Here is a 278,743-nt window from a genome sequence, read left to right as displayed (position 1 = left end):
CCTCTACCAGCCTCTAACCGGCTCCGGCCGGAAATTCGCGTTTCGAGGCCGTTGCCGGCGTTGCCATGGCACCATGGCGGCGCCACCGGAGGCGGGGCTACCGGTTGAAATTGGACCCGTCCCGAGGAAAGGGGCCCAAACTGTTACGGAGGCCGACACGACCAGTTTCTTCGGGAAGCAGGGTGCGGAGTTGCAAAATCTTCTTCCGAAAAAAGGGAAGTCACTGGAACCGAGAGTGGAGAACTCTTGACAGCCAAGTGTGGAGAACTCCACTCAACCAAGTGTGGAGAGCTCCACACAACCAAATGTGGAGAACTCCACACGATCAAGTGGGGAGAACTCCACTCAAACAAGTGGGGAGAACTCCATTCAACCAAGTGTGGAGAACTCCTTGGAATGCGGAGGTGTGGACCGCACTTAAGCACCTGTCTGCAGTCTCCACAAGCCAAGTGTGCACCTTGCCACCAGATAGGGGCTCTGTGACCTCCACACTTGAAGTGTGGAGACTGCAAACGCCGCACCACGAGGTGTCTAGGGTTCCCCAACACGTGCTTTAACAGTGATGTGACGCCTGTGCTTTGACGTTGCAGGTACCTCCGGAACGTGAGCGTGGAGAACGACATGGGCAAGCCCAACGTGGAGTTCACGGCGGACGGCGTGCTCAAGGCGGCCGAGCTCAAGATCATGAACCTGCGGCCCGGGAACAACAAGCAGATGATGGTGTGGGAGGAGGTGAGCGTGACGTCACACTCAGAAGCTATTTGAAGTAGCAATTTGAAAATGACAGAAAGTGTGCGTTCCTAGACTCCGTTGAGAATTTCCGGAGGCTTCGCTGGTCCAAAAACATCAAGTATGTTCTTTACCTGCGGGGAACTTATTCAAGACGGATTCTGTGTCTTTTTCTTCCGACCATCACGGGCAATTTCTTTTGCGGACAGATGTCCTTGGGCCCAAGATGTTTTGAAACATTGTGATCGGATGCGACGCGTGTCGCGCTCGTTCGAATGTGAATCACGGCATCTCGTTCGCGTTCGTGAACACGAGACACGTGACACAAGAGTCCAATAACGAAACATGATCGGCATCCTCTCCGTTCGTTGGGACGTGGCATCTCTCGGCCTGCTGTTGGCGCCTCTCTCTGCCCCCCCCCAATCTCTCTCTCTCTCTCTCTCTCTCTCTCTCTCTCTCTCTCTCTCTCTCTCTCTCTCTCTCTCTCTCTCTCCTTCTCTCTTTCATGCCCATGCCTCCTGAAAATGACGTCAAGAGACTGATCTTCAAACGAATGTGACATCATACTCAAACGAACGTGGCAACATTCACACTTAAATGCATATGACGTCACACACGTCGAGCAGCAGTGCCCCTGGAAGTCAGCCCGGTTGAGAGACAGCAGCGACTGATTCCGAGAGGATCGTTTTCGTCGCTCCGTCTCTCTCGCACCAACGGCGGCACGGCCCATGAGTGCGAGAGAGAGCGCTAACACGAGGCTGTGATTGCAGATCGGCGTGTGGAAGTCGTGGGAGGGCGAGGGCCTGGACATCAAGGACATCGTGTGGCCGGGCAACAGCCACACGCCGCCGCAGGGCGTGCCCGAGAAGTTCCACCTCAAGATCACCTTCCTGGAGGAGCCGCCCTACGTGCAGCTGGCGCCGCCCGACCCCGTCACCGTCAAGTGCAACATGAACCGCGGCGTGCTGTGCCGCGTGGCGCGCGAGCAGGACGTGGCGGAGTGAGTATACAGTGTGCCGCCCGCCGCCGCCGCCGCCCGCTGTGCAGTGCGCTCCGAAAGCAATCGCCAGAGCGCTTTTCTTGTTTGTTCCATGGCTCCGCGCCAAGCCCTCCCCTCCTCCCCTCTTCCCCTCTTCCCCTCCCCTCCTCCCCTCCTCCCCTCCTCCCCTCCTCCCCTCTTCTCCTCCTTTCTCCGTCAATTATTTGGCATTTTTTTCTGGGGAGGGGGATGACGCCCAGATCACACGGAACGGGTGGAAAATAATTTTGAGAAGCCACCTCTGACGGGACGCCAGGAGGGGGTTCTCTGCGCTCAGAGCACTGAGCTCTGTAAAAAGCCGAAGAAGAACTTGGGGCGTACAGTTTGGCGTAGACCTGCTGCAATTCAGTTCAGTTCGTAGTCCGAACAACTATTTTATTTCACAGCTTAGGCTGTACCCAAATCGTTCATAATCTTATGAAACAGTGCTTCGTGCGTCCAAAGGCAGTTTATGAGTGGAAGGTACAATCTGTTTTTATGCAGTCTAACCACGCTGTTTGCGAGGCAGCGCCCTTCGCACTCGCTTTGTTGAATCCCACCATTTCTTTCGCGAGTCCAGTAACGACACGGGGATGGCGGTCACAGTGTACCAGTCTGCCCCAGTCCCGCCGTGCCGTGCCGTGCCGTGCCGCGGGCACGCGGTATTTGCATTTATCTGGCTGTCGCCGACTCTCTCCCCTGGACGCCGGAAGTAGATTCTATTCTGATGCATTCCTGCCCCCTCCCCCCCTTTCCCCTTCCCCGCGCTGCTACTGCTCGCACATTGCGACGTGTGGAGGGGGGGAGGGGGGAAGGGCGTTGGCGGCAAACTTTGCCAGGGCGGGCAAACGAAGAAATATGCCGCCCAGAGACCGGGGCCGGGTCGACGCTAGGCATCCGGAAGGAGGGGGGGGGGAGGGGTTAGACGGCCTGTGTGTTGTCTGGTGTGGGCCGCAAGAGGGAATCGTTGATAATTTTCGCGCCCCCGCCGCGGGCGGCCAGGCAGGCGGGCAGCCAGGCAGGCAGGCAGGCTAGCGGCAGGGCCCGGCCGGCTTGGGGCTCCTTGGCCGCGGCACTGTTTGATCGCTATTGCTTTTCTTTGCGAAGGCTTTTGAGAGTGTTGGCGCCGCTTTCACTGCCCGTCGCCGGGGCGCCGCGTCCGCAGCCAAGCGGTCCGAGGAAAGCACAAGGCGTCAGAGATAAATTTTTCCTTTTGACAAACTGCCGCGTGCCGACGGAGTGTCACCGCTCAAACTGGCCTCGCGCTCGGACGAGGTTCCGCGAGTCGCCGCGAGATGGCGCTGCGCACGCCGAGCCGCCGCACGCTCGCGCTGGCGACCTAGGTTAGCGTTGTAACTAGTTTGTAGGCAATTCCTTCACACCGATAGTGTTTAGGGACCTAGTCAACATTACAGGCGAGTTACATGTCACTCTTCGGCCGAAAAGTCAGTTTCGGCCGTTCCTCTGGAAGGCGCAGCGCCCCCCCTTGCTGCTCCCCCTCCCCCTACCATCTTCCTCGCCTTCGCCTACGCCTGCTACAGCGACATCGGGATTCTGGGCCCTTCACCCCGGTTGGCAACCGTGCCGACGGTCACGCGGTCACAGAAGGGCTGCTCATTTATGGAGGTTGACTCAATTTGATGCGAGATTGGGAAATGACCAGCGGCTTTCCTGGTGCGGAGTGGCCGTGCACCCAAGTTATGCTGTTCATCTTCTGGCAAGGCCTTTTTCCTCACTGAACGGACGGGGCGGGGGAGGGGAGGGGAGGGGAAGGGGGGAGACAGTGCGTCGCGAGAAGCCGTAATTGGCATGCTTTCGGAGTCTCCAGTCCAGAGGCCTTGCCGGAGGCCGCGCTGTCGAAGTGAGGCACCGCCTCGGAGACGCGTCTGCACAGAGCCTCTGCGCAGAGCCTCTGGGCAAGGGACAGTGATTTGGGCGTCGTGGCCTCGTGACCTAAACCCCTCCCCTCCCCGCCCCTCCCTCAAGTGCCAGGCCCCTCGCACGGCCCCTCGCAGGGCCCCGCGCGGTCGGAAGGCGTCGGTTGGCTCAGGAAATTCAGCATTCCGGCCCGGCCCGGCCCCGCCCCGCCCCGCCCCGCCCCGCCCCCGGCCCCCTTCGCATCCTTGCCCTTGGAAGGGGCCCTCCACCCTCAGCCCTGGCGGCGTCTCGGCGCGTCCCGATCCCAAACCGGACCCGGGGCGGAGGTCGGAGGGTGCCCCGGCGGAACCACTCGGGAAACGTCCGCCTTACGTCCTTTTTCTTCGTTTCGAATGTTATGTAGGATTCGGGGTGGTTTTGTTATAAGTTTTAACTTTTAACCAAATGCTTCGTAGATGTCAATGTAGACCCCTTGCATTTGAAAACGAAGTCCTTTCTCATTTTCAGCCCGCGCTCTTTGTGCGCAAATCTTTCTTTTCTTTACCCAAGCTCTGTTTTTTGTTTGTTTTTTTTTTTTTCTCTAAAAAGCGGTTGCACGACTTGTTGGATTAAATTCTTGAAAGCGCGGCCCGCCGCTCTGCCGTAAACGGAATGTGACAGTAGGGGGGAAAAGGAGGCCCCTCCCGCTTTCTTTGTGGCTGCTGGCCCTGCCTGCGCTGCTCGCCTGGTGAGGCAGGTTGGCGCCGAAAGGGTGCAGGCACAGTGCAGGCACTGTGCAGGCACTGTGCAGGCACTGTGCAGGCACTGTGCAGGCACTGCTACTTGTTGCGCTGAGGGCGGCTTGCGGCTTCCCGTGGCAGGCAGCGGCATGCCGGGTCGAGGGGCGAGGCGCCCCGCAAAGGCTCCCTCTCGCAGTGTGCCCTCCTAGGAGTCACGAAGTGGAGAAAGAAAAGAAGTGGTGTTGTGAAGTTGTGGCTCAGGGGACTACCAATGGCAGTGGTACCAATAAGGTCGATGTTGGTCGATGTGCCACCCGTCGAAATTTAAACTTGACAATAGAAATCAAAATGCTGGTAAATTCAAAAAATTCCAATGCTAATGTATTCCGCAGTGTTCTGACAATGGAACATCATTATTAAAATGTTCTTAGCAGAAAGAAGGCAGTAAATTAATTTTCACGGGTTGGCAACTAGTTTCTCGGCGTCTGCGCCCTTGCGAAAATCGCGAAGCTGAAAGCACCAGCAGTCGCGCATTAAAACTGCCCCTCCATTGTTGCTGACGTTGAATTGTTTGGCTTGTTTCAAAAGGCTATGGTTCTCTAGTCATGTTTTCTTCAATTCTGTGTAATAGTACTCCCTCACAACGTATCAACACCACGACGGTTGGTTTGACAAACTTCATAAACTCGGGAGGGATGGTTTCGAAACGCGGGTGAGTCTTGTTCGAGGAACATGAGCACTGCAAGTCGCGAGGTGGAGCGAAGTGGTCCTAGTGCTAACTGAATCACAACAACAACAAAATTGTTTTATTGACAGAAAAAAGTAATATTTGAGAAACTTTATGTCAGAAAAAAAGAACTTTTGTTTTGCTAATTTTCTGTGAATATTTTTTTAGAAAGTCACCACATAAAAATTGAAAATTTGTTTTATATGAATTTTCATAAGCAGGAAACAAGGAAAAAACAAGAAAGAGAGCAAAATTAATACAGATTTCAAATGCTACAGTTGGTTAAACTGTTAAACAGGTTGCAAACCTACTGCGCATGTCCAAAAACACTCCGATCAAGAAGTATTATTGGATAGTTCTACCCGAAAAACTGCGTTCGAACCGACACCAATTCTATTGTTGCATCTTGTCTACCTGCAGTCAAAGAAATTTTTCATTTCGAACGTGCTGATTTCAGCTTTTGGAGTAAGCTGTACAGACCCAAAAAGAAGCTCGGTTATTGGTCCTCCCCGGCTCGGGCTCCCCCCACTCCCTTTTTTTTCCTTTGACGAGTCGAGTTTTGCCATGGAAACGGCGATTTTGACAGCAAATTTCTCAAAATTGGCCGTTAACTTTTTAACCAGATTTCAGCATGAGAATCAGCGTTCAAAGTTCTACAAGTCTGCAAAGTCTCATTAAAATCGTATAGAAAATTTCCGAAATGCATAAAGGGCCACACAAATTGAATCTCGGGCCGGCTGAATCCTGGGTATACTATAAGGCTACTTCGTGCCTAAAAAAAGGAAATGAAGGAGGGGAACCTAAGGGAACCCGGCTGGGGAACGTTTCCTCGCCAGTGCGCTGCAGTGGCGGCACAGCGATTTCTGAACAGCGCTTGTCGCCCTGCAGGCTGAAGCACTGCTTGCGTCGCTCCGTCTCTCTCGCACTCATCTGGCGCTCCGTATAGGTGCGAGAGAGACGAAGAGAGCAGCTCTCGGAATCAGCCTGCTGTCCTCCTCGTTTTGCAGTGCAGGCGAGCATGTGTCGGGCCCGAAATGGCATACGATCATGTGTGGTTCAGCCCTTAATGGTAACGGTAATCTGGCTAGGGCGGCCCGCACAGCTCACCCGAGCGGCGGGCCAGTCTATCCTACCGTCTGCAGGCGCCTTCTTGGTCCCGCCGACACCAAAAAATGGCCTTCAAACCCACTTTGCTCGACCCCGAGACTGAAATGTTTGTCCTCTCACTCTGTGACACCTTGCTTTGTGTGCATCCAGGATGGACCAGTTCTCCGCCCACCGGAACAGCTCCTTCTACCAGTGCTGCTCCGGCTTCTGCATCGACTTGCTGGAGAAGTTCGCCGAGGAGCTGGGCTTCACGTACGAGCTGGTGCGCGTCGAGGACGGCAAGTGGGGCACGTTTGAGGTGAGCCCAGGTCCGCGTCGAGGACGGCACGTGGGGCCCAGGTCCAACGAATTGTAGTGCCATCGGTCTATTATACAAACATAGAGCGGCACCGCCGAACCGCGTGTGGGAGAAAGCGTAAGCCGATGAGAGAGAGAGCGAGAGCTCTCGTCAGTCAGGCAGAGCTGGAGCGCACACCGACAAAGCCTCCCCTCCCCCTCCCACAAGTCGCGCGTATAAAGGCATGGATCTGTTTTGTCGTCTGTCCGCGTCCAGGACACCCCACTGGGAAGCTTATGTGGCTGCACTGCAAAGCTATTGGTCGGAGATGCACAAACCGTCTTTTCTATTATTGGCGGTAAAAGCCCGCCAATTCCAAGTCACCGCCAGTAAAGGGTGGCAATATAACCGCCTTTCGATTTAGAGTGTGCCCGCGAGTCAGCCGCCCGCCACTGATCTCGTTTCTGCGGCCTCCTTCGTCCCCCGCTCCAAAGTTGAAACTGCTTCGGCGGGCGCAGAAATTGGTGGGCCACTGGCGCGGCCGGTTCGCGTCGCCGCGTCGCCGCGCTGCCTAGCGGCCTCGCCTCGCGGCCCCGCCTCGCGGCCTCGCTGTAGCGGCCCGGACGGCAAAGTTAGGGGCAAATAAAATAATGCGGCTGAGCGAACCGCTGCCGCGGCCCTCGCGTCCCTCGCGGTCGTGCACTTTGGGTCAGCAAAGTTTGGGGCGGGATGGCGGCGCCTTGCCGCTGCTCTTGCTGATGCGTGGGCCTGTTTGCAGAACGGCCGCTGGAACGGACTGGTCGCCGACCTCATCAACCGGAAGACGGACATGGTGATGACCTCGCTGATGATCAACTCGGAGCGCGAGGGCGTGGTGGACTTCACGGTGCCCTTCATGGAGACGGGCATCGCCATCGCCGTGGCCAAGCGCACCGGCATCATCTCCCCCACTGCCTTCCTGGGTCAGTCTCCCCGTCTCTCCCCGTCTCTCTCTCACCTCTACGGGGCGACCCACGAGTGCAAGAGAGACAGAGCGACAACCCCACTTCGCGTTCCTTTCAATGTGATGTCAAACCAAATGTGCAGAACTTCGCCCTTCCCGGTGTCAAGTAATTCTTCACACTAGGATGTGTGGCGTCTGCAGTCCTCACACTTGAAGTGTGGGGCAGCCCACTCAGAGCCCCTGTCTCTTGGCTTGGTGCAAACGTGGAGAACTCCACGCTTGAAGTGCGGCGACTGCCCACTCCGTACTTCCAAGTGCGGGACTATGCGAATTCCCCGGCTCCGCATTTCAAATGTGGAGTTAGTTTCACAGTGCTCTGACTCGCCTCTCTGCTGCAGAGCCCTTCGACACGGCGTCCTGGATGCTGGTCGGCGTGGTGGCCATCCAGGCCGCCACCTTCACCATCTTCCTCTTCGAGTGGCTCAGTCCGGCGGGCTTCGACATGAAGGTGAAGGTCGCGACGGCGAACAGGTGTCTCGAGGGAGTGCTGAGTGCTGACGGTCTTGTGGTGCTGCAGGTGACCCCGGCGGCCAACCACCGCTTCTCCCTGTTCCGGACGTACTGGCTGGTGTGGGCGGTGCTGTTCCAGGCCGCCGTTCACGTGGACTCGCCCAGGGGCTTCACCTCCAAGTGAGTGCGTCGCCACGCCTAGACTCTAGACGCGTTTTGAGCTCCGGGGTCGCCAAACAGGACTCGAACCGAACGTCTGCTCCACCACCAATCGATTCCTCGTTCGGAGAGCCATTTAATGGCGGGGCCACACGTTCAGCTCGAGTCCCATTTAGCGACTGTTGAGCTCAAAACGCGTCTAGAATTTTGGCCGCCTCCGCCGGTCTTCTGGCCACGGCGTCCTCTGCCTTTACCCTCGTCGTTACCTCCGGGGCGTAAGGATCCCCGCTGAGCGGAATTAAAGTGATGACATTTTTTCCCTTCTTTAAAACCGCGCGCAGGTTTATGACCAATATGTGGGCCATGTTTGCTGTCGTCTTCCTCGCTATATACACTGCCAACCTGGCCGCCTTCATGATAACCCGAGAGGAGTTCCACGAGTTCACCGGGGTCGACGACTCCAGGGTAAGTGCTGCGCAGCGTGGCAGCGGCCATCCATACTCGGCAGCCGGCCGCCTGTCTTTGCTGTTCATTTCGCCCAGAAATTTTCTTACTGTCTCTTGAGAATGCCAGAGTGACAGCCCGCACTCACGGTAAATCCATCTCCTGGGATTCTCAGGAATGGTTCATGGTGGTTCTATCTTGTTGTCAGGGCATTTTGGAGAAGATTTTTTGCGCTCTGTAAACCTCACAAACTATTTATTTTAGGAGTTACAAAGAAAAGTAGCTTGTCATATCAAAGTATTTTGAGCATAAGCTTACAAAGAAAATACTTCATAATTTACGAACTATTTCTTCGTATAACAAACTAAATAGTTTGTACCTTACACGTGCTCAAAATGCTCGGTGAGGTTTGAAGCGTGTGTGACTGTCCTTTTCTCCGCAGCTGAGCAAGCCGTACAGCCACAAGCCCATGTTCAAGTTCGGCACGACGCCGTACTCGCACACCGACTCCACCATCAAGCGCTACTTCGTGGAGATGCACGCCTACATGCGCAACTTCAACCGCACCTCGGTGCAGGAGGGCATCGCGGCCGTCAACAGCGGCGAGCTGGACGCCTTCATCTACGACGGCACGGTGCTGGACTACCTGGTGGCGCAGGACGAGGACTGCCGCCTGCTCACGGTGGGGTCCTGGTACGCCAAGACGGGCTACGGCCTGGCCTTCAGCCGCAACTCCAAGTACGTCCAGATGTTCAACAAGCGGCTGCTGGACTTCAGAGAGAACGGTAGGGGTCGTGTTCTGTAGAAGCTCACTGTCAAACCGGGTGTTGCGGAGTTGTGGAATTTTCAGTCGCCACACTTGGAATAGTGCAGAGTTTGCAGCCTCCACACTTCAAGTGCACTGTGCCTAGATATAAGGGCTCTGTGAGTGACTCTACACTTGAAGTGTGAAGGCTGGCAAACGCCACACGTCCGAGTGTCGAGTTCTGCACACTTGGTTCGATGGTGCTTGCCAAACCTCTCAAAACGAGAAGCCTCCGCAACTGACCCCTGCACTGCGCTTCGCAGGCGACCTGGAGCGGCTGCGACGCTACTGGATGACGGGCACGTGCAAGCCGGGCAAGCAGGAGCACAAGACGAGCGACCCGCTGGCGCTGGAGCAGTTCTTGTCCGCCTTCCTGCTGCTCATGTCCGGCGTGCTGCTGGCCGCCATCCTGCTCTTCTTCGAGCACATCTACTTCAAGTACATCCGGGTCAAGTGCGCCAAAACGGACCAGGGCGGCTGCTGCGCCCTCCTCAGTCTCGTGAGTCAAGTAAAAGCTCGTTCCAATCTTTTTTCACTTTCTTCTCTTTACTCTATATACTTCCTCTGAGTGTGGCAAGCGCAGCCTGGCCGTCCAGGGCGCGTCTCTGGGGCGCTGTCAGTGGACATCATCCCTCAAGCGCCCCAGCCGAGCCCCCTGGCTGGGCAGGCCGCGCTTCACTGTGTGGTAGACACTGGCCTGGCATTAACGCAGCTGTCGCTTATTGCTCAAGTTTGTCCACCGAGCCTTAAAAAGAAAAATAATTGAATTTACGAACGGCTACCGCCTTTCTTTACATCCGCCTCTGTCTCACGTGATTCATTCAAACCAACTGCAGCAAAATCTAAACAGTGGACAATCTTGTCTAGACCCGAAGTCGCTTCGTGGCTTCTATACATTTTAGAAATGAAACTAAACACAAAAGTAATGTGGATTTAAATCTAGTTGATTATTTTCAGCCCGTGACTTGTAGTAGTATCTCTGTCGCTGCCTTTCGGGCCCGGATCTTGTCTTCAGGATAATCCTCTTGTCTCATTGTCTTGCGTCCTCATTTGTTTTGGCAAAAAGTCGTACACCGCCCCCATTTTGCCCCCCGCGCTACAAAGCGTTCGGCGGGGCGCCCGCTCTCCCTCTCTCTTTCTCTCGTTCTTTTGCTCTTTCCTCTCTGCTCGTCTTCCTTCTTCTTCTTCTCCTCGACAGGTCTGTCTCATCCGTCTCTGTCTCCACGGCCAATTCCGTCACCTCCCTCCGTGTCCCTCTGCTTGCTCATAAACAGGACCTTAATAATTTGGCCCATATTAAACTCCGCTCTATGATGGAGCACTGCTGTGAAAAAAGTAGAAGGTTGTGACTTGCGGCTTTCATTTTCTAAAATAAAAATGACAGGATTTGTAACGAAAATGATTAAAATGCAAACGTGTAAAATAAAAAGGCCACAGGTCTACCAGACACCACACATACACCAACTGACACGCGCACACACCCACATACATACATTGACACCAACAAGACACCACGTCGCACTCAGCAGGGGAGGTATAAGGTTTGTCTTTTCGTCTCAGTAGATAGTTCCACATTAATGTCACTTGGAGCATGCCTGGCCTGGCCAAACACTTAAGTGAAATGCACTGCCTTAGTATGAGATGAATGCCGGCAATTCAAGTGAGCACGACTTTCATCGACACTCACAGTTCCTCCTCGCACGATTAACTTAACATGATCAACATGAACATTGCCGGATCAGTAGTACAATAAAGTTACTCACAGTGGAGCTTCAAGAAATGAAAACATTGGTCGTTGTTGTTTCTGTTGTTTTGTCACTTCGTTTTCCTATTTATCGTAATATGGAGTAGGAGGTCTTATGGACAAAAGCTTTTGTTCGTCTTGGAAAAGAGTCCCGAACAAGAGGAAATAATTTCAAATTTTTCTCCACACTTATTTTATTTTTGCCATGTTGCCGTGGAAATTGTAAACTTTGAATTTGGTTGATTTTTTTTTAGTTTCCTAATTTAGGATGAATTTTGAATCTCGGTGTTGAAATATTTCCGAGTTATTTCCTCTTGGTCCCGGATTCGTCGTGCAGTCGCCTCCCGGCGCACTGTGCCGTATTCACAGTTGGGAGAGAGTACTCTCCTTTTTTTCCTTACTATACCTCTTTTCCGTTCTCTCCTTCTTTTAGATTCGTGGGCTTGCATTTTGTTTGTCTTTTTGCAAAACTTGCGTTTGGGGCATGCGTATTGTGAAGGCGACTTCGCCCACCGCACTGACGGGCCTGACGGGCGAGACGCCGCTGCGGACACTGTGTGGCGTGCACTGCCGGCACGGCCCGGACGGACGGACGTACTTCGCACCTACACTGCACCACCTCGGCCACCATGGTCCCCGTCCGTTGGTAGCTAGGCTCACTCGAATGGTCTGAGTAGCTTCTTTGCAGACTGCAAGACGAGTGCATGCGGTGTCATTTGCTAATGTGGTTTTGTGTCGTCCTCGCTTCTGTTTCGATGTCTCGTAGTAAATGTTGCAGCAGTGTCCCTCCTTCTTTCACTTACTTTGTGCTCTTTCTCTGGTTTGGCCAGCTGGTCCCCAACTTACGCTTACGGTCTGCACCTTCCCTCTGCCTCGCGGTGCGATCCGCACATTCACAGGGTTCGAAAGACTGTCGTGACACGGAAAGCTCAATGTGCCTCTAACGACGCAGCACTCAAGGACCCACAGTAGTGCCCTTCCCCCGCTGCCGTCACGTGGCCCTGCCTGGCCCTGCCTGGCCCAGCCCGGCCGCAGCCTCTGGTTGTCATGACGACGCGTTGCTGCGCCTGCTTGCAGAGCATGGGCAAGTCCCTGACGTTCCGCGGCGCCGTCTTCGAGGCCCAGGACATCCTGCGGCACCACCGCTGCAAGGACCCCATCTGCGACACCAACCTCTGGAAGACGCGCCACGAGCTGGACCTGACGCGGCTGCGGGTGCTGCAGCTGGAGCGGTCCCTGGACGCGCACGGCATCAAGCCGCCGGCCAGGTGAGGACGCGGAGACGCCGAGCGCTGCCCAGATAGACGCCGCGCCGCACGGTGGGGTGGCCAAAATCCCGGACGCGTTTTGAGCTCCAGAGTCGCTCAATGGGACTCGAACCGCCTGCGAGGTAGGCCGCACGCCGGCGCGGCTGCACGGCGGGAAGGCCCACTCTCCGGGCGCTCTCCACTCCCCGCGCACAGTGGGCCAGAAGACCGGTGGAGACGGACAAAATCCCGGACGCGTTTTGAGCTCCAGAGTCGCTAAATGGGACTCGAACCGAACATGTGACCCCACCAATGGATTGCTCTCCGAATGAGGAATCCATAGGTGGGGGTCACACGTTCGGTTCGAGTCCTGTTTCGTCTATGGAGCTCAAAACACGTCTGGATGAGTTTTGACCGCCTGCGCCGGTCTTCTAGTCCACTGAGCGCCACTCGCACTACGAACCTGTCTCGAAGGGTTTCCAGCCTCGGTCGGCACTGAGTCTCTCGCACAAGGGGTAGCGACGCCAGCCACTACACTAGGGGGACTCGGTCCCGCTGTTGTTCGCTGGACTCGCAGCGGCCTGCCAGCGGGCTCGCGCCGGGCGGTGCCTTCGTCGCGCTGTCTCTCCCACACTAGTGGGGCGTTACGCAGCGTGGGCTGCACCTCCTTCCTTGCTGACTGTTCTCGTCCTGGTTGCAGGCACATCAACGCCCCCCACGCGGGCGTGCTCATGCACCACCGCGACATGACCAGGAACCACGTGTTCACCAACGAGTTCGGCTCGCGGTGCTACAGGTAACTCTGCCCTGCCCCTGACTCGAATGCTAATGCTACCAACCTCGCGGCCCGAAAAGGATCTGCCTACGACCTGTGACGGATGTGTGGCCTATCTCACAGGCGCTACAGGTTCACTTGAACTTGAGAGCTTGTACCAAAATTGATCAGAGTCTATTTCCGAGGAAGTTGCACGCAAAGCAGCGCAAAGCAACGTGCCCCCAGGCCCCACGCTAAGACACCCCACTACTTGTAGCGGCCCCTGCCCGGCGTGGCCCGGCGCTGCATGGCCTCAACGCCAAAGCGGTGTCTAAGAGACGCTTCCCTCCTGCCCTAACACTGGTTCTTTGTCTGCAGGCCGGACGAGCGCGAGGTCCAGGAGATGGAGACGGTTCTGTGATATTCGCGGGCTGTGACGCCACCCGAGGTGCCACCCTTGGTGCAGCGGGCGCACCCGGGGCCGTACCCAGACGACTCCCCCATCCACCTGGGGCCGCGTCTGCGCGCCGCCTCGGCCGCCTCGGCCAGCGTGGCCAGCACCTCGTCCTGCGGAGTGTCGGTGACGGTCAACCGCTACTAGGCGGTGCCCTTGGTCCTCGCGACACGCCAGACACGCCCGGGCAGCGCAGCGTCGTGGACTTCCCTCGCTGCGCTCCCCGCAGCAGGCCGCCGGCTGGGCTGGGGCCGGGCGGGCCCCTCCCCGCACCCCTCGCCACGGGAAAGCCGCAAGGGCGCCTGCTCACAGTGGCAAAGAGGCTCAGCCCCAGCAGGGACTGCCCGGTGAAGCCCAAGCCGGCGGAGGTCGCGTCAATACAGCCCTTTGATGTTTTCGTTTTACCATTTTCTTTCATCGTGCCGACTGGACTGGCGACTCGCACCGTTGACATTGGCACTGCCAGCTACCGTTAACAGTGTTACGATTATTATGTTGTTATTGCTCAAGCAGGTCTTCTAGTGCGCAAGGGAAAGACCGGAGTGAAATTAGTTTAATATTTATGAGACACTTGTGATAAAGGAACAGACCTAAACAATAATCCCATGGCAGCACTGTACTGGGGCTGCACTGGGCCTGGTGCTTTGCTAAAATAATTAAGATGTACAAACTATTTGTGTAAATATTATAGGTGTTTTGTGTACATAGGTTGCGGTGCCAGACTTCGAGATGCACTGCCAGCTATTGCAAGAGTGCAGGCCCTTGCATTCTGGACCCTTGTACTGTTTCAATTTGAGGACATTGGGCTGGAATTTTACGTTGTCAAACTGCCTCATGAAACCTATATCCAATGTATATCGATGAGAAAATGTTCTATTCCAGAAAATTCTCCTGACTGATTGTGTTTTTGGTTTCAGTTTGTGCGTCTTTTTTGGCCAATAATGCCTAAATACCAAAATCCCTTTTAAATCAAGGCAAGGGATGGACTCGAACAAAAAATTGCTATTGAAACAAACAGCATATTTAACTGTAAATATACGGCATCTGCGGCTCCCTTGACCTCAATCATAGTGGTTCCCTTAGAATGAAATTACTTCAAAAGCAGAACAGTGCAGACGTTTCTTTGTTGTTTAAATGCTTATAATGGTGTGTGTTAAGACAGATCAAGATTAGGTTTCTTTTCTCATTTTTGTTTCCCCGACATGTTCTAATTACCCTTATGGCTGGATCTTAGAATGTCTCATAAGCTTGTTTGCCTACAAACTATTTAAACAATTAATTATGAGATTGCAATTTGTTGTGTTATTCGTCCAAAGCAGAAATATATTCTTCATTTAAGAATAGAGTTTATGTTGGGCTGGTGACTGAAGTGGATTATCACAGATATATTTTTTTAACAGAACAGTCTGCACCAAAGTTCATTGGAATACTACACCCATGTCAATGCAATTTTAGTATCCATTTGCTCCTCAAGTAACTTACAGTGCAGCATAGTGCAACTTACTCAGAGTGCAATGAAACAAAAATATACTTCCTTAACTGTTCAGTAAACTTGAGGGAAATGGATCTAAGAGCTGCACTATAAGACTTTTGTGGGTTGAGAATGTTGATGGTTCGGTGTGCATTGATCTAGTTCATGCTCAATTATTGTATTCACTCAAGATGAAATGCTTATGAGAGGTATTCACCTTATTGGAACATTTGCAGTGTATGAACAAAGCATTGAACCAAATCCTGCAAAGCACTTCACTTGATTGTTATAAAATGTTGTTGTTATTAATTATATTGTTGATGTCTTTCTCTTAGGAATAAATTGCTTGAGTACTTGCTTTTAAAGACCTCAGAAGCCAAACAGTGAATGTTCCCCCATTGTGACTTTGTTTTATTCGTTATGTGCCAAAGATTTTGTTTCAAATATATTTGTATGAAATGAAGATGTGAGACTGTTTTAAACCTTGCTTTACTCATTGTAATACTGAGACGCTCACCAGAGACACAAGCCAAGGGAGCAAAGTCAGTCGCACAGGTTATTTGTGAGTCCGGTGGAGGAACTAAAGGCTCAGACCATTTATAACCACGTTGTGAAAATAGGCTCCGTATTCCTTGGCATTAATTAAGAGATTGTTGCAAAGTTACATCAAGCTGGAGATCAACCTCTTGCTTCAAGATATATATTTTGAGTTGTTAAATATCTTCCTCTACCCTAAAAGGTACGATTATTTTGATGAATAAATTATTAAATAAGCATAAAATGTTACTTGAATGTTTTAAATTACTTGAATGTTTTAATTAAGTACAGCATTAGAAAATGTTGCATTAAAGTTGCAAAATGCGTTACTAAATAGAATGCAAAAGCATAGATCTAAATATGAACTATACCATGAATAAGTAATTAAAAACTAAAATTGATTTCTTTATAAATAATCTAACTTGTCTGCATGTAACCAAAAGAATCAGTTGTGTCACTGTTTGGCTGGTCTAAACAAAATGTTTGGTGCTACTAAATACAAAAATGCAATATAAAAAATATGGTAGAAATTTTAATACAGCAATATCTGTAGCAATATGCTGTACAGAAGCATTGAATGACATTTACTTCTAAAACTGTGTACATAGAAATAAATATTGTGGTTGTGATCTTCTGTCTACGTGATTTTCACAAAAGCACATTCATACGGAGGATTAGCTTTCCACATTTAAAACGCGTCAACAGTTTTCAATGGAACAACAATTAGTACATTTAAATATCTGAGATAAATCAATGAGCTGAACATGTATTTGAAATGGACCCACATCCACAATAAATCGACCATGCGTAATTGGCCACTTCCAAATTTAGTATTGACAGGAAAGCTTACCTTCCAAACAAGGTGTGCAGTAAAGAATGGCATCTCTGGTCACAGCAAATGATGTTCTTGAGGAGGGACAACAAGTTCTACAAACACTGGGCAAACCAAGGCCGATGAAAGTATGACAATCAAAGGATTCAAAATCATTAACAACAAACCACTGAAATCCTTCTAGAGAATAAACTACATTGATACAATTCCAATTTTGTTTTTGTCTGTACGTAAGAAAGGTAAAAGACAACATCTGAAAGGGTCACAATTATACTTTTAATAGCTGAAAACAAATTACCAGTACATCCACTAATACATATCCTTTATCTTAAAAAAATTTTGACATTGACACCAACTAAGTTGCTGCACCTTACAGATACATTGTTGAACAAAGATCTTACAACTAAAAAGTAACTACTAGAGCCCTACAACTGTGAAAGGGCTATAGTTACCACAACCATTTAACATACAGAGAAAATAATGACCAGATTTAAAATACAGATCGCTGTTGGAAACAAAACGAAACAACCACTCACTCATCAGTCTGGATACCTTCGTTGCAGAGGCAACACACAAGGGTCTCAGATGGGATACAAAATCATGTAAAAACAGGTCTAAGAAGGGAAGTAACCAAATTAAATGGTGAAATGAGACACATAGCATGAAAAAAACAGATCAATAAAAGAGAAACATTTCATGATTATGCACAAACATCACCATCAGGACTCTAAGAGAGCTGCCCTACGAATATCTGGATACATACATTAGAATTTACATTACAAATGAGAACACAGATCCATTGATGTGAGCAAAATACCCACAAAAATGATGGTTTAAAAAAAAATCTACAACTATATGCAAATTATAAAAGGTATACATGCAGATCAAATTTTACAAAAAAAGTACAGGAAAGATTCGTGGAATGTTGAAAGTCCGTTAGCACAAAACTCACATAGAGTAGAATCTTACAGAAGCAACTCAGTTTTTGGCACAAAACAAAACGGCAATGAGTTGTTGCACTTCAAAAATCATTCCCCCACATAAGGCATGTAAGTGATAATGGCGGGGTACTGCATTTGCACAGCAAGATAACAAGACATCCTAAAAACATATTGGAATGTGAGAGGAATTATCAAAATTTTAAAGCAGGTCACAGCCAACTAACTGAGCACAGGGCACTTGGCTACAAATAACTTTCAAATTACAAAAGTTACAAAAAAGACAACAAACAGAGACATAAGATACCAACTAGCACCACAAATGCACTTTCAGGAAAAGGAAAATTTCATACAATTTTGATAAATGATACGCATAACTTTATGTGCCATTGTACTTTAAAAAACTTGTAATAAATTAGATAAGTCTAATTTTTATTTGAGTTTCCAGCAGCCTTGATTGCTTTTTCTTCTTCTGGCGTCTTCTTCTTGGCTGATTCTTTAGTCGCCTTTTTCAGTTACAATTCCCCAGCAGCTTTCCTAGCCTTAGTTTCTTTAGCAAACTGAGCTTCTTGGGCTAATTTCTTTGCCTTGGCTTCCTCAGCTGCTCTCTTAGCGGATTCTTCAGCTGCCTTTTTGGCTTTAGCTTCCTTAGCGGCTTTCTTCGCTGCATCCTCTGCGGCATTCTTTAACCTTGCCTCTTCAGCTGCTTTCTTGGCTGATTCTTCCGCTATTTTCTTTGCTCTTGCTTCTTCTGCTGCTTTCTTGGCTCGAGCCTCTTCTGCTGCTTTCTTTGCTCGTGCCTCTTCTGCTAATTTCCTTGCTTGTGCCTCTTCTGCCGCTCTCTTCTTGGCTTCCTCCGCAGCCAGTTTAGCCTTAGCCTCTTCCCGGGTGGAAGGGAGTGCAGTTTTGACTGAGTGCAGACTACAGTCATAAACTGCAGTTCAGAAACGCCAGTTTTAAAAGTACTTTAAATGTAGTTTAACTCTGTAGATCGAAACGTAGTATCGAGGGCATTTTCAACAGCAGTACAGGTACAGTTAAATTGCAGTCTCACGTGCAGTTCTTAAATACAGTTTTAACTCCAGTGTAGTCGGAACTTAAATTGTACTTCCGTTTGCAAAAAGCAAGCACACTTCAGGAGTGTAATTAAATTGTTGTTTGACTACAATTTTGGTTGCCCTTTTTTGCAGTTGTGTAAGCAACTTCACAGTTCAGCCAAATCAGTGTTCTATTTTGTCCCAATTCCAAATAATTTCACCGAATTCTCCAAATTTAGTTCCTTTTGTGTGTTTGAATAACCAGAATGGTGTTCAGTCAGTTGCACGGAATTCGTTAAGTTAAAGCAACGGCAGCGGTTCTAATACGGATTCTTTTGGCCCTATCGTTTATAAAAATTATCCGCTAACAAAATTGTGAGGCTTACGGTATAAAACGTGAGTTTGCGTAGAAATTGTGATAGCCAAGTGCACATTATCTATGGTTATGCTGCATTAAAACTGTAGTTGAACTGCAGTGCCCGATCAGTGGGTCACGAGAGGGGGTCTTGTCATGTGGTCCGGGTCGTGCACGTCTCCGGACACGCCCGCCTGCCAGCGTAGTGGTCAAGTCCTCCGCTCCACGACCCGGAGGACCGTCGTTCGAATACCATCACCGCCTACAACTTTCATCATCAAAAGTCGTTGAGTAACGAAGGAGAAAGGGGTTGGGTGGGTGGGAGAGAGTTCCCGAAGAACAAGGAATAAAGTTTTAAAAAATAAATTTTAAAACTGTAGTTAAAAGATACTTCGCAACTCCAGTTTTAACTGCTATTTTTAAAACGAGAGATGACCGTAGTCAAAACTGCAGATTCGACTGCAGTATTACAAAAAAACTACCAGTTTATTTGCAAGAAAACTGTAGTTAACTGTAGTTTAACTGTAGTTTCACTACAGTTAAACTGCTGTAATTACATAAGTCCAACTGCAGTCTAAGTATATATTTTTTTGTATGCAGCCTGCCATTTGTAACACTAGATAAACTTCAATTTGAGTCCAGATGCAGTACAGTTATTGTAGAGTTGTAGATGCATTTTAAAATTGTAGATTTGACTACAGTTCGTTCCACCCGGGTTGGGCTGCCTTTTGGGCTGCAGATTCAGCTTCTTTCTTCAGTCTTGCTGCTTCCTCAGCTGCCTTCCTGTTTGCAGCTTCTTCTGCAGCCTTCTTTGCTTTAGAAGCTGCCTCAGCAGCCTTTCTGGCTTGTTCTTCTCTGGCTCGTACAGCTTGAGCTTCTTCTGCAGCCTTCCTGGCAGCAGACTCATCAACTTCTTCTGCCGATTCAAATCGAACATTTTTAATGGTGACATGGTGTGGTGCATTAGGTCGGGGAACCCGACCAATGTAGTTATTGTAAGGTGATCCAAGGAGAATGTAATCGCCAGACACAATCATATCACTAATGTGGCTCACAGAACCATCTCTACCGACAAGTGCATCAGTGATATCCCCCTTAGAGTCAAGGTGCAAGATGGTGACATGATCACCAAGAAGAGGCTGAGTTACACTAAAGTGGCCAATCTAGAAACAAAAACAAAACACGCATTTTAAAAGCGAAAATGGCAAGAGCTCATCATGAGAGTTAGTATTATTCTCAGAGTCATTCTTACCGAGTGAATGGCACGACGAGTGAAGTAATTGGGGTACAATTTGTGGATTTGGATAAAAGGCATTTCAAGAAGGTAAAGAACACGGGCCAAGAATTTCCGGATGTTAGGGAAAGGCGCCAATGTCACAGGTAAAGCTGGGTGAGACTCATCAGCAGAAGCGACAAGAGCCACGAAGAATCCATCCTGTCCATCAAACCTGATGTTGTCAGGTAACCCAGGGAGACCTTCAGCCAAAATGCTAACTGTGCCCTTGTTGTTTCCCTTCAAATCCAACCTGCGACGAACATTTTGTTAAAACTATGAAGCAGCAAAAACAAGAATCATTTTTGAAAAATGTTAAACAATACCTCATAACTCGGGCAGCAGCAGTTTCAGAAAAAACAAGGAAATCTTCATTCTTAGAAAGAGCAATGCCATTGGGCAGCAAGAGGCCTTCAGCTAGAACAGTTGCTTTCTTACTTCTAGGATCATACTTGACAACTCTGGAAGGAAATTGAAACAGCATTGATACAACAAAAACAATAAATAAGATGAAGCTTGTTATAAAAAAGACAAACCTTCCATCCCCAGGGGAGAGAAGAGCGTAAAGAGCATCAAACAGTGGGAATGTTGTGGTGGTGACTGTGAAATACACTGTTCCATCCTTAGCAACAGCTAGATCATTTATAAACTTCGATTTCTTCCCTTCAATTTCTTCATCAACACCTACCAACAGTGTTTTTTCAGCTGCAAAGATCAAGCAGAATTATCATACAAGATACTAAAAAATTCAAAAGGCAAGGTGCAAAGCCAAATAAAGCAAACAGATATTACCTTTTTGGATATTGTACTTGAAGATTCCATAGTAAGCATCAGCAACATACAGGTTTCCTGCGGCATCAAATTTCAGGCCAAGAGGACGACCACAGATGTGCTCCTCGGTAATGTCCTCTGAAACATGGACAGCGGTTGAAGTGTCATATTCTACCGTAATAAACAAATAGCTGAACGATGAACAAGCAAAATGTTTTAGATCTTACCACAATTTTCTCCAAACTTCACCACGGGCTTAATTTCTCCCTCATCAATTTGAACAACAAAACCTCCGTCAATTCCAGTGTAAACAGCGCCATTGTACACCGCAAAGGCTTCGGGACCTGTTATCTGGCCATCAAATATACGCTCAGCTTTGTCTAGATGCCTTCTTAACAATAGTTCAGCATCCAAAGCCTTTGGCCTGACAACACTTTGAAAGAAAGTAACAATGTTAAAAATATGATCAACATTCACAGGTAATGATACAAAACTAAAAAGAGAATTTTACGAGCATTCAGTCACAGTTAACTTACGAGTATTCTTTGAATTCGGCATGGGGTGGAAGGCCAGGGAGGAATGTGATAATGGCGCACAGCAAGAAAATTTTGACAAATGTCCAGGTACACGAAAGGCAACCCATCTTGGCAGGTAGAACAACTGTAACAGGCAAAGAGCAAAATTCAGATTATCTGGAAGGGCCAGGCTTTAAGGGAGAAACAAATAAAAATTTCAATGAATGAATGAGAATTTTTTTTTGTATGAGAGTTGCAGACTTGTCACAAATACAGTATAACGGCTTACTGAAAAAGTGGTAACTAATGAACATACGCCGACAATGCAGATCAAAGTCCACACACCCAAGAGTCAACGTAGCGGCACTCGCTCTGGGACGTCAGAAAAATGTAAAATTGGTGGCAAACCCCCCAAGATGGTGGTGTATGAGGAAGAAGACAAACTGTCGGCAGTCATTAGTCAGTGCCGGGGCCGATGCCACGACATTGGTACACCAAAAGGTTACAGCACTCACCCCGCTCGCGACCAGCGACCGCTTGACGACTTGGAAGGGGCCTTTCGACCGACACCGCTCCCTTACCGACCGCTGCTGACAGTGACGTTTGCTTTCTTGTTCTTGTCGGTTGGCGTACAGGTTGGCTGGCCGCCCCCTTCCCTCCCCGCCCCTGCCCCGCTGGGGCCGCTCCGGGCCGAAAACTGGGGAGCCAGAATGACGTCACTTGCGTGGCGGTGGGGGGGGGGGGGCAGTCCGAGCGGCGCGGCCGCTTGCCTGCGTGCGTGCTACCACGCGCCGGCATGTTGGCAGCACTGGCTGCTTGGCGCGGCACTATTCAAAGTGCGGCAAGTGGCGCACCTTAGCTTGACATCGAGAAAGGAGGTGGGCGCTTGGGGGGTTTCAGAACTGGAGGAGCAGGGATGGCAACCCTAGAACACTAAAAGCCCTCGCAAATATATATTATTTTAAATTAAAGCGAAATAAAGCTTAAAAATAGAAATAAATGACTTTAAAAATTATATGCAGCACGTTCGTACACTAGGGCGTTAAAAATGGTGTCCTGTTGTTTGTGTTTTCCAAGTCAACTTGAAACGAAAAATCTAAAAAAGCAGCCGAGCTTAGAAGTACCCCCCGTTGTGTGAACTGTACGACAAAACGTGTTGTGGGGTGGCAGAGGTCGGCGCTTCGGGCCCTGCCTCGAGGGGTAGCGAAGGGGGTCGCCCCCCTCTTCCGGGGCAAGATCGATGGAGCTGCCGGGGGGGAGGGGTTCCCGGCTGGGGAGGGCAGGGGAGGGCCTCTGGGGCCGAGTAGGCCGTGCGCAGGTTCGCAGTGCTGCGTCGCAGCGCCACGGCAACTAGCAGGAGAGGAAAGCAGGGCTCCTGCTGCCTCCCTTCCGCCCAAAATGGTGAGTTTCTTCAAGCCCCTGGCCACAGGGACTGAAGGGGTGCCCCCGGCCCTGCATATGCGTGCGTCCCGCTATTTAGAGGGGATATGCCCCTGTGTGTTAGGCCCGCCAGCGATACGGTCCGGCGCCGCGCCATGCTCCTTGTCCAGGTGTCCGCAATGGCGGTCATTTGGCTGTTGAACGGAGCTGTCCTTGCGCTGCCCCTGGAGCGTTTGAAGTGGGGCCCGTGCTGCGAGTTGCTTTACTATCAGGCGTTGGGGTTAACTATAGACCCTGCCAGTCGTCCGAGTGAACAACAAAAATAATGAAAAAGCCAGGAACCCGTAGGTGCCCTTCCCCAAAACACCCGCTGAAGCACCCCCATGATCCTGCACCACCGAGGTGAGCGCACTGCACCGTGAGGCAGGCTGCTTAGGCAGGCAGTGCTATTTCGGCAGACGAGTTTGTTTACACCTTGCGCGCGGGATCCTGCGCGTAGCTTATCACGACCGCTGCCCGCCAGGGAGGAGGACGAGGCTCTGGCGTAACATACGCATTGCTTTCTGTTCCAGTATGGCTTTGTGAACTACGCCTTGGAGTTGCTGGTAGTGAGGACATTCGGCGACGAAACATGGGAGACTATCAAGTGAGTAGAGAAGTATCTGCTGAGCCGCGCGTGCTTTAGCAGAAGGATATTAATGTTCAAAAAACATCCTTGGTGTGCAGGAAAGCGGCGGAGGTGAACATGGACGGCCAGTTTTTGGTCCGGCAAATTTACGACGACGAAGTGACCTACAATCTGATCGGGGCAGCTGTGGGCATTCTCAGTAAGTTTCTATTTTGCTTCTGTCTTCTTTGCAAGCTATGACATCGTCATGTTATGAGTCAAAAGACCATTTATACTGTTTCTTTTTAATATATCGACGTTTCCTTCGATGTGTAGAAATCCCCGCTGACAAAATCCTGGAATTGTTCGGCAAGATGTTCTTTGAGTTCTGCCAAGAGTCTGGCTACGACAAGATCCTGCAGGTGTTGGGAGCCACTCCCCGGGATTTCTTGCAGGTGACATTCGTAACATATACGGTACTATACGTAAAACGACACTCCTGTCCGGAAAGGAAGAGGTGAATAGCGAATTGTGTGTTGCAGAACTTGGACGCCCTGCATGACCACCTGGGCACGCTGTACCCGGGCATGCGCGCCCCGTCCTTCCGCTGCACAGAGCGGCCGGAGGACGGCGCCCTGGTGCTGCACTACTACTCGGACCGCCCCGGCCTGGAGCACATCGTGATCGGCATCGTCAAGGTGCGCCTCGCCGCCTCGCCGGCCGGCGCGCTAGCGCCACGCTAGGGCAGCGCTAGGGTCCTCCTTGTGTGTTGCGCTCGCTGACGCCGTTTGGCGCTGTTTGGGTTGCAGACTGTGGCCAGCAAGCTGCACGGCACCGAGGTGGAGGTGGAGATTCTGCGCACCAAGGCGGACTGCGACCATGTGCAGTTCCTCATCACGGAGCAGGCCGACCAGCGCAAGCCCGGGGACGCGAGCCAGCTGACCCAGGAGGTGGACGAGCTCAACAGCGGTGCGTACTGCATACAGTGTGCGTGCGGCCGGCCGGGTCGGGGCGGGGCCGCCACGCCCTCGGTGGCCCTCGCCCTCGCCAAACACGGCTGGGGTGGCGAGTCGCCCCGCCTGCCAGGCCGCCACATCACTAATTAGTTCAACAGGGTCTGACTTGGGTCTCCTTGCCGGCCTTGCCTACAGAGCCGCTCGTGAGCCCGGCCACCTTCAGCCGCGTGTTCCCGTTCCACGTCATGTTCACGCGGGACCTGACGGTGGTGCAGACTGGCCATGCCGTGTCCAGAGTCATCCCCGCCCTGCGCAAGGAGGGCTGCCTGCTGACCGACGTCCTGGAGCCAGTGCGGCCCCACCTGGACCTGACGTTCGAGAACATCCTGGCGCACATCAACACGGTGTACGTCCTCAAGACGCGTCCCGGCGCGCTCGACGCCGAGCCCGACACGCCGCCCGAGTTCACGTACCTGCGCCTCAAGGGCCAGATGATGTACGTCCCGGAGAACGACTCCGTCATCTTCCTGTCGTACCCCAGCGTCGTCAACCTCGACGACCTCACCAGGTGCGTGTCAATGAGTTGCGAATCTTGCCGAGTGGGTTTCGACGGTCTCTTTATCTTTACGTAAAGAAGGAAATGTGAAAGAAATTCGTTGTCCTTGAGAAATCTTTTGTTATCACTTCCTGTCGTTCCTCCATTTGCAGGCGCGGGCTGTTCATCAGCGACATCCCGCTGCACGATGCGACGCGTGACCTGGTGCTCATGTCCGAGCAGTTCGAGGCGGACTACAAGCTGACCAGGAACCTGGAGATCCTCACCGACAAACTGCAGCAGACGTACCGCGAGCTGGAGGGGGAGAAGCAGAAGACGGACAGGTAGGAGCCGCCTCTCCTGGACTCGCCTGGACCTCGGGGACTGATGGCAGCACTGCAGACTGTGACTAGTCGTTCTCGTCACTCCGTCTCTCTCCCACCCTTACGGGCCGCCCCGCAAGTTTGAGCGAGACGGAGCGACGAAAACGACCCTCGGAATGTACCTGGCCGTCGCTTGTTGCAGGCTGCTGTACTCCGTGCTGCCCATGTCGGTGGCCACGGAGCTCCGCCACGGCCGGCCCGTGCCGCCACGGCGCTACCCCAGCGTCACGCTGCTCTTCTCGGGCATCGTGGGCTTCTCGCAGCTGTGCGCCGACCCCGCCCACCGCGACCCCATGTCCATCGTGCAGATGCTGAACCAGCTGTACACCGCGTTCGACACGCTCACTGACCCGCGCAAGAACCCCAACGTGTACAAGGTACTGAGCGCGTGCCGCAGAGGCGGCAGCAGGCACGAGTAGCTCCTTGAGTGGCTTGCAGAGCTCGCCGATGTCCGAAGGCTCCGAAGGCGTGGGGTGACACTGCTGCTCTTGCCCGCAGGTGGAGACCGTGGGCGACAAGTACATGGCCGTGTCGGGGCTGCCCGAGCCCTGCACGTCGCACGCCCGCTGCATGGCGCGCCTCGCCCTGGACATGATGGACCTCAGCAGCGAGGTCAAGGTGGACGGCACGCCCGTGGTACGCTCATGACACTTACCCACATGACACGCTGTTTCGTTCCCGTTCCCACCCCATTCGCTGCGAGACACTGGGGAAGCGGTCTGATTCTGATGGTTACTTTCTTGCAGAAAATCACGATCGGCATCCACTCGGGGGAGGTGGTGACGGGGGTGATCGGGCACCGCATGCCGCGGTACTGCCTGTTCGGCAACACAGTCAACTTGACCAGCCGCACTGAGACCACCGGGGAGCCGGGCAAGATCAACGTGTCGGAGGACGCCTTCAAGTACGTCTCTTGGCCGGGCCTTGGCCTGTGCACACTCGATTCCTCGAGGACGATGGTCCCGGTTTGGGAGCCGTCAGAATGTCTATTCCACTAACACGCGCTGCGCATTGACGGATGTGACCAACGTTTGCTTTCAGGCTGCTGAATCAGCCTGACAACTGCGATCCCCAGTTCCAGCTGGACTACCGCGGCCCCGTCGCCATGAAGGGACGCGAGACGCCCATGGAGGTGTGGTTCTTGTCTAGGAGCCCAGAACACATCGTCTAAACCTAAAAATAACCTGCTTCGGTTTACTCTCTAGCATATTGTTAAAACTGTGATCCTTGTAACTGTTTCTATGATTTAAGTTTTACTTCAAGTCTTAGTGGTTTGCGTTTGACAACCATGATTGTTGCCGAGTTAATTACTTTTCACGAACTCCGTACCTAAATGTTGTATCAAGCTTAAAGTGCTAAGGTATTATGTCTGCCAATTTATGGACCCAAATTTACTCGGAGGGAATGCATGGGTATAATGCACCAAAACCCCTGTGTCCCAGCTGTTTCTTAACTGCTGTGGTGACAACGTACTGATTTTAAATGTTAACTTCTCTCTTCACTTTTATTTTTGTTTAAAATTTTCCACCTGGTGTATGATAAAATAGTAAAAAATAAATATAAAAATGCAATTCCTTCTAAAAAAAATATTACTTCTGCTTATCTTTTGTTAAAACCTTGCAGTGTGCTAGTGTATAGGTGTGTGACTGTGTAGGTCAAGAGCCTTATATCTCACGGACTGTATTCCGTTATCTACATTATGTGTGCTTTCCTGTAGCCTACTAGAGCCACTGTGTGGCGGCCGCCCGCCTCTTTGTAGGCGTGCCCCATTTGAAGGAAAAGGATTGCAATTTGAAGGTGATAGCCTTAGCGCCTGGAGGGCGGGCAATCTTGCGCACGTGAGGTTGGCGGGCTGCCTACCTGGCATTACCATTACCATTAAGGGCAGGTGGCCTAGGTGGCCTACCTAGCGGGCACGGCGCTCCGCCAAGCCTCGGTGCTTTTGACTTGACGCCGCCAGCCGGCCACCCGCCTTTCCTCTCCTAAGTGCCGATACGTTGTAACTCTCAACCCTGGGAGATATGTGCGGATGAAATAAAACAATAAATATATTAAACTGTAGTCTTATTTAATCAATTCTGATGATAAAATACCAAAGAGATAAATTTCTAAATTTATAAAAATAAAAATGTAGTGACGAAGTACAGTTAGAGAAGCATTAGTATGCAATCGTTGGGATGCCGAAATCACTTTGGTGGCCTTCGTTGCAGACACAAATTTAAAACACACGCAACTGACATTGACACAGTGTTATGCACTGCACACGTATACTGAGTTAAAACGACTTATGAAAAAATTATCACAGTACATCAGGCTTCCCGCTTTGGATCACTGCCGGGCCGGCACGTTTGCACTTGCAGATTTACCTGGCTACTCTAGATATCACAGCACTAGTTCCTCTTCTTCCTGGCCGCCGCGCTCCGGTCCTCCTGGGCGGCCTTCTTGCTCCCGCAGCACAGCGCCCTGCAGCACAGGAACAGCAGCAGGAAGGGCACGGCGGCCGCCAGCACCACGTCCAGCAGCAGCAGCTGGTACAGCGGCATGCCCACGGACGCCGGCCGCAGGTGGTCCGCGCCGTGCTCCAGCACGGTCTCCACGGCGAACACGGCGGACTGGGCGGGCGTGAGGGGCTTGGCGCGGAACAGCCGCGACAGCCGGGTGGCGGCCTCCTTGTACCTGCGGAGCACATTGGCAGAGACAGTGTCAGAGCGCGCACTATAAAAACACAGGAATTCTTCATAGGTTCTTGAACTTACTTGGGTTTCTGCAGAACCTCCCTGAGTGCCTCGTCGACCTTCTGCCTCGTCAACTCTCTAATTTCCAGCTTGACGCAGAAGCCCTTGTTGGCGGCCAGCAGCATGTTGAACTGCTGGTCGCCGAACATGGGCATGCCGACGAGCGGCACTCCGTAGTAGACGGACTCCTGGGTGCTGAGCAGCCCGCCGTGGGTGAAGAAGACGCGCATGTTGGGGTGGGCCAGCAAGTCGCCCTGCGGAGCCCACTCGATGTGCTTCACGTTGGCCGGCATGTTCTTGGGCAGGGGGCCGTCCCACTTGAGCAGCACTCGCTCCTTGAGGGCGAACAGCGCGCCCAGGATCGCCTGCTTCGCGCTCTCGGGCATGAACTCCACCTTCAGGTTCGAACCCATGCTGAAGTACACGACGCCGTCCTTCGCCGAATCCATGAAATCCTGCAGGTCCTGCAATGGAAAAGGTCAAAATAAATATTAATCATGTTTGCATTTGTTTTTGTTCGATACGGCGAGAATTGTTTCGGGTACCTTGGGGAGGGCCTTGGGCTTGTCGGGGATGTGGATGCCACCTATCTCCACAACGTTGGGGGACATGGGGGCCGGGTAGGCCAGCGAGAAGTGGTTGTTGACCAGCGTGAGGCCCAAGTAGGAGCGGAGCATGTCTTGGACTGGCGGCGCGCCGGGGAAGTGGATGTCGGACAGGGCCTGCATCTTCGGCATGTAGAAGTAGTTGTAGTACGCGTGCATGGACACGTGCAGCCTGTGGAAAGAAGGACGTTCGTTAGGACGCACCCCGACCGACGCCGCGTGGTGCGCCACGCTGGCTAAGTTCACAGAGTCCTGGCCTTACAGGGAGTTCATGGCTCGCTCCGTGAAGGACATGCGGTCGGAGAAGCCCAGGAAGGGGGACGGCACCCAGGCCGGGTTGACGGGGTTGCCCATGGCGTCGTTGACCATGCTCGAAGTGCCGAACGGGTTGACCGCCACCACCGGGCAGTTGAACTTGTGTCCGAGGCCGACCATGGCCTCTTGGAAGAAGAACAGCTCCGCCAAGATCAGGTCGTACTTCTGGCCCGGCTTGTTGATCTCGGCCAGGAAGATGGGGCTGGAAAGCGTGGTGTTGGTCAACTTCTCGCCCCAGTTCATCAGGAACTGCAGCTGCTCGTACGGCTTCTGCTTCTGCTCCCAGAAGTCCTTCAGGACATCGTCTGAAACACAGAGGTTTGGTAAAGGCGTGGCAGGCGCAAACCAGGAAGTGCTAAAAAAATGTAAAAAAAATCATTAGGCGCACATGCCTAAACGGTGGGCGTCGCAGTTATTATGGTGCAACATAATTTCTAAATTAAAATTTCTAGTTTTGTTCTACAACGCCCACCATTCTCGAAATATGGAGGCCGCCATTCTGCACTCACTCGCCATGTCCTCGAAAGGGTTGGGCAGGTAGATGACCTTGTTGTTGGCCGGGTTGATCTTGTTGCCCTTGGGCAGGCCCGAGATGAGGGTGACGTCGTGGCCCCTGTCGGCCAGGGCCTTGGTCACGCCGCCGAAGGCGATGTGGTGGCTGCGGGCCGGCATGGGCATCACGGCCAGGATGCGCGCCGCGTCGGCCGCCGCGGCCAGCAGCGCCAGCGCCGCCAGCACCTGCAACCAGAGCGTTCTTCGTCAGCCAGAAGCATCCAAAACAAGTAGGCAAATCACGATTCACCCATGTCGAAAGGGTTGCCAACCGCATCAAATTTCCGAGACCCAGGTCTGCGGATACGGCCCGTTGCTTAGTGTTGGCAACCCTTTCGACAGGTGCATCGTGGGGGTTTATCTGGATGTAGCAATACTATGGCATTACATGGCGCTTCTAGCGGTTGCCATCTCAAACACTTGTTGTGAAGAGGTTAATCTTGGTGGTCACCTAGTAACGGAGATTGATCGCCCTTTATGAGCCTTGTGTTTTCTCTCTTTACATGACCGGTTTGAAGTACGCCCCACGGTAATAAGGTTATAGATTCCCGGGCAATGTTGAGGATCGGTGTCGAACGGCGATAAGATAGAGGCCACATAATACGACGAAAGGAACGGGTCTTATCACTTCCCTCGGACTGGGAACTCTTGATTTCACTTTCTTGGGTGCAAGGGCTTGTAAATACACGATTGGGAAATTCCTTGAAGGAAAGCCCGCGCACAGCAATAGCCGGACAGGAAAGTGGGCAAGCCCGGCCGGCACAGTGGCAAGCGGGCTGCCTGCCTACACTGTTATTCAACGAATGTGACATCACATTCGTTAGAATGTGAATTTTGTCACGTTCGTTTGAGTGCGATGGATGTCACATTCGTTTGAACGAGACACGGCCATCATGCGGCCGCCTGATGCGGATGTCACATTCGTTTAAGCGTGGATCAACATTCAAACAAATGTGACAACACATTCAAACGAATGTGACAACATTCACATTCTAACGAATGTGACGTCATATTCGTTGAATAACAGTGTGCCTGCCTAGCAACAATACTTGGAGAACCAGGCGGGAGGGACGCAGCCTCACGCAGCTTCGTCGTTACGCGAAGAGGCCGCACCGGCCGCACCGCGACCTTGACATGGAGGGGCTCTAAATACGTGTCCTGCCGGGCGCCCGGCGCGGTGCGGCCCGCCCATCGTGTTTGCGTGTGACCAGAGAGCCGGGGGGGGGGGGGGGGGAAATGTTCGGTCCGAGTGGGGGGCCGTCAGCCGCCGTCAGCGAGGCCGGTGAGGAGAGGAGTCGCGGTTGACAAGAACATCAGTAGACTGAGAGTCGTTTCCGTCGCTCTGTCTCTCTCGCACCTATGCGTGACGCCTCATGAGTGCGAGAAAGACGGAGCGACCCAAACAACTCTCGGAATCAGTCGGCAGCCGCAGGCTTCATCACTGAACTCGGAACAAGGAACGAGCAGCACCGTCCTTCCGGTTGGATGCGGCAAAGGGCAGCGCGACTAGGAGTGAAGAGGGAAGAACGGGACTGCTGTAGCTCTAGCTGCTGTAGCGGCACCAGCCCACCGGCCGACCATGCCGACAGACGAGACAGCCGGTTCGGCTCGGCGTTGTCCAACGGCGGCTCTGACGTTGAGAATCTACGGCCCGCCGCGCCTCGCCCAGCCCAAAAATCCTCAGCACAGAGCCCATGCGGCTGGGTTCACATTAAAACCTAAAACCAACGCAGTGATCCATGCCGCCGAAGGTAGCTCCCTTCCCTTTCCCGATCTCGATCGAGATCTCGATGGCCCGCGGCTCTTGCGACGCACCGCACCACAGCTAAATCGACATCAAATGCATTTTAACCACCGATTCCGTTTTGTCACTTATTTTCCCGGCGTCCTACCTGGATGGCGAGATACGCCATAGCTGGGCTGATGTGAGGCACGTCCTACGCTCAGGCTGGAGCGTTAATGACTGACTGAGCCTGCCGGCCCTGCCGGCAGCGACCGGCACGCCAGCCGCCAGCCAGCCGCCAGCCAGCCGCCAGCCAGCCAGCCGCCTAGCCGCCGTGCCCCCTCTCCCACTCCACGCCGCGCTGCGCCGCGCCACTACGGACGAAGAAGCTTCTCTGTCTCTGACGCAACTGGACCATGACTGGACGCCACGCGCCATGCGGGTTACCTACCCGTTGATCCCCAAAAGTGCATTGTCACTCGGCCTGTGGCAAAGTACAAGCGTGAGCCATCTTCAGCCCGGCCGCGGCGCTCAGTTCAATTTTCGGCGTCATTTGGCATTCACTGCAGTCCTACTGACCGTTTTCGCAAATTGCTGCACTGTAGGCTGCACTATCTGCGACCCGCCTCTAGATCCGCCTTTCGTAAAGTGCCAATTTTTGACCATCCTCAAAAGGTGGCGCTTTTGCGGGGAAAGCCGCCTTTTCCCAGTCGAGCACCTGCTGCAATACCACATGCCACATGCACATGCCACTGTGACTGAAAACTATGTTGACTTTTCGGTTACCCAGCAAAGAAGCACAAGCATTCCAACTTGGGTCCACGGCACGGGCCTCGCGTCCGGCGATACACCACGCGGGCTCTAGCAGGGAGTCTCTCCAAACGGCAGATACTCCACTCGCGCGCGGAGATGCCGCGGACGCCGTCGTAGCAGACGGATTCTGAAGGGCCCTCGGGGTCGCTTCGTCGCTCGCACTCATTGGGAGCGATGGAACGACTTCCCGAATCGCTCGGCAGTTGCCGTTCCAAGCATAAGACTTGCTTTTTTCGAGTTTCGAGACAACCCTTTGCAACCCTTTGCGACCCCCAGAGGCAAAGTAGTGCCTATTGCCTGACTCCATCCCTCTAGTGCCGCAGGAGGGTGCCTAAATGGTCTGCGGACTGCAAGTCCCAGAGACCCCGCACCGGCCACGGGCAGCCACGAGGCACCCGCGCCGCCTCTAGCCCGCCAGCCCGCCAGCCGCAACACCTCGGCCCCGCATCGCCGCATCGCCGCAACGGCGTGACCTCGGAACAGCCGGCCGCGGCTTGAATTTGCGTGAGACAGTGCTGCTCTTATTGATTGTATCTTTACGACGATAATTAAGCGTCATTTGGAGGTGGCTGACGCGCTGGATTTACGGACGCGGGGCACAGCATGGCCGGCACGGCACGCCGACGGCAGCCCGCACGTCGTCCATCCTGCGGGGCGTGGCGGCACCGCGCGGCACTGCTGGGGGAGGAAGGCCTGCACTCATTGATATTTTGAATCCCCACCGATGTTTCGCCAACAGATACACCGCAACGCCGCTGGGCGGCGATGAGCGGAAAACGTTATCGATTAACGATCGCGTGCTCGGGGCAGTCGGTGGTCGACGTGGCAGTCGTTCCGGCCGAAATTTCGACTCAGCAGCAGTGTTTTGTTGCCTCAAAGCTGGTCGGTCAATCGGTGATAACCTCAGTTTTTACCGGATGAGAGGTGGCGCGCCATGCATCACGTCACCACTCTGCCCCACCTGGCCCCGCCTGGCCCACTTGCTCACGGGGAACACGTCACCGACACCTTAGATCGAAGGTGTAAACAAGGAGGCGCCGCGGCGCGCCACCGCAGGGTGCAGCCTAATCACTACTACATGCAGCGACGAACGGACTATCGACTCATGAATAAGGGATTCGGTCCTTCCGTTTATTCTTGCGCTCATCATTATTATTATTTTATCAGGCCTCTCGTGCCCCATGCCCCCGAGGGCCGCCGCCAGGTATCAGGGCAATCCCCCCTCCCCCTTTCCCAACTACAGCGATGACGCGTCCGTGGCGCGCTCCGCCCGGGAATCCGGGCGCGTCCAAGCCTCCTAGCCGTGCGTGGCCGTGCCCAGGATGGCCCAGGAGATGACCGAGTTACGCGTTCCGTGTTTTCCGTGGGCGGCGCCATTGCTCTGGCCAGGACGCTGGCTGGCCGTCGTGGACTTGGCAAGAAACGCGCCGTTTTTTGGTGGCTACGACGTGGCCAAGGCGTGGCCAAGGCGTGGTCAAGGCGAGGTGGGTGGTGTAGTGGCTGGTGACAGCGGTCGGGACGAGGGTCAGCCACAAAACTGGCCACGGCGCCGCGGCACGCACGGGCAGGCTGGCAGCAGGCTGGCAGGCTCCACACATGGCCCGAGATGGATCGGACGCGCTCGTCGCTGCGTTCTGTTTATCGCGGCCATCAACTAACAAGTGCCTACCTGCCCGGGCCGCCCCGGGCCGCCGTGCCCCCCGGCCGTGTGCTCGCTGTGCCCCTGGACGGGCCTTGATCACCCAATATAATGGCTCAATCACAGACAAAGGGGTTGAGTCGACGCAGGGGTCATGCGGGTCATCTGATCCCCTCCCTCCGTTTCCTGAATTCTCCTGTTCGGACCCATCCAGCGTGCGAATCCATCGGCTGTCCTTCCCCGCGGCGGCAAGGATGGCGCTTTGTTTTGGTGATGCGCGCCCTGGAAAGACCGCCGCGCGTGTGTGTGCGGACAGGTTGTTGGTTAGGACGTCCCGCTGGCACCAACAATGGCGATTGCTTTTCTTTTGTACCCCCCTCCCCCGTCTCTCTTCCTCTAATGAAGATAAGGACTGTCGTCGAAATGACGGCGGATCGGGATGTAGGCCCTGTAGGCCCTGTAGGCCCTGTAGGCCCGGGGAGCCGGTGCAGCGGGCTTGATACGGCACCACGCTGTGCTGCATCGAGCAGCATTCGTGTTGGCCTCGTCAAAAAGAATCGAGTGCGTGTGGAGAATGGGAAATTAAAGCACTTTACCCACCTGAACATTTTTCTTTGAGAAGGTGGACGAGCCCGTTAGGCATGCAGAAGTGTGCCGTGTGCAGCGCGGTCAGACGCGGATGCGGGCCATCATCCTTGCCAGCCAGACGACCGCCTGGAAGGTAGGGGAAAGACCATACTTTGCCCCTGTTAGTAGGCACAAGTGCTACTTCCTCCTCCCTCGAAGGTGCCCTTGGCATCCACTCGGATCCATTCCACCTCTGAAGGGTCAGGGACCCATCAAGAGAACAGGGAAAGTATCAGTGCGAAGGGGAAGAGAACGAGCAAACATACAACACTTTTTTAACCGCTTTTACCAAACTTACTGCACCTTGTCACCGCTATCTTGCATGTGTTGGCCCTCAACGTATTGAACTCTCCATCCTGATCGGGCGACCGAAGGGTCCTGTCAGCTCTCCAACAGTTGACTAAATGCGGCATTCCCGCGCTTGCTTGCTGCCAACCGGTGGCGCCCCCGCTGGACGGTGGCGGGCGGCGAGACTAGCGCGCCAGCGCGCCGGCTGGGGAGAAGGAGTGGAGAGCCCGCCGCGCCGCAGCCGCACAGCAGCGCTAGCAGTCAGTCTGGCACCGGCCTTAATCGGAGCAGGATCGCTGTTGCTTCGCGTCGCATCCTTTCTCGGCGGGAACGAATACCGACTCGCCGCCCCGTGCCTCTACGTGTGTGTGTGTGTTTGTGTGTGTGTGCTGCCGGCAGTGCCTTGTCGAGCCGGGCCGTGTCATAGCCCAACCCTCAAGGATTACATCGTTGTGCCAAAGACGTTGGATACAGTGCAGTGTCTTAGTGCGCGTGTGATGTGTCTGCGAGTGCGAAACTTGACAAGTGAATTGCGATTTGTGAGGCAGCCGTCTGTGTGAGGCGGCTTGCCGTGTGACAGTGTGTTGTTTCGCTGTCTGTGACGGTGTGTGACGGCGTGTGACGGTCTGTGACGGCCTGACCTGCTTCCGGCACAAGTTCGCCGACTCGGCGCCTCATTCCTGGAGGTATGTCCCGACTTGGTCGCGGCCTGCCTGCCTGCCTGCGGCCTGCCTGCCTGCGGGCTGCCTGATGCCCTCCTGTCACGACAATGGCAGCACCACTCGCGAGCCGCGCGAGAAGCCGCGCCGCCGGCAGCCAGCCTAGCCTAGCCGGCCGGGCCGACCTCGCCGCGCTGTGCAGTGCAGTAGCAAAGCGGTAGCGGTACCGCCAAAGCGAGGCGACCACCCTGCATCGCCAGAAAGCCAGGGCGCTTCGAGCTCTGCTGCGACTGGATCCAAACATGTTCTCGCTCAGGACTCCTCGTTCGAAGGGCAGTCGATCGGTTCGCATGCGCCTGATTCCAGTCTTGTTTCAGAACAGTCATGTGTTTGATTTGAGTTCCACACACTAAATGTAGAGCCAGAAAGGTTCCCAGAGTTGTGCCTGCCCGAGTCGACAACTGATCCTTCGCTGGCCGTGCACTGCTCTGTCGCTGCTGCGCCTCGCTCGCTCTCTTGCCGCCTAATTCGGGCGCGACCGCCGCCTCATGTCGTGTTCCCGGTGCAAAAGCGGTCGCTCTATCTATGCGCAGCCGCTTTTAAAATATGAAATATGAAAGCGCCGTCCTTCGATCTGTCCTCGGAGAGCGGCCCGGGTCGGACGGGCCGAGCCTCGATCTGAAATAGTCTTGTCAATAATTTAGAGTCGGCGAGCGCGACCGCATTGTTTTGGCTGGCGCACGCCGCCGCAACGCCGCTGCCGCATCCGGGGCAGCCTTTCCATTCTTTTCTGGGCGACACTCGTGAAAACAAGGCGGCGACAAACCCAACGTATTAATTTCTCATTGTACAGTTTGTGGGATCGTGGTGGAAACCGCGGGGGCGGCCCCCTCCCTCCCCTTCTCCCCCTCCCCTCCCTCTCCCCACCCTCCCCCTCCCCTCCCCTGTCTCCCCTTCCATTCCTCTCCCCACCCCCACCCCTTCCCTTCGGTCGCCTCGCGTCGTGTCGGATCGTCGGTGAGTGTCGTTTGTCAATGGAGCAGTCAACAAGGGGAGCGGCCGTGGCGGGGGCGGTGAGCACCTGCGCGAGAGGGCCTATCTCGCGGTCCGGACGGTCCGGACGGGCCGGGCAGGCGGCAAAGGGCGGCAAGCAGCACCCCTCGGGCTGCCCTCGCCGAGTATGCACTCGTTCGTGCTGTCTGTCTGTCCCGTGGCGGCGCGGTTGTCGCGCTGCAGACTCTTCTCGCGCTGCTCAATATTGCATCGCCTTCGGGACGGCTGGCCGGCTAGCCTGCTGCTACAGGTTCGCGTCGCGTCACATTGAAAATTGAATGGCGAGACTGATGCGAGGGGTTACCCACTAGAGACGTGCGAACAGGCTGTGTTTGAATCCGAACGAACACGAACAGGAAATTTAAAACTTAATTCGAACCGAACCGAACCGAACACGTCACTATTTTTTTCGAACGAACCGAACCGAACACAATGTTGTTCGAATCCGAACGATCAAGGCTCGAACAGTCCTCTTAACAAGAAATACTACAATGTGGACTCAAATGTAAATATTGGTTCATTTCAGTTCTCATATGCTTCCGCAAAAAAATCGCTATGATTTGTCTTTATCATTATAATTTTTTTAGAAGGGACACGAAACTTGTCGAGCGACATGCATAGAATCCTGGTTCTGCGCTGCTTGTTCACACGTGTCCGTAGCGTATCGGGTCGTTGTTCAGACTCGAACGCACCTTACAATAATTTTACGAACATTTCGTGTGCGAGCACTAAGTGTTCGTTACCGATCGAACTAATTATGTGTTCGGTTCGTTCGTGTTCGTTCGGAGCCGAACATGTTCGCACATCTCTATTACCCACTCGTTGTTTTAGTGTACACACGATTCCGGATTCCCGCGATTCCCAGAACATATCCCTGAGAAAAAGAGAGAACTTTCGAAAATTTGCTTTATATTTGAATGTTTTTGTGTGTATCACATGATTACCATGACTTTAAATTGAAACTATGAGGATTTTCCATCAAATTTTAAAAGATTTACGAATGATTTCTGGACTGAGTGTACACATGATTCCCGGAGTGCGTAACCCCTCGGACTGATGACCAAAATTCGGTGAGACAAAAAAGTCTCGCCATTCTGTGACGTGAAACAAAAGTCTTTGGACTTTTCAGTGCAGAGAAGTGCCAGCTGTCGCCTGTCGCGACCACCTTTAAACATTGAAGCGACTCGCTTTGCGAATTGGACCTGCCATGGCAGGTGCACGCTACGCTCTGCTCCGCCATAAAACTCGTGTACCGGGAATGCACCGCGGTACTATAGTACCAAGTACGTATACTTGGTTCATGTTTTTATTCATAACTCAATCAAAGTCTTTCACCGTATCGACGTTTTCGTACAAAGCCTCACACCATTTTTGAACATTGGACATTGGACTCGCGAAAGACAATGTTCTACGATTTGTACGATACAGTTTGTTTTTGACGTCTCTGGATGTGCATGATGCGTATCTTAATTTTTTTTACTGCCGACGCATATCAAAGAAAAGCCTTGTTGCGTTAGGTCAGGTACAAACCTTGACAACGCGCACGTCTGCGCGCCCTGGCTGGACGCTCGTTCCATTGTGCGTGACAACAGCGGTTCAAAAAGAGGCCCTCGTCTGTCCGAACCGCGCAACAACGCGGCACAGCCGAAATAAGTTATTGACCGGCGCTGGCACGCGGCCGTGCTGGCCGCGCTGCCTTGCCGCGCTGCCTTGCCGCCGTGCCGTGACGGGCGTGCCCCATAGACGTGCCACGAAGCGCCGGAAAGGGCGCCAGATAAATTCCAGTTTGAGCAGATTGTCTTCCATTTCGGGCGGACGTCACAGGTCCTGGCGTCCTGGCGCGTCCTGGCGCGTCCTGGCGCGGCCCCGCTAAGTATTACTTACGACCTTTGACAAGGCTGGCGTGGCGGCGCGGGGGGCGTGGCGCGTGGCGCGGCAGCACCGCGCTGGGGCCCTCCTGTAGTTTCTTTTCTGATTTCTGCGCTTTGTGTTATAAATTTTTGGTTGAATTTTTTGGCGCGTTGACGCGCTTGGACATTGTGATCGACACAACAGTCGCGTCGTTTATTTGCTCGGCGCCCCCCGCGCCCCCCGCGCCCCGCCGGGCCCCGCCTGCGCACGGCCAGCAGGAATTATAGCGAAGCGGACAATTATTTTGATTAGCAGCCGCGGGGGAAGGGGAGGGAGAGAACAGGGGTGGGGCACGTCTCCGCCACACTGCCAGAATGCCCAGCGGTGCAGCCATGGTCGAGGCCATGGTGCAGTGTGTCGTGTCGCTAGGCCCCAACTGGGGCTGCCTTTGTCGGACTCGTTGCAGTGGGGCTGTGCTCAAGTGCCACCGCCACCCTCGGTGCCACCCACGGTGCCACCAAGCCCCGGCAACTGCAGTAAGTCCTGCTCCACGAGATCCCTCGGGGAGGATCCGCGCGCGGCCGTGGCTCGCGGGGAGGGGAAAGGGGGGGGGGGGCGACGGCCACCACCGGGTACCTCCTGCGGTGCACGACGGGCCAGAGGACCCTGTTTTGGTGGGCAGAACTCCAGACGCGCTCAGAGACCCATATACCAAGCAGGACTCGGACCAACCGCACGGTGGATCCATTGGGTGCATCGCCCTTCCCATCGACGAGTCCATTGGCACTGGCGCCATTATGCGTATGGTACGAGCTGGAATCTTTGTGCCTTCGGCCCCTGCGGCCCTTGCGGCCCCTGCGGCCCCTGCGGCCCCTGCGGCCCTGGGGGTTGGGGGAGGGTGCGGCCGACGGCGCGGCGCGGTGCAGCTGAGGCTGGTGGGGCTTGCTGAGGTCGCGTCGAGTCAAGCCAGCCTTCCCGGCGGCCTTTCGTCTTCGCAGGCTTGGCCGTGCCGGCTTGGCGGCAACAGCGCGGCGGGGCGTGGCCGCGACGGTCCTCGAAAGACTCGAAACTTTGTGGATAAATGGGCGACGGCGGCGAGGCGGGCTGGCGGGCTGGCGGGCTGGGCCCCGGGCTCTGAATCACGCGGCCGGCGGCCAAAGGACCGGACCGGCCGTGCCGAGCCATGCCGAGCCATGCAAAGCGAAACGCAAAGCGTAGCGCGCAAAGCGCGTCGATAGTGGCGCATGGTGGCCGTGTTTGACATTCACGCCGCGGCCCGTCCGCGCTGCCTCACTGGCTCCATATGGGGCCCTCTGCGTCGCACCCCGCCGCACCCCGCCGCACCCCGCCGCACCCCGCACCGCCCGAGGTGAATGCGTCCCGTCCGTGCGTCGCATAGAGGAGCATAGGATGAGCGTGCTTGTTGCAGCGACACACTGCTCACAGCGACGTCGTCAGGAAACCTCCTTGAAAAAGACGTCGCAGTCGCGTTCGCTTGCCTCGCCAGCGTCGCCGCCCGGCGGGTAGGCCGCCCCCGGGCCGCCCCCGGGCTGCCCCCGGGCTGCCCCCGGGCGGGCACGTCTGGCGGGCTGCCTGCCTGCACGGCGACACGTTACTCACGTTACGGCCCCTGGTCGGTCGTTGCTGGCTTCTATGTGCGCTGCACTGATTCCCCGGAGCTGGGTCGGCGGGTCGGCGCACGTGGGTTGTCGTGGAGCTTTCTTGCTTTGGCTTCTGAATTCAATTGGAGATTTCAGCGGCGTGCACAGTGCGACTTGAATTAAACGAGATATTTTTGTCCAGTGAAATTTGGGCGCTCCGGGACAGCATGGACGCGCACTGTTGGCCCACCGGCCGATGGAGCGCACTGCGTGCGGCGTGCGGCGTACTGCGTTCAGACGGCTCGAAGGCGCAGGCGACGAGCGCCAAGTGGCTGCTCTGGCGAAATGCCTTTGAATGGGCTGCTGGGGCTGCTGTGCTGCCTCGGGGGTAGGCTTAGCCGAGGAGGGGGGTGGCCAAGTGTAGCGTGCGGGCTCGGACCGCGCCTGACTGCAGTCTTTGTCGTCCAAGCCACTGCCGGGGGAGGAAGTGGGAGGACCACACTCTTCTGTTGTTGTTGTTATTTTTTATTCGGGGAAAGGCGCGGGAACCAGAAAGGCAGGGAGAAAAGGGTCTCAACTTTGCAGTGACGAAACGACAGCTGTCGGTGCTCACAGATACGGAAATGATTGCAGCACGTGATGCAGTGCCGTTGGCTTGGCGTGGCTTGGCGTGGCGTGCCGTCGCGTGGTGGCGGCCTTGCCATGCCTTGCCATGCCTTGCCGTCGCCGGTCGTTGCCCCCATGTGTTGCACACTACCATGCGGCACCAACTTCTGCCCGCTCCGCCACCCACTTGAATTTGACCTGCAACTTCGACCCGCTGTTGTTGGGGGCTCCAACGGCGGCGGCGCCGCGCAGCACCTCAGTGGCACCTCACTCGAAAAACCGGGTCCCGATCGTGACATTGACTGTCCCAATCGCATCAAGCCAAGCGTGATGGCCTCGCATCAACACCTGATGCGTTTCTGTCGAAGCAAACGGGTAAAAGCCCGTCCGTGGCTGCCACAAAGTGAGCCAGACCGCTGCTCGGAGCGGCTCGAAGTCTCCAAGTCCATTCGTAGAAGTCTCTGCCATGGCGTAATGCCACGTTTCTTCCAAGCGCGACCCAACGTTCGAAGATCTCACGCCCTTCCTGAAGCGCACTGAGGAAACTTAAAGGTGCGACGGACACACTGCAAATGCAAAGGCGATACTTAAGTACATTTTTTGGTGATACAATTGAGTATCGCCAACAAACGGCATTACGGAAAAGTATTGCCCTCAGAACGGCGATACACAGAAGTATCGCCAAAATTTGGCGATACTTTTGGGTATCGCCAAAACCGCGGCATTAAACTAAGGCCTTATCCCCTTGATTTGTTCAATGTTTAATGCCAAATCGTGGCAATACTCCGAAGTATCGCCAAATTTTGGCGATACTTTTGTGTATCGCCGTTTTGAAGGCAATACTCTTCCGTAAGGCCGTTTATTGGCGATACTCAATTGTATCGCCAAAAAAGGTACCAAAAGTACTGCCTTTGGATTTGCAGTGCAGGCACCTTGCCGCGTCAAGCGTGTAGGGAGTGTGGTGAGAACCAGTGGACTGCCCCTCGAAATGGTGCCTGCACTGTTGGTGAGGTATGAACAGCGCGCGGGAAGTGCGAGCAGCTGCTCCGGCACAAGGCCGAGGAGGCCGTGTCGCGACAGCCTCTCGCACGCGGGCTTCAGGGGAGGCGGGGCGGGGCGAGGCGGGGCGAACCCTGGGGCTGTTTTCACAGTGTTTTCGCCTATCTTTGACGCGCCTGGCACGACGCTGCTTGGTCTGGCGTCCGGGGCGCGGAGCTGCGCTGTGTTTGCTCTGCCGCGCCGTGCCGCGCCGTGACCCTGTGGCCCCGGGCGGCCCGGAGCGCCTTCCCCTTCTCGCACAGCGCGCACACGACGAGGACGCCCTGCCGGCCCTGCTGCCCTGCTCATCAGCAGCGAGGCAGTGCGGAGTGCCAAGCGCGGAGTGTGCGGCCGGCGGGTCCATCCGGGTCCCTTTCGCACACCGGCGTCCGCGAGGGCCTTCTGCGCCTGGGCGGGGTGGGGCAGGGCGGGTAGGTCGCGCGCCCTTTTGAGTTAATTTTACTTTGATGCCCCGCCCCCCGCCCCGCCCCGCCCCGCCCCGCCCCGCCCCGACTCGGCGTTCCCTCCGGTCCGCGGCCACCGCGTGGGCTCGGGGCTTAAAGGTTCCGGAGTGACGGCTAATGGCACGGCCAAATATTGACAAGCGAACAAGTTGCCGGCACACGCTCGCCGAGCGCCGGGCGGCGCCGGGCCGGGCTCGACCTGGAGGGGGAGGCGCCGCGCGCACCGCGTCCAAACTTGCAGCGGGGTGGCTTGCAAGGAGGCTAGCGGCTGCAGCGTCGAGTCGCCCGGCTCGCTGGACCGGACCTCGTTCTCCGCCCTCCACTTGTACGGCTGGGCGAATAAAAGTAAAAGAGGCAGGCCTTGCCTGGCTGCGCCTGCTCGCGGGTCAGTCCGCCGAAATGCACTGACATTCGGCGCGGCCGGCAGGGCCTGAGTTATACGGCCGACGCCGTTCGCCGTTCAAGGTCTATCGATAAGGCATGAGGGTAACAACCGTCCCAGTTCCAATTCGCCGGCCACACAGACCTTCCCAGACGTCAGGGATCCCGGGGGCTGGGGAGGGGCCCAATCAATGGGCAGCGCCGCGAGGTTACCTGTCCCTCTCGCCCTCGCCGGCGTCCCGGGGGAGCGACGGAGAGGGAGAGACCGACAAAGGGTTGGGCGCGCACGCAGCCGAGGGTGCCGAGGGCGCCGAGGGCCGAGGCAGGCAGGTCGGCCTGGGTCTGCCGCGAAGCGAACCTTGCGGAACCTTGGCCCTGTCAATCCGCCACTACTGCCTGCCTGGTAGCACTGCCCGCCCTGCCTGCCCTGCCCACTGCGCAGTCGGACCGGCAAAAATGGAGCCCGGGGGAGTAAAAAAATAAAGGAACAGAGAGTTTGATTCGTTATCGACCAGTGGCGCAGGCCGGGCGTGGTGCGTCCGGCAGCGGCCGGCCATGCGAGGCTAATTCGGCCGTAATCGCAGTTTTACTCAGCCATCCCGGAGGGCGACGCGGCAGCGGCAGCAGGCCCACCTTGGCCACGGCCGCCACCCCTGCGCCGCGCCTGTGTCGCGCCAGTCGTACGCAGCATACGGCGTTTTGATGGACTGGCGGGCCTCGTGCCCTCCATCGGGGCGCCAGGGAGAGTTACGGGCGCCAGTTGGCTCGGCGCGGTGCGGGGACGGTGCGGCCTGACCCTTCCAGCACAACAAGCGCTGCGGTTGCGTCGCGGTCCCGGTGTACTGTACAACCTGAACACAACGACGCCAGTCTCCTGCCCCCCCCCACCCCTTTCTTCCAACACACCCCTCACCCCTTTCTCTCACTCTCCCCCTTGCGGTGGCCGTGCGGCGCTCAACTATACCTCGCGTGAGTGGTACTCGGGGGGACGCCGAGTTGCTTGCTTTGAAACTGTGCGATTCGAGTCGGCGGGTTGGCGCCGTTGGCGGCGACGAGAGTTTGCCGCCAGGCACGTCCCAGCGGGGCGGCGCGGGGCGGCGCGGGGCGGCGCGGGGGTGCTGGCACGCTGCAGCCCAGCAGGTGTGGCGGCGCGGCGGCGACGGGATGCACGTCGCACTAGTTGCCTGACTCTCTTCTTGTTCTGTTGCAGGACCGGCCGGGCTGTGACTGCGGTGACTGCGGTGACTGCGGTGACTGCGGTGACTGCGCACGGGGCGCGGGTGATGGAATAGCCATGGCGCGGGCTCGCTCGCTGCAGCCCCCGGCCGCCATGGCCGCCACGGCCAGCGCGCGTCCGCGCCTCCCGTCGACCTCGCGCACCTCGCGCACCTCGCGCCGCGCCGTGGCCCTGCAGGCCCTGCTGCCGCTGCTTTTGCCACCGCTGCTGCTGCTGACCGCCCCGACTTGCAACGCTCAAGGTAAGCCCTCAGCAAGTGCTGATGACCTCGCACGTCGGCGAGGCGCAGCGGGGCAGCGCCACGGGCGGCGCCCCCGCCCCTTCCCTGTTGGACAAGTTTCGCCGGCGGTCTGCTTCCTTAATCGATATTCGCGTATACACTCCTGGCGGCCCTGGACGCCCGGGGCGGCCTCTATCGCTACACGGCGGGCGCGGCGGTGGGTCGGCCTGTGTTGCCAGGAAAGTAGGCAAAAAGTATCCCCGCACACCGGTGTGGTGTTGGCAACGACTTCTCGACGGTGAGGTTGCCTAGGAGACCGCGGCAGGCCGGCGAGTTGGGGCTTCCTTTCGCCTCCTTCCCGGCAGCACTGGCACTGGCGGCGGCCTGCTGGGGGCGCACCTGTGTGCTCCATCACGTCCTTGCGCTAGTCCTGCGTGCCGAGCCCGGCGCGCCCCGAGGCAGCCAGCCCGGCAATGAGTGACAACTGACACCCTCCTTAACGCACCGCGTATCGACCGCGGCCCCGCGGCCCCCGCCGGCCAGTCCGCCCGTTTGCGCTAATAAGCCCCAGGAGCCCTCGCTCGGCGCGCTCGGCGCGCTCTGCGACAGGCCGCGATACCATCGGAAAATGTGTACAATTTTCGATAATTCCAGGCTGCAGATAATGACCTATTGGCCCTCTTGAGCTTACCCCCACCGACTGCGGCCGCGGCGTCGTCGCCGTGCCGTTGGCGTGGCGCGGCGTGCCTTGCGTTTGAGGTGCTGCAGCACGCGAGGCGAGGCCCCGCCGGCCAGCCAGCCATCTAGCCAGCCAGCCGCACCAGGGCGGCATCAGGCGGCAGCAGCTGGGCGTCGGTGCGCTGCCTGCCGGGGGCCTAACGGCCTAAGCGCCAACCGGGCTAGGCGCCCCGCCTCGCTGCCAACCCTCGCGCCGTCCCGCCTCTTTCCCGCACCTCCATCATACTGCGTCCGGCCTCACCTGCGGCCGCCGCCCCGCCCCGCCCCGCCCCGCCCCGCCCCGCCAGGCTCATACACTCGAGGGACGAAACGGCCATTCTGATTTTATCACGGTCCTTTCACTCCTATGACTCCGGGGTGGCGCGCAACATGTAAATGATTTCTTTATGTGCAAACATGGCCCCGCCCCCTCCGCCCCCACCCCCTCTGCCCCCGCGCCCGGCCATCGCACCTGGAAGGGCCTCGGGGAGGGCCTTGGGCTTGGGGAGGGGGTGGGGGTGGGGCGCTGACCTAGTGGCGCTGTTGTAATCCAGCGGCGCTAAATCATTATGGAATGCAGGCTGCCAGGACGCCAGGCTGCCGGGACGCGTTTTTACGCCCGGCTGTTCCGGCTGCACTGCCAGCACCGCCACTATGCGTGGCGTCCACTGTCCGCTACACTCGGCAGCACACCGCGGCCGCGGGAGCCCTGGAACACTCTCCAGTTCTCCAGGACCGACCGGGACGCTAGGTCCGGCCGGCCGGTGACCCACCCCCATCCCCGACCCGGCCGGCCGCGCGGCACCGCGGTGGCGGCAGTGGCAAAAGCAGCAGGGGACGCGCGGCATCAAAATTATAAATTCAAATGCCTTAACGACCTTGAGATTTGCATTTGTTTTTTGCCGCGCGGGGTGACACATTCACGTGCGCGAATGGCGAGTGCGCCCGGCCGGGCCGCCAGGGCCGCCAGCTCGGTCAGTCCGGCCAGCCCCGCGTACAAAGGGGGCGCCGTGCCGCGGCAATGCAAATGAAGCGCGAGAATAAGGCCGGAGCGTCTGTTCTCCCAGGTTGGCCGCCGTGGCCGCCGTGGCCGCCTGGTCGCGCCGTGCTCGGTACACACTGTCGGGCTGGCTTGCGGCCGACTTGGGCCCCAGTAGTCGCCCCGGCAGCCGCCCTGGCAGTCGCCCGGAAAACTCGTAAAAGTGACATTCATGACTTTTCCAGAAGCATTATCGGTAATTATCGCGTAACGGCCGCCGATTACCGCTTTATTCCGCCCAATCATTAGCATGGCCCAGCGGCTGGCGCTGGATGGAGCGAAAAGGTGCGTTGGTGTGCGTGCGTGTGTGCGTGCGTGTGTGCGTGCGTGTGTGCGTATGCGCGTGTGTGAGTGCGAGCGTGTGTCCCACATTTTCCCGCACAAAGGGGGTGGGTGGGCCGGAAGGGATGGACATGGACACAAATCTGGACATGTTTCGTTTCGACCCCGATATTCCTCAAATGGCGGCGGTGGTATAGCGAGCGGGCGAGCACCGCTCGAAATGTGTGTGGAAACGGGGAGGCGCACCCAGCGGTAAAATCTCTCCCCGCCATTCGCAAGGAAAGGAGAAACGATCTGGCGGCGGCGGGATTTTAATTGGGACTCGAATCCCTCGCGCACCTGCGTGAAACGGACGAATTTCGCCCTTCGAGCGAGCAAAGCCTGCAGACGCCCTTTGTGTCGGACGGCGCGTCCGGAATCACGTTCGCCCCGCCTGCACTTCTGGCCCACTGGAGCGCGGTGCGGCGCGGTGCGCGACGTCGCGGACTGAGCTACACATGGTGCATGCGTATATCGCGTTTCGTGTGCCGCGGCTCTGCTTTCGTGCCAACTGCGTCGGAATGAGTAGTCCTGCTCCGCGCTCCGCCCGGATGGACGCCAGTCGCTCACCGCGCCTCAAGTAATGCCTTTCACAGCCCGCCGCGGCCCGCCGCGCTCGTTTGTTCCGCGAGTGGCAACTTCCGTCCCGCGCGCCGAAAGAAAGGACCAATAATTCACGTCGCGGCGCACACACACACTCAGACACGTACACGCACGCACGCGCAAGCTCAGGCCTGGCAGTGCCTGCGAGGCCATCAGCGGCAGCGGAGCAGACCGAGTGTGCGCGCTGTAAGCTTGGCCTGCTGGGTGCTAACGCAGCAATTAGACGCCAGGGCGGGGCGGGGCGGGGCGGGGCGGGGCGGGGCGGGGCGCGGCGCGTCTTGTGGGAACAGCGCCACTCCTTGGAGGCGCGGGGCGCAGGAGGCTGCTGCGGGGAGCGCTGAGGGTTGCATGGCGTCGGGCCTCGCCGGCCTGGCGGGCGTCGCTGCTGCAGCGCCCGCACTGTTTGCCACACACGCTGACCTGCCGAAATGGCTCTGTGGGGGGGAGGGGGGGGGAGGGGGGGGGGAGGGCGCGTCTATTTGATTATTCACACTCAACCCGCCGCTCTGCCGCTCCGCTCCCCGGGCACCACACCGCCGTGATGAGTGTCAGTGTCGCGCTGAAGTGAGTCGCACGGTAATGAACGTCACTCTGCCGTGTGAGTGTGTGTGTGTGTGTGGGGGGGGGGGGATGCAGTGTGTCCGTCGCCAACCGGAAAATTCGCGGACCAAGGGCGTTGAGCCGCTCGTGGCAAAGTCGGGCCAGGTGTGGCCAGGGGACAGCGAGTTCCGTGTGTCGGTTCGGGCCTTTTGCGTTTGTTCGTTTTTCGGACGGGGGATGATTTTTGCAGTGTCCTCGCGGAAAAGCGACGTGCATTCAGTGGTTGGTGCGCGGTGCCGCGGCATTGTGAGGCGAGAGTGACGACTATCTGTTACCGGCATCGGTGGCGCCGTCAGCGGGTCTGCGTGCGCGCCGCCAGCCCGCCACCACCACCGCCGTCCTTTTCGCTTGGATTCAATTTCCACCCGCGAGATGCGTGCTCGCGGGGCGGGGCGGCGCGGCGCGGCGCGTTGATGCACTGATTTGGGCCGCCTTTGTGGCCGCCGTGTATGTATGCACGCGGCTGAAGGGCGTCCGGGCGACCGGAAATGTGGCGATGGATCGAGTTGAGGCTGCTTTGTGTTACTTTGTGTTACTTTGTGGACAGCCGTCGGACGCCTTTTGGACGTTCTGAAAGCCCCGCGCCGTCTGTGTCTCGGCCTCGCTGGCGGCGCTCGGCAGGTTACTCTCGGCGCCTTCCTGCCGGGCAAAGGGGGCGGGGGGCGAACACGACGCCGAGTCGCGCGCCGTTTCTCCGCGTTGCGCGCCCGGTGCCCTAAAGCCTTAAACTTGGCCACTCAACGGTTCGAGTGACAGCGAGCGGCGTGCCGCGGGCGTGGCGGGCCGGAGGCGCGGGCCGCGTGGACAAAGTTGCGAGGTCAATAGCGGCAATTAAAGCGAAGCATCTGGAAGCTGGAGGCACTCCGCGCCGCGCCCCGGCAGCCCCGGCAGCCCCGGCGGCCCCAGCCTAGTCGATGGTTTTGCAGTTAACGGCGCGAAGAAGGATCGCTGCGCACCAAGGCGCCCCGCGCCCTGCGCCCCACGCCCCTCCCCTCCTCCATTGCGCATAGTTTTCCGACCTTTTGTTTTGTACACGACCTCCGTTTTGTCCGATGCATTTGCACCGCCACGCGGTCAGGCTGCAGCTGCTGGAGAGCGACACGGCGGCGCTCCATTGGTCCCAAACACCCGCGGCTTACTCTCTGCCAATCAAGACGTGGCCATACAGGACAAGTTTCCCAGAGCGAAATTCCCAAACCTGGTTAATTTGTTTTGATTATGTTTTTTGAACGTTTTAAACTGTCCAAGGGCTGCAGCTGCGGCCATGTCTTTTGCTGACAGAGATTCAGCCGCGGGTGATTGGATCAGTGGAGCGCCGCCGAGTCGCTCTCCAGCTGCAGCCTGACCCGCCGTGGTCACCCCTCTCCTCGCTGCGCGCTCCGGGAAGGGAACGAGATGACGGCCTTTGTCATGGCGCGCTCTCGCGCTGCACAAATCTTCATTAGTGTGGCTGGCGAACCTGTGCCAGGCCGATGGGCCGGCGGAGAGGACCGGGCGGGGCGGACAGGGCGGAGCGGACAGGGTGGAGCGGACAGGGTGGAGCGGACAGGGCGGAGCGGACAGGGTGGAGCGGACAGGGCGGGGCGGACAGGGCGGAGCGGACAGGGCGGGGCGGACAGGGCGGGGCGGACAGGCGGAGCGCGCCACCTCGTCATGTTTGGCGAGATCTCTGTCTTGATCGTTAGCACCCACTCTACACTGAGATCGCGAGCGTGTGTGCGTGCGCGCGGCTTGCGGCCTCGGCGCCGAGGCTCGACAACTTATTAACAACAATTTGGGCGGAAGGCGCGGTGCGCGGTCGGTAGCGGCGGCGCAGCAGTGCGCAGCAGTTTGCGTTGAGGCCTCGCATGTATTTACGGTGGCGGGTGGCCCGGGGCGTTTGGTGGGCGGGGACGAGGCGGGGCCGAGGCGGCCAAGACGCCGCCTTCCAGCTTCCAGCATTCCAGCGGCTCCAGCGCGACTCTCGGGGCCTGCAGGGCGCGCAGGGCCAAGGCCGAACAGGGCCGGAGGCTTTCGGCAGTGGCCGAGGCAGTGGCCAAGGCAGTGGCCAAGGCAGTGGCCCAGGCAGTGGCGGTGCACTGCAAGTCTCGTCCTGCATTATGCCGTTTGACATCGCGAGGAGCACTCTTAGCTGCCTGGCCGGGCCTGTCTTTCGAGCAGTGTCGTGTGTGTGTGTGCGCGTGCGTGCGTGTATTTGTGCGCGTGCACTATCCTACACCCCCGCTGGTGTTTGCGACGACAGGCAAGTACCTCGCTGTGGTTTAATGTTTTACGCGTGGCCCCCTGCTGCCTCGCTGTCTTTGGGCCGGCGGCGCGGTGGTAGCGCGGCGGCAGCGCGGCGGTAGGGCGGCGGTAGCGCCTTGGTCCCCCAACTCCATTAGCGCGGCGCGTTTAAAGCTCGCAGCCAAGTTGGGGGGTGGCGCCCGTGCCGTGCCGCGCCGTGCCGTGCCGTGCCTCGATGGCCTAGTGCGTCCCGCGGCGCGTCGCACCCGGCTGTGCGTGCCGCGGCGTCTCGCGGCGTGCCGCGTGCAGGGTACAGCCGTCGAGGAGATGATGATCGTCGTCATCTTCGTGTTGACGCGCTCACGATGAGGAGGTGAGAAAAGACTTAAGCAAACAGGGGGAAAAAGTCGTGAAACTCGCCTAAAAAAAAGGAAGAACGGAAAGTGGTAGGGTCTCGGACGTTTACACGCGCGGCTCAACGCCACTGCGGGGCATGTCGGTGTGTGTGTGTGTGTGTGTGTGTGTGTGTGTGTGTGTGTGTGTGTGTGTGTGTGTGTTTGGAGAGAGGGAGAGGGGAGAGGACGATTGAACTACTGCTCCGTCCGCGCGCTGCACTCAGCCCGAATTGCGATTCATCAATTTTGAGTCCTCGAAACTGCAAAGCCATATTTCAGCAAATGGATGGGGCCTTGGCCGTCGTCGAGGCGGTGCGGGCAGCGCCGGGCCGGGCCGCCGGGCCGTGCTGAGTGCTGCGCTGCGGTCTCGGAGGGTCCGAAACGCTGCAGAGGCAGAGGCCCCACCGACCCGCCAGGACGCCAGGCCTCCAGGCCCCATTCGTCAAGGGGTTCCTGGCTGGCCCAGGCTGGCCCTTGCTGGCCCTTGCTGGCCCTTGCTGGCCCTTGCTGGCCCTTGCTGGCCTGCTGGCCCTGGCTGGCCCTTGCTGGCCCTGGCCGGCGTCCCTCCTTTACGTGCGCCCACGGCTTCCGCCCTCCGCGCTTATGCTTGTTAACGTTAACAAATTCGCAGCCCTTGCCATTAATTGGCGCAACTCTTTGCGAACCTCTGTCCGACTTCTTTGCGTCCCCCTCCCCTGCCCCCTCCCCCTCCCTAGCCCGGAGCGAGGACCGAGGCGCGCCCCGCCCTGCTCGCTGCTGAACTGCGGGACATTCTGGTGACTCTGCTCTCATCAAGACTCTCCCAAGTTGGAAAAAATGGCTGTTGGAAATTGGCGAAGTTGGCCTTCCTGCGCACTTTGCTCTCAGCCCTTCCGCGGCGAGGCGGCCAGGGCTTCGGACGGGGTGGGGTGGGGCGGGGTGGGGTGGGGGCGATACGGCCGGCCGTTCGGAAAGCGTGATTTGAGGTCTTTGGCGGAGAGCGGGCAGCGAGCTGGCCGAAGCTCGGCGCAGAGGCGGGGAGGGTCTGGCTGGTCAGCCACCGACATCACACCGTGGCAATTTAGTGGCCGTACGAGGAGGGCCTGGACGGCGTGACCTGCAGCTCCTGGACGCCCCCCCCCCCCTTTTTTTCCAAGGGCCGTAACGAGGAAATACTCCGACGGGCTAATAACTTTGAATGGGCCGAGTTAAAAAGCGCTCACTGTCTGTCCGCGGTGGGCGTGTGAGCGGGACGTCTTCGTCTTGAATGAGGAGGCGATGACGTGGAGGCCGCCGTGAATCAATGCCTGCGATGCTCGCCGATAGTGTCTGCGCCGCGGGGCGCGGCAGGCAGGCAGGCAGGCAGGCAGCCAGGCAGCCAGGCAGCCAGGCAGCCAGCCCGCGCAGCCAGCCAGGCTTTCATCACACGGAGGCCCGTAGGCCTGGAAAACGTAACAAAGGCCCTGTCCGCCTCCTCGGGGGAAAACACTTTGGCGGAGATGATATCCGCGCTGTGGCAATCCCGGCCCGGCCCGGCTCGGCTCGGTCCGACGTGCGGACGTGCAAACTTGCCCAAAACTCCGACTTTAGGTAGGTATACATATTTCGTGAACGGTGAGCGAGCGTGACGAGCGGTCGTAAGCCGACACAATTAGGCACAATCAAATTTTGAAAATGAAGGCGGGGGCATACGCTCCCTAATGCGCGTCCAGCACTCACAAAACGGCTGCGAGTTGAAGTAATGAAGTTCACCGGTTTAGAACAGCGATGTACCATGCTGAATTTGAAATTAGAGTTCATTTATCACTATGTGACACATCAAATGAAAACTTTGCGAAGTATTTTGAGAATTGGGTGACAGTGTCTTTGCGTCGCGGCCGGGCTGATGACGATGACCGACCAGGCTGCCGTCCGTGATGGGTGGGCGCAGCGCCGCCGCCGGCGCCGTCGGCTTGCTTGGTCAAACTTGCTTGGTCCGAGCGGAGTTTGGTCTCACTTGCGCTGCTTGCGCTCCTTGCGCTGCTTGCGCGGCATGGCCTTGACCCGCACGCCGCCGGCGGCCCGCCGCTCGCCGCGCGGCACTTTGGCGGCGGCCCTCTCGGCCGTCCGCGCCGACGGGCCGACTGGCCACACCCACGCCGGCTCGGCCGGCACCCACTCGTAAGTGTGAATCAGGCTCTGTGTGTGTGTGTGTGTGTGTGTGTGTGTGTGTGTGTGTGTGTGTGTGTGTGTGTGTGTGTGTGTGTGGGCGCGCGCGCGCATGCATGGGAGGGCTTCCAAGGGGGTCCTGTAAGGGAAAGGTCAGCGGGAGGGCCGGAGAGAGCAGCTTGGGGGGGGGGGAGGGGGAGAGAGAGAGAGAGAGAGAGAGAGAGAGAGGGAGAGGGAGGGAGAGAAATGATGATGAAGACCGGGCTGAGCCGCAACGCACTTTTAATTACATAGCGTGCGCCGGATAACGCCGAATAGCATAGGCGGCCCAGATGCTATCCCTCGCGGTCCCTCACGGTCCCTCACGCGCACCTTATCGCCCCGATGGAATGCACCGCGTCGTCCGGACTGGAATGGAACGAACGGAACGCATTTTGAAAAAAATGTGCCGCGCCGGTTGTTTGGCCGTGGCAACGAATGGCCGTGACGTGTGGCGCCCTCATCCATCAATTACCGAATTAAACAGTCGGCGCTGTTCGCCGCCGGGACTCCGGACTCCGGGACTCGGACCGGGAAAACGGCCCCATCAGTCGCTGCAGTGGCTGCTGCTGTTTGCTGTCACGGTGTGCTGCGCAGTGCTGCGCAGTGCTGCGTCTGGAGGGAGGGCCGAGGGCCACAGCCCCAGGGCACCGGGCAGGGCTGTGGGCTTGGCCTGGCTGTGGGTCCCTGCAGGACGTCGCAGCAGGGCCCGGCCAGGCCGCCAGGCCGGCATGGAGCAGTAATGAGGTCCTGTCAACGCTTTTGGGGCCGACGGGGCCGGCGGGGCTGCAGGCATTTCAGGGGCGGCAGCCGGCGGCAGCCAGCGGCAGCACGAAACACACGCGCCTCACACGCGGCGCATCTCTGTGCTGCGGGCTGCTGCTGCTCTATCATTTATTATGCCAGCATTGCCCCTCCGGCCCTCGGCTCCGCCCGCCCTCCCTCCCGTGCGGCCATCTCCCATTCTCGTTGGCCGCTCTAATGCCCAATTTAGTAGCTAGTTTCCGAAAGGTCCGCTGCGTGTCACACGCCCGGTGCGCCCGGCCGGCAGCCAGGCCGCGCTAGCAGCCAGCTCGCGGTGGAACCGGAAGTGAGCTCTTGGTCCGACACGGCCGGTGCACTGCAGCGCTGCAGTGTGCTACAGTGTGCCCGCCGCGCCGACGGAAACGCCTGCATGGCGTGGGCGGGCGCGTGCTGTCATCGCCGAGGGCGCCGCCGCACCGCCGCGCCGCCGCCCTGACGACTGGCTTGACGTGGAGGAGCGTCGCACCTCGGCCGCCCCGGCCCGCGGCGCCGACATCCATCCACCCGCGTGGGAACCGTAATGGGCCGGGCGGGCCGGGCCTTGCCGGGCGTGGAGTGGCGCCCGCTCTCAGCGGCCGAGCTTTGCAGTGGCCGCGCCGTGCCCGAAAGTCAAGGCCCCGATCGTAGGGCCGATCACGGCCAACATAAATGCATTTTCCCCCGCCGCGACTCGAGGGGTGGGGAGGTGGCGCAGAGAGCCCCCCGCGGGGTGCCGGCGGGCGTGCCGGCGCCGGGGTCCTTGCCCCCCGCTCGCGGCGCGGCGCCTCTCCGCCAGGCCGCCTGGTGGTCGCGGCGCCCAGTGCCTTCCCAGTGGCGCCGCCGCCGGCGTGCTCGGCGAACACGACGTGGCTACGACCTCGTCAAAGCAAACTTGGACTCCCGTGTGAGCAAATGTTGCCAGCCAGCCGCAGCCCGGCAGCGCCACGCCTCGGCCGCGCCAGCCAGCGCCACCGCGCGGTCGCGGGGATGCGACGAGTGGGTCAGGGGCGGGGGATGGCTGCAGAGGAAGAAGGTGCACCCGGTAGCGCGGCCGCGCCCTCCACCCGAGTGGCGAGGCGTGGGGGGGGGGAGAGAGAGAGAGAGAGAGAGAGAGAGAGAGAGAGAGAGAGAGAGAGAGAGAGAGAGAGAGAGAGAGAGAGAGAGAGAGAGAGAGGAGGCTGCCAGGAGAGTGCCTTACTCTCCCCGCCCCCTCCCCTTCGTTCGAATGGCCCATGCCAGCTGACCGCGGCGACCATGCAATTCAAAATTCAAATGGCCCCGTCCGTCTCTTTCATATTTCCCCGGCCGCGGCCATCCCACTTCCACTCCATTCCGTTGCGACGGCCTGGCGGCAGACGGCGGCCGGGCGGACGGCGAGCTTTACCGTCCGCGGCCAAGTGGCAGCGCGAGTGCACTCGGCGAAGCGCCCCCGCGGCGCCCCCAAACAGCCCCCGCCAGCCCCTCGACCCCCGGACGCGGCACGGACCACCTGAAGACGGTGTGTTTGACCTGGCGTGGTCTGATTGGTTCGGTGCTGGGGTGGGGTACGACGGCATGACCCAAGGGCCAACTCAAGATTTTCATGCACACTGATTATAATTTTAATTACAGAGAGTATTTTGATTACATGTGATTTCTAATTGATTATTTAATTATTATGAATATCACTGATAATAGGAGATTGCAAATGAAAATGGTTATGTTGATTACTGGGGAATGTTGGAGATCATTTTTAGGGTCGACCTCGGAAAGCTGTCAAAGTACCGAAAATTTTGCTGACTTTGGGCGGCCACTGCGTCCAATTTAGATGCGGTCAAAGGCCTCCCTCAACGCCCTAGTATTCTTAAGACTCTACTCTTTTATGCCCCGCCTCGGGAAGGCTTTGACCGCTGCTACTTTGGGAGCAGTGATCTCTCAAACATGGTCGAAAAGTTCACAAATTTTCGAAAGAAGCCGTTTTTGCTGACTTTGGGCGGCCACTGCGTCCAATTTAGATGCGGTCAAAGGCCTCCCTCAACGCCCTAGTATTCTTAAGACTCTACTCTTTTATGCCCCGCCTCAGGAAGGCTTTGACCGCTGCTACTTTGGGAGCAGTGGTCTCTCAAACATGGTCGAAAAGTGAATAAATTTTCGAAAGAGGCCGTTTTTGCTGACTTTGGGCGGCTACTGCGTCTAATTTAATTGCGGTCAAAGACCTCCCTCAACGCACTAGTATTCTTAAGACTCTACTCTTTTATGCCCCGCCTCGGGAAGGCTTTGACCGCTGCTACTTTGGGAGCAGTGATCTCTCAAACATGGTCGAAAAGTGAATAAATTTTCGAAAGAGGCCGTTTTTGCTGACTTTGGGCGGCCACTGCGTCTAATTTAATTGCGGTCAAAGACCTCCCTCAACGCACTAGTATTCTTAAGACTCTACTCTTTTATGCCCCGCCTCGGGAAGGCTTTGACCGCTGCTACTTTGGGAGCAGTGACCTCGCAAAAAATGGTCAAAAAGTGATGGAATCTCCGATTGTGATTTTGTTGGATGATGTTGATTATGTCACTGATTGCCAACTAGACGTACAATGATTGTCTTGAGTTGGCTACCCCTTGGTATGGCCCTCTTGGACTAACTTGCAGTGCAGCGCGGAAGCTTGTTTTCGGGCCGTCGTGCCCCCGTCGGCGTCCCTGCTGCGCTCGGAGTGAGTGTGCGCGCGCGTCTGCTCCCGTCCGCCCCCGTCCGCCCCCGTCCGCCCCCCGTCCGCCCCCGTCCGCCCCCGTCCGCCCCCGTCCGCCCCCCGTCCGCCCCCCGTCCGCCCCCGTCCGCGGCGCCACGGTGCTTGACGTTGCCGTCGCCACGCCACCGCGGCGCCGTGGCCGCGTTCCGCCCCAAGTGCGCGGTGCGGCACGTCGCGCGTGGTGATGGTCGCGGGGAGGGCGCGTCGCGGCGCGTCGCAGCGCGTCGCGCGAAGGGGATCTGTCGGATTTCTTTGCCGTGTCGTGTTGTTTCAGGCGAAGCCCCCCCGTCGCGGCTTTTGCGCTCCCTCCCCCTCCTCCCACACTCCGCGGCCCGTGTTCCAGGCGGCCTCTCATTTCAACCCCCCTCCTCGGTGTTGCTTTTCCCTTCGTTAATGTTTGTGGAAAAGGCCTCGGGAAGGGAAGTCGTTGTGATTTATGCCCTGGCGTGACGCGGTGCTCTGGCGCGTGCCCTGGGCCTGCACTCACACTCAGTCTTGCACACACACACTCACATACGCTCTTACCCTCACACACTCACACAGATGTTGCTGTCTCTTCTGACCCTGACCCGAGCGGCACGAGGTTGCATACGTCGATACCGATGGATGCGTGCAGGGGCGGCGGCGCGCCACGCCACGCCACGCCTCGCCACGCCACGCCACGCCGCGCCACGCCGCGCCACGCCACGCCACGCCACCCTCGCCGGAGTCCGGAGTCGCACGGCCCCTCGGGGAAGGTCGTTGGGATTTGACGGCGGGCCGGGCAGGTCGGCGGTGTGTGACAAGATTTGGGCGACGGCGGCGGCCGGGCCCGGACGGCGGCGTCCTGTCACGACGTCGCGACAAGGCGCTGACGGCCTCATGGCCTCCCGGCCCGACGGCTCGGCGAACATGGACGCGGCCCGCGGCGGAATGTAAATGGGAACGATGTCGCGTGACTCTTCGACTGTCGCACACCGAGCCCCGTCCGCCCCGACCGCCCCGACAGACAGGCAGACGTCCCCGAGCGGCTCACTTTATAATTCAATATCTCACTCCCGACCCCCCCCTCTCTCTCTGTCTCTCCCTCCCCTGCACACAACTACACGCGGACGCGTGCACTCATTCTCACACCCTCTCGCGCAGACTTTGGCAGGGGCGTTTAGCTGGACGTTTAGCAGGGCAGGTGGCCGCTTCAAGAATTCCCTTTGTGCCCTGCTGCCCTGCTGGCTCCCCACCCCTCCCGACCCTCCCCCTTCCCGTGGCCCCCTCGCCAAATGAGCGCCAGACACGAATTCGGGGCCACTTTGCGGAAGGCGAGGGCGCATTTTTCCTCGTCCTGTCCACGGCGTCGCGGCGTCGAGCGGCCGGACCCGCGGCGTGGAGCCCCACAGAGCTAGACAGTGGATATCCACTGACAGACCTCGCGGGGCGACCCACTTCGTTAGAGACGCCCTCATCGGGGCCCTCATCGGGGCCCTCATCGGGGCCCTCGTCGGGGCCCTCGTCGGGGCCCTCGTCGGGGCCCTCGTCGGGGCCCTCGTCGGGGCCCTCGTCGGGGCCCTTGTCGGGGCCCGCAGCTGCAGGCGCGAACCTGTTCGCGGGGCTCGGGACGGAGGGCTGCGGCTGCAGGCAGCGCGCTGCAGTTTCGTCGCTCTGTCTCTCTCGCGCCCTGTGACCGTGCCGGTGCGGGGGAGAGTGCGAGAGAGACAGAGCAACGAAAGCACTGTTCGGAATCAGCCTGCTGCGAGAGCCCCCCCCCCCTGGAATGCCGCCCCCGTGGCACTCACGGTGGAGAGGGAGGCCCCGGGAAGCCATAGGCGGCGGGGCCGCCGCACCCCTCGCAGTAAACGTTTGTGGAACACAGCATAATGCCGCGGCTGGCAGCGGCTGGGAGCTGGACGCTGGAAGGGCAGCCATCGGTGCCTCGCAAATTGAAGTCCGCGTAAGTGCCTGGAGCTAGCGTCCTGGCTGGGACTGTCTGGGACCGGCTGGCCGCGACGCCCCTCTCCAGCGGGGACGCGGAGGGCGACACTTCTTGGCGTGCGGGCAGGGCGCGGTGGGGCTGGGCCCGGTCCCCTCCGCCCGCGGGTTGTGCGAATGGGAGGGGGAGGGGCGCGGAGGGGCGCCCAATCCATTGGAAGTGCCGATGGTCAGTGGAGCGTGGGCCTCCCTGCCGCCTCGCGGCCACTCTGTCTCGATTTGTGTCAACTTCAACACTTCTAATTCCGCGCGTGGGTCCGAGCGGACGAGAAGGCGCTGCCGCTCCGGGCGGGGGAAAGGGGGAGGGGGTGGGGTATTGGGTGCCATTTTTTTCCGGCATGAAGTGGCGGGGATCCGGAGGCGGTGGAGTGATTCCTCCGGCAATAAGGAGCCCCATCCTTGTGTCGTTACTTTATCACTGGGATATTTTTTCGGGGATTATTTTCCGCTTTTTTTTTGGCCAAACTTGCGCTATAAATCTCAATCGTTGCCGAAGGAGCGCCGTGGTGGCGGGATGTTGGTGAGGAGGGGAAGGGGTGTGGAAAAAGTGAGAAAGGGGGATGGCAGTCGTGTAATGTGACAAAGACTGCCAGCGCCCCGGAGCCAATCTCGTCGCGTCGCGTTACAACAAATCGGATCGCCTCGGAGTGGAGTGGCTGCTGAAGTTCGGTGGGGACCGAGACGGTTACACAGTGGGCCCGTGACTCGGCGGGGGCCGTGACACCGTGACGCGGCGGGGCCGGGGACGCGTTGGCGGCGCGTTGGAGGCACGCTGGGACTCGCGGCAGGATGTATAATTCGGCCGTGCAATTTGCGGCGGATCTGTTGGGTCGGCCCGATGCGCCACGCCGCGCCATGCGGCCCAAACTCCCTTTTCGTTGCCGTCCCTTTTTCTTTCCCTTTTTCAAGTTTCTCGTTGGGGCGCGCCTTATACCCACCGGGGGCGGCAGCCCCGGCAGCCTCGGCAGCGCCTTGTTGAACAAGCAGGGCGCAGCGACGCAGCGGCGGCGGGCGGGGCCGAGACGGCCGAGACGGCCGAGACGGCCGGGCTTGCGAAAGATAAAGGCAAGGCGGTGTAATGAGAATGTAAAGCGGAGACAAGTGGAGGGCGATTACAGCGGAAAAGATGACAAACATTTGGAGCGCTCCTTGTAGTCCTTGTACAGCGGGGAGCATAATCAGGGCACGTCGCACCGAACCAGGCCAGGGCGGGCACGCCGGGCCAGGCACCGGGTGCACCAGTGCGTTGTCGTCTTTTAGGCTGAGCTTTGCTGCGCGCGCGCTGAGGAGACTCTTAGTACAAGCGGCTCTCTCTCTGTCTCTCCCCTCTCTCTCTCTGTCTCTCTATGTCTGTCTGTCTGTCTGTCTGTCTGTCTGTCTGTCTGTCTGTCTGTCTGTCTGTCTGTCTTTCTCTCTCTCTCTCTGTCTCACTCTCTCTGTCTGTCTCTATCCTTTCTCTGTGCACGCACACACGCGCGCGCGCGCGCACACACACACACACACACACACTCATTGCGCGTGCAATAGAGAGGCCCTCTGCCTTAACACGCCTTATTGAAGTCACCTTGCCAAGGGGTGCCTGGAGGAAAGGGGCAGGACGTTTATGCACAGAGCCCCCCGGCGAGGTGAGTGGCGCGGCACGGCGGGCACGGCGCGGCACGGCACGGCACGGCGGGCACGGCGCGGCACGGCACGGCGCGGCACGGCACGGCGCGGCACGGCACGGCGCGGCACGTCCTCCCCGCGCGCGGTCGGTCTCCCCGATCCAGGCCGCCGTGGTCCTCGTCCCCGTGCCGCGGTGGCGGCTCCATCCGCCAAATTGGATGGGGCTGCTGCTCATGCGTCGCGGGGCGGGGCGGGGCGGGGCGGGCTGGGGCTCTCGGTGGCGGCCCCGCGAGTTAGGACCGCGCCTTGGCAAGGGACTATGGAATATTATATGTACGGCGGAATTGAAAATAAATTCCTCGCAGCCCTTGCCGCGCCGCCGCGCCCCGCCCACCTGTGATTGCGTGGGTGTGTTTTAACCCGAAAGGAAATGAGATGTCTGCCTCCGCGTTGCTCTGCACCCTGCGGCCCTGCGCCCCTCGCTGCTGCTGCTCCGCGGACCGCGCCGCGGGACGGACGGCCCGTATTTAGCGGTCCGCTTTGGCGACGTGACGCGCGTGCCGAGCGGCGGCGCGGCACGGCGCGGCACGGCACGGCTCGGCACGGCGTGAGCGATGGCCCCGCCGCCCTCGCAATGAAGAGCCCGCTGTACTTTTATCTGGCGGGCATCTCCCATGCACGCCTCCCTTTGATCGATTCGTCCGAGCTGTCCGGACCCTTCCGGCCCTCCCCCCTCCCCCCTTCGGGTTTTGACTCCTTGGCCTGGCCCGGCCTGGCCATAGTGGCCGTCACGACCCCTCCCCCGAGGCTGATCCGTACGTCAGCCAGCCAGCCAGCCAGCCAGGCAGGCAGTCAGGCAGGCAGCCAGGCGCGGCGGACGGACAGGCTTTGTTGCGCCCCTGTCAGGTACTGTCGGCCTGCGGCGGCCCCGGCAGGCCCCGGCAGGCCTATGGCGGAGGGCATTGTTGGGCCCCACAGTGTGCCCCACACGGGTGTCATGCCGCGCAAAGGGCCCTGCGCGCCCCGCGTGGCTGCGTGGCCCGGCTGCTCTGCCGCGCGCCCACCCCCAGCGGAAATGTATGTAACGCGGCAACGCGGGGCGGACGGGACGGCCCCGCCGCCGTTCTGTTTAATTTTGACAGCAGCAGGTTTTCATCCCGCCTGCCTGCCGGGCGCCTCACCGTGCAGTGTAGTGTTCCCCTTTCGAGCTCCGCACTGCCCTCGAAGGACCCGGGACCCGAATCAAGCAAATGCTGGCACCGAAGGGATTGCTCGTTGGATGAGGAATCGCATTGGTCTGTTTTTGACTCGACTTCTTTCCGAGGGCGACAAGATCTGGTAGACTGAGCTGGTGTGCTGGCCCACTGTGCGGCGCAGTAAGGGCTCTGTGTGGCGCTGCTGCTGGTGGCGCCGACCCCTGTGCGGCTGCACGGCGACATTTCGCGTGACCCGGCCTTTGCCGGCACGCCCCGGCACGCCCCGGCACGCCCCAGCGCGGCACGGCGCGCCACGGCGGCGTCCTCCTTGCGGCGCTGGCGCGCTGGCGCTCCATGAGCGTGTGCAGCATGCCCTAATGACGCGGCGGCGCGGCCCAAAGTTCAGGATCAACGGGCGTCGCGTTGGCCCAGGTCGCCCCGGTCGCCCCGGTCGCCCAGGTTCGGGGAAACGCCCTCCGCTCCCCGGGTCGCGGTTGCTTCGACCGGCCGCGGACTGATTCCGCTCCTCACCTCGTCTCTCTCGCACCCCGACCGAACGCTCTGTGTGTGTGTGAGAGAGAGACTGAACGGTGACGCATCGATGTGGCAAAATTAGTTGCCTTTTCGAGACACATCTCGCGCCTCGCGGGGTGCGCAGGGCGTGGGCGGACGCCACTCGGGGGGCACGCGGGCCTGTGCCACGCGCCATGCGGCGGCCGAGGGGCACTGCCACTTCAGCTCGTCGTCTGGCCTCCGCGACGCTCCGCGTGCCGTGCCACGCCGTGCCACGCCGTGGCACGCCGTGCGACGCGGTGCGTGCACCGGGGGCCGTGACGAGCGCAGCGCGCAGCGCGCCGTCTGGCAAACGGCTGGCAATAGGTTTTATGGGTCGTTATCGCTGCTATACATCGCCATTGTCTTTTATTGAGCACCGGTATTTGGGCCAAGGAGCCAGCCAGAGAAGATTTGCCGGGCTATGGAGCCAGGCCGGGAAAGTGAGAGAGAGAGAGAGAGGGGGGGGGTTGGGGAGGGGGAAGCGTTGTTCTGGGGGGTCTGCGTGGCGGGGGGCCGCGGCTGCACGCGTTGCAACAACGTCTTCGGCGACAAGTCGCAATTAATGGAATCGTGAAGCCGCTGGTGAGATTAGAGCCGCCATGGCGCCGCCTGCTGCTGCGACGCGGCGCGGCCCAGTGTAGTAGACGACATCGGCGGCGGTGACGACGACGACGACGACCTGAGAGCGGCACATTCGGGGCAGCTGCGTCGCCAATTTATATCTCTGTTTAAGGACGGAATTGAGAATTAATGGCGTTTGAAGGCGAGTCCGCGCGCGTCCTTCGTTCGTCGCAGCGGGTGGCCGCCTCGGCCCCTCGGCCCTTCGGCCTCGGCCCTCTGGCCGTCAGTGCTAAGCGGATGAGTCTTAAAAACCCAATCACCAAGTCGGGTGCGTAAGCGCCGCCCGCCGTCCGCGACACAGAATGCGCCGAGATGAAAGTTTGGGGCGCGGAGATGAGCGGAGGGCGGGGCTGGACGGGGCGGGCGAAGCGAGGCGTAAGCCCGGTACGGCAGCGACGGTTAAATTAATGAGGTTCGGACCGGCGGGCCGCCTTCAATTAAGACGTGACAAGGGCGATACCGATTTCGGCTCCGCTGGGCGGGCTGGTCCGCGCTACGCTGGGCCACGCTGGGCTGGGGCCGAACACCAGAGCAGCAAATAAACGTACAATTAAGCTCTTTCACATTATGGAGCCGAGTTCGAACCTCTTGAACGCATTGTACGCAGTGAGGGCTACCGGGCAGGCGACAATGGTCCTTGACGCACTCGCGCGGTTTCGGTCTCGGTCTGCCTCTAGCCCGGCGAGCCCGGCCGTCCGTAGAGACCGGGAGAGCGCGCGTTGCCGCCGCCTCGCACGTGGAGCGTTCACGGGAAGGCCGGATGGGTGCTCGCGCTCCGCCATGCCACGCCACGCAGTGGCAGATGCGGAGATTGGAAGAAGACTGTCACACTAAGGTAGCTTGGCAGGTGTCGCGGTGGGTGGCGGCCACGGGCCCTGCCCCCCTCCGTGCCCCGCCGGCAGATGGGCCTTTCCATTTCGTCGGTCCAAGTCACGTTCTGCGCTGTACACTTTCTTCCTCGCTCCCCGGTAAATGTTCTGTTCAGCATGGCTGTCTGCGCCGCGGTGCAGCCCGCTGGGTACTTGATGATGGGGCCCGCATCTCACACGTGACTCCGTTTTGTTGCAGGTTCGGAGACGGAGTGCCTGTCGCGCGGACTGTCGAGTCGTGCCAAGCTGCCGGGAGCGTCCCCTATATGGGCCCAGATCGCGCTGTGATTGGCGTCCCGATCCGCGATTACTAATGGACCGTCCATCGGGGAGTAGGGGATGTCGGGGATAGGTCAACCGAGCAAAGATAGCCGGGGCGGGTCACCGACTGCCCACTCGCGGTGTGCGCTCCGCTCGGCCGGCCTGATTGATATTGGCCAGGAAAGGCGCACGGCCGGAATGCGGCCCGCGGTCTGCTGCGTTAATCGATTGTTAATCAATCGCGATGACCGCCTCGCCTCCGGAGGCCCGGCCCCCGTTAATTTGAACCGACCGCACCGCGTGGAGAGCGCTCTGCACTCAGAAAAGTGCGCCCTCCGTGTGGCCGATTCAAATTAGCGAGAGCGAGTTCCAGGCCTTATAATTTTTTTTACGAAAAGCACGCATAGACCAAATATTGACCAAATTGTTGATCTGCCACTAAAATTTCAAAATCAAGGACATCGTCTGAGTCATTATGCGGGGCAGAGAAAGGAGGGAACTATGATGAAGAGGATGAAGAGAAAAGTCGTCGGCATTTGAGTGTCTCTCTCACGCCGCGAGGTGCTCCTGGCGCGTTTGGCGGTGGCCTCGTCACCATTGCGCGCGCGGGTGTCGCAGTGGTGGCACTTTCCGGTAATTGCCTGCATCGGTCGCCGCCCACGACCACCGCAACCCTCCCCCGGCACGCCCACACGCACACACGCACACGGGCCTCACGGACACCCACACTGGAACCCACTCACGACCGTGTCCGTCTGCAGGACCCCTGAGCTACGGCAATCACGGCCTCGGCCCCGGGCCCAGGCCCCTGGCAGTGCCTGGCAGTGCCGTGCCTCTGGGCGGCCCCACAATCGCACCGCACCGCACCGCACAGTGCACATCCCAGGCAGCCCGGGCAGCCCCTTGGCACCTGTGTGGGGGCTCTTTGCACCCCGTCAAGACAGCCTGCAGGGCCGGGCAGGGCACTGCTTGTCTCCATGCTGGCAGCCCTCGCCCGCCCCGCCCCGCTCCGCCCGTGGCCCGGCCGCCACCCGCATGCTGCGCTGTGAGATTGGAGCTGTCGGTCACGTACGTAGTCGCGTGGCTCCGGTCATTAATTACTTGGCCTTCGCTCGCGGCGCTGCCTCGCGGTGCATCGCGGTCCCGCGGCCCCGCGGCCTTCCCCGTGTTGCCGCGATCGTTCCGTGTCGCAGCCAGCGGAGCCAGCGGAGCCAGCAGCCACCCTTCACTGGGCATGAATGCGGTTGCCAACGATTTGTGACATCTGGCGTCTTGGGAGCTCTTTCTCTGCGCCCCGGCCCGGCCGGTGCCAGCGGGTCGCGAGGTCGACCGCACCGCGAAAAAGGCTTGAAAACGGAACGGAAGGTTGCTTTTCTCCCTCCTCCTGCCTCTTTTTTTGCTTCGCTGCGCTTCTGTCATTTCCCCAACGGTATAGATGTACCGGAAGGAGACGGTGGTTGGTGGTTTCGCAGGCTTGACTGGCTGGCCAGCCGCGTGGAGTCGACTGCGGGGTGGGGGCAAAGGTTGTCGCCGCCCTGCAGCCCTGCAGTCCTGCAGCCTGAGGGCGACAAAGGTTCCGCCATGGCGTCACGTGTGACATTTCGCCACCGGCAACTTGAACGGCCAGCGGGCGGAGCAGGGTAGCGCACTGCAAAACGGCCGCAGCGATGGAAGTGATGGAACGCGTGCTCTCCGCCAGTGAGTGCACGTGTGTGTGTGTGAGCGTGCGTGCTTGCGTTTGTGTGTGTGCGTGTGGGCGCGCGTGTGTGTGCGTGGGTTCATTAGTGTCTGTGTGTATAAAAAGTAAACGGCCGCTGCCATGGGAATGCCCTGGAAATAGGTCACGGCAGATTTGAGCCATCAATCGCTCGGCGTGACAAGTCGCGGCCCCGCCCCGCCCCGCCCACCCCGCCCCCATGCAAGCCACGCACTCCGCCATGCCAATAGATATCGCCCGGATTACGGATTGCCGCTCATGATGGCATGTCGCATTGTCCTTTTATACGCCGTCCGTCCGCAGTGTACGCCGCGGGCGCGCGGTCGTGGAAGCGGTGTGTGTGTATTTACCTGATAAAGTTTTCGCTTTGCTTAGAGGGGCCCCTAATGGCGCGCTTGACCCCCTCCCCCTCCCCTCGCGAGGCTAGTGCCATCTGCCCGCTGGCTGTCGAAACAAGGGGGGCTGCCACGGCTGGCCGTAGTGCTGTGATGTACGGCCGGTTTTAGTTGTCGTGTCGGTGATATCATTAGCGGCGATCTCTGCCGTAAATGGCCGCCGTGATGCCGGGATTCGCAGATGAATGGCGGCGCGGTGGAGGCCGAGGCCGAGGCCGTGAGCGTGGCCGTGCGGACGGCCCAGGACGGCCGCGCCTGGAGGACGCGGCCGAGGCCGAGGCCTTCAGGACTTAGCCTGCGGGAGGCGTACCTGGGAGGATTCTCTCTCCGGACACGGGCCACGGTGGTGCCGAGGTCGTACGGTGGCGACCCCAAGGAACCCGTCTGAACCGCGCGGAGCGAGGAGCAAGCTACGCGGCGAAAGCTCTCGTTGAGGGCGAGGAGGTGAGAGCGAGCACCTCGGCGAGGCCAAAGCTCTTTGGGCAGCCGGCGAAAAACCCGGAAAAAGCACCCTCCATAGCCGGAACGGCGCTTGTAAGCGGGGGACTGCTCCAGCTGACCCGGCGACTTATTAGCCTCGCTTTGGCGAGTGTCCAACGCCGTCCGCGACTCAACACGGTCTTCTTTCCGCCGCGACGTGGCCGGCGACGGGCGACGCGGTGCGATATGGGGCAGGAAGGAAAACAATCAGCGCGCCGGCAGTCCGATTGCCGCGGCCAGCGGGGCAGCGCAGCGGGCCAGCGCCGTGCCGCACTCAAACTCGCCGGGGGCGGAAACGGCGGCCGTCCGTCTGAACGCAAGTGCGCGCTGTCGCCGGCCGCTCTGCCGCGCCGTTCAGGCGGGCGGCTTCTAGGTTCCGCCCTTAAAACTGCTATCCAAACGATGCGACCTGTTCCTCCTTACAATGTGGATCTCGTCACATTTGTCTGAACGCGACACGCCCGCGTAACCACAGTGCGTCACATTCTTTTGTAACGGAAATTCGCATGTCCGAACGTGGCCTCTCATTAGTTGAGTTGGATATACGAGTTTGACGCCGAGCAGCGTGTTTGCCGGCCCGCCACGGCCTGCCCCGAGGTCCTGGTCGATGCACTGGCGCCGCGGCGCTTCGCCGTGACTAATTGGCGGTTAGCACTCGGTCGCGCTGGTCAAGGTCCGGCAGGACTCGCTCCTCATTGACGCGGCGACGCGGCGGGGGCGGTAGTGCGGCGGCGCGGGGGCGGCGCGGGGGCGGCACCTGCCTCGGCAACTTCTTGACGTCTCGCCGCCCCGCCACGCCCCGCCACGCCCCGCCTGCCTTGCCGTCGCGTGACGGCGCCGGCGGCATCGCGGCCCGATAATTAAAACGTGCTCAACGCGCCGTGCGTCGTCCTGGTGTCGCCATCCGCGCCGCGGGCGACGCCGCGGCCTTCGCGCCGCCCTCCGCAAAGCCCTCCGCAAAGCCCTCCGCACAGCCCTCCGCACAGCCCTCCGCACAGCCCTCCGCACAGCCCTCCGCACAGCCCTCCGCACAGCCCTCCGCACAGCCCTCCGCACAGCCCACCGCACAGCCCTCCGCACAGCCCTCCGCACAGCCCTCCGCACAGCCCTCCGCACAGCCCTCCGCACAGCCCTCCGCACAGCCCTCCGCACAGCCCTCCGCACAGCCCTCCGCACAGCCCTCCGCAGCCCTCCGCACAGCCCTCCGCACAGTCCTCCGCACAGCCCTCCGCACAGCCCTCCGCACAGCGCTCCGCACAGCCCTCCGCACAGCCCTCCGCACAGCCCTCCGCACAGCCCTCCGCACAGCGCTCCGCACAGCCCTCCGCACAGCCCTCCGCAGCCCTCCGCACAGCCCTCCGCACAGCCCTCCGCACAGCCCTCCGCAGCCCTCCGCACAGCCCTCCGCACAGCCCTCCGCACAGCCCTCCACAGCCCTCCGCACAGCCCTCCGCGCAGCCGGGGCCCGCTGCGCGCTGCGGGTCGAGATAACGTGTCTCGAGTCAGTTGCTGCCGCGGGGTGGCTGAACTACAGTGGGGCAAGTAGTGATATTGTGAAGGAGGGTCCTGCCTGACGGAGAGTCCTGGAGAAAGAGTTCTTGAGGAGAGTCCCGCAGAGTGATTCAGAGAGTCGTTTTCGTCGCTCTGTCTCTCTCGCACTTATGGGTCGTCCTGTATGGGCGCGAGAGAGACAGCGACGAATACGACTCTCTGAACCAGTCCACTGGAGGAAAGTCCTGGAGGAGGGCCCTGGAGGAGAGTCCTGGAGGAACAAGTTAAGTTGGCCGGCCATTGTGAGCTAGTCAAACAGCGAGGAAAGAATGTACGGCTCCAGTTTGGCGCGTTCATCAATAATGAAAAGTCCGACCAGGAGAGTATATCTTGGCGACAATGCTCGGGTTCACAATACTCTCCCCCGGGACAGACGGCAGCCAGGCAGGCGGCCGGCCAGGCTGCCAGCCAGCGCCTCCCTCGGCACCAAGGCCACAACTTTTCGAGAATTAGTTGCGGTCGCGTCTCGGCCAGACGGGCGGCGTGGCCGGGAGTCTGGGTCGGGACGCCGGGACCCGGCCAGGTGCGTCATTTCGGAAAGGCTTCGAGGCGCTTTGTCGTGGTGTCGCAGGCTGTCGTAAGGCCCCGAGGCCCCGAGGCCCAGGGCCCAGCCCGGGGCCCAGCCCGGGGGGTTGGCGGGCCGGCAGTAACGAGCCATTGTTCTCGGCCGGTATTGGGGCCGTGCTCCGCGCTCGTCCTCCTAACTTCATTTTCGGTGACTCGATTTTTTTTTCCACGCTCCCCTATTCTCTTCCACTTTGGAGAGATTTCCTTTCCCCTTTCTTCATTTCTTATCGTCGTGGCTTAAGGATGGGTGTTGACTTTTGCTTCTGGCGGCTCGCCAAGATTCGTTCCGGATTGCTGCTGTTCGATCCAATCCAATTAGGGGTCGGCACTCCACATTTCTGCCGATTCGTCGTCGTCTTGTCCTTTTATTTCGGACCGTCCAAATAGTGATGAAAATGTTCCCTCGCGACGACGTATGCAGTGTGCTCTCCTAATTTATTGGTTTCAATCCATTATGCCTGGCTTTCGCATGACGGTCGGTCGCCCTCTACGTGGAAAGCTCCTTATCGGAACGAGAGTGTCCCAGGAATTCCAGGTAATCCGAACGAACCCTTCCATTTATCGGCCAGGGCAAGTGCGCCCCCGCGCCTCCCGGGCTAGGCCCGGCAAGCCCAGCAAGGCCCGAGCGGCCGCGGAACCGTTCCCTTGGGGCTGCCGCGCTGCCGCCGCCTTAAGAGGCGGTATCGAACGGCCTGCTTTGGAGTTCCAAGTATTGAATCTCCAATCCCGCCGACTGCGGGGAAAACTGGAAATGGTATATTTCATTGATTCTTCGATTTCCGCCCCGCAGGTGTGCCAAATATTTCGTTGCGACACCGTTCGAAATGAAGGCAGTGCACTGTGGCTTTCGAGCCCTTTTATCAACCCCTCCGTGCAAACGCTGGTGGATCGATAGCTGCCCGGACGGTCTCGGCCGACTGCAGACTGCAGTGAATGCCAGGGCGGCGAGGCAGGCCGATGGGCGGGACTCTTCCGGAGCTTCAAGTTTTCATGCCGCCTGCACTTACTAATTGACGGAGCACCCCGCCGCCGCGCCGTGCCCCCCCCCCCCTCCCCAATCCCATCCCCGTATAAAAACCCACAAGCCGATGTTTAAGATTTGGCGCAGCCAGGGGAAAAGTTAGACAATTTCGAAGTTTGCAAAAAAATCTCGTAGATTTTCGGATTACGGGACCTGTTTTACGGCACGCGCTAAGTTGGAATTACCCGGCCGGCCCCTCCTCGCTACAAAGATGTCACTAATGCAGTCGGTTTATTGATAACCGCGCCTAATATTTCCTTCCCCGGCGTGCCCGGGCGTCCGAGGCACTTGGGGAGGTGCACAAGGAGCCTCCCCATCGGCCAAAGTTTACACAGAAAGTTAATTAAAACAGCAGATGAGGGAAATTCGCACCGCCGAGGCGCGGGCCTGTTGGAGGCCGGCGGGGCCGCCCGAGTGAGGGACTCTCCGTATGCCGGGCTCCTAATGCCGGCCGGGTTCATCGAACCCCGACCTCCCCTGTCCATTTTAATGCACATTGTTATATTCATAATATAAACGGCGCGCGGGGCTGCTGTAAAAATACACTCGCGGATTCATGGCGCTGCCGGGGCGGCTGGGCGTGTGATCCCGCCGCCCGCGGGGGAGGGAAGGGCGGCGCCAGGCCGCCAGCGAGACAGGGGGATTTTATAATTATGATATCAAATATTTGATCATTAAGGGAGATTACAGCGAGCCGGTGGATGTGACAATACCCTGCTCCCTCCTCAACCGCCTCGGCCCCACGCTCGCTTCACTGCCGCCAACCCCGGTGCCGCCCGCCTGCGCCGCCAGCCCCGCCAGCCCCGCCAGCCCCGCCAGCCCCGCCAGCCCCACCAGCCCCGCGAGCCCCGCGAGCCCCGCCGTAGGCTGCGTCTCGCTCCGCTCGCTCGCCTCGCTCCCCCTGCAGGCCGATTCCGAAGCGCCGCTTCGTCGCTCTGTCTCCCTCGCGCCCGTGGGACGTCCCGCTCCTCGGGGCGGCTCGGCAGGGCGCGGTGAAGCGCCCCCGGAAGGACGGAGTGTCGCAGTGTACTCTCTGATTGGGCGGCGGTGCCGCTGTCACCTTTCTTGTTCACCCCGTTCCCTCGGTTCGCTCGGTTCCCTCGGTTCCCTCCGCCTCTAGAAATCCCAATCTGATGGAGCCTTCGGGCAGGTGTCGCCAGTGTCGTCCCCTCACCCCTTCCCCGGGCTGCTCCACCCAAGCCGCCCAGGCCGCTCAGGCCCCGAGCGAGGCATCGCCTTGTTTCGCGTCACCGCCCGTCCCGGCCCGGCCCTGCCCGGCCCTGCCCTGCCCGGCCCTGCCCGGCCCGTCACGGCTGGAGCTTCGGACGCGGCCTGACACGTTTCCGGCGCCTCGCCGCGCCGCCGCGCCCGCCTCGCGGTGGCGTCGCGTCGAGCCCCCGCGGCGGAATCAAAGTCTTCCATTTTCTTCCCCCTTTTCTACCGTCCTGGCGGCGTCACTACCGCCATCACCCGCCGTGCATGAGTCCTGGCGCGGTGTCAGCGCGGACAGGTGACCTCATGGAATATCAATGCTCAACCTGACGAACATTGTGAGAAAAAAGTACGGAAAAAGTACGGAACATGTCTGGTCAATAATTTGCCTGGACCGTCCGTACTTGCCAACTACGGGACGTTCCGTACCTTTTTTCCGTACCCATTTACATGGGTTCATATGGAGCAAGTACGGAACGTTCCGTACTTTTCTCCGTACCTCCGTAGTATATTTTTCTGTACCATTTCCGTACAAAAGTACGGAATTTTTTACAGTGAAGAGCCTCATGAACTCACGCCCGCTTGCATGACACAGACATGAATGCTGCAGCTGACTTTCCGAAGTTGCCTAGTGCGAGTCCGCGGCCGCGGGCAGCCTTCGGCGCAATGGCGAGTCGCGTGGCTGCTTTCGGGGCACCACGGGTTTGTCTGGCTGGTGGCGCGGCGCCGGACGCCGAAAGTTTGCCGTCAAAGTGAATATTTGCCGGCTAAACGGCAGTCGGCCCAGTCGTCGCGCTGATGGATGCGCGGTACGCGCCATCATGGCGGAGTAAATTAAATTGAGAATGTCCCTTTGACGCCGTCACTGGCTTAGCAAACTTGTTGGGGTGGCTTAAAACTGTCCGAAATTGGCTAAGCTCGGTTTAAAGCCGGCCGTGCCTTCGGACGGACGCTGCAGCGCTGCCAGGGGTGTCTAGTAATCTGCTTCGGACACACTCGGCGGCCAGACTGACACGCGCCTGGCAGGGCGTGGGGCTGGGTGCGCCTCGCTGGCACCGGACGCCTGCGTCTGGAGTCCGGAGGATGAAAAGAAGGCTCACATGCAGGCTGCCTGGCTGTCTTGGCAGCGGGGCAGTGCCGAGGGCAGTGCTCCTGCCCCTTAGGGCCGCCTTGTTTATCGGGCCACTAGCTGCTTGTTTCCGGCAGTGCGCGGAGTGCCCGGAGCCGAGGCCCCGAGCCCAGGCCCGGAGCCGTCCTGCGGGAGGAGGAAGTGGCTGAGGGGCGGCGGGGGCCCACGGGAGAGACAGGAAATGGCACAAAAGAAGAGGCGCGCGAGGTCAGCCACTGTGAAAACAGTCCAATGTGGTGCAGGGGCTGGATGGCGGGGACGGCCTGGGACGGCCGCAAGGCACACCGCCCTGTCCTTATAATCAGGTTCAAACAAAGCACAACTTCCGCGCGGCGCCGCGACGTCCTGTCCGGAAGCGCCGCGTGTTTGTTCGGCCCCGTCGAGGCCCCCGTCGAGGCCCCCGTCTAGGTCCCCGCGGCGGCGAGGTGGGGCCCTGCGGCTCCAGGTCGTCTCGGCCCAGCCAATATTGGTCGTCTCCTCGTCTTCTCGCGGAAGAAGGAGTATTGGTATTGGTGGGCCGTGTGTGTGCCCGCCGAGCGTGGGGAGTGTGCTCATGCTGTGCCGCGCGCCCGTGCACAGCAAAGCCAAAAGTCCATTTCGGTGCTTGGAAGCTCGTTTCTGTTCAATTTTGGAGTCAGCATTAAAAAAAAAAGACCCATTTATTTTGATTGTTGGTTTGTGGTCATGTCGGTGACTATCCCGACGGCTATCTAGACACAGAAGATACTTTTTGACTTGAATTTTTTTACGATCTGCAGCATAGCACCGTGTGGGCGGTTCGCGGAACCCTTTGAAGGGCCGCGGGCCTTTGGGCGATCAGTGTCCCGCTCAGTGGTTTACTGCCTAAAATTGGAGCCACCACGAGGCCTTCGCTCGCTACCCAGTACCGACACGGGGCGCGGGCTTTTGCTGTGCACCGCTGCGTGCCTGCACTTGCACCGTGTCCTCCTCAAGCCCCCGCCCCAGCCCCTGCCAGCGAGTCACGCCATGTCCTGCAAGTTTCGCCAATTAGTGTGCTATCTAAATCGGCGTGAGGCGAGTGTCTTGCAAGCTGCCGCACTGTGCCAGCGGACCGGCGCGCTATGCCGTCGCATTTCGCGGAACCTGACCCGATTCAACAACTTGGTCTCGGTTGCGGCGTGGCCGTGCCCGCTGCAGCTCAGGAGGCGCGATGAGGTCGGGATCGGTGGCGTCGCACGGCGTCGGGGCGCAAGCAGCGCAAGCGGCGCAGCCAGGTGAAATACCAGGGTTGCCACGCACCTGGAAAACAGGGAAAACCTGGAATTGTCAGGGAAAATGAAACCATGTCAGGGAGAACCGGGAAAACCTGGAAATGTCAGGGAAATTTGTGGAAGACAGGTCAAAATCTCAACTTACTTGCCAAAAAGTCAAAAAGTGCCCACCCGCCGGATGGTATATCCTTCCTGCGCGCGACAACTCGCTTGAAAAATTGGCCAAAATGTCAGGGAAAATGACAAAAAATGTCTCTGAAGAACCTGGAAATGTCAGGGAAATCCGAAATTCCAAAAGCGTGGCAACCCTGAATACGGGCCTTGATAAGGCCGGACGGTAAAACATTACCCGGCCCCACTGCCCACGGCCCACGGCCTGGCCCACGGCCTGGCCCTCGGGCAGCACCAGGCTGGGGTCACCTCTCGCGGCCGCGGCCGCGGCGGTACTTTGCGCGACGCGCTCCCCAAACTGATGGCGGGCACGCGCGGCGTGTCCATCATCGCCTGGGCCGGGCCGCGCGGTGCCGAGTTTCTATCACGACGCCGGCCTGCCCCGCCCGAGCCCCGCCCTAGCCCCGCCGGCCCGCTGATCCTCCGGCCGCCACAGCGCCGTGTCCGCGCCGAATGGCGGAATGGTGGCAGGGCGGGGTGGGTCCTGGGGTCCTGGCTTAGCGCGGTCGTGTGGGGGAAGTCCCTGTGCAGGGTCGGCCCTCTGCGGTCCGAACAGGCCGCGTCTCTCTCACTCTCGCCAGGCGTTCATGACGGTACGAAAGGGGCAGAGGGACGAAACGCTGTTCGGAACCGACCCTGCAGCAGCCGGCCGACGCCCGGAAGACTGCCAGGCTGACCACAGTGCTCGCCCAGCCGCGCGCCTACGCCCTGTGTGTGTGTTTGCGCGTGTGTGCGTGCGAGCCGGGCCAGGGCGGCCAGGGTTCGGCGGGGCGCGCGGAGGCGGGATGTGGGTCGCTGCAGGAAACGGCGGGAGCCTCCGCAAGGCAGTCACTCAGGCGGCACCGTGCTGCCCCCTCCCGGGGCCCACATTTGACGTCGGTGTCCCCAGGGGGCTGACTGTGGGGCGTGCCTCTGTGAGTGTGTGTATGTCGCGCCTATGTATGTGTGCATGTATGCATGTATGTCTGTGTGTGTTCGTGAGTGTGTCACGCGTTTGGCCCGGCGGTGGTCCGGGGCTGCCGAGACAATCGCGCTGCCCTCGGAGGCTCCCCCTTCCCCCTCCCCTTCGACTTGCCCGCCCCAAACTCCGGTGCGGTGCCACCTGCCCCCGCGCCCCTCTTACCAAAGTTTTAATTTAATCTGAAACGAGCGCCAAGGCAAGCCAAGGCAGGCGCAGGCCAGCACGGCGCGGTGGGGCGCCATGGCGGGGACCTGCGGGGGCCGCGAGTCCTGGCGAGCCCCCGCGAGGCCGTGTTTGGAAGCCATCGCTTGGAGACCGTCCCTCGCGGCCCGGCCTGCCCCCCCCCCCCCCCCCCCCCCCGCCTGCCCCCCCGGCCTGCCCCGTGCCCTGGCCTACGACACCGACTTGTAATAACCCAGGCCGCATTGCCCCGTGCGACTTGGCAATGGCCTGCCTTGACGCCCGGCCGCGGCCCGAAATGGCATTCGATCATGTGTGGTCTAGCCTTTAATGGTAATGGTAGCGGCTGCGGCCGGCCCGCCCGGCACCGGTGCCTCCGGGTTGCCTACCCACGCGGCGCGCTGGCCGGCCGGCGGGGCGGCCCGCTCCCACGCCGCCTTGCCGCTCCACTGCGCTCGAGTCCTCGGCGTCCTCGGCGTCCTCGGCGGCCTCGGCGGCCTCGCCCCGACACTCGCATCCGCATCGCGTGCTGCGTGCGCCGCGGGGCGGACAAGGCGATTCATGGGAAATCAGAGCGCTGCTTGTGAACCGCCCAACTTTTTAATCAACCCCATTTGGAGGGGAAAGAAGTGCTCGGAAGCAGCGTCGCAAGTTTCGGCTGACAATGCAGTCATTACGGGCGCCATGAGACGCGGCGGGGCGGGGCGGGGAAAACCGCGACTGGCGACGAGGTGCCGAGCATTGTCCAGGTGCGGACACAAAGGCGCTTCGGCGTGAGAGCACCGAATGGCGGTCATCCGCGGTTTCAAGTTCCCCAAAAATGTCCTGTCTGCCTTATTTTTGGCCAAGTCTGACTACTGGGAAAAGCCCTGCGGCGTTGACAGTGGAAGGAGGAACTTTTCTAGTCGGGAATAAGTGTCATTTCGGCAGTCGCGTGCTGCCTCTCTTTTACGGCCCAGTCGACCAGTCGGTCGTCATTCCTTTGCCGTTCGGCCTGCACAGGAAATAGACAGGTTCCTTCGTGTTTAATTTTTTTTTTCAAGTTTTATTTTCCGGATGGGATCAGGGGAGGGGGCGAAAGCACTCCTGTTAATTATGAGCCAAAGTGAGTTTCGCAACGACCCGCGGACACCGCCCCGCCTCACCCCGCCCCACCTCACACCGCCCCGCCCCGCCCCTGCGCCCCTGCGCCCTTCGCCGCCGCCCGCTGCTATTTATTCGCTGTTTGCCGCCGTGATGACGGTCAGCTCCGGCGGGTCGCAGGGACGCAGGGACGAAGGGTGCGCGTCGAACGGCCAAGGCACCGTCCCGCGGACCAGACGACCGCAGCGTGGCTGACGAAACTCCGGGGCACGTTCGTCTTCGTCTATGAAGACTCGAATCGAACTCATCATTCTCGGTGATGGCGAGGTGGTGCGCTACGCTATGAGAAACCAGAAGAGACTCTTTCCTCTTGCGCCAGTTGGCCGCTTTTCGTTCGTCGTCTCAACTAAATTTTGGAATAGAAAATCAATTTTTTGTGTAAGTTGTTCTGCCGTTGTTCTGTCGGTGGTGCGTGTTTTCATCGGGCCAATTGTCCATTTGCTGCTGCTGCTGCTTATTTCGTGGAAATGAAAAATCGGTGGGAGGGTTGAGCGCGCGAGCCGTTCTTGTAGCACAATGAGACGGCCGCAGGAACAGGCCGGCGGCGGGGTGGGGGACGGGCGGGGGAAGTCCCCGCAGGAAACGAGTGGCCGATGATAGCGCGTTTACCGCCCCGCCCCGCCCCCCGCCGCCGCCCACCTTTTGTCTCGGCTGCAGGCGTGTTCACATAATGCGAGTATCGTCCGTGCCGACGACAAGCTGCCCGTATTGACTGAGGTAAGCACTGGCGTATTGCGTGGCGGACTGACCTAGATCGGGCGGCGCTGCGGGCTGGGGGCGGGGTGCGGCGGGGTGTGGCGGGGCGGGGGGACCCTGGGGAGCGCGCCCGCCAGGCCGCCCTGGCCGCTGTCCCGGCCGCCGGCCCGCAGTTGTTGTTCTGTCCGACTAACTACCCCTCATAGGTTGTTCCCTACCCTGCAAGTGTTGCGGCGGCCAAAGTTTGCCTGCCGCCGACCGGGTGGGGGCTGCGGGGCTGCGGTCGTGTCGCTGCAGCGCTGCACCGCCGATCGGCCCTACCGGGGCGGACGCGTGCGGGGCGGGGCGGGGCGGGGCGGGGCGGGGCGCGGTGGACTCCGAGCGGCGTGCAAAGCCAGGCGATGCCTGGCGAAGCCTTGGTGCAGATGGCTGCAGAGGCGGGGCGAAAATGAAAGAAAAAAGCTGGGCGGGGAAAAAGCTACTCGGTCGCGCTAATGGCCGTGTTACTACGTGACAAGGGGATGAAACAACGGACTAGAAAAACGGGGCCCAGCAGTGTGTCGCCACAGCGGGCAGCGCTGCGGACAGGAAAGGGGTAAAAGGGGCAGTCCGGGATGGGTGCGGTGCACCGTGTGATGCGCTCACTGGCCAGGCCTCTTGCTCGGGATGGCCCAAATGGCCACCACCATGCATGTTCGCGGGACGCCACTGTCGCCGTTTCAATTCGGGTGGTACTCCAAGGGCGGCCTCGCCACTACGGCGTCCTCGTTGTCCTCGCGACGCCGCCCACGCCACGCCGCCCACGCCACGCCACGGCCCCTCACCCTCTATTTCCCAAGTTGGCAACTTTCGCGGCCCGTCAATCCTCGGCGGCGGAACAGTCTGAGACCGCTCCATCCTCGGCGCGCCTCGGCGTGCGGCGCAGCGTGGCGTGCTCGGCACGGCCGCGGCCCACCGCAGCGCCACGCCGCCATGCACGTCCGCCCCGCCCGCCCCGACCCCAACACGGAAAAGTGTGTTGTTTACTTTTGTGTTTTGTAGCAATCCCCCGATCGACACACTTTGGCGTCGCCGTCGCCCTCTCGATGGCTCTGTCTCCGGACCGCCGCGGACCGCCGGCGTGTTTTGAGCAAAGGCTTTGGGCGATGTGAGGCGGATCATCGATTCGCGGTCGAGAGGCCATCGGCAGGCCCAGGCTTAGGCGAGGTGAGCGCCGTGCCGCCGTGCCGCCGTGTCGCCGTGCCCGCCGCGTGCGCCAGACCTTTGTCAAAGCGTCACGCGCGTCGGTCGCGTGCGCGCCCCGCTTGTTTCTTGTGCGAGGTGCGCGAAATGGTGGAGCGGGTCTGGCGGCGAGGTCCCGGGGGGCGGAGGGGCCGTGGAGGGGGCGTGGAGGGGGAGGGGCAATTGTCGGCATTTACTATGCCGGGTCTGATTAGGGATCGTTAGAGAGGCCCGCGCTCTGAAAGGACCGCCAACCGCACGGACCGCTTCGTTACCCCGGGCACCCCGAGCACCCCGAGCTCCCCGTGCGCGCAGTGAGGCCGCGGTGCCTGCCCGCCTGCCCCATCCCGGCGCGTTGCCCTGGCCCCGCCTCGGCGGCCTCGCCTTGGTGGCCCCGCCTCGGTGAACTCGCACTTGACCATGTTCCCGGACCGACTTTATTTGACATCGGCTCGCCGGCCGGCTGAGCACCCAGCACGGGGACGGGGACTGGAGTGTGTCTGTAAACAGGCCTACCGCCAGACCCGGGGTTACGCTCGGGGGCCGACTCCGGGGCCCCGCTGCCGCGCTCAGCTTGGAAGCACTCTGCGAGCAGCGGCCCCGCCTAATGCTGCTGCCTTGCTGCCACCGGCTGGCTTGCGAATTATTTCGTTTTCCGCTCGGCAAGTCGACAAGTCGCGCGCCCGCCCCGCCCCACCCCGCCAGTGTCGCCGGCACAACGGCGTATCTTGCGCGGCCGCCCGAGTGACTTACGCCGTCCTTGTTCAGTCTTCCACTGCGCCCAATCTCTGTCTGTACACCCCGAAACACAATCGCGTTTTGAATCGTTTCCTATCGTTGTAATCTTGGAGAGGCGTTTTGGCTTTCCCCTGGACGATGCCTCCATCCTGTCAGCATCTTTTTAGCTGGAGAGCAATGCATGCTCCTGTCCGAGACCGTTTGTCCCTCCCGAAGGGCATTTAGTTCGAAACCTATTTTTGCCGTGGTGATGGAACGCTCACCTTCTGATCGGTGACCGTGACTGGGTGACCGCTCCGATGAAGACAGTGACCTTCCAAGTCTTCCTCTTTCTTCGGCCCGTTCGATTTGCCGCGCGACCTCCGCAATCCCAGCCCAGCTTCCCATTTGCCACGTTCTTATCGCCGCTAACCTGATTGAGACGGCGGGGCGTCCTGGCCCTGCCTGGCCCTGCCTGGCGCTACGGCCGGTGAAGGGCGCGGTGCGGCGCGGTGCGGCGCGGTGCGCACCGCCCCCAATCGCTTCCTTATTCAAAGTGACGCGCGGCGTTCTTTCTATTCCAAGGACGATCTATCTGTCTTGTTTCCATGCCCCCTCTCCCCAGCCCTCCGGAGTTGCAGCGCCAGACTGGGGCGCTCCGCGAGGGTGGCCACATTCCTCAGCAGGCCGGGGGCAGAGGGGGTGCCACTGTGTGTATGTGTGTTGGTGTGCGTGTGTTCGTGTGCGCGCGAATACCGAGGAAAAATCGCATTCCTTAACGTGACGTCCTTAAGGAGCCTCCCACGCTACACTGGCAATCGTGTCGGGGCGCTGGGCGCGGGGCGTGTGGGTGGAGGCGGCCCCGCTGGGTGGGGGCGGGTTGACAAGCGCGCGGAGCGGGGCGCGGAAGCTTCCTCCAAACTTGACAAGTGGCTTGTTGTGTAGTTAGTGGAGCGTCGCTGAGCAAAGAACGCGTCGCGGCACTGCGAGGCACTGCGCGTTTTGCGAGCGCCTGGCGTCCTCCGATGCATTGCCGGCATGGCCGCCCTCCCTGTAGCGGCCCTCGCACAGTACAGTATCAAACTTTGGCGCCCGAAAAAGGAAGGGACTTTTAATTGCTTCTTCGGGAGGGCCCCGCGCGATCGGTGTCTTCTTTCTGCCGCGCGCTCCCCGGGACCGGGCGGGACCCCGTTTGGAGAAAGGGGGAGGGGGTGCAGCGCCGCGGCACAATCGACATTCTCTGGGACAAGTTTGCGCAAGGAATGTGATTAAATTGCTCTAAAACTCTCAAACAAACATACATTACTCTGTCGTTAAATTGGACGGAATTCCAGACACAGTGACCGAGGCGGCGCTTGTGACCTCCAGGAAATGGGGCTGGGATGGCGGGCTGGGTTAGGAGATGGCGGGAGGTGGGGGTCTCCTTCTTCTGTAGGAAGACAGATAAGGGTGCGGCTTCCAGCGAGAGGGAAACGCGACGCGGAGCGCGGGGAGGAACACCGCGGTGGGGAAATCGCGAGGCTAGAAATGCTGATAATGACCACTGTGCTCCGCACTGCCAACCCTGGTTCATCAAACCCACCGCAAATCTCACCACTGTTGTCGCACCGAGCGATGGCAAGCAAGCACGCTGCTGGTCGACACGCACGAAAATGATAGGACATCGCTATGGAGATTCCCAGTCTGGACGCACACTTTCAACCTGAGGGGTGAGTGTAAATTTGAATCGTAACCAGCTCGTCTCGTTATCCGGCGCGCGAGTTTTGACCCGGCGGAGGGGAGGCCGCCGGGCCAGCCCAGGCCAGCCGACCCTCGCGGCTCCCCAAATAAAGCTCGTTACTTATCTCAAATTAAGAATCTGGAAAGGAATTTGGCGGCGCGGACGGCGCGGGCGGCGAGGTGCGGCCCTTCATAGTGCACTGCCGCGCCCCAAAGCCTTGCCCAAAGCCAGAAAGGGAGTGGGCCCGGATCAAAGTCGTCGCTGTCACCCGAAGGCAGGCCGAAGGGGTAATAGCGCGCCCGTAATTACTTGCAAAAGTTGAGTTGCAACGCCTGGCAACGCCCGGCAACGCGAAGCAACGCGAAGCACGGTGCGGGGCCTCGCTCGCAGTGTTTGTTTGGCTATCGGTTCCCGTTGCACTGCACGCTCCCAAGTCCCGACCCGATCCGATTTTCCTTGTTGTTGTCGCTGTTGCGCGCTCACTCGTATCACGAACTTCGTCGGTCAAAAAGAAGTTTTGCCAGTTTTTCATTCATTCATTCATTCATTCATTCATTCATTCATTCATTCATTCATTCGTTCATTCATTCATTCATTCATTCATTCATTCGGTTATTTTTGTAATTATTTGTATTTTTCAATTCTGATGTGTGTATCTTAGTCGATGTGGCCCGACCTCAGATCCTTGGGTTACCGATAGCCGCCGTCAAGGTCCCATCAAGGACGCGGTTCGCGCCGCGCTTCCAACAGTGTGTGCCCGAGGTGGTAGTCGAGTGGTGATACCGATGCGTCAGGCAGGAGCCACTCACCTCAGGGCGGTGCGTGGCGGGGCATTGCGGGGCGGGGCGTTGCGTGGCGGGGCGTGGTGGGGCGGGGCGTGGCGGGGCGTTGCGTGGCGGGGCGTTGCGTGGCGGGGCGTGGTGGGGCGGGGCGTGGCGAGGCGTTGCGTGGCGGGGCGTTGCGTGGCGGGGCGGGGCGTGGAGCGGCGTGGCGGGGCGTCGCTGATGCTGAGGGCAAACACGCGTGTCGCCCAGTCCCGAGGACTCCCGAGGACCGGGCTGTTTGCTTTGCGTTTGATGCTCGTTTACTTTGGTTTGCCGTGTATTCAAGTGCCGCGTCCGCGTCCCGCCGGATTATTTTTAGCAGATGACACCGTTGCTAAAGCAAAAGCAAGCTATACAATTGCAATGAAGGTGTCAGCTTGCTTTTACTCTCGAGATAGTTTTAAGGCGGGGCGGGACCATGCGTGCGTGAAGCCTGTGAAGCCGGCCTGGGCCGGAAAAGGGCATGGGGCCTGGGGCCGCCGCCCCCCCCTCTACCTCCCCGCCGCCAGCGCTGGGCGCAGTGGCGCGGCGTGCTGCGTGCCTAGGCAAGGCTCGGCCGGCTCGGCTCGGCTCTCAAGCAGGGGCCTAGCGTGGCCTGCTCAGCTCGTACCGCCTTCGGAGCTAGGTCGGCTTCGCTCGGCCGATACCGATGCAGGATGCAGCGTGGCCCCGCCGCCGGCGACGCCGCATGCCGCTGGAGGCGAGGGGAGCGGGGGCACCGCACCGCACGCACAACAACTGCTACAGTGTCACCGGCCGGCTTGAAGGAGCGCGTTGCACGTGTGAAGTGTAACAGCTAAGATATGTGGGAAGAAGCAGGCGAAGCGGCAATTATTGGCCTAAGCTATGGCCCCCAGGAAGCACAACGAGAGCGTAAACGTGAAAGGGCCCGGCAGCTGTATCGGGGGAGTCGAAAGTTGTCAATTTTCGTGAATGAAGTGATAAACAAGCATACATTAAAATAAACATTTTCATTAGAATGTCATCTGCTTCCACGTTAGCGTTAGCGTTAGCGTTTTTTTTTTCCCGCCACGTGTTTATATTTGTTCTCGAAAAATGATTCGGAAAGAAATGCTGAGTTTTCAGCGCAATAAAGGGCAGTGGTCATCCGCGTTTTCGCCGCCCCACCGTGAACAACCGCAGCGATCGCGTGCCAACAGCGTGCTGGCGGCCCGGCCCGCGGCCCGGCCTGGGCGTCGCGGGGCGTCGCGGGGCGTCGCGGGGCGTCGCGGGGCGTCGGTCTGGCGGAGGTGCCTTCGGCCGGCCGGATGCCGTACTTCCAGCTGTGTTGCTTCAAAGCGCGGGCCAAGAGGCCAGATGTCGCGATGTCGTGTGTGTGCGTGTGTGTGCGCGCGCGAGCCGGGAGAAGGGCCCTAAACTGGCGCGCGGCAGCTGCGCGACTATCGAAATTTTTGTCTGGCGAGGAGCAGCGACGCTGTGCGTCTGACGCCGTGTTGTCGCGCCAGCAACCTGTTACCCCCCCCCCCTTTTCTTTACCGAGCGTGATCATCCGCTCCCCTTAATGCGATAATAAGCGAAGTCACGCCCTCCGCGATCGCCTTTAAATAGAGTTAGTCGCTTTATCGGCGCTAAAAGGGCCCGGCCGCCCGGCACAGCCCGCAACTCCCAATTGATTCCCCTGAATGGGCGGCATGGCTCTGGCTCGCCTCGCGGGTTCGCCTCGCAGGCTCGCCGGTGAGGCGCGGTGGCGGCGGTCGGCCCCGCTAGACACGCCGCCTCCATGCAATGTACGCCCTCACTGAGAAAACAAACGTGGCCAATTCCGCACGAGGTGGTGTGGTCAAATTTTGTTAAGATTTGACCACGTTTCGTGATGCGGTCAGCGCAATTCGGAGCGCAAACGTGGTGAAGCTTATCGAGGCTGGCGGATTCCGCGTTTGGTGATGCGGCGACGAGACTGACCTCGGCCGCGTCACCAAACGTGGTCAAAGTCCGTGCGGAATTGGCCGCGTTTGTTTTCTCAGTGCTGCGACGGGGAAAGCTGCGTCTCTTGGACGGAGAGCCCTTTAATCGAAAGGAAGTGCAGTCGAAGTCGCCGAGGTTGCGGACGAGGAAAAGCGGCGCTTGCCGTTCCCAGACTGTCATCGGGACGGGCAGCCTTGACAGCCTCCAGCGAGCCGTCCCACGCCGTCTCCGCCAAAAATAACGCAGGGACGGACTTGGCTACTCGGCACTCCACATCGAGCCTCTGCACTGGAATAAGTCAGGGCGCTAAATCGTATTGGTGTTGTATGGGACCGCGTTATTCGATGTCGAAAAGCGACAACGGCGTTTCGTCTTATTTATTGGTTTTCCCTTTATGCATTGAAAGCTTTCTGAGTGCTCGACACGTTGGATAGCGGGAATTAAAATGCAGGTTTCGTGTCTTTGTGTCCTGGGGATTTTTTTTTCTGCACTGTGTGACGCTTCCGCCTCTCTGCGCCTCTCACTGTTCTCTAAATGTATTACGGCGTTCGAAACTTGTGAATGCGGCTAGGTTGGCTGCCTGCGCAGCGCCGCCTCGGCGGTAGGCAGATGGGGAAGCCGCCCCGGCCGGCCGGACCGTGTGCCGCGTGCTGCTCGCGGACCATTGTGTTTCGCCGGATTCATCTGGTGTGTCGGGTTTGTTTTGTTTTGATTGGGAGTTGGCGGACTCGCGGCGGCCAGCCCGGGCCAGCCCCTCTCCGGGCGGTGGACGCGTCGAAACGGAAACGGCCCGCCCCTTATGGCCCGCCCCGCTTCCCTCTCTGTCTCCGCGGTCGGGTTCGGGAAAGAGGGGAAGGTGTTGTGGTGGCTGGCTCTGCGGGCTGGCACACTGGCACTGCGCAGCAGGGACTTCGCCAAGGGAATAGATGGATGGGGAAGCTAAAGCTATATCCGGGGCAGTGGATCCCTGCTTTTTATGTGTCGACTTCTGAAACGTGGCGCTGAAAGGTGGCGCAGTCGGGGGTGAGGTAGTCGGGGGAGAAGGGTGGGGGCCTCCACGGTCCAGCCGGCTGGGTGGGGCGGCGGGTCGTCGCGGTAGGCTACCCTGGGCCAGAGTCCCTGGCCCTCCGCGCTGCTCCGCACTGCTCCGCGCGCCGCCCGCACTCTGTGGTATTTCCCCAGAGCTCCCCGCCCTGTACAGTGTACAATCTCCCCGCGGATAGTGGTGCTGGCGGCGCTAGTGTCCCGCTGTAATGTGTTATTGTTGGTTTTTGAGTCGCCGGGCAACGAGACACAGCCTGCGCCACGCCGCGCCACCGACACTCTCGCCACCCCCCCGTAATAAAACGGCGTATCACGGCAGAGATCTGGCCTGAAAGAGGGCCGGGCCACGCCGGGCACCGCGCGGCCGAGGGGGGTGTACAACGACGCAACCGGGGACGGCCGTTGCCGCCCTGGGAGTCGGCGTCGACGCGCGCAACAGTACGATCCCGCTGGGGTGCGTTACTGCGTTCGTTTCCTATGTTAGGTTATTGTTTTTCCCTGCAATTTATTTTCCGGCGCCGTACACTCCCTGTCGGAAGTTGCTTTTTGTGCGGACTGTGCAGGTGTGGCCATGTGTTCCCGGCGCGCTATCGCCTTGTTTCGATTTTATAATCTTGAGTGGGGGAGGCGCTGCGCGAGGCGGCGAGGCGCTGCCAGTGCGGCGTAATGGCTCGGAGTGGCTCGGAGCCTCGGTGCCCTGCACCCCTTCAAGTGACCCCCGCTACGCCCCCTTCCTCCTTGCAGCTGGCTCCAGAGTGTAGGTAGGCCCTTAATTCGGTAATTCGATAAGCCCTGCGCTGGGAGCTGTCCAGCTTGCCGGCCTGCCGGCCTGGCGGCGGCCCCCAACCCCGTGGCACCTTGTCGGCGACCTGGCCGGGCCGGGCCGCGCCTCCACCTGCTGCCTTCTGCCACCGCCTGCGACTCCACTCTCTGCCGCTGTCCGGCGCCGAGCTCCGAGTCGCAGGGTGGGGGCGATGCGACCGTGGCCCTGGCCACGCCCCGCACTGTGTCGCCCTGGGAGCGGTGCAGCGCGGTGCAGCGCGGTGCATCCCATCTGCCATGCGGGCGATAGCTCTTCGGGATTTACGGGTGGCCCCGCAGCGCCCCGCAGGCCACAGCACCCCGGCCTTGTGATCGCGATAGCGGGATAGCACCGTGGCGGGCATTACGGGCCCGCTTGATGGAAGGGAAGTAGTTTTATGCTCCACCGGCCGCTCTGCGCCCCACACTGTCTGTCTCACGCACCCGACGCACCGGCGCGGCCCTCGGCGCGACTCTCAAGTGGGTCGATGTTCAGATGGCTCGGAGCACCGCGGCACCGCAGCACCGCGCCGCTATCGCCAAGGGCGAGGTAGTCGTAGTCAGATCGAGAGGGTCGCGAGTGGCGCGCATTCCGGCAACGAGCAGCAGCAACAACAAGGAGCGCGGCCGCAGCGCGGGGCAGCGCGGGGGCGCCAGCAACAACAACCAGACCGCCGGCGTGATGCGCTCGTCGGAACGGGCCGCCACAAATCGTAACTTTTAATGGAGCTGTCTCTCATTCCATCAGACGACATGATTGGGGCGAATGCGCGCGAAACGCACACACAATGCTCGCAGCCGATCGCCGCGGTGAGAGTCAACTCTTCATGTCGAGCCTCTGTCTCTCTCTCTCTGTCTCTCTCTGTCTCTCTGTCTCTCTCTTTCGCTCTTTCCCTCTCTCCCCGGGCCTCTCACACTGGGCCTAAATCTGTCTGGCAGTGTGTTTTGTCTCGACGCGCGAGATTGGACAAGCGTCCCCCTCCTCCGGAAAATAAGAAAAAAAAAACTGCAGGCGTGACTCGTCGCGGCTCTAATTTACTTCTGTCGAGTCGCCCTTTTTCTCGTTTGGCGTCAATCCTTTGGCGCCGTCGCCTTGGAGGCGAGGGAGATTGCAGGGCCGGGTGTCGATTTCCTGCTTCATCGCCAGCGATCGCCAGCGGCCCCTTGTTTTTGTGCGGCCGCGTCGCGTCGCACCGCATCGCGGCCCCGACAAAAAAAAAAAAAAAAAAAAAAAACTCTTCGATTGCGTTGCGTCGTTTTTACAGCGGAAAGTTGGTGGTGTGAGAGTGGCGATCGCTGGAGCACAGCACGCACAGCACGCACAGCATGCGTCGCCCCGCGAATTGGACGCGTTCCGAATTCAGCCGCCGCGCGCTTAAGCCGAAAAGCAGTGAAGGGAGCTCCGCCCGTTGTGCCGCGGCCCCGTCGTCGCCCTCATAGCTGGCCGTCGTCCCCAGGCTCGAGGGCCTCGCAGCGTTTTGCCCCGTTTCCTCCAAATTTCCGCTCTGCATTGATTGATCTGGGCTAGCTTCGCGGCGCTTCGCGGGCTCTGCCGGCTTTGGGGCGCGGGGCTGCTGTTGTCGCTGCTGGTGCAGCAGCATGCGAACCTCGACGAGGGTCGCTGACACTGAGTGGGGCATGTCAGGCGAGTCGGCCGTCTCGCTGTCTAGTCCCGACTTCTGGCTTGGCGGGCTCCTCGTCACCCCCGGCCCGGTTCGCTTCTCGAAGCTAATAGCAGCGCCGCACTGGCTTCCCCTCCTTAAAGGTGCCAAATTCTTTGCCATGCGTGCCTGAAATACAGGTAGTGATGAAAGTTCCGCAAATCTAGCGCTTTCCTGCCCCGCTCACCGTAGCCCTGCCCCGCGTCTCGCCGTCTGGGGGCGACCGGGGGAGGCTCCTCACCTCACCGCCCACCGCCTTTGAGCCTCGAGCGCCGCCCGCGGTCTTTGACTGCGCGGGGGCTGCCGCACACTGCCGCGCACCGCCACGCCGCCAGCCGTCCGAGTGGGAGATTGTTTCTTTGCAAAGGGCCCTCGTTTGCGTGTGTGCGTGGCTGTGCGCTGGTGTGGTGCGATGGCGACCGAACCATGCTCGGATCACAAGGACCCTGTTCGCGGAAGTAGAAAGAAGCACCCGTTTTCGACCATGCGCACTGAGCGTTGGTTCTGAGAAGTTTGCTCTGCAGCAGACGCTCCGAGCAGGACTTCATCGCTTTGTCTCTTTCGCATTCGCACCGCCGCGTGACTTCTCTCGAGTGGGAGTGAGAGACTCAGAGAGATGCCAGCGAGGCGGGGAGACTGTGGGCGACTGTCGTGTTGACCCGCTTCCCGTGATTCCGTCGCGGCAGTGCAGTGCCGATGGCCGTGCCGCGCGATGGGTGGGGTAGCGGTGGAGCGCCCCAGCCCGCCCCGCCCCGCCCCGCGCAGTCCACCGCGGTGCCGGCGGCCGGTCGGTATCATCCTGGCAGCTTATGGCATTTGAAGCCTCACAGAGAAGCCCTCGGTACAGTCGGGAGTGAAAGCAGAGACGCGGTGGGGACAGTGGACTTGATTAAGTACGTCCGCATGCGCGGTGCTGCGGTGCGGCAGCGCGGCGCCGTTATTGGCTCAGCGTCCTAACGACCTCGTCGTGCTGGTCGCGCTATTTGGACTGTTTGAACTCCTCAAACACGCGGCCCGGCCTTATGAGCCCTCCGCCCTGCCGGACTGTCGGACAGTCGGAACCGACCGCAGCCGGCCGACCCGCGCCACGCGACGCGCCCTGCCCTGAACTCGCCCTGGGCTGGACTTCCATACACGGCCTGCTGGCTTTTCATATCCTGTGCGCCTGGGCGGGGTGGTCCGGGGTGGTCCGGGGTGGTCCGGGGTGGTCCGGGGTGGCCGCGAGCTCCCCTCTGCAATATGACGTCCGAGCTAGTCCGGCCGTCCCGGCGTCCCTCTGCAATGGAGACGCTCCGCGCGCGGCGCACAGCGGCACGCGGCGCCCGGGGGGTGCGCGCCTTGGTGCGCGCGCTGCGCGTGATGGCCAAGGAGGGCGTCGTGCTGGCTGAGTCGCTGGACGGACAGTCATATCGGTCAGCTGGTTCCATGCCGCGGGACAGCCGTGGCGATCCCGGGGGAGCAGCAGCGTCACCCCCCCCCTCTCTCTCTCTCTCTCTCTCTCTAACACACACACACACACATATACACACACACACACAGACTCTTACACACAAGGAGGCCACGACTGCACGCACACGTTTTCAAAAAGGTAACGCTTTACCGGCCGCCGTGCACGCAACCACCCCATCCTCGTCCGTCGGCCACAAAGCGAGGAGGGCTGCGTGCTGGCCGAGGGCGGCCGCCCCGAGGCTGGCCACCCCGCGCAGGCCACCCCGAGCAGGCCACCCTCAGGCAGGCCACCCCGAGCAGGCCACCCCGAGCAGGCCACCCTCAGGCAGGCCACCCCGAGCAGGCCACCCTCAGGCAGGCCACCCCGAGCAGGCCACCCTCAGGCAGGCCACCCCGAGCAGGCCACCCTCAGGCAGGCCACCCCGAGGAGGCCACCCTCAGGCAGGCCACCCCGAGCAGGCCACCCTCAGGCAGGCCACCCCGAGTAGGCCACCCCGAGGAGGCCACCCTCAGGCAGGCCACCCTGAGCAGGCCACCCTCAGGCAGGCCACCCCGAGCAGGCCACCCTCAGGCAGGCCACCCCGAGGAGGCCACCCCGAGGCAGGCCACCCCCGAGGCAGGCCATGCTGCCCCTCCGAGGCCCCCGGTCCTCGGCCACACCGTCTCTGCGGTCTCGGTGGCCCTCGCTGGCGGCGTCCTGGCGGGAATTCGCGCATCGACCGCCCGCACGACGTCGTTTTTAATACGAGCAACATGTGGCACGTCCGAGAAGGGGTCGGCCGGCCGTGCCCCGGGGGAGCGGCGCGTGGGTGGGGGTTGTGATTGACACCAGATAGGGCTGATTAATAGGCCGTAATGAGTGTGGAGCCCCTCGCCACTTTTCCGACAACGGCCGTATATCCCGATGCGGGCAACAGTGTCCCGGTGAGCGGGAACACTTATCGCGCGGCGCGTTTATCAGAATTAAACTTTCAGCGGCGCGCTGCGCGTTGGCGGCCGCGTGTCGAGGCACTCCGCCGCCTCGGGCCGCGTTGACACGACGACAGCACGGAGCGCTTCATGCCCCCCGAAGGTGGAATCTAACCGTGTGCTTGAAGCGAGGTCTATTGACACACGCCTCACGTGCCCGAACCCATGTCGCTGGTCTTCTGGCTCGCTGCAGGGTCGCGTCTCGCTGCCTCTCCGGGACGCTGATGACGGTCGGGGCGTTTGTTTTGGGCAGGCGCCAGGCCATCATGCAGGCCGCCCGCGTGGCCGCGCCGAGGGATGACTCTCCCCGCGACGTGCTCGACGTGCTCGACGTGCACCACCACCGACTCATTTCCGAATGGCGGTGCCGGGGCGGGGCCGCGCCGGGGCCCCCGACGGCACTTATTCCCCCGTCACGCCACGCCACGTCACGCCACGTCACGGCGGGCTGTCACGCGAAGTGTGACGAGCCGTCCTGTCCCTTTCAGTTCCCCCTTTACGACCGCGTGATACTCGCGAGGGCGCAGGGCGCGGCGCGGAGGGCGCACGGCGCACCGAGTCGGTAACCCTGGAGGCCCTTCGCCTCGCCTCGCCTTCGCCAAGGCCGTGCCGGTCATTCCGTCTAGACGTGCCCGGCGAGCGGTGCGGCTGTGCGGTGCGGCCAGCAGTGCGCCCTGGCCGAGCCGCTGGGCCGGCCAGTAGTTATTGATTTGCGACCGCCGCACCGCCGCAGTGCTACAAGGCAGCTTTGGCGGCATCGCGGCAGAGCAGGGGCAGGGGCAGCCGGACGCGCGGTGGGTTTGAAAGGCGGCCCGCTTGGCGCCGCTTGGCGCCGCTTGGCGCTGGCTCAGCCTCCAGGCAGGCGGGCTCACGAGGCTGATAGTGTCAGCCAGATGTATCATGCATCAGGGCGCCGCGCTGCTCCGCCGCTGCTCCGCCGTGCCGCCCGCCTGTCACGCGTTAAGGTGCGCTGGGACGTGACGCCGAGCACACCAAGCACGCCGAGCAGGCGGAGCAGGCCGGCATGCATACTGCTCCCTCTTCCATTTTCGAGTGTTCGCCTCGTGGCAGGGGTACCCGCGAGTGCGCGGCGCGCGGCCTGGGGATGTGTCTTGCGGCGGGAGTCTGGAAAGAATGGTCCGCCGCACATTGTATATAATCCACTTCGGCGGACCCTGTTCCTCGCCCTGCTTTTGCTGCCTCTTTTTGCAGCCGAGTAATATGGTGCGCAGCATGTATGTCAATGTCCGCGGGCCGAGCGGGCCGCGCTGCCAGTGTAGTGCCGCGTTGGGCCGCCCGGGCCCTCGGGGCCTCCATAAGCAAGAGGGGCAGCGCGACGCTCGGCGCGCCGCGTCGCTCCCGTCCGCCTGCCGTGGTCTCCTAAGCGGAAGCGGAGTCGCGGCCCGTGGCGGGGCGGGGTGACTTTTGTGTCGCGCGGCGAAATTTCCTGTTCCATCCCCCCGTTCGAGCCCGTCTGGGTGGCAGTGTGGCACACTGGCGGCGACGCCACTCTCTAGTCAGCTGTTCCCGCGGCACTCTGGCGGTCTCCCCGGCGGCCCCCTTCACGGCCTCACCTGGCCTGGCGGCCTGTCGGCTTGGTGGCGCGGCGGCGCGAACGCCGAGTTATAGCGTCGCAGGTCTCCGCGCTATTTGCATTTTTTCTCTCCCGATTACGGGCATTTCCCAAGCGGCGCCGGGTGGGCCGTGGCGGGCAGGGCGGGCAGGGAAGAGGGCGGCGAGGGGGTCGCGATAAGACCCCATCCCCGCTGCCGCCGCCGCTGCCGCACGAGGCTGCTGGCGCTGCTGGCGCTGCTGGCGAGGCGAGGCGAGGCGAGGCGGGGGTCGCGACCGCCCGCGCGGCGCTTCCTTCCTTTCCAATCCCGACTCATTCCGCCGTATTTTCCGGTCACATTGCGCCGCCTGATTTGCATTCCTCCCCGGCCGGCCCGGCCGGCGCTCCCTTTTCCCTCGCGCTGCCAGCTCGGCCAGCCCAGCCCGGCCCGGCTGCCGCCGCGGGCCAAGTCCTGGCCACCCGGAAAAGAAGAGACTGCGGTACTTTTTCTTTGCTTAAAAACACACGTCCGCATTTCTGGTGTAGCGCCTCCGGCTGTGCTTCATAGTGGTGGTCCAGAAGCCTTGTGTAGGCGGACAAGCGCTAGAGCGCCCCAGTCCTCAAGCACTGTGCGGATCGCGGGGCACCGCGCCCTGCATCCGGTTTTGCCTATGCGGCAGTCGGCGGGCGCACGATTGCGATTGCGATTAACGGCTGGACCACAAGTGATCGGGAGGGTGGCTTGGGAGGCCGCTGCCTCCGCTGGCATAGAAACCGTTTCGCACGGTACCTCGGTACAACTTGAATGAAACATGTACTGTTTAGATTCGTCGATCAGAGGTCAGTATCCATTGGTAAAGTACGACCGTGTTTTAAATTGGAATCTCGAATCAGAGTCAGAGGCGGAAAACGTGTCCAGGCCGGTGGCGGTGGCCCTGTGAGAGGTGCGCGGCGGGTGGCAGTGTGGCAGCTCCGGCCGGCCACCGCGCCCCGTCAGGGCGGGTCGCCACCGCCACCGCAGCCAGGCAGCCCGGCCGCGACACCGCCGACGGCGCCCCGTAATTCCCTCTACGTGTGGGACTTTCATTTCGGCACGAATGGAATTAGAATGGCGCTGCGCGGCGTGGCGCCCCGATTCCGTTTAATGGTGTCTGTACCGCACCGCCAGCCTGCCCCCGCGGAGGCGCGTCGTCCTGGCACTGGGCACTGCGGCCCTGCGTGGCACTGCGCTGCGTGCCGCCGAGCGTTCTCGATCACTGTCGGCGCGCGGTGCGGTGGCGGTGTGGTGGCGGTGCGGTCGGCGGCGCGACCCGCGGCTCCCCCGGGCCTCCATCCCGGTCAACATCCAGCCCGCCGACCTCTCGCCCCTATCCTGACACCAACCTGCGCACCAACTTAGAACACTGTTTTACGGCCATATGGCCTGCGTCGCGCTCGTCGAGCAGGAGCAGGGCCTCCACGACCACGGCCTCCACGACCACGGCCTCCACGACCACGGCCTCCACGACCACGGCCTCCACGACCACGGCCTCCACGACCACGGCCTCCACGACCACGGCCTCCACGACCACGGCCTCCATGATCACGGCCTCCACGACCACGGCCTCCACGACCACGGCCTCCACGACCGCGGCCTCCACGACCGCGGCCTCCACGACCACGGCCTCCATGATCACGGCCTCCACGACCACGGCCTCCACGACCACGGCCTCCACGACCACCAGGCCGGCCGTGGCACTTTTCTCAAGGTCAGCGCCGCAGCGTCGCGTGGCTCACCTGGCCGGGAATTGCATTCTCCCTCTCTCTCTCACCGACTCCCACTGTAATTCCGGGTTCCGGGCTGTAAACTGGAGTAGGTAGCTTTTGTTTGTGGCCCGCACGGAGCCCATGCTGTTCCACTCACCTCACGACAGCCCCCCCCTTTTTTTGCCTTTTTCGTTCTTTCCCAATGTAACGGCGTCTCACTTTTTCATCTGAGTTTCCGCCTCGATGTCGTAAATTCGGGGCAACTCGGAGGCGCCTTTGCCTTTCCGCCCCGGTTGCCCCGATAGGGAATTTCGGCCGAATGCTGCCGGACTTGTTGTTTTTCTCTGCGCCGCGTGGACGGGGTGGACGGGGTGGACGCGGTGGACGGGGTCCGGCGGGGACGGGGTGGACGGGGTGGACGCGGTGGACGGGGTCCGGCGGGGACGGGGTGTGCGCGTTAAGGAGAACACGGTCGGTATCGCCATGAGATCTGACCTCGCCCCCCCTTCCCCCCTTTAAGAGTGGAGGGGGGAAACGAACGATCAGCCCCTATTGCCCCTTCCGGGGCCCCGCCCCCTCCCCTTGCCTCCGACCTTGGTGGTCTTGGCCGCTCTTTGTCACGGCAACAGGTCTGAGGGAGCAAGACCGCCCCCGCGTCTCTGCTTACTTTATTCCTTGTTTTTGTTTTCGGCCAGCCGGTATGTAGGTCGCGGGCCGCAGCATTTCAAACGCCGCGCCGCCCGAACAACTGTCAATGCTGCGGTGGGAACGGTTCATTGCGTCAACCAAAAATCGGCTACATAAAATTAAAATGGTTAAAATCAAGATGCTATTTCTTTTTTTAAAAAAGCGTCCAACGGAAATCATAAAATTATTACATAAAAATAATCAACCTCCACTTTGCGACTGCTCCCAAACTAAGACGGGAAACCGAACTCCGTAACAAAGGCATGATAAACGAAGGTCCAAATACCACCTACCCGTTGAGGGAGTACGATTTCTCGCCTTGGACTGGACGCAGTGTCTGCTCACCACGATCTGAGGCAGGCAATCAAAGACGGCGGTCTTCGGTAGGACTTATGAAAAATATTAATATTTTGAATGGTAGACGCTTTTGTGGTTGACACAGTGTGGCCTCCGCGACGATGATGTCGCTGCGTCGCCAGGCCGTCGGGTCGTCGGCCACCTGGAGGGCCCCGCTGCCCCGCTGCGCATTTTTGGCGGCAGGGCCTCGTGGCAACACGTCGTTAACGCGGTAAACGCCTCGCGTAACAGAATTAAAAACAAAAGAAATGGGTGCGATGACATTTTCGTCTGCACAGATAATTTTCGTGTTGGTTCGAAATTGTTTTACTCGTTCTTCCCCAGATGTCAAAATCTTTCGTGGACACAGGTGCCCGCCTTCCCTCCCTGATGGCCTGGGAACTCCCCTAGAACGCCCCGGGAACGCCCCTAGAACGCCCCGGGAACGCCCTCAGTGCCGCCGTGCCGCCCCTACAGTGTGGGCCGCGCGATAAACTCCATCGCGGGCGAGATTGCTGTGTAACCACACTGCTCTCTCGTGTAATTTCCAGACGCGAATAACACAGTTTAGGGCGGTAGGCTTGTGCCGGCCGTAATAGTGCGTTGATGTTTTTTGTACGGCTCTTGTGACACCGTTAATGCAGCCCTGTGGGCGCTGCCAGCAGCCAGGTGCACTTTTTGCTCTACTTTCGACAGCTGGAACCCCAGCAAGATAATCTGCATACATATTCCACGCGGCCTGGGACATGCCATGGGACATGCCATTGGTGGACATGCCAGGGGGCACGCCTGCCCGTCCTGGCCGCCCCGTTCAAGTCCTCCACTGACTTCGTCGACTAACTGCCCGAGGAATTGGAAGAGACAGAGGCAGAGCCTGAGCCAGTCTGAGTCAGGCTGGCCTGAGCCAGGGCCGGGCCCAGGGCCGGGCCCAGCTTAGGCAACCACCCGCCCGGCACTCCTGTTGTGCTTATCTGCCTACCTCCGGGCGGGTGGCCTGCCGGGCTGCGCCGCGCTGGCCCAGCCAGGCCCAGCCTGCCATGGCTCCGCTTAATCGTCTCCGGGCTGACCTAAATAGATTTACGGGCCTTTGTGTGTGTGCCTGCTCCGCTGGTCCGCCGCTCTGCGACACATGCTTGTTGGGTGTCCGTCCCGAGAGCGGCGGCCCCGGCAAAGCGACCCGCTCGTCGTACTTCAGCCTTGCTTCGTTACTCTACGTGTGTGTCTGTCTGTTTGCAGGTGAGGCTCGCTGTCCGGAAGGTGGCAGACCGGGCTGGGGCTGGCGCTCTGGCCGTCCGGTGCCCGAGGTGCCTCAGGTACAGTACGGTACAGTGCGAGCTGCAGGGCAGGGGATGCGGGTGGGTCTGGACCTCTCCCCACTCATTAGCACAAGGGCGTGTTTTGTGTGGATTTCCGCTGCGACTTACGCCGTTCTCTCGGGTGCTTCCGGTGCCTCTGGCGCGACTAACTGAGAGGTACTGAGAGGTACTGAGAGGTTGCGCGTGGCCCCAATTCCCGAGGCAATCTCCTTGATTTACCAGGCGGCAACGCGTTCGGGGGCGCAGCGCGCAGCGGGCGGTGGCGTGTGGAGTCCCGGAGTTCGGAGCGACGCCTCGATAGACTCCTCGAGCGCCACATCCACATGACTGACGGGACTCGAATCAAACGCCCAGTGGCACCTATTGTCCCCACTCGAAGAGCGATCCATCAGTACCACCAAGTGATTGGTTGGGTTCCCACTCGCTGGGTACGCGGCCAAAAAAATCGGCTGATAACGCGCTGCGCGTTGCGTCCACGCACTGGAATCCTGTTCGTCCGGGCGCCCCTTTTCCTCTTCGGCTCTCGCAGGCCAACGAAAGCGATCGGTCGGAAACAGTGTCGGCGGTGCGCTGCCATGCTGCCATGCACGCGCTCCCCGCCCCCAAGCCGCGGGCCGCGATGGCAGGCTGCGGTTGACGCCGCCGTGTGAGTGGAGGCAGGAGGCCCCAGATGCGCGCGCGTGTCGCCGGAGAAAGAGACACCCTCTGGATCCTGTGCGTGCGCACACTGCGTGCGTGCGCGTGCGTGCGTGCGCCTCCCGTCGGTACACTCTATATACACACACGCAGACGGAGATACGATCAACGAGAAAATTTACGATATCCCAACAGGCGCGCGCGGCGCGCGGCTCGTGTTTTGTTGATCGTTCCGCTTCGGGGGGCCATGACACTGTGGCAGGTGAATGGGTGACGGTGAAGAAGAGGGAGGAGGGAGGAGGAGAAGAAGAGGGAGAAGAAGACGAAGAAGAAGAAGAAGAAGAAGAAGAAGAAGAAGAAGAAGAAGAAGAAGAAGAAGAAGAAGAAGAGGGAGAAGAAGAAGAAGAAGAAGAAGAAGAAGAAGAAGAAGAAGAAGAAGAAGAAGAAAGAAGAGGAAAAAGAAGATAAGGAAGTGCTTGACGTGTGAGACGAGAAGGGGGGCAGAATGGCATAGCAGCAGCAGACCGGACGTCATCGGATTATGAAATCCCCGAGGCGCAGCGCGCAGAGCGCAGAGCGGCTTCTAATTAAAGTCCGACCCGTTAGTCCGGTTAATGGTCAGGGGATTGGGGCGCTGCGCTGCGCACGCCGCATGTGAGGGGCCATGATATTGCCGTGCCCCGCCCTGCCCGGCCGTGTAGGGACCTGGAGGCCGCCCCGCCCCGCCCCGCCCCGCCCCGCCCCGCCCCGCCCCGCCCCGCCGCGGACGAGCGCCTCACCCTTGTCGGCGCCATGTCCGCCCTGTGTAACAGTGACCAATTTCCTTGCTGCTTCTGTTCTGGCCGGCTCTGACCGCCTTTCGGTCCGCTTCGCGCTTCGCCCGTTATTCTGCTGAATTTTGGCCCTTTGTCCGGCGTGGGGCCTGGGGCGGACCGGGGCCGTCCACGGCGAGGCGGCGTGACGCTGCTGAAGAAAGCGTCGAGAAAGGGAGGGCGGAGGGAAGGAGAGAGGGAGGGCCGGCCGGGCCGGCCTGCGCTAGTGGTCCTTGAAGGGCAGTTTCGTGCTAACTAGTTGCCATCCGCCCCCCTTACCCTCGATGGCTCTGTACGCGTTCCTCTTCGTGTATGTGTGTGTGTGTGTCTGTGTGAGGGAATGTGCGTTTCTCTGAGTGAGTGTGTGTGTGCGTGTGCGACGTGGGAGTAGTAGCGGTGGGGTGGCTCGGAGGAGGAAGACATCGGAAACTCTTCGCTCTCCGCTCCGGGCCTGCGGGCGGGGCGGGGCGGGGCGGAGCGGGACGGAAACACACTACTCCCTGTCCCTGCTGGCCGACTGGCCGGAGTGGACTTCCCCCTCAAGGCCGAGCCACTGCCTGCTGCAAGCGCCGCCCCTGGCTGTTCGGCTGGTGGAAAAGTTTCCCCTCGGTAATTGCAGGTGAGGGATGTGCACTGATTGCTGGCCGCCCCTGGCCGCCCCTGGCTGCCCGTAGTCGCCCTCGGCGGGGAGAATCTGCTGGTCCTGTCCGACTGCTTGGCGGTGTCGGAGCGGGGGAAGGAGGAGAGGGGACGCGCACAGGGCGCAGCGGGCCTCTGTGTGTATAGACACATTTCCTCCCCACACCTCGCATGCTGACAAATTTGGGACGGCCTCGTTGACATCCTGTCACCCCCGCACTCCCCGCCGTTGTCTTCGAGCTCGCCGCCGCGCCGCGCCCCGGCACCGCAATGTGGCCTCGACGACGCCCCCCGAGGCTCCACGACGGAGGCCTAGTTCTGCTCAAGGCTGGGGCGCGGTTGACCGCGGTGGGCTGGGCGCCCTCCGCTCGCGAAAGCGGGGCGCGCAGCGCGGCACGGCACGCCACGGCGCCTTAATGAGGCCGCGGGGCTGTCGACCTCGGCTCGGCGTCGAGCCTCGGCGGGCCTCGGTGGGGCCGCGCCACGCCGCGCCGCGCCACGCCACGCGTGGGCGGGGCTGACAGGGTGACTGATTCGTTCGGGGAAATGAGTCCGCTGCTGTGTGCTCGCCGTGTTGCTTTTGGTGACGTCACAGCCTGAATTTTGATCCATTTAGTCGGGCCGTCATCGACGGGCGTGGCGTGTCGGCCGGCGCCTCCCCTCCCCCCGCCGCATAGTGGGCCAGAAGACCGGTGCAGGCGGCCAAAACTCTAGACGCGTTCTGAGCTCCAGAGTCGCTAAGCAGGACTCGAACTGAACGTGTGACCCCACCAATGGATTGCTCTCCGAACGAGGAATCCATTGATGGGGCCACACGTTCGGTTCGAGTCCTGTTTAGTGACTCTGAGGCACAAAACGCGTCTAGAGTTTTGGCCGCCTCTACCGGTCTTCTGGCCCACTGTGCGCCGTCCGGGCGTTGCCCAGCGGTGCCTCCATATGTAGGTCCGCTGTCCCTCGGCCCTCTGGCCCCACCCCGCACCCCGCAGCGCAGACCTCGCGGTGGCGGCCGGCCAAGGCTACTGCTCCCCATCCCCATTATGTGCGGTGGACCCTAAACTGCATCGGACCTGGAATTCAGAAGTGCAGCGCGCGCTTTATGTCGGTCCTGCACGCTGGGCGGGCTGCTGCGCTGGCTGGGCACGCGTGGTTGCGTGTGGAGACGCGCGTCCTTCTGCCTCCCTACTGGACTCCTGGACTGTCCCTGGCGAGGGGCTCCTCGTCTCCTGCCTTCCGACTCGCGGAGCGCGGAGGGACTTACAGTGGCGCGCTCTTGTTAAAGAAATACCGTTTATATTTGCTTGTTTTGTGGCTACGCCCCCACTGCCCAAGGCCTGGCTGGTCGGAATGACGCTGTCAGTGTGAGTGTGGGCGTCAGCGTCGGACGGACAGGTCAGATTGCTAATTTTGCCGGGCACCTCGCAGGTCGCCGCAGGTCTTGGAATTGTTTGTTATTGGGCGAGCGCGGCCCGACTTTCCTCTCAGCTGCGAAGCTTCGCGCGGAGCGGCGCCCCCGGGCCCGCCCGCGTGGCCGCGCTGTTGAATTAGACCGCCGGCCGCGTGAATTATTTATCTCCGGCGCGCACACCGACAGGCTTGCATGCGCGATGCACCGACACAGACACGCCGCGGTGGGGCGGCCGTGCCGCGCGTGCCGCGTGTCCGTGTCGTCGCCTCGTCCTTCCTTTTCCTCGCTTTCGCGTTCGGCCCGGCATCGGCCCCGCCGAGGGAGCGCGGCGGCGAGGGGCTGAGTGGCGACGCGTGACGCGCAGGTCCCCCCGACGCGCGGCGACGTCGACGACGACGGCCAGGCGGCGGTGGCCTCGCGGAGGAATCCTCGCGGCTCCCGATTGGATTTGCCTAAGAGTTGGGAAAACTACTGAATATTTCATACCGCTGTCTGCCTTCTTGCGGTGGCTGGCCCGGCCCGGCCCGGCCGCCATGCCTCGCGGGGCTCTTTTTCCGGGCGAGGCCACGACGCAGACACCGCCCGCTAGCATTCTGCCAGCTCGCCGGCCGAGCGGGTTTCGGAGGCCCGGCCGCAAGGACGAGGCCGTGCATGCGGTGCGGCGCAGCGCAGCAGCGGCCTTTCCGCAATTTTCACTACAGGCATTTTCAATTTGCAGTGGGAAAGCAGTGCCGCAGCCTTTCCCCCTCTCGCCGCCGCCCCTGCCGCCGCCTCTGCCGGGGCCCACAATGAAGGGAACAAGGCCTGTGGGGTCCCCAGGGAGCGGAAGGCAAGGCGAGGCAGCGGAGGGAAGTCCGCTGGGGCTGCCACGGGGATGGCCTGGGATGGCCCAGCCCTGCCGGCCCAGCCCGCCCCGCCAGGCCTCGAGGTGTAGCGGAGGGACGAGTTCCTCAAGCCGGAAGGGATTGAGTCGCAGCGAGGGCCGCTTTGCTCTGCAGCTGTTCGGCCGCGTAGCCGTTCCAGCCGTTCCAGCCGCTCCAGTCGCTCCAGCGCGGACATTGCAAAAATTGGGGAAACGGGGCGGACAGGCACGGTTCGATGGAAACGCATCGGGTATCGTGTCTCGGGCGGCGACACTGTGGAGTGAGTCGGCGGTGCAGGCGGCGCACGTGCGCGTTGCTATGGGATTGGCAAGGGTCTGCCAGGAGATTGCCACGATGCTGCTGTGAGGCTGCCATGGGGCTGCCGCCATGAGACTCGGCCATGAGACTCTGCCATGGGGCTGCCATTAGGCCCATCTGGGTCGCCCTGCTCCACGCGTGGCCTGGCGGCGCCAGCGGCGCGCCTGACTGCCTTTATGACAAATGCGCCAAGAAAAGTTAAATCTGGAAATGGGAAGTTCGGCCGGGTTAAACTCCGCTCAACAGACGCGCGACGCTGCCGTCGAGGACCACGTGCGAGGGGCCTCGGGTGCGCGGCGCTCTCACGCGTGGCCGCGCGCGGCTGGCAGTGCCAAGGCGGCGCCGAGGCGGTGCCGAGGCGGTGCATGCAGGGGGATACTTTGAGGTGCTCGAGGAAGCCGGTACGTGTGTGCTAATGGCCGTTTCATGGCGCAAGTCTGTTGCTGCACGGCGCCGACGGGCCGCCCCCTCCGGCCCCCTCCGGCCCTCGACTTCGCCCACCCCCTTGCCGCCCACCCGCCTCCTCCCCGTCCGCGTGGCCGCGGATCATTTAGAATCCGGAATATCAAAGTCCGAAATAAGATGGACGAGAAAACTCCACCCACCCGCGGCCGGCGCTCGGCCTCCCCCACCGGAAACTACCCCGCGGCGGCGGGAAGGCGTTGCGCTGCCCCCAGCCACGCCACGCCCCAGCCACGCCACGCCCCGCCACGCCACGCCACGCCAGCATGCTAATGCCACTTGTCCCCTCTCTGTCGCACCCTCTCCAGTCCAGTTCTCACTCCTGCCGCTTGACCCAGCGAGGTTCAGCCTGTGGCCGCGCGCGCCACGGCGGCGGTGGCGGTGCGGTGGTGGAGGCCCGGAGCCTTCCACTCACGCGCATGGTGCCAACGGACCGCACTTACCGTGGCGCCATCGGTTCGAGTCCCGTTCCAGGAACACCCAGCTGTGGTGTCCGCCGGAGCCGGTGCTGAGTCGCGCGTCAAGGCTTGGCTCGTGGAGCGGGCGTGGCGGGGCCGGCGGGGGCGCCGCGCCCAAATGGGGAAAAACGTGCGGGCCACACACTATCTCCGCTCCGCGCCTGAATAATGCATGCCACGCCCCGTTATCGCTGATTACGTGTAGCGACGGTATTTGTTCTCTTTGCTGCATTTCAGGGGAAGGAATGAATTCGTCGCGGGGCTCCCCGTCGAGGTCCTCGTGTGCAAGGGGCTGTGCACCGCGCGCCGCGCGCCCTCGTGGAACGGAGAGCGCCGCCAGGCTACTGGCCTATCGGTCTGTCTGTCTGTCTGTCTGTCTGTCTGTCTGTCTGTCTGTCTGTCTGTCTGTCTGTCTGTCTGTCTCTCTGTCTGTCTGTCTGTCTCTCTGTCTGTCTCTGGCGGCGGGGCCTCTTAGGCCGTCAAGCGCAATCGCCGCCGTCGTGGGGCCGCCGTCGTGGGTGCGGCCACCGCGGCGGCCACTCGGTCGCCGCCGCAGCGATTCACGGTCCCTAATTGTTTTATCTGCCTAATAATTAGCGACGCGTATCGCTCCGCCTTTCGGCCTCGACACCTGTCAGGCGAGTCGGCCGCCGAGCCAGGCGGTGCGCGGTGATGGAGTGCCTGGCGGGCTGGCGGGGCTGGCGGTGTCGCTCCCCGATGAGGCATGGTGCGGCTGTCCCCCGCGGCGCTACCCGAGCAGGGTCTTTTCAGCGCCGCCTCTGCTTTTGCTGCGCGAGTCCAACCAAATCTAATCAAAATGTCATCGACGTCCACTCTCTAAATTGCACTATGTCAGAATTATCGTGGATCAGCTTTGTCCCGGGACGAACTGTATGTTCGGGCGTTTAGCTTTTCCCCATTTTCGGAAGCGGAGCCGAAGGAATTTGGTGGTCACCGGCCTGCGCGGCGTGTGTCTCGGCCACGGTGTAGGGAGATACGGTGGGGACACTCGGGCCCTCCGCCACGCGGCCGAGTGAAGCTCGTTTTTGGCCCGTTTCGTAGTTCCGAACGCTCCGCTAGTAGCGCTGTTCTCCAAGTGGGCCGAGGTGGAGGGGGAAGTGGGCCGGCTCCGAGGGGGTATGCGCTCTCTGAACCTGTGTACCGACTATTACGCTATTACGCTCTATTACGCCACAAATTAATCGGAATTCGGTTAAAAACGGCCTAAAACACACCAAAATTGATAAAATTTTGACAATTTCGGCTATCACGCGACTATTACGCGTATTATTACGCGTGCTATTACAGATAGAGTGAACCGACTATTACGCGAGTGCATACCCCCTCGGCCGGCTCACTATTGGCTGGCCGCTGGCGGCGGTGCGCGGCGGTGAGCGGCGGTGCGCGGTAGCCAGCCGCCAGCCAATAGTGAGCCGGCCCTCTTCCCCCACCACCTCGGCCCACATGGGGAACAGCGCATCCTGGCGGAGCGTTTGGAACTGCGGAACGTCCAGAAACGGGCTTCACTCCGCAGCGCCTAGTGTCCCCACCGTATCTCCCTACACCGTGGTCTCGGCGGCTCTTGTTGCCGCATTGTGTGGCATTGTGCGGCGGCGGTTCATTTCGGCGGAAAAAGCGGGCGGTGTCGGTGCGGCCTGGCGGGGCGGGGCGCGGGGTGGCTCCTCTTGAAGACGCTGCAGATTGAAACTGCGTAGGGCGGGTGCGCCTCGCGGGTTGCGGGTGCTGTGGAGTAGAGAGAGAGGGGGATGGGGGAGGGTGTAGCGGCATATATCATTTTGCGAAGAAGCTGCGGCGTGATGCGGAGCCACCTTAATCACTGTCGCACGGGACAAGGTGCTTGGCTCTGACCTACTGCCGCCCCCGCCGCGCCCGGCCCCACCCCCTGCTCTTGTTCCATCCGGGCCCTGCGGCGCCATGCGGGCCTTCCGGACGGACTCGCGCTGTTTCGGGCCGTTCGTCTGGGTGCGTCGGGCGGAGCCCCCGGAGGCCGCTGGAGGCAGCCGCCGGCCGCGTCGCGGAAGGTCGCCAAATTCGGCTGGCATGCCATTGGAAACAATGTGATCTCCTTCCCGCCTGGGGAGCGGCCTGAGGTGAATTGTTGGCTTGTGCAGTGTACACCTTCCCTTCCGTCACCCTCCCCTCCCCCGCCACCGCCCTGCACCTGGGCCGGGCCGCCCCTGCCGCCCAAATCCCTCCCTGCGGCGCCTGCACGCCGGCCAGGGATTGGCCGGGTAGTCTGGCCGGCACACAACTAACACTCAAATTTGAATATAAAACGAAAAGGAGGGACTGCGCCGCGGCCAGGCAGACCGGGGCAGGGGTGGGGTGGCGGTGATATAGACATGGACTGTGCGGAGATGAAGAAATCGGTGTGTGGCGGCGCGCTAATGCTGATGCAACTCGTATCGCGGCCGAACGCGCCTCCCCCATGCCCCTCCATTCCTTTATTGTCGGTGCGCCCTCCGGTGCGCCCTCCCGCGTGACTTGCCGCACGGCATGGGAACCTCCACTGCGATGGCCGCCATAGGCATGAGTCGCTTTCGGTCGCATAGCCCCAGCTCGTCCAAAAAGTGCGTCTACTAACACAATTTTTCTCTTTGTTGTTTTTTTCCCCCTTTTTTTTCGGTTGCGTTAGTCGTATCATTCTGCGTTGCCCCTCTCTCCCCCTCCCCCTCTCTCTGTCTATCTCCCCCACTTTCCGCATACCGGCTAGTATCGAGCAGGAATGCGGAAAATGTGCAGGCCCTCATCTCACGGGAGCGGGGCTGCCTAGCCGGGCCTAGCCGGCGGGGGCGGCGGGCCGGCAGAGCGCCACCCAATAGCACTGCGTTCCGGGCCGCCTTTGTTTAGCAGTCAAAGGATTCCCAACCAACGATTGACTGTATCGTATTCTCACTGCTGCTCACCAAAACGCGAGATTTTTTTTTTTCTAAACGTTTTTTTTCTTGTTTTAAAGTAAGTCTCTTTTTTATGGATTTTGCGGAAAGCAATCTTATTAATGGGACCAATACTTTCCTGCCCCATGCTATTTTTGAAAGCAGGTTTGCACATGGAGTCAATCCTTCGGAAGAGTAACAATGATACTATGCTTTCGAAAACGTGTAAAATCTTTGAATTTAGTTTTTGACGTCGACGTACACGTTTCGCTTTCTCTACGCCCATTGAGTGCTTGTCCGTGACTGCGCTGCGTCGCAAACGCGTCGCAAACGCAGGCCCTGAGGCGCCTGAGCCAACACGTTGTTCAAATTCGTGGTATTCGTCTTCTTCTTCCGGCTCTGTTATGACGGCCGTAAATTTCCGTCGCGTCTCTCTCCGTCTCTCTCCCTCTCCTGCCCCGCGTCATCCCGTCGCGTCTCTCTCTGTCTCTCTCCCACCCCCGCGTCATCCCCGAGCTTTAGCACGGCGTGGCAGATTTTTCTCGGTCCGTCTGCATGTCCTGGAAGCTAGACGGATGGCGGGCAACTTCCTTGTAAAGGCCTTTGTTGGCGGCACCCCCGGCCGCTCTGGCCGCCCTGGCCGCCCCAGCCTGGCCGTCCGCAGCTAAGGGCTTCTATTTCTCTGGCTTGCGAGCCAGGTCGGCGTCGATGCGACGGATGGCGCACCACAGGACTCCGCAGGGCGCCGCAGGGGGCTTGGACGCTCGATGAAGAGGGACGCCCTGGATGAGCACGGCGCGTCGAACCCGCCCCGCCCCGCCCCGCCCCGCCCCGCCCCGCCCCGCCCCACCGCGCCGCGCCCTCCGCGCCATGACGAAGGCGTCCGATATATGGCCCGGATTTTTACGATGTGTGAGATTCTCTTGGTGCGTCTTTATCCGTGTGCGTTGAACCGCGCGCCGCGGATCGCAGCCGTCTTAGCGCGAAATGAGAAGCAGCCGGTCGGAGCTTTCCTCCGCCCTTTCTGTCTGCCGTCGGCGTTGCGGCGTGGCGGTGCTGCGGGGGAAGGTCGCGCCGCGCCGTGCCGTTCCAGACCACTGTTCTCTCTTTTTTCCTCCCTCCTGTCCGCGGGGGTCGTCGCGGCTGGAACATGGACCTGCACAAATCTTTGTAGAGGCGAGCCTGCCCCCTTCTACCCCCTTCTGGCCCTGGGGCTGGACATGGGCCGGCCGTGGGCTGGCCGCGGTGGCCCTCGTGGAGGGTCAGTGCCCCCCCCCCCCCCCCCCCCGCCGCCCCCTTGTCAGCCGCGCTCGGCGATCTCTTGAGCCGACCGATCACAACGGGGGCAATTTCGCCGCGTGCCCTCCCCCTCCCCCCGGGGCCTCAGGACGCCTCGGGGCAGGGGCACCAACACAGTCCACCTTTGAGCCGCCAGGGACGCGTTCATGAGGTGGCCTGATATATCGTCCTCATGACCTTAATTCTAGCACGGGTGGCACGGCGCGGCCAGCCTGCCACGCCGTGCCATTGGCCCTTTGAAATTAAGCGCGCCTTTGTCATTTCGAATTGAGGCCGCGCTGCCTTCCCGCGCACGGACGCGGCCCCCGCGGCCCCCGCGGCCCCCGCGCACTCGTGTTTACCCTCGTTTTACTTTTGTCCTTTTTGCAGGGACGGCCCCCAGACGGCGCCTTCAGACTCCCCCCTCCCCCTTTTCCTTTTTCAGATCCGACGCGCAACGGTTTAATAAGAAAAAATGGGCGAGACGAGTTGAGCCGAGTTGGCGGGTCAAGGCAGCGAGGGCTGGAAAGAGTTTCGGCCGGAACAGGGCGGTTCGGCCGGGTGGCCGGGTGCTTGCTCTGGAGCAGGATGCCCATCGGAGGCGAATCAGTCGAGCGACCGAGGCCCTGATTAAAATTGATACCGAGCTCGAGTTTCAAATTGTCAACGAAACCGAAATAGGTCATCCACGCAATAAAATCCGTTGTCTGATAGTGTTCAACACCATCTCACAGTTTTGCGCATGCTTGCTTTCCGTACACACTTTTACGAAATTTTGCGTACAAATTTGAAGGAAAAAAATCTACATGAGCAAAGTTGTTTGAGGCTACCTACGATTATACAGGTCCGACTATGTCCACACCCTGTATTATTGCGAGTATGGTTGATTCGTGCTGTACTGGGGCGTTAAGGTCGGTTGAGGTGGGGGAAGGAGGTGGCAAGCGGGGCATTAGGGCATTGCACTTGAAGGCAGTGGACGTCAGCCAGCGGCAAGGCCATCGGCCGTTCTTTGGCGGCTCTTTGCGGGGCGCAGGCGGCGCGGGCTGGGCGTGAGGCTGTGGCCGGAAAGGCCTGGCGGCGGGGCCCAAGTGATTCCTTCCGGAGCGAGGCCCTCGAGGCCCTGTCCAAGGTCGCCGGAAGCGCGTGTGGACGCGGCCCCACGGAGCCCTAATAAACGCGCGGAAGCTTGGCGACGCCGCCGGCCGTCCTGGGTGGTCCTGAACCGCCCTGGGTCCTGCCAACCTGCTGGACCAGACGGCCGGGCAGGGCCCGGCCAGGCAAAGGGAGGGTCTGATGGCACGGCGGGGGTAAGAACCCGCCAGGAATGTGGGGGATCGGAGATTGGAAGTGCTGTTGCCAAGCGGCCGTGTGGTATCGGGGTGGCTGGGGTGGCGGAGGCGAGGTTTGGGGTCTCCCTCCACGACGCCGCGCCGCCTCGCACGTCGTCATATCGACACCGTTTCTTTTTTCGCGACCTCACATATTGTTTTTTTGACTGTGGATCCGCGTTGAAACGGTCATTGTCACATTCAGGCGAGTGAGACGTCACGTTCGTTGCATTGCAGTGCTGGCAGACGCCGCGCGGTAGCCTTGGCGGCCTGTTAGACGAGTCAAGAGATGAGGAAGTGTTTCCTCTTCCGAGAGGTCCACGTCAACTAGGCCATTCACGGCAATGCCAATGCCGTGCTCTCCGCGGCGTCGTTGACGTGCCTGAAAGCGCCTGGAAGCCTTTAGCCGCATTTCCTCGTTGGCATGTACTTCCATTGGACTGCCGCGCATCGGTCGACCCATGACAGCGCAGTGACTGGCCGTGCCGTGCAGTACACTGGGGGGAAAAGGACGGCAAATGTTCCATCTTCCTAGACTAGCGAACTACGGAACTTCCGTACTTGTTTTCCATACCAGGTTTACAGGTTCATACGGAACTAGTATTTCGTGCATTTCTCCGTGCCTCCGTACTCTATTCTTCTTGCGCATTTTCCGTAGCAAAAGTACGGAATTTATCATAGTGTAGTTAGGAGGTGGAAATAATGGGTGGATCCGCCGCGCCCCGCCACAATTCATTGAGAATGGGCGCTGCGGCGGGCCAGGCCAGGCCCAGGCAGCGGCCGAGACTCGGGCCGAGAGCCTTGCCGTGAAATGTCAGCTCATTAGCGCTGTGTGTTCGGACGTTCGGACGGGCACTGCCTGCAGCGCCTGCACTGGGAATAGCGAATGGGTGGCGGCGGCGACGGCCGCCGTGTCCCTGAGGATCCATCATTCGTCTGCTCATCCGCACTACGGCAGTAGCTGCTCTTAAAGATATTTTAAATCATTATGAAGTTTGAAATAGAAAGAGAGGCGGAAGCCAAAACCGCGTATTTGTCATGAGATAAAACTTCCCCTTGCATGCGGTGGGAGAGGAGTGAGTGCTTCACTTCTGCAGCTTGTGTGGCTGCCGACGGCCCCGAAAATCCAGTCTGAATCCACTCGCTGGCTTCGCGCCGCGCGCCGCGATGGGTCCGCGGGGGCAAATAAACAGACAGACGGCGTGCAGGCGAACCGAACGCGAAGGGAGTTGACAGGTGCGCCGGCGGGGCAGCGGACTGGAAGGGTAGCAGGGCAGGGCCACTCACGTCCAATTCCTGCGCTGAGGCAACGCCAAGGTAACGCCAAGGCAACGCCTCCTGTAACGAACCTGGGAACGGCGATACGGTGTCGGGGGGGGGGGGGGGGCCGTCTGCCGCACCGCCGCAGGACCCGTCCAGAGAGCTGGCCTGGATGTGCGGGCACGGCCGGGCTCGGCGGATATGTGGGCCAGGTGAGGCTTCTGCAGCGCTGCCGGCGCGGCTGCGGTGGCGAAAAGTTGGCTGGGCCTGCGATATGAGGGACGGGGATACAGTCATGCCGGATTACGGAAGCCATAGCCACGGCGGCCGGCGCTGCCGGGGAGGGAGGGCTACGCTGTGCGGGCTGAGCGCCAGCTGCGGATGCCGACGCGGAAACAGTTTCATTTTGCCGGCCAGGAGTCTGCAGGAATCTCCAGCTTGCGGAAGGCCGGACTCGCGGCACCAACCTTGCGGGGCCCCTTGAAAGCCTCGGCGGCGGCGAGCCCCGGGGGCCGCACCGCACGATGGCCCTCTCTCCTCGCGCCTCGCCGCGTCCAAGTGGCAGCAGCGAAGCAGCGCCCGGCTGCGGCGAGCGCCGTGGCGGCCAGGCCACCCGCCGCGCTGCCGTGCCAGACGCCCCGGCGGGGTGCCTAGCGCCCGGGCTGACTGCAGCAGCTGCAGCGGACCACGCAGCGCGCCCCGCCCCGGGGGAGGGGGGGGGGCACAAGGGCGCCTTTGAAGACGCCCCTTCGGCGTATGCGCACCGCACTGGCCTGCCCGTCGATGTGTCGCTGCCTTGGTTTAATTGCGCCGCCGCCGCCGTCACGCCACTGCCAATCCCGGCCGGCCGATGTGTTGCCGGTGCCACAAAGACCCGGAGCGGCCGGAACGGCACTGCGGGGCCGGAGGCGGGCGGAGGGCTATCCGCGAATTTCCGGGCCAGCGGGCCCGAGTGGAGGTTGTACGCTCCTTTGGCGAGTCCCGCCTCTGTGTGTGTGTCTGTGTGTGCGGGAAAGGGAGAGGTGGGGGTAGGTGTATATGTGCTGGAGCCGAGAAGAAGCCCTTCCGCCGCAAATGCTGCACGGTGCCCGAGTAGTCGGTGCCGCTGGCTCCGCTGGCTTCGAGACAGAGCGACGCACCCGCGGCGTATCGACCGTTCGGACCCCTCGAGTCCCACTGCCCCCTCCCCCCCGCTGTCCCCCTCGTCTGGGTGTTTTGGCCCTTATCAGCATCTGGCACCTCGACAATTTTACATGGCCCGAGAGGGAGAACGGAAGAAATATAAATAAAGCGGCAGAATCTCAGCTCGCGAAAACCTGTGGAATTTGTGCTGCAGACGAAGTACGTAGCAGCAGCTGCAGCAGGCGGGTTGCAGCAGTGGCTGTTCCGAAGTGTGTGGCGGGTGGCTGCGTCGTGCCGCCGTGGCTGCCGGGGCTGCCGTCCCACAGAGGCCCGGTGCGCCCGGGCCGTCCCGCCGAGGCCGGGACTTGCTTTCTCTTCCGCCTACCTGTCACTCCGCCCCCGCCGCCCCCTGCCCGCCCCCTCCCCGCGCTACCTTGGCGATTTATACCGCCTCCTCGCGCGCTCCATCTTCGCCGGCACCACTATCTTTCTTTGCCCTCTCCCTCCCTTTCACTGTCATGATTGCCCCTTTGTAATTCTCGCTCTGATTTATTCCTGCCCTACGGTCATGTATCTATCCATCGGGCACCTCGGTGCACCTCGGGGCGCCTTCGGGTGCGTTCGGCCCGCTCGGCCGCCTCTTCGGCCGCTCAACTTTACGAGATAAATGGCTGCGTGGCGTAATCTGCGACTGCTGGAAGTTGCCAACACCGTATCCCACGCACCTGATACCGGTTGCCCGCCCCCGCCCTCGGCCGCGGACTGGGGGCCTGTTTTGGCCGAGTTTTGAAATCCCCAGCTCTTACTCCGGCGGGGACCAATTCGATTCCTCTCTCCCCATGGCAACCAATTGAGAAGCCTGTTTGAGCTAGGGCCTGAAGGACTGGGGGCACCGATTTTTCTCCCCGGGAGGGGCACGCCCAGGGCACGCCCAGGGCACGCCTGCTAGAAGTCCGCGCCGCCTTGCGCGCCGCCGCCCACCTGCCGGCCGGTCAGATGTATTGACGTTATTCAAATATATTTCCATGGCCGCCCCGCCCGTCTTCCTCTGGGGAGGTTTTCTGCGCGGCCTGCCTGCGCCCAATCGCAGCGAGATGAAACTTTCTGTTTCCCTCTTTTTCGCACGGCCTCCCTCTGCACGGCCCTGCAAGGCCCTGCATGGCTCTGCATGGCCTTGAATAGTTTAACGGGGCCGCCGCCCTTGCGATTCAATTCAGTATCTTTTTTGCCGGTGATCGATGTGCCTTGTCGGTGCGCCGTCGCGGCGCGTCGTGGGCCGTCGTGCGCGAGGCGGAGGGGAGGAGGCATGATTTTATGGCGGGGTGCCCGCGTGCTCCACTGTATGTTCAAACTCGTATCGCCGCCGGGCCGGGGCCCTTGGAGGGGTTTCAACTGGGCAGTGGCATCGGGCCTGGCGAGTGCCCCATTTGTCGGGCCCCACGGGGGCATCGTCCCGAGAGCGCGGAAAATTCGATTAGCGAACGACAGGCTATGCAGCGACACTTTTTCTGCGAATTTGGTAATCAGCAGCAGCAGCAGCAGAGACACGATCGAGCTGTGTGAGTGTGGTAGTGGGAGATATTGTGTGTGTGTGTGTGTGTGTGTGTGTGTGTGTGTGTGTGTGTGTGTGTGTGTGTGTGTGTGTGTGTGTGTGTGTGTGTGAAAGGGGTAGGCGGTATTGGGCCCGGATCTCCGGCGACGCGGACACTAAGATCAGCCCCTCCTTCCGCCGTTCCGCCGCTCCAGGCGGCCAGAGGCGGCCCAGCCGGGCCCTGCACCGTGTTCAGGTTGAGGGCCGAACTGGTGGCACGGCCCGGGGTATTCGTGTGGGCGCTGGATATCGGATTTGAGGAAATCGGGATCGAAATGTGATGAGATAGATTTTACGGCCGGGGACCGTGGATTTGAGAGATGGGTGCGGCGCCGGGCGGGAGGGTGGGAGGGTGGGAGGAGGGGGAGGAGCAGAAGGAGCAGGAGGGGCAGGGCGGAAGCTTCTGCCGGTGCACACGCCGAACTTGCTGACTTCTCTAAATGGGGGCGCCTCGCTGGCTTCGCTTCCGCGACGACGCCTATCGACAACGGCCGGACCACGAATAAGTTATCGCGGGGGAGGGAATGTGGGCGTGGCGGGGCGTGGCCTGGCCGGCCGTGCCCGGGCCTGGTCATATTGCCGCCACTCTGTGTTCGCCTTTTGGGAAGGTATCGGCTGCGTCAGCAAGGGCCCCGCCAAGGGCCCCGCCGCCAAGGGCTCGAAGGGGCCTGCCTATGCCTGCCTGCCTGCCTGCCTGCCGGGCCCCCAGGCAAAATGCTGCTCGTCTGCGCATTGCTCAGCGAAGCGCTCCCCTTTGATAGGCAGTGATCTTGTGTGCCCCAGTGCCGCCAGCGCGGTCTGCCCGGCACGGCCTCGGCCCGGCCGCACGAGAGGAGCCTCCTTGGGTCGCCACCTGCGGGGGATGTGATGGGGTGGCGGGGCGGCGGCCCTCTCCCCGGCCTCGCCTGGAGTGCTGGCCGTGCTGGCCCTGCTGGCTGTCGAGCACGCGTGTGCCACCCGCGTCTAATAATTCACCTGATGGGCTATTCATAAAGCAGCACCAATTAGCCAGTGCACTCGGTGCCCCGCGGCCTGCATGTTTTACCAGCCGCGCATCCTCGCTCCACCCACCCCACCCCAAACCCGCCCTGGCGACGCCGCGGGCTCAGCACGTCGTAAGTCGCCGTGCCTCTGGCCGTGCCCAGCTCCCGGGTCGGGTCCCGCGCCATCATGCCCGCGAAATGAATTCGCCGGCTGTTTTATAGGCGCTTCTGACAAGCAGGTCTCGACTCCGATTTCCGCGCGCGGCGAGCCACGGCGAGCACGCCCCGGAAATGGTGGAGAAATTTGGGACTGGTTGGCCGAGGCATCGCTGCATCGACCCTCGAGGTTCCTCTCCGCGCCGCCCTGCGCCTTGCCGCCCCTCCACCCCGCCCCTCCGCGCCGCACGCACGCACCCCCGGCCACGCTATATGTTTCCTGACATTTGCACAACGGCTAAAGCGTTTTCGTATCTCTCCCTCCCTCCGTGCGTGTCTGGCCGCGTCCGCGTGCCGTGCCGCGGGCTACGCCGCTGGCCGCGCGCCGGGCCGCGCCACTGGCCGAGCGGGCGGGCGCGGCGCGTGCGACTTACGGCGCGGTGCGCGGCACGGCGGCACGGCGCGTCCCCCCGGTCTTAAACACCCCATTCCCGGGCGATCACGAGCCCGCGATAAATCGAACAGACGCCACCGGGACGGCACCGGGACGGCCGGCCTGCACTGCCCGACGTCCTCGCCACCGGCCAGGCCCACGGCCAAGCAAACGGCAGGCCAAATCCCTGCTATTTACTGCGCTGCTTTGATCGCGGTCGGCGCGGTGGGCAGCGCGGAGCCAGTGCAGTGCACCGTCGTCGCCACCCAAGGCGTCGAGGAGCCGCGGGGAGCGAGGTTGGGCGGGGAGAAACAGCGGCTGGCCGCGGCGAGGTGAAGGAGACCGGTTGTCGCGGAAGGTGCTCGGGGACTGTGACTGTGCCACTCCATACTGCCCCAAACGGACGCACGGTTCCCGGAATCCTCCTTCGGAAGGGGAGCCTGTTGTACCGTCATGCGTTGTTTTGGGGTCCGACTTCAGAACGGCAGTGTGTCAGACGGAGGTACCCAGGGCTGTGTCTGCCCGCACCGGTCTCGAGACGCCGCGCCCCGTCGCGCCCTGCCGCGCTCCGGGCGCGCCGCCGCGGTCCCTTGTTTATCGGTTTGATTTCGGACTGTGGACTACGGCGCTTACGTGCCCGGAAAGGGGAACGGCCCCTTACGGCCTCACGGACTCGGCGACCGCGAGCCGCGAACGGCACGGAGCGGGGCGGAGCGGGGCGGAGCGGGGCGGAGCGCATGCGGCGGGAAAGTGAAAACAGTGAAAACGAAGATATGGGCAAGGTAACCAAACCGCTGGGCTGCGTGAGAGAGACGGTGCGAGCGGAAGTGCCGGGCCCGCCCCGCCAGGCCCTCGTCGCGGACAAATATCGCCCTGCGCATGTGCATTACGTGGCCCGGGAGGTTCTCTCTCTCTCTCTCTCTCTCTCTCTCTCTCTCTCTCTCTCTCTCTCTCTCTCTCTCTCTCTCTCTCTCTCTCTAACGCGTCCCGCGCCGGTCCGCAAGGAAATGTTTGATGCGAGCGAGGGAGACAGAGCGGGACGATATTGGGGGGAGTCAAAATGGCGGGGTGGGGGCGGCGACTGGAAATTGGAGTTTTCTTATCAACTGTGGCGGTGAACGATTCCACAGACGTGTGCGCAATATATATAGTCCCTTTCTTATTTTTTCCTCCTCTCCCTATCCGGTGCTTTGCCTGCCTGCCCCTGGCGGCGGTGGGCGGCGGGTCCCTCGAGGCTGGTTATGAACGCGCCGCAGGACCCCAGCCGCCTCGCGCCTCACTCGGTCCACCGCGCCGCGCCCTACCCGCCCCGCCCCGCCACCCCCGCGGCACCGCGTCACCCTCACGGTCCCTATTTCCCAGGATGACTCAACGTCTCATCCTCTAACGACTGCAGGCTTGCAGTCCGCATATTGGAAGGGCCGCGATATTGACTGCCCCGCCACGCCAAGCCCCGCCACGCCATGCCCCGCCACGACCTGCCACGCCACGGAGGCCTGTCCTCAGCAGCAACTAGTGGATCCCTCCCCTGTGGCACAGGGACATGATGCTTTGCCACCCCTCAATCCCCTCTCCCCCCCCCCTCCCCCCCCCACACACACGAGCGAGCGCGCACACGCACTCACACGTGATTTCAGCCGCCCCGAGGCTATGGCGCTGCTCCATTAAAGGGCTGGCTGCCCGATCACTGATTTGTCCGACTGTCCGCAGTCAATAAGGCAGCGCTCAGCCGTCGGCCTGCCCCGCCCCGCCCCGGATGTCTGATACTGGCGAGCCCGCGGCCCTTTGCACTGCGAAACCCCCAATTAAAGCGTTGCAGTGAGCGTCCCTTGCATGTTGACATCACCTTCGAACGGACGATGAAAAGCGAGGGAGCACAAAAATAAATATGTAGAAAAAGTAAAATTGATCGCACGCTGCAGCGATTAAATGAACCATCGATTGTGCAAATGACACTAACTTTTAGCGACAAGGGGTAAAATATAACGGAGGCGACTGCAGACACAATGGGTGCTAACGAGCTGCAGTGCGTGATTAAGAGGGCGAGCCGAACCCAATAAATCAAATGTCGGCGGAACCGCCACTCCTCCACTTTATTCTCGTCCACCAGAGTGTCTCGAAAGAAACGGCACCCTTTATTATCAGACTGCTGGCAAACTGGTGCAAACAATCGTTCTCTTGGGGTGGCCAAAGACGTTCTGATCTATTGCGTTTTTTTTTTCGTATCTTTGCATCTGTCTTTTAGCAAAGTTAGTTAAATAGTTAAAACCAACGAAATGTCTTTTTTTTTCCTATTAATGTGTCCACAATTCTGAAACTATTGTCTCTGCAGCCCGGACACCATTAAAATTCATCGGAGGAAAGAAAAAGTAGAAAAGGGGTGAACCGGAGAGGAGCTAGTGCGCGTCCCAGCAAAAAGATTGATATGTGCATTTCGTTAACAACGCTGTCGGCCTTGACGGGCTGGGCTGGCGCACGTACTCCCTATTGAGTCCGCTGGAGGGCGAGGGCGGAGGGAGGCTGGGTGCCCAGCGAAGGGCTGTAGGGCCGCTGTGGGGCCGCTGTAGGGCTCGCAGCCCGTGCGGCCCGGGGCTGTTCTAATTGGACTCGCGGCCACGTCTTTTTTTCTGGATTGATGCTAGTTGCATTGCGATGTCGTGAGGGCAGGGGCTGACTTGTTCCCACAAAAATGGCTTCTTTTTTTCCCCCTCGTGCATCCCTCCTGTCGTAATAGAGCTCGTGGTTTGTTGTCTCGTGCGCGAAGTATCGTACGTATCTCGCAGTGCTCTCCGGCCTTCTCTCTGTTTCTTCTTCCCTCTTTTGCAGCGGAGAGGAGGTGGAGGGGAGGAAAGTTAGCTCGCCGCTGCAGAGTCTTCTGTTTGGGAATATATACACTGGTATAACTAAATCGTAGTATTACCCTCTGGTTTCAAGCGTAATCAGTTTACGCTTGAAATCAAGCGTAACAGCCTCTTCCCCTAAGATTCCCCCTATCTAAATGCATGGTGGAATTTCCAGAGTATGCTTCATTTCAAGCGTAACGTCTTCAAGCGTAACTTTATGCTTGACTCAAGCATAGAGTTGCGCTTTAGTTTTACCAGTGCAGATGGTTAATCATTATTTGCCGGTGGTGCCAGCCACACTTGAATTACTCACGTGGCGCTCGACGTGGGTAATGCCTCGGTCTCAGGGCCCCGGCCGGGCGTGCGGGGCGTCGGGACTGCGGCCCCGAGACTGCTCCGGACCGCAGGCTGTGCCTGTCCGTGTGCCTGTCAGCGTGCCTGTCCTGAGCGACGCGTGTGTTGTCGCTGGGTCGCCGCCTCGACGTGCCCTAATCCGGCCCTCGTCTGTGTGGACAGGGATTATAATTTAAACGCCCCAGACGGCCCGGCACTCACTCGTTGCCAAAATACCGAATGTTTGCGCGGGCACTGGCGCATGGCGCGGCAGCGCGGCAGATGAAGCACTCGGATGGAGACTCTAATACGAATCCGCTGCCTGTCAGCGCGCTGTGTGCCGACGGCTGAGCTAGGTGATGTGTTTGTGTATGTGCTAATGCTCCTTTGTGAGGCTGCGGAGACGGATGGCACGGCGCGGCACGGCGCGGTCGCGGGGCGTGGCACGTCAAGCACGGCAAGCACGCAGCGCCAAGGGAGGATCCTGAATGGAGGTGGTGGTGCTGCGATTGCATTACATTGCTACACTCGTTCCAAACGGAACTCGCTGCATGTTCACACATTAACACTTGTGAAGTGCTATTCTCGAGTCAATTTAAAGATGGAGTTTAAATTACAGCTACGGAAATGGTTCCTGCGCATTTCCCATTTCCTTTTTTGGGAAAAGCCGATTCTTTTGGTGACTCCTCCGTTTGCGTGCAAGTCTTTGTTGACGGGTTCGCCTGTCTGCGCGGCTTCGACGCGGCTTCAGGCTTTTGATCCGACGCGCCTAGACGGCCTAGACGGCTTGGACGCCCCACCGCCCTAGGGCCGCCAGCGCCGCTCTGTGTGGCCGGCGACCCCTCTTATTCGCTGGCCGCTCTCGCAGTGGCGAGGAGCGTTTCATTATAAGAGCTTTTTCATTCAGCGCGTGGAACTAGAGTGCCGACGCGGCCGCACAATATGTGTGGATGTTGTTCGGCGTAAAGCGAACACGTTCGCGCTCCGGGGGCAGTGGGGGTGGGCGTGCATTGGCAGAGGGCGGGGGTAGTTTGCGGACGTGCGGAGGGGACTGTGTACGTGGAGGTGAGGGGGATTTGGAGGAGGCGAGGGGTAGCGGGACGGATCTGCACATGAATATTGCACAAGTGATAAATAATAATCTCAAAGAGAGCCATTCTGCGCCGCGCCTGCCGGGCCTGCCGCGCCTGCTGCTCGATGGCGCGTACTTCCCTCCCTATTATAAAGCCCGTCCCTTATATTTACAAAGAAGCGTGCGGCGCCGTTCAAAGAACGTGAGTGAAAAGCCGCACCACCTATGCCAAGTCGACTGTGAAATGATTTCCGACCCCCGCGGGGTGACCCACCCCCATTTTTCACGTTTTGTTTTATCTGAGACTGTCTTTCGTCACGCTAGTCGGCCCACCGGGTCGTTTGTCTCATTCCAACTAACGCAAAGCAGCCGCGTTTTGTGTTGAAAATCAACTCGCGGCGCCGCGAACAGTATCTCCGGTTTATAATGGCGTCTTCGCCGTGCGCGGTGCCGCCGTGGCGCCGCCGTGGCGCCGTGTGCCTCCCCCTCTCGCCTTCCCGATTCAGAGATACGCACCTGCTGCAACACCCTCCGCGCTGCGCCCACTCTTGAAATTATCAGCCGTGAAAATCAATGGGTCCGGATAAAAAGGAGGGAGGGACCCTCGCCGCCTCGCCCTCGCCGCCAGGCCTCGCCGCCAGGCCTCGCCGCCAGGCCTCCAGGCCGCGAGCCTCGCGGCAATATAATTGGTGGCATTCAAACCACACGCGCCTGCTTGCCTCACCTCCGTGCCTCCCTCCCAGCCACCCCTCCCCGACTCTCTGTTCCTCGACTCCTTGTCGCGCTCCTCGAGCACTCACTCCTGGGCCAGGGGTTGGCCTGTGTTGTTGTTGTTGCTGCCGTTTGTTGTTGTTGTTGTTGGAGGTGCAGTCAATATTATGCAGGAAGTGGTGCATGTAATTAAAAGACAGCAATGAAGTTGATTCTGCGCGCCGTCGTTCAGTCGTCGTGAAAAGTTTATGAATATCGCCGGATGGCATCTGAATATTAATATGTGGGTCAGAAAGTCGGCGGAGTTCTGCGTCGAGTTGTAGCGGACGCCCATTGGAATTGAATGACCCGCGAGGCCCCGGCCCGAGCCAGGGCCCGTCGGCTCGGCTGCAAAACGGCCAAGTTGGGCCTGGTGTTTCGGGCCGCCCTGCGTGTTTCCGCTCAGATGGCGGTCTGCCGAAGACGATTTCCTCGTCGCCCCTCGACGCCGCAGAGACACTCAGCGAATGGCAGCTAATGGCCGCCAGAAATTGTTGCGCACAGTTTTGTTGTTACGGAACGACGGCCGCCAGCGCCGCGCTGCTGCACTGCTGCGAGATAGCGGAGCGTCGCGGAGCACTCCAAGACGGGCGCCATCGTGAGCACCGCGACGGTCTGCCTTCGCCGCGGCAGCAGCAGGGCTGTGCGATCGCTATCGCCTGTACTGTGATCGTGATCGGATGCGCGAAAAAAGAGAGAGAAGCCTCATCTCTCTTCACACGAACGCGCGCATTTGGGATCAAATGGCGAAATCGGCAGCTCGACAGCCTTTCGTTGCTGCTGGCCGTGCCCTTTTCGCGCTCCGGGGCGTTGCTGGGGGAGGGGGTGGGGGCAAATCAGCAGTGTGGACTTGACCTTGCCGGGCGGGTTGCGTGCCGCATTGCCCACCTGTGTCTGGGGCGGGGCCAACACTATTCGCAGCGGCAACAACACGCCGCCCTCAACTGCGCTACTTTCTGATTTATAATCCGTCATTCCGGGTCCGCAGCACTGCTTGCCACCTTTATGGGCATGGCCGTGGCTGCCCTGTGACACACACACGCACACACACACACTTGCTGCCTAGCTTTCATTGTTTTCGTCCGTTTTTCCCTCTCTCTCCTCCCCTCCATCTAGAGGGGTGGTGGAGCGGTGCTCCAGCCAGGGCGACGCCAGGGCGACTGAGTGACACCAGCATTTTTCAGGCGCGCTGCTCGGCGGCTCGGCGAAGCGACCTCGCTGCGGCGGCCCGGCGGGACCTCTGCGCGAGTCGCCGAATTAAAACGTCGTTGGCTGCCTGCCTGCCTGTCTTCCCGAACTTTGCATCTCCCGAGACGGGCCGGGCCGTGCTGGTGGCCGGACGGGCCGCGCGCTGCTCCGGCTTTGATTCCCGCGAATGGCTTGGAACTCGGCTTGGCGGCCGCGTTTTGTTTGGGCCGAGGCGGAGGGCGGGGGCGGCGGGGGCGGCGAGGCGAGGGCGCGTTGCGTGAAGTCGCCGAGTCTCAAATGGCGTTTCTCGCCGCGGCCCTAAAGCCGGCTACGGTCGTAAATGCACTCGAGGCTCGACCCGAGGCACTCCGAGGTCGCCACCCCGCGGCCCGCGGCCTTGGAAGATAATTCGCCGTCGAGTCGTACCTGTGTACAACGGCAATGCGTCTCGCGGCGGTCGCGGGTCGCCAAAGGGGTCGCCGCCGAGGGGTCGCCGCCGAGGGGTCGTTGCCGAGGGGTCGTTGCCGAGGGGTTGCCGCTGAGGGGTCGCCGCCGAGGGGTCGCCGCCGAGAGGTCGCCGCCGAGGGGTCGCCGCCGAGGGGTCGCCGCCGAGGGGTTTGTCGGGCCGCGACATGTGGACGCCCCGGGGCGAGGCTAGATGGCCATTCGGTTCTGCTCGAGATGGGCGGGGCCGTTTAGCACTGTAAATGGTTTCGCAAGAGGGGCTGGCGGCGTGGCGGCGCGATCCCGGCGGAGGACCCGTAGTCCCCGGTCCAGGCCGGCGCGCCGCGGCGTGTGGCCCCGGGGCACAAGGAGCTCGCGGAGCTGGAAAGGCGAACGCCCTCATCCACTCCCCTCCACTGAAATTGCATAAGAGCCTTATTTTTTTCGAAATGTGATTTCCACCCCTTCCCCGCCCAATTCCTTGTGCCGCTGCCGGCTTTTTCCTTGCCAGTGTAACTTCGTAGGCGTTTTAAGGGAGCTCCCTCGGCAGTAAGTGGCCCGCAATGAAGGGGCAGCCGGTGGGAAGCCCTGCCGCCCGCCCCGGCCGCCCACGCGTGCGGTGCCGCGCGGCGCGTGGCCTTGGCTCGCCTTGGCGGGGCCCGGCTATTCTCCGTTCGAATCCCATGCCGACATCCATTTTGGCGCTGCCTTTCGTACGTCTTGGCCTCTTGTTACGTCAACGCGAATGCCCACAAAAGGCAAGAAAGGGGCTTAAAAAGGAAAGGCGTGAAGGGTTTGATTGGTGCTCGTGGGAATGAAAATGAGGGTCCTTGCAGGTCCTTGTTGCTTGCCGTGTACTTTATTCGCCGTTTGCTCCTCTCTTTTCGCAGGTGAGAACGTGGGCCACCCTCCCTGAGCCCCACTGCGGCCCCGCCACGTCGCAGGAGCCCCTGGCAGCCCCCGGCCGCCCCGGCAGCCCGGTGCTGGATCTGGCAGTGCGCTCCGGCGCGCTCGGCCGCGCCACGCCAAGCCCTACGTGACACCTCCATATGTGCGTATTCTCCTCCCCGACTCTCCCCGACCCTCGAGGCCTGTGTGGCCAAGTCAGACACAAAGGGTGAAAAATGTGTGCCGTTGGTGCTCGCGGTGCGGCGCGGTGCCGCGCGCTGCGTCTGGGGGTTAATTTGGGCGGCATCCCCGCTTCCCTCCCGGAGGCCGTGCCCAGGCCGTGCAGAGGCTGTGCACAGGCCCTCGCGTCAGGACTATGAGGCCCTCTTTGTCGATGGCTGGGTTTCAGCGCGGTGCGGTGCGGGCGGCGGGGCACACCCTTTTTGCTTTCCAATCTGCTTGCAATGCCACATGCCCCTCCCCTTTTATTAGGATGCTCCCTGCACAACTTGAGGTGAGATCAACTCCCCTTTCCCCCTTTTTTGTGTTTCCCTTTTATTTTTCTCTCCCTTTCGCGGCCTTTCTTTTTGGCCGCGTGTTTACACTGTGGGCTTTGTGCCGCGAAAGCCCTCCGCGTCTTTTTCATTACGCTTTCCCCGTCTGTTTGAACTGCTGCGGACGCGCCGCCCGCTGCGGACCCTGCGGAGATCCGATGAGGACTACGCCGCGCGTGCGCTCCGGGTGGCGATGGGTCGGTGCCGCGATGGGTCGGTGCGGCGATGGGTCGGTGCGGCGATGGGTCGGTGCGGCGATGGGTCTTTGCGACGATGGGTCGGTGCGCATGGGTCGTTTTGTGGCGTAGGAGAGCGGGGAAGGGCGGCCGAGGGAGGGGAGCAGCTGGTCCTCCTTTTGTTTTTGCGACGCGCGCTGCATGGCCCTGTCTGTCGCCGGTGACTGACGGCCCGGACGGGCAGGGCTGGCCCGGGTTGCCCAATCCAGCAGCCCCCGACGGCAATAAGCCATGCTGTGTGTGTCCGTGTGCGTGTGAGCGTGCGTGTGTGTGTGTGTGTGTGTGTGTGGCCTGCCGGGGCTGCAGCGGGTGCTAGTGGGATCGTAATGATGCAGCCCTATCATCAAGTGTCAACCCCTTTGCGTGCGGCATGTGGCGAAGCTGGCGAGGCGTCCATATACGCTTATGTAAAGTGGAAGTGTGCGGCATGCGGGGCCAACAAAAGAGGCCAGCTGCTTAAAAAAAAAAAAAAAGATGCGGAAGGCACGAGGCAGCGCGGTGTAGCGTCGAAACGGAAAGTTTGATCGCCTCTTTCTTATGGTCCGGTGACGTAACAAGCGAACGTGTGGGTGCTGCCGCGGCGTTTCGGCGGCGTGCGGGGCGGTGCTGTGACGAGGCCACCAGGGCCGTCCTCGCCGTGAATGCGGCCAGCATTAATCACGGCTGCTTGGCCCTGCTTGGCCGTGCTTGGCCAGCGCCGCGGTCACCGGCCACTCCGCCGCCCTTCTTGTGCCCGGCGCGTCAGCCGCCAGAGGGAGGGGTAGGGAGAGAGAGAAAAAGCAACACTGCATAAAGCGAGACTCTGGGCCGTTGGCCAGCGCCGCTCCGCCACCCCTTAGTCGCACATTGAGTCAGGTGGCGGATTTTAAGGCCCCTCCTCGGCCGGACCCAGGCCAGACCCCTGCTCGGCCATCGCCCGCTCGTAAATTTATTCGACCGCTTTGCGATCTGTTTTCGAGCGGGGCTCTCTCTCTCTGTGTGTGTGTGTGTGTGTGTGTGTGTGTGTGTGTGTGTATGTGTGCGTGTTAGTGTGTGTGGCCGCGCGCGAACTCTGTGGCTACCTGGGGAACCGCACATAACACCGGCGAGTGCTACCGAATCGCGTCTGTGCCCGCCGCACGCAGCCGCCCGCGTTGCCTGGCCGCCTGCCTGGCTGCCTGCACTGTCGGGCGCGGCGTTCCCGCAGGTTCATCCAGCGCAGAGATTCAAGCCGCTGTTTTTCTTTGTTTGGCCTCGCCTCGTCGCCGATCGCTCGATTGCTTAGCGTATTGCGCGACTCGCCGCCGCATCCCCTGCCCGCCCGGCGCGGCCCGGGGTGCGAAGCGCGCTCGTCGGGGTGCTAAGTGTTTGCCCCCTCCCCCTCCTCCTTGTCATTCTTTTTCCATCCCCGGCCGGCCGGCACCGACCGACCGACGTCGCGCAACTGACAGTGACAAACTAATAACGTCCCCTGTAAAAATGTTTATGCAACGCACCCCCTTGAATGGCGAGCTGCAGGCCTGCCTCTCCTCCCCGCGCGTCGCCCCGGCCGACGCAGCCTAATAGACTGCCGGCCGAGTCGGCCGACGAGTTCATTGCGGGCAAAAAGGCGGCGGGGGCGTGGCGGTCGCCGCGTTGCAGCGATGCAGCGGCGAACCAACTTCATTTCTGCTGTCTTCCTTCCGTCCTTTTTCATTTCATCCTCTGTGTGTGTGTGTGTGGGGGGGGGGGGGGAGACGGAGAGAGTAATTTTTGGGGTGGCTGCGCCGCTGCCGCTTTAACCTCCCTGCGCTGAGAGCGCCGCGGGCGGGAACAAGGAGATGGGACTTTCATTGATTCGGTTACCGGCCCTTGTGGCTCGGCTCGGCTCGGCCAGGCGCTGCCCGACCAGCTCCACCAATTATCCAATTAACCATCGCGGGGTATCGGCTGCCCAAGCGGACCAGTTTTGGCGGCTGCGGCGGGGCGGGGTGGCGTGGGGCGGGGCGGGGCGGGGTGGCGTGGGGCGGGGCGGGGCGGGGTGGCGTGGGGCGGGGCGGGGCGGGGCGGTCGTGGCAAAGGAGCGAGGAGTGGCGCGCGGCGTCCCCGGGGAGCGCCTGCTCCTGCCCGCCAGCCCCGCCGCCAACCCCCAACCCCGCCGCAGTCCTCGGGGACCTCCTTGCTCGAGGTCCTCTAGGGGGTGCGGCCCTGGCGCCGCGCGGCGCCGCGCTGTGCGTGTGTCTGTCGGTGTCCTACACGCGGCCGCCCCGCCGCCCTCCGCCACCTTGGCCTCGCCGCCCGCTCCGCCCGCTCCGCCCGCTCCACCCCCTTCGCGCCAAGCCGCCGCAAATTAACGCGACTTTCGACTGAAGCCATTACACGAGATGAGGCGGAGAGTAGGAAAGCGTGTTTTCGCACGGCGCGCCAGAAGAAGATGATGGCGGTCGTCATGATGATGATGATGATGATGATGACGACGACAGCGAGGACTGGGTGCCGCTTCTTCACCTTCTCTTCCTCCGCCTTGTCGGTCCGAGGGAGCGGGTGAGTCTTTCATCGCGTCGCACGGAAGGAATGTTTGCCGTGAAAGAAGGAGGGTTTTACAGATGAACCGAAATCTGCGCGTCCCTCATTTCCATCCGCAAGCGCTGCGCTGCGCCGTCTGTGTATCCAACGGTTATTAAACCGACGCTGCGGGCCGCGCGGCCGTCCTCAGTCCTCGGAAAGGGGAAAATAAAAAAAAATTGGGCACGCATTATGAGGACGCGACGACAGTCTGAAAGGATTGCTCTCTTGGACCTCGCGGCGCGCTGCGAGGCGTGCAGACTGCGCAGACGCAGCGCGGGCAGGCCGGCAGGTCCCCGGGGACGCGGCGGGACGCGGCGTCCGGCCGGAATAACTTGGAACATCTTGCGTGAGGAGGGCGGCGACAAAAGGAGGAAAGTTGCGTGAAAATAAGGAGAAGAATAAAATGATGAACAAAGAAAAGGGATTGATTTTCTGAGAACGCTAGACCTACGACAAGCGGGCAGCCGCCTTCCGCGCTGACAGTGGCCGTGTCAGCCGCCCTCCGGTTCGGCGACAGTCTTCTGGCACCGTCCCGAGGCCGCGACCAGACTCATCCGCTTCCAGGATTCCAGGATGCCAGGGCTCCAGGGCTCCAGGCTTCCAGGCACACAACACAAGGAAGCAAAGAATGCCAAGAATCGTTCGGAGCGTTGGCGGCATTGGGTGGCATTGGGCACACGCGGCGGGCTGCAAAAACTTGGGATATTGAACCAGCGCCTTATGACTTCATTCGCCACGGGAAATGACGTCACACAGTCACACGCAGCAGTGCCGGCTGCCTGGCTGCCTGCCTGCCTGGCTGCCTGCCTGCCTGCAGCTGGATGACATAATATCACATACGAGGAGAGGAAGCGGGGCTTTGTAGCCCGGGCCGTTTAGGGCATGAAAAACGACGCGGAGTATACACGGCGCAGAGACAGTCGGGCCTGGACCCCCGCGGCGAAGGGGTGGCTCCAGCCTGGGCTCCAGCCTCCCTCTCACCCCTCAGCTTGCTCAGCCTAAACGGCTTCATTGTCGTGGCCTCCTCGGCCTCCGCGTCCTCCTTGGCGTGGCGTGGCGTAGCCTGGCCTGGCCGTGGCGGCGTTACCCTGCTATTTTTCTCCAGTGCCCCTGGCGGCCTGGCGCGCACTCCGCGCCGCCGCTGCAGGCGTTGGCGTGGTGGCGCCCTCGCCGGCGCGTCTCGGTACTTGCTTGCAGTGGCGCGACGCTTCGCGCTTCGCCATTGGCCGAGCCATTGGCCACCGTGATTCATGCTCGCGATCGGGTTTCGCCGTGGAGGCCCGGGAAGGCCCAGGAAGGCCCTCATTATTCGTTAATATGACTTTCAGATCGGCCGGCTGGGGTCTGGGCCGTCGTGGGCGTTTCGGTCCGGGCCTCTCGGGCGCCTCCGCCGCAGCCTCCGAATTTGTCAGGGTGTCTGATATCGCGCCAGCGGCGGCCGCGATGCAACGAGGGGATAAAAGAAGCAGGGGGTGATATTACCGGAGGACTCGCGGGGAGGGGGAGGGGGAGGTGGCTGGGGAATGAAGCTCCCCTGCTTATTGGGTGACTGACTCCCACGGGAGAGCCCAGGCGAGCCGAGCCGAGGGGTGCGGCTTTTGGTCCATTGACTCTGGCCGGTTTCTCAGTTGTATGCGTGAAAAGGAGCGAGCCAGCTCGACCGCCATCATTCTCGCCGCCTTTCACCGGCTGCTGCGGGAGCGGGTCGCTGCTGTCACCGCACTACTCCCGGTCTTCCCCCCCCCCTCTCTCTCTCTCTCTCTCTCTCTCTCCCCCCACTCACATACACACACGCCCACACAGACGGCGCCTCGTCTCGGTTTCTGGCGGTGGCTGCCCCTCGACGCCGCCCTGCCAGCCACGCCACCCCGACGTGTCTCGCGCCAATTTTAATTAATTACCGGCGCCTCTGCCTGGCGCGTGAAAACGGCGACGCGGCGTCCCTGCCTCCTTGGCGCGTGTCGCTGCGTGTCGCTGCGTATCGCAGGCACGCACCGCGCCCTGAATGCCGCCGCGGCGCGGGCGGCTCGCCGGCAGGGCGGCCCGAGGGCCTTGGGCCAAGGCCGCGGCGGCCGTGACCGGCCGGGGGATTTCTGCTATCCAGGAGCCGTCCTGCGTGCCGCCTGTAAAGTTTGCCGAGTCTAATGCGAAATACGGATACTGCCGGGTTCTGAAAATTGGGCGCTAGCGGAGTGGCAGGGCGGCAGGGCGGCTGCAGGGTTGCGTGGCTGGCCCGAGTTCCGTTCCGGCTGGCTGCCAAGCACTGCGGGGCACTGCGGGGCACTGCGAGCAGTGTGCTGCTGCCGGCGCGGACCGAGGCAGCGTGGCGGCTCTCCGACCCTGTTTGTCTTAGCGAGGCACTGCCAGGGACCGGAGCCTGGAAGGGCCTGGGAGGGCCTGCAAGGGCCTGCAAGTGGTTGCAAGTGGGGAGGCAGTCCAGTGCGCCAGCGAGCGCGCGTGCACAGGGAGCTTGTCTGGGGCACATCGGCCAGAAACGGGCGTCGTTTGCATGCACGAAACGGCAGTGGAAATTTCATGTGGAGTCCGGTGGCGCGACGTCACTGCGTGCCTGGCCAGGGCCGGGCCAGTGCGAGGCCTGGGAGCTTGTCCGCAGCGCCACCATGGCGCCACCATGGCGCCACTATGGCGCCACGCTGCGGTACACGCGGCATCGGAGTGTGAAACGCTGTTATCCAGTCACCATTTTACATGCACTCTATCCCATCCCATCCGCGCCAGGCATTACTTCCAGCATACTCTTAACGCTGATACAAATGCGAGCGTAATGCTTGGCAGAAGGACGTGCTCTCGGCCCCTCCTGGGCTGTCCTTGATGAAGCGTCCTTGCTTTTTTTCTTTTTTCTTTTTTTTTCATGGCGGGAGCGTTTTTTGATGAGTGAAGGGGGCCTGTGAGGCACGCGCATGACGCCGAGTGCTTTTACAAATTTCTCTTTTCACGTTTTACGCTATAACCATAAAATAAAAGTGTGCACGTGGCGGCGTTGGAAACTGGGAAATCCTCGTCGTCATATTCCGCTGATTGTTTTTTTTTTCCTGCTCTCCCAGCTCCCGTTTTTTCTTTCACTTCTCATTTCCCCCGTTTTTTTGCGCGACGCGTTCCGGCCGCAGGGCTGAGTCAGCGCGGTGCGGGCTATTTATGCGTGCCGTGCATCGTCCTGTCTCTCCCGCACCCTTGCGGGACGCCCTTCGAGTGCGAGAGAGACGACACCGATGGGTGGCATCGCGAGAGCGGCCGTCTGCATAGCCGTCTCGCGGTCCGGCGTCGTCCACCCCGCCGGGCCCTGTGTGTCTTGCGGGGAAATATGGCGCGCATATAATACGTGATCGGAAAGAAGAACAAGACCGCGACCGACTTGATAGTTACATCAGATTCTTTCTTCCGGCCGATTGATTCCTGCGAGGCAGAGCGACGTCGCGAGCCTCGCCGCCTCGCCGTGCCGCGCGGAGCGCTCCGGCTTCGCGAACAAGTATTTCCTTTTCTTTCCCGCGCCGCCTTCCTCGTGTGTCGCAATTTCCAAACTGATTGATTGTGGTCTCGAAAGCCTCCCACGGAAATGGAGTCGGGGCGGGGCGGGGCGGGGCGTGGCGGGGCGGGGCGGGGCGGGCTGAGCAAACACGCCAGAGATGGGCCTCACTGGATGCGACAAGGTGCCGCGAGGTGCCGCGAGGTACACGCGGACAGTGCGCGGCCAGCGCGGCCTGTGCCGCTCGATGCTCGCTGCGATTGCTGCCGGCTGTTCTCATCAGCAGCGGCCCTGAATAATTTATTTCATTTTGGATCCGAGTCGCCCTGCTCGGCCCGGCGCGCTCGCGGCCCGGCAGCCTCCTGAGAGTACGTTCTCCGCGGCCGTGGCGGAGCAGCGGCCGAGGCAGGCGCACAGAGCGCAGTGAGCTAGACGGTAATGGACCCGGACGAGGGGTGACCCACTGAAAAATTTTGTGCACAATGATTGTGTGAATGTGCAAGAATGTGCAAGATTTCTGGCGTTTTTGCCACACATGTTGCCTACTTACAGGCGTTTTTGCCACCTGAATGTGGAATGTGGTCAAATTTTGTACAATGAATGTGGGAAGCTGTTCCCCCCTCGGACCCGGAACTCTCTCCTGGTCGCGTTTGACGAACAGGCACACTCGCTGGCTCGATCACACTCTCTGACAAAAGCTTGTTGTGAGCACCGCGGCCTTGCAAAGTTTGGTCAAAACGCGATCGAATCTCGGAAAGTAGCGACTTTGGCTGGCTTTGGGTGGCCACTGCGTCCGATCAAGCTGTGGTCAAAGGCCTCCATCGACGTCCCAGTACTCTTAAGGCCTCACTCTGTCTTGCCCCGCCTCGGGAACGCCTTGACCGCAGCTTATTTCGGAGCACTGGCCTCTCAAAGTTGTCCAAGTTGTCGAAAAATCCAATGTTGCTGCCTTTTGGCAATTTTAGTTAGTTTCGTTTGGAATTTTCTTGTTTAAAGAAGTTTTTCCTTTGAGTCGACGCGGCGTGAAGGAAGCGGCTGTCACCTTCTCCGACATCCCAGCGATTTTCGATTATTCCCACACTGACTCTACCTCCATGTGCCATCTTCCCTCTGGTCCACCTTAAGACTGCTGGGACCAAAACGAGCCTAGAATTGCGTCCGTCTGAGCTCTTCCGGTCCCCCAGAGACGGCGTGGAGTCTGCCGGACACCGTGGAGGGGGGCGTCGCGATCGGAGGGGTCGGGGGCTCGGCGGATTCTGGGAGAGACTCATCTGTTGCGCAGACAACCATATAATTGTGCCTGTCGGAAGGGAAAAAAAAGGCCGAAGTAGCCGCGGAGAACTCGCAGACGGCCGGGCAGCGGGGGGAGGGGGCCGGTGTGATGCACAGCGATCACTCAGCCAATCAATCAATGGGGGGCAATCAAGTGATCAATCACGGGGCGTAAAAACCGGTTCGGATGCGTTGCTTGTTTTGCAATGGATCTCTAATCCCCGGCCGGCGGAAGGGTGCGCCGCCAGGCCGTGTCGCGTCGGCAATGGCGTCACCGCGTCGCGCCTCAGTCGGAAAACGATGGCAATCTGGCGTGCCGGGTCGCGATTTCGCACTTCGCACTCCGCGAGAAGTTGTCTGGCACGGCCAGGCCCCGGCCGGGCCCCGGGCGAGTGAAAGGTGAGCCTGGTGAGGCTTTGCACCAAGTCTCCTTCTCACGGCCGCCAAGTCCATACAGCCAGTTCCAGCGATAGCGAGCGGAGCAAGCGAAGCCGTCACCCTCCGCCGCCTGACCCCGTTCGCTCGCTTGCCACGCCGACTTTCTTTGCCAAGTTTAGACTTGGTCAGGGGAATTTCTGGATCTTTCTTTTTCCCCTCCCCTCTTTCTTTCTCTCTCTTTTCTGCCGCGTGTGCAGCGCCCTGCGCCTCGCCGGGCTGGGCCGGGCAGGGCTGGGCCGTCCCTGCGTCACACTTCCACACGACTTGGTGGCGGGCAAACATCTGTTCAGCCTCCGTGAAACGCTCGTAAGATGCCCGGGCCCGGAGTTTGCCAATATCGGGGAGGGGGTGGGGGTGGGGGCGGGGCGGACATTTCCTCCCCTTTCACAGCCTTGCTATGCGTTTGCCGGCCGCCGGCCTTTCGCTCTCCACCCCTTTCCTTTGTAATGACTTCATTGTGAAAGAAAAAGCAGAAGTAAAAAGGGAGTACAGAATAACGGAGACTAGAGAGAATGTGACGTCGCGCGATAATGAATGTCGTTCGCCACTCGTCATGAAAGCAACTTTTGTCGATACACTTTATCTGTTTATTTGTTTCGTTCTGATCGTTTAATTATGGAACTTGAGCGTGAAAATTTCATCGAAATCCTGGCCAGCTGGGGAGGGAGGCGCGAGGCCGGGCGGCCGGGCCTCTTGGGCCTGCAGTCCTCCTGGAAATCTCGGGCATCGGATTTTCGCCGGCCCACTGTTTCTGTCGTGTTTTGATTTATCGGGAGGAGCGGCCGACAATTATTTTGGCGCCAAAAAGGGCGGAAGAGTGTCGGCCCTTCCTGCAGGCAGGCGGTGCGAGAGGGAAGGGAAGGCAGGGACTCCATTAGCCCACCGTCCCGGACTCGAAGTCTCGGAGAATGAAAGAGCATCGCTAATGAAAGTGATCCGGGCGGGGCAGAGCGGCCGAAATCGCCTTTTGAGTGCCGTTGTTTGCGCCTTGCGCCGCTTTGCGCCCTGATTGCGATTCACGGCCCGGCCCTCCGATGGCGGACGTCGCCGCCCCGAGCGGCCGCCTGCAGCCAGCCTGGCTGTGCGTTCGATATCTCGAGGGCTGCCCGCGGGGCGGCCGCGGCCGGCTGGAGAGCGCCAGGCCAGTGTTTCTTTCCGGCCGCCGCCTTGCCCTCCGAGGACGAGGACGGGGGATCGACGCCGATCGAAGCATGCTTAACGTGGCGTGCACCTGCGCGATGGACCGCTGACGTGGCGACGGTGCGGCCGTGGAGGGCGAGGCGGCGAGGCGGCGAGGGTGTAGGAGGCCTGGATGAGGAACGAACGGCGGCGTGCCTGTCGCTGGGGGCACGTCCGCTGACGCGGCGCTTCCCTAGTTTACTGCCACGGGCGGGCGGGGCGCGGCGGGGCGCGGCGGGGCGCGGCGGGACGTTTGTGGACACACGGCGGGTGCGGGGCGGGCGCGGCGCACCCCTATTCGCCGTCCCGGCGGTATTATTTCGTTGCCCTATTCGGCCGTCCACTGGTCAGGCCGCCCGGCCGTCCGGCGACAGCGGGGACTGCGAATCTGACGACGTCGGCTGCATCGCGGTGACGCATTGTGTTTCGTTTGCTTGGCGCTTTCCGCGCCCAGAGGCCGCCACTGCGGCGGCCCAGCGCCACGCGGCGAAGCAGTCAACAACACACTCGCGTCCTCGAGTGCCTGATCGAGTCGGATCGCCCCTCGAACAAGAACACTGTTGAGCCGTGTCCGGCCGCGCTGGTCGTCGCGGTCCTCGGTCTGGCGTGCCCAGCAGCCCCTCCGCGACGCGGCGACGCGGCGACGCGGCGACGCGGTGGCATTCGGAGACGGCCTCCATTTCTCTCCGTCGCGTCGCCACCGCGCGGCCCCGGCATCGCCGCGGGCGGGATGCTGGCGGTGGGTGGGGCGGTGCAGCGTTGCCAACTATTAATTACTTTTTCGTGGCGGTAATAATTTTCCTGCACTCTTTGTTCCCGCCGAGCGCCGTGTTTGCATCGTGTGCGGCGACGTGTCCGGTCGTCCGGCCGTCCACCCCCAGCCGGCCTGACGGATCATGCCCCGAAGACGGTAATGATGGCTGGGGGTGGCTGGCCTGCCACTGCCCTGCCGCTGGCCGCGCGCTGAGGGGCCGAGGCGGTGGGATGCGGTGGGGTGGCCGCCCTCCGCGCGGAAAAAAAGAGAGGAATAAAAGGAGACGACGGAAACGCGCGTCGCAAACACCGCCTGCCGCTCCTCGCGGCGTAGCGCCGCCGACGGCACGCCTACAGTGTGTTTGCCCCGCGGAAAGTGAAGCGAGTGCCACATCACATGGTATTGCCAAACAGGGCGGTCGCCTTTGATTCCGCGCCTTCTCTGATTCCGGTGTGTCTGTGTTTGCCTGTCTGCCTCTCTCCTCCGGGGTGGAATCGATTGCTCAGATGCGTTATGTCTCCCCGAGAGCATGCAGGTGGCATTCCCAGACGCATGGCGGTGAGCGTGGCGTGGCGACTCGCCTCAAGGCGCCGTGTCATTGGTCGGGAGGGCAGCCGGGGGCAGCCACGACCGGGGTTGTGCGGATGAATTTAAATGTTGCTGGCGGAATATTCCCGGCAGAGAAATGGAGGCCCTTTTTGTGGCGGGGTCCTGGCGGGGTCCTGGCGGGGTCCTGGCGGCCGCGTCCCTTCCCCGTGACGAATCTCTGATACGTGCGGTTTGCCCCGCCATGCTGGATATGCTCCCCGGGGGCCGGGCCAGCCGGGCCAGCGAGACGTGAGACATTCTGGGGGTGCGATGGTAAGCCCCCTCCAGCCCTCCAGCAGCAGGCCCCTCTCCGGCGGGCCCCGCAGTGCCCCGCACCCTGACCGCCATGTTCCGGCCCAACCAGTCTGTCCCAGTCAGTATTTTCGCGAGGGAGATACGTTCTGTCAGGTGGATCGGGGCTGGGGGAAAAAATAAACGCAGAAAAGGAAAAGAGAGGGAGAAGAAAATGGCGGATTGACGGTGTGGGGGCCATTACGCTGACACGTGCCGGATGCGACCGGAGCGGCCGGGGCGGTCGGACGGGGGGTAGGGTCGCCTGGACGACATGGCTCGGGGCCGTGTAGACACTGGATTAGGCAGGTGTGTGCGACGCACTGTCCACCGACCTTGATGCTCTGGCTCGCCAGGGCGGTGCAACAGCGTTGCCACCCCTTTTCCAATTACAGTGCCATGAGAAATAAATTCCGCCGGCCGGGTGGCTGCAGGCTAGGCGGGAGGATTCTCTTCCGGCCCCATTTTTCTCAATCCGTGTCTCGGCCACATAACGCGGTAATAATGTGAGAGGCGTGGGCCGGGCCGCCGGGCCCTCGCCGACGAGGCGGCGCAGGCGCGTCTGCCGATGACGTCACGGGGAGTTGATGATGAACAATAAGGCAACTGTCAGCCCGCCGCGGTCTTGAAACTTTCGGAGCTCTTCGTGCGGAATGTGTGCGTGTGTGCTCCCAGCTCGCTGTGGCGCGGATGAAAGATTTCCATTACTACATGGTTACGGCCGTGTTTTCGTGTCAACGCGAAACTTCCCCCGCGCCTCGCACCTCGCCTAAAGACAACACGGCCCGACCGCGCCGCGCTCAGCCTGGGCGGGGCGTCCCATTCGACGGGCTGCTAAACGGTTTCTGCAAGTGCTGTGGGCACACTGAGGACTAGGAGACTTGTCAAGCCCTACAAAACTCCGGACAAGTTTTAAGCTCTTCAGCTTTCAAATGAGATTCGACGTAAACACATGGCGGCACCGATCAGCTGTCTTCGAACGAAGACATGGCTGCACCTCGATAGAGCCCTCTTGTCCCGAGAGCTGCTCCAGCCAACTACCCTGTAGTTTCGTTTTGACTACTAAGATTCTCCAGATCTCGGAGGAACCAAATTTCCTGACGCGCATTCGCGCACTCTGTGCAATTTGCACTATTTCTGGAAGCATTTGCAATCTCTGGCCGCCCGGTCGACTTACAGGACATTTTAACTATCCTCGCCGTTCTGCCCCAGACGGCACGCCGCTGTAGCATTTCGACGAACTAAAAATGCCCTTTTCGGATCATCTGCAGTGAAAAGTACATTCCTGAAGAGGCGAAGTTTGCCCAAACATGCATGGGGAGTCACATGATGAACGGGTAGTTTTTCTGTCGCTTCTGATCCGTATCGTTTATGTGCAGACCTAAACGTTTTGGGATGGCGCGTAAATAACAACTGCTTTTTGTTCTTCTTTTCGTCATTTTCACCTGGGTAAACCGCGGGCCTTGGAATCCCGTTGGCGAAGGGAGGGAGCGTAGCCATCCCCTGCAAGGACGCCCTGGGCCGGTGTTGGCGCTCCTCGCGGTCGGTGCGCTGCGGCGCGCGGCCGCCTCAAGAATGCCGGCGCGGTGACCGCAACCTGGAATGCGGCGTGCCGTCTGAGTTGCTGCTGGAACCTCGGCCGTCGTGAGGGAATCGCTCTAGGGCCGCATCGGCTCACTCAGACAGTTATTTTTACATTGGCGATGAAAGATCGTGGTGCTAAAGCCCGTGAGCCTTGGAAGAAAGGAAACAACCGCCTTGCGTTTGTGCCGCTTGCCATGCGTTTTTGTTTCAATCTATCGTTGCAAGTTTTCCAACGCTGCGGTGTCTCGTCTTTCATATTGACTCGGATGTATTTGCGCGCCGAACTATAACTCGATGTGTCGCTTTTCCCAGCATGTTGAACACAAGCAGTTCCAAATTAGTTTTGTCTGTTGCTTAGCACCCGCGGACGAAAGCAGCCACCTCGGGCTCCGCTGCCCTACCCGCCGACGACGCCATGCTGGCTAAAGACTCCGTGTTCCTTTTTGCACTCCCTTGTTCTGGAATTTTACCCGTCCGTGCTAAAGCTGAGCGCTTTACATAAGTCAAGTGAAGAGGCTTACGCGCGGCGCTGCTGCCGGCGGACTTCTGCCGGCGGACGTTTACGGAAAAAACACAACGAGGTTAAACCGTCCGGCCAAATCCGGCGTCCCAATACGGCCGCCGTGTTTCACTTGGCGTCCGGTTCGATGGCGGCGCCGGGATTAGGCCTCGGTAATTACCTGCTGGCCGCCCTGGCCGCCCGGCAGAGCCTGTCCAGGCTGTCCGGGCGCCGCGGGACCAGCTTTTGGCGGACTCGACAGGCTCTGTAAGTTAGTCCCTCAATAGCACTGAATCAAGCACATGGCGGTGTCAATAGATCGCAATTTGAACGAGGAATCAAGTTGTGTCCTGATGACATCATGATGACATCATGCGCTCAGTTGAAGCTCCAATCGAGGGCCGCACAGCTCACGACCAGACCCACCCGGCTGGTTTCGCAGCCTCGCAGCCCACAGCGGGGCTTACGGTGCGCCGTATCGAGGTGGTGCTGCCGGGCGGCCCCATCAAGCATTTTAAATATTAACGCGTTTTAGCGCGCGCCATTTAGCCAATGAGAGGCTGCTCGCCGTCTCGAGTCCTTCTTTTCCGGGCCAGTCCCCGCGGGCTGCGGACCCAACCGAGGGCCCTCTAGGGGGCACGAGGGGTTCGATCATCTCCCCGGACACTGGCTGCTGGAGGCGCACCGTGTGCCCGGCGGTGCCTGGCCACTCCGGCCAAGGTAGACCATTACAGCCCGTAATGGAAAAAGATGAGGCGCTGGCGGGACTGCTCTGTCTCCAACACACTGCGCAATTTTTCAGCCCTGCTGGGTCGCGTCGGCTCAAAAATCTTTTTATTAGATTAATAATTGCAGCTGGCTTTTGTATTTTTTGATATTTTCCTTCAAAACCAAACATTATTTCCACTATGTTTGTAGGGGCACTGTGAGGAAAGAGGTGCGCTGTGGAACAATGTGATGGGGAGACACTCTGCTGGCGGAAGGAGGCCGGTCGAGAGGCAGCTGTCAAAAGAATGGCAGCGGGAGGGGGTTGCGCAGGCCCTGCAGGCCCTGCAGGCCCTACAGGCTTGCGAAGGGACTCGACGTGAGTGGAGGATGCTGTTTCATTCGCTGTGCGGGGCCGCCAGCCACGTCGCTATGCACGGCACGGGGCGACGGAAGAGCAAGCAGTCAATCAGGATGCCTCAATCATCGTCCTTCCGGCGTACCACGTCAACCGCTTAAAACCGGCGCTGTCGAAAAGTGGTGCCCTATGCTCAGTGGCTTGATGAGCAATTTCCAAAGTGTGTTGCGTGTACTCGTAGTCTGCTCCCTTTCATGTGTCTGTGTGTTGGTGTGCGTGTGCGTGTGTGTGTGCGTCATGAGATACCGGTGCTGTAATGAAAAGTTGTTGCTGTGAGGTAATCCCTGAGCCGACGCTGTCGGTGTGTGTGTGTGTGTGTGTGTGTGTGTGTGTGTGTGTGTGTGTCGTGTGTGTTCGTGTGTGCAAGGAGAAAGGGGAGGGGGTGAAGCGAGAGGCGGGGGTGTTCTGCGGGTGATAGGGCAGATTAAAACTAAACCTCATGGGAAATGGAATAGTCTAACACCCAACTGGATACAGTTCTGTCTCTCTCACTCCCTCCCAAGAGCCATTATCACTGCCCGGGGCTCTGCCGGGGCTGCCGAGGGTGAGGCGCAGCGACGCGTGCTGGAGCAGACGCTGCGCCTTAATGATGACTGCCGAGGCAGGTCGCAGGCCGGGGCGCAGGCCGGGGCGCAGGCCGGGCAGTGCAGCGATGCCGCACCCCTTCGCCTCCCGGTGCGTGCTTGCGTGCAGCCCGACGGACAGCCGCTGCGGGGACAGGTCGCCGTTTTCCTCTTAGACTGGGTTGCGTACGAGCGTGCACGTCTGGCCCGGTCTGGCCACTCGCTGTCCCGGGGGGGGGGGGGTGTGTCTGGCTGGACCGCGGCCAACGGATGACAAACACGGTTTCGCACACCTCTTTTGGTCGCGCCGGCGGACGCGCGCGTGCCAATCCCGAACGAATTTGATGCCCGTGGCGTGCGCGCGCGTGTGTGTGTCCGTCTCTCTCTGTCTCTCTCTCTCTCTCTGTGTGTGTGTGTGTGTGTGTGTGTGTGTCCGTCTGTGTGTGTGTGTATGTGTGCGTGTGCGTGTGTGTGTGCGTGTTTGTGTGTGAGGCGCGGCGCGGCGATGCTGCTGGATAAAGGCGAGATTGGCTTCGGGATGATAAATAAGGCCGGACGCGGTCAACAATGTCGCGCCCCGCCGTGAGGCCGTGAGGGCTCGGGGGAGGGGGAGGGGGTGCTGCGACGCCCTGGGCCGCGCTACCCTGGGCCTTCCCCTCCCCGCGCCCTGCCTGCCCTTGCCCTGCCTGCCGCCGTCTCCACCCCTCCGCGGCTCCAACTTTATGCACCTTTTTTTCATCCCTCCTGTCCTTCCTTCTCCCCTCCTCACCTTTGCTCGCGTTTCCATTACTTCTCCCTTCCTCCCGCGCCTTTTAAATATCCGCTTGTGTGTGTTTGTTGCGCCGCCGTGCGTGTAGTGGCCCCCTTCTTTTCCCCTTCCCCCGTGTGTTAACGCCTCCCCCCACCCACTCGGTTTTGTGATTTTTAGCAAGAATGAGGAAAAAAGGCGTAAAAACAAATCTGAAAAAAAAAGTGCGACGAGAGCGTTGCAATACACGCGGTAATTCGGTTGTTGTCGGCGTGTTGGCGAGGCACGGCAAAGGGCGCCGTGGAATGGCGTTTGTAAAAGTGTTGCGAGGCGCCGGGAATTTGCCGCGCGATCTCATTGCCGGCAAAAGTAATGCAGGCGCGGCACCGCCCTCCTCTCCGCGCGCGCTTGTAATTGTTGGCATTAGTGGGCTTCTCGTCTGCCCCCTTCCCCCTCCCACGTTGCCTCGGTGCACGCGGCCGTTTCAAAAAGTAAATTAGCGTAATTGAACAACGTAAACGGGGGCGAAGCCTTTGCTTTCGCTGAAATTGATATCGTTTCGGCGCAATCGGGCCCCTTTTTTGTTTTCTACTTTTCTGTGTTTTCGCCGACTGTGTGACTGTTGCTGCGCGTCCCGGCAGGCCGGACGGCTCGGAGGGCAGGTCGAGAGATAGACCCTTGTGTGCCCAGGGCACTACTGCTCTAATTTGAAGTCACCGAGGCCCGGTGGGTGGCCGGACTGCCCGACTCCGTGTCGTGCGCGCGTGGGTGCCAGGCTCTCAGGGGTCGACGGAAAATGTATTTGCAGGGATGATAAACGCGCGGCGTGTGCCAGGACGGAAGTGAATACTCCCGCGTTACGTGCGTTCCTAAACGCCCCAATATAACTCACTTAATCTTTTCATTTTTTTTCCCGGGCCTGGCGAGGGGCCCGCCAAAGTGCAGTTGGTGCGTTATTATTGCAGGGTGGTGTTGTGTGTTTGAAGGCGGGTGATTATTCCTCGTCGGGCTGCAGGCAGGCCCGGGGTGGCCTGGGTGGGCCCGGCCGGCACGGCGTCGTTGGAATTTCATTTGGCGCTGGTGCGGTGCGCGGAGTCTTGCTGGGGAGGGCGCCCAGCCTGGGCCGTGGCCGCGGCCGGGCGGCGGCTGGGCTGGGGTGGCGTTCCGATGGGCTTTTAGTAGTGGTTTGTAGTTGCGCTGGGGAAACGGGCCCGCCACATCATTACCAGCCGTTTCTCTTTCCGTGAGGACTCAATTTATTGTCCCTTTTCGCGCTTTTTTCAGAAAAGGCTTGACTTGCGTGGTCGGAACTTTCCCCCGTGTTGCACAAATTTTGCGCACGTGGGAAGAGGAGTGGGGCGAAAGTAAAGTCTGTCAAGCCCCTGCAGGTTGGCGGTAGCCAGCCTGTTCTCCAATCGCAAGGACTCGCTTCTAGTGGCTAGCTTGCGCCTCTGCGCGTTTGCCTGAAACGCTGCGCGCGCGTTCGCCTAGACTGTGACTACCTGCTGCAGCAGCGAGTCAGAAGCAGGTGCTTCGCGCTCCGAGCTCGCCTCCGGGTACGTCACTCAGGAGCTGCGAGAGTTACGGGCTGCGGGGCATGGCGGGGCGTGGCGGGGCGGGGCGTTGCGAGGCGCACTGTGCCAAGAGGTGAGATGCACCGGACGCCTGCCAGGCCAGATACGCGAAGGAGGGAAACGTCGCCCATCGCCTGGACAGGTTTCTTTGTGGTGTGGCTGCGCCGTCCGTCAGACACACCGTACACCCCGCCAGGAAAGGCAACATGCAGAGGGCTGGTGCGGCGTTGCGGGGCAGGGGCACTGCGAGGCAAAGAAGGCCTTGTCTGCGAGGGGAGACCTCGCCGAACGTCAATTTGCAGATCGCTCCAGGTAATGACTGTTTGGCGGCCGGGCTCCACGGTAGTCGCCTGCAGGCTCTGCAGGCGACGTCAGACTCTCTCGAGCTGTAATTGCCACGGCTGTCTAGCGCGGCCTGCCTCGCCGCCGCCTCCCTAACGAACAGGGCAGCAGTTCGGGGCCCGGGGTGCGGGTGCACTGCCAGGCCCAAAGATTCGGGCCAAACTCTGATCGGGTTGATTCAAGTCTCTTCTGAGACTGGCGCACGGAACGTGTCTCCTGCCGTGTTCGCCTCAAGCGGCCGTCTGGCACCCTGAGCCGGGAGGAGTGCCCTGCCCGCTCCGCGCGTGTTCAGTCTCAGGTGCCAGCCCCCGCCCCTCAGCCCCGCCCGGGCTCCGGTCCTGCACTTGTTCACGTGTGTCGAGTGCTTTGAGGCGCTTCCGGGAGTGCGCGGTGCTCTGTACGGAGCACACTCCACACTGCTGGCGTAACCGCGGTGACAGTGCCGGGCCACTCCAGCTGCTTAGCAGTGTGCTTGCCTTGAGCCACGAGCAAGTCGCGCTGCAGCAGGGCGACAGCGTCGCGCAGGGGCTCGTGTGGCAGGGAGCGTCAGCAAGCTTTACGGAATTACCGAACCAGACACCAAGGCGAGGCTTTTTCTTTGCGACGGTCGATCTGCATGTGGACCTGAGTGTGTCTGTGTGCGAGAACGGCCAGAAGAAGAGCAGACGCGGCCTTAGCTAGTGGCCGGGAGGAAAAGGGGGTCGTGGGCTTTACGGGCACCGGGAGGGGGGAGGGGGGGGGAGAGTCCGCCGTACGTTCCCTTATCTGCTGGCAGTACAATAACTGTCGGGGGCGACTTAATACGCCACCTACTTTAGAGCACAGGCTCAGGAAGGGCCAACCCAGGCGTCCCCCCCACCCGCCCACCCCGCGCCTCTCCGACCACTCTCCTTGCATTTGGATCGTTGATGCTGTTAGAACGAGGGATTCCATTGCGCTGGCGCTTAGTTGGAAGCCCCCTCCCTTTGGCGTCCGCCTCGGCGTCCGCGCGCCCTCGTCCTCCTGACTTCCTTAATAAGGTACGTGGGCGCAGTGCCGAAACCGAATCTGTGGGAGGGTGGAAAAAGGAGCGCCTACGGGAACCGCCTCACCCTTCCGAGTGCACGCGGGCGGGGCGTGGCGGGGCGTGGCGGGGCGGGGCGGGGTGGCGCGCACGGCTGTCACGCCGTGTCGGCGATAAAGCCCCCCAGTAACCCAGTTTGCGGTCCTGGCCGCTCCGTTCGTTACACCGTCTCGCTAATCCCCGAGCCGCCAAGGCAGGCTTCCTGGAGGACGCGGTGGCCGCCGCCCCGCCGCTGCCTTGCCTACAGACTCGATCGCACTCGGCAGTACAAGGACGGGACGCCCGCGGTGGCCGCAGCTGCCCCACCCAGCGCGCTACACTGAAAAACCAAACGTGGTCTAGACCGCATCATTGGTGTGGTCAAATGGATGCCATTTTGACCGCATCAGTTGGTGTGGTCTAGACCACGTTTGGCCACGTTTGGTGTGGTCTAGACCACGTTTGGCCACGTTTGGTGTGGTCTAGACCACACCAAACGCCCCAAACGTGGTCTAGACCACACCAACTGATGCGGTCAAAATGGCATCCATTTGACCACACCAGTTGGTGCGGTCTAGACCACGTTTGGTTTTTCAGTGTAGACAAATAAGTATCAACTTAACAAAATGGTTGCCCAACTGTAGGTATCTCTTCAACTTCGACACGAACGGTAGGTACTGAGCTACTCGGTTAGACTCTCGATTGCACCACTCATACGCAAGGACTTACCGTGCACGAGATACAGAGGGAGGCACTTGCTGCGGGGACTCCCCCCTGGCCGTGTTTGTCGTGGCGGGCCTGGCGGGCACTCCCAGCAGTCCGTCTCCGCGGCACTGCGCGCGCTTCGCGGGTCTGCCAGGCACACAGCTCCTCGGTCGGCCGGCCGACGTCATTTCCAGGATGTTGACCCTTGCAGTGCCGAGCGGCCGAGCGATCGTTGGCAGGGTGTGAAGGCCGAAGTAGGTCAGCGCTGCCGGCGTTGCCGTTGCTGCAGACCGGCCGAGCATAATTATTCATCGCCCAGGGTGTCCCCCAAGTGCGCGTTCCTTTCCGTAAATGGAGTGTCGGCAGTGTCGGCGCACCTGCGGGGCCGGCTCCATCCGGGGTGGCTGGCTGCTGGGGCTGGCTGTCGGGGCCGCGGGACCCGCATCTACTTCAGAAGACGGCGGGTCGGGCCTGGCGGCCTGGCGGGCAGGCGGGCGGGGGCGCTGCGGCGCTGCGGCAGCAGGATACGGAGGGTTGTTTCGGGGGTCTGCATTCCAAATGAAGGGATCCGTTCTGTCTGCAGGCCATTACTCGCGTGACTGCGATGAGAACAGCCGGAAATGATATTTGGCCGAATTTGGTAGCAAGGTGCGCGGCGAGAACGACTTTGGAGGCGCTCCCCTCCCCGCGATGCAGCCCCAGTGGAAGCCCCGCTGGAGGAGGCTGCCGGCCGGATAGGCCGCCGGCAGCGGATTGGCGCGGCGCGCGCTCATTCTTAACATTTTAATTACTGAATTAAAATTTAATTTATGGTGAATCCCAGTAATTTAGACTGTTTGAGGTATGCGCGCCGTTTCGACCGGCTTTCCTGCCCCCGCCGTAAATCTGGCTGCAATCAGCGAGCAGGGCCGCGGCTGCGCTGACGAGCCAGCCAGCCAGCCGCGCTGGGCCGTCCCTTGTGAGCGTGCGCTCGGACGGTTGACTGCCATTGGCGCGCGCCAGCTCCCCCGAAGTCGCTGGAACAGCTTACGAAATGGATCTTCGGTGGAAGCAGGCTGCAGTGTTCTGGGTTTCTTAGAGTGTTGTCGTAGCTTTTTTTGTGGGACCTTGCGAACCCGTACGCATGCGTGGGTCCTGGTGGCCTTGCTGCCGCGAGCCAGCGTGACGATTTTAATGAAGCGCCGCGACTGGCTCGGCGGATGCTGCTTAGTGCGCTCATAATTTTTGACCTTAATTACTTTGCTATGGCGCTGCTCGGAAAGCGCTTCCCGGCATCTGCTGTACTGTACTACAACCCCCTTTGGCTTGACTCGCGGCACGGCGCGGCACGGCGCCACGCCGTGCCCGTTTTCCGAGAAGCGGCTCTGCTTAGCCGTGCTAGCTCAGCCGCGCCAGGTCGAGTCGGAACCGGCGCGCCGTCGCCGCGTGTAGACGGGAACACAATGATTGCATAAGTCAACGAAACGGACGCCAGCACACCGGGAATACCCACTCTCGGCAGACTCGAGTGGCTCGTGCAAGGGCGTGCACTCCGAGTCTCGCACAAAGAAATTTCCCGTTATACGAAGGAAATGACGCAAGCATGATACGAACGTAGTCCTTCGCAGTACGAAGGTTTTTTCTTCGTATCTTGCAATGAAAATGCATCAAAGATTCATGTTTTGAAGACTTCGTATTATGCTTGCGCCGCATTCACTGTAACACAGCTCAAATTTAATTGGGAGAGATTTAGAGTGTGTGCCGTTTTGCTGCCAGTCGGACGTGCGACAGTGGCGGTGAAAAAATGAGCAGAATTACTGCTGCTCAAGGCTATCCCCGCCATTGTTGTCCGCCTGTCCGGCCTTTCACACTTGCTGCCCTTTTTTGGCCGCGAATGAAATAAAAGCGACCGTAAAAATGGGAGGATTTGGGGAGTATTTATGCCGGGCACTGTGCCTCGCGGGCCGGGATTTAATGCCGGCGGGGTTGGACCGGTTGGACTCCCGTGCACCACAACAAACACTCGGCAATTTACCTGCGGATGCGCGTTGTGACTCGACAATGATTGAGCCCCGCCAATATTTGGGCAGCCGCGGCCACTCATTCCAATCAGTGTCTGGGCAGGAGGGGCGGCCGTGCGCCGTTTTGCGTGTATGAGTGAGTGCCAGAACGAATGAGGCCCACCCGTCTGCCATCGACCGGCGGCCAATCAGATTCGCCACGCCAATCGGGGCTGTTGACACATCTTATTTGCATGCCAAGGGCGCGGTGTTTGCGGCGCCAAAGCGGTTGCTCCACTTTTGGGCCGCAGCGGCGTGCGCTAGGTGCGCCACGCGGTGCAATTGGATAGAGTGCAGCTGCACCGTGAATATGATTCCCTATCTCAGGGCGGCCCAGCCACCCAGGCCAGGCCCGGCCCGCCCTCCTGGCTCACAGGCTGCGGCGCTCCAGGCCGTCGAGGCCCTTAGCGGCAGCCGTTGCGGGGCGCGGCCCGAAGGCCCTCACCGACACACCCACACACGGCCAACCTGTCAAACGAACAAACGGAACAAATTGCAAAACAATCAAGGCGCGCTTCCGAATGACCTACCGCACGGCCGCACGGCGGAGAGGTCGCGCCACTAACCAACGGTCCCTCGCCAGCCTCTTCTCATTAACGCGATGCCTGCCCTCGCCGCCCGGCCGCTGCACCGCCCTGTGTGTGTGTGTGTGTGTGTGTGTGTGTGTGTGTGTGTGTGTGTGTGTGTGTGCCGCTCTGTGGGCTGTGGCTGGCCAAATTGTTTCGAGTTCCGGAAAGTCTGTCCAGGCCGCACCGCCACTGCAACTTCCTGCATTGAATTTCAGCGCGCCAGCCAGCCCTGCTGACTGCCGACTCGAACCGCTAAAGGCCTTGCGCAGTGCCTGGCAGTGCCACGCAGTGCCACGCAGTGCCACGCAGTGCCACGCAGTGCCACGCAGTGCCACGCAGTGCCACGCAGTGCCACGCAGTGCCACGCAGTGCCACGCAGTGCCACGCAGTGCCACGCAGTGCCACGCAGTGCCACGCAGTGCCACGCAGTGCCACGCAGTGCCACGCAGTGCCACGCAGTGCCACGCAGTGCCACGCAGTGCCACGCAGTGCCACGCAGTGCCACGCAGTGCCACGCAGTGCCACGCAGTGCCACGCAGTGCCACGCAGTGCCACGCAGTGCCACGCAGTGCCACGCAGTGCCACGCAGTGCCACGCAGTGCCACGCAGTGCCACGCAGTGCCACGCAGTGCCACGCAGTGCCACGCAGTGCCACGCAGTGCCACGCAGTGCCACGCAGTGCCACGCAGTGCCACGCAGTGCCACGCAGTGCCACGCAGTGCCACGCAGTGCCACGCAGTGCCACGCAGTGCCACGCAGTGCCACGCAGTGCCACGCAGTGCCACGCAGTGCCACGCAGTGCCACGCAGTGCCACGCAGTGCCACGCAGTGCCACGCAGTGCCACGCAGTGCCACGCAGTGCCACGCAGTGCCACGCAGTGCCACGCAGGCAGCAGCGTTGATGATGATGACGCGGCTCGCGGCGTGAAACGGAACAGCATGCAGATTCTGATTGCGCCACTCCGGTGGCGGCGTGCCGTGGCGACCGCCGCGGTCTGGGTGCGTAGTTTTGCGGCGACACCGTAACACCGTCTGCCCCGAGGAGAGATAATTAATTTCCGCTGGGGCAAACATTTGCCTGCTCACATATGAAACTGTGTGCTCCCGCTCACGCCGCCGACACACGCCGGGGACCCTAATGCTTTCTCATTTCTCGCCCGGCCCGGATTTTCAACTAAACCGCGTCGCGCGCGAATCCAATTGCTCGTCTCTGCTTTTTCCGTCCCGCCGCGTGCGGGGTCACGACCCCAGGGTGTGACGCGCCTCTTTTTCTTGGCCGGCCACGTCACGCCCATTTTGCGCTCACACACACACACACACACACATACACACACACGCACACACCACGCGCGCGCACACACACGCACACGCACCGGGCCGAGCTGTCATTGCTAATCAGGACGGACGGCGTTCACTGCATGTCCGGGGAATGTGTGGGCTGCAGGGCCGACCCAGGGTCTACGGCCGCCAGGAGGGTCAAAATCCGGCGAGCGTCATCTTTTTACTTTGTATCAATTATTTCTGAAACACGCCCGTGAAAAAAAGAAGAGACCAAAGAGAAGAGAAACAAAAAGAACAGAGGTGTCCGCTTCCAAAAATTAACGCGAGACGTAGTGCTCGAAATTGCGACGGCGCGCCGCTTGGGGAGTGGAGACAGGACGTGACTGTCGCCCCGCTGCCGCCGCTGCAGCGCGCTGAACGTCTGCCGTCGGAATTCCGGCGTCACTGGCGCCACTTACGTGGAAAATTGGCGAGGAGACCATCTTGCATTTAGACGGCCGTGAGGACGCATTTTAATTCCCGCCGGATTGTGAATTCTGTCCAAAGTCCCTCCCCACTCCGCTCGCTCCCCCGGCGCTCGAGTTCCAATGGTAACGCGAGTCGGGGCGTTGCGTGCCCGTCCGGGCCGTCCGGGCCGAGCCCGTCCCGACTGTCCCACGCGGCACCACTCTGTCCGTTCTTTTCCCTGTTTTTTTGCATAATTGAGGCAAAAGTGGACGTGTCCGGAGCAGGCAGGCCGGCCAGCGCGGCGGGCCGGCCCGGGTGCCTGTAGTGCCTCGGCGGACGGCGCGGGGACACTTTGGAGGCGTCGCGACGTCGCGAGGGACAGCGCGCCTCCTCGCGCCCCACGCGCCGCGCGACGTCTAGCCGGCGGCCGTCCCGCAGTGGGCCGGCAGCGCCGCGGGGCCTTCTTCGCTTCTTTGTGCGGGCTCCCTTTGATTACGTCCCCTGACCCAGTTTGACCGGGGAGTTAATTCTCGCTGTTTGCTTGTTCCAGGTGAGTTCATCGGCTGGCTGGAGCCTCTGCCGGAGCCGAGGCCGGAGTCCGTCTTGCAGTGGAAGGAAGGGCCGCCGGCGTAATGCAATGTAACCCGAAGCTCTCCCCTTCCGGCCCAGGACGCCCTGGGCAGCGCCAGCCAGCGCCAGCCAGCGCGCCGGCGTAGCGTTACACTTACTTACGTGGGTCAGGCCCCGGGCCCCAGCCCGGCCCGGCCCAGCCCCGAGGTGTCGCGGTGGGTGGGGCCCCTTGCGGCCCCTTGCGGCCCCAGCGGCCCCGGCGGCCCGCAGCGCGTTGTGGTTTGGCCGGGGCCGGCCGAGTAGTGTGCCGAATCTCGGGGGCCTCCAGTTAGTTAGGGTTAGGTCCCACTTCGGCGCTGGGATGAATTAAGGCCGAGCAGGCCCGCCCCCCGGCCCGCGCCGCCCGCCTTGTCGAGTACACCATGGTGGTGATGATGATGATGATGGCGACGGGGTGGTGGCGATGGTGGTGGCGGTGCAAGAACAAGGCAAAGAAGGATGTGTTTGTGGCAGCGGCGATAGTGTGCGGCTTATGAAAGTGGCCTGCTGCAGGAAGTGGGGCGGTATCAGCGCGCAAGCCCCGCCAGGGCCGCCGCCAGCCCGCCAGCGCAACACAATGGAAAGTGATAGTTGTAATAATGCGGAGGTGATAACGGCGCGGCGGAGGTGCGGGGGTGTCGAGTTGCCTCGCAACGTCGACCAGCGTTGTGTGTGTGTGTGCGCGCGTGTGTGTGTATGTGTGGGAACGACAGGGGGGGAAGTAAACGTATGATTGCAAAGCCACCACCTCCTCGGCCTGGGATCCCTTGAAAGTCAATAACTTACCGGAGGTAATGCTATCGGCCGTGGAAATTGCCGCCAAGCCGCCGGGGTTGGTCGGGGCGCGCGGAGGGGTGGCGCGAGGTCGCGGGTCTCGCGGGGGAGGGGGGGGGGGCGGCCATGAATTGAGTGCGGCGGAGAGAGATGTCGGGGCGGCCGAGTCCGCTGCCAGCTGGAAGGAGTGCGGCAGTGCGCCCCGCCCCGCCGCGCCCCGCCCTGATCCTCATACCGCAGTCGACACATCCATTTTGCGTGAGTTATCCTTCCGATACGGCGCGGCGCTTTTATTGGTTATCGCCCGGCGCCTCGTTGTCTCCACGCGAGGCCGCGCCGCCGCGCCGCCCGCCGCGCTCCGCAGCGCATGGCGCCCGCCGTCCGGCGCGTAGGCAGCGCGCTGCACAGCGGCGTCGCGGCGCGGCCTACCCCGCATTGCCATTACCATTTAGGGCCAGACCACACATGATCGTATGCCATTTCGGGCCCGACTCATGCTCGCATGCACTGCAAAACGAGACAAGGTCGTACCCCGCAGGCGCTTCGGCGGGACGAGAGTATGCAAAATGACGCCTTAACGAACCCTGGCGTCCGAGTACAACCTCCTTTGTCTTGGAGCCGGAATACGGTTTGACTCCATCTCGACTACCTGTTCTTTTCGCCCTTCCGCCCAGTGGCGCGGACAAAGGCCCTCGCCTTTCGCGGCAGCGCAGCGCAGTGCCGTCCGGCCACGCTCGAAACAGCTTTTTCCGGAGGGCCAAAAGTTTCCATGATTACGTCCGCGCGGGTGTGTGCGAGCGTCTGTGTGACGCGCGGCAAAGGACCTCCCCTCCCCTCCCTTTCCCCCGGCCGGATGTGGTCAAGTGGGGGGCGGAAGTGGACAGTCGGCAGACGTGATTCTCCCTTTTTTCTGACTTATTTCCTGCCTCGGCCGGCCGGCCGGGCTTCCGGCGCGGCAGCCACTTGCCGAACAGGATTGCGCCTCGGACAGTGACGGATGGCGCCTCGGTGATTGATGGTGCAGACGTGTGGAATAACATTAGGCATTATAACAATAATCCGAACAGCAGTAACAACAACAGCTGCATTGCGTGTTTGTTCAAAGCATGTTTTCCTTCGCGGTGCACGTGGGTAACTGTTAGACCCGAGAGCACGGACTGCTTGGCAGATCGGCGTGCTTGTCGGGTCGGGCCGAAGACTGGCCTCGACAGCGTCGCGAAGCGGCACTGGAGTGCACAATTGTTAATGCAAGAGTTGGGGCCATTACCGTCGCGGCGGGTTGGCTGAGCCGCAGCCTGCTGTTTCCGCTTAAGGCCCGTGGCGGCGATGTCGGGGCGATAGCGCGGCGGGCCTAACTGCGATCCAATGATTTCCACGCGCGGCCCGCCAGGGGAGTCACCGACGAGCGGGAGGCGCTCACGCGGTGCGTCTCGCGAACCTGGTCGCGTGTTGCCCGGCCGACCGCCATGGGGCGCCACCTACCTCCCGTCGGCGAGCGGAGGCGACGTTGTGGAAAAGGTGCGAAGCCGTCAAGAATATCGGTGGCGGCCTGACCTGGGGCGGGCCCCGCCGGGCGGATGGTGGGGCTGGCGGGAGGGACCAACGTACAGCAGGGCGATCGGCCAGAGTGTCGCCCGCAGACACTCGTATTTTGCGGGCACGCACCCACACCCACACCTACACTCACACACACACATACACAAATCCGTGAAATATTCATTGCGTCCGATCCGATCCCTGGAGGCCGGGAAGAAGGCTGTAGCGGGGTCCGCGGGGATCGACGCCTCTCCCCACCCCTCCATGCCGCGCTGCCGCCAAACGCTCGCAAACAACCTCGCCGAGAGCTCTCTTTGAGGCAATTAGGAAGCACCTTGTGCTGGCGTTCTTGGCGGCGGCCGACGTGTGAAAGAAAGGGCTGTGCCTAAATCCAATGGAGCCGCTGCCGTGACACTCATCCAGAGTACCGCGAGGACCGCGAGGACGGCACGCACCGTAGCGGGGTTGACGCCGTCGTCGCAGTTTTTCACGGTGTGGATAGGCCTCGACAGTCGACAGCGAAATGCACCTGCGGGATGAGCCACTTCTGGGGCCTGCTGCTGTGGACTGCTGGAGCAGCATGTCGACGTCGACTTTTTTTTCTAAACTGAGCTGACGGCTTTGCAGTTGAAGGACGACTTGGGGATCGTCGGCCGTCGTCCGTAGCGCTGTGGTCAATTGGCTAGGAGATCGTCGGTCCTCAAACGGAACACCAAACACGCGACGTCAGGAGGCACGTCCGCTCGGACGTGTCTCCTGCCTGAATGTCGTGCGTGTGGAGAAAGAGCGTGGTGGACAGTGAGAGTGGCCGCGGGTGGCTGGCGCCTCGCCGACCCAACGGCCCAGCAGCAAGCCCACGTAGCCATCGCTCAATCGAATAAACGGTGGCGTCTTCGGGCCCACGCCCCGCCCCGCCCCGCCGCGGCCGTTTGCCCCGGGGATGTTGGCCGCCACGTAAATCTAGGCCGGGCCCTGGCGGGGCCGCCCACTGTCGCCACCTGAGTCGTTGGCCGACCGTTCCGCCACGGTGGGCGGCAAGCTCGGCGGCAAGCGCCACGCGATAGCGAACACCCCGCACCGGCCGTGCAGGCACTTGCTTTTCGGAAGGGGCATTTTGAAAAATTATCTGATGGGGTCAGTGTGTTGTTGCATGGGACTATCCGTATCGCACGGCGAGTGCAGCGGCGATGCAACAGAGAGAGACAGAGTGCTGGCGGCGAAAGCCTGCGTGCGTGCACGCCAGCGACAATCGCGACATGGAAGCGGCAGCGTCCTTTCCAAATCACTATTCTATCGGACGACTTCAGCGCGGTTCCGGCTTGTCCGTCGCTTACGTTTATCGTCATCATTTTTGTACAGCAGTGTTGTACAACTTGACTGATACCCGGCCGTAAAACACGCCCTCCACGGGGCGTGGCCGCGCATGTTGGCGAGCCCCGGTCGGCCGCGCGACGGCCTCTTCGACATGGCCAAGAATAATGGGGATTATTAGCACCACGGCGACACTGACTGATGCGGGGGGTCGAGTTATAACGCAATTGAATTAAAGGAAAGAGTGGCGTCCAAATCCGCGCAGAAATATGGGCACCCTCCTCCCCTGCTGCGTCTAGCGTGGACTGTGAGGGGCGAGCTGCGTGCCACCTTTTCTGCCTTGTTCAATTTTATTCGATCCCCAGTCTAATTCGTAATCTCCAGCCAACTGTCGAAAAAGCGGCCCACGGACGCGCCACGCGTCGGGCGTGAGTCTCGCTGGGTTCGACTGATAATTATTAATCCGCATGCACGCTCGTCTCGATGAAAGGCGACATAACGAACGCCGGCCGGCCGCTATTTTTTGTTTTTTTTTCTCCTTTTGCCGTCCACAACGCCCGATGTGTCAACGCGGCGGAAGGGCTAAAACCACAGCAAGCGGCCGTCCGAACGAAAACTCGCTGTGGCCCTCGTCTGCTCGTCGGGACAGTCGTTTAGACTTCGTTAATATTCCAAATGCGAAACAATGAGCAGTGATGGCTCACGTTTCGCGGGCCTGTCGTCAACCCTTTTCCCCTCCTCCCCATTTTTTTTGCCGCCTGTCCTCTTTGATTCTCCGCCGCCTCATTCCCGTCTGCTTTCTTTCCGACTCGGTTTGTCTTTGCCCGTTTCTCTCTTTTCGCCCTGCTTTTATTTTTCGAGCAACAGAGACGACCGTAGTTTGAAGTTGCCGGGAAAATGAGACTTGTGGCACACCTGGGGATCGCGCCGGGAAGGAACGGAAGGCGCATGTCTTCTAGGTGTTGACTTTGCGACTGTGTGCCCCTCCGCCCCCACTCCGTTTTTCGTACCCCACGAGGCAGGCCCACGGCAGGCCCGAGGCCCAGGGCAGGCCCACGGCCGAGGGACGCAATGCGTCCCGAATTATGTTTGGAGCAGAATTTTGCATGCGGCCCGGACACACACCAGCCCACCCTTGGCCGCGCTTGGCAGCGGCGCTCTGCAGGAGTGCAGCTCGTGAAGGGGGACACTGGGATGGACAAAGTAAGTGTGCGTCCGACGGCCGCTCGGATCAAGGCTTTTCGACTCGACACACCTTTGAACGAGTTGGCACAACAGAAATGTTTTGTACAATTTTTTTTTAAGTGAGCGAGAAGATCGGCATTTGCCAGCAGTAGGCATTTTCGGCACCGAAACCCCTAAGCGCGACGAGTCGGTTCCACTGATCGGAAACGCAATGTGTGTGATCACAGAATCGCCGGAAGCCGGTGGGCGCGGCGAGGACTGCTTTGGTGTTTGTCGCCGTTCGTTTTGCCTCGCGAGCGGACGCGCGTCGTGGAATTGGCCGGGTGGCTGAGTCCCTCGCTCAACTGCCGTTAAGTGCATGACGCTGCAGAGCCCGCAGCCTGGAGACTAAATATTAAAGCAGTTCTTCCGCTTACTTTGGCGTTATTTACGGGGGTGGGGGAGGGGGCGGAGGGAGGCAGGTCAGGTTGGCAACGTGTAGTGCAGGCAATGGGGCTGGGCTGTCGCACGACATCACAACTTTCAAATTGGCTCAGAAAAAGCTTCTCTTAATTGCCGCACCCCGTCCCTGCATTTGCGCCTCGGCAAGTTTCATAAAGCGAGACCAGGCTCGCCCTTTGGGCCTCTCTCCCCCTCTCTGTCCTCCCCCTTTGCACTCCGCCCGTGCCGTGTGCTTTATTCACGTTCCGGCTTTCGCTGTGTCACGGTGTCGGAGTAACTTAATCCCTCGCAGTGTTTTTCTCGGGGGCGTCTACGCGAACACCGCCCGGCAGACTATTTTCGCCTTTTATATTGCACGTGGTTTCATTTCTTTTTTGTTCTTTTTGTTGTTTTGATGCGTGACCTAGATTGGCGTGACCAAGAGGGTGGCAATGGGGCCCACGAGTGTGGTCGTTCGCTTTCTTGACTTCTCAGTGAATGAGGCTCCCAGTCTCTACGCAGCAGGTCCCTCGATGCCAAAGGCGTTAAAGTGATGGCGTTTTCGAGCTCACTGACCGCCCTGTTTTACTTTTGTTTTCTCAAAAACAAAAACAATGCGCGCATATTTGCCCTTTTGTTGGCGGTGGGCTTAAAAATTAAACAATGGGACCGCCTCCTTTCGTTAGGACGGCCTGATTAATGTCCCTGGGCGCCGAAAAAGGGGGCTCCCGAGGAGCGCCCTTCGAGTTGCGCTTGAAGGCATCACTCAGCCCAACTTTGCAGTGGCTCATCAGAGGCTGAACAAGGAAATCAGGAAATCTCCGTGCATTTTTCTCGCGGCAAACGACATTCATAATTAGGGGATCGGACTGGCGGCCCCTTTGTTGGCGACGCTATCTTTGTGTCTGAGGCCCTCGGGCCAGGCCTATTTGCGAGGGCCCCCAACCCGCCACGCCCCGCCACGCCACGCCCCGCGTCGAGTCGACCGATAAATCGGCAGGCCAACTTTTGCGGCGCAGAATGAAGTGCCGGCCTGCGGGCCTGGCCTAGCCGGGGCCAGCCGGGCTAGCCTGGCCCTGCAGGTGTGGGCGCCGGACTCGCATGCGACACGCCGGCCTGCAGGCCTGCCCTCCAGGCTCGGTGCGGTCGCACGCTCACCACGCTTGTCGCGCAGGGCGTCTGATTTGTGGCCCGCCCTGCATGTACAGTCGCTTCAGGTCAAGCCGCCGTGCGCAGCCTTGCTGCGATGGCTATCGGGCCGCCGCTGTTGAGAAGAAGGCGCCCGCGGCGCTGCTGGCCCCGTAACCCTACACTCTAATGTGAGCGTTTTGCCCGGCAGCGCGTCGGGCTGTCGAGCGCGCCGCGCCAGTGTGCCGTCACTGCCGAGGACTGGGCAGGTTCGTCGTAACGACACCACGTGCACCGCTTCCCCGCCGCCCCGCCGCGCCCCGCCCTCCTGGCGGCTTGGATGTCGGCCACTTCTTCCCCGCGCGTCCCAGCTCGTCCTTGCCCCAGCACGAAAGCCGCGGAACCGTGCGCGGGCCCGCTCCCGCTTTCCGAGGAGGTGCAGAAAAAGCGGAGCTCGAAGCGAAATGAAATTGAGCCGCTGTGTCGGTGCGCGCTGGCCTTGCCGCTACGCACTCGCTGGTCTCGCTGATCTCGTTGACGGCTTGTTGTCGCAAGGCGGGATTCCGCTGGATTCTCCGGCTCCTTATTTTCAGCCGTTTGAGTTTGAATTCGGCGGAGCGACGTGCCCCGCTTTTTATAGTCATCGTATCCGCGAACCGCTGTGGAGCCCGCGCGCAACAAGAGGAAGTGGCAAAAAGGTTCCAGAAGCGGGTTGGGGGTCATTTCGTGATTGCCGGTGTTATCGCTGCCTTCACGGACGTCTCAAAATTCTGTCAACCTTAAAACTTTTACCATCGCCTCGGTGCGTCATATTTATTTCAACGCAGAAACGAAACTGTGCGTCATTCGCGTATGAAAGCGACTTTTGTGTTCATGCAGCACGAGGCCTTTGATTTCGAAATGTTCTTGCCCTCGTCTTAACTGCTGTAAATTCAACGTTTTAATAAACCTAACCTTTTCATGTAAGTTTGATTATTATTAATTTTGTGTGTGTGTGTGGGGGGGAGGGGGTATTTTTTGTTTTCTTGACGGTGGGCCATTGGCAATTCAAGAGAAACCACTTCCCTTCCGGTGTATGTGGTGACACCCCACTGTCAGTTAAAAGATGCCGCAGTGGGGTGGGGGTCTTCCCGGCTCCACCTCGCACATCCACCCCCCGGCTCTCCGCAAGCAATGGACCTGGCCCTGCGAATTAGCCCCGAAGCACATTAGCATAACTTGGGTTCCGTTCCCTGGCTGGCTGTGGCGTTGAGAAATGTTGCCATCCCGCCCCGCCCCGCCACGCCTGGTGTCTTGTCCCGCCGGTAATTGTATTGTCCCGGCGATATTAACCGACAGCGCCGGTGAATGCTATTGCTTCCCGCGAAGGCCTTGCCATTCAGTCGCCACTTTCCTGTGGGCCGGCCGGCCCCGGCCGGTCGTCGTCGCTCGCCCGGCAGGTGAGGCTGGGCTCAGCGAAGCGCGCCGGCGTCAAGGCCTCGCAACACTGTAGGCAAGGGGCCGTTAGAAAGTCAGCTGTAAAAGCGGCTTGCTTGCAGTTGGTCTCCTCAGTCTGATACAAGGAGCCGTCTTTTGGTTGATGGCACCATCTCCGTTAGAGATTGGCTGACTTCGGGTTGGGTGACCGCTGCGTCCAAACGCTTTATTGGCGATCGTACTCCGTGAGAGGCCAGGCAGTCACTATGCATCTTTGATGCCCTGCCTTTGTATGGGATTGCCAACTTGTTTGAGAGTAACGCGGCAAAATTACGAATGCGACAAAGTTGTAGGTCAAAAAGGAAACAAACATATAGAAATCGTCAGGGACGGGTGGGTAGTCTTGTACCGTCTTTGCAAGCCTCAGAGCCTTTTTAACGCACAGTGGGTGAAAACCAGTTGAAAATGTTAACATGTGAGCCTGCTGGCTGCAACATCTTTACCTTTCCCCACTTAAGGCTTTGAGGGATGGCCTGGCGCCAGAAGCACGCCCGGCGCACGTATGAAAAGTATTTATTTGTGTCTGCAGGTTGAATCCAGCGCGCTCTCTCGCTCTCCCGCGCCTCTGGGTCGGATTAGCCTGAATGGCCCGCCATATCTCTTTCATGTGTTGTGCCTGGAGGAAGGCGGGTCCTGGCTTGTTACGTGGGCGACCGGCGCTGCACTTTTTGGCCCGACTTCATTCCCGATGCTCAAAGGATTCGCGGCGCTGGTTTGCAGTGCAGGGCGTTGGCTGTGAAACGCGGTAGGGGAGAAAAAGATGGCCTCTGGGCCGCTCTCTGGTTTGGTATTGAATATGAAGAGAGCGGCGTGGCTCGGCCCGGTCCGGATCCACCCAGCGCCGCGCGACCAGCCGAGGGTCAGAGGCGGTGTCCGGTTTTAGGACCCGCGTGGGAGCGAACCCGGCCCTGACACCATGTCTCGCAAAGAAACCCCGCCACCGCCGTCCGCCTTAAAACGCGACGGCTTCTCTTTTCATTGTCCGGGCCGCTGGACTGCATCTCGCCGCCATCGACTGGGAGATCCCTTATGACAATAGTAAAAGAAGCGCGTCGGAGCCTGTGGACCGTGCAGTCGTGACGCCGTGCCTCCACCCGCCAACGATCTCCCGGCCTGTGTGTGCGTGCGCGCGCGTGCGCGTGTGTATTTCAATTTTCCTGGGATTTGGTCTCCTCTCTAGACGTAATGAAAAACGCGGGAATAGAAAGGACGACCCCGCCTTTTCGACACTACGCCAGCTAAGCAGCCTTCGCAATTTTGACAACAATGAAACCATCGAGGATAAAAACAGCTAAAGACGCATGAACTGAAACACACACGAAGCCCGCAGCCCTCCCGTTATGAAACAGGCAAATAAATAAACGATCGCTTCTTTCGACTTTTTTCCTGTTTACTTTCCGAGGATGCGTCATGAAACGCTCTGAATCAGCGTATTACTTCTCATGCCTCTGTTGCCTTGAGGCTCGGCAAACACTGGCCCTTTGTCCTGGCCTGCGCTGCTTGTCTCCCGTTCACTCTCCTTATTCTTTTTTTGTCCCACTTTTCACTTTTCTGCTTGCCTTGTGCTGCAGCGTCCCGTCCTTCTGCAGTGCTCGTTCAACCCCTTGTATTTGCTCTTCGTGCTCCGTCCGTATTGATGCGTTTTTTTGCGCGCGCACGGTTCAGTGCCGGTCAACGGTGACAGCACTTTCAGTGCGTGCAAGCGCACTGGCGCAGACATTTCGATAAAAAAAAAAGCATCTCCCGCATGAAAAAATTGAGTGGACGCCCAGCACCTGTAGCCTCGGTAGTGTTACCGGTGCTGCCTGGCCAGCCTGCGCGAGTAAAACCGGTGGCAGCGCTGCGCGAATTTATGTGTTTTCATGCACGTGAGCGCCGTTTCGGGGGAGTGCGCCGGTGATCCGGCGGAATTTAGGGCCGCGATTTCCCAAATGACCCGACACGGTCCACATTTTTTAGCGACACCGCGCGACACGCGACCGCGGAGTAAAGCCGGATTTTGGCGTTCATTGCGGCGTTTGGCGATCGGCCGCCACCTGCACCGCAACGCGTTGCAACGCCGCGCGGCTCATCCCAGAGTTCATCGAACGCCGCCCCGCCCCGCACCGCCCGCCACTAAACTTTTTCCTCCGCACGACTGGGCGCCGCGTGTACCGAGTCGTGGCCAATTTTCGGCCCTAAAGCTCACTCTCCAAACTCAGTCTCCTTCGCGCGCTGCCTGCTGAATTGTGAAACTGCGCGCTACAATTAGATTATGATAATTTTGTCTTTCTTGGCGTGAGCTTTTGAGTAATGAAACAGGCAAGTCTGTGTGACGGCCCCGCTCTCCTGGGCCCACTCCGCTCCCCCAGGGCCGCTCGACCAGACGGGACGTCGCGCCGGGCTGCGGCATATCGTTCAAACGGCCGGAAGGGAAAGGAAGGCTATCAAGAACCGGCCGGGAAGAAGGGATGTCCTTTTTGTCTGTTTGTTCTTCAAAACGGCAAAGACATGATATAGTACCAGATAGGCCTTGAAGCGAATAATCCATTGTTTTCGTCTGTGTTTGATCTGAGTCCCAGGGACCGTGCCTGAGTTGCGGGCGCCCCGCGACATGGGCTCCTGGCTGCTGGCTCAGTGCAATGGCGTTGTTATGCTTCCTCATTCATTCCTCGGCGTGCCGGCGATCGCTAATTGTGGCGGGACGTGCCGCACTCCGCCGTTTGGGCCAATTTGTCGCGAGCCTGCCGCCAGCCTGCCGCCAGCCTGCCGCCAGCCCGCCTCATTGTGAGTGGCGGTGCGGCCCCTTTTGAGGTTTGCGTTCGCGCTGCAGCCGCGTAAACGAGGCGAGAGGCTCGGCAGTGTTGCGCCGCCCCACTGTTACCACCATCCTGCGTTGCGCCCTGCTTTTGTGCCTTCCTTTGCCGGGCTTTTTCGCTGTTGTTGATGAATTAATCGTTTGTGGCCGAAAGAAAGGAAACGTGAGCAGAGAGTTGGAGAGGGGGAGGACAATCCCTTTGGAGGGTGTGGGAGATCGGCTACATCAAACTGGCTCAAGGGTAGATTTACTGTGACCCACGACATCATGACCGGATGTGCACCCCGTTGCCCCCCTGTCCCCGCCCCGCCGGGCCCTCAGGGCTTACCCAGAAAGGAAGGGCCCACATATCACGCGGGGGTGGCCCGGAGGGTGAAATCACGAATCACGACCTCACGGCCTGCCCCAAATGAATGGAGCAGGCATGTAGGCGGCCGCGTCGGGGCTGCGCTGCCAGGGCACTGCTAGGGTGCTGCCAGGGTGCTGCCAGGGCATTGCCAGGGTGCTGCCAGGGCAGGGTGTGGGGCAGCTTTGTCTCAGCCAGCCTGCCGGCGCCACGGTTCTCGCCGACGTAAATCGTGCCTCCTGTCGAACCAATTTGAGCGCCTCCAAACAAAATCCGTCGCTGGCCCCGACGCGGCCGCGTTTTCCGCTTATTTAGTGGCCCAAGCAGCGCACTGTGCCCCCTCCAGCCCGCCCTCCAGCCCGCTGGCCCCTTGGCGTTGTCTTCGGCAGAGGTGTAAATGGTCTGGGGTTCCCCGCCCGGGACCGCCCCAGGCCGCCCGAAATGACTATCATGGAGAGCGGCACGGCCGGCACGGCAGCCCTTGTAGTGGGGCCGAGAAAACAGGCGGGGTGGGGGCTGCATCCGTGGCCTCCGGCGGCTTCGAGAGGTGGGGGTGGGGTGAACTGACCCGACTGTCCAACCCAAGCCTGGCGGCCGCTAGCGGTCTGTACTGCCGGCGCGCTGCTTTTGCGGCCCGAACAATCCACAATCCACCTGAATAATGGATCGAATAAAGACGCCACTACTGGCCGCCAGGCGCCAGGCCGGCCGAACCCAAAAGCTGACCTGTTTTGCGGTCTCACCTCCTCCCCCTCCCGTAGGCCCGGCCCTCGGGGGGATTCGATTCTTGAAGCAAAATTTGTGCCGCCGCGTTGATGCGGTTTGGCGCGGAGTGGCGTTCCGACGCTGCCGGTCACCGCGCCGCGCACCTCGGGTGCTTCTGGCGCCTCTGGCCGCCCCGGGCGCTTTCCGCCCCCTCTGCTCCCCCTCGGCTCCCGCTCCACTCCCCGGCACGCTGGCGGAAACCCTTTGAACTTGAACCTGCCAGGAATGCCAGCCCTTGTGCCGCAACATGCCTCGGACGTGAGCGGCCTGGGCGTTGAAATGGCCGTGCTGCCGTGACGGCCGCGGCCGCGCCGCGTCGAAGAGGCGCCCACGCCGCCCTCGTGTTGTGTCCACCTACCCGGTGTGGCCGGCCATCGCTTGCTTGCCGACATCTCCCTGTCGTAGCTTAAGCCTGCGGTTGTGGGCGACACTCCAAACCCCCCTCCCCCTCACGCGGCCGTTTTATTACAAGCCGACTGGCGTGCTCAGGGTGGCGTAATTTACTGGGGGCGCGGGGGACGGGGGGTAGACGGGAAGGGAGGGGGCTCGTAAAAACAACCACCAAATGAACTCATGGAGGTCACACCCGGGGAGGGCTGAAAGTTGTGCCGGCAGTGTTTTTTCCCCTTCTCGAATATCTTCAACAAATTTGCGGAAACTTGAATGGTGTTCGTGTTCAAGTAGTACGGAGGAGCGTGGAGGGAGGGGCAGAATGTTTTTCTTGCTGGAGAGGCGGTCAGGCGAACACGGCGAACACAGTGTATGGCCAGCGTCCAGTGAGGTAGGCTTGTCGCTAACTTTTAATGAGTGGGCCAGATGCCGTGTTACGAGGGGCGACGATCGAGGCGGCAGTGGTGGCGCTGCAAGTTTGATGAGACTGTTCAAGAGAAAGGCCAAGCCGTGACAGAAAAGAAATCCCCTAAAACAATGCTCTTTAGCCTGATATTTTTTTCAGTTTGATTGGAGTTGGGGTGAGACTTGTACTACTACCTATCCACGCATCAGTTTTAGCGCGCAGTCGATAATTTTTTTCACGCTCTGTGCGGGGAGGAGGTTTTGACGCCTTGGTAAAAGAACGTCGCCGCCACGAGGCGTGCCCATCGAGCCGCACGTCGTGGCTTGAGACGCCGTCCTTGCATCGCGAGGTCGCAAGGCATGGCCAGCCGCCTGGTCGACGGAGAGAAAAAAGTGACAGCACCGTGGCAGGGCAGGGCGAGTGAATCCACCTCTTGCGGCGGCAAGCACGTCTGTCAGCCTAGGCACGGTGCGCATGAAGCTTCCGACCTTCATTGATGTGGCCCTGGCGATGTGGCCCTGGTGATGAGGCAATGGAGATGTGACCATAGCGCGCACACGGTAAAAACGGTGCATATGGTTATCGCAGAAACTCCCTATAGAAATCGACTTTCTTTTCCATAGGCTTCTTGGGAAAACCAATCGTTTTCAGCGTGCACGGCTGTCAGCCAAGAAATCGGCGCACGCCGAGAAGGCCCCACGCACCGCACGCATGGCCAGCTAGCCCTCTCCTCACCTGCTTGTCGCTTTGCATGCAGAACCCCCCGTCCTCTCGTCCGTCAGAATCTCGGCGGCATCACTATGGGCCCAAGGGAAAGAATTTTGCATCATTGAATACCTGCCGCGTTATTATTTTTCTTATGAATATAAAGCACACCCAGTCGCTGTCATTATAGGATTAGGATTCAAAGATTTGCATCTAATGCAGAGGGGCGGCGCTGGGTGGCTGCCGCCCCCACGCTGCCTGAAAAAAAAAAAGATTGGCAAAGGGTCTTCTGCCGCGGATGACCCAAGGGCAACGACAGGGTGGTCGTCGGCCCGTGTTCAGGCCCTGCCCCTCGCTGCCGCCATGGCCGCTACCGGCCGGGCCTGCTGTGCGGACTGCGGTGTCCTTGCGGCCAATTCAGGTCGTCCGGGTCTGGTCGTGGTGGTGCAGCAATCGGACTTTCGGCCAAACTTTGGACCCGCAACAGGTTGGGCGTGAACAACCGCTTTTGATGGCTTCCCCCGCAACACGCCCCCTCCGAAATGCTTTCATGCCCACTCGAACTGCGGACACGGACGCGCTGCAGGTTGGGTGCAAGGCGAGGGCCCTTGCGTGTGTCGGTCGGGGTGGCAACACTCCACTGCGAAGTGGGTCACAGGTACGCGGGCCACAGTGGAACTTAAAAGGAGGGGGCAAGGCACGCGGCCTTTGGGAACTAGAGACCTAGAGGCTGACGGAGAAGCGCGGGCGCCGTCGCGCGCTGGCGGCCATTTTGTCTGGGCCGGCCCAGAGGGGAGCGGGGAGGGGACAGGGAGCGGAGCGGAGAGCGGTGCGGTAAGGTGGGGCGAGGCGGAGCGCAGCAGACAACCGGAACAGTTTTTCGGCCACAGCTCGAAAACCGTTCAAGTTAGAGTGGTACAGTAAGCGAGCCGATTGTAGATTGTACAGAGACCTACAATCGGCTCGCTTACTATACCCCTCTATCTAGAACGGTTTGGAAGCTGTGACCGAAAAACCTTCTCTAGCCGTTAAGTGCGTGCGCCGCCATTTTGTCTGGAATATGAAACAGCTCTCCGGCCGCGCGCGAGGAGTATGAGAAACTGTTGGTGCGCTTATCGGCGCCCGCGCTTCTCCGTCAGTCTCTAGGTCTCTATTGGGAACAAGCGGCACGGAAAAGGCGCCTCGTCCTCAACCAACTTTTCTGGTCGCTAATTACTCAGGTTTGGCAAGTTTCTGGACGACCCGGGTTTTGGCAAGGCTCTTTGCTGTCACGCATTCGGGAGAGTGGAATACTTGCTATTTCACTGCGCGAACACTTTCTTGAGTCTTTATGTACTCATCGGTACTCGAAAGACAGCCTCTAAAGGCCATTTAGCAGGTGTGTTGGAATCCTTTCTTTGAAAATATTAAAATGAGAAGTTTACAACAAAACTGTAGCGAGTCCTTGCAGAGGTCACCAGACCGACCGCGGCTTGCGCTTTAATAGTGGATCCTACTTCGTGACCTTTGACCGAGTCCACGGGCCTCAAGACTGGCCAGCCGCTCGCTGTTCGGCGAGCAGTCTCGGCGGTGAAAGGAATCTGCTGATGAGACCTGAGAGACGCAGCGGACGCTCTGCTTCGCCTGCTTCCCGGCAGCGCCCCGCCTTCCACGCCGCTATTAAAAATGTATGCCAAATCCAAATCTCATCACTCCCTCTGCACTCCGCTCCTCCTGCCGTCTAATCTTTCACTTAATTAATTTCAGTCAAAGCACAAGCCAGGGGGGCCGGCCTCCAGTGCCGAGGTGACTCGCTGGTGGCAATCTCGGGCCGGCCTTTCTGAAGGACGGCATGCCGGGCATTCCTTTTGGCCTTTCTGTCATTGTGTTTTGTGTTTGTGTGTGTTGTGTCTGCCGATTTAGCGGTTCCACGCTCGTGCAGAAATGAGGGTGGCAAAGTCTTGTCGCACCTGTCCCGTTATCCAGGAGCGGTCGCTGCCCTGGCCGTGTTGTGCCCACCCGAGCTGACTGTGTGCAGCATGAATGTTTAAGGGCAACGCAATGCTGTAGCACGCCAGCGCCTGCCTGCCAGTACTCTCCTAACAGGGAGACGACTTCATGCACCCGCGTCGCTCCCTTTCTGGAACTGCAGCTCGGCCCACACATTTTGGCCCGCCCTTCCAAAGTTTACATGTGCTTTCAAATCCGCTCTTTTGACGACGCATATCTAAAACCGGATGGTGCCTCCTTGAAAATTCAGAACTAATTTCATTTGACGCTGAATTTTGCACGGTTCCTGGGTCTCAGCTCAATGAAATGGGTGGGAGGAGGGGATATCTATAAACCGTGGGCGATGTTCCTCTTGTTTCGCTTTACGTTTTGAAACACGCTTTGCAAGGTGAGGACCATTTGTAGTTTTTAGTGATGCTTGCTGTGGTTGTAAATTGTTGTGGTTTTCCGTACACCATGAAAAAGGGTGGTACTATTCTTGCAGTTTGCTGTGGCCACTGAACTCGTGTATAGCGATACATGCTGTTGCTTTCAGCCGTAATTTACGACGATAGTTTAGTACCCCAGCTGGGAGTCAAACTCGGGGCTCCCACCCCCAGCCGCTCCATCCCCATCCCCGCTCTGTGCCGAAAAGAGAGAGTAAATCAAAACTACACTGGCGAGTGATCGACCGGTCTAATAACTCGTAAAACGGATATCACATTGGGACGCAGTGCAACGGAATCATTTCGAGGGGGGGCGCGGGCCGGGAAAAGGGGGGGGGGGTATGGTTGCTGACCACAGGATAAATAAATTTCCTCGGCACCGGATTAACTCCGTTCATGTTATTGTTTCGCTTTGCGGGGTATTGGGTGCAGGAGGAAAGTATCCCTTGTAATGGCTTAGGAATGAGGTGAAAGGAAGGAGGGACGTGGGCGCATGCAGCACTGGTTACGTTTCGCCTTGGAGACGTATGTGCGCAGGGCGTTGTGCGTTCGCTTCGCCTAGCCACCGTGGCGGTCAACCAGAATGCATTAAGGATTCAAATGGGGCGTCCCTTGAATAACCATGAGGTTGACCAATATAGCGCCGGCTCACTGGCTCATTTCGGCAACGAGTGTGATGCGTACGAGCTGGAAAACACCCAAGTTCGGCGTTTTGGAAAATGTGTTCTTTAATTTTGGCGTTGCAAAATATTTTTTCCGTGTTTCTAACACGAACATCCCCCTTTCTTTTGTTGCAGGTGTGTATTGTTCGCCGTGACAATGTGACGTGAGTGTCGGTGAGTCTCTGAGGCGTGGCCCTTCTTATTGTCCCAGGCCTGTCCCCTCGAGGAGGGAAAAAAAGGGAAGGGGCGTATGTCAGCGTTGCCCTTGCATAATATTCTGCACAGGTATCTTAATTTTGCAAAGCCGCGCTCAACTTGCCAATGTCTACTTGCCCCTTTTTCCTGCGGCGATCTCCACCCTTTCGTGTGCCTTTTGTTCGGATCGGGGCCACGCGTTGTTTCGGCCAAATTATTTTCCCACTTCTTGGGGTTTCCTGCTCCATTCGGCCCTCCTTTACCCTCCTCCAATTACTCTTTTTGCCCCTCCTCATTTCTTTCGCCCTTCACACCAATTCCTTTCCTTTCTTGATACCTCGCCTCGGGGCCGCAGCGTATCACCGATCGAAGAGAGAGAGAGAGAGAGAGAGAGAGAGAGAGAGAGAGAGAGAGAGAGAGAGAGAGAGTGAACATCATTAAATTCCCGGCAGGCTGGCTGGGGTTTGGTGACGCAGCCCAGTCCGAGGGGTCCTATTCAAAGGATCTTATCTGGGCGTTCCCCCCAAGACAATCTTATCTTAAACGCCGGCAAATTTCACTCATTTTGATTAATCAGAAAAAATACGACGGTAAGCGAAACATATTTCTACATTCACTTTTGGTTTCTTTGATCTTCCATCTTTAGATTTACTTGAACAAACTCAAAAATTATATTGATATGTAGCTGTACCAAATGATCAAACTATGTGAAATTCACCTGCGTTTAAGATAAGATTGTCTTGGGGGGGAACGCCCAGATAAGATCTTTTGAATAGGACCCCTCGAGTCACCCACGTCGGCAACAATTCAGGCAGCGCCTCGCATGACAGGGTCTGGTTGACCCAGTGGCCGGCGGTCGCTTGCTTCCAAGGCCAGTGGGTATTAACGAGTGCCACAACAAGAAATGCAATGAGTGCTGCTAAGAATGGTCGTTGTAGTTGTGCATGCAGACAGTGAGGCACAGCCTTGGGTGGCTTATGGGGCTGCTCGGGACTGCGGCTACCGTATATAACTGTGCGCGACGCCGACGGTGCTCGGGCTCCGATTAGAGCAGCCGGCGTCGTCCGTCCTTCGCCGCCCCGACCGGCCGTCGCCGAGTGGGAGCCTAAGCCGTGGAAATGAAGCCTGCTGCTGGCGGCGGAACGGCGGGGCTGAGGATCGAGGCCGCAACGCGTAGTATGTTTTTCTGCTCTTTTATTCAGCGGAAAAATGAAATGGCGCCCTTTCTCTCTGGCAGGCGACCTTGCGTGCCGGGCACTGTCAGTGCCCAGGCCAGGCCCCGCCGGTCACCAGGCCGCACGCACTGTTTGCGCTTGGCCGTCTCCCGCACCGCAAGTCAGTAGCCTCGTGCTGCAAGCGATCGAGGCCGTCGGTCTCTTCTGAATGCGCACCTCATGGCGATACTTTTTGCGCGACTAGGTGCGAAAGCGGGGCACCATGAAGAATACGCCTCTCGTGCGAATTCGTTTGGTTCCCCGTTTCCAAATGAGCTTTCCACCCGGGTGTATGAATCTCGAACAGCCGAGGCGCCTGACCCACTCTGCACGCCTCGCCGTTCCGGGAATACATCTGCATGTAAGGCGCCGAAGGGAACATTGTAATTTAGGGCCGATGGGTGTGCGCCATGATTAGCCAGGCCCTGGGATTGCCCCCTCTCGGTCCCTCTCCCGGCCCCACCCCCCGTCCGTCGGCACCACAACATGCTGCTGCCGGTGTTGATCCTGCCGCCGTTCACAAACAATATGCGGTAAATTGGCGCACCAATATTCAAACGCGTTGACGTGCCGGCGGCCACGGGTCGTCCACCCCGAACGGCGCTGTGCGGTCGTCGCCAACGCAGCCGTGGCGCACAACGTTGCCTCGGCGACACCGCGCTGGGTCTCCTACGACTCTTGAGACGAGCCGGTGGGGAATCCTGGCTCTTTGAGCGGGGCAGCACCTGAATCCGCCTGGATCTGATACACGGCCTGATGCACGGCGCGCCCCGCGGCCCCGCGGCCTCAAGCAGGACCAGCGCGTTAACCGGAAGCGCCGCCGGCGTCGCGTCCCTGGAGAGGTGGACACACAGCGGCCCTTGTTTCCGCCGAGACGCGGCCATGTCGCGCAGCAAAACGACCGCCACGACTCGAGTGCTTCTTTGTGTGTTTGTTGTGCTTTTTGTTGTTTTTTTCTTGCTTCCTTCCTCTCAGGCTAGACCCTCTGCCGGGCCTTGGTCGTGCAGCAGCGTCCGCGTCTTGCCCCGATGACCCCGGCAGGCCTCGTCCAAGGTTCGCCCGGCCCTTATTGCCTGCCTCGGCCAATTTGGCACTCTGGCGAGGCGAGGCCATTTCCCTGCACACTGCCGTGCTGCTGCTCAGGTGTGGCGCCGCCATCGCAGCTGCCATCGCAGTGCTGCAGGTGGCGGCTAATACAGGCCGGCGTCCCGGGGGGTTATTTCGCCAAACCACACCGACAGCCTCGGCGCTCTGCTCGCCTGCTGGGCGAGCCGACTTCTCGGTCTCGGCGCCCAGAAGGGGCACCCGTAATCCAACTCGGGAGGACTCGCCTGCGTGACTCTACCTTCACTAGTCGAAGCTTCTGGCGTGACATTCATCTTTGCGCGTGCACACACACTCGCGCACGCAAACTGTCTCTCTTATGGGAACAAAAAAGATGTGACTCCTAATGGTCGATATAGGTCGGCTGCGCCCCACTCCGCGGAATGCGTCTGCATGGCGCGCAACGAGCTCTTTTACAGCCCTTGCTACTCCACATCGCGGCTGCACTGCAAAGAATGCATTATATGCTCCAATAAATTAGCAACAACAGTCGCCCCCTTCTTGCCCGCCAACGCGCGGCTCCCGCGGATCGCGAAAAGGAAACAGTCCAGAATGAGAGACCTGGGCTGCGTCGCGGTGTTATCGCGTCGTTCTCCTTCGCGTCAACAGACAACGCTGCGGAGTGGCAGAGCGCACGCCGGGCCGGCAAGGTTGTTGTCGCAATTTGGGCGGGATGGAGACGGCGGCCTGCTGCTGCCTTCATAATGTGCACCGCCTGTTTGTTTTCGCCGCCCAAAATGCCGGCGCGCGCGCGCGTGTGTGTGTGTGTTTGTTTGTGTGTGTAACGACAACACGGGTCATGTTTGCCTTGACCGTACTGTTCCTGCATCGCCCCAAGGATATCTCAAATTATTGAAGAATAAAAACACTGAAACCCAAACCGTGTCTCGTTGTCCTGTCCCGAACGCAGAGTTCACAACGACCCGCGGTGTGATATCTTTGAAAGCATGGCACCCAATATGGGGCGCGTGCGTCTCTCAGCTCTGGGCCGCGGCCCATCGCAGTGTCCGTCGTTGACGCACTTTCCGGTTGGGCGTGGACGGCGAAGACGCTGCTGGAAGATGCATGTCGAGCGCGACCTGCGTTTGCTGAACATGATTAGTGGATGTGTACGCGGCGCGTGCCTTGCGTGCGCCGCGTCCCCCGAGGATAGCATGGGTGTCCTGTAGGTGACCCACCTCCACCCGCCAGCCCCGCCAGCCCCGTCGGCCCGATCGAAGCGCTCATTACTATTGATGGCTAATTTAAAGCGGCTCTTCAGCCGGGCCGCTCTTGCAATACACGCCGCCTGCTGCAAGCGAGCCGTGGCGCCGTGGCCGAGGCCGTGGCCGTGCACGGACGACCAGGGCAGGTAGACCCTCAGTTTGATCTCTGTCAGCTCAGCCGGCTTCCTCTAAGAACGAGGAAGAATCGGCCCCACGACGCGCTTCCTTCGACTCTCTCGTTTTCCTCGAGACTGGAGGGCTCTTGCGTCGCGGTCTACCCGGCGAGTCATCTCAGGCCGACTGTGCCAGTACCAGCTTGAGAGTGCGAGTCCCGGCGCCATTTTTGCCGTGCTTTCAGCGGGGCCTTTCGTTCGAACATTTAAAAACAGCATCGCGTGCACAGGCCGCGGCACTCTCCGTGATTAACGAGGCCATTTAGGGCATTCTGGCGTCGCCCTTTGTCACAGTTTGCTCTTCTGCAAACTCTTTTTCACAGCAAAGAAGCAACGACCCACGCCGTGCTGTCCTGTTTTGTACGCCGAGATTCGCATCGAAGAACTCAATCCCTCTCCGCGCCCTCTGACTCCGCCGGGGACGGCACGCTTCGTCAATCAGCGGGTGTGGCGCTCACTGGACTATGCTTCATGATAGTCGCAAAAAAACGAATGTGACGAAAAATGAATGAAAAATAAAACGGTTCTAAGCCAAACTCGACACGAGGACGCAGATTATCTTGGGCGCGATGTCGCATTTCGCGGAGTCACAGTGGCGGCGCGTGACAGGCGGGGCCGTCAATAAAACAGTGGGGCGGCCGACGCGTGAATCGATTTCGCCGCAGCAGCGCGTCTGTTTTGAGTGGCACTCCTCCGGCGGGTCGGGCTCGGCGCGCTCGCCGGCCGACTTGGGGTGACAGTTGTAGGCGACTTGGAGGGCTGATGGCGGCAGACTACTTTGATTGTGTCGACGGCGCGGACTGCACCCCCCTCCCCCTCCCCCTTTTTCTTCCGAGCCGCCCGGAGCGGCGCGAGTCCGCAAGAAGGAGGGAGGCTCGCGTCGGGGCGCGTTAATCCTTTTGGGCGAACTGCTGCCTAACGACCGCCCAAAAACTCTTGTCCTTCCCTCGCGGCCGCTGCACACCGTGCACACGGAGGCGTCCGAGGCGGTCGCCAATCGATGGTGGACGCAGTCGGTATTGGTGTTAATGCTCGGTTGGCGTGAGTGGTCTCGTTAGCCCAGATCATTACCCGCTATTGTGATAAATAGTGTAATAACACGGGGCGCGCTCTTGGCCTCTGTCATGGGATCCTTCTTGTATGCAAACCATTGGCACGGCGGCCGCGCGCGGGCCCTGCGGGAAGCGCGCTTAAATGAAGCAATTTGCGCTCCAGCGAAATTATTTTTGGATTAGCGGGGTACTGTGGGCGGGCGCTTTGACCGGAGCTGATGGTCGCTCGTGCCAGTTCCGGCTGAGCAGGTCCGGTGCACTGCGCAGTCATGGAGTCGGACTCCATTGCCGACTGCATTGAGGCGGGTACCTTACTTACAGGCAGCGTGGTTTGCTGTGAGGTCGCTTCACTCTCCGTGCATTACGGACGCATTGCTCACTGCCGTGATTGCCATTGCACAGTCAACGGGCAGACTTGCCTCGACACTACTCTGCCGTAAGTTTCTGTTTGACCAACTGCTTGTGACAGAGTCCAAGTGCCCTCTATCGGAGTGTGTTTGCTGCTAATGAATGGCAGCTGGCCTCGGAGATCGGACGGGGGGCAGGCATCGGACACTCAAGGCCGCGCACACGGAGAAGGTTGCGGCGTCCAAGCGGCCCGCCGCCTGACACGGAGCCTCAAGTCGGCTGGCCAAGGAGAAAGAGACGCGGAGGAGGAAAGGGCGAGCTTGACCGCGGCAATGAACAGCGACCGCTACACGGAAAGGCTTTCGCGGTGCTGCAGCGGTACGCGGCCGAGCTGCGCAGCGAAGCAGACCCTTGCAGTAGGCCAGTGTGCTGCGGCCGCTCCAGCTACGTAATGGACGGCCAATAAGACAAACAATGCCGCCGTTGTGATTGTGCGGCTTCGGAATCAATAGTGTCCTTGAGCGTGCCGGGGCGTTGCCGGGGCTGCCCGCTGTGGGCAAGCGACTGGACACGTAACTGGTTGTGTGAGCACTAACGGTCCTCGAGCAGGACTCGGCCCGAGCACGTGGCCGCTTCAATCGATGGCTCTCGGGTCGAGGAATCTATCGCTGCGTGAGTGCCCGTGGCTGATACGCATCCATTACACTGGTGGCGCATAAGTGCCTGAGAATTTCAGTCCCCCTGTCGCTCCGTGGGCAGCGTCTGCCACGCAAAGCCCCTCGCTGCCGTGCCGCCACGCGCAAGCAGAGTGGCCGCGTGCCTGGCGGGCGGGCCGGAATGGGTTTTTATCACTTACACGGCCGTACACACGTCTCATTAGCAGCCCCTCCCTTTCTCTCTCTCGCCACCGCGGCGGCCTCAGCTTCCTAATTCCCGACTCTTCCAACGCCGCGTGCATTAGTATTCATGAGAGACACGGGATACCGCCAGTGGAAACGTCGGGACTACTATGATGATGTGGGCTGGCCGTGGCGCGCGTGCGAAAAAGACACGGCGTCGGGAGTCCACGCGAACGAAGGGACGGGGTGGTATTTCTGGCGTCGCGGCCCGTTCGCGGTGTCGAGTTGCGCACTTACTTTGGCGCGCTAAAACGGCTTTTAGACGACGCTCGTATCGCCTGTCCGCGACGCGCCGCGCGTCCCTCCGCCGAGTGAATTAGAAGAATGTTGCGGCCGAGGCGCTCGCCGGAGAAGAGTGGCGTGGAGTGCACCGACACCGGCCCGCCGCCCTGTGTCGCATTTCAAAGGGAGTTGAGTCGGCGACGTTCGCCGAGCCAAGCCGCTTTCGGGTCCGGGTTGTCGTGCTCAGAGAAAACAGCAGCCACACTCTAAATGTTGCACAGTGAAGATTCTCCATATTATGGTGAAAATGTTCCATACTATGGTGGTGCAGCTGACTTTATAACATACCATTCAGAATTCACTGTAACATACAGATATTTTGATGAATTTCGTTGGTATTATGGAGAAAATCTCCACCATAATATGTTGGTGCAGCCTTTCACCGTACAACATTTACAGTGCACTCGCGAGGAGCGCGCCCCGCCCAGCAGCTCACGGCACCGGCCGCCGCTGTCCTGTCACGGCGGGGCGCTCCCGATCGCTATGTCTCTCTCCAACCCCAACGGGACGCCCCGTTAGTGGTTCTCGAACGCAGCCTGCTGGCGGCACTGCCCGGCCCGGAGCGCCTGCGAGACGGCGCATAGGTGACCCGCTGCGCAGAGGCGCGCCGCGGGACGGGCGGCTGCATGCCTCGCAGGGGCTGAGACTGACTCCCCGCGCGCTGCACCCGTTCTCAGGGCCTTGCGCGGCCCGCGGGAGTGTTCCCTGGCCGCTCTTTGGCTCTTCCCGACTCCTCCGCTTCCTGTCCGTGCCTGCCCTGGCCGTGCCTGCCCTGGCCTGCCCCTGCCGCCGCCGGCGCTATCGCCTGGCTCGTCCGGCCCGCCCTTGTGTCGAGGAGGCTCCCTCTCGCAACCAGCAGCTTTGTTCCGGCCGGCCCGCCCACTCCTCACCGCCGGCAAAGGCGCGCAGATTAATATTGCAGCGCTCCGAATGACCGCTGCTGCACTCGAGGAAATATATTGGCGTGACGAGTGAGTTCGAACCGGTGAATGCCTCGGATGAGACCAAATGCAGTGTAGCCATCCATGCTCACACGGAACATTCCCCGTATTGGTTCTGCCCTCTGCCGAGTCGTTTGCGCGCGACGGCGCTTCTTGCGGCAAATGAGACGTGAGCGCCGGAATGTGAAATTAATTGTGCGGCGGTGAGTGGGGGAGAAACGGAAAGGGGGGGAGGAGGGGGAATCTCTGCCAACACATTGCCAGTGCCTTTGTCCGTGCAATCTGTGAGTCTGAGCGGCAGGGCTACCTCCGAGTGTAATCGAGAAAAGCCTGGCGTGTTTTGATCGACGCCGCATTTCGTAGAGAAAGGTTTCCGCCGGTCACGGACTCGGGGTTGTTGGCGTGACCGAGTCGTCGCGGTTTGACCGCCGTTTCGTGTGAGGTTTTTACTGCGCGGCCGTTCGCGGCCCGGCCTCCCCCTTATTGCTATAAACAGTGGGATCTGCGGCCGGCTTGGCACGGCACGGCTCGGCCTTGTATTGTTGCACAACCCCATGCTTCGGCCCCCTTTCACGCAAATGCTGTTTTTATTTCGAAAAAAAAAAGGAAACTTCGGTCAACTACCACCGATGAGAACTTTAGTGTACTACCGCGGTGTAGTTTACTTTGCAATTAGGGCCCTAGATGTGATCAGCAAAGCCGCGTGCGGGTCTAAAAATTGATTAGAAACCGGCTGAGTCCCGAGGTGGGCGGTCCGGCCGGTCTGCCCCGACGGCCTGCCCGGACGGCCCGTGCGGCTGGCGCTGTCCCTACCTGTTAGTTGCTACGCCCCTGGCTGTAACGCGACTCAAATATTTATCCTCCGTTGTGTCCATGGCGTTGTGGCGCGCAGGCCTGACCAAGGGCCTGACCGTGCCAAAAGCCAAAGGACCGCTGCCACCGAATTATTGAATGTGGAGAGTGTGACGGGGGATTGGTGTTTGCACCTGGCTCCACGTGATTGAGGGCGCTCGCCGCGACGGGCAACGACGACAACAACACGCGTAGCACATCGAGCGGCGCGAGGCATGACAAGCCCTAATTAGCCGAGGCAGGGGGCGACGCGCGGGGCTCGCCGCGGTGCCTCTTGCAGGCCATCGAACGAGACGACCTGACGACCGCGGTAGAGGCAAGGGTTGTCCCGGCACCCCGGGTCGGCGCCCGCGTGGGTGTGGACCGGGCTAGGCCACCGGGCCACCGCTCTCCAAGCAAGCAGTCTACGAACGGAGCCCCGTCAGACACGATGATGCCAAGGGACTGCCGTCCGGACGAGATATCAAAGATGGGTACTGTCACGACCACGTGTGTGACTCGAGTCCAGCTGGTCCAGCCCGAGGCCTTCGGAGTCCCCCGGCTCTCTGCGACCGACGGTGCCGGCCGCGTCTTTCTGTCCCCGAAAGCTGAGCCGTCCAGAGCCCCTGGGCGCGGCGATGAGTTTGGCCGACACGGGAAAGAACTCGCGGAAGCAGTGCTCGGCGATTAGGCGAGAAGGCGCAGCCCGCGGCGGCGAAGGCGGAGCGGACGGAGCGGAGGGCGGAGTGGGCGGAACAGTGGCAAGGCGCAAAGGACGGAGGGGCCCTCCAGCAAACAATTGAGAACTTGCCGTCACACAACACCGCTCGCTCATACATGAAGCACTCCCCGCTCCTCAAGTTTTGCCTCCCTGTCAAAGCATCTATTATACGCGCTTATACGTTCTCGGCGCCGAGCGCACGCGTAGACATGGGGCACCGCTCTAGTGGCGGGAGGGGGCGATCCCACGTCTCTCTTGCAAATCCCGCCCGACTGTCACGCGGTAAACAACAACGTTCGCTTCGATCGACTGACTCTGCCGGCGTAGTGGAGTGGCAGAGCAGCCCTCACCGAACGCTCGCCATTCGACCTGTAAACCATTTTCGTGGCGGCCGTGGCGTGTCGTGGTGTGCGCTGACTGCGGGTTCGGCGAACACGTGGATGACCGGCGGCGTGCAGCGCCTCGGCCGGCTGCGTACTTTACAGTGGTGCAGTGCCACACTGGCTTTGTCTTCGCTGAATGGCTGGGCTGACGCAGGCTGGCCTAGGCACGGCTGCGTGTGCCTTCTTTCGGGGATCGAGGGTTCCCGCCCCGCACCGTCTGAGACCCACTGCTCTGAAGAGGGAGGGGGCTCTTCACGGCATGAGTGCCATTCGGATTCCGCATTGTGCGAGCACGTGAGCTCGCTGTGTTTGGGATCTCTGGCTCTGGAAAGGTGCCTCACTGAGAAACTGGAAAACGGCGAAGGATGAAAACTAAGCAGCACACTACAAAGAATCGGGACCCACTGCAGTCACTGAAGTGGGTGCCCCTTGACCGTCTGGAGCAGCGGTCTCCGAAGAGATTTTCTGCCTCGCATGCCAGGGCTGTCTGAGTCTGTTGATGCACCGTTCTCACTTGTAGCCAACAATGGAAACTACCGGCTTTTGTTTCGGAACATCCAGCCTCACGTTTCCACACCCACAAGTCGCAAATGCTGACCGAAAATTTCTGTTTTCGTGTGTTCCAGGTATGGCATGAGACGAGGACGCCAGGCGAGTCACCGACGCCTTCTGACGACGGTCGGGCTCCGTGGCGCTCCGTGGTGGTCAACGGCGTGGTCTAGGGCCTCCGACGACCCGGTGCGATCCACTTGCGTGGAACAGATCGCCCTTAGACGCTCCGGCAGAGACTTGGCACTTATCTGGCACCTGCAGACCCCGCGAGCGGCAAGGCGGCGGGGGCGGCGGGGGCGGCAAGGGCGGCGAGGCGAGGCCGGCCGTGAAATGGCTCGGCCATCATGCAGCACGCAGCTGCCGCCACACTGCCCCCTCTTCCCTTTTAAACATCGCACCTACCGCTCCCCCCCCCCCCTGCTTAGCGCCCCTCCCTCGTGTGCCCCGTTTGGCCATCAAACGGACCCCGCCCCGCCCCGCAGCGCCGCACGTGAGTAGCTCCCCTAACCCCCATTCCGGCTCTTCCCACCAATCCATCCCAAGCTCCATCCGATTACGTCTCATTCCTTACGCTGTCCGCTCGCCTCGTCACCCTCGGCCACACACACGCGCACCCACGCACACACGCACGTCGGGGGATGTGCTGTGCTAACGGTACGGGCTGACCACATGATGGGGGAGCAGGCGAGAGAAACGAGGAGACGGGCGTCGTCAGTCCAGCTGGACACGTGACCGCCGGCCGGTGGGGCCTTATATCTACACACACACACACACACACACACACACACCTACCACACACACACATGAGTTGGGCACACATACTCATGACCGTGTCGTATCGTGGTCCCGGTATCATGGCGACCTCGTTGTCGATGAGGGTCATAGTTAATGGAATTGATTACACATGTGCATGGCGTGCCGCTGGCCGAGGAGCTGCGTCACGTCACGTGATATCGAAAGACAATACGATCGGAACCCTAATTACTGTGTTCTTAGTGTGTGTGTGTGTGTTTTTTTCAGTCCACCAGGCAAGGTAAAAAAAACTTCGTGAAAAAAAATGATAATGACAAATGACAATGTCTTCGGAAGCTATGATAAACTTATGCCGGAAATGCTATTTTCTCTTTACTTCTCATTAATGTAGTATCATATCTGGTAAAATAATGATTTTGACCTTATGTTTGACTGTATTCTGTTAAACCAAAATTAACTTTGAAATATGCCTCTGGGCGCGGAAATCAATTAAAAATGTGTAAAGTAATGTAAAAGAAATTGGATTTGGTCATTGCTTGCCAGCACCTTACCGCCAGTGGGCATAGCTCAAAGCACATTAAACTGCTCAGAAGCAGAGGCAAAAGGTACGATTCCTTCATTTTTCAAAAACGTTAAGACGACCGTGCAGGTCTGAATTTTAAGTTTTGATTCTCCTAAAACGGCTATTACTTCTCTTTCATAGCTTTGGTTGCCTTTTCCCTACTGCCTGATTTCGTGTTTGCTGACTTTTGTTGTTTTGTTCTTAGCACACCAGCTAGCCGCCCTGCCGGGCCGTACCCACACCCGCCCTCCCACTCCCCTCCATTTGCATTCGCTCTATCTGTGCGAAATTAAACCGTGCAATTGTGCTCCACGACGCGGCAATATTTTGTGGAGTTCAAAACAGAAAAGAGGGAACGGACAAAAGTTATTCAATCAAAATGCCGTCCCTTCTCCCATTTTTATGCATTTCTGTTTTTTCCGTAATATTTTATTTTTGTCATCCGTTTTAATTTTTTCCTCGGAGCAGTGCTCATATGTTTCGGGATTGTAAGCAGACAACAGCCACGCTGAAATGAGTCCCTGCTCGCCCCAGAGCAGGGCGCTCCGTGCGAAAATTCTAATTGCCTTTTTCTGCGTCGCATGGTCTCCTAAATTTAAAGCTGCTGGCCCCTTTCTTGAAGTGTGCGTTTCTAGAGAAAGGCGGTAGTCCTTTATTCCAAAGATCAGTCTTCCAAAGATACTGAACTGCTATAGCGCACGTTGGTGAATTGAACCCACTGTGATCCAAAAGACCAGTCTAGGCACAACATCGACTCGTCCTTTTAGTGGAATCATCGGATCCATCTTGTGTGATTTGGGCCTAGAGGGGGCTGAAATGTGGGCAGAGCTGCGGCCGCTGCTGAGCCGAGGGGGTAACGACTTCGGGAATCCGGCTGACACCAAATTGGTAATCCGTAATCCGGATAACCCGAAATTTGGAGGTAATCCGGGGTAATCCGGGAAAATTTTTAGGTAATCCGGGGTAATCCTGCTAAATCCAAAGGTAATCCAGGATTTTTTTTGTTGTAATCCGGAGGTAATTTGGGGGTAATCCGGGGTAATCAGTAATCCGGCTGACACGAAATTTACCAGTCGTTACCCCCTCGTGCTGAGCGCTGTGACTCGGCGCGCCGGCGGCCTGTTTTCCGAGGGAGGACCGCAGCGTGTGAAGCCCAAACAGGGAGGACGAGCCGCGCGCCTTCAAACAACGTCCCGAGGCGTTTCCGCGCAAACTTGCCAAGTGCAATATTGATAAACGCCAACATCCCAGGGGTCATCATATCACGGCGGGGGCGGATCCGCCCCGAGGGAGGGGGGGGGGGGTGTCGGACTGAGGCCCGACGCGAGTGCTGCGCTCGGCAGGTGTGTTCCGATCGCAGGCGCTGGCCTGTCACTGGCGGTGAATCTGAGCAATCCGAACCGCGCGGTCGGAGCCATGTGAGGGACCAGTGTCAGTGTCCGCGCCGGATGCTGCGGCTCACCCCGACCATCTTGCGGACACACAACTTTTCACGATGCAACTTTGAAAGTAGAACCAATAATGTTGCTCTTTGGAGAGGCACCCTTCCCGCACACCGCGCGCGTGCTCTTCGGAAAGAAATAAAAAAATGGACGTAAAAGTTGGCGGGCTCCGGGCGAGAAGGGGGCGGGGGCGTGAGCTGGCACAATGTCGCAGGGAGAGGAAAGTTGCGAGAAACCACTTTGGAATCCAATGTGGCCAAATGCGCTTGCCAAATGCGACCAAATTCGAGCACTGGTGTCGGTGGATCAAATTACGGCGCGAGGGGAGATGCGGGGATATTGATACGGGAGTGCTCAGGGCGAGGACCTATTGATTACACTCTATCTGCGGAGTACCAACGCACCGGCAGAGCCGGCAGCGCATTTCCCACCCATCTTGATCGCGGCGACAGTGGCGCCGGAGTATTGGCAGCCTTTATGTTGGTACCCCTGACACCGCGGAACGGGCCAACGCGTTTGCGGGGCCAACGGCCTTCGTGTGCACCTTGCGGGGGGTACCGCACACCCCTCGTTTGCAGACCGAAACAAAGAACAACGCAGACAGCCTCAAAAAGGGTGTGCAAATATGCTGTTCCGCGGTGTTTGCTGCGCGCTTCGATTTGTGTTGCCTCGCGTCTGCACGTTGTGTATCGGGTGGCAGTGTCGGTCCGTTATTTCCGCTTTCATGACGAAAGGGCAACGACGCCTGCGCGAGTTTGATGTACAGCGCGTGTTCGGGGCGGCCATTATACGCACTTGCTATCAAATTTATTTATTTTTAATTTCGCTGTCACTAACTAATGCTTACTGGTCGCTTCGCGCAGTGCCCTGCACTGTGAGTCAGTGAGTCGGTGCCTGAACGGTGGCCGCCGCACTGGCCGCTGCTACTGCACTGGTCATCAGCATAAACATGGCCAACAAACACCACTCGAGGGAGGCCGCGCTGCACCCGCTGCTGTGGCGGCGGTGGCCGAGGGGCTGTGATGGCTCGCTGCGCCGTGCTGGCCGCGCTGGCCGCGCTGGCTGGCAGGGTTGCCTATCTATCGAACGGCCATTAAATCAGGTCGAACAACACACTGTGCGGTCCGCGCTCGTGGGTCCAAGGGGTCGTACGCGCGACCGCCATTTTATACCGCATGCCAGCAGCCCTTGTATTTGGCCCCAGTTTATTTACACTCGTTGAGTTTGCGATTGCGGAGCGCACGCACGTAGCCCCACACGTTATTGCCAGTTTGTTTTGTTTTATTTTTGTTTATTTTCCTTTGTTGTTACTTTCCAGATTCCTCCCCTGACGCTGTGAATGAAGTCCCTGTACCCTACAGTGAAGGTAATTTTTTTTTCCTTTTTTTAAAAAGAGTAATCTACAACTAACGGTTTCGTGTGCTTCGACGAGAGGAAATTTGTGTTCCTGTTTTGCGTGTTGCGTCTCTTCAAGTAACCCAGGGCTTTATGCTGACTGCTGCAACTCTTCTTTATGCCCGTTTAGAATGTTCCTCGGTTGCTTCCATGCCCACCTCGCTCTGCCGAGTCTGCCGGGCTCCGGCCGACCACAAACCAACTTTACGCTGAAGCCCGCCCTCTGTAGGTCAGGTCCCTTTGCCACTTCGTTAAGCATATGGAAATAGGGGCAAAGTATCGCTGGCTGAATCTGCCGACTAGAGGGATCGTGTAGAAAGGAGTCTTGGACAGATATTGTTGGAGTGAAGCCTGTTTGTTAAGTTTGAAAAAGTATTCCATTGTTCTGAGCAGTTTTTGCGTTAATTCACCAAAAGCCTTACAGATCATTTTTGTGACCGGTTCTTGCAATGATTTTAAATAACTGAGCCAGCAAAACTACAGGCGCTGCTTCGCGCTGAGCCTATCTCAGGGGAGAGATGCCAAATCAGATTGCGCAGCTAAAAAAATAGCAGCGATTTCGCTTTCTTGCTCTGTTTCATTGATGAAAACTAAAAAGAAAACTAAAAAATAATCCTGTATCCAAAAAAAAATGTAACACTGTTAAAAAAATTCTGAAAATTCAGACCACTTTTGTCAGACTTGGTGGTCTGAATCTATTTTTCAGACCTGTTTCAGACTGCTTGTCTGAAAATTTTGCCTTCCGGTATGAAAATTGCGACTTGATCGTCTCAGAACCTAAATTCAGACCAGCGCAGTCTGAAAATTCAGATGGTTAAGTCTGAAAATTCAGACCAATCCAAGATTTCGTTTGTCCGCTAGATGGCGCGCATGTTGTGGAACATACCTACTTCTGTTTAAAAGGCTTCTTATGTGAAAATACATTAGTTGAAAAGTTCCAAATTGACAGGACTTAATCGGCCATATGAGAACCATTCTCTGCTGCAAGATTTATCTCCGTAATATGGGTGGAAGTTGAACAATCCACATTCTAATTTACCTCTCGCGGGTGGCTCCGTGTCGCCATTTCCTTGGGTGCCACAGGCCGGCCTCTCGAGAGTCAGGGAAAAGGACAGAGGTCCTTCTTCCTCATCACAATTTTTACTCAATGTTGTCCTCCCTGGAGGTTCACACACACCTGAGATTCTTTCTATGTCATATTGAACATGTCGCGAACCTTAAAGTTCACAATCTTCGTACAGGACTGAATTTTCAGACCACCAAACTCTTAAATGTAAGACTCTCGAGTTCTGAATTTTCAGACCATCTAAATGGTCTGAATTTTCAGACCTCAAGTCTGTTAATAACTTCTTACCAATTTGGTCTGAATTTTCAGACTTTTTTTTTAACAGTGAAAAAAAAATGATCTTGCAAAAAAAATCAGGCTGGTGCTTGCGTCAAAGGCATGCGCGCATCATGCTGTGCGACATCAAAAGGAATCATGCAAATAAGGCCTGAGCAGGAAAGAATCGGTCCTCTGCGGCGTGATGGCAGCGTATTGGTGATTGATCCAGAGACTCAAAGGTCTGCCAGGTGTTATACGAGATGTACAGGAATGCAGAATAACTAAGCCGTACACACGTTTTTTCTGAAGTGGTGTCTAAGAAGGGCAGACATACACACCCATGCGGGTTGAAAGTATGAACAACCCTTATTGTCAGATTGGCAGAGCTCGAACAGGGACAAACGAGTTTTCGCTCGACAGATTGCGAGAGCATGTGCTTGTACCACTCAGCCTGTTCCGCGTATTGACGGACGTGGCCAGTATTTTTTATTCATTCCTGTTATATTTTTTAACGCACCGGTGTTGTGAGTGGATGAATAATCGTCTCGACGTGATGACGAAACGGCGCGCGGTGTTCGCCGGAGCGAAGCACGGCGGAGCGGCGCGGCGGTAGTTGGCCCTCCCCCCACGCATACTTCACAAACGACTAGCCGGATGGTCTCGGCGGGGAAAGTCCAACTTGCGTAGCGAGGCGAGATGCATGCCAAAGTTCGTCACTTTATACCTTCTGCGCGAAATCCATTAGACTTAATGCCGGCGGAATGGCCTCAAGTGGTCCCGGCGGTCGGTGTATCGGGCGTCGGCCGCTGGCTTACATGGCCCAGTGGCGGCGATTTTGCTCCCCTTTTTGCGGAACCGATAATGCAATTAAAGTTTGGGGAAGAAGGCGCCGAGAGGGGCGGGGCATGAGGGTTCCAACCGGGAGCAACCGGGCGGCTCTAGATTAGCGCGGCGCGCACGGCCGGGCCTGCCGCGCCTGCCTCCCCGGTTTATCCCTGGCCGCGCAGCTCGTCTTCATCTTCCTCGCCGCGCTTGTTAGTGGCGCCTTCCAATGGCTGATCTAGGTGATCTGATTAGCAAACCAGCTCTCACGGATGCACCGTGGACGCGCTGCTGCATTTCTAATTAAGATCCAGAAATCAGAGCTCAGGTGGATCCGGGCGCAATATGTGTCACTGTCTCTCATCTCAGTGTCTCTGTCGCGCTGGCGCGCGCGCGTGTGTGTGTGTGTGTGTGTGTGTGTGTGTGTGTGTGTGTGTGTGCCAGTCACTGGAAAGCGACAAGCTGTGCCGTAATCATGCTCCTCTGATGTGATAATTAATTTCACGGCGGGGAACGGATTAGCGCGGCTGCCGCCGCAGAGGCTGCCAGCCCGGCCAGGCCTGCCAGCGCCATGGCAGCAAGGGCCTTCCCTGCCGTACTGCCGCCGCACCTTCCCTTTATTTTCCGAGGCCAATAATGGCCCCGCCAGCGGCAGGCGGCCGGGCGGCCGGGCCGGCCGAGCTGGCAGGCGGCGGCTTCGCGCGCCTCGCGCCCTATTTTTCACGCGCCCGGATGGCCGCACCGGGGCGGCGCCTCCGGCCGGCCGATGCCGGTGCTGGTGCTGCTGCTGGTGCTGCTGGTGGTGGTGCTGGTGGAGGCGGTAATGGCTGTCAGGCCGGTGCGCGTGCTTTTGATGTGGCATGCGAGCCCCGGGCCGCCTGGCCGCTCTCCTCGGCCGGCTCGTCGCGGGACTGGCGGCCCCCACGGCCGACGACCGCAGCCCAGCGGACCGGAGGGGGCCGCGTCACCGCGCCATCAATCTGCCGCCAACGTTTCCAAAGAGCCGTCCTGTCCCTCTCGCACTCCTTCGAAACGCCCGGAAGGGACTGGGCGCCGAAAGAAGTTCGGACTCGGCGTGCTGGACCTGGTCGCGGCGGACGCCCAAATTTACTGCGCGCCTCTTGACCCCATGGCCGGCGGGGCGCGGTGTGGCGGCGCGCCGCGGGGAGTCGCGACAAAACACGCGGCAAGCAGACTTGTTCCTCCTCATCGCAGTGGGCTGGGGCCAGTCAAAACGGAACTGTGGACACGTTTATGCGAGGTCGGTATTCCTTTGCTGTGAATCGCTGTGAATCCAATATCAAACACATTTTCGCATTGACAGTTCCGCGTTTACTCGCCTTCTGGCCGCTGTCTTGTCAAGATCGGTTTCGCCGGTCTTCGTTTGCAAGGTTCGCTGTCCCGGATGAGACGGAACTTGGTTACCAGGCTGACAGCTGAAAAAGCAGCTGGCTGCTGCGATGAGATGACAGACCACCTTTCTTTCATGCTGCTGCCACGATACTTTAGACTATGGTTGATAATTTTTGTTAGGTACGCAAGATATAAATGGACCTAGACCGGGCAAGGGAACGGCGGGCTCGAGCATGACGCCTTCCAGGCGGTGCAGCCTGCGACTGGCTGGGACGGACGGGGCCCAGCCGTATCGTTATCGAGAGGCCGTCTCGACCGGAGGAGCGACGGATCACGAGTCGGACCGACTCCGAAGGGTCTCTCCAAAGTTGTTCGTATCTGTCGGCCGAAACGAGACCTTGTTAAAGCGGTGTTATCGTTATTGTGCCGCAAAGTTTCCTGTTCCGAAAGTGGGTCTGCTGATGATTTGGCTCATTACACGACTCGACGGACAAGGGCTCCCGAAAGGAAGATAAAAAAAGAGACGATTGTGGCGGGGAGGAGGGACTGCTGACGTGGATCGAGTTACGAACAAGACACATGGTTCGCTGCGCCGCACTGCGCCGTGCGGCGTGGGAGGCTTAATTCTTGAGATTCGTTGAGGGGTCAATTGGGCGGGGCACGCGCTGCGCCGAGGCCTTCTGCTTGATTCCTGTCACATGAGTCATCCGCATGCGGAAGGCGGCCCGCCTGGGACGCAATGCTCAGTCCACTCCTGCATGACCGCATCGGGCGGTTTGAATTCCGACAAATACGGAGTCGCAATAAGAAGGTGAATTTATAGATGAAATATAAATTTTGCTACTTGGTTCCTAAAAGCTAAGTAAAACTAACAGAAAAAGAGGAGCATGTGAAATCTTTAATGCGCCGTGTGTATGCGCGTCGTGGCTGAGCACATGCTTGGTGCATTTCGTGGGAACAGGCCATCGGTTGCTTCGATCCCGGTCGTGATTGCTGTCCCACTGCAATGACGAATGATTGGGGCCCTGGAAGGCCACCTCACTCGCGTCGAGGCCTGGTGCATGCATTTCCCCGGGCCCCGACGGCAGCAGCCGAAGAATGTTGGCCGCCTCTCCGTGACCCCGCGGCCGCGGATTTATGTGGCTTCTGGAGAATGTGGGCCGCATGGCGGAGCATGGCGGAGCTGCCCTGACCTAGACGCGCTTGTGTGGGGAAGGGGGACAAACACAGAACAGACGACATCCATTAATCTTTTTATTGGCTTTGCAGGCGGCACGCAGGAGCTGCACGCGCTGCTCAAGGGGCAGGCGCTGCTGCCGTGCGACATCACCCCCGAGGAGCCCGGCGACAGCGTGTTCCTGGTGGTGTGGTACAAGGACGACCTCACGCCCATCTACAGGTAAGCTTTTGTTTGAAACTCTCAGCCCGCCCAGCCCGGATCGGCTCCCGGCCCGATCAGGTTTCCCCGTAACAAGCGCTCCCTTCTCTTTGACAATTACTCTGGCCATCGATCCATCTGCGGATCGCGGTCCGACACTTGTTGACAGCGCTGACCACTTTGGATCCGGTTCCATCCCCTGCTGCCCTTGTGGTCCGTGCAACCCGATAGGGTGAAAGGTTTACGCCAGGCTCCGCCCTGGCGCTCGTCTTGAGCGACTGCCGAAACGGCCGGAACGAGCCGATCGAAAACCGCTTCCAAGGCGGAGTCAGGCGGGGCGAAAACAAAGGCGAAGCGAGAAGCCTTCGGCAATGGAACGCCGTGCGTGCGTGCCTTCTCGCGCCGTTAAAACTCGGCAAACTTTTGGCACGGGGATTCTCCTGAGTGGCGCATCGAGGAAACATAAGTAGGGGAAGCCCCCTGCTCGCCTGCCACTGCCGCGCCTCGCCACCCCCTTTGCCAACCCCGGGCCGCCCTCACAGACCCCCTTCCGCCTGCTGGCAAGTGGCAAAGCACACCTGCGAGGAGTGGAGCGGGCGGCCCTTTGCGAGTCGAATACAATACGCGCTTAAAAATAGCCGGGCTCGTACCGCTGGAAGTTGAGGATCCGTGCCAAGTTTCCTGTTTCATTGATTTTTTTGTGCTTTTGTTCGACGCGCGCGCATAATTGAGTGAAAAATAATTATTTGAACAATGGTTGCTTTACTGCAGCTCATGAGTGAAGCGAAGTTTGGGTTTTCGACAAACTTCCAGCGCTGAAGAGGCGTTATAGGCCGAGCGATAGCAAAGCCAGTCACTCGAGCGGGGTCAAAAACTTTTGTCCTCCTGTCTGTCTTAATGTGTGCCAGTGTGTCAGCAGCACTTCTTCTCCTAAACGGTTCGGCCGATCCAGCTGCGACAGGGTCATCAGACCATGTCCTTGGCTCGCCACACGCCAAAATTCACCCTTTTCTCTGAATCGGCTGAAACCAAAAAACGCCAAACGGCAAAAGAAAGGGCAAAAGATAGGTCACTCCATGAACGAAGTTCCTCCCCGTTTTATCGTGTCCTCATGTTTCGAAAGTGCTGATGACGAAATTTGAACCCATATTCTTACCCCCGACCCCGGTTCTAATTAGGGTAGGGCGGATTTCGATGAACATTTCGTCCCAAGTCCTTTCGTTTTTCGGGGTTGCTGAGCTCAAAATTGACATCCGCATCATGAAACAAGAAAACGAATGCTACCTTGCGATCACGTCGCGTCGCGCGCTGCGCTGCCGCCATGCCAAACGTGTGCGATGCGACCGTCCAACTCAGTGGCATCATCTGCATACGCAAACGGGACCTAACATCCATGCATGCGGCCCGGAGCGCGGTGCGGAGCGCGGTGCCCCGCTGCCACAGTGCCCGTCGGACGATGCTGTGGCTCTCGAGCCGGTTTTCCACATTCTTTTTCCTTTCTGGCCCTTAACTTGGGGCGGCCCGCCCTGGGCAATTATAACTCATGCCGTCCTTCTCTAACGGCCGGCCGATGCAAATGTGTCGCGATTGGCATTCAATTGGCGAGGCTCGCCGCGGCGCCGAGATGAGCTGCTCACTTCTAATGGGCCATTTGCCGAACAATGGCTGCACTCGGTGCACCTGAAGGCCGATTTCCCCGTCTTTCTCCCTCGCACTCGGGCGCCAAATGAATGCCTGCTGATCGCCGAGCGTCCCCCCACTGCACTGCAACTTTGTCGCCTCTCCGTCAAACTGCCGCGGCGCCGTGATCGATGCAGAGTGAGGCAGAGTGTCATTTTCCCGTCCGTTGTAATTGCACGTCCAAGTTTGTCTCCTTGCGCGTGACGCTGACAGCGCAGGTGGCGGGCCTGGCGGCCCTGGCGGCTTTGGCGGCCGGGCTGGCAAAACCGTGGGGGGCTTGTCGAGGACGAGCAGCGCGCCGCCCCGCCCTGGCATGCCCCGCCCTGGCCCGGCACGCCCCGCCCCGGCCGGCACGCCGCGTATGAACGCCCCATTGTGGCGGCAGGATGGATTGCGACAGAAAAGCCATAGAGCGAGGCCGATGGGGCTTTGGCCGGCACAGGGGAAGGTCGGGGGTAATATCATCAGCCCGTCGTTATTTACGAGACAAAGATATTTGATCGGAAGAGGTCGCAGCGTGGCGGTCAAGACGCCGCCCGACACTGTAGGGCCGCCGGCCCGGGTCAGTGTTACTACGGGACGCGCCACCAAGTGATTACGCCGAGGCGCCCCGCGTGATGCCAGCCGGGGGTGGCTGCCCCGCGCGAGGCTAGCCGGGGGTGGCTGCCCCGCACGAGGCTAGCCAGACAGCGCCATAAATCCGGCGCGCGGGGCCGCGCAAGCCTTGCGCGAGATTGTTTCGTGTCGCTGTGTAGCGCGCCCGTAAATTATTTTAATATCTAATATTCTGAGATTTGGCCGGCGAGCGCTTTGCTGTGCTGCTGACGAGAGGCTCGCGATGACCAGCGCGCGGGCCGCCCCTAGGGCCGCCGCGGCGCCGTTCCCCTGTTCCCTCGCCGCAGCGTGCTTGGCGCTCCTTTTTTCCCCGCCTCGCCGCGACCTACATCTTCATTTGCTGCGTGTAGCAGCTCGCGGAAGTTGTTCAATTAACGTCGCCGCCGCACGGCGCGGCGCGGCACGGCTCGGCGCCGTCTCGCGAGGGCAAACTTGGAGACGCTCGGCGCGGCGGCGCCACGGCGCGGCGGGATCGGCTCCGGAGTGGCAGCCAACTCGCAGGTGATGATTCAAACTCGCGTGCGCCGTTTTCGCGCGCTAATTTGGAGGGGGAAGTAATGGACGCGCCCGGCGGAAAATCTTTCACGTGCTGGCTGCTCCGCCACGAGGTCTGCCACGCTTGAAGCTCGCGGTCGTCAAGGAGAGCGCTTGAGTGCAAAGAAATCGGCTTTGCGAGGGCTACCCCCTATGTGTTGGGTTGGAATCCTTTTTGTTGATGAGGTAAGTGCTCAATGTGACTGCCCCACCTGGCGCGCTGCGCGCTGCTCCGGCCCGGCTCGGCCCGTGCCTTGCCGCGTGCTTCAGGGCGAGCCAATGAATGCAAACCGTGTTAGGCCCACTTGCTGGTGTGCTTGTCTGCGCGGCCGACTTTGTTCTTCCCTGGGTCCGGCGATCCGGGCCGCGCAGGTGGGCGCGCGACTTCCGTTTTGAGGCCCTGGCTTCTTCCTCCGCGCCGCCCCTCCCTTCCCATCGAACCGTACGTTAACTGCCCGGGGGCAACATGCGAAAAAGGAGGGAAAAAACATCTGGAAGGGGAAAAGATTTTGACGAGGGTCCCCCCCTCTGCGGTGCCACCTCGTGCTCCCTCTCGCCTGGAAAAGGCCATACAAATTGGGCAACTGCTAGCGAGGAGTCTGCTTACGTATTCTGCGTGCGAATGTCTGCGGCAGGGGGCGGTTGGCCCGGAGGTAGGGCAGGGGCAGGGGAAGGGGGAGGGGCGCCACTTAACACCCTGTTCGCGGCCCGCCTTTCGCATATTACAGCCCCGAAGAAGGCGCCGGTCGATCGGGGTGTAACATGTGCCGGCCGAGCGAGAGGCAAAATTCGTCACGACGCGCGCAAGCGCACAAGTGGGTCAAGCGCCGTCCGTCTGGGGTCCCGGCCGTCCGGCTGGTGGGTATCGCCCTTCCTCGTGGGCGGCACAGAGGCCGCTACTCCAGGTAAACAAACAGCCTTTGTTCGGTGTTCCCGGAAATCCTCGAATCGGGCCCCAGATGGAACCGAACTTCCTCGTCGGCAGTGTTGGGTTCTAACAGCTTAAAAAAACACCACGAAAAATATGAGAGCAAACCGTTTTTTAGGCACGAAGTAGCCTTATAGTATCCCCCAGAATTCAGCCTCGCTGGGATTTTTTTCCGGCTTTTTACTTCTGCGATTTTCCCGGAAAAATGTGGCAAAATATGCCCTTTTATCTTTTTGGACCATTTTTGTGTCTATGTAGGCTTTTTAAAAAGCTGAATTCAGCTTGTGTCACTTGGTTGGGAGGCCGTTTACCGATAAATTCTCATCAATATCAGTTTGAAACAGTTAAAATGTATCCATTCATTTGTACATTGAAAAAAAAAACGTTGAATATTATGTTTTTGTATTGTCAGTATGACGGAATAACATTCATAAATTTTGACTCAAATCTGACATAATGCACACCTAAGTTCACGCAAACCGTTTATAAAAATAATTTTTAGCAAAAAATATTTTTCCTTTAAAAAACAAAACGTTTTCTGTGGGTTGTTTTCTAAAATTTATTTTTGACGCTTTTTTAGAACCCTTGTCGGCAGGCGGTACCATGGCCGGCCACGCATGCGGCTCCTCCGAGTCGAGGTCTGTTTGAGGAATACAGGGCTCGGCCCCTTGACGGCTTCCCGGTGGTTCCCGGTCCCGGACCCTTGCCGCGGCCCAAGATGTGCGCAAGGCCTCCATTTCCATATCGGTGTGAGGTAGGGCCCGGCTCCCCGGGCCGGCGGGGCGGGGCCTCGCCACGGGCCAATTGGTGCTCCCGCCAGCCCCGGCAGCCCGGCAGCTCGGGTCAAGGGCGGGTGCCACGCAGCAGCCCGCATCACGCAGCCAGTGGGCAAGGCGGGCTCCACTGGGCAGGCTCACTGTAGTGTGAAGGGCGGCGCCATCGCCAGAGGACACGCAGGTGTAGTGAAGACGCCCCGGGGCGTCCGTCGTGATCCAGATCCTGTCGGCCTGGCGGCCGGGCCGCAGAGTGAGGGACCGAAATGAAGGGGAGGCAGCGGCACTGCAGCGGGACAATATGCGTCGAACTGGAACGTTTCGGCGGTGCCCTCGGCGGTGCCCTGCTCTCCTTTTTCCGGGCCGCCCCTTTGCGACCGCCGCGTCGCCGGGCCCGTCTTTGCCCCGCTTTAATCTCATTAGCAAAGAAAGGCCCGGGAAACGGACGGGCGAGGTTCATCAGCATCCCCCTGGCGGGCCCTGCCAAGCCCTGCCGGGACCCGGTGGAGGGAGGCCCGTGCAAGCGGAGAAAGTCAACTTGGCCAATGTTTAATGTGGCGAAGATATCGCCGGGCTGGCCTTTGGGCTGGCTGGCCCTTGGGCTGGCCCTCGCGCTGGCCCTCGCACTGGCCCTAGGGCAGGCCGACCGTGGAGGTCGTTCGTGTGAAAGTGCGCTGTGCGCCCCACGAGTCCTGGCGGCAGGTCCCTGCAGGTCCCTGCGCGCCCTGTGCGCTGCCTCGCCTTGGCCTCGCCTTGGCCTCGCCCCTCGCCCTCGCCGGCAACCCCAAATGATGTGTCTCTCCCGGCGGCGACCCGGACCGAGGCAGCAGCTGCCACCTCACCTGGCTTGCCTGGCTTGCCGGTGGCCGTGTGGATCAGGGCGGCCCCGTCGAAGGGATCCCGTCCTAAGGAGACCCCTAAAGACGCAAAGAAACGGGGCCACGGCAAACAGGAGAAACAGGGGACGCCGCCCGTAAACAGCAGGAATTGTCAGCCGGGCCGGCCGCCTGGGAGGGCTGCTACTCTGGAATCAGTGGGGCGTCGGGGACGCGCAGTGGGTCAGAGGCCAGGGCCAGGCGGACGCGACTTTGGACACGGCTCGACCTCTAGAGCCCTCAAATTGGACTCAAACGGAACGCGATGGTGCCAATGCATTCTTCGCTTAGGATAGTCCACTAGTACGAGTTCGACTCTAGTCCCGTTTGAACCGGGAGCTCCACACAGTGTTGTGTCCGCCTGCTGCTGCGACCGCGGACCGCCGGGACGGGGCTCACGCTGCCGTGATCCCTCTGCGGCCGTCTCCCTTTCCGGCTTGTGTTCGCGGCTGCTCAAATTTTGCGAGATGAGGCGGCGGAGCGCGCGCCGTGCGCAGTCGGGAGAAATGAGGGCTTAGCGCAGCTGCATGCAATAAAGTGGCGGATTGCAATCTACAGCCGGATAACCCCCTTTTTCCTCGTCATGCACTGCAAAACAAAATCCATTTAGTTTAGCACAGAAAATGTTTGGATACGGAAAAAGTACGGGATCTCCACAGTCCCCGTCAGGACGTCAGGATCTTCTGTAATCCGTCACGGTAATTCTGAAGGGAAGCTCCGCTTCTGACGGCTCAGGTAAATTATTGACCACACACCATGAACCTTTCTCGACTGTCTCGCTCGACTACGGCACGTGGCCACGATTTCCTCGTTGTGGCCAGCCGCAAGAGGTATGCTTTCAAGGTATGCGCCGGTGAATTTTGTGTGTGTGTGTGTGTGTGAAGGAACAAGTTTTGCGCTGTGCGGTCTCCGCCTTGTTCTCCCTTTATCTGGCTGCTTATTAACATTCCGCGATAGCGCTGTGCTGCTCGCGCTCGGCCGCGGCGGTCGAGGTGAGAATGAAGCTGGCGGTCCAGGTCGGGCCGCGGGGCTGCGGGGCCTCGGCGGTGGGGCCGCACGGGGACGCCCCCTGCAGCCGCTCGCGGCCCGCCGCCTTTTTTCCTTCCACCTCGGCTCGGAAACGTGAGCCAGGCCGCCAGGCCCAACCCGCGCGGAAGTTTCGGTATTTCCGCTGAGTTCTGCGCGTCTTGCGCGGTTTCGTGGAAAACGATCGACTGCCGGGGCCCGGCACCGTATTGAGGCGACTCCCTTCCCGCCCCGCGTTGCCCGCGTTTCCTCGTGGCGTGGCGGCGGCAGTGGACAACCCGGTCGCCGTCACACTGTATGCCGAGGGTTTTGCTGGCCGGCCCGGGTCGCGTTGGAGGCGGCGGGCGACGGGACGGAGCCGTGTCCGCGTGCAGGCCTCCCGGACGCAGCCCGGACCCGGAAGCCGTTTGAGCGCGGCTCGGCGCGGCACGGCGGCCACGGTGAGGTTTTGCGCGGACGGCCCTGTGACGCCTCCGTGCAAGTGAAGCCGGTTTTTGCGGGCCGGGCGTGCACTGCGACCGGCGGGCTGGAGGGAAAGGCCCTTGTTGACAAGCACCCGGCTCAGCCTCCATGCCGCCTCTGGCCCCGGACGACCTGCGCAGCGGAGCGCGGCCGGGCTTTGCGGCGCGAGTCACCGCGACTCGCGCTGCAGCAAAGTGCCGTGCCATCCTCGCCGTTTGAGTCGAGGCCGCGCCGTTCCGGTCGACGGGCGTCAAAGGCCTCGCCGCGGCATCGCTTCAGAGCAGCACGCGGTGCCGTGTTTTACCGCGCTGCCATGGACGCGGGGCTGGGCTGTGCGGGGACACTGCCGGCTTGTAGGTGTCGACGGCAGGAGGTTCTGTTACTAATGCGAGGGTCGGCTGCTGGGCGTGGCCTCCAGGCGTGGCGGCGCGCAGTGGACGCTGGGCCGGGCCGGGACGTGTGGGGACGCTCGGATTAGTTTTTGCCTAAATTAATGCCGGCGATGCATTGTTCTGTTTTTGCGGTGTGCGTGCGGCGTGCGTGGGAGTGGCGCGCCCAGATTTAAAGAACGCCGCCCTTTTTGCCTCATTCGCCGAATCTGGAGCGTAACACTAGAGCGACGCCTGGGCCACTTTTAAGCAAAAACGACGAAAAAGGAGAGGGTTTATCAACTTGATTAGTTTTGTTGCTGTTTCTCTTTTGGTCCCTTTTTGGAGCTGTTTCCAGCGCGGTGAGGTGAGGCTCGGGGAAAAAGGAAGAGACTGCCTTGATGGCCCGTCACGCCGGGAAGGTGGACACCGTGATGGCGATGGCCGGGACGTGGCGATTGCGTTTTTTGGGGTAATGACAACCATGATGAGCCGACGGGCCGGCGGCGCGATGGGGCGGCCGCTGCAGGCCGGCACCTAGGTCGCGGAACGGGCGAGAGAAACGTGCGGATGAGTCGATGACGTGCGCGGCACGGAGCTGCACGCCGGCCCCGGGTTCGACTCCCGGACCCCCCTCTCCGGAGAGGCGCGCTGCAAAACAACAAGGCGCGTGCAGCGGGCCGCGGGTGGAGGCCGGCGGAGGCAGGCTCCGACAAAACGGCGGTATTACCATAAAACGGCATCGCGGCAACTTTGGCCCTCATACGGCGGGGACACATTCTCCAGCCGGGCTCTCCGTGCCCTCCCTGCTCTCCCGGTTCCGGCTGCCGGAAACGACTTCAGGAATTAATTCTTGTTATGATAATAATGCGGCGTTCATGGACACTCTGAACGGGTGATGGGGCGGCCCGAAGGCCCGAAGGCCTGAAGGGCCAGCGAGCTGCCGTCCCTGCGCTCCGCCCGAACGACTCTCCCTCCCTATTTGTCTGGCGCTAACTTCTATCCTTGCGGGACGCGGCGGCTGCTTCTATTTTGCATACGGAGCAGTCGTAACGGAACAGGGCTTGCGGTGCCTTCGGGGCGGCCGGGGCGGCTGGGGCTTTTCGGTGTCGGGGTCGCGCAAGGTGCGGCAGCGCGGCAGCCGAGTGGAGTACTGCTCTTAGGCAAAAATTGTTTCCCTGCGCGCGGGGGCCTTTGGGGCCTTGGGGCCGTGGGGGCTCGAGGGCCATCCCGGGGCCGGGGTGCTGGACAGGGCGGCCCCCGGCTTGTTAGGCTGCTGTGTGTGGCCAGAGTGGACAGTGTGGTCGTTGGTGCAGCGGCCCCTTGTTCCAGTGTCGCGGACTGCCGCGCCACGCCGCGCCACGCGTCCGCGGGGCGCCGTTTGTTTAGATTAAAACTGCTGCCGACTTAGGCCCTTAATGTCGGACCTGTATGCCGCCGTCGACAAACTCTGCCCGTCCGCCTACTCTCCTCACACTTATGGCCGGCCCCGTTTTGTTTGCATTTTCGCTCCTTTTTTCGATGAGGGAAAAAAGTTTTGGTATAAAACACCGTAAATCTAGGGAGAGGGGGTGGGGGGCGAAAAGTGTTTTCCCGCAGGTAAACCAAACAAAAATGCTAATCACGCTGCGCTAGGCGTGGCACTAGTACCCGTTAAAAAGTTCGCCGGACCGCCCGTTTTTTGTTGTTGTTTTACCTCCATTTCGTCTCCCTTCCCTTGCTGCGCGCCGGGCCGCTCGGAAAACGACCTTAGATGAACGACTTTCGGCCTGAGCTGCCCGAGCCCCGGCGCCTATTTGACAATAAACGCGGTCGCGCACGTACACGACAAGCCGGGTAAACACGCATTCACTTGCGCCTGGCCCGCCTGGCCCGCCTTGGCCGCCCGGCTCGCGCACTTCCACGCCACCATTAACACGGCAAAGAAAGGCCGTTGGCGGAACCGGCGCCACCTCGCCTACCTCGCGAGATAACTTTTACGACGCGTGGCTCACGGACTTTCATAATTTGAGAAGTCGGCGCGGCCGCCTGCCCTCCCGGCCCCGCCCGCCCTCATCAACCTCGCTTTTTATACGGCCGCGTAACCGGTATGGCGGTGCACGTGAGCGAGGTGCAGCAGCCGCCGTCATGGACGTCATCCTGGAGTCGTCCTGGACGCATCCAGCGACGCGGCGGAATGCGACCGGCGACTCTCGCTCTCTTATTTCCCCCGCTGATTAGCGCGCCGCCGGGCTGACACACTTCCCAAGTGTCCCCGCGGGTCAGCGCCCCCACCCTCCACCCCCTCCCCCGCCACTAATTCAATGAAGTCAGGGCTGCCAATCAGCGAGAGTGGCGGCCCGGCCCGGCGTAATTACGTATGCAAACAAAAAGAAACAATCAATGGTTATGGTTCGAGGAGACACGGAGGCGTTCAACAAGCTGTCCCGGCCAGGGCTCCGTCCAGGGTCCGGCCCGGCATGATGGAAAATGGGGCCGAAAAAAAAAGGAAAGCCCTTTCCCGCTGATTCAACAATCTCGTTTCCGCCAACATTGGAGATATGCAACGTCTTTCATTTTCTTATCCTTTCGTCAGCGCCGCGTATTTGCCTGGCGATTTTTTTTCTTCCCTCTTTTTAAGGGAGCTGTCCCTTATTCGCGGGAGTATGGCTGGATCAGGAGACGGAGCGCCGCGGTGGGTGGGCGGCAATTGTTTGGCCAGTGCGCGGTGGCGGCGCTGCTGGCGGCGTTTGAATTTTTCTCCCCCTCCCCTTTTCTTGACTTTGGAGGTTGGCAGTCGTTGGGCGCGGCGTCGTGTGGCCGGGCCGCCGGCCGGGCGTCCGTGTGTGCGGGGCAAACAGGGACGGAATGTCGGTGGCCGGACCGCCCGGCCCCTTGGTCTGCCCTCGGCCTGGCCTCGGCCTGGCCGCGCCGGGCGCGTAAACTACCCTATTTCCATTTTAGGAGTATTGGGGAACGTGCCTAATCCAAGTCCAGTTGGGCCGTGTGGGCCGGGCAGGCCGAGCGCCTTGGGGCGGCCCGCTGCCCCTTGACACGCGCGCACACTCACACACACTCTCTCTCACACACACACACACACACACTAGCGCGCGCCGACAGGGCTGCATCGCGGGACGGCCTGCTCGCCACTGTAAGGGGCTATAGCGCCTGCTGGGTGGGCAGTGCGGCCGGCGGGTGTGAGCAGCGGGCCTGCCTACCCCGCCTCCGTCAGGGGCCATGGCGCCTGGTGGGTAGGCAGTGCCGCGGCGCAGCCCTGGCCGGCGGGACTGCATAGCCTCGCGGCGTCCGCCGTGTGCCATCCCGTAGCGACACCGTACGTGTGTTGACGAAAGGGGCGTCACCGCACTGCACTGCAGCAGCGCGTCCACCACGAGCCTATCCGGCCTCTGGACGTTGAAAATGGCAGTTCGCTGCGTTGACGGGGTCGCCGTCAGTGCTAAACTGTGACTGCGGCGGGCGGGCGGGGTGATGCCCATCAGCGCGGGCCGAAAGGAAATGCCGAATGCTTTAAGCGCGTCACTCTGCGCCGCGCCGCTCGGCGCTCCATTCGAACGGCGGAGCGGCCCAGTCGGAGTGCCGCCTCCGATTCGCAATAAAACGTTGCCGCTGCAGCCGGCGGGCTGTTGTCCCGGAATGAGTGGGGGGCCGGGGCGGCCGGGCCGGCGCCGTTGGAGTGGGCCTCGGCCTCGGGACGGGGGCTGCCTCCAGCCTGCAGCCCTGCATCCGAAGCCAGGACGGTGGTTGCCCCCGGAACGCGTTGTCCGTTGCTTCCCTCGCGCGTTCGCGTCGAGCCACATTCATCACATTCGTCGCGGACTCCCGCAGAGCACTGCGCGCGTCGCGCCTTCCTGCCCCGCAAGCCACGCGGGGTTTTTGATCGCGCTTGACAGTCGTTTGATCCCCGTCGCGTTTCCCCTCTCGCACGCATGCATCACGCAGTCCCCCCGAACAGCACGTATTTTGTCAACTGCGCGCGGAGGGGTGGGGGAGCGAGGGGAGTGGAGCTTGCGGTCGCGAGTGGAGGGGGGAGGGGCTTGATTCATGAAGTAGCCAGATTGTGACGAGAACATATTATCGCCTGCTCCCCCGCCTCGGAGAGCCTCATCCGCCCCCTCCCTCTTGCCAAGCGCCCCCCCCCCTTCTCAATCAAGCCTCAACCACCCTCAGCCGCGTTACACTGCGTTATGGAGCGAGCGTGGTGTGAGTGATTGCGTTCGTGATAAACTACCGCCCGTTAATTATTTATGCACGCGTTGTGCCGCCAGTGTACTCGCATGTGCATGTGTGTGCGTGTCAGTGCGTGTGTGTTTGTTTTGCATCTGTTGGTGTTCGTTTTAAAATGCATATGTGTGACTGAAACTGAAACTCGAATCCCGTATACATGGCCGCGCGGCGTTCGGTTCCATTGGGAAGTGGTCATGTAGTGCTGTAGGCGGTGGCTCGGTTGGGATATGGAGCTCCCCGCCACTGGCACGGCCCTGGCGGCCCTGGCGGCCCGACGGTCCCGGGGGACACATGTCATCGCTCACACGGGGCTCTTGAGGTGGCGTGCCGTGCCACGCCCTGCCACGCCACGCCGTGCCGCGCCGAGACGCCGTGGCGCCGCAAAGCACGGCCGGTCGTCCGGCGGCTCCTTCTTCGGGCGGCTCGCGGGGTAATCGCCGACAAACGATGATAGATGGCGCTGAGTTATTCGCAGGATGGTGATGGAACGCGTGTATCTGCGAATAACGTGGCCACGGCGATCATGTAGAGGAGGAGCATGGCCGCTATCGGGGTCAAGGATGGGCGGCCGGCCTCAGCCAGCCCGGGCCGGCCGTTGCGTCCCGACCACTCCCGGGGTGGCTCTAGCCCCAAATCACAATGGATGGCATGGCCCGCCCAGCCCGCCCAGCCGGGCCGGCCGCGCTGCCGTGGACTGCAGTACCATTCTTCCTCATGTAGTGTAGCGCACGGCGGATGCACGACTTATTTTGACACGCCTCGGAACACGGCGCGGGCCGCACTGCAGCGCTCCGGACATCCATTCGGCGTGGCGCCGCGTGGCGCCGCGTGGCGCGAGGTGCACTACACTGTTTGCACCGTGGCGCTCCTTGGAACTTTCCCTGCAGGCCGCTGTCAATTAGATGGGGGCGAGGCGGGTATGTGCGTGGCACAGCTGCGTGCTATCACGCGCACTCACACACACGCACACTCTCACGAACGCGCGCTCTCTCTCTCGCCGAGACATTCACACACACACGAAGGCATTTTCCGTATCGCGAGTTGTCGCTGGCGCGCGAGACAAACTTTAGTTGTGTGTGCGTGCTATTGCCCCTGTGCCGACACTGCCGACGGCGCGCGTCGAGCTGCTGGCTGCTTGCCTACATGTGTGCCGGAGCAGTGTCGGAGCAGGCTGGGACGAAATCCAACACTGGGAATTATTCTTGTTGCTTCTTTCCTTTATTTCTTTCCCTTCGTATTAGTATTGACTGGGAAGAGAAAAGAAAAGGGCGCGCGCGGGGGCGGCGGGGGTGTCGAATGGAAAAGAAATGGATCCCCGCCTCGTGTGCGAGTGTGTGAGTCGCGTGCATGTGCGTGTGAGGAGGGCGGAGTGTCTGAGTGCAGGAGGGGGCTGCTACGCGTGTTCTGTACTGCGGCCCAGGATATGCCGGCCCGGCAGTATAGGCTTGCCTTCCGAAACTAAACTTGTACCGCGTGCGCGTGCACACACATACACACACACACACACACACACACTCGACGGCCTTTATTATTTCATTTGTCGCGCCGTGCCTCCAGGGCCCTGGTTGGTCCCCCGGCGGTCGTACCGTCGCACCTCCGGCCCTGGGCCCGCCCCTGGCCGCGTCCTGGGCGGCTTGGCGCCGCCTCTGCCCGTGCTTCGGGCTTTCGTGTCGTCTGCTGGCGTGTCTTCTGCCTGGCGTCCCTGGCGTGCCTGGCGTGCCTGGCGTGCCTGGCCTGCCGTCTGCCCGCCGCCGCGTGGTGCGTTGTAGGGTTGTGGGGCGCGCGTTCGCCGCGCTCGCGCCGGATCGGCCTCGTGGCGTGCGGCCCCCGCGCGGTGCGGGTATCGGCCGTATCGGCGCTCGTGGCGTGATTCGGGGACTGCTGCAGCCGCGGGGCCTTCGCATGGGCCCGCGGGTCGCTGACCTGTTGACTGGCTTGGCAGCGCTTGGCAGCACTTGGCAGCGAGGCGCGTTGGTCGATACAGGGAAAGGTCAGCGAGCCCCAAGCCCAAAGCACCCCGGCCTGGTCCCTAGCCTCCCTCCTCGGCCGCCGCGGTCACCATTAAATAAGCAAGCGGACTTATTTTTCGAGTGGCCTGGTGGCCGCCACCGCCGGAGGCGTCTTTGGCAGCGCGCCCGCGCCGCGTGTCCCGAGGAGACGGCAGCCACGCCAGCCACGTCAGTCCTCCTCCCCAACGGTGTCCTCTTCGTCCTGCCCTGGCCGGCGGGCCCTTTCTTTCCAAAGGTCTCCTTCGGCGGATCATCTTATTTCCTGCCAGAAGTGATACCGTTGTAAGTGGTTGAGTCGACGTCCCCTCCCCTCCCCGCCCCGCCCCGCCTCCCCGTGGCCCTCCAGAGGGGGTGGATCCTTTCCCATCCGACCGGCATTGTCACAAAAAAAAAGGAACCGTCTGCTTGACTTTTTCGCGGGGCCGTTTTCATTTTTATCGTGCCCTCGGTGAGCACCTCGGCGAGCGTCTGCGAGGTAGACTCGCCCGCTGCGACGGCGTTGTGCCCGGTCCAATCACTGTGAGGCATCGAATGTGAAAAAGTGTTGTATTTGCCTCGGGGAAAAATAAATGTCGCATTCATTTGAACATTGTCTTGAGGAAATTCTTGCCACGGGTACTTTCCATGCTGTACGATGTTTCCTGCTTCCGAGTCACGTTGATGCAAATGGAACTCCAGTCGGGCGTGACACTCCACTTCCATATCCAAACGAGTGTGGCGCCACAGTCATTTAACAGCAGTGGCAGTGTTTTAGAAGCACGCCCTCGGCAGCGGCGTCTTGTTGTCGTTCCAGGCGGCGTTGCCTTGCCGTTGCCTTGGCGGTGCCTTGGCGGTGCCTTGGCGGTGCCTTGGCGGTGGCGGTGAAGTTGCTCAAGTTGGCGGTGTTTGTGTTGCAGCTACGACGTCCGCGGCAAGCACAGCGGCTCGCCCTCGCACTGGAAGAACCTGGACGTGGTGCAGCAGCGCGCCTACTTCCGCACCAGCACGGAGCCCGCCTCGCTGGCGCTGAGCGACGTGGAGGAGCGCGACTCGGGCCACTACCGCTGCCGCGTGGACTTCAAAGCCAGCCCCACGCGCAACACCAAAGTGCGACTCGTCGTTGTCGGTGAGTGGAAACCGTTCCAGATCGTTGCTTGTGAGGGTGGCGCGTGTGGGCCGCGCCCAGGCCGAGCGGCCCAGCGCCGCCCAGCGCGCGGCTCCGGGTGAAAAGTTGGCAAAAGTTTGTCTCGGTGGCCGACGTGCGGCCTGCGCCGCCGTGCCGTATGTTGCTGTGTATTTATTTATGCAGGGTGTCTGCCGGGTCGGGCGTGGCGGCCGCCTTGCAGCCCTTTAGATTTATGGAGCGTCGGCCCAAGGTAGAGATTATGATTCGCAGGGCAAAGCTCAGGGACAGCGCGGCGGTGTCGCGCGAGTTGCGCAGTGAGCTACCTGCATGCGCCAAGCTCCACCGCTCGGAAAAACTTTCCGTCCCCCGCTTGGGGCGACCCGAGGGCTGCCTCTGACAGTGCACGAGTGTGACGTCACGCTCGTTTGGATGAGAATCGAGTCACATCGGAGCGTATTTGACGCGGGCCTGAAGTGGACCATCAACCCGCTTAGAGACATCGTATCAGTCATGGCCATGTTATAGTGACACACTGTGAACTACTTTGCATTTTTTTGCGCAAAGTCTTGCACGGAATTGAGCACTGATATTTAAATGCACGAAAACGTGCGTTGTCGGGCTTGAATTGCATTCCACTTGTGTGCTCAATTTGGTGCCTGAGCTAAGCCACCAAAAAAAGAAAACTATAAAGTAATTTACTGTGGAGGTTTACTGTTAAAACGAGCGTACCCCGATATTCCTGGCATTCAAATTCGCTCACGGAAATAGCAATACGGGCAATACGCGCGGACGCTCTCGGCGGTGATTGGCTTACGCTGTCGGTGCATTAGCGCTGCCGCGATCTCGATCCCATCGAGTGGCGGTCGCGTGTCTGCATGTGCAATCTCGCGCATCGGGGCCGCGGGGGCCGCCGGGTTGTTTTGGGCCAAAAGGCTTTTCTTTGCCTGGTGGACGAGAGGGGGAGGGGGAGGGGGAGGAGCAAGGTGAAACCTGGGGGAGGGAAGCGATTTCTCTTACAACGGAGTACAGCTCTGCTGCCGCCCGGCCCCGCCTCGGACCGGCATCAAGTTATTTATGGGTTATACGTGGAAAACATAATGACTTTCCCGGGAAGTGTGCCTCGCCCTTTCTTTGCTGGCCGGCTTCACACTGCCTCTGCCGGCCCATCCTGGCGCATCAGCGCGCCCTGCTGCAGTGGCGGGCTACGCGGCCCGCAACCTGCAACAACAGCGCCTTGCCCGACATCCAGGCTCGGACTGGCCAGGGCAGACAAGCAGAAAAATCTGCCGGGGCCTTTCGCGTTTAGGACCAGTAACGTCACAAAGTTGGTGAAAGAAGCCTAGTATATATAAGACGAAAGTAGCCGTTTTCGCTGATTTTGGGCGGCCACTGCATCCGATCTAATTGCGGTCAACGGCCGCCCTCGACGCCCTAGTATTCTTAAGACCCTACTCTTTCATGCCCTGTATCGGGAAGACGTTGACCACAACAATTTTGGCTTTGACCGCAACGATTTTCCGACCAAGTTGGTCAAAAAGTGGTCGAATCTCGGAAGTTTGCTGATTTTGCTGACTTTGGGTGGCCACTGTGTCCAATCTAGTCGCCGTAAAAGGCCTCCCTCGACGTCCTAGTATTCTTAAGACCCTACTCTTTCATGCCCTGTATCGGGGAGACGTTGACCGCAACTATTTTGGCTTTGACCGCAACGATTTTCCGACTAAGTTGGTCAAAAAGTGGTCGAATCTCGGAAATTTGCTGATTTTGCTGACTTTGGGCGGCCACTGTGTCCAATCTAGTTGCCGTAAAAGGCTTCCCTCGACGCCCTAGTATTCTTAAGACCCTACTCTTTCATGCCCTGTATCGGGAAGGCTATTGACCGCAACTAATTTGGGAGCGGTAGCCTCACAAAGTTGGTCATGAAGGGGAAAAACATAATGATGATCGGGGGCCTTTTGCGGTCTTATCCGCTGGGGCCTTTTGGGGGCCAGTCCGAGCCTGCTGACATCCACTGGGCGCGACGGCTCCGTCAAGGCGAGGGTGTTGATGAATTTTATGTTATCCTGCCACAACGCGGCGTGACGTTTTCGCGTTCCGGTCTGTGAAAAACTCCGTACTGTGGTGCGGCAATTGTTCTGAAAATTTGATACGGAAAATGTACGGAACATCCTTCAAGAATATGTGAAAACTGGTGCGGAAAACCTGCACGGGACTTCCGAAGTCTGTGAAGTACGGTTGCTTTGTATACATTGACACATTCTGTGCTTTTTCTGTACTTTCGTTTAATGCGCGCTCAAACGGCGCAAACGACTAGGGCGAACGTTTTTTTTTTCTTTCCGTGTTCGGTCGGATCAGGAGCGGTCCAGGCAAAAGCGGCGCGGCTGAATTGTCAGAGCTCTTCCTGCCGTTTCCCGCCAGGTGAATATTTCAACGCCCCGGCCACCGCGACGCTGTCGAAGCGAGGCGTGGCGGGCCCGCAAACACACGAGTCTGCCTGCCGGTTGGAAATTGGCGGCAGGCGCGGCCAGGCCGCAGATGTCCTCCGCGACGGCGCGCGTTGCAGCTGCGCAAGCTGCGCTGACAGAAGCCGCACCAGCCTCGGCAGATGCGCACTATTGCGCGCGGCGTCGCCGCGACGCCGTTTGTCCGTATCTCTCATCGCTGTTCCACGCGCGCCGCGCCGCGCCTTCCCGGTGCGGGGAGGGATCGTGTATCGGTTCGAGACAGACGTGCAATAAAAGGGGAAAGCTTTCGGCCCGAGGTGCCGCGTTGTTTCTCTCTGTGGAGGACGACGAGGGCCGCGTTGTCGACTCGGCTCTGGAAAACTCTTATGACTGCGGCTCCAGTGGCACAGCGTCTCGAGTAATACGTTGGCTCCAGCGGCACGGAGGCTCCAGCGGCACAGTGGCTCCAGCGGCACAGTGGCTCCAGCGGCACAGTGGCTCCAGTGGCACAAATGCTTCATCGGCATAGTGGCTCCAGCGGCACAGAGGCTCCAGCGGCACAGTGACCCCAGCGGCATAGTGGCTCCAGTGGCACAGCGACTCCACCGGCACAGCGGCTGGCTGCTGAACTGATTAATTAACCTGGCCCAGCGGAGGCTGCCACCGCTGCTGCTGCTGCTTGAAACTCGGGCAAGGCGATGCAAAGGATAGGGCTGGCCAGCCGGACTCTGGTCTCAGGGCTCCGGGGAGTCAAGTACAAGGAAGAGAGACTTACGTTCTGAACTCGGCGCATGCTAATCAGGCAGGATGGCCAACTTGAGCGCGGACAGTTGGCAGCAGTGGTGCTGGCCGCGAAGACTCCCTGCGCAGTGCTGCGCTCGGTGACCGCACTAGCCGCAATACCTGGACGGAGTCGCCGCCGCGTCCACCAAGTCCTGTTGGTTCGCTGCCGGACGTGCAATGCCGCTTTTGAAGGCACCATCGTATCGCCGTAATCCACCGCGCGAACCCACTTTGCTAAAGAAGCAGAGGAAGACGAACTGACGTCGCGTGGGGCGAGGCATGGCGGCATCGCGAAGTACCGATGCATTATTTGAGTTGCGCAGCACTCAGCGGATAGCGTCCTGCCACCACACGCCCACACTGCCGCATGTGGATAACGCTGAAGCCCACACACTAGCGTCTGCTATCCCGGTGCCGATACTACTGGCTCGGTCACTTTGCCGTCGCTGATATGTCCCGCCTCGAGTTCAAGCCGAGACCAGCTTGCTTCAACAGATTTCCTCTCTAACACGCCTCCAAGCTACCAACCGTCCCAGGCACACACTAAATGTTTGTGTAAAATTTTGTACGTGCCACCTGCACGATTTTGTGCATGCGGGACTATTTGCATAATATTTTGCATGAAAATGCATAAATTCATGCGAATTTCTGCACAATTTTATGCAAAACGTCTGGCAGGTTTAAAATCGTGCATCACGACGTACAAAATTCTTCGTAAACATTAAGTGTGCAGCGACACACTTGCGCCACACCCACGCTCGCCTTCAGTGTCGTAATCACCCGAGCGGAATGTTTTAGTGGTGCCGCGACCCTTGTTTCCTGGCGAACGCGCATTTCATTTTTTTCTGCATGCGGAAAACTCGACTCTCAAACAAAGGCCATTTCCTCGAACCGTTCCATTGAGGCGTGGGAGGCGTAGTGCGCAGTGGCCCGAGGAAGAAATGGCGCGCTGCCGCGAGTACCGTTGCCCCGTGGCAGCCCCCGCACGCGAGCATCTCTGTCGCTGCCATCTGGGGGGGCTGGCTGCATAACACCGTGCCCGCGGTTTGGGCAGGGCAGTGTAGTAGCGGCCGAGTTGCTTCCTGCCTAATCGCGTTGCGTTTATCCGCTCAACCTGCGAGCGCGTCGATCGGGCAGCCGCCACGCCTCGGCGGACGCACTCTGAAGGAGCCGCCGCGCCAGCATGGAGGGCTGCTCTCGAGAACGAAACCAAGTTGAAGGCGGAGGGAGGGAGAGAGGGAGAAAAGGAAAATTGTTGACTTAGATGGAGTCACGGCGACCTTGACAACAGTGTACTCGGCGTTGTTTGCGCTCCCCATTCAACCCACTCTGCGCGGACTGATTTCAAATTCAGGCTTGGGATTGATTCTGGTCCAAGTTAAGCCGCGAGGCCGCGCGCTAATTCTTGTCCCGCCAATGCTTGATTTTAGCGACCTTATTCCAGAATGTCACAGTCACGGAGTTATCATTTCGTGCTTCACTGCCAATTTATGCCTTTGTCAAAAAGTTTGGGCCGGTCTTAATTTTAAAATTTAGCTAATTTTGAAACCAAGTATGAAATTTGATTTTTGTAACGCTATGGAAAATGTTGTCGAAATCCTCTGACTACTTTCGAAAGCAGCTGCAGCTTACCTTTAACGCCCACAGCCCACATAATCCCCTACCACCCGCAGCTCTTATCCTCCATTTGCTGTAAATGATTTTACTCTTGCGCTTTTATCCAAGCTCAAACGTGGCACACACAGCAGCACGTGGCTGTGACGCCTGCCGATGACGCTCTCAGGAGCGCAGGTGTTGCGGGGCGGCCGTAAACAAAGCATAATTATGTAGCGGCTTACAGGTAACGTCCAAAGCACGCCCAAAGCACCCTCTACGCCATGCGTGGACAAAGGCGACCCCGGCAAGGCCCGGCCAGTCCTCATCGCCGTATTCTGGCGCTTTTTACCCCAACGCACCATCCCTCGCCGCCGCCCCTCAGCCCCGATACGGCCGGGATAATTACTCCCTTCCTAATTGGGCCCCAATCCTTCTTCTTGCTGCTGGAATGCGTCTTGAGTAATGCTTTCTTATTATTAAAACAGACTGGCGTGGCTTGCAGGTCGCGGCCCTCCGCCTCGTGGAGTAGTGCCGACGAGGCATCCAGTTTGGCAGTGACATCCACAGAAGATCTCTAGACTGAGGCCGTGCACTGCCTGTTGTTCCCGAACGACGATAACCTGATGAATTGCAGTACCTCAGGACGTCTACGACGAGGAGTAACGCGTCTTGCTAATAAATTTGTTTCCAAGCAACTGATTTTCAGACGAAAAGGCCGAAGGCATCCGGTTATTTTCGTCAACGGCTGGACCAGTGCGTGAGGATCACGGTTTACGTGTGTTCACTCAATTCCAACACAGCGCCCTAAGAGTCGAGCCCATCTCGTCTGTATTTTCTGCGCACGGGTCATATAATCCAGCGCGTAATCCTGGTAAATGGCGAATCGGTGGCCAATGCGGTGGGAAGGCGAAACTTAACTCCAGCCCCTTTTCCAGCAGTGTGACTCACTCGCTTCCTTTAATTAATTCGCATCCCAGTAGATTAGGGCGGCGGTGCGGGTCGTACTACTTATCGCCTATAGAGCGTGCACGGCCACCTGGCGAGCCCCGGGGCCTGGCGGGGCGCTGGCAGGGCGTGGCAAGGCGTAGCAAGGCGTAGCAGGGTGGAGGCGTGGAGCCCTTCTTCGCCCTTTCAGCTTCTCGGAAGACGAGGCCGGGGCCCCACCTCATTACAAACCGCACTTATCGATTCCCTTATTGGAAACGGATTGAGCCCTGGACTGAAGGATTAGCACGCGGGCTTAGGCGCGCGCCCCGCGCCAGACCTCCCTTCCTTTTCGGCTTTTATCTGGCCGCCTCTAATTTGCGTTGAATTATGAACAAAGTAGTGTAGCGCTCCGCACCTTGCCGCGGAAATTGCCCGCCGCATTCTGTTTCTAGGCTTGGGTGGCGTATTTTTTTTTCTTTTTACCCCTTTTACGTTTCCTCCAAGTTATTTGTTCGTTAGTTTTTCTTTGGTTTCATTTTGCAGGGGAGTATTGGGCAATCGAATGCTGACTATGATGTCAGTCTACTTCCTCGGGAGATCGTTTCCTGATTACGTTTAAAGCCAAAGGAAAGGGCGTAGGAAAAAAATGTGTCAGGTGAACAACTTGAGTCGCGTAAGACTTCCGGCGGGCGGCTACCTTACTGCTTTAGGGCCCTCTTTTTTTGCGTGCGATGGAGGGTACGGGGTGGCGGCGGTAGGGTTCGCTCGGCAGTCCGGTCACGTCCCCTTGGCTCCCACCCCCTCGCCCTCACTCTCTCACGCTCTTGCCACTCTTTCCAAACAAACTAGCTCTCATTCACAAATTCGATTGCGGCATATAAGTTCTTGGAAAGCAGTGGTGCGGCGTGGGTGCCCCGTAATATTTATGGGGAATACGAGGAGTACAGGGGTGGCCGATGACTTCGGAGCTCTTGACCGCGGCTCGCTGCAAACTCATTGAAATGCTAATGCGTTACGCCCCCTTCCCCCTCTTTCCAGCCCCTCCCTCTCGAATCTTTCACTTTTGCGCTTGTTTCCGAAGTTCACTTTGTGCTTTTTATGTTAGGCACGGCTAACACTCTGCGACGCGTTTGAAGCTCTATATTCCCCATTCAAAAATAAAAGAGAGCTCTGCTTTCAAACTAAAAAAAATCCACAAAAGAAACCTAAATCAAAAATTATTCACACACTAATAACTATGTAGGTTTTTCTGCGCGCCAATGCACGAAATTAAACATGCACTTTGTAACGCACAAATTTGTGCGCAACAACGCAGGATTTTCTGCATACTTGCGCACGAAATCCTGCATGGTCGCGCACAAATTCGTGCGTTACGAAGTGCATGTGTTCTGTTTTCTTTCACTTTCCAATCAAATTTCAAATACACATACACACTCCTATCAAATGCATTATGTTGTCGATGCATTGCCCTCTGTGTCAGGAATCTGAGAGATGACAGTTGGCTCACGTGCCCAGCAGAGCGTCCACGTGAAATATATGGTGTCCGGCCCCTGTGCATCGTGGTGTCGCGTTGCTTTGCACGAAGAGACGGTTTGTCGCTCTGTTTCTCTCGCAACGCTTCGGGTGGACAGCGGAACTAGCCCCCGGAATCAGCCTGCATTGGATCTGAAGTGGAGCTGCGGGGGTCGCTCGGCCGGCAGCACGCTCGGCTTCGGCAGAGGCTCCCGGTTCTAGTTTATACAGTCGCGGTCGCTGAGTTTACGCGGGGGATTTTCAGGGGAATATTTTCCTCGCGTTTTCCTCGCTGTAATTAATCCTCTTGTCTTTTCCGCGGAAGCCGCCGCCCGTGTGCAATAATCCCCGCTGCAGCTGGTCTCGGTTGAGCACCCCCCCCCCCCCTCTGTCCCGTCCCCCACCTCGTAGCCGAGCGTCTGTCCAAATCCCTGGCGCAGGGTTCCCCCCTCATTTTTCAGTTACTTTAAATTCGTATTTTTTGCTAGGGGGATCGCTTCGAGGTGGTCGTGGGGCAGAGTCCGACCGGACCGGACGCTCTCCAAGCCGCGCGCGTTACCACAATTGGGGTGCGATCGATCTTCGTTATGATTGAGTGCAGTTTCAGTCTGACCCACTGGTCTGTATGGAGATCTGGAACTTAAAAAAACATCACAAAAAATCTTTGGACGTGTACTAGCTTTATCTAGTCTGATACTTCCGATTGCGGGTCGTGTCACTTCTCGGACGGGGGAACTGTCCAGTTTGAAACACACGTGGAGATCCACCATAAAAATTCTAGTGCTGCCGTGACCTGGCGCTTGCCCGGTCCATGCATAAATCACGGTGTTCATTCAGTGAATGGCAGCGAGGACGGGCGGTGCCAGAGTTTCTCGGACATCGAAGTGACAGGTTAGGAGATAAAATTTAACTGAATTTTTGTCTTTCTCTCTTCCCTTTAGGGTCAGTACGGGGAAGAAACAAACTCCCATGGGTAGGGGGAATATCAGGAGCCCCATTTTTAAACTGGATCACCTCATTATGAGACTTTGCAACACAGCTGGGCATGCAAAAACCGTAACTGAGCATTTCCGAGCATCAAAATGCAACACCAGTCTATCATATGGGCATACGATTTTTTCCCGTAGTGTCTGATTTTTCCCCGCGCTGACCCCACACTATTTTGGACTCCTTTAAAAGTTGCCCGAATAGAGGCAAATTTGGTATACAAACTCGTGTACAGAAACAGTTTCCTTCAAAATTTGGCGAGCAGAGGATGTCGAGGTCGAGCGAAACCTCCTTGTTGCAGCTTTTAGGGTGGTCGATTCTTTTCCGGCTCCCTCGAGCCTTGCCCTTGCCCCGTTTCTCCCCCGGCGAGGGGCTACTTTTTCCTGCAGCTTACTGCTCCTCGGCCGAGGAGAAAAAAATCAAAACAACCGGGAACAATTATGGCGTGGTCGAGCTGTTTTGCGTGCCGCCATCCGTGGAGCCTCTGACACGCATCCAGAACAAGGCACTTCCAAATTGGCCGAGGCATGCCGCAGCGCTTGAAGGGGGCCACCCTTGCGGCCCGAGAGCCCCCGGGGCCGTGCTGGGGGCCTTCCACTCGACGGGCCGCGAAACGCAATGTTAAAAAGGCTGTGATTGATGGAAACTGTAGCGTGGCGGTCTATCGGAAGGTGCACTGGCCCGCGGGCCCCAGCCGGACTCACCTAGATAAGCTGCCGAAAGGAATGGGAGGCTTAAATATGTAATCTACTCTGTCAAATGATCCAAAATTTAGATCGTTTTTCCGATTGTATGTCCTTAACTGTTGTCTCCCTGCCAATTGAATGACGAAAGCTAAAATTAATCACAAAATAACCGGAAAGTCAATGAGCATTACTGTTTTGTCTGTCCATGTCTCTTTCAGTTTTTAGGTGAAGCATGATTCAATGCTGGTTTCCTTCACTTCCAGCCGAAAGCAAGAGGACAAGAAATGTGTCCGGGAAGTTCTGGTGGGGTGTGTCTAAGAACGGCGGAGGTGCCTGATCCTAGCGCAAGCTGGTACACCCGAGCCAGCCTCCTCCTCACCTGCCGCTATATCATCATATGCGCCAGGCGCACAGCCTTCCTAATCGAGAACAAATGCTCGCTGACGCCTCTCTTGAATAGTTTACGTTAATTAAGGTTTCGTCATGAGATAAGGTGTCATTTGCTAAAAACGAGCGCCTTCCCGGCCGGCTCGTCCTCCCCGTTGTCGTCGGGCTGCAGCAGGTCGAGCGGAATATGACAGTGCTGATGCTTGCGCTCTAATCTGCAGCGCGTAATGGCCTTCTTTAGCGCGGCCAGCGTCGCTCATCAGGCCGCGTCAGGGCGCCGTCAGCCGCGGGGGCGGGGTGGCGCCGGGGTGGCACTGGGGTGGCGGGGCCAGGATTCCAGGAGACCTGCCAAGGCGGACACGACTCGAACCCTCGGAAGCTTGAGGAGACTCGTATGAAACGCATGATGGTTCCAGCTGATTCCTTGTCCGACTTGCAATCTATTGGTATCATCATGTGTCTGTTTCGAAGCCTATTGGAGGACCCTGGAAACGTCTCCTGGCCCTCTGCGACTCTTCGAGTCCTAGATCTGCTCTGCAAACTCAAGTGTGTGCCAGGTATGCACTTCTTGGTGCATGCCTGCAGGCACACACTTGCCGTCGCTTATGCATGCATACAAGCAAGGGCGGATTCTGAGATTTCGGTTGTTTCAGTTTTGCTGTGTGCCGCTTTCACTCCGGCGGTACGTATGAAAAACGACGCCGCCAAATTGATGCCCGTGTCCCGCGCAGCGCCAAGCAGCGCAAAGCAGCGCAAAGCCGGTCGCTCCATCTTGGGGGATGAGCAGGCCGACGCACTGGCGGACGTGCTTGGGGCGGACAAAACAGTGGTCGGGCTGTTCGGCTCGGGGGAGCGTCGCGGCGTCGCATCGCCGTGGGTCGGGCCGGCCGGGCCGGGAAAGAGAAGCGCCGTCCGTCCGTCCATCGCGGCCCCCAAGACGGCCATGCCATAAGCCCGGCATTAAAAGTCACTCGGCCGCGGCGCACGGCGTAGCTCCATCGCCGCCGATATGGCGGGGCGGGCGTGGATGGGTCGATCGTTACCGTGCGCGTGTGATGACGGAGACATGTCTCCTGCCCTGAGGCTGCGGGGGGACTCGGGGTGGCAGGGCTGGGCGCAGGCGGGAGCATGTCACACCGCAAAGCTGAGGCATGCCTCGCCCTGGCAGAGCCACGGCAGAGCCGATGGGCGCGGGCGGGCTGTGGGGCCATACCAGGAGCAGCGGGTGGGATGGGCCCCACCATGCCCCACCATGCCGCGGCAACAGGTCTGACAACGCGCCTCACAATGGGTCAGCCACAACAATGCTCCCCGCGCGACAATGGGACCGCTGCACCGTGCAATACTCAGCCTCCTCTATTTTCGCTGCATCGGGGACACGATGAGGCGCCCGCCGAGTGACGCACACATATGGCAGTGTCTCTCTTCCGCCCACTCGCAGACACTTCTCCCCTCTCGCTCTCTCTCACGGACAGCGCGTCCAGCCCCGTAATGAGAGCCGGCCAGCCAGGCGTGCAGCGAGCGCACCTAGCGCGGCTCGTTATTCGCAGCCAAACGAATTGGTGCAGCCGAGAACGCCCTTCGTCCTCCGGCCGTGTCGGCCGTGTCGTTATGACTCGCGATGACGCGCGAGTAGGCGAGTGGACGGAGTATTTTTCGGCGGGACAGCTTAGACCCCATTCGCGCGGCAAGGGCGCTCCACACGCTCTTTTCCCTTTTCCCGTTCGGTGGGGTGCGAGACGGAAATAAAAATACGGAACTCTTGACGGAAATGACGATGCTCAGGGAGCGACCTTCAGCCTTTGGGCTTCGGCCTTGGCCCGCTACATGGCGCAGCCTGCTGATCGTGTGGGCCGTGAACATGGAGGGTGCAGTGTCGTGGCGGCGCTGCGGTCGCTGCTGCGGTCGCGCGGACTAGTTCTAGTTGTGTTGTGCTTGCGAGGAGTGAGCCCAGTCACTGTTGTTTTCAGGCCCGCCACCGCTTTCGGCGCTTTGGCCGACATGACCTGACCTCTGCTGTTCTGTTGCAGTGCCCCCCGGCAAGCCCACCATCGTGGACTCGGCCGGCCACCGCGTGGAAGGCTCGACGCGGCCCTACGAGGAGGGCCAGTCGCTGGAGCTCACCTGCCTCGTCCACGGCGGTAAGAATTTTCACCACACCGATTCATGCATAAAAGATGCGGTCGGAAGCGGATCTGCGCGCTGCGGCGGTGCCTGTGCATCGCTTGGTGTGCTGCGGCCCTACAAGCACCGGCCAGGGACCGCACTCTCTGCAGCCACTCTGTGTTCTTGTGTTTCCGCGCGTGTGTGTTTGTCTGTGTAGGTGCGTGTAAGAAGAGGGGGCAGCACAGATTTCTGCTACGACTGACCCTCTGCCCGCCCACCCTCCCCGCGCACGCCGCGCACCCCAACAAGTTCATGTAGTGTGTATGCGATCTGGCCGTGTCATGAATGCAGGATGGGGTTGTGAATACAACACAGCCCACCCGGCCCGCCGATACAACGAACTAGAGGAGGGCTTCCATGTTTCGGCCGCCAGCGCGTCGGCCTCCATCGCTGGCGCCGGTGACGCTGTCCTGACCTAAGTGATTGGTTTCGCCGCGGGACACAGTTTGGCTATTATGACCGAATTAAATGAAAGCCTTGGGCCTCGTCTCGGCTCGTCTGGCGCGGAGAGCGCTCTCGTTGCCGCCCTCTGTCGGGCCCGAAATTGGCGCGCAGCAACGCGCAGCAGCGCGCCGTCGTCGTCGCCTCACTTTTTTCCGCCCCCTCTCCCGCCCCCCGCGCCTTGCCTCCCCCCCGCGTCAGCGAGCGGGCCCTTTAGCGAGCCCTTTGGCGGGCACCGTTTCAGAAGATGAGACCTGAAATGATGTGACTTTGCGTCACCTTCCTGAGGTACTGGATGGCCTCAGAAAATGAAAGGGCCGTGCCTCGCTGCCGCCATGCCGTCGCGCATGGCGCAGAGCTGCGCGTCGCTCCGCGCCCTTCCGGGAGGCTGCGCCTGTAGAATCCGGACTAGATAGCGATCGCCACTGCAGTGCCAAAAAAACCGCCAGCCTTGTTCGCCTTTATTAAGGGGCGGCGGGCCGCGGCGCCTTGGAGGTGATTTCCGCGCAAATGAAGGCCTGCGGACCCTGCGGCCGCCACGCCAGCGATGCCAGCGGCGCCAGCGGCCGGGACGGCGAACTGGTTTATTAAAATTTCTTGCGGCCTGCTGCACATCAAGTCACCCTCGCCCAGGCCGGCCGGCCTAACGACGACGGGGCGGCGCGTGCCTTCATGGCGAAAACACGGCCAACTTGGTGTGGTCCGAGTTCCTTCCTGATTTAATGAAGGCTTGAGGTGAGCAGGGTGCCGCCGTGCCGACCGCCTTTGAGCATATGTAGATAGGAATCCAATATCATTTTGTCAGCAGTAAAGAAGGGATCTACTAGGCACCGGGGCTATCTGCGGCCCCCATCTCCTGGCCAGCCGCCCCGCCCCGCCCCGCCTTACGACCTTGTTCGACAGGACATCGCCGGCCGTGCCAAAAGTTTTTCGGCCAAAGAGAGCGGCCCGCCTGGAGGTGAATGAAGCCCACAGCAAAGCCCGGCCTAACTTTGTTTAGCGCGGCCAGGGCGGCCAGGGCGGTCAGAGCGAGACCCGCACCGCAGTCTGAATTAAGTTTGTCGCCACGATTGGCCGATGGCACTGCGGCCCTATCGGTGTTGCTGTGGTGTCGCTTTGGGCTCCCGTCGGCCGCGGCGGGGCGAGGTGGGGCGGGGCGGGGCGGGGCGTGCTGCCTGCTTTAATTGCGAGCTCCCTGATTAGAGTGCAATATTGATTCGTCGTTGCGCGCTGCCAGCGTCGTGCAGGAATGCAGGAATGCAAGACCCGTCGAGGTGGACGCGACTCTCACGGACTCGCTTCGACCTCCCCGTTCCCTCGCGTTGAAATTGAATTAGACGGATGACGGGGCCGCCACTGGGTTGCGCTTCTAGGCGACCTGAACGCGGCCGGCACTGCGTTTCGCCCTCGGCTTCGCCCGAACAGGTCATCTGGCCGCTCCACTGTGCAACGAGGATAATTGTCGGGGCCAGGCGGGCGGCCCGCATGCTTCTGGCAGTGGCCGCTGCCGGGAAAAGAAATAAGCATAATAAAAAGCGACGGGCAGCGGGACGGGTGGACCGGGAGCGTTTACCAGTCGTGGAGCACGCATTACTTGCGGCTCTCGATGGCACTCGACGACCTCGCTCCGCCCCGGGCCGGGCCGGCCGGTCTGCACGCCGTCAAGCCCCGCACCTGTGGCGTCCGGGTCTCCTCGGCGTCCTCGGTACCCGGCGGCACGCGGCCCACACGGCAGCGCGGCGACGCGGCGACGTGGGCCGAGAGAGCTAATAACAGCCACCGCACAAGGAACGCAGCGAGCAATTTAAAAACAGGAAAGAGGAGTGTGAAAAAAAAAGTGAAAAGAGGAAATGTTGGCATGGAGAGAGAGGATAGGCCGTCGGTGTTTTGTTGCTCCAACCACCATACGCAAGCGGCGGCGGCAGGCACTGCAGGCACGTAGCATGGAGGCCCAAAATTTGTCCGTGTTGTTGCGATCACCTCCGCTGCTGGGGGTCCCTCCCAGTCCTTTCTCGGGCAATACATCACCGCGCGCGTCGCGGCGCGTCGCGGCACGTGACCCCTGGCTCCGGGCCCGGCGGCCAGCACGACGCAGCACGGCAAAACATTTTTCGGGTCGTTTGTGCGTGGAGAAGCGTTTTACGGCCTCGCCGAGTCGTTTTTGTTGTTGTTGTTTGCTCAGTGATGGTAGCAATTCGTACAGTTTAAAGCGTGTGAGCGGGTAGACGGTTTGAACGTGGCGTGGGCCTTTGAGTGAGTGCGAAGCATCATCATTTGAGGCCTCTTTGTGCCGCCCGCTTCTCAGGCGCAGCCTGTTTACGCCAAGCACACACTGAAACAGGTACACTGGCGTGTGCCGGGAACGCAGAACACAGCACGTTGCGGGACGCTTCACTCTGCTTGCAGGCAGGCGCTGCTGGCGCGTCAGGGGAAAAACGACTCAATTCAACACGGGCAGCAGCAGGAACTAGTCTCGTCGCAATATTTAGATAGGCGTCGCCGCTGACCATCCATCCGTTCATTCATCCACTCATTCATTCCAAGACGAATCGTTACGGCGGGGCCTCGGCTGGGCTGGCCCTGCCCCGGACCCGCATGTCTCGGCGCGCCGCGGCGCCCAGCTGGGCGGCCCCGCGGACTGCATGCAGGCCCCACCACTGGGCTGCAGGGCCCCACCAGGCCCCACCAGGCCCACCAGAAACAATCGGAAACAGGAACGGCAATTTATTAACCGCGCGTCGCTGCGGCCTGCGGCTTTTCAGTGCCCTTTCGTCTTTGATTATTCCTCACACTGTGTGTGTTTATGCCGTGGACCCAGTCTATAAATAAGGAAGGGAGGGGGAATAATAAAGGAAGGACATGAAAGCGACTCGCCAACATACGGCCAGCTGCAGCGGCGCCTGGGCGACACGTCCGCCGTGCTGCGCTCGCCGTGGTGCAGCGCGGCCGCCACGTGCCAGACATTCGGTATTCGCTGCCGATACACTGTCGGCCCGTATCGGCCGCCCCATCGCCCTGCACGTTACACTACGCCGGGACGCCTCGCTGCTGTGCCCGGCTGTGCCCTGCCGACCGACGCAGTGACAGACAGGACGCCGGGACAATCTGGACGGACAGCGAGGCAATAAAGATTTATTGGGCGCCTCGCAGCGCTGCCGCTACGCGCTGCTGCATGTCTCCGTTGCCCGGCAGCGCGCGCCGGGATGGCACAGCGCTGCACTGAGCGCCGGAACGCGTGTCTTGTCGTCGTTGCGCGCCGTCTAGATAAAAGAATGTCGCGCGCTTTATTGACTTATTTTCGCGCGTCGCTCCGCCTTGTGTTTACATTCCGCGTGTGGAGCCACCTCGCGCTGACGCGCCGACGCGCTGACTCCGTGGCGTTTTTATTGGCGCGGCCCGCGACACCGCCTCGCTGTGCCTCGCTGTGCCTCGCTGCCAGCGGCCTACAGTATTCAGTGCCGAAACGAGTGGACGGACAGAATGCCTCCTGTCTTCGCGCTCGCTTTTCATGTCCCGTCCCGTTACTGTTTTCTTTGTCTTCCCTCTGTATAATTTATTTGGCTGTCGCTCTCTTCTATTTCCCCCCCCCAAAATTTGCGCCGATTTGCAGCACTCTGTGTTCTAATGGACGTCTCGCGGTGGAATCCCCGCTCTGATGATTATTCCCTGTCACTGGCCGTGCGGCGCGCCATCGAAGGGAGTAGCTAATTTCATTTACTCGGCGCGCGTTGAGCGCTCATTCTTCCCGCGCTGCGTCTGTGGCTGGCTGTGTGCACAGTGTAACCAGTTGGGCGACACGACTCGGGGCACATTCGGCGCTCGGCGGTACTCTAATGGGTCTCGAATCAAACACGGCTTGTCACGTACCCATGAGCTCCTCTCTCGACGGGCAATCCGAGGGTATCATGGCGGGTTCGATTGGAGCCCCGTTTGAGGGCCGCAGCCCAGAGTCGCACAGTGGGCCAGAAGACCGGTGGAGGCGGCCAAAACCAAAGATCGTCAACGGGTGGATCGCGATGGATCGTGCTCCCGAATGTCGGTTCGGGTCGGTTCCGAACCAAACCGAAGCGCCGGTTTTGGCCCAAACCGTTGACCAGCTTCGAGTCCCGGCGGCGCTATAATTTTTTTTCGCGATTTCAGAGCTGCAACCGCAACTAACATTTCACGGCACACATAAATACCGTGGAGATTCCTTTTCAAGAACCTGAAGGGTACCAGAGACCGACAAAAATGCAGGCTTCTGCCGGGACTCGAAGCTGGGCCAGTCGCCGGCCGGGCCCACGCCCGCCAGGCTTGGGTCGGGACCGACCCGGGCCGACGTTGGCGAGCACGATCCAACGCGATCCACCCGTTGACGATCTTTGGCCAAAACTCTAGAGACGTTTCGAGCTCCTGAGTCGCTAAATGAGACTCGAACCAAAAGTGTGACCCCACCAATGGATTCCTCGTTCGCAGAGCAATCCATCGGTGGGCGGTCACACGTTCGGTTCTAGTCCTATTTAGCGACTCTGGAGCTCAAAACGCGTCTAGAGTTTCAGCCGCCTCCACCGGTCTTCTGGCCCACTGTGAATCGCGTCCGCCTGTCCGCCGAGCCCCTGGCCCACTCCGCGCATTGCCCGCTTCGCCTGCTTTGCCGCCACACCGTGTAATTTGTCCCTGATGTATAAGACGGCCGCCGCGATTTGCATTCTCGTGTGTTGTCCCTCCAAAAACGACGAGGAGGAAAAAACCGTGGCGGCGCTGCCGGTGCGCTGCCGGTGCGGTGCCGCTTCTTCGGGCCTTGTCGCGCGGGAAAAGGATTCTGCCTCCTCGGGCCTCCGCAAAAAAGATTTCCTAGTGGTCGGAGAAATTTTGTTTTCTGTTGGTTTCTGAAACTTTTTAGGGGGAAAAAATCATTTGATTGTCAAGTTGTTAAATCCTAGAAAAGAGGCATGAGGGCTGTCGTTTTTTTCCCCTCTTTTTTTTTCAGACAACCCACGAAGTTAGAATATTATTTTTCACACGCTCCCCGCAGAGGAGAGAAAGAGAACAAAGTTTTCTTCGGGACAACTTGAGGTGCGTCGCGCGGCGTGGCTCCAAACTCGGCGTGATTATCATGTGGCACCCACGCGGCCGCAGCCCGGCCAGCCCGGCCAGCCGAGCGAAGCGCCCACGGCTGCATTATTAGTCAATCATGTTATCTATACATCTGGGCGGAGCAGCAGAGCGGGCCGGACTGGACAGCAGGCGCCTCGCTCAGGCTGCTGACCGCGCATACGTTATGTCTCAATCACCTGCTGAGGCGTTCTCGCACCTCTCTCTCTCTCTCTCCCTCTCTCTCCCTCTCTCTCTCTCTCTCTCCCTCTCTCTCTCTCTCTCTCTCTCTCTCTCTCTCCCCGGGTGGAAGGACTGCAGTTCATACTAATTCCCAACTACAGTCTTAAACTGTAGTGCCTAAACTGTAGTGAATAATGCAAACGAATGCATTATGAAAATACAGATCGCCATGTAGACTGGAAAGTAGACAAAAACATACGTGAACTATTATCAAAGCATGTTTCGACTGCAGTTTAGAAGTAGCATTCTAAGCGGTATCGAGTCTGCAATCGTAATGCATTTTCGAATGTACATTTAAAGTGCTCATCGACTGAAGTAATAATTGTATTTTTATTCTAGTAGTTTGCGCTTCAGGTTTTCTTTTCGCCATGCGTGTCGCACGATGAGTCGAACGGGGGGGTTTATACTCTTACAAGGCATACCTGTTAAGTTAGACGCGAAGTGTCATCAGAATTTCAGACTATAAGCTGTTCGTCCAGGGGTTTTTGTCCTTGATCGGGGAAAGAAAAATTTTAGGTTCGGCAAGGCAGCATTGGGTTTTAGCGGAGAAAACGAAAATTTTTTCCCGGCAAGTGCATTTTATGTGTAGCTCAACTGAAAAAAAGCTGTAGTTCTCTAAACCCGTCGTTGCGGCGGGGGGCCCTTTGTCATGTGGTCGGGGCATCGCACACTCGCCCCCAGGGGCGCTCACCAGCGCAGTGGATAACACAACAACTCCACAACAAAAAAGATCCAGGATCGAATCTCAACACTGACTTACCCTTTCACAATTCCAAGCTACAAAACCCATCCCATGAGGGGAAAGGGGGGCAAGGAGAGGGGCCGGAGGAGAGAAAAAGAGACGGAATGTCAAAAAAAAATTGATTTTTGAGCTTTGCATTGTTCAGTACATTTATGATTGTAATGGGGGTTGTAGTTTAAATACGTTTTGGAGCTGTTTTTTAAAAGAACGATGTCAACTAGATTCAAAACTGCAGAAAAACTGCAAATGTCCGAAAAAACTACCATTTTCCCAGTACATGAACTGCAGTTGAACTGTAGTTAACTATAGTTTAACTGTAGTTTGAGCATTTTAAAGGCATTTGGGAAATGCAGCTGGACTGCATTGAACTAACTGCAGTCCAAGTACTATTAGTTAACATTTTTAAAAATTTCTTGTGATCTAGATTAACTTTTCCATGCACAAATAACAACAAAAGTCTTACAGTTTAAGTTGTAACACCTCATTTTCGAAATGTAAACGAAAGTACAGTCCTTTCCACCCCGGGGCTCTCGCCCCCCTCCCCTCTCTCTCTCTCTCTCTCTCGCTCTCTCTCTCTCTCTCCCCCCTCCTCTCTCTCTCTCTCCCCCGCTCTCTCTCTCTCTCTCTCTCCCCTCTCCCCCTTCTCCTCTCCTTTTCGTTTTAGCTCCTTTACTGTTGATCAAATATTTATCTCGCACCGCGTTATTTTTACTGCACCGAAGTCTGCTTCTAATCTGAGCTTTTGCAGTCGGGTCGCACCTGTCGCGCGGGGACTGCCCACGCCCACGCTTCTTCGGTGACAGTGTGAACGGACAGGTCCCCACACTGTAAAATCAAACGTGGAGAACTCCCTACTTGAAATGCAGAGGTGTGGACTTTGCAGTTTTGCAGTCTCCACACATGGAAGTGCAGAGTTTGCAGCCTCCACATTTTGCACCATGCTGAGGGATAGGGATTCTGAGAGCTACACCACTCTTGAAGTGTGGAGACGGTAATCTTTGCACTTCCAAGTGTGGAGACCTACTCCTCACCTGGAAGTCTGGAGTTGTCCACGTTTGGTTTTACAGCGCAGTTATGCCCCCCTCCCTCTACCCCCGCCGGGCAAGCTTTCCCCGCGGAGCTCTGACATTTCACTGTAAAACATTCCGTACTTTTGTACGGAATTGGTACAGAAAAATATAGTACGGAGGTACGGAGAAAAGTACGGAACGTTCCGTACTTGCCGCATATGAACCCATGTAAATGGGTACGGAAAAAAGTACGGAACGTTCCGTAGTTGGCAAGCATGGACGGTCCAGGCAAATTATTGACCAGACATGTTCCGTACTTTTTCCGTACTTTTTTCTCACAGTGTTTTCTGAAGGCTGAAATTGTTTTTTGGCCGGTGCTATGATGAAGGCTGTATCGCGCCCCACGCCTAATGTAATTACCCGGGGCCCTGCTCTCAACACCTCGCTGGCTGTGCTGGCTGTCGCCCCGATAGCTCCAGATTAGAGGATGCTTTACTGCCTGTCCGTCCCGACTCCGTCCCGACAGTCTCCCCGGCGGAGTGGACCGAAGGATGAAGGCGGCAACTTCCGCGCCAGGGGCCCTGCGCGCCCCGCATAGTTTCCAAGTGGGCGTTAGGAAGCCGCTCGGCGTCCAGCAACGCTAGGCCGCGGCTGGCGCGGCCGCAGTGGACATGTCCTACGGGAGCATCGGCACGGCGGGCGGCATTCAATCCGGCCAATGAAACCATAATGGGCCGTGGGCCCTCCTGGGGTGGCGACCTGGCGGGGCGGGCCGGCGGCGTTCGGCAGCAAGCCAAATTGGAGTGATTAGAAGATGCGCATCGCCAGGGCCGCGCTGGTTGTCTGCTGGGTTCCTCGGGTCGGGAACCCGAGTGAGGACACCGGCCCCTCAGTCTTTAGGCCTGTGTGCGGCCTGCGGTCTGAGTCTGCGTACCAGGGGGAAAGGGGAAAGAGGGGGGGGGGGGGGAATGCTTGATAGCGCGTGGCTGCCCGACTCCATCGCCGTGCGGAGTGCTAATGACAACGAGACGACTGTGACCTTGCATCGCCTTGCATTGTCTAGCGTATCGCGGCCACCCATTGTCAGCCTGCCTTAAAACAATGACTCGTCGACCGCGGCCCGACGGCTGGTCTAGGGGCTGGACTAGGGGCTGGTCTAAGGGGCTAGTCTAGGGGGTGGTCTAGGGGCTGCCCTAGGGGGTGGTGGGCTCCTTGGAGGTCGTAGAAAAATATAACAGCGGGAAGGACGTCGGACGAATTTCGGCAGGTCGGACAAAAAGAGGTCGTACAAACCATGTACTCCGATTCCGGTCTCTTGCTCAAAAAACAGTGGGCTCGGCCACCGTGTTGAGCGTCTCACCAATAGAATGATCAGTCGTTTTTGAGGGGGCAGAGTGCTCTCCTCCACAGGGGCCTTGGCACTTTGCTGTGGCGTGGCTCAATGGGGCAGCAAACTGCCGATCGGTATCCCCCCCCCCTTTCCAATAACTGCAGCGCCGCCTTGGCCCGTCTTGTCGCCGCCCTTTGTTTGGCCGCCGCGTGCCTGCCCGCCCCGCGGCCCTGCAGCCTCAATTTATGGATTCTTGTAGGAATTAGTTTGCTGGCGTTGCCGGCCCTGTTAGGTCTGGATGACCTTTATTCATTACTAGCCAGCCATCCAGCAGGGACCCCCGGATTAAGTTATGTGGGTGTGATTTGGCCGGGGCGTGCATGCGTGGGTTGAAGCGGACCAATTGATTCCAGACTGGCCCTACGCCTGGCCGGCCTCTCTCTGTTCTTTTCAACCGATGCTTTTCGTCGACGAGGTGCTTCTGGTTGGCGGAGTTCTCCTCGTCGACAGGGTGCTGCTCCCCCACCCCCTGTTCCGGGTGCGCAGGTCCTGCGGCGGCACTCCGAGGAAGTCCCTGCTGGTGTAGCGCGCCGGGACCCGGGCAGGACTTTCCCTCCGTAAATGGAAAGTCATGTCTTGATGCATTATTCGCACCATAAAGCAGCCCGGCGAGGGGCCGCGGGGGGGGGGCGGCGGGGGGCGGCGGGGCCTCTGGGGCCTCGAGCGGCACTTGGGCAGCCACGCTGGGGGCGAAGTGGCCGCGCTGGTCGTGCTGGTGCGGTTTTTAGAGTTCGATTTCCAGTTTACGGTCTCCCCGGCGCGCGGTGGTGCGGTGCACAGCGGTGCACGGTGCAGTCGTTGCACCTGCGGGCTGCGGGAAGTTCCTCCCCCAGCTGGCGGCACGGCGAGCGGGTCCCACACCGACGCTCCCCACCGCGTGGCGGCATTGAGCGCGGAGGGGTTTTCTTGCATCAACCTAATGACCTTGTTCTTCTCCAGGTCGGCCCGTGCCCACGCTGTCCTGGTGGCGCGGCTCGCAGCTGCTGGAGTCCATGGACACGACGGCGGAGCTGGCGCCGTTCGGGGCGTCCGGGCCGCGGTCCAGGAAGCTGCGCATCGCCAGCCTGTCGCGCCGCCACCTGCACGAGGCGCTGCACTGCCAGGCCGCCAACAACAACCAGTCGCGGCCCGTCTCCACCTCCGTGGCCGTGGACATGCGACGTGAGTACCGCCTCCACTACGGGCTGCCGTCTTAGCGCCCAGTCCGCCCAGGCCCCAATTTCAAGTCGGAACAGCGTGACGCGGCGGCCGGAAAACCGTTTTCGGTCCTGAAAGCCGGTTGTGATTACCCTTCATCTGGATTTCTGTGGGGCCGCGCCAAGGCTACGCCAAGGCTTCGCGGAGGTTTCCATCAGCTCGGTCTATTGGCGTTGGCGTGGGCGGGGCGCGGGACCGCGCGGACCCGGAGAAGCGAAGCGGACCCTCCGCCGCGGTCACGCCATCGAAGGGAAACGTGGCAGCGCGCGGGCTGCAGCAGCCAACTGCAAACATCTCGGCAATCGGGCGACCGAGGACGCCGAGGACGCCGTCGATGCAGCGGCGCACGGCACCGGGCGGCTTAGACGCGCCGCGCCGAAAGGCCGAGAGGGACAAGCAGGCAAGGCAGGGGAAAATAGTGGGAAATGCGGTCGTTTCCGGGGCGCGGCCGAACGCGGCGCGAGCGCGGCAATAGAGCGGCCCGAAGATTGACTTGGTGCGGACAGCGGCCGAGGAATGAAATGGGCGGGCGGGGCGGGGCGGGGCGGGGCAATCTCTCGGCGGTGACCCGGAGACGCGAAAGAAAAGAAAGAAAGGGGAAAAAACCGCTGATGGATTAGCAAAGGCTCTTCGGCCGCGCCATTTCATGTGATTTTTTTCCCTCGTCCTTTTTAGACCTTTATTTTGCCGTCTTGGTGACCGCGCGCGTGGTGTGAAATCAGTCGGGACTAGGAAGCAGGGACTTGCCGTGATTCAATAATCCAGGAGGAGTGGGAAAATGACTGCCGTTTGATTTGTAGGCGGGTTTCTTTGATTTATAACGGAGAGGCGTGGGTCGTGGTGGAGCCGGCGGCGATGCGGTGGCCGTGTCTTCAGCCTGCCTGGTCACACACTATTTTGGGAACGTTTTGTTCGACCACTTTGGGACTAAAGCATCTGCACACTGTAAACATTGATTTCGCCCGACTTTGCCTCCGCACCGCCGAGAGATGGTACTTTTACCGCTTTTGTCTCGAGCCGTCCCGGACCCCTGAGTGGGCGAAGCTAGAAAGCTCGAAATAGTTTCAGGACTGGCTCGGACCTGTCCTGTCCCGTTCCGAGAAAGCCCGAGTCGCCGCTACCGACTCGGAGCTGTCCCGCCGCGCGCCTCGCACATGCCAACGCCGTGCTGCAGCATGCTGAGGGGTGGGCGGTGGGCGGTGGGTGGCCGCTTCAGTGGAAAGTGACGCGTCCTCGGTATAAAAAGCGGAGTAAAAGTGTCGGGGGTGGGCGCGCTCCGCGCGGAGGGGAGTACCGGAAGGTTTTAACGGGTTGGCGCTGCTGGCGCTGCCGCCGCCGTGCGCGCAGGAAGCGTAGGCTGTCACTCCGGCCGGGCTTCCGGCGTTGCGCGCCATTACACTTTCATATTGGTGTTCGTATTATGCCGCAATGAGTGGCGACGGGGCGGCCGGGGCGGGCAGGCCGGGGCGCAGGTGGCGCAACAAAGAGACTTGCGCGGTTTCACTTTGAGTGGCTCGCGCAGAAATTAGGGTGACGGTCGATCAATGCGCCATTCCTCCGCCTTGCCCCACTATTGAAAGGCCCCGCAACGAGCAGAATCTGGAACATATTCACCCAAATTCACCCAAAGTCCACTTGCACACGAGTGGACGGGAACTGTTGGCGAACGACAGCACAAAGGCACGCCGACCGCTCACTTCCTATAATAATATTTCAGACATCATTCTGTTTCCAGTTCGTGGAAAGTTCACCTGCCCGCTGCCGGTGTCGTGTTATGGTCGCTATCGGCATGCCACGTGTGCGACAGGTCCATCGGCCTGAGCAACACCGGACGCAAAAAATGGCCGTTGTCAGAGGATGTGCGCCACAGTCAATTGTGTCGACGTGTTTGCGTAGAAACAGCTGTCAATCAACTTTGTTTCCTCTCGAGTTTAGTTTTTGTTTGCTTTTAGATTGATGTCGTGTACGTTCTGTTTTCGAATGATTCTTTTAAACTCTGTGTGACACCTATCATGAGCACGTTAAAAACGGTACCTGGTTTTCCCAGGAACCGCCTGGAAATCGCCTATACAATCACCATTGGCTTCCTGGGAAAACCAGGTTCCGTTTTTTACCGTGCGGACTGTCACGGTGCGAGGCGTGACTGCATGTTCCATGGTCACACACTGTGTGTCTGTCCGTCCGCACGTCTGCCCCGATGACGGACGGTGCCGTGACGCGTGCAGATTGAGCTGTTTCCGCGACGCCGTGACACGCATTGTCTTCCCAACAACGTTGCCGGGACCCAAATGAGAGGCTTGCAGGGGGCGGTGGAAGGGGGGGGGGATTATTTGTACTTCGGGGTGGCGTGGAACGAGTCGCCGCGGTTTCCAGGGAGTGAGCTGCTGCCGGTTTCGATCCGCCCCAGACGGGCGCGTCACTTGCTTTGATGTGACAGCCCCGAGTTGGCAGCCCCGGCTACCCGTTCCAGGTGGTGGCAATGCCAGCGGATGTCGCTGTTTACAAACTACGCACAGGCTGATTGACTACATTCTACAGCTGGCCCGCCACGTGGCTCGCAGACCGCCGGGCAGACCCTGCCTCGAGCCCTGCCCGCACGCACCGCGCACCACCCCTCGCACACGTGGGGCGTGGGCCTCAAGACACCCAAGGCCTTGCTGAAGGCCGCCCCTAAGCCAAAGTACTCTTATTTCCGGACCGAATTTTCTATTCTGTTGGCTGAGTGAGTCCGCGGCGCCACGACGGTACGGTGGTGCGGGTCCCAGTGCCGGGTCCCAGGTCCCCGCGGACGCGTCCGGGGCTGGGCTGGGCCGGCCGGCTGGGACAAAGCTGCGCTGCCGCTGTCCGCGCGCTTTTTGTGCCGAGGCTCTCCTTGAGCGCGCCGAGCCGAGCCGAGCCAGGCGAGCCAGCCGAGCGCGGCCCGTGGCCTGGTGGCCTGCGGCCTGGTCGGTCCCTCGATAATCCGCGACAAGCAGCAGCCCCTCCCCCATAATTCGCCGTCCCCCCCCCTCCCCCTCCCCCTTTCTCGCGCCGTGTTTGTTCGTCGTCGTCGCGATTTCTGCGGTGCCACACCCTTCTCCTCCCCCCCCCTCGCTTTTTCTGAAAGCCCCGCCCCCTGCCCTAGTCCTCGACAAGCCTTCCCTGTTTGCTCGAACCTTATTGCATATTCAACTTGGACAAACGAGCGAGTTCGCCATCGTCTTAAGCACACGCCCCCTGCTGGGTCGGGCCGGGCCGCGCCGGGGCCACTGTGTGGCTCGGACGTGTGGCTCAGTCGTTTAGGGGCCGTCGATAAGCGGGGGGGTTTCGTTGCGAATAGTGTTTCTTCTGTTGCACTGCTGTGGGACGCCCTCAGTGCGAGTGCGAGAGAGATGCAGCTAAAAAGGCACTGTTCGGAATCAGCCTGAGAAAGGGGGGTCGGTTCGTCGGGTTGCTTGGGGGAGCCAACACGGGCTCGATTGACATGTAAAGTGTCTTCAAAATAAGGTTCGAACACGCGGTTGAACCAAGAGATTGCTCCTTTGCAAGCGCAACCCATTGCTTCGAGTCCCATTCAAGGAACACAGAGTCAAGCGCAAGGTCCCCTGGCCTGCTGTGGCACTGCTGCATCCTGGTGCAGTGTTTTCTTGCCTCTCGCCTCCTCATTTGCATTGACTGCTGCGACAAGATCGTCGGCTGAGGGTGCCTAATGTCGAACGGAAGAACAGGAGGGCCTCATGGTAATGTTTGCGGGGACTGTTGTGGCGCTGTGGCTCCGCTCTCGACCGCACGCGCAAGGCGAGGGCGAGCCAACTGAGAAAAGACTCGCGCTGTGGTCCTCTGGCTAGTCCTCTCCTGAGAGCGTTTTCTAGGAACCTGCTTCCGGACTTCCATATTCGCTCGCACGCATGCTGTGGCCTGTCTGTCTGCGAGAGAGACAAAGCGAGAGACTTCCAGGAAGCCGTTGACCGCGTCGCGGACTGGATGGAGTCGTGCCAGAAGCTCTTCTCGGCCTGCTGCCCATATTTCTGCGTGTTGCTTCCAGAAGCCCACTGCGAGCCAGGTCGCCGCTGCCCGCTAAATGAACGGGAGAAAGGCATTTTGGGCCACAAAGGACCAGGCGGAGGGGGAGGGGGGGTTCAAAGGCGATTCATGTTGACTCTTCTGTCCATGCGGCCCGGGCTCGGCTGGGCAGGGCTGCGCTAAATGTGGTCCTGTAATCCCCCCGCCTCCACGCGCCAGATCCCGTCGTCTATGGCGCTCCCTTTCTCATGTGAGTTAATTAGAATTAGATTCAATGGCTCGAATCGCAGAGTGGCCCTCGACCCCTTGATTTCCATTGGCTCCGCGGCGACAGTGATGGTCAATAGGGCTTCGGCTGGCTTTCGGCTGTGTCTAGTTAACCGCCTCTGTCGCGAATCCAGGCCTGACTCGCTCCGTGCGCCAAGGTCGATGTGACTGGTCGCCCTGGTCGGTGAAGCCAGACCAGCAGCCCGGCACCAGCCCAATGCCCATGCCGACAGTCAATGCCGTCGATTCTCGAATGACGAGGGGCGACCGGGCACGCTGGCCCCTTGGTTGACGGCGGCGCGCGTGCACGGAGACGCACGAGGCGCCGACCGCAGCTGAATCCCGAGAGCGACGTCTGAAACCCACCCATAATGCCCCACAGCCTCACGGAGACACCCTCCATTCCCAATCCCGATGCCAGTGCGATAGTGATATAATTGTGTGGCGGGACGGAGCGCGGTGGGGCGGGCTGGGGTGGGGTGGGGCCCCACTGTCCCCCCGGTGCGTATTGTCTCCCCTATCACCTGGCCGCCCAGCAAGGCCTCCCTTCATCAAGTCCTCAGGGGGTCCTGCACGGCCTGGCAGGGCCTGGCACGGCCTGCAATCCAACTCGTGATGGACAAACGGTGGCGACGCGGGGAGGCTCTCCTGGCCGCCCTGGTCCTCCTCCGGGCAGCGGAGTGTTTGGCCGAGTGATAAACTGGAACTACTCCCCGCCCCGGCGCGGCCCCGCCCCGCCCCTCCCCGCCTCGCGCCGCGCCGCGTTTAACTGTGCGGCTTACTCGTGTCGCTGTCGCGCTGCAATCTGTCGGGGGGCGGGGCCGGGCGGGGCCGGGCGGGGCGGCGGGGCTGTGGCCGGGCTGGGGGACTTTTTTTTCGTGCGCGGCGCCTTTTAATGGAAACAACACGGACCCCTCCCGGCCGCGCCGCGCCGCGGACCCTTCCCCGCCGCGCTAATCCGCTCCTTGGCAGTAATTTGGCGTTGTAATGGCGCGCGGTCGCGGCGCGGACGACGCCCCGGACGACGGCCCTGCGAGCGCCAAGCAGGCTGGCAGCCTCGTCGGCCTCGTCGAGGGCACGGCGAGCTATGGAAATCCGGGCAGCCTCGTCGCCTTTTTTGCAGCCCCTGCAGCCGCCGCCCCCGCCCCTTCATCGTCGCTTTGGCACGTGGGCGGCCGCGGGATCACGCGAGTCCATTCTGCTGCCACGCCTTTGCCCGCCGACTTGGCCGCTACAGCTGCGTGCGGTGTCGCGGTGCGTCGCGGTGCGTCGCGGTGCGTCGCGGTGCGTCGCGGTGCGTCGCGGTGCGTCGCGGTGCGTCGCGGTGCGTCGCGGTGCGTCGCGGTGCGTCGCGGGGTGAGTCGCGTCTGAGTCGCGCTCGTTTCGCGGTCCGCGTTGGTGGGGCCTTTGCCCGAGTGCCTCGTTTCCTCGGCGGGCCCGCGGCCCCTTCCGGCGGGCCCCGGGGGGCCCCCAAAAAAAAATGGTCCCCGTTCCAAGCTTGTCGAGTAAAAAAGAAAGGGCGAGGGCGGAACGGCGTTTGTGGAGCGTGCGTACTCTGTAAGTGTCGAACCCCTGGGGGTCTGGGCCGGGCCTGGGCCGGGCCGCTGGCCTGGGTGCCCCGGCCATATCGCGGTGCCCGCCGCGGCATCACCACTCCCAGGCCAAGGAATGGCTTTCACCTTGGCCGGCCGGAGAGCGAAGGCGTGTATGCCAAAACAGTATGCCGCCTTCGCCCCGGGCGGCGCCCCCAGCGAGGAGGAGGCTGCATCGCGAAGTGCGCCCCCGAAAAACGAAACTCGTTGCCGCTTTCCGTGCCCGGCGGCAGCCTGGCTGTCGGGGTGCTGAGCCTTCACCTCAGCGCGAGACCACGCAGCGGGGCCCTCCCCTGTGGCCGTCGTCGTGTCCACTGCCGCGGCGGTCACACACGCACATTACCAATCGAGAAAAATCTTCCTTCCCGCCGTGATGGCTTTTGTGGCCGTGCCAATTTCCATCTCATTCGCAATGCATTCATTTCCATATTCCAAGACGATTACGGGCCGTGCTGTGCCGTGTCGTGGTGGGGCGGGGCGGGGCGCGGGCCGAGGCCGAGGGAGTGACTGCTGGAATCGTTCTGGGCTAGTAGAGGCCGCGCCCCAAACGCACACACGGGTATGGTGCGGGTGGTTGCCAAGTCGGGATAAAATTATTCGCCCGGCTTTTGTTTCAACGAGTGCGCGCGCGGCGAGGTTGGTCGGGCTGCTGTGCGCGCCATGTTTTAAAAATCCCTTTTTTCCCCCTTTTTGTTCTTTAGTTCGTTTCATTTCTTCTGTTTATTTTTTGGCATGGAACAAAAATTTTGGCGGACCTGAAGTGTGTGTGAAAGGGGGCGCGCGGCGCCGGTGCAGGGTGGGTTGGAGGTGGAGCATGCCGTGTGCAGGCGCAAAAACGGGAATCGACCTATGGCGTCCGGCCCGGCCCGGTCCGTGGCGGCGATGTCGCGCTGTGGATTTACCGCGCGCGCTTCGCGTTTCGAGGCTGTTGATTACCGCGGCCCGCACGGCCCCTATCACGGCGCCCAGCCCAGCCACCAGCCGGGCCGCTAAATCTCACCGTGTTTGCGCCTCGCGAGTGACCGAGTGGCGCGCCGCGTGGGCTGTGTGCCCGCCGCCGGGGCACACTTTGCTGCAGGGCCATGTTTCGCCGGTTGCTAGACGACACGCTGCTGCTAAGCAGCCAAGTAGTAGCTTGCAGTGCTGCTGACCAAACGGGCAGGCCTCCTTGGTTTTCCTCAGTGTAACCATGGCTGTTTCAATCTCGTGACCTCGAGCCGCGCCTCTAAAACGAGATACCCTTGGGATCGTTCGCGCCTCGGCCGTCCTCGCGGAACAGCGTCGAGTCCGGGCGTCCGGGCCCGGCGGATCAACCCCCAGTCTGGGGGCCCCAGAGCGCTCAGCACGCCGTGGCCCCTCAGGCCGACCTGCCGGGTGTATGTCGTTTGTCCGACCTTCTTTTGTCCGACCTGTCCAAATTTCCCTTGCCCGTGAATCGGCTGAAAATTTTGACCGACCTCCGTTTTGTCCGACCCACTTACACCGCCACGCGGTCAGGCTGCAGCTAGAGAGCAACTCGGCGGCGCTCAATTGATCTAAACACCCGCGGCTCACTCTCTATGTCAATCAAGACTGGATGCAGGACAATCCAAAGACATTTTAACACAAAATGTATTCAGAGTAACAGAAGTAAAATGAACACTATAAAGAAAATTTCAGCGAAAGAGGGCACCCCGGCGAACCGGCCCTCTTCCCCGCTGGCTTGGTGGACCAGTGGTTCCCCCATCTCATCACAGGAGCAACCTCAGAGTTAAACCGCAGTGGCCCCGTCATTGGTCACGTCATCTGTGATGTGGAGGAGTCCTCTCATAGTAGGCCAGGCTGCCACCTTTCGCAGTAGTCGGGTTTCGTTCCCGGCCCCCTTCCCACTCAGGGGCCATGCTACTGGTACTCAGGAGTCTGCGTCACCCTGCCCAGCAGCGGAACCACTGGGCTATGAGAGGCACACTGCACGCCGCCCGATTTTGTATACTTGAACCGCCTTCTTGCGATGCAAGCTTGGTCAAAATATTCTTTGAGGTGCTGGGTATCGAACCCCGGACCCCGCAGTCGGGACCCGACGCCTCTGCGCTCTCGGCCACCACGGCCCATGGATGACGTTGTGCGAAGGGGAGCATTTGAAGCCGCTGGTCCGAACCGTATAGTCAGACAAAAAGAGCGGGAAGCTAGTATTCGATCGCTCAATCCGAGTATAGGATTCAGAGATCTCAACACCTTCGGCCACCGTGGCTCGCCGTGTGAGCCGAGTGGCGCAACGGGTCCAAACCGCACCGGGAAAGCCACTCCTAAAATGTAAAGAATTGCAGGGAGTCGAACCCCAGCCTCTGAAAATGCGGGTCAATGCATCTGCGCGCTCAGCCGCCGCTGTTTCTATAAAGTAAATCGTAAGTCCCACTACTGGATTCACACTGTGGCATCCCGAGGAAATCATGATCACGCGCAGGGGCTGGGGTTCGACTCCCAGCAATTCTTTACATTTTAGCAGTGGCTTTCCCGGTTCGGTTTGGACCCGTTGCGCCCCTCGGCTCACCCGGTGCGCCACGGTGGCCGAAGGTGTTGAGATCTCTGAATCCTATACTCGGATCGAGCGATCGAATACCAGCTTCCCGCTCTTTTTGTCTGACTATACGGTTCGGACCAGCGGCTTCAAATGCTGCCCTTCGCACAACGTCATCCATGGGCCGTGGTGGCCGAGAGCGCAGAGGCGTCGGGTCCCGACTGCGGGGTCCGGGGTTCGATACCCAGCACCTCAAAGAATATTTTGACCAAGCTTGCATCGCAAGAAGGCGGTTCAAGTATACAAAATCGGGCGGCGTGCAGTGTGCCTCTCATAGCCCAGTGGTTCCGCTGCTGGGCAGGGTGACGCAGACTCCTGAGTACCAGTAGCATGGCCCCTGAGTGGGAAGGGGGCCGGGAACGAAACCCGACTACTACGAAAGGTGGCAGCCTGGCCTTCTATGAGAGGACTCCTCCACATCACAGATGACGTGACCAATGACGGGGCCACTGCGGTTTAACTCTGAGGTTGCTCCTGTGATGAGATGGGGGAACCACTGGTCCACCAAGCCAGCGGGGAAGAGGGCCGGTTCGCCGGGGTGCCCTCTTTCGCTGAAATTTTCTTTATAGTGTTCATTTTACTTCTGTTACTCTGAATACATTTTGTGTGAAAATGTCTTTGGATTGTCCTGCATCCAGTCTTGATTGACATAGTGAGTGAGCCGCGGGTGTTTAGATCAATTGAGCGCCGCCGAGTTGCTCTCTAGCTGCAGCCTGACCGCGTGGCGGTGTAAGTGGGTCGGACAAAACGGAGGACGGACAAAATTTTCAGCCGATTCACGGCAAGTGAAATTTGGACAGGTCGGACAAAAGAAGGTCGGACAAACGATGAGCACCGCAGATGACGTACTGTGTCTGCACGGCCTAGCGGGGCAGCCGGCCGTCCAGTCGTTTGCCGAGGCACCGTGTCGTTCGGACAGTCAGGCCGCGGCCGAACCGCTCGCCCGGCCTCGTTGGTCAGCCTGACCACGCCATTGGAGCGCTCTGCAACTCATCCCTGACCCGGCGGGAAAGTTTTGTTGTTGTTTATATTTATAATTTGGTGTCTCGTTGCTCCAGCGTATCGCTCCCTCGCGTTCTCACCCAACTTTTGGGTCCGGCCTTCACCTTTACGGCGTGTGTTCGCGCTTCGGGCCGGGCGAACGCGGCTAACGCCACTGGCAAAGGCCGAGACCGTCGGCCGCAGGAGGCGGTGCCTCGCCAGGTCGTCAATTTCTTATTATGACAACAAGAAAAACTCGGGCGGGCGGCGATGGGCGGGCAGGTGCTCGGCCCGCCGCCCAGGAGCGCCCAGGAGGCGCCGCAGACAAACCCGACAGATAATTGCGCCGCGGGTCCCCACAATGAGCCGCGAGGCCGTGAGGTACAATGCCGGCCCTCGCCGCCCTCACCTCGCATTGTCGCGCCCGGCGACGCCGCGCCGCCCCGCCTCCCCAGCCCCTCTGGCGGCCCTTCTGGCGGCCCCGGCGGGGGCCACGTGGCGCTGCCGATAAAGGTGGCACTCATTGTCACGAAGTATGGCGCATTGGGGTCGCCGCCTCGTCGTCGACATCGTCGACATCGTCTACATGGCCCCGGTGTCGTGGCCCCGCCCCGCCCCGCCGGCCGCCTCCGCACCTTGCCGGTCCTTGCCCTCCAAATTCGACTCCCCCTTCCTGCCTTGTTGTCGCCGCCTTGTGGCCGCCGTCCCCAAGGGACGCCGCTCTCAGGACCGCAACCTGCGTGCTTCGCGTCCCTCTGGCAGCGTCCCTCTGGCCGCGTGCTGTGGCCGCGTGCTGTGGCCGCGCCGCCGCGCCGCCGAGGCCCAAGGCTCGCCTCCTCGGGGAGAACTTTGCCTTCCGAGTTCGTCACTTCTGTTCCATCGATCTCCCATCTGCATGCGCGGAGTCCGGGGAGCCAGCAAGTTTCGGGTCCGGTCTACTCCGTGCCGCCGCGCTGGCCCCGACCGCCGCGCCCCGCCCCGCCCCGCCTCGCCGCACCAAAGCCGCGCCACGCCGCGCTTGGAATCGAACTCTGGACGTGAGCGGAATGAGAGGAAGCTGCAGCAGCTAGTTGGAGCGGTACAATGGCTTAAGCTGCGATAAGGGCGGGTCTGTGACGTCATCGTGACGTCATCGTGACGGCGCGCTAACCACCAGACCGATCACTGGCATGGCGGCCCGCTTCGCCCGGGCGACACGACGCGGTGGTTGAGAACGACGCCGGCGAGGCAGGAGGATGGCTGGCGGTGGGAGGATGACGGAGCCGTGGGTGGCGATAAGCTGCCGGGTGTGCCTACTGGCCGCGCCAAGCGGATCAAGGCTTCAGAGCCGGCCCTCCGCCGTCCCTTCGATAACGTGGTTGTCGATTTTAAAAACAAAAGGGCGTCGCGGCCGAAGCGTGGCCAAAATGTCCGCCGTGGGTTTTGGTTTTTTTTTTGCCACGGTGACGGTCGCGGCGTCCTCTTGACAGTGTACCTTGTTGCTCGGGCCTTCCCTCTGGGTGTGGCTGGCCGCCCGTTTCTGCGGCCACCGAACGCTGCTTTAGGCACGGCGTCCAGAATCCGGCCTTTGGGGTCCATCGCCTTGGAGGGAGGCCGGGCAGGGCAAGTTCGTCGAGCTTCGGTCGGGGCGGGCCGGTGGTGGCGGTAATGCCCGGTCCACGTCCGCGGCGCTCGCCGCAGACACCGCGGGGCAAAGCGCGGCACAGCGCGGCACAGCGGGCCAGAAGATCGGTTTAGGCGAGGCGAGCATAACTCTGGCTGAGCCTCGATCTTTGAGCCCAGCAAGTCCAGCCAACGAAGATGCCATAGCTCGCTCGTTCCAAGGGCGATCCATTTGAAGCATTAGAAACGAGGCGTCTTTGAGCGCCCCGTGTCTGCCTCTGGCGGCCTCTGGCCTGCCGACCCACTGCCCTTGGCCGCGCGCGTCGGCGGCACGACGAAAGCCCGGAGTCCGCCTGCCGAATTAGCGGCTCGGCATTATTGAAATGTGGCGTGCCGCGCGCCTCGAGTCTCGATTTTGCAATCAGTGCTGCGAAATGTATGCGCTCCCGTGTCCCGTGCCGGCAGCGCTGTAGCGAGTAGACGAGCAGAGGAACGAAATCAGTTTCTTGGGGCAGCAACGTCTTCTGCATAAAATATGCAGGAACAATCTGGGGTCGTCTGTCCGTCCGAACAGCCGACAGCGCCAGCTATTCGTAATGAGCGGATTCCGGTCGCCGTGGGGCCAGCCGTGCCGTGCCCTGCCGTGCCGTGCCGTGCCCTGCCGTGCCCTGCCCTGCCGTGCCCTGCCGTGCCGTGCCCTGCCGTGCCGTGCCCTGCCGTGCCCTGCCCTGCCGCGTCCAGGCGATCCGAGAGCCGAGCGCTGTCTTCTATTGCGCCTTCCTTGACTGACACTACGACCGGTGGAACGGCCAGGCGGCCACCAGGTGGCCCTCGCGCTGTGGTTGTCGAGGAGCTCGCTGCCGGCCATCCGTATAATCTTGACCTGGCTGGCACACGCCACGCCCCTCCACGCCCTCCACGCCCTGCACGCCCCGCCACGCCACGCCAAGCGTGTGGGGGGACCGCCACGCCAGCTGCTCGGGATCCACTACCAAGTCCTATTATATTCACGGTCCAGTAAACAAAAGGAAAAGGGAAAAACGGAATGCGCGCTGCTTTCCTGCCTGCCTGCCTGCCTGCAAGGGGAGCAAATCATACACGATTCCCCTCTACCCCAAGGTGCTCAGGTGGGCGCATCGCTAGCTCGCATTATATACAGTTGTTGGGCTGGGCCGCCGGGCCGCCTGGAGGAAAAGCTTGTTACCTTCGCCGGCGACTGTAATTTTACGTTTGGGTGCGGGCGAAGTAACCACATCACGGCCAGAGCGGCCGTGTTCTTCGGATGGTCCGCACTGCCGCCAGGCCTTTGTGTGCTCGCTGCTGGTTGTCTCGGCGAAGGCCTCGCAGTGGCGTGCCGCGCGTGCCGCCGTCTCTCCTGTCTAATGGCCCAATTTCCGGCGTGTGGCCCGGTGCGACCCGCTGCTGCCCCCTCCAAAAATCACGCGTCACTTTCACCGGCGACTTTTAATTAGTTCTCCGACTCCTAATCTGCACGCCACTAGCTAATCGCACCCTCCCGTTACCCATTATTTATTTTTTTACGGTTTCAGTCTTCTCCCGCTGACCCCGTTCTGGCGGCGGGCAGCCGGCCCGTCTTTAACTCGGGCGTCGGGAGTCGGGACGGGAGTAATCCTGTGGAAATTTTCATCGCCTTTCCGCCTTTATTATCGGCGATCCATTATTATTCAGGGCGACCGTAACATTTGGCTAGTTTTCCGTTGGCAGCCGCCTTGCTGGCCGCCTCGCCGCCCAGCCGAGGGCCCGCCTTGCTCGCGCCGCCTAATCACTGTTTGTGCTGCATTTTAAACCGGCCGATAATTTCGGCAACAAAGGCGATTAGGCCGCCGCCACTGGCCGGGGAGGCTTCGTTATTTGGCCCCTCCTTCCGTGATTGATTTCACAGCCAACTCGCCGCTCCTCGCCCGCCTTGCCCCTTTGACTCGGCCGCCTCGCCACTTTCGGCCGGCCGGCCGTCTCGAAACGCCTCGCGCAGTTTCTGTTTTCCCCGTTTGGACGTTTTCCGCAAAGAAGGCCTCCTGGGCCTGGGCGGAGTGGATTGGACTTTGGAATGTGTCGTTTTGTGCTGCGTTGCTGCGTACCGTGCGCCAGTCCTGAGACGGACGTGGCGTTTGAGCCGCGGAGGCAGCCAATAAGGGTAATGGGGCCCTCGTCTCTGTCTCAGGCTCATCTCAGATGAGCATTTCGGAGTAGGAGGGGAGGGGGAAGGGTTGCATGGCTAGGCACTTCCGAGGGAACAAGCTTGCATAGCGGAACGATGGCCAAGACGGCGCCTTTACTGCCCTTGCTCTCACAGCCCTTTGGCTGTAAAGAATCCGCGGGGCCCTCGTCGCGGGGACGGCTGCACCGGCTGGACCGGCCGGAGGGTCGACCGAGGGGGCCGTGCTCTCGCCCTGCCGCCGACTGCCGCCAGTTGGACTCGATTCCACTCAGGGCCCGGCCCGGCCGGCCAGCCAGCTCCAACAACGCGCCCGCCGCGCCGCACACATGACTTGACCGCGCTCCAAACTTCCAACATTGCTCTGCACGCGAGGGTGGCTCGCCCGGCACGCTTCTGCGCCGCACACACACTCACACACACACACGCTCGGTCGCGCGCGGGCCCACGCACGCACACTGCACAGTGGCGGCGTGCGGCATAATATGTGTCGAATAACCGTTCCTCAATATATATCGAATTCCAGTGGGCAGCGTGCGGCCTCGACACCCTTCCCCCTTCCGGCCGCATATAAAGCAGCTCGCATCAGAATCAACATAACAACGGGGAGGGCATGATGACCGGCCGGCCCGGCTGGTGGGAGTGCGAGTGTACAGCCCGGCCCGCCGCGGGTGGGAGTGTGCAGCCCGGCTCGCTGCGCGCTGCTCGCCGAGGGCTGAAAGAAAACGAGGAAGGGGACGACTAATTACGCCCGGGTCTATTGGTCCGTGGGGCTGTCGGGGCTGGCGGGGCTGGCAGGCATTGAGTGCGTTTCCTCTCCCTCGCCGCAAAGGCTGCCGCAGAGGCTCGCCGCGTCGGCAAGTGCTAAGCCCCGCGACTGCGAGGCTGCGGGGCTGCCAGGCTGCGGGGCCTCAGAAGACTTAGCGCCATCGACCGGGGCAACCGGGGCGACCGGGGCGACAGCAACAACAAACTGCTTTACTACTGCCGGGCTTCCAGACGCCGGCGTGCGCTGCTGTCCGGAGAGAAGGGCCAGCCGCTGCCGGTGCGGTTGCTCTACAGCGAGCACAGCACGGGGTGCATCACGGGGTGCATCACGGGGTGCATCACGGGGTGCAGCAGGCCGATGCAAACACGGCGATAGCGGTGCCAAACAGACTCTGCCCGGCCGCCACGCCGCCGGACGCGATAACAGCTTGCTTTGGGGTGCCGACGAGACAAGGCCTTCATCAAGCGGCCACCGAGGCGGCGCTTGCTCGGTGGACGAAGATTCGAGTCCCATCCGAGGGCCTCGTGTCTCTGAACGCGTCCCTCTGCGTCCGTAATCTCGTTCGCCCAAACTGGGCTGGCTGGGGCCGGGCGGGCCGCCGTGTGCCAGTGAGGTGGCCGGAGATGGCATGTGGGGTTCGAGTTAAGGGTCGCTTTGTCCTTGACGCCGCCGCGGGCTGCACCGCGCCGAGCGGTGTGTCAGGGCGTGCCCGTCATAGCCTTTGTGGCGCTAGTTACCGCAAAGTCGGGTAACAAGTGCGTGGCCCGGCGCGGGGCGGGCCGGCCCGGCCTTGGGGCGTCCCCCAACTCGGAAGGACTTCCATAAATTAATTAGCCGCCGAGTATTCGGACCGGCCTGACCCTCGCCGAGGGTATGATAGGACTGCCCCGCCCCGCCGCGCCCCGCCGCCGTGCCGACCCTGCTGCCTGGCGGGCCCGGCGCGCCTGCGGAGTCGGGGGTAGGCAGCTCGCCGACGCCGGAGCGGGCGCGTTGCCTACCCAGCAGGCGCTCTCCGCTGCTGCACTGGCGTGCCGCTCGACGCGGCCGGGCCCGCCGCGCGAGGCCTCCCCTCCCCCGCCCTCGCCACCGCACCTCCGCACCCGTAGCGCCGCGTAGCGCCGCGTCCCCGGGGAGGCGTGAGGGCCAAAGGGGATCATGCCCGCCGTGCCCGCGCGGCGCGCAGCACTCCCGAAAGCCCCCGGGGCCGCGCGGGGGCCGCCCCCTCCCCTTTCGAGGTCACTCCAGGACAACGCGCGGCCGGACTCACAACCAAACACGCCAATGGACTGCTCGCACGGAGGGCAGTCCGTCGGGCCACACCACGTGGCCGCTTCGAGTCCCGTTTGTGGACGCGAACACGTGGCGCGGTCTGGCGGCTCACCTTCCGCGAACCCTTACTGGCCGCAATGCGCCTCGGCTCCGTCTCCACGTGCGGACCGGCCTGCCGCTTGAGTCAGCAGCGTTACATGCGCACCGAAGTCTTTGTCATGCGTGCACAATATTTCGCATCCTTTGTGTACGTATTGTGCACAAAGATGCGTTAAATGTACGTAATGATATTAAACACAGCCTACGCACTTATCGGTACATAGTAAAAGTCGCCAATACAAGTTTTTAGTGTGTTGGTACGTTGCAAACGGACACGTGGCAAGGACGCGGCACAATGCAGGTCGGGACGCCGCACGGCGTAAGTGGCCGCGAATCGGGTCGGGGGCCGTACTTTGGAACCTGTAGTGCCTCGCCCTAGTGTCGGCGATGTGCCGCGCGCCCTCTTGTTCATGAGGCCTCTAAGTAGCTTACCCAGCCTCGCGCCGCGCCCGCCGCCCTGCCCGGCCCTGCCCGGCCCCGCTGAAGGACATCCCTGTCGCCTTCAGCCACCCCCTTTTCCTCTTGGCGCTCTCCTCCGCCGGAAATCCCCGGCCTGCCGAATCCACTTTGCACCTTTTCGTATTCAGGTCCCCGTAATTCGTCCGCATGCTCCACACCGGCTCAAGCACCCCACCAGCGGCTGGTCCGACTTCCGCTGTTGGTTTTGTTGGCGCTTGTCGTTGTTTTCATTCCATTTCGCCCTCTCCCCTTTCTTTCTCCCCCTTCCCTCCGTTTCTGGCAGCTATGATACCGATGAAAATCGGCTCATTTTTTGGTGCAGTATAAAAGCTGTAAAGCGGCAAGGGTAGTAAAAACGGAGAGGGCGGGGCGGGGCGGGGAGGGGAATACGGCCGCGGGGCGTTCCTTGGCGATGGTGGATGCGGACCATTCAGGGGAATGACACAAGTGGCTCAGCGCCAGCAATGTGAATTGGCCGGATGAGCGTCCTTCTCACCTTTTTAAAAGCATTCCGCGCGCATTCGCCGAAATACAATTCCACCGCCGAACTTGCTCCCCTTTTTTTATCTCACATCGCGGCCTCTTTTTTTTCGTCGAAAATAAATGGTGTTTGCGTTTGGACGGGTGGTGGCAGCGTGCAGAGCAAACTCGCCCGCCGCGCTGCCGGGCTGCTGTGCTGCTGTTTTCTGGAGAAGCGACGCGGGGCGACGCGGGGCGAGACGCGGGGCGAGACGCGGGGCGACGGCGCGAAGCGGAACGCACTGTCATCGTCGAATCGATCATGCTGTCGATACAAACGAGTGCAGCCCGTGTCGACGCTGCCGCAAACACGGACACACACACACACACACACGCGCGCGCTCAAGCCAACGGAGGTTGTCTAAAAAAAAATGGAAATGGTTCCGTCATCTCAGACTTCGACGCGAAAGCGAATGTCAATTTTAAGCGAGGGGACGAGCGCGGATGCAGGGTTGTTACGGAGTCAGGGAAATTATGGAAAGTCGGTGAATCAAAATTAGGTCAGGGAAACCTGACAGAGATAAGTCAGGCGATTCGGCTCAAAGGTCACGGGATATCGAAACATTTGTAAAATGGACAAATTGACCACTGCGGCAGGCACTTGTCTACATATTTCTTGGCGATCGTGGTCATCTTGGTTCTCTCTCTCTCTCTCTCTCTCTCTCTCTCTCTCTCTCTCTCTCTCTCTCTCTCTCTCTCTCTCTCTCTCTCTCTCTCTCTCTCTTTCTCTCTCTCCTCTCTCTCTCTCTCTCTCTCTCTCGCTCTCTCTCCCTCTCCCTCTCCCTAGACGTTGTGCTCATAAAAGTGCTCTCAGGCGCGCCGTGCTGACCTGTCCCTCCGCCCCGGCTTGCGCGGGACGGCCGGCACTGGGGCGTCCCCCACGACCGCCCACGCCCCACTGCCGCGGCCACCGCTCACCTGCTCGTCAGCAGTGTTAGTTTGGCGCCGCGCTGACGGCGCTACACTGCCGGCAGACCGTGTCTGGGATCGAGTCCGAGATAGTGCGCGCGTCACAGAGGTCTGACCTAAATGTCTTCTGTTGCAGTGAGGCCGCTGAGCACCAGCATCCTGCCCACGGACGGCGCGCCGCTCTCCGCGCACAAGCCCGTGCAGCTGGTGTGCCAGTCGGTGGGCTCCCGCCCGCCCGTCAAGATCACCTGGCTGAAGGACGGCAAGCGGCTAGACAATGCCAATCAAGTGGTAGGTTCCTGGCGTTCCTGGGCTGCCGCTGGAACGGTCGGGAGCGTGGCTGCACTGTGATAAAGTGCTGTCGCTCATCGCACTAAATAGAGAATGCCATTTTCACATTTTCATCGCTTTCATATGGTGGCAAATTTATCGCGAATTGATGGCATTTTCATGAAAGATCCAATACTTATCGCATGGGCGTCAAAAGTGTCATCAACTGATTCGGTAAAAATTTGGGAAGGAAATAAGCCTTGAAATTCTCAAGTGACAACCACAAGTCTCAGTCTGTAACTGGAGTCTTAAAAGACCCGCAAGAAGGAGCATGACGAAGTTTCGCAACACTGGCCACACCATTCGCCGAGCCATTCGCTCCATCATCCGAGGACGATTTTTTTCGCGTGGAGCTGCCAGTGGAAGGTCTGCTTTTGAGGAATGTTTTGACTGTCGGACCGTGTGTGGCTGGACACTGCAGCTGGATTTCGCCACTATCGGCCGCACATGTTTCCCGTTCCAAACCGGACTGTTGTTTCATTCTCGCTGTGAAAGAGGTTCCCTTTATGCCAGTGTACGCGTTCAGCCCACCGGTCTGAGGGAAGGTAGGTCGGGTGGAGGCTTGACTCTCGCAGGCTCTGACGGGCCATGTTTGGCGGCTTAGCGCGCTGCCCCGTGCCTGACGGCGTGGCTGGCGGCGTGCTTGACGGCCTCGAACCCATCACGACCGTCACGAGCACGTTCAGCCTGTCTCTTACATTTCAGCCCGGCCTATTCCTGTCTCTCGGCGTTTCCTCGCGGGATTACCACGGACGGCATCGTGCGCGTGACGCAGCGTGACGCGGCCGTGACGCCGGCGTGGCGCTTGGCGTGTGCGTTGCCCGGCGGCTGGGCCGGGTTGGGCCCGCTTCCTGGCAGTGTTGTCGGCGTCACTGGGGGTTTGTTCACATCACGTGCACAACATTCGCGCTGGGTATGCGCATGCCGGGAGTAACAATGGAGCCAGCGGGGCGAGGCTGGGCGAGGCGCGGCGCGCGCGAGCGGCACCCAGAGGTTGGCTGTGCTGCTGCCGTGCCGCGTGCGCCGTGCGCCGTGCGCGGGCCCGTGGCAGTTCCACCAACTGTGAAGTCATAGGCCGCGGCGAGGCGCCCCCGACGGCATACATGCCCGCAATAAGTGGCACGCTGGCAACCGCCGCCTGTGTGCCCCACGCACACACCATCGCCACTGATGGGCCAGTTCGGGCCCTTAGTGATGCCTTGCCCCAGCAGGGCCCTCTTCGTGGGTAGGCTTGAAGTTGTTGTGGCTGGCCGGTCGGGCGGTCCGGTCTGGGCGGCCGCGGCCCGGTCCACGGCCCGGTCCACGGCCCGGTCCACGGCCCGGTGCGGCGTGCAGAAGAGCCGCAACAGTTTGCGGCCTCTTGGCGGTGGCCGCGCAAATGGAGGCCGCCCGTAACTTGGCCCGCGGCTGTCCCTTTTCTTTTAATCTCCTCTTTGGCGCCGCAGGTTCGCCGTCCCCGCCGTCGGACCGTTCAAAACAAATACAAACAACCTTTTGGTAGAAAGTTTCCCCAAAATTTTGGGTAGTAACGAAGCTTGCTTTCATCTACCCATGCCTCTTTGTTTTATGTGTGTTCCGATTTGACCTTGCTCTAAAATGAAGCCCTTGAAAATTCCCGACCAGCTGGCGGAGCTTCGATGGTATTACGCACCACCTAGCTTTCCCAAATGCCCTTCAGCGGCCGTCCGGTTGGTGGGGCCGCCGACGGTCCGCCGTGCTCCACCACAGTCGCTGCCCCAGTCAGTGAGTGAGCTTCACTCCCCGCCCCTATCGAGTGCGTCACGGTGCGTCATTGACGTCATGGCGGCACTACACAGTGGGCCAGAAGACAGGCGTCGGCGGCCAAAATTGTACACGCGTTTTGATCTCCGGAGTCGCTGAACAGGACTCGAACCAAGCGTGTGACCCCACTAATGGATTCCTTGCTCTGGGAGCAATCCATTGATGGGGTCGGATGGGGTCACGCGTTCGGTTCGAGACCCATTTAGCGACTCTGGAGCTCAAAACGCGTCTCGAGTTTTGGCCGCCTCCACCAGTCCTCTAGCCCACTGTGCACTGCCGCCCGTAGCCCGACTCCTGTAATGAGCTCCGCAGTCGGCGAATCGAACGGGCGAGGGGTGCCACGGGCGCCATGGGCGCCACCACGCGTTCGGTTCGTGTCCCGTTTGAGGGCTGTGTCCGACTGAACATGCGGTCTGGCGGTCTGGCCGGCGGGCCCGTTGCGGTGTGAGCCTTGCCGGGCCTTGCCGGGCGCACGCGCTTCCCTTCGGGCCGCCCGGGGCGCGATCACGCCGCGCCGCCACACCGCGTCCGACCGCACTCCGGCGCACCTGGCGCCGGCCGTGGAGGCCGTCAAGGCAGTGTTAAGTAACGTCGATAACGCGGCAACTTCGGCACCGCGGCGGAAATTGGCGTCAGGCCCGATCATGAGCGCCTGAACCTGCCCGAACGCCGCGGCACGATGCCCTGTCCTGACGCCGCGCCTCTGCGCCGCCTCGCTGTTCCAGGAGACCAACGAAGGCAACGTCTCCACGTCCACGCTCACGTTCGTGCCGCTGCAGCGCGACAACAACAAGACGCTCAAGTGCCGCGCCGAGAACGGCCACGTGTTCAACGGCACGCAGGAGGACGTCATGAAGCTCAACGTGTTCTGTGAGTAGTTCCGAGGGGTGGGGGCGCGCCGCGCGCAGCTCGGGGCTCGTTTCCGAGCCGAGTCCTGCCCGAGGCGGGGCTCCAATCGGGCACTTGGCTGGCACGGTGGATCGCCTAGCGAGTGAGGACTAGAAATCCATTGGTCCATCGAGTGCTCGGTTGAGTTCTGTGGCCAGGGAGGAGCTCAAAACAAGGCCCGAGTCCTCGCAAATTTGGCACGCCTTGCCTATTCGAGCTGACGGTCTGCGCTGCTCCGTGATGACAGCCTCCTCATGGTTCTGATGCTTGCAGTCCCGCCGACGCTGCGCCTGGAGCTCGGCAAGGGCATCAATCCCAATGACATCGAGGAGGGCGACAACGTGTACTTCGAGTGCCACGTCAACTCCAACCCGCCGGCCTACAAAGTGGTGTGGAAGCACAACGTAAGTAGAGGAGTTGTCGCCGAGCCCGGGGGGTGGGGTGGGGGTGGATGTTGTGCTGTAGCGTACTGATTCGTTGATTAAACACTCGCCGCCCGCCTCCGCCGTGGCATGCTGCGCGCACGCATGGAGCCCAGTTTCGTTCATTATTTCGACTGCGTGGACGCAAAAGTGCAGTTTCATTCGGTAGGAAAATTAGCGATTTATCAAAAAAAGTTCTAGTATACTTGAAAAAAAAAACACAAAAAAAAATGAGATGTTTGCGTCATGCTTTTGCAAGGTGGAGTCCCCCGTGCAGCGGAGAGGCTTTTTCCCTCTGCCGAAACTCTCTATTTGGTGTGCATCCGGGCGGAGAGGCACTTGCAGACTCATTAATTGGCCGGATCTTCGTTTGATGACGAGCGAGCCGGCGAGAGAGTCAGAGTCAGGACAAGATAGGGGTGGCGTAGACGATGAGTGTCCTTTTCTCAGCTTTTCGTTTTTCTTATCAAGAAAAAGCTCTTGGGCTGCACAGGCCACGAACCGTTTCCAGAAGTGTGTCCGTGTGTAGCGGTCTGTACTGTTCGTCGCGTAGATGCTCCCGCCCATTCAATTCACACTTGAATCCAGTTTGTGGACAGTGTATACCCGGTGTATCCCAGTGTATCCACGCCGCGCAATTCAGTGGCATTGTTCCTCGGCCGCTGCGCCGCAGCTCGGCGGCTGTGCTTCTGTTTACCGGCTGTTTGCGTTAAGTTGTGTGTATATGTGCGTGCGTGTGTCTATAGGTGTGTTTGTGTGTGTGTCTGCATGTGCCGCAATCACGCGTGCAAAAACAGCTGTTTGTTTGTGCTGCTTGGACGGGTTTGTCAATGTCAACGCTGTTCAGTTCGGTGTTTCTCTCTACCTTCGCAAGATTGTGTTGTGCGAGCCAAGTGAAAACGTGTCCACATGTGGCTGGCCGCGTTCCACCTCTGCGCTCATGTCCGTCCGTCTGTCTGTTGCAGGGCGTCCCCATCCAGGGCAACACGCGCGCCGGCGTGATCCTCATCACGCAGAACCTGGCGTACCAGCGCATCTCGCGCACGCAGGCCGGCAACTACTCGTGCGTGGCGTCCAACGTGGAGGGCGACGGCACCAGCAACCTGGTGGCGCTCAACGTCATGTGTAAGTGCCTCCCCCCCCGGCCTGCCCGTTGCCGCCGGTTGCAGGGATTCGGTCGGTGAGCCGGACCGAGCTCGCCACGGCGCGCCAGTCCGTCGTCAAATTTATACGGCCTGGCAGTGCGCCGCGCTGCCACGCCGCAGTGGTCGCCGCTCGGCCCACCTACGCGCACGCTGCGCTCTGGCGCGGAGGTTAGGTGTGTCGCGCCGTTTCATTGCCAGTAAAGCTCCCCGGCGGCCGACTCATCATTTACTTTACTTTTTGCGAGCTAGTGTGTGTGAGTGTGGGTGTGTCGCTGTGTGCATGTGTGCGTGCAGCGGCCGGCATAACGCTTGGACCGAGTCGCTCTGCTCTGGCCACCGGAAACGCGGTGTAGGATGGCGTACTTCCGGCCGGGGCTTCGTGGATGGGGTGGCTCGCGCCTCGGCAGAGTGCGTTCGCTTCGCATGCAGGCGGCATGCAGGCGGCATGCAGGGCAGGTGTTATCATTACAGCGTGTCGTTGTTTAGCGCCGGGTCGGTCGCGTCGCGTACACACACTCTCCGTCCCTCTCGCACACTCAGGGGTATGGCACTCACAAAATCCGGGGCACGCCGCAGTTGCAGTAAGTAGTTTCGGGTGGCTCACAGGTCAGGACGCCGCACCGCACCGCGCCGCACCCCGCCGCAGCTCCACTGGAGAGTCTGTGTCCCTTCCGCCCGCAGCCCGAGCGCGGCGGCGTGGCGGCGGCGGCCCCCGGCCTCCAAATTTACGCATACATGTTATTAGGGAAGAGCTGGGGGGCCGTCCCGAAGGGGGTGGGGGCGGGCGGCGGGGACTGGCCCCCTAGCCCCGCTGACTGCGCCTGGCCACCGCGCTCGCCCCGCACCGCGCCCTAGGGTGCCGTTTGGGAGGCCCTACCTTAAGCCACATTAATTCAGCTTAAAGCAACCTCTTAGCCGCGGGAGCTTGCAACAACGCAGTCCAGCCGCCTGCATATGTATAGCCCCTCGGCTTCTTTTCCCCCATACGCCCGCCCGCCCGCACTCTACCTCTTTCTCTCTCTCTCGCACACTCACAGAGTTGACCCCGCCCGGCATTCATTCTTCCCACGGACTTTTCAAATGGTATTTCGCCGAGCACAGTTTATTTCGGGAATGCCGTCCCGTTTGCCCGCTGTGCTGATTTTCATTCCTCCGGAATACAGCACAAAAACGCAATAAAACTATACAGTAGCTTTACCATCCCCGAAAGCCAATCCTTTTTAGGGGTTCCCAAGAACCCCTATTGTCCGAGGTCCGTGGATTCCTTCCCCCCCCCCTCTTCGATTTTCAAATAAACAACGCTAAACTATTTCAACCATAAAAAAAACGAAAATTCCAAATTTTTTCGAAAATTCATCGTGGAAATTTTCCGTAAACGCGAAAAACATAAATTTGCAACAATCGAAAACGAGAACCGTTCATGATATGAAAAAATGGTTCAAATAAGAAATGTACCACTCCTCAAAACTAAACCTCCTGGCTCATCAAAGTAACAAGAAATCGCCTGTGTTCTGAACAAATACTTAAAACATGAAAAAACAATCTCCATGGCAACGGCATGGTCCCATCGTGCCACCCGTCAAAATTTAAAATACCCCATTAAAAGAAATCTAAACCCCGTGAAATTCGAAAATGCTAATGCTAACGCATTGCACGGTGTCTCAACGTTGGAACATCTTTAAAGTCTGTCACTAGTAAACAGTTCGTAGCAGAAACGACACATCAAATTAATTTTCGTGGGTTGGCACCAATTTGCTTGCCGTCTGCGCCCTTTCGAAAATCGCGAGGCTGAAAGAACGAACAGGCGCCCATTGAAACTGCCCCTCCATTGTTGCTGAAGTTGGATTGTTTGGCATGCTCTCAAAGGCTGCGGTTGTCTTGTCACCACAATTTCTACACATTTGTTTATATCTTACTTTTAAACCAGTTATGGAAACGGGAACACCGTGCAATGCGATTAGCATTGGAATTTTTTCATCTTCATCCTTTTTGCCATTGCGAACCACATTGCATTTTTTGGAAGTCTACACGATACGAGGCATCTGCTGAAGGTGACTCGGAAACAAATTAAAATGTGCGGCTGGTGAATGGGTGCGTGTGCGCGCGCGTGCGTGCATGCGTGCGGTACTTTATCTGGGCCGGGCTGGAACACGACGTACTTGAAGTAGCGCGAGGCCTTTTACGCCGCCCAAAATGGTTATGGCGCACGCCGCGGGCCGGCCGCCGGCTTCGGGGGAAAAAAAAGCATATTCTTAAATAACCATGGCGGATGAATGTGTGAAACTTTGGGCCTTCCTGGGAACGGCTCGGCCTTGGGGGCGGCTCGGGCCGCGCCTTCCCGCGCCCCGCAACCCCATAACCGTGGCGGGGCCTCGGAATATATGCACGCCAGTTAGCACTACGCCGCGGTATCTCCGGGAGGCATTAGCGTGGCAGGCCCCGCCGCCCCGCCCCGCCTCTCCAACCAGACCTCAGAGCGTCGTCTACACTCATAATTCACGATTACGGGCCTCACCTCGGCGTATTGACAGGGGTGCGTCGCAACGTTGGCTGCCCCAAAATTAGCTTCTTCCATGCTAGAAATAGAGGGGAAGGTGCGGGGTCTGTCAGTGCCTTGTTTTTGCTGCCGATTTTTTGTTTTTGTTTTTTTTTTGGAAAGGCGTGGCCTGCCATCGGCGTGGATCCACGCGGGACCGCAGGGCTGGCGAGGCTGCTGGCTCACCGGGGCCTGGGAAAGGCTTTCGGGGCTGGAAAGACGCGGGGATGGGGGTCGCCCATATTACGCGACGGGAGGGCTGGGCCAGGCAGGGCCAGGGCTCCGCAGGCTCGGAGGGCCGCCAGGGCACCGTGGGGCACGGCGGGGCTCCGTAGGGCACGGCCGAGGTATAAGGCTGCTTTATTTTTCTCCTTGCCCTTCCTTTATGGGACCTATCTGCTTGCCTTGGTTCTCTTGCCACCACCAGCGACGCCTCCAGCGACGCCTCCAGCGACGCCACCAGCGACGCCTCCAGCGACGCCTCCAGCGACGCCACCAGCGACGCCTCCAGCGACGCCTCCAGCGACGCCACCAGCGACGCCTCCAGCGACGCCTCCAGCGACGCCACCAGCGACGCCTCCAGCGACGCCAGACGCCACCAACCACGCCACCGTCGGGGCCGCGGCCACCGCCGCGACGCTGAACTCACGGAAGTCAATCCGCTGAACCGGCGCGGGTCCCCCAGTGCCCCGGCAGTAGCTTGTCCATGCGCGAGGCCTCGGCCGCGTCCTCCCCGCCAGCGGCGCCGCATGGTCAGCATCACGGTGCGCGTCGCGTCCCCAGAGGGCTGCCCGGCCGTGGAGGACCGCCCCGGTTCGGCACTGCCACCACGCGGTCGCGGCGCGGCCGTGTGCTGCGTCCGGCACGACTGCCTGGAAGGCGCTGGAAGGCGCTGCGGCTGAGAGGGACTGATGGCGCTCGCCACCCGCCCGGGCCGGACGCATGATAATTCCCGCCTGTCGATTCCAAACGCTCCAAACGAGGCGATCAGGTTGCTCGTTCTGGCCCATCGTGCGCGCCCCACCGCGGAGGGCACGTCAAACGTTCGGGGTGCTGGCGAGTCCCTTCGCCTGGAGGGCCAAGGGTGCCGTGCTTGCGTCCGAGCGAATGCCTATGTCTTGCGGCTATCCCACTACGGGTCAAACCCGTTGCCTCACCCAGCTCGGCCTACAGACCTCGGTGGCTGAGTGCGCAAAGGCGTCCGTCATCGACGCCCGGGTCGGGCGATCGAAACCCAGCACTCGCACATTTTTACTGGCTCTGCCATTGCGAAACGAAGCCATAGCTTCAAGCAATTCGTTCCACCGACACGATCATATGAGGCATGGTGGCCGAGAGCAGAGAGGCGTCGGGTCCCGACATTGGAGTACGAGGTTCGAAACCCGTTCGGTCGAGAATGTTTTTACTAAGCTTGCGTCGGACGAAGGCGGTTCAAGTATACAAAATCGGCCGGCGGCCAGCGTGCCTCTCATAGCCCAGTGGTTCCGCTGCTGGGCAGGGTGACGCAGACTCCTGAGTACCAGTAGCATGGCCCCTGAGTGGGAAGGGGGCCGGGGATCGAAACCCGACTACTGGGAAAGGTGGCAGCCTGGCCTACTATGAGAGGACTCCTCCACATCACAGATGACGTGACCAATGACGGGGCCACTGCGGTTTAACTCTGAGGTTGCTCCTGTGATGAGATGGGGGAACCACTGGTCCACCAAGCCAGCGGGGAAGAGGGCCGGCTCGCCGGGGTGCCCTCTTTCGCAGAAATTTTCTTTGTCCTGTTGGTTTTATTTCTAGTAATTACTCTATTTTTGCGTTAAATTGTTGATAAATTATTGAAAGGCAAACAAGCATTATCAGAGCAAATTAACAGGTTCGGGATTTTTTCTGTGGGAAAACTCCCGCAGCCATGCCTTGATCGACATCGGAGGGTGTTTGGATCAGTGGGGCGCCCGCTCCATGGCCAGCTCCATGGCCAGCTCCATGGCCAGCTATGGCCAGCTCCATGGCCCGGATCAAAGTCGCTCTCGAAACAAACTGCGATGGACCTGTTCTCGAAACAGTTTGCAATCTACTGATGCAGCAGTAATCTCTGCATTGCCTCGGGCAGGGATCACTCAGAGAAAAGCCGCTCAGATTACCATTTGGTGTACTTTCTGGTGCAGGCACCGACGAATGTAGAGGGACATGGCAGGGCAGAGGCCAATCGGATCAAATGTAATGAGGGGGCGAGCCAAACGTCGCTACTCTCTCAATTGTCATTTTTTTTTTTTTGTTTTGTTTTTTTGCGGCTCGCGCCGCGCGCCACCTTCGGCGTTTTAGGCGGTGGCGGCGGCCCGTCAGGGCTAATCTGTGCCAGGTGTAGTCACAAATGCAATTAAAAGCCGTTCGTGTCCAACTTGCAGGGGAAGTGGTTGCTTTCCGCCACGATCTTCCGATAGCAAAAGTTTGCAAGCGGTTTGATGGGTTCCAACAGAGACCCCTCCCCCGCCGCCCCCTCGTTCCGCCTCCGCTCCCTCAAACTACTTCGCGCCTCGGGGCTGAACTACAATCGATTCCAGAATGTGTTTTGGCCGGCTCATTACGGCCCGGGAAGTATGGCCGACTGGTATGGAGCGCCACTGCTAACTTCTTTAGAGTTAAATTGGACTGTGTTGCTGTGGGCCGAGTGGGGCCGAGTGGGGCTGAGCCAGGCCGGGCGGGGGCGACGCGGGGGCGACGCGGGGGCGACGCGGGGGCGACGCGGGGGGCGGCGGTCCCCCGACGCGGCGACGCTGTTAGGGCGCGGAGCGTCCCACCGGCCTTTAAGGCGGCGATGCTTGCTTTTAACGGCGACTTGGAAAAAAAAGGGGGAAAAGTAATTTAGGAATTTGAAAATGAGGCGCAGGAGAAAACGGGCGCCTGTTTGTGTCTCCGCCTTATTCCGTCGGTGAGTGACGCTAAGGTCGACCGGGCCGTGCCGGCCGTGCCGGGCTGACGAGCGAGGTCGCGGCGGTTGCCGCCCTGGCCGCCCTGGCCGCCCTCTCCGAAATCCAGCCGCGGCCGCGCAGGACGAAGGGACGGAGGGTAGCGCCGTTTTTATTGTGCTGTTGCTGGGCACTCAGGAATTCAGCTCTCGGACCGCGTCCCTGGGTACTCGCAGTGTGCTCGCAGGGTAGTGCGAGTGCGTAACCGGGCTAAAATGGAGGGCGGGGAAGTGGCAGGGAAAAGCGAGAGAAGGTGATCGAAAGGGAGAGTAATGTGGCACCGGAGGCGAAATACTCCAGGACTAAGAGCGGTGCCGGAACACAGCGGGGTCAGAACATTTTGGCGGCTGTCCTTCAGCCTGCTTCACTGCGCAGAAAAAATCTTTTGTCTCTCTCTCCTCGTTTTTTTTTTTTTTGGGGGGGGGAGGAATATGATCAAATGCCTTTGTCGCCTCCGCTGGCGCGACAGCGGTATGAACTTTCTGAGCGCGAGAGATTTTCAGACGTCAGGCTGCGGGGCTGCGCGGCGCCTCCGTAGTTCTCCCTCTAGCGCCGCCATGCGCCCCGCCTCTCGAGGGGAGCGGAAATAATTTCCAGGATCACACGTATTCGCGAATACGCCTCGCTCAATAACAAACTTCCTGCGGAAGCAATCAAGGTAGATCGAGATGCAGTGGGTGGCAGTCAGAAAAAGTTACTTCGGCCTAAATTTTCAGTTTTTGATGAAGCAAAATTCGGATTATGTTTTGTCAGCCATAAGAATTTCACCAATGCTAGGAGGATAAGATCCCACCGCAGTAAGCCCTCGGCTGTGTGCAGGGAGGTGCCAACGCCGGGCCGCGAATCGCGAATCCCTGTAAGTGTCAAAGCGCTTTCAGACTCAGTCCGCGGCGCTCCACCGTCAAATGAAGCGCAGTTAATCGCTGCGCACTTAATCGTCGCAGCAACCGCCTCGCCTTTCGTCGTGAAAGAATTTTTCAAGCGCGTGATATACGTGGCGGTGGAGCCTTTATATTACGCGGCGGTGTTGCGTGTGTCCGGCGGTCGGTGTCTCCCACACAGACTCATATCCGAGGCCACCCATCTCTGTAGCCAGCCTTATCGCGGGGGGAGGGCAGGAAGTACCGGACAGCTGCTTTTAGGGGCAAGCTTGGCAAGGCTCTGCCCAGCCAATCTGCAGCGCCGCACGGTGCCGCACCTACTCAAAGGCCGTTGGCCCGAGCGCCAGAGGACGATCCTGCCTTTCGACCCAGCTTTGCTCCGTTCCAACTCAGCTCCGTTCGAATCGTCCACGTAAAAAAAGAATTTGTTGTGACTGTGTGGTTCTGATATGCAAATAGATTTTCGGATAGCTAAAAAAAGTTGTTAGGCGTACTAACAATTCGTTGCCAGAACGAACATTTCGTTCTGACAACGAACTATATCGTCAGGAGTACTAAACATAATAAAAATGAATGTTTGTACTCCTGACGAATTATTTGTCGTGAGAGCAAAGTGTTCGTTCTCACAACCAATTATTAGTACGCCTCACAACTTTTTTTTTGCTATCCCAAAATCAACATACATTTTCGTTGTCACAACAAATTCCTTTTTTCCGTGTCGGGTGCTGCGCTGTCAACGCTGAGCCCCGAGCCCGACTTGCGAGCGGCGCCCGGTCGCCTCCTAACTATTCGCAGCCGGGTGACATGTGCCCGCTGGAATGAGCAAATGCGCCCCGAGTCGTCGCCGGCTGCGCGCTGCGCTGCTGGCTGCGCTGCTGGCGTCGCGGTCGAGTTGGTGGTTTCGGTTTCAGCACCCTCCGGGGACGACGTCGGCGTGGCTGCCTGGCGCTGCCTGGCGCCGCCGCGGCCTTGCGGTGCACAAGTGCACTTGCCGCTCGCGCCCTCGGCCTCGGCCCGGCAGACAGACAAGCCCGGAGTGGCGTGGCGACCGTGGTGGCGCTCCCTGGCTCGAGCACAAGCACACTGTCATCACGACTCGCCGCGGCCGGCCGATCTGGCGAATGCTCACCTCGGGTCAAGGCGGTGGGGGGGCGCAGTGGGGGAGCTGACGCGGGTCGCGTGGGGCGGGGCCACCTCGGGCCACCTCGGGGCACCGCGGGGGGCGTGCAATCGGCCACCTGAAGCAGGCCATGAGAGCCGTGAGCAAGTCCAGCCAGTGGAGGTGCGCATCACGCGCGGCTGTCTCGCAGTGTCCCCGCCCAAATGGCCGAAAGAGGCGGCAAGAATTCTTCCTTTAGTCCCTCGGAAGGCGCGGTAATGCGCGACCGCCCCGCCGCGCGGATCGCCAAGTTGGGGGGGGGGGGACGCGGCGGAGACACAGGGATGCAGGCCAGGCAGGCCAACTTGATGGAAAATAAATTACACTCGATCTCTCTGATCAAACTGGGATGAACGATCGGCCAACTTTTCTCATAAGAATGGCCCAATATACAGGCTGGCGGCTGATATCGGCTCCTCGCGGCAGGGGGTGTGGCCGAGGCCCGGCCGAGGCCGCACGCAAAAAAATAATTCGAGGGCCACCTAAAAAATTAGCACGGGTGCTAAAACTGTTAGCTGTGTAGGCCCAACTAAAATTTTAATCGTAGTGCTAACATTTTAACTCTGTTGCTAATCGCGAACTCCCCAACTAAATCATATTGGCCTCCAGCTACATTATTTAGCACCTGTGCTAATTTTTTAGCTCTGCTGCTCCGAATCCCCACTAAATCGCTTAGCACTGATCTGAAAAATATTTTTTTGCGTGCGAGACAGGAGGTAGCCCAGACCCCCGCCGGTAGCGGGCCGGCCTCAGCCGGACTCTACCCCCTGGTTTCAATCAAAATATTCATGGAGAAGGCGCGCACGACCCGCGGCAAGGAATCCATCAAGAAGCTCGCATCCGCGCCGTAGTGCGACTAGCCCTTGATGCGTTAGTGACGCGTTTTCGCGTCAGCCCATCGGGCCGCCACCCCACTGCCGCCGCTGCCGCTGCGCGACTCCAGCATCTGATTGGGGAGGGTGCCAGCCCGCCAGTCAGCCCGCCAGCCAGCCAGCCAGCCGGCACAAAAGAAGTCGCTCACGACGTTTTTGACGGCCCGCGCGCTGAAAGAGTCTTTCTTGTCCGCCCGCTCTGCATGGCGCTGATACTGATCTAGGGCCCCGTAACGTCAGGAAGAATCTGGCGGGGAATCTGTAAAGGCGCCGTGTGTGTGTGTGTGTGTGTGTGTGTGTGTGTGTGAGAGAGAGAGAGGGGGGGGGGAGCGGAAAGGCGGTGCCCCTTTTCTTCGGCAGAACAGCCCGTCGAAGTCTGGCGAGGCTGGCGAGGCTGGCCACACTGATCGCCCGTCGGGGGGATTACACCTGCTGGAGGATAGCGCTGTGCAGCCGCCGCCCTAAAGCGCCCGGCCTAGCGACTCCGAACAGTGATTGCGTCGCTCTGTCTCTCTCGCACCTCCACTCGAGGCGCCTCGTGAGTGAGAGAGAGAGAGGCAGCACTCCTCGGAATGAGACTGCACAGGAGGCGGCAGTGTAGCTACGGAGCAGTCCGACCTTGCTGCCAGTCTGCCGAAGGTTCAGCGTGGGTGTAATGTTGATGCTCCCCTGGCAGATGCCGTTTTGGCAGGTGCGCTACTGTAAATCCGGGCAAAGTCGGTCGAGCCAGGAGAGGCATGCACTCGTCCGCGCCGCTCGCGGGGCTCGCGGGGCTCGGGAGCTTGGAGCTCGTTTCCGAGGCTGCGAGGCTGAACAGCCCCTGCTTCAGTCGGCGAGAGGAAATCTCCGAGCTCGGTGAAAGACTCCGCGAAGCAGCGGCAACACTCACAAAAAGGAGGAGCTGGATGCAGGTGGTGCGTATTTCTGGTCCATTCTGGCCCGTGCCAGTGCCCATTTGCCGCGCCCGATTTACGGGTCAGGCTGTCGATAGGCAGCTATTCGAACACGGCCTGGCCCCGCCGCGCGGTGGCGCCACCGCGCCTTCGTCCGCACCCTCCTCAACCTCAACATTATCTGGTTTCCGCCGCGGCCGTCTCATCCCGTGGCGCTGGCGGCGGGCGGGCGGCCCGGCGGCGCGGGGCCTCCCCACCATCCGTCTCTCCGACTCTCATATTCCGGGGCCGGCCGGCCGCGTCCGGAGGGATGTCCTTGTTCCCGACGCCCCACAGTGGGCCAGAAGACCGGCGGAGGCGGCCAAAACTCTAGACGCGTTTTGAGCTCCAGAGTCGCTAAAAGGGACTCGAACCGAACGTGTGACCCCATCAATGGATTGCTCTCCGAACGAGGAATCCATTGGTGGGGTCACACGGTCGGTTCGAGTCCTGTTTAGCGACTCTGGAGCTCAAAACGCGTCTAGAGTTTTGGCCGCCTCCACCGGTCTTCTGGCCCACTGTGCGCCCTCCCCACTCAGTTTGAGGGTGTTATCTGGCCGCTCTATGCGGAACGTCGGCGCGGATCCCTCTCGGCGAACTTGGCGGGGCCGAGCCGGGCCGAGCCGGGCCGAGTCGGGCCGTACGAGTGGCGCGGGACAAGCAGGGCGACAAGCAGGGCGCGCATTGAGGAAACTTGAAAACGAATGAGGCGGGCCCGGCCCTATCTGGCCGCGCAGCCACGGCGCGGCCCGCGATGCAGCAGCCAGGCGCAGCGAGGACTGGGCCGCAAGTCCGGGCACGTTTTGCAGTTCTGCAGCCCTTGAATGGGCTTGAATCAGACACGGGAGGCAGCCCTTCGAAGGAGGAAGCCAACAGGCGACGGACTGCGACGCACAGGGCTCCGCGGCGTGGCCGGGATGCAGCAGATCGTCGCGTGGTACCTTGACAGGGGTGCTTAGTACTTCGTGCAGCGCGCGGCGGAGCGGCGGGCTCTGGGAGTTAGCACTGATTCCTCGCGCTACGCGGCTTTAGGAAGGTAGACGGCCCAGGAAGCTGAGGGCGGAGTGGCGCGTTTTGAGCTCCAGAGTCGCTAAATGGGACTCGAGCCGAACGTGTGACCCCACCAATGAATTCCTCGTGCGGAGAGCAATCCATTGGTGGGGTCACACGTTCGATTCGAGTCCCGTTTAGCGACTCTGCAGCTCAAAACGCGTCTGGAGCTTTGGCCGCCTCCACCGGTCTTCGGGCCCACTGTGCGGAGCGATGCGGAGCACTGCGGAGCGACAGCGTTTTGTTTTATTTATCCTTCAAGTTAGTGTCAGGATGCGCGGGCCAGCCGGCATGTGTCGTGCGACGCAAAACGTTTTCCGAAAGAAACGCATTCTCCTTTTCCCTCTTCGGGCCACTCTTTCTTTTCCCTCGGTGACATGTGTGCGGCGCGGTAGTAACGCACTAATGCAGCTTTGAAAGTTTAAGTTTATTGCTGCATAAAACGGACTTGTTGGGGCGGGAATCGGACCAAAGTCGCTGCCAGACCCCGCCGTACGCTCCTCTGGCCCGCCTCCTACCCCTGCACTTCACGGCGTCGTGGGACTTGCACATTTCTGTAAGCAGCTCCCAGGGGCTTAGTGCGCCCTCCCTGCTCGCACCCACACATGCGCACACACACACACACACACACACACACACACGAGGCCCCTTCTCTCCCTCTACATGTCATGGGTATGTCCGAAGCTTCAAATTAACTGAGCGGCTTTGGATTCCCGGCAAGTTGGTGCTATCTCCGCGAGTTTCGCAGCAGCGTGCACCCTGTGTGTCTGTGTGCGAGCGCGCATGTGTGTGTGCGCGCGCGTGCGTGCGTGTATCTGTGTGCGTGTCTTTAGTACTGACGCACGCAAAAGGAACCCTTGACTGCTGCAAAGGGGCGCGCGTCCCATAAAAATGTGGGTCGAGGCGGAGGCTGCATTTATGTCGAAATAAAAAGAGGGCCGGCCTTGCCGCCGCGGTGGTGGCCTCTGTCGTATTAATTAAAGAGGCGACGGCAGGTGGCGGGGCATGCACGGCAGTCGGACGGCCGTCGCGAGCCGTCGCGAGCCGTCGCGAGCCGTCACTCCGCCGCGTGGCCGCGCGGGTCGACAGGTATTGGCGCACTCGGCCGTCTGTCGACGCCCTAGATCGCCACGATCCGGCAGGCGGCGACGGCTATTGGCAGCGTGACACTGTGTGTGTGTGTGTGTGTGTGTGTGTGTGTGTGTGTGTGTGTGTGTGTGTGTGTGTGTGGCATTGCCCAGGCTCGTGTGTTTATTCGCCGAAACGGTCCCGCGTCTCGGCGCTATTACTCACTCATGGGCACTGTGTTGCATGCGAAATGCGCGCCTCTCCACACCGTCTTGCGTTCGCTCACACGCCTCGCCTCGCCTCGCCTGGAGATGTAAATCCCACCCACCTCGCACATTCAGGTAAGCAGCTGTCCCGGGTGAGGGAAGGCCGCCTGGCCTGGCCTGCCTATGGCTGCGCGTTCGGGTCGCCACGCCGCTTATCCACGATCGCGCCGCGCGACAATGTGACACAGTGGACCGGAGGACTGGCCCCGACTGGCCCGGCCGGAAACGGCCCAGTCTTGCGCTCTACGGCCCTCGATCAGAGCCCGAATCAAACCAGAGCGAGAGCCATTTTGCAGAATTCGCTTCCATTGTCGTTGTATTGAATCTGTTGTATTTTGCCTCTAACGAAGCGCTTCTCAACATTCATGAAACGGATAAATTTTCCGTTTGTATCGCACTGGGCTGAAATAAGACCGCTTAAAAATGACTTTGGGCTGAAGAAATGCTCTGGCATGATCGATGGCCTGTTCGACGTCAGTCCGACGGTGTCGTGGTGCGTTTGGCTGGGCGTTTGGCTCTCGTCCCGTTTGAGGCGACCAGGTCCTGCATCTCGCCCTTTGCCTGACAGGCGCGCGAGTCCGAGTGGCTCCGCTGTTGTTCGCGGCCCCGGGGCCCGGCCCGGCCCGGCCCCACCGCCCCACACCGGGCGGCTGGCTTGCCCCTGGCTTGTCGATGCCCCATTTAGAGTGCCTCAGCCGAGTTGACGGATTGTGGGTGGATCTCCGGGCAAGCCTAATGGCAAGCAACAGCGGCAGCGGAGTAGGGCCCGCCGAGCCGAAGCAAGGCAGGGCAAGGCCAGGCAAGGCGGCGGGGCGCGGCAGGGCGGGGCGCGGCAGGGCGGGCGCGGCGCGGCGGCTCGGCTGATCCAATAAACGCGTCTTGACGTAGGGCTACCCACAGCCTGGCCGTGACTAAGCGAGAGCGAGGGCTGAAACCCAAGGAGGGGGCGGGCCCCGGGCGGGGAGGCTGGCGGGAGGGGCACTTCGCAAGTGGGCCGGCGTGCACCCGCCCCAATATGGCAAACACTCCCCCCGAATTGGGTCCATTTGATGCGACTCGCTGAAGTAAAAAGCATGACTGCGACGGGAGGTGGGGGAGGGGGGGGGGTACCGGCCGCATTGTCCGCTCCACATCCGAGGCCGGCGCCACTGCACTGGGTCACTTCCGGCCTGAGAATGTGACCGCCAAAGCGCGCGTGATAGTGAACTGGACCCGCAACTCAGGATGAATTTCGCATAACTTGTGCAGCAAACTTGGGCTATGCAGCGGCGCGCGGGTACCCCGGCAGTGCGAGCCGGACGGGCCCGCCTGTCCGTCCTTCCGTCTTTCGGCCTGGTCGTGGCATTGTCTGCCTGGGCATCTGTCAATAGTTGCCAGTTCCCCTCCCTGGCCGTCTGTTCTCATCAAGTCGTCGGATTGCGGGGCTAGCCCTTTGCCCCCCCCCCCCCCCCAGCTCCTCCGTTCGGCCCCGAACCTTACAAGCGCCGCGGCGACCGCAGCTCTGCGTGCGCTCCCGGAACTACCCGAAGGCATTCCCGGCACTAGCGGCGCTCCCCGCACGAAGGCCGCGCGCGCCTCGGTTGCGGAGTCAGTGGCGAAAAGTTGCCGCCGGATGGTGTCGGCAGTAATTGAGTCGCCCCCTCCTCTCTTTTCCTATCTTTCTTCTTCTTTTTTTTTTTGTTTTTGCCAACTTTACTGCTCGCTCGCCGCCTCACCGCGGCGCACACCTCACTCAAAATAAAAATTCAACAGTTGTTTTCTGGCGCGCGCTGGCGGCCCAGCTGCGGCGAGGGAGGCCTGCCTGGCAGTGCCTGGCAGGGGGCTGCTGGCGTCGTTGGCCCGGCGATGGCGGATCCTGGAGGAGGAAACTGTATCGGGGCAGTTCCGACGACGACGTGGAGGGCGGGGTGGAGAGTCTGGACCACACAAAGGAGGCCCTCCGATTCGTCCCCGGATAAAGCGGCCCGCTTGTCTCGTTAGCGTGGCGTCGCAGGGCGGCGCGGCGCGGCCAGGTTCGATCCTCGTTCGGCTCGCAAAGTGGCGGGCTTTGTGCCCTGTTTATGTCGCTGTGCCCGGTGCTGCCGCGCTGCCGGTGCGCCCCGCGATTGAACGTCAGTGTTGGCGGCGCCGTTCGATCCCAACGAACGACCCGGCGCTCTCTCTCCGCCCCGGGCACGCCGCCCTGGCTCGGCCCCGGCCCCGCGCATGGATGGGAAACATGCGCTGGCAACAGCGTCGTTCCGGTGGTTTAAGGTTGCGCGGCGCCGTCGGCAGCATGGCGGCAGCATGACGGCAAGGCCCTTTACCGCTAGTTGCGGCCCTTGCGGCCCTTGCGGCCCTTGCGGCCGGCCCTTGATTCTTGATTCGCGGCGCCGTGTCGCCGTGACGGTCTCTAGGGCCGCCGGTTTTAAGGCCCATCGACCGGCACGCCGGGCTGACGCGCTGTTTATCCTTGGAGACGGCCTCGGCCTCCTTGACGGCGTACTCGCAGCAACACCGCGAGGCGAGGCAAAGCGCGCATCGGGATGGCCCATAAGACGGCGGCGTCAAGGTGCTCGGTGTGTGGCACACTGTGTGCCTCTGGCCTCGTCCTCTTCGACGGTCCTTTCATTTGGCTCGAACCGATCCCATCGGACTCCCTCCTCGCGGGGCAGTCCGTTGGCTGTGCCATGTGCTCGATTTGAGTTTATCGTGAGAACCGTGGGTCCAGCGTCGTTCGTGTCCGCTCGAACTGGCCTTCTGGCCGACTGCGCCACTCGCCGCGGACCCTTGCCGCGCACCGCGCACAGCGGCGGCAGAACGGATGGGGCGGGATGGAACTCCCCCGTACCGCTGCGGCCCGAGCGGCCAGAGCGGCCCGTCGCAGACCGCCACCGCAGCCACAGGCGGCCCCGGCAAACTGATTCTCCGTCGCTCTGTCTCTGTCGCACCCACGGGGCGTGGCGTGGGGCCCGTAGGGGTGCGACAGAGACAGAGCGACGGAACGACTCACTGGGCGGCTCATTGCTCGCGCGGCCGGACAATGTTGCAGCGAACGGCCGGGCGGCCGGAGGCGTCCTCGATCAACCGTGAACGGCCAACCGCAGCGCCGTGGCCGCGCCGCCGCCCAGTGTGTGTCCGCAGACACGCGGCGACCAGCTCATAAAGGTCGCAAGTGACGGGCTTAGCCGCCCCACCGCGCCCCTTCCCACTTTTAAATGGATTTTTGTTTTCCGAGCTCTCCCGGTCCTGGCCCGAGGCGATGCCACGGCGGTGGCTGGTTGCAGCTCTAGTACAGTGGGCCGCCATATTGCGGCGCGTGCATCCGCGCTCCTCCTTTCCTTGACTTACCCTCACTCCCCCCCCCCTTTTCCCTCGGCACGCCGTCACGCGTCTAATTAAAGGAACGGCGCCGTAAATGGCTGCAGCCTGCAAGGCCGCCGGGGCCTGCAGGGCCTGCAGGGCGGCCAGGACGTGGTGCACGCCGGACACGCCTCTGTAAAATACGGGCCAGCACAATGCGGGGGATGCCTTCCAAGGGTGCAGTTTGAATAATTGGCCCTGTAATGTGCACTGCAATCGACAGGGGGCGATTTACGTGACTTTTAGTGCCCCCCTTTTCTTGCTGGCAGTACGAACAACATTTTTGATGGCCCTTTTTGGTCTCTCTCGGTAAACTCTTGCCACGCAAACAGGCTCCTTGAACCGAGAACTTATCACAAGCGACGTGAAAAACCAGGACCACTGTGTATTTGGGTCCAGAGAATCCGTTCTGGTCGACACAGATATGGACTCTTTTGAGCTCTGCAGTCCTGATAGTCAAATAGCACTCGAATCAAACGCACGTGAGAGCGTCAAACCGATTCCTTCCGTTTGACGGTTCTGTGCCGCCATGTGTCCGCAGTCCCACCATTGGAGGACTGAAAGCTGCAAACGTGCCCGGAGCCCTGTCAGCGTGCTGGCTGGTGCTGGCTGCCGCTGGCTGTTGATCGGCACCCGTCCCGTCCCCCCCCCCCCCCCCCCCCCCCCCCCGGTCCGTCGCGCCTGTCTCACCTCCTGCCGCCGCTCCTCGCGCTGCCCGTCCATCAAATCGCTTTATTTATTGTCGCCGGGAAATGGACCGCGCGCCACTAATAGGATGACACTGATAAATAATGACTGGCGCGTTGTTGTTTTTTTTGTTTTTGTTGTTTTTTTGTCTTTGTTACTCGCGGCCCGGGGGTACCGGCTTGGCAGTGGCGTGACGCGGCCTGACCGCGAGCGGCTCCCTTAATTCATCCCGCGCGACGGCCGGCTTACGAGAGAAGGCCGAAGGGGGGCTGATTGCCTCCAGCCGGCCACGTTCTCAAATTTTAATTACAATGGCCGATTAATTCAAGCCCTTCGTTTAATAGACGCGGCGCGTGCATTTATTGAAACAAAGGCGAGTGAATTAAGCGGCGCGTTTGTCGGGCCGAAAGCCGCGCCGCGACGCGGCAACACAAATCACCCCCTCCCCTTTTTACGTCGTTTGACGAGCCGAAAGGCCCGAAAGGCCCGAAGGGGGTCGCGGACTCCCAGACGGTCTTTGTTTTTCTTTTCGCCGAGGAGGGAAGCAAGGGGCTCTACTTGGCGGGCGCGGCTCGCGGAGTCGCGGGGTGCTTGTTCCTGCCCGGCAGGCCTGCTGGGCCGGCCCGCCGGGCCCGGGCGCCAAGGAGAGGAAAAAGGGGCCGCAGTCTCTCCCATGAGAGTATGCCGCACGTGTGTGTGTGTGTGTGTGTCTGTGTGTGTGTTTGAATGCAGTCGCGCGTGTGTGTAGGTGTAGTTGCGTGCGTCTGTCGCACTCCTCCCCTCCCTCCCCCCCCCTCTCTCTCTCTCTCTCTCTCTCTCTCTCTCTCTCTCTCTCTCCTTTCTCCACAGGGTACACTCTATACAGGTCCAACTCGGTGTCCAACATGATGTCCCCCCCCCCGGTCACCAGTTTTTATGATGTACACCGCACAGCGACCCCGCCACGCACTCGTTGGCCCGCACAGCACTTGAATCATAACGGCCCTGTGTGGCCGCACGGCCGCATGGCCGCAACAAAAGTGCAATAAAATCAATGGCAGAACGGGGCGATGCGATGTGTTTAAAAGAGGCAAAAAAAATGATGTGCGCCTGCCGGCTATCCATTCGGTCCGCTTTGCCGGCCTCTGCGTCGGTCTGCCGCTCGGCCCGCCGGATCGAAACTCGCAACAACAATAGTGTTGGCCGGCCATTACCGCCGAGTAATGAGCGAAATGCGCGCCGCGCTGATTGGAACAACCTACAGTCGTAAATCGCGGCGGGCCGTTCCCGAAGAACGACCGCGCCTTTTTCACCGAATGGGAAAAAACATGGTGATTTGTCAGGTTTGCGCGAACATAAGCGCGAACCTCGTTTGGGTGTGTGTGAGTGAGTGTTGGAACCAGCTGCTTGACGAACTGAACCTCATATGTGGCGTCTTTGTGTTGCAGACAAGCCGGTGTGCGTGGAGGGCCAGAAGCGCGTCTACGGCGTGGCGCGCCAGGAGCGGGCCGAGGTCCTGTGCCAGGTAAAGTGCCTGCTGTTTCCAATCGTAGTTTCGTGTTTGTTTTCCGTTTTATTCTCTTTCATTTTGTCATTTTCTTCGTCTCTCGTCGAGCGACGAGAGATCAACTTTTCCGTCCCGGTCTTTATTTCCTTGGCGGAATACCTAATGACAGGAGGGAGCGAAGTTGGCGGGCTTTTGTTTCGATGTGCGAGTAGCTGGCCGTCCCGGCCAGGCTGCCACGCCAGGCTGCCACAGCCCACAGCCTGTGGGGTAGCCTGTCCCGCAAGACACCCGAGTCGAGCGGGCTGGCCTATCGCCGTGAGCGCGGGCGCTACGGCCAGGCCAACGGCCAGGCCCCGAGGACCCCGGCGCGGTCCGCACTCATTGTGCAACTGGCGCGCAACCGACACACTGGAGAACTGGAGCGCGCCGGGCCCGGCCAAGTTGGGTATCTTCTGATGGTGTTGCACGCGGTGTTGCAGGTGGCCGCCTACCCGCCGGCCGAGTCCTTCCGCTGGTCCTTCAACAACACCGCCGAGACGCAGGACGTGCCGCCGGCGCGCTACAGCACGGCGCCCACGCACGTCCCGGGCCGCGGCAGCGCCACGCACTCGGGCTCCACGCTCAGCTACACGCCCGCCACCGAGCTGGACTACGGCACCGTCATGTGCTGGGCCACCAACCGCGCCGGCAGCCAGGCAGAGCCCTGCGTCTTCCACATCATCGCCGCCGGTGAGGCTTCATAGCGCCAACACACACACACACACACACACACACACACTCGGGCGCGCAAATGGGACGCGGTTGTGATTACGGTGGCGCTGCGGGGAGAAAGAATGAAAGGGAAGAGTGAAGGCAGTGGTGTGCCTGTGTCTCTGGCCGCCTCTGGCTGTTGTGTCATTCGGAGCCACTGATTCGTTGATAACTCTTGACGGATGTGGCGTGAACCACTGATTCCACACCACGCAGACAGACAGACAGACAGACAGACAGACAGACAGACTGACTGACTGACAGACAGCTCTCAGTCGGTCACCATTCCACTCTCGCAGACGGACGGACGGACGAACCGACAGTCACGACGTATTTCCATTTTGCCGTCCGTGTCCCGATTCTGTCCGAGAGCAACTTTTCCGCATGCGGCGTTCGCGTGGTCGTTTTGGTCGGTGTGGCGGCACGTGGTGGGCGGGGTGGCGCGCCGCGGCCAGGTATCGCTTTCAGGTGGGAAGAGCGCATCAAACCGGCACAAAACACGAGGGACGAGGGATGCTTGCCGTGTAGAGGGGCTGCTACACGGCCAACCGCCCGCGGGGACGTCCCGGGACCGTGTCGTGTACTGTCTCCTGCACGGGGAGTCCCATCGGGGATGACTTGAGGAAAATAAATTGGCTCGAGTTCAGCTGTGATCCGCGGCGCGGGCCAGACCACACGACGCACTCGGAGTGCCGCGGGGCCGTGCCGTGGCGTGCCGTGCCGTGCCAGGCCGGGCCGCCATGCGCGAGGCTCGTCGATGGCGTCCAGCGGGCACGTCGGTGGGGAGGGGCGTCCGCCATTGGCTGACGTGTGTGTGCTGAGACGTTTTCGGATAAACAGCAGCAGGGGTCGAAAGGGTTCTTGATACGGTGCGGAGATGTGTATCCGTCGTTTTCTCACACTCTGGGTTTTGTTCTCGTCGTGTGGCGATCCCCGTCCGCTCCTCTAAACACACTTGCATACTCGCACAACCGCCTCCCTTCACTTTCACTCACCTCTCGTGTTCACCTACTCATATGGAGGGGGCGCGGCAGTGCTCCTTGGCCTCGACCAGACTCCTGCTCGATCTCCTCGAAGGTTCCCCTCGCAGCCTGCAACTAGTCAGCAACTACCATGACGAGTGTTGTGGCGGAGGAGACGCCCTTGCCGCTGGGCCCTCGACGCACGCGCACACACACGTGCCCAGACTTGCACACACAGGAGCAGTTGTGGGAACTAGTTCCTCTCCCTGACCGCGCCCCGCGCCCCTCCCTTCCCTGACGGTGTGGTTGCGTTGCAGGCAAGCCGGACACGCCCTTCAACTGCACGCTGCTGAACCAGACGTCGTCCGCGCTGGGCGTGGAGTGCGTGGCGGGCTTCGACGGCGGCCAGCCGCAGCGCTTCGAGCTGGAGGTGTACGAGGCCGCGTCGCACCGCCTGCTGGCCAACGTGTCCTCGGACCTGGCCGGCTTCACGGTGACGGGGCTGGCCCCCGGTCTGGTGCTGCGCATGCTGGTGTTCGGGACCAACAGCAAGGGCCGCTCCGAGCCCGCCAAGCTGGAGGGCTTTACGCTCAAGAGCGCCGAGAAGCAGACTGGTACGTATAGAGTGTCTGAAACTGAAGGAACCCTTGGCGCCGTACTTTCCGTCGACTGAACGAACTCGCAGTAGAGACTAACCAGCCGCTGCCACGCGACGCGCCGCGACGCGCTGCTGTTCCACCGAACTAATCCCTCTCGTCTCGTCGTGTTGTAGAAGAGAATCTGCTGTCCTTGCTAGGCCCGCCCGAGTTGACGCTGACGCCGGTGCTGGGCGGCGTGCTGGGCGTGGCGGCCGTGGCCGTGCTGGGCGCGCTGCTGGTGGCGCTCGTGGTCAAGCTGCGCGCCGGCTGCGCGCGCCCGCTGGGGCTGGCCCTGGGCGGCGGCCACGGCGGCCACGGCGGCCTCGGCGCGGCCGCGCGGCCCGCCCAGCTGCCCCTCAAGGACAAGGCCGCCCTGCCGCTGCGGGACGACGCCGACGACCTGCCGCCCTACTCCGACAAGGACGACCGCAACCCGGACCTCATCCCCTGCAACAAGGGTGAGTCGGCGAAAGCGCCAAGCCTCACTAGCGTAACTTTATTTTGCACGTAGCGGCCACACCGCTGAGTCGTGACGCGGCAGTGACGCGGAAGTGACGCAGTGGGGACGCGATCGCGACGCGGCCATGACGTGCCTTGTGTGTCGCCGGGCTAAGTGCGCGCCGGCACGCGACCCGCGGAAGGACGCCTGGATTTATAGCAAACAATAATAATGAGGGTTTCGGGGCGATCGGACTTCGGGCCGCCTCGGATTGCGTGCGCCTTCGATTTGCAGTGCCGCAGCGACACGAGCCGCGCACGCCACCACGTGTGTGTGTGTGTGTGTGTGTGTGTGTGTGTGTCTGTGTGTGTGTGTCCGTGTCTGCCTGGGCGAAGCGGCGCCCACGACACCCACACGCAGGGGCATATATGGATTTACTGGAATGCCAGCACCTCCTAAATCAACGCAGCTTGCCAGAGTTGAGGAGGAGGTGAGGGCGGGCCCGCCATGCCCGCCATGCCCGTGCGCGCACGAAAAACCGCACGGGACCGACAGTGACAAATGAAGGAGACTCTTGGAATGAACGGGCGGGGCCTCGCACCTAGAGAGAGAGAGAGGGGGGGAGGGGAGGAGACGGAAATGGGGGGATTTGCACTTTTCAATTTTCCACGCGTGCGTGACTGCCGCTCGAAGTAGTGCGTCGAACTACTGGTAGCGACGCGGCTTTCGCGGGCGCCATCCATTTCCCTGTTTTGGCGCCGCACCTTTCCTTGACGACGCCACAATCAGTCAAACAATGATCGATAAGGCCAAATCAGCTAATAAGTCGATCCATCACGCCGTGCCGGTATCAATCACACGTGTTGCCGGGCCGTGCCGAGCCGTGCCGTGCCGAGCCGTCGCGGACGGTCGTCGCTCCACTTCGCTGGGGAGTCGGTTGTCGGTTGCGCTGCGCGCGGTTGCGCGTTCCCTTGGATGGATCGGGACGAACGCACTCCTAAAATCGAAAAGCGCATTTTCCGCTTTCGCACGGGGCACTCTTGTTTGCTCGGGAGGCCGAAAATTCATAGTGAAATGCGTCACAGGACGGAACCATCTCATCAGTTGTTCTTAGACTGGCCAAGTTGTACTTTATTTTTTCTTTCCCTGTGAGCACGTGCCGTTGCCGTCCGGATGGCGTGTAGTGTAATGAGACATAGTCGTTTTCGCCGTCGTCGGCGTCGGCGTCCGCGCCGAAAATGAAAACATTTCGATAACAGGGTGCTGAGTGCTGACGCTGCTCTGCGACAGCGCCCCGATGTAATTCTTTTCTTTGGTAGGAAGGCGAATAATGTCGAAATTACGGTCCCGGCGAGCACGGCAGCACGGGCCCGGCGGGCGTCGGCCGTGGAGCCGTGCAGATGTTGCAGTCACTGCCTTTCACTCACTCCGGGCACAACAGGAAATCTGCGAAGGCCGCGGGGGCCGTGTCTATGGCGACAGGGCTCTCTGCGCTCGTTCGTTCGGAGTCCACGTCGCAGGCCCGGCCCGGCCCGGCCGGGGGGCGGAGGGCGGCTGGCCGGCAGCGGAGCGGGCGGGGGCGGGGAGGGGGCGGGGAGGGGGCGGTCCCATCGAAGGCCCCAAGGACCTCGGCGCCCCCAAGCCCAAGGCGCTGCTGGCGGTCTCACCACCGCCCGTCACCGGGCCAACCTTTTTAAATTGCGTCCTTAAGACTCTGAATCGCGTATAATTAGGTATTTAATAGGATTCGCAAATCTCGCCCCTCCCCTTTTTGGGCAGTCAGTATTATTTTTGTTTCGGATCGGGCCGTTGGAACGCTGGGCCTCGCTGTGCAAATCCAAGAGGGGCGCGGGGGCGGGGCGCTGTGGGCTTAAGGATTACCTGGCCCGGCCCCGCCCCGCGAGGATTCTCCTATTTCTATCTTCACCAGCGCCGCTGAGCCCGCCGGAGTCAGGCCGTATAGAGTCGCACCGAAATACACACACACATTCACACTCCACACATACACACATAGTATCTCTCTCTCTCTCTCTCTCTCTCTCTCTCTCTCTCTCTCTCTCTACACACACACACACACTCTCTCGCGCGCGCGCGCGCGCGCCACTACCTGGTACAACGGTGTCATACGTCACCAGTCACCAGTCAGACAATGGCTGCAAATAAATAAAAAATGAACCCTACGACTCCTCCCTCCATTCGGAGTTCGAGCCGTAAAGGGTCGGTACGTTGTCACGGGCCTGGTGCTCCCGTAGTCCCCCGCACCGGGGCATCCAACAAGTTCATCGGGCCAGATTGCCACGTTTCCCAAGCAGTACCGGCCCCCTTCCCACTCGGCGAGCCACTGCTGGTACAACGGAGTCATACGCCACCCTTCCCAGTCGGACGGTGACCGACCGTCGAAAGGTTGTATATATACCTCACGGAGTAAGAGGAGTTACCACCGCGAGGGAAGCGCCCGTCGACGCAAAATGGCGAAGTCGGAATGTGGTCCGAAAATTGTGGACACAGCGGGTGTCGATCCCCGGATCACCAGGTCGGGATCGGACGCCCCTACGCATTCAGCCACCGCGGCTCGTCGATGGGTCGGTAAGGCGGTGGGTATGAAGCCAGGCTTGATTCGCTCAATGTTTCTCACAGTGGGGAGGCAGACGCTCTGTCTCGCTGCAGGCCGCGCCCCGCCGCGCCCCTGTCACGCATGTCGCTATAAAAGCGCCACGTAATGAAATAGAAGCAGCGTAGCCCGGCCTCGACGCCATCTCGGTCCTCGGTCTCCACGGCGCGCGGGGTTTTTGAACCGCACCGCGCATTCACGCCCCAGAGTTATCATTGGCGAATTTATGAAGTCGGCGGCGGGGGATGATTGGAATGCGAGCGAGGGGAGGGGCGGGGAGGCCTGGCGGCATTGTACGCGCAGATTGGACCAAGGTATTGTGGGGGGGGGGCAGGGCCGCATAATCCTCTCGGTTTTACACCGCCGTTTTCATTATTACCCATAAGAACTCGGGAGGCGCCGGGACGGCCGGGACGCGCCAACAACGGCGTAGTCGCGCGCGCCCGCTACGTCGCAGTAAAAAAAAATGTGTAGGCGCGAGGCGGCCAGCCCTGCCAGTCCTGCCCGCACCGGCGTGGGGATCAGCATAAATGTTGTCTTGGACGAACCGGATTACAGCCCGCGAGGCCAGCACTGCCAGTCCGGCCTGCCGCAGTGGCGCTGTGCGGCCGCTGACCGGAGCGGCAGGAGAGGGGAGGGGGGGGGGGAGCGCCCTGCGGGTAGGCAGCGCCGCCACTGCCGTGTCGGGCGGGCGGGCCTACCCTCGCGAACGCAGGCGCCAAGCGCCAAGCCGGCAGGCGCGCCGATCCTTTCTGTCCTTCCTTCCCCTTCGTTTTCCGTTCTTTCTTCACCCATTCTACCTTTTGCCCATTCTACCATTCTTTCTTTTTCCATTTTGTCTTCTCCCATTCTATCCTTTCTTTCCTCGCCTTCAGTTCCCTTAATTTTTGTTTTCTCTTTTTGGCCCTTGTTTTGTCTCCCTGTGCTCTCTCTCTCTCTCTCTCTCTCTCTCTCTCTCTCTCTCTCTCTCTCTCTCTCTCTCTCTCTCTCTCTCTCTCTCTCTCCCCAATTGATTCTTATTATCCTTCTTGCCTCCATTTTGCTCTTTTTCTCTTTCCTTTGCCATTCTCCTGTTCCCGCCACAGCTATTACGATAGGAAGGCCCGGCTGCATTCTCGTCGGCCGGAAGTGTGCAGTTTTGAGTAGTGGTGCGGCTGCCCTGCCAGCCTCGCCGGGGCGGCGCTCTCTCAATTACGCCCCTCGCCGCGCCGCGGGCCGCGGGGGCGAGAGCGAGATGGGGTTGAAGCGAGTGCGTCGCGGGAACAGCCTGGGAACAGCCTGGGAACAGCGCAACTCCGCGCCATATTTTATCTGGTCCATAAAGCAACCAACAGCCACCGTGGCGAGGCCGTGCTGCCGCGCACTGCCGCGGCGAGGCCACTAGTTGGGACTGTAATAGCCACATACAGCTTGCACGCAGGCTTGTTGGTGGTCGGCCCGGTGCGGTGCGGAGCTGCGGCCGGAGGTCTTTGTCCTAGATGATGCACTCTGCGGCGCTGCCCGGTGCTGCCCGGCCCGGTGCTGCCCCCTGCCCCCAGCGCCCCGGGGCCAGGGCCTCCCGGCCTCTCAAACTCCCATCGAAGCAGCGAGGCAGCGAAGCAGCACGGAAAGTTGAGGCCACGCCGTTTCTCAGCCGCGTCTTCGGCACCGCCCCCTCGCCAACCCCCGCGCCCCGCCCATCGGCCGCGACTTAGCGAGGTGTGAAAGTGCTATATAAATACATGAGGCCGCCATCAAACTGGGGTCAGCGGTCAGCCGGACGAGCGCCCGCTGGCGTCGCAGGGTCTACATCGTTTGTCCGACCTGCCGAAATTTGTCCGACCTCCTTTTCCCTTAAATTTTTGTCCGACCGACGTTTGTTCGATCACTTTTCAGGAAAGAGGGAGGGGGAGAGTAGAAATATCCCACGACGTCAGTGACAGATTGGTCGTCAGGATGGACAAAGGGGGCGGCCACGGTGCACATCGTTTGTCCGACCTTTGTACGACCTGTCCAAATTTCACTTGCCCGTGAATCGGCTGAAAATTTTGTCCGACCTCCGTTTTGTCCGACCCACTTACACCGCCGCGCGGTCAGGCTGCAGCTAGAGAGCAACTCAGCGGCGCTCAATTGATCTAAACACCCGCGGCTCACTCTCTATGTCAATCAAGACTGGATGCAGGACAATCCAAAGACATTTTAACACAAAATGTATTCAGAGTAACAGAAGTAAAATGAACACTATAAAGAAAATTTCAGCGAAAGAGGGCACCCCGGCAAACCCGGCCCCTTCCCCGCTGGCTTGGTGGACCAGTGGTTCCCCCATCTCATCACAGGAGCAACCTCAGAGTTAAACCGCAGTGGCCCCGTCATTGGTCACGTCATCTGTGATGTGGAGGAGTCCTCTCATAGTAGGCCAGGCTGCCACCTTTCGCAGTAGTCGGGTTTCGATCCCCGGCCCCCTTCCCACTCAGGGGCCATGCTACTGGTACTCAGGAGTCTGCGTCACCCTGCCCAGCAGCGGAACCACTGGGCTATGAGAGGCACACTGGACGCCGGCCGATTTTGTATACTTGAACTGCCTTCTTGCGATGCAAGCTTGGTCAAAATATTCTTTGAGGTGCTGGGTATCGAACCCCGGACCCCGCAGTCGGGACCCGACGCCTCTGCTCTCTCGGCCACCACGGCCCATAGGTGGCGATGTGCGAAGGGGAGCATTTGAAGCCGCTGGTCCGAACCGTATAGTCAGACAAAAAGAGCGGGAAGCTGGTATCCGATCGCTCGACCCGAGAGTAGAATACAGATAGCTCGACACGTTCGGCCATCGTGGCTCTCCCGGAGAGGCGAGTAGCGCAACGGGTCCAAACCGCATCGGGAAAGCCACGCCCAAAATGTAAAGTATTGCTGAGAGTCGAACCCAAGCCCCTGAAGTTGCGGGTCAACGCCTCTGCGCTCTCGGCCACCACGGTCCATGGGTGATATTGTGCTAAGAGGAGCCTTTGAAGCCGCTGGTCCGAACCGTCTAGTCAGACAAAAGGAGCGGAAAGCTGGTATCCGATCGCTCGACCCGAGAGTAGAATAATACAGACAGCTCGACACGTTCGGCCATCGCGGCTCTCCGGGAGAGCCGAGTGGCGCAACGGGTCCAAACCGAAACGGGAAAGCCACGCCCAAAATGTAAAGAATGGCTGGGAGTCGAACCCTAGCCCCTGGAGTTGCGGGTCGACGCCTTTGCGCTCTCGTCCACCACGGCTCGTGAGTAACGGGGTGCGAAGAGGAGCTTCTGAAGCCGCTGGTCCGAACCGTAGTCAGACAAAAAGAGCGGGGAGCTGATATCCGATCGCTCGATCCGAGTATAGGATAGGTTGCAGACATTTCTACACGTTCGGCCACCGCGGCTCACCGGGTGAGACGAGTGGCGCAACGGATCCAAACCGCATCGGGAAAGCCACTCCTAAAATGTAAAGAATTGCTGGGAGCCGAACCCTAGCCCCGAGCGATCGAATACTAGCTTCCCGCTCTTTTTGTCTGACTACGAATACGGTTTGGACCAGCAGTTTTTCCCATTCTCCCCTTTTTTCCCTTCAACGCTTCACCCAATTTTGCCTTTTGGTGGCCCCTGAGCTCTGTACTCTCTGCTCCCTTCTGCGGTCTCGGGTTCTCTCCCTCACTCCTCCCCCCCAAAAATTTATTTTTGCCCCACGTTTTTCCCCCCCACGCAAAAAGGGGGCGGTTCAAGTGTGCATTTTAAGGGGCCCGGCGTCCAGTGCGGGGCCCTCCCCAATTAGCCCAGTGGTTCCCCCTGCGGGCCGGGGTGGCGAGACCCCGAGATCGGTTGCATCCCCGAGTGGGAAGGGGGCCGGGAATCGCGAACCCGCCCCAAAACGGGCCGAAAAAGGTGGCGGGGCCGGCCGCACGCTGCCGCGCACTCCGCGCAGCCACATTTGGGGACGAAAAACCAATACAGCTTCCCACGCGGTTTAATTGGGGGTTTGGGCCCTGTGCGTGCGGCTGGGGGAGGCCCTGGTGCACCAGCCGCGGGGAAGCCGGGCCGGTTCGCCGGGGGCCCCTTTCGCCTCTAAATTTTCATCGTAAGAGTTGAGGGTACGTTGTTACTCTAAAATTACATTCGTTTTCAGTCCGTCTTCGGATTGCCCTGCACCCCCACCCCCTTGATTGCCCGTAGACTAGTGAGGTGGGTGTTTAAAAGATAATTTGAGGCCGCCATTGGTCAGCGGTCGGGACAAAGCGCCGGGTCGCACTCTCGGCCGCACACGCCGCTGCAGTTTGCAGTGTTGCGCGTCCCGAGATGAGCTTGGCAGCGTCGTCACGAAAATGTCGCTTGTCGCCCCGCTCTGGGCGTGCGGCCTCGTCGCTGCGGGCCCCTCGCGCCGTTCTTACCTACTTGACCTGCAATAAATAAGGGATACAGCAGCCCGCTGCGCTGCAAACTACTACAAGACGAGGCAAGACAAATACCATTCGCTGAAGCGCTGGGAGCGGGCGGCGCGGGGCGGCGCGGGGCGGCGAGACCGCGAGGACGTCGTGTGACGGCGCAGGACGGCGCCGGATGGTGCTGGATGCCATGTTTGTCTTGACTTGGTGTTCCCGGCCGGGCCGGCCTCGCGGTCCCCGCCTGCCCCGGCCATTGACTGCAGCGGGCTTCTTTTTGGTGGGAGAGACGCCGGGGCGGCCGAGAGTCGTCCTTGACTGTGTACCATCCACGAAACACAGGGGCAAAGGGCCCGGCAGGCTCGGCAGGGCCGGCAGGGCCGGCAGGGCAGCCCCTGGGACTTATCCAAGGGCCAGATAGAGTGGGCCGCCGCCTTTGCCTTTCAAATTGCTCCGGGTTTAGACCCGCCGCGCACCTGCCCGCCCCGCCCCGCCGCCAGTTGTCCCTGATCGCACCGCACCAACCAATGGCTGCCCCGCCCCGCCCGCCCTGCCGGATTACTGCGACACATCCAGGCTGGATAGACAGACTGCCCCGGAGCCAGGCCGTGGCCCGGGCCGCCTCTCAAGGCGAGGCGCCCTGAGGCAGCCGCGCCGGAAAGCTCCGGACCCGCTTCCGGAACACGGCTTGGCTCGGCTCGGCACGGGTGCAGGTGGATGGAAGTGCGGCACCCGGTGGCCCGGTGGCTCGGTACACAGGCCGAGGATATCCCTTGTTTGCGGATTCATTGCCCTCCATTCACGCGAGCGGCGGGGCGGCGGGGCGGCGGGGCGGCGGGACGGCCCTGAAAAGGCACAAGGCTGATTAGACGGCAGCAGGCGGTGCGGCGCGGTGCGGTGCGGCGGGCAACCCCTTACCGGCTGGCTGCTGGGGTGGAGGAGGCCTCACCATGCTACGCCGTGCTTCGCCGTGCCTCGCTGTGCCTCGCTGTGCCTCGCTGTGCCCCGCGTTGCGAGGCGCGACGGCGCCGCTCGCCTCGCCGGATGGAAGGTGTGAATAGTTATCCCCGCCTGGCCGCGCCCCGCTCCACCGATGCCGAACAGCTGAGCGGTTCGTGGCCGTCTCTCACGCACCCCCGCGGGACGCTCCGTGAGTGCGACGGAGACAGAGCGACGAAAAGGCTCTTCGAAATCTGCCTGCTGCGAGGCCGTGTCCTCGCGGCCCGAAGAACCGAACCATCTTGGCTGTCGTAACCCGCGGCGCGAGACTCTCATCGCTGCCTCCTCGGGAGGCTCTCGCGCTCGGAGAAGCAATGATCAATCTAATGAGATTGACGTTTGACTGCGTCGTCGTGGCCAAATGTGTCGCATCCATACGGTGTATATGCAGTGACGAGGGGTTGTGTAGGAGGGTGGTTGGACTTCGTATCCCCCCCCCCACACACACACACACTGCGGACGCTGGGGACACACTGCCATGGGGCGATGTGACCACGTTATGCATACCGTTCGCGGAGCGTAGTTATGAAAACTGTTTACACTGCAAACACCAAAGCCTGCTGTGCTACCGATGGTGCAAGCTACTAAATAGCTCGCTGCTGGCCTGGCTGCCCCGAGGCTGCTGTCCGCCGCCCACCCCGCGCCAGGGTCCACACAGTGGGCCGGCTGGGCAACGAAGCCAGCCTCGCAAGAGAGATAGTCGACGGTGATATTGGGCGCGCATGCAGCAAGCTGCCTCTTACTCTCACTTTGTGACACTGTTTACGCCCTTCCGTGGGGGGCACCTTGTTCGCACAGGTTTATGCTGCCAACGCCTTGAAGGTACAGCAGTAATACAGCTTCTTCGATCGTCCCAGGGTGGGGGGGGGGGAGGGAGGGGATGAAGAACTCAGCTGAGGCAAGTCTATCCCTGGCCGTAAAAAAATGGGCAAGCCGATTCGGAGGAGGGGGCGGGCGGGGATGTAAGTGCAGGGATGTGACCGCGGCGGGGATGGCCGTTGAGTGGCCTTGCTCTGCCCGCACCCTGCAACATGTTGTACTAAACCGACGTCTGGTCTGTTTCAGATTCGGACTACCAGCTGGGCACGCCCGGCCAGAAGACGCTGACCCCGGACAACGGTGTGCTGGGCGGCCACCACGGCGTGGTGCACGCCACGCTGCGCAACGGCGACGTCTTCAGCAAGCAGGACAACCGGGAGGCGGAGCGGGAGCGCTACATCGGCAGACAGGTGAGCCAGGCACGGCCAGGCACGGCCAGGCACGCGTCCTGCCAGGACACCCGTTTCCAGGACAGGGGTGCCCAGTCCGTCGTTTCGTCCTGGAAACGGGTGCCTTTGGCCACGTTTGTCACCCGGCTCCAGGACGGCGTCGTTTCCAGGACCAAACTGGTTCAACTTCGCCTCCCCCGTCCTGGAAACGGGTGTCCTGGTACGTAAAGGATGCGTCGGTCCTCTTTCAGGACCGACTCACGCGCGCGCGCGCGCTTTCAGGACAGTCTTAGCGTGTGCCGCCGTGTGCCGCGAGCTGTTTGGCGTGGGCTTCCCGACGCGCAGACGCGCTGGGCGTCGCGCTGTCCGACGCAGCGCCGCGCCGCCGCCGCGCCGCCCCGGGCCGCGTAACATTACCCCGCGTTGCTCTTAACTACCTCGCGCCAAGTCTCTCTTGCCCCGGAACACAACATGGCAGGGCGCGGCGCGGCGCGCTGCTGCTCTTAGCCGTTCCCCGACCTCGCCCGACCTCGCCCGACCTCGCCCCAACGTCGGGCCTGCGCCCCGCGCGCATCCGAGCGTGGTAACCTTTCTTGGTCTGCCACCGGCTGTTCGGACCCTTGGCCGCTCCGCCAGCCCCGCCCCGACGCGCCTCGCCTCCAGAACGAGCTGCTCGAGTTCATCCACACCTTGCCACAACGCCACTGTTGCTTCCCAGGCGGTCGCCTCCTGCGCCTCTACGAGAAACACCTCTAAATCCGCGGCAGTATACCTCTAAAATATAAACATCGGAATCCCATCCACGCAATATCCGTCAGATGCATAGGTGATTACGTTGTTTAGGGTTATACTGCCTTCCATTCTCGTCTGCTCGGATCTAGAGGTGTTTCTCGTAGAGGCACAGAAGGCGCTATCTAGTATTATGTAAAATATCGTTACAGTTTCGGGAGGTGCGGTGCAGATGTTTGTGCAACATTGGTGCCCTTACCTTGGATCCCTTAGAACTCGAGCCTCGTTTTGAAGGGCAATCCTAGGGTACGACCCCCGTGTGTTTGATTCGAGTCCCATTTCCCACTGATGGAGTCTGGAGCTCAAACTGTGCCCAGAGGTGGCGCCTAGCCTGGTCTTTCCTTTCTGCCCTCTTCATTGCTCCTCGGTGAGCAGGGTGCCCCCGCAAGCCCTACTCTACCGGTGCGCGGGGCACACCCCGGGCACGCCCGAGGCGGCACTCGCTGCAGCCTTGTCAATCCCACGGACCTCCATTCCGCTTTTGTCGTCGGCCTGCTGCCGCCTGCTGCTCCCTCCTCGGCGTGGCGGGGCGTGGCGGGGCGTGGCGAGCAGGCCAGACAAAGTACTCGCCGTATATCCTCAAGACTACCCCACCCCCTCCCTCCCCGGCCTTTCCGCCCCGCTGGTGTGTCGAGCTACGCAGGAATATTTTGAATTAATGGCGCGGAGTAGCCCCAGCTAGGGATCAAGTTCCTCTCTGCGCCGCCCCAGCACCAAGCTCCGGCTGGGCCGGCCTGCCTGGAGTGCCGAGTGCCCGGGCACCGCGTGGATGGCGAGTGGCGAGTGGCGAGCCACGCCGCCCCACAAAGAACAACAAAGACAGCAGGACCTTGCCGCGCCCGGCCCGCCGCGGGGCTCGGTGACCACGTGACCACCTCCGGTGGCGGTGGCTTTGAAAATGGATTTCCTGCAGCGGTGGCCCGGGCCCGCTCGGCGAGCTTGGCGTCCGCTGCACTTGCCACATCTGCGGACGGCATCGCGGCGGTATTGTGGAGGGCGGCGAGGAGGCTCACAAAGGCAGCAGTGGCGGCAGAACGCCAAGGCGGAAGGCCTCAGTCACTTAATTCCCGTTTGCTGCAGACTTTGTTTTTGTCGCCGCTTCGCCGCTTTATTTTCATGTGGCGCCTCCCTCTTCCTCTCCGCTTTCCCCGACGGCGCTGCCGTGCAGCCCATTGGCTCGGCGCGCCCGACGCCGTGAATAATCAGCCTGTTTTTTGCACGTGCCCGCAGGACGACGAGGTGACGTACGCGGAGCTGGTGCTGTCCGGGAGGGCCGCCCACGCCGCGGACGCCAACGGCGGCGGCACGCTGCGGCGCGGCGTGGCCACCATGGGCCGCGAGCCCACCATCTACGCCCAGATCGACCACTCGCGGAAGGGGCTGGCCGGCACGCCGCCGTCTCTGGGCACGTCGCTGTCCATGTCGCCGTCGTGCAGCGTGGGCGGCATGGCGGGCGTGGGCGGCATGGCGCCGCCGCTGCGGGAGATCGTCACCGTGCGGACACCCCTCATGGCCTCGCAGCAGGAGAGCTGCGTGTAAGGCAGTGCGATAGGCAGTGTGTGTGATAGTTTGATAGTGTGCGGACCTCGCGGGGCCGGACGCTAAGAGCATCGGACTCGCCTGCCGGCCCGTTCCGGGGAGCACGTGGCCCTGCGCCTAGATAGATAGTAGCAATGCTGGCCGCGTGGCCGCTCCGAAGCCGCCGTGCTCGCTGGTCGGCACGCCGCGCTTCGGCAACCGCAGCATCGCAGTCGTGTGCGCTGACTTGGCAGACTCGGCGTTCAACGCGCCTCAAAGCAGAGAGCACGCATCCAGACTTTGGGAGTCGTGTTGCACCTTTTGCCTGGCAGGCGGATTCAGAATGGGGCGACTCTTTGCCTACCTTGCGGGTGGATCGCATCCCTGTATTCGCGCCTGCTGGCTGGCTGCAGCACCGATTGCCTACCGATCAGGCGTGTCACTGGCGTCGTGAAGGCTGTTCATCCCCTTCACCCTTCTACATGTTTATAATGTGTCGCTATCTCTGTTTACCCTGTGCTGATTTTCGCTCTTTCGTGCACTCTTCTTGTCTGCATGTGTGACACTTTTGGTGCCGTCTTCTCCAGCTGTAAGGTCGGAAAGAAGCTTTACAGACTCTCGTTCTATGAAATGTGAGTGTGTGTGAGCGTGTCGTGAGAAAAAAAGAGTGTATGTAGTGTAATCAGAACTAAGCCAACACGCCTTGCTTTGCTTGATGTATATAGTGTACATTTGTGTTTACTGCCATAAAGAAAGATGAAATCAAGGCAGTTTAAAATTTGTGATATGGATGAACTGAATGCAAGCGTATCACCTTGTAAATAATTCTGCAGTGCTCCATCTTATTTTTGTACTTTCCAGCCTGGAAAACTGGTGCCGGAAATGGATGATCGATCTCTTATTGTTTTCGTGGTTTGTTACCTCTGCTCGGTCCTCTGTTTCCGCCGTCCTTCCGAAACGTTACATCCCTGGCACTGCCGACGCACAAAATATCATTTCACAACTAGTATTTAGTCTAAATTTTTGTTTCCCGATTGTGAGTTTTCTTAGAGTAGGGCTAGAGTTGTTTGGACTCCGGATGATTCAGAACGTCATCTGGAAGAGTCGTAATTTCTGAGGCCCTCTTTCTCTTTAAGCCATCTTCGGCAGCCCCTCGGTTTCGCTCTGCCCTGTGAGCCATCTCACTCCAGCACACCCCGAGGCATGTACCATTATCATTATAACTATAAGCCTCAATTCAGGCGCGGTTTAAGGAGCCCCCGCCAGGGGGTGCGATTGTGTATATTTTGCCTACATACAGGGGCATGTGATGCTGGTTGCCTACTATCAGGCGTTTATGCACCCTTGAACTTGAACTTGAGAGGCTAGACCACAAATGATCCTTTGCCGTTCGGGCCCGGTAACTGCCCCTCCCCCCTAAACCACGCCTGCCTCAATTTACCCTTGTTCGTGGACTGCGGCAGAAATGCGGCTCTTACACGTTCAGGTGTTTAACCCAATACTAATCAGAAAACAAAAAAACGTATGTTGTTGCAATGCTTGGGGTGGTGGCATATCATTTCAGTCACTTTGAACGTAATAAATGTACGTTTTCCTTGCCAAAAAGGCAGTGCGTTAGTGCGTTTTTAATGAAAGTGAACCTTGCATACTACTGTTCGACTAATGTATTATTTTGTATAGAACGTAGACAGTGCGTGGCCTCGGGCCGCGCCGTACTTGACTGTATAGTAATTAAATGGAAATATTTCGGTGGAGTGTCGTTGGCCACCTTCTGTACATTTTGTGTATGAATGAGAGTTTTAATGTCGATATTTTTGTACTGATATGATTGTACAGATAGGAAAATTATGTAAATACGATATGACCTTCTTGGTCTCTTTGTGCATATCGACAAGTAGCATACGCGACCAGAGATATTATTACCATAATTAAAATTATTATTATAATTGTATATGTACAGATATGTCTTTTGTTCACTAAGTCAAAGGTTGTGCATCAGGCACTCTCCTATTTATCTTTGTTGTGTATAAGGTATTTGCCCACCGTTCCCCACCGTTTCACTCTAGGTATTCCAAAGTCTTTCGGCGGCCAAGAGGCAAGCAAAGAAAGATAGTATAAGTATTCCCATCCCCCGCGCGAGAGGAACCCCTCTCTGCGCCGACGCTAGTACCTGTTCTTCACCAAGAGCTCCTGTTTTTTCTTTTCATTTCTTAGTATTCAGGGATCACAACCCTCCTGCATGATTTTGTAATACTAGCAAGCGGCGTGTCATACGCGAAACTATGTGCCATAAATGATGTAAGTCACATTTTATGTAATAATTCTTAATAATTAAATAAAGAGATATACAAAAGCATTTCTGTCTTTCTCGGCCATTCCTGTTGAGAACGCGGTTGCCTACTACGTTGCATCCACACAAACTACTTGGTTTCCTTTCAGTATTCTGACTACCAGCCTGTATCGTGCCAGAAGGGCGGTATACCTTCCCGGCGCAATGTTACATCGGCGACAAAAAATGCCTTTTCTCGCGACGCTGGTTGAGAGGTCTGGTGCGACGATGGGTTGCCTACCTTCTTGACGCGTGCTCAGATGATTCCAGTTTTTCGCGAAGACACGGCCAGAGATGAAGCATGCGCGATTTAAGGAGCTTTCGACAGGGAGGGCGAGGGGCATGTGATGCTGGTTGCCTACTATCAGGCGTTTTGGGTGGGGAATCCCCCTTCCCCTTCCCCTTAAACCACGCCTGAGATGAAGACAGACATAGGGAGAGAGAAAGTGGGGGGGGGAGGGGGAGAGAGAAAGGTGAGGAGGAGGAGGAGGAGTCGGCAGAAAGAGGAGAAGGATACAGCATTAATAGGCCCATTTGCAAGTTAGAACAGCAGTATGCAAATGCTGGCATCATTAGAGAAGGGTTAGTTGATAGCACTTCGGGGCGCGCCAGGCTTTTGCTGTCCCTGTAAATGCCGAACACTAACTCGTCGCGGTGTTCATATCTCGCGGCCAGAAGGAACCCCAGATCCCTCGAAGGAAGAAGGCCACTGGCCAGCTCACGGTCTAGCTAGGTTCAGCCTACCTCAACTAATCTTACCCAACCAAACAAACCAGCCCAACTCCGCTTGAAGTCTCACAGAGGGCTTTTTCAAGGTCTCAGTTCGAGTTTTTCAACGTCCTGATCTCTAGATGTGGGCGGTTCCGATGTCCCACGGCTGGCGTTTTTGAGGTCTTACCCTTATTTCGACCTCTCACAACAGGCCTTCGCTAGGTCTCGCGAGGGCCAGCGAGGTCGGTCGCACGACACGCGTTTTCGAGTGCGTGTCGTTGTCGTGCGGCAGCGAGAGGGCTGCCTATAGTCACTTTGCTCCAAGTATTTTTCACTCGAGTTGAAGAGGACACCCGCAAACTGAGCGCGGGGGAGGGGGGGCGAGGAGGAGGACAGCAGTGTCGCCCTGCTGGCCAGCCCTGCCCCCAAATCCCTTTTCCTTCCATTTTTCTGCCGACCCTACCCGCTTCTTCTTCTTGCATCTGTGACGAATTGCGCCCATTTAAGAATTCATAGTAGCCATCCCGTCCGCCTTCTCCTCCCTTCATTCGTGGACAGACCCTCTCTGCTCGGCGTGGCGTGGCATGCGGCGCGGCGTGGTCCGGGCCACAGAAAAAACAACGACCTAAAAGATGCAATATTTTATGACGGTCCTGCAAAACGGTGCTATATTACTGTCAAACGAAACAAACTGCAAAGATCCTCGAACGGGTTCGCTGTTAAGTGGAGAAGAGCTTCTGCAAACGGGGAAGGGGGGAGGCCGTCCAATATAGCCTTCACACACCGGCTGCCGATTCGCTGCCTTCGTCCGCCGATTGAGACTTTTGGTCGGCGCCTCGGCGCGGATGGTGACTGAGGCCGAAAAAAGCGGCCCATATTTCCAGAGAAATTGACAAAGTAGCTGACCCCATCTGGCGCTCATCTCTCACATGTTTTTTTTTTTTTGCCGCTCTGCTTCTCACTCTACCCTCGTTTTTCCTCTTTCCGTGTAGAGTCCGCTATCAGGTCTGTGTGAAGCAATCTCCGGCTGTTGAGCTAGGGCCTCGCGGGGCGGGCGGGGCGGGAGGGGGCAGGCAACCTGGCGACGGGAGGGGACGCTACGCGCAACGCGACGGTCGGCTGGCTACTTGGGCACACACTCTTCATTTTTGATGACCGTTCCATTCAGGGTCCGCTTTTCTTAACTCACAAATATTTGGCCACAATTAAAGGCATGAACTCGCCGTGTCTGTTGGTGGACCAAGTCCTGCATGAGTACGGGTGCGGGGCCCTGTCCGTCCTGGAAGGACTTCCCCCTCCCCCCCGCTCGAGATCCTCTAAAGTGGATGGCGTACTCAGTGTTTCACGGGAGACTGACCGATGACAAAGGTTTCGAAATCGGCTAGGGCTATGACATGCGGAAAGGGAGTTCCGAGGGTGGCAAATAACGAGTCATAAATTGCTCACTGAGAAATGAAGTTTACTCAAGCAGACACCTCATGTTTACAAATTATGAAACCTGCGGCCCAAAAAAGTTATTATCACATCCTTCAACAGACACGAGGGCAGCTATCTGACTCAGAGCAAATTGGTCTGTACTGTCATGCTTTAAACTACGTATTCACAGCAAAAATGACTATTTCCAAAAGGGAAGACATTTGGTAGGTTATTGATTGAAGTTTCAGTAACTCATATTCTCTTTGACATGTTCTTGATAGTAGGCGTATTAATACACCAGTGACGAGATAGCATGTCTTGGCTTCTTAACCATATATTATTAGCAAAATGTACAGTGCTTTTCAGTCTAGGAGAATAAAGGGGAAGTTCAAAGAGCAACATGTTCATCATACATTTAATACACTTTGCACAGAATAAATAAAGCTACAACAGTACTTTTTATCCGGGAAGGGAGCAACCAAATACACTTGCATATATTCAGGAAAGGAAAGGAAGTTTATGACCACAGATGTCATTTCAAGAACCAAAAGAGACAAAATATAATACAAATAAGTACTCCAACTAATGCACCAGAAGTTTTACTACACTCTGACTATAAGATAGAAAAAAAAAAAGGTTTGCTGGCATTTAGTCCCAGAAGAAGGATAAAGTAGGATGAACTAATTACAGTATATATTTACATGATTCATCACTTTTGGAAGTGATTCAATGTTATGATATACTTCTCGATTTCAATGTTCAATGGTATGGGGGAAACTTTTCATTGTATCACCACCCCTAGACAGGGAGCATAAATATTTAAATTACTATCACAAAGTAACGAAACGCATGATAACAAAAAGATAAGAAGTATTGTATTTTGTATTGATTATGAACATTTTGAAAATAAAAGACTTAACAGCATCCTTAACTGGAATGCATCTCATCCCCAGAAACAATACAAGGATGGGGCTTCAAGATTAATGTATTTTCCTTACCTAGTGACTAAATAGTAAGAGTCAACAAACCCCCCTTCCCAACTAATTCAATCTACATCTGATGACAAATAATATGCCTAAAAGGAATCAAAACCAAGCACTGTATACTTAAAACAAACAATAAAGACATTTTCATAAAATTTCAAACACAATAGAGCAAATTCAAATCTCCCAGAAGGACAAACGAATTCCCTGGTGACTACAGAACAAAAACAGAAACAATAATGCATATTGGGTACCTTGCCTGTTAATTCTGGACTAAAGTCATCAATAAGAGGTGTTCCAATATATTTTGTGCACATTTCCCTTAACAACATGTATTTACAAAACACATTTTTAACAACATATAAGCACACCTTAAACACAAAATAAAACTAAAGAAAACAGACTTATTGACCTCACAAACGTTTTACATGCTTTGGCAGAAACACACCAACTAACTTCTTTTCAGTGAGCGATTTCAGTTTCCAATGTGTTCTATAGGATACCAGAAAATTTTCAGTTCATGAAAAAACAGAGAATGCAACATATTATTGAAAACAGAATTGAATGGAAATGTGCTGGTTTCAAACAGAATTAGCATTAACATTCATAGAATTTGTATGAAATTTCATTTATGAATTGAGAAAGCACCACATTTTACCACACTCCACATTACACAGAGACAAGTACAGACGAGTTCAGAAAATAAGCCGAAACTCCACTGGAATCGAACATTACGAGCATCATCGCTACGCATGTAAAGAACATTCAATTATTATATTTTATTTCTGCAAATAAACTCAAAAACTCAATGTGAACAAAATTACTGTTTGGGTCTAATTTTAACAGATGCAGAAGAAGGAAAACGAAAAAAAGAAAAATTATACCTTAAGTTAAAGGTACAGTACTGTATCTATATATTTACAAAGACAACAATTGTTAAACAAATAAACAAACAAAAATAAACAAAAGAGGGGATCCAAAATATTGGTAAGAGACAGAGAAGAGACCTTACAAGTGTTAATTTTTCTTAACAGAGGCAGAATGACAGGTACCTGAGTTTTGTGAAAAACTTTCTCAATAACACAAGTCAAACAAAGGGAGACTCCCAAAAGAGCAACATTAACCAGTTTTTCAAAATTAAGCACAAAGAGGAAAAAAAGCATAAAATTTCTATAACAATTTTACTTTATACTCAGTCCAAGGGTTCAGGATTTCCTGAAAATTTTTGTAGACGTCGCCTTCTAATTTCATCTTGCTCTCTTGATAGTCCTGTTGCAACTGATGGACTGCTGCTAGTAGCGGTACTGTCTGGTGTACCTTCTGATCTGTAGTTTAGAAACAAAATGGATATATCAGAAGAAAGCAACTTGATAAAAGAAGATGATATTAGCAACATTAATCAGACCTTGGTGAAATTTTGACATCAGTAGATGCTTTTAATTCTTCAGATCTACTGCTACTTGGAACTTCCGAGCTGTGTGTTTTTACATTTGCAGGTGTGTTCCTAAGAGATAAGGTAAAGTTGCTATTAAGAGCTGCTTAAACTTCAAGAGAATGCAGTATCAAGACTACATTTTTGAATAAAAACATTCATTATACCTGTTTGTGCTGCTGCTTGGCTGCGAGGATGGTATAGTTGCGGATGCATTGGAAGAGGAACTGGAGGTGGATGAAGTTGGAGTGGCGGCAGTGGGCGCCGCCGATGCGGTTGGCATTTGGGGCACAAGTGGCACGTGAACCAAATTTGTTGCAGCTGTGGCAGCTGCATTAGAATACTGCTGCATTAGGAGAACAGCTGCATCCAATAATTGCTGGATGTTTTGGAGGCACTGCAACCGTGCTGCAATCCCTTCTCGAGCAGCACATTCCATCCTTTGCAGCTCTTCATCATTTAGATGAGCTAATCCTGGAGGTGGCATAGGTGGTGGTATACCTAAAACACAAAATGTGTTGGTGGCATGTTGAGAACAGCAACAAATTAAATCAATTACTTCATTGATAAAACTTACCAAATGGCGGCGGCATAGGAGTAGGTGGAAAAGGTGGGTAGAAAAAGGGAAGGCCAAAGCCAGGTGGCATAGGAGGAAATGGTGGTGGCATAGCATTAAGTCCTGAAACATTATCATTATTTATTACAGTATTATAACTTTGTTTCCAGAAAATTGAGCATTTAAAAAAAAAAGCAATTTAGAGAAAGATGGTAATTGCAGGGAGCACAAGAAATTACCTGGCTGTGGTCCAGATGCAGACCCTGAGGAGGTAGATGGCTCCTGCTGGGGAGGATGGCCTGGTGGATGGTGTGGCTGGTTGGGTAAAGGATTTGGTGGTTGCAGGTTGAATTGCTGCTGCCAGAATGGGAACATTCCTGGAAAGACGCCATTGACAAACGGATTTTGAAGACCTGCAATAAAACCACGTGAGACATAAGAATAGCAACAAAGCTATGATTTGGGAAGAGCAAAAAGCAAAGTGGGCTTTAGTACCAGGATGAGGAACGGGAGGAACATCTGGTGCATGTGGTGCCTGAGCTTCCGCACCTGCTGCAGGATTAGCAGCAGTGTTACGTTCTCCAGGAATGCGTAAAATATTAAGACGACATGTAGGACATGTCTGCTGACGTTGGAACCATGAGCGTAGGCAAGATGTGTGAAATATATGATTACATGGCAGCTTTTTGGATGCTAAAAAAAGGAAAGAAGCATTAATGAATAAAATAATGACTTTATGTGAATTCATTACACAACTACACATAAAATAAATTACCAGTAAGCATTTCTTCACGGCAAATGATGCACACATTATCTGCAGCAGACAACTCTTCAGGGGTGGCATCGGGATAAAGAGTGTTCATATTTCGAATGGCTCGCCGGGACAAAATTACATCATTAATTGCCTTTCGGAATGACCTACAGTAAGATGGGGCAAGGTGAATTGCATGTGTGGTTTAGATAAATTAATAATAATATAGTAGGTATTACTTGCACTAAGACGCAAAAGACAAAGTTCTTGAACAGACATACCTTAGTGTGTAATACATTGGTCGAAACAAAAACAGGGGCAATGTAAAGATGCGTACCATTATAATAAGGAATGTAAAATAGAGCACAACCTTAAACAAGCCTGAAAAAAAAAAAAGAAGAAAAATCAATCAATCAATCAATCACGCAACCCCTCTCTTTGCAACATCCAGGCATTTATTAATTTATACAATCAGAGCGTTTGCATTTTAACTAGGAGGGTATGAGGAATTGAATCTTGACTTACCCATCACAACTTCAGTGTAGAGCAGAAACACAGCTTTGTTGTCCCAAGGATTTTCTGAATTAAGGTCTATTGTGTGCAAGACATACTTAATTCCGATGTTCACGACAATCATTAGAAGTATCATGTACTCAAATCCAAAAACAATCTGAGCACTGGCTCCTCCAGAAACTGTAGACTCATATGCATGGTTCACAAAATAAAGATCCAGAATACTGAGGACAAACATTAATGCTGCAAATTAAGCAAATGAAAATTAGAAAATTAGAAATTAAATCCATTGTAAGGACTGAAAGAAAAAAGATTTCACTTACAGATAACTCGAAGATGGAATATCCATGATATAATTGGGCTCCTTTCCATCTATAAACAAAGAAAAATATGAGAAATACTATAATCTATTGAGAAGAGTACTTTAATTTTGGAAGATTGGATATAACTCGCATGCAACTTACAAAATCAACACGATCTTCTGCAAGCCAATGGAACGCTTTCAGAAATAGAAGGAGTATGAATTGAGCAACAAATCTTGGAGCAAAGTCGTCCCGGAAGAGGGTAAATGCCAGGCACGTTTCTGTTACAGCGTACCATGAACGGTCAGCCAAATGCTAAAACAAAACAAGTAAATTATCATGAAAAATTGATGCCAAAATATTGCAAAAGTATTTCATCAACATCGGGAAACTCACCTCAAATTCAGCAGCTCGAAGTTGTCCAAAGAAAACCTTTTGCATTAGCTTACCCATTAGAACAACTACAACAAGTGCTTGGATGTATATCACCTGAAAAAAATAAAAAGAAGAAATGTGTGTAGGCAAGAGACGGCATAGCTTTAGCTTAAGAGATAGGACTGAAATCATGAGTCAATCTTCAGACAGTGAAACATGAGAGGAACAGTCACATATTAATAATAATTGACACTTGTAGGAAATGGAAACTAGCACATCTTTAAATTTGTGATTGAGACAAGAAGGAAGGTTATTGAAAATTAACATGGAAGATTGAGCTAAACAGCTGATACTTAGTTCAGATTGAAAAGTCGCAAAGGACCATTGGGATCAGAGGGCGATTAGCCTAGGGGTGAAACGGCAGAGGAAAAATTTTGGACAATATTACTGATGAAAAGAATAAAGGTTACACCTACCGCCATACTGGGGTTAGATTTAGTGATATACACCACCGATGGATAAAACTGTTTCTTGTGATAAAATGCATTTCCTACGACGGCTGAAGTTAATGCCAGGCTAATAAATGTTATGCTAGCCGCCCTCATTATGACGTGAGCGGATCAAAACACTCGGCACCATCCAAACAATCTGTAGCCGTCGTCAGCTCGCCTATGTTTTTGTTGGGGACGGGGACCACGTATATCTGCTGTCATTGGTTAGGTTAGGCGCTCAGCAGCAACGCCCTCTGCCGGATGACTGCAAGCAGAAGGGCGGGCCATTCAAAAGGCTCCCCAGGGTGTTCCCGGGACTTTCAGGCAAATGACACTTTTTTGCCCGTATAGAAAAAAAATCATGATTGATTTTTACATTGGCTTTAATGAATGACATGTATTGGTGTGAAGCCTTGAGGATAATGGGAAAAAAAATGAAACTGAACTTAGAAAAAGGAAAATTTTAATTCAAAGAGCTTAAATTACAAATATAACAGTACTCAAATAAACACAGACACATGTTGAGCAATTGTGCAGATGTGTTTACAAAGAGAAAACTAGTTAAAGGCAACTGTTTTTAAACCACTTCAGAAAAGATATTTCAGCACTTCAAGGAACCCACTCCTACTTTTGCACAACTTTAACAGTTTCAGAGCTTCATGCAAACAAAGCACTTGTAGAATGAACTTCGGAATTTTGCACTATAACGAAGACTAGTATATATACATGCGCACTTTGTCAAATTCAGGTGTTGACCGAATAATACGTCAAATAAATCCTTCTTAAAACTCCGTTTACAAAAGGAAGTTCAAAAGAACAACCCAACAAGTCACAAAGGCATGGAAACAATTTATTGCCTTAGATTGATCATAACAATTTCTACATAATATATATTATTATTGTGCTTTGAATGAACATACCGTACTACTTTCAATACCAACCATTGTGTTTTCTTAAGATAAATATTTCTATCACACTGGATGGTTCACAACCCATCATTCTGGGGTGTACACATGTGTGTACACATTAGCTCACCCACATAAAGAATTAAACCAACACGTGTACATCATAAAAAATTTAATGCTTCAGGAAAAAGTTATTCATAGAGAGGAATGTAGTTTTTAACATAAATGTAACAACTCCTAAAAGATTCATCACATGGTGACATTGATATGGCATGTTTCAGATTTCTGTTCCAAAAGCTTAGTCTATATAGAAGTAAAATTCATAGTATTTTCATCACTTTCACATTTTATTTTTGTACAAGTAATCTTTCAATGTGAACGATGAAAAGTTAAAGTACCGGTTCCTAACAAATGATTGGTTGAGCAACTGTGTCTATGTAAGTAGACAAAATTTCCATGACTGTACATTCCCACATCAGCACAGCAGCTAATTGGATGAGATGAAGACACAGCCATTTATGCATAATAAAGTCCCAAACTGATAGCAACATCACTCTTTAAGAAAATTGGTGCAAATTTGTGGTAGTTGGTGTAATACTAAACTACACTGTGACAAAATTATTTTGGTCACATAACATGAATTAAAACTATTTCGAACTTATAGTCTCAAAATATTTGATCAGTTCAACTGCTTCTAAAATTTCAACACAAATAATTTAAATACAGTGGACACTCATATTATTATAAAACTTTAGTTGAAAAGCCAACCTTACATGTATTCAGTCTTCATTTAAATGGAATCCTAAAAAATAATATTAAAAAACACTGCATGCTATTGAGAAAAAGGTTTGGAAGACATCAGACATTTATTTACTCCTATAAAACAGAACGAGACGATTGTACCCGGTAACAAATGCTGATGTAAAATTTAACAGTACTAAATTCATAAAGTAGTAATACCCCTATAAGGGACAGATACATTTGTGCCTATGCTTGGCTACAATCAACAATACACTAAGTATATAACAATCTCACAATTTGGCGATCACTTATTGGTCCTTGAAAATTACATTACACATTTCATTATTCTTATGGTTTAGAGCATAGGTCCTACCAGGTATATGAAACACCTGGTACTTTGACTTTCGTAACCTGTGTTTGCTTCCAGGAATTCTTTCCACTTTGTAAACATTATGTCTTAAGAGAAAAAAAAGAAAAAAGAAGACGGCAAAGGATTACAAAACTGAGATTATATGGTAGCAAATTAAAAAAAATAAATAGAAAGCATCAGCATAGAACAACACTGTGAATAGGGCACTTACTTGAGAATTGTGTCTGGCTGTTTTAGTTGCATACAAAGAGCCATGCCACTGTAGAAGTCAAGGTTAGATACAAGATTTAACCGAGGCTCTGTTGCTAAATTGAATTCTACTTGACTCTTCACAAATTGGGAATCAACTCGAGTCAGACCAGTCAATGACAAACCGGCACTGTAAGTAAGGAAAATTTGTATTAATCTTTGATCCAAGTGAAAGGAGTAAACTTGATGGTTCTTAACGCCTAATAAAACAACTTACTTTTTTTCCACGGTAGAATGAGCATTCCTGCTCCAAAGACTAAGCTGAACCTCTCCAGCCAGCTCAAATGACATGCCTCCCAAAAGTGTAATGTCAGCAATGAAACCAGTTTGTAGTGGGAGGAGTTCTCGATGATCATGAAGTAATGCTAAGGCCTGGAATGCTGGAGTACGAGTGGATGCAGTGCCAGACCAGACATGGCCCATAAGTTCTCCTTGGCCATTAAAGAAGACAAAGGGTCTGATTTGTGTGCCCAACAAAGCTATTTCCATGCCTGCAGTGGCATCTTCGGTGACCTCAGCTGAAGATGCACCAGCTCCTTCAGAATCTGAAGAGATGAATGATGACAGACCACCAGCAAAAAGACCGAGCTGTAAACAAAAATTTATAGAAATAAATCGATCATGTCTCTAGAGAAATGCTGCCTTTTTTTCTGAGCTTCAATCACACTAAGCCCATTAAAACTTTCATAAAAGCAATTGGATGTCCGTACTTACGGTAAATATACTGCTGCTTT

General features: G+C 59.2%; 7 protein-coding genes across 19 annotated transcripts in view; 3 read left to right on the top strand and 4 right to left on the bottom strand.

The window, feature by feature from the left end:
* LOC117650665 (glutamate receptor ionotropic, NMDA 2B) overlaps positions 1-13,596 on the top strand; it is a 100,404-nt gene extending 86,808 nt beyond the window's left edge. For 2 of the 6 annotated variants that reach the window (XM_034394233.1, XM_034394232.1), the window contains 11 exons: positions 591-732; positions 1,500-1,729; positions 6,329-6,476; positions 7,234-7,417; positions 7,797-8,088; positions 8,409-8,532; positions 8,954-9,296; positions 9,580-9,815; positions 12,138-12,328; positions 13,008-13,103; positions 13,440-13,596. In XM_034394233.1, the coding sequence (XP_034250124.1) occupies positions 591-732; positions 1,500-1,729; positions 6,329-6,476; positions 7,234-7,417; positions 7,797-8,088; positions 8,409-8,532; positions 8,954-9,296; positions 9,580-9,815; positions 12,138-12,328; positions 13,008-13,103; positions 13,440-13,482 (2,029 nt within the window). In that variant the 3' untranslated portion in view covers positions 13,483-13,596. Of the gene's footprint in view, positions 1-590; positions 733-1,499; positions 1,730-6,328; positions 6,477-7,233; positions 7,418-7,796; positions 8,089-8,408; positions 8,533-8,953; positions 9,297-9,579; positions 9,825-12,137; positions 12,329-13,007; positions 13,104-13,439 lie in introns of all 6 variants that reach the window. The other 4 variants (XM_034394230.1, XM_034394229.1, XM_034394228.1 and 1 more) reach the window with 4 other exon arrangements.
* A 2,439-nt stretch (positions 13,597-16,035) lies between these two features.
* On the bottom strand, positions 16,036-21,920 carry LOC117650667 (adipocyte plasma membrane-associated protein-like). 4 transcript variants are annotated; one of them, XM_034394235.1, is made up of 9 exons: positions 21,760-21,920; positions 21,266-21,389; positions 20,957-21,162; positions 20,751-20,867; positions 20,495-20,663; positions 20,285-20,419; positions 19,938-20,211; positions 19,404-19,848; positions 16,036-18,176 (listed from the first exon to the last, which is right to left on the bottom strand). In XM_034394235.1, the coding sequence occupies exons 2-9, from the start codon at positions 21,370-21,372 to the stop codon at positions 17,809-17,811; spliced, it is 1,821 nt and encodes a 606-aa protein (XP_034250126.1). In that variant the 5' UTR covers positions 21,373-21,389; positions 21,760-21,920; the 3' UTR covers positions 16,036-17,808. The 4 variants fall into 4 exon arrangements, with proteins under 4 accessions (XP_034250126.1, XP_034250128.1, XP_034250125.1 ...); XM_034394237.1 differs by lacking the exon at positions 21,760-21,920 and adding an exon at positions 21,590-21,730; XM_034394234.1 differs by lacking the exon at positions 21,760-21,920 and adding an exon at positions 21,534-21,685.
* Positions 21,921-22,515: 595 nt separating this feature from the next.
* On the top strand, positions 22,516-27,161 carry LOC117650668 (guanylate cyclase soluble subunit beta-1). Its single transcript, XM_034394239.1, has 12 exons — positions 22,516-22,645; positions 23,197-23,270; positions 23,351-23,451; positions 23,568-23,686; positions 23,774-23,929; positions 24,041-24,200; positions 24,383-24,755; positions 24,896-25,066; positions 25,248-25,482; positions 25,604-25,741; positions 25,852-26,009; positions 26,147-27,161. Exons 1-12 carry the CDS (start codon positions 22,643-22,645, stop codon positions 26,274-26,276), a joined length of 1,818 nt encoding a protein of 605 aa, XP_034250130.1. The 5' UTR covers positions 22,516-22,642; the 3' UTR covers positions 26,277-27,161.
* LOC117650669 (UDP-glucuronosyltransferase 2C1-like) lies at positions 27,153-31,309 on the bottom strand. The gene is made up of 6 exons (XM_034394240.1): positions 31,205-31,309; positions 29,270-29,498; positions 28,708-29,065; positions 28,386-28,617; positions 27,862-28,304; positions 27,153-27,781 (listed from the first exon to the last, which is right to left on the bottom strand). The coding sequence occupies exons 1-6, from the start codon at positions 31,223-31,225 to the stop codon at positions 27,496-27,498; spliced, it is 1,569 nt and encodes a 522-aa protein (XP_034250131.1). The 5' UTR covers positions 31,226-31,309; the 3' UTR covers positions 27,153-27,495.
* Positions 31,310-43,385: 12,076 nt separating this feature from the next.
* On the top strand, positions 43,386-264,612 carry LOC117650827 (nephrin-like). Its single transcript, XM_034394430.1, has 18 exons — positions 43,386-43,407; positions 43,453-43,533; positions 171,466-171,513; positions 176,311-176,440; positions 190,810-191,018; positions 202,368-202,478; positions 212,342-212,563; positions 229,937-230,091; positions 232,638-232,782; positions 233,074-233,204; positions 234,188-234,347; positions 251,542-251,618; positions 252,080-252,329; positions 253,630-253,926; positions 254,085-254,158; positions 254,312-254,408; positions 263,436-263,599; positions 264,520-264,612. The coding sequence occupies exons 1-18, from the start codon at positions 43,386-43,388 to the stop codon at positions 264,610-264,612; spliced, it is 2,466 nt and encodes an 821-aa protein (XP_034250321.1).
* Positions 264,613-270,738: 6,126 nt separating this feature from the next.
* Positions 270,739-275,969, bottom strand: LOC117650278 (E3 ubiquitin-protein ligase synoviolin B). Its single transcript, XM_034393577.1, has 13 exons — positions 275,730-275,969; positions 275,275-275,367; positions 275,041-275,193; positions 274,900-274,948; positions 274,589-274,819; positions 274,345-274,444; positions 274,088-274,230; positions 273,808-274,005; positions 273,552-273,725; positions 273,334-273,435; positions 272,924-273,257; positions 272,730-272,828; positions 270,739-272,649 (listed from the first exon to the last, which is right to left on the bottom strand). The coding sequence occupies exons 1-13, from the start codon at positions 275,856-275,858 to the stop codon at positions 272,517-272,519; spliced, it is 1,938 nt and encodes a 645-aa protein (XP_034249468.1). The 5' UTR covers positions 275,859-275,969; the 3' UTR covers positions 270,739-272,516.
* A 226-nt stretch (positions 275,970-276,195) lies between these two features.
* Positions 276,196-278,743, bottom strand: part of LOC117650277 (microsomal triglyceride transfer protein large subunit) — an 8,895-nt gene continuing 6,347 nt past the window's right edge. For all 5 annotated transcript variants that reach the window (XM_034393572.1, XM_034393576.1, XM_034393574.1 and 2 more), the window contains 4 exons: positions 278,724-278,743; positions 278,227-278,597; positions 277,972-278,139; positions 276,196-277,846 (listed from right to left, as the gene is read on the bottom strand). The exon at positions 278,724-278,743 is cut by the window's right edge and continues 218 nt beyond it. In XM_034393572.1, the coding sequence (XP_034249463.1) occupies positions 277,699-277,846; positions 277,972-278,139; positions 278,227-278,597; positions 278,724-278,743 (707 nt within the window). In that variant the 3' untranslated portion in view covers positions 276,196-277,698. The remainder of the gene's footprint in view (positions 277,847-277,971; positions 278,140-278,226; positions 278,598-278,723) is intronic.

The sequence above is a fragment of the Thrips palmi genome, unplaced genomic scaffold (genome assembly GCF_012932325.1).
Source record: "Thrips palmi isolate BJ-2018 unplaced genomic scaffold, TpBJ-2018v1 HiC_scaffold_5, whole genome shotgun sequence".
In the NCBI taxonomy this organism is placed as follows: domain Eukaryota; kingdom Metazoa; phylum Arthropoda; class Insecta; order Thysanoptera; family Thripidae; genus Thrips; species Thrips palmi.
The sequence above is the reverse complement of the archived record's forward strand: the minus strand, read 5'-3'. Positions and strand labels throughout refer to the sequence as shown.

What these genes read in the sequence shown, in the direction of transcription:
- LOC117650667 (XM_034394234.1), bottom strand. Translation starts at nt 21,558, where the DNA reads ATGTTCATTAGTTACCACTTTTTCA. An exon ending in GCCGAATTCAAAGAATACTC is followed by an intron (nt 21,163 to 21,265) that starts GTAAGTTAACTG and finishes TTTCTTTCAAAG; the next exon opens with TGTTGTCAGGCCAAAGGCTT. An exon ending in CAAGTACAATATCCAAAAAG is followed by an intron (nt 20,664 to 20,750) that starts GTAATATCTGTT and finishes TGATCTTTGCAG; the next exon opens with CTGAAAAAACACTGTTGGTA.
- LOC117650827 (XM_034394430.1), top strand. Translation starts at nt 43,386, where the DNA reads ATGGCCGCCACGGCCAGCGCGC. An exon ending in TAGACAATGCCAATCAAGTG is followed by an intron (nt 230,092 to 232,637) that starts GTAGGTTCCTGG and finishes TCGCTGTTCCAG; the next exon opens with GAGACCAACGAAGGCAACGT. An exon ending in AGCGCTACATCGGCAGACAG is followed by an intron (nt 263,600 to 264,519) that starts GTGAGCCAGGCA and finishes ATATCGTTACAG; the next exon opens with TTTCGGGAGGTGCGGTGCAG.
- LOC117650668 (XM_034394239.1), top strand. An exon ending in TCGTGATCGGCATCGTCAAG is followed by an intron (nt 23,930 to 24,040) that starts GTGCGCCTCGCC and finishes TTTGGGTTGCAG; the next exon opens with ACTGTGGCCAGCAAGCTGCA. An exon ending in AACCTCGACGACCTCACCAG is followed by an intron (nt 24,756 to 24,895) that starts GTGCGTGTCAAT and finishes CTCCATTTGCAG; the next exon opens with GCGCGGGCTGTTCATCAGCG.
- LOC117650669 (XM_034394240.1), bottom strand. Translation starts at nt 31,225, where the DNA reads ATGGCGTATCTCGCCATCCAG. An exon ending in TGGCGTATCTCGCCATCCAG is followed by an intron (nt 29,499 to 31,204) that starts GTAGGACGCCGG and finishes CTCTGGTTGCAG; the next exon opens with GTGCTGGCGGCGCTGGCGCT. An exon ending in GAGGTTCTGCAGAAACCCAA is followed by an intron (nt 27,782 to 27,861) that starts GTAAGTTCAAGA and finishes TGTGCTCCGCAG; the next exon opens with GTACAAGGAGGCCGCCACCC.
- LOC117650278 (XM_034393577.1), bottom strand. Translation starts at nt 275,858, where the DNA reads ATGAGGGCGGCTAGCATAACATTTATTAGCCTGGCATTAACTTCAGCC. An exon ending in CCAAGCAGCAGCACAAACAG is followed by an intron (nt 272,829 to 272,923) that starts GTATAATGAATG and finishes CTTATCTCTTAG; the next exon opens with GAACACACCTGCAAATGTAA. An exon ending in GATGTCAAAATTTCACCAAG is followed by an intron (nt 272,650 to 272,729) that starts GTCTGATTAATG and finishes TCTAAACTACAG; the next exon opens with ATCAGAAGGTACACCAGACA.